This window comes from Lithobates pipiens, unplaced genomic scaffold (genome assembly GCF_037356315.1).
Source record: "Lithobates pipiens isolate NorthernLeopardFrog02 unplaced genomic scaffold, aLitPip1_a1.2 Scaffold_13, whole genome shotgun sequence".
NCBI lineage: Eukaryota > Metazoa > Chordata > Amphibia > Anura > Ranidae > Lithobates > Lithobates pipiens.
The window spans coordinates 438,077,846-438,366,203 of NW_027507718.1; the positions used below are offsets into that span (position 1 = coordinate 438,077,846).

At 44.2% G+C, this 288,358-nt stretch overlaps 1 protein-coding gene and 1 long non-coding RNA gene across 4 annotated transcripts; one reads left to right on the forward strand and one right to left on the reverse strand.

The window, feature by feature from the left end:
* Positions 1–800: 800 nt before the first annotated feature.
* On the reverse strand, positions 801–20,925 carry SLC34A2 (solute carrier family 34 member 2). Of its 2 annotated transcripts, none has more exons than XM_077477684.1 (13): positions 20,783–20,925; positions 15,360–15,465; positions 13,314–13,451; positions 13,073–13,201; positions 12,465–12,608; positions 11,481–11,592; positions 8,714–8,909; positions 8,526–8,612; positions 7,268–7,382; positions 6,267–6,434; positions 5,648–5,764; positions 5,424–5,548; positions 801–2,826 (listed from the first exon to the last, which is right to left on the reverse strand). In XM_077477684.1, the coding sequence occupies exons 2-13, from the start codon at positions 15,460–15,462 to the stop codon at positions 2,254–2,256; spliced, it is 2,007 nt and encodes a 668-aa protein (XP_077333810.1). In that variant the 5' UTR covers positions 15,463–15,465; positions 20,783–20,925; the 3' UTR covers positions 801–2,253. The 2 variants fall into 2 exon arrangements, with proteins under 2 accessions (XP_077333810.1, XP_077333808.1); XM_077477682.1 differs by lacking the exon at positions 20,783–20,925 and adding an exon at positions 18,355–18,381.
* A 153-nt stretch (positions 20,926–21,078) lies between these two features.
* On the forward strand, positions 21,079–127,576 carry LOC143975360 (uncharacterized). Of its 2 annotated transcripts, none has more exons than XR_013272361.1 (3): positions 21,079–21,350; positions 23,978–24,100; positions 127,410–127,576. It is a non-coding gene; the product is annotated as an uncharacterized LOC143975360 (long non-coding RNA). The 2 variants fall into 2 exon arrangements; XR_013272362.1 differs by having other exon boundaries at positions 23,999–24,100.
* The last annotated feature ends 160,782 nt before the right edge of the window (positions 127,577–288,358 follow it).

Consider the following 288,358-nt stretch of genomic DNA (forward strand, 5'->3'; position numbering starts at 1 on the left):
GAGGATCGGGCCTGCTCTGTGTAATACCATTGGACAGAGCAGGAGAAAATAACATGTTTATTATTTTAATTTAAAAAAGAGGCTTTAGAAACACTTTATGTTCTTTCCTACTATCCTGGATTTGTTGTTATGCCAACATTCAGGTGTTTACTAGCCATCATTTGCTTTTTTGTTTCACAAATGTAAAATAAAAACCAACTGTACACAAATTGCAATCATATACAAAATAAGGGGAAAAAAATGCAACAAACTGTACGAATGTCCCAAGCATTTACACAGCTTTCACAATAAAGCCCCATACTTTGCCTATGTTTGTTTCCCATGATTGTCAGCTCCATCTAGATTCCATAATGCAGTATTTGCCTGGAATACCTCAATCGTAATAATACATTATTATGGCCACTAGATTGAGATTCTGTTGGTAAACTCATGAGCTGCTAGGTAGACTAGATTGAGCTGACAATCAAAAACAATATTAGTCAAAATATAGGGATTTATCATGAGGACTGTGCAAATGCAAGTAGAGATCATTGATGTAGCAGTGTCTAAATCAGCAATTACCCACTTCCAGGGGGATCAGCCTGGTATGGTATATGCCTAGTTAGTTTAAATAAAACTGGACTAATGTAACTATATATAAAATAGCCATACTTGAAATTGTTATATAATGTACCTTTTGTTTGGGTGAGAGTTATCCATTCATTTTAGACAGTAGCTCATTTTGCATGGCACATGTTAATATGTAATTTAATAGTTGAAATCATTGACCATAATGTTGTTATTTTAAGCCAGTTAAGCCATTGTTGTATTATAGAATATTTATTAGGCATTGGAAAACAACATTATCTTACATTTTTTTACATTTACCCTGGCAGTACCTCAATGCCAAGGGCATAAGTAATACAAGGCACATATTTTGCATTGAACATTACATTAAAAATATTATTTTCTGGAGCTATATACATAATCTAAACTATCCTGAAGTATTTTAATGTACACAGTACACATTAATAAATTCTGTAGGAAGCATTCGAAAACTCATTACTGCTCGCTTATTGTGTTCTTCCTGATATAAGTCCAACTGATTTGATAAAACATAGATCCTTCCTGCCACTCTAAATGGTTTGTGGTAGCACAAAGTGGTCACCTAAAGTGGACTTCCTGACAAAAATGTTCTAGTTTTGAGTAGAGTAGGGTAGGGTTAGAATCTCTGGTAGGTTGTCCCTATTTGGATGACTCACCATCATTTTCTGTCCTTGAGGCAGTTGTCCCTTACGAAACAATTGATGGCAAATCTAAAATTTTACAATTGTCATGAGAACCACATAGAGGTTACCCATTTCTGTGACAACTGAAGAGATATTTTCTTAATCCCCTTTCTACCTCTTGGATGGGAAAAAAGAAAAAATTCTAGTTATTGGGGAAACAACGTTCACAATGGGGATGGTTTTGGCTTGAGATCCATTTTGAAAACCACCAACAAATAGGCAAAACGGAAGTAGCTATGTTTTTGCCTATGCGTGGCTGACAGGCTTTTACCAGCAATGGCACCACTCAAATTATTTTGATACTATGACTGGATTGATAAAGAACTCACAAGTAGGACAAACTCTACTGGTTATAAAGAAAAAGTTTTCATCTGGTGGACTTTCAGTAGATAAACAGGCATGGACATTCAAATAAAAGAGCAAGCAAGGAACACAGCAGCAAACCAGGCAGTGCCACTCCAATTTAGACATTGCCTTTTAAGATTGTTCCTCTTTTCCCACAGAAAAGTTTAGGATCCCTTTTTTATTCACATAACAAAAATATATATATATTTATTTTATGATAGGGGCTAATGGGTCAAACTACCCACCATCTTCTTAGAACTCTTTCAGAGGTCTTTAAGAAAGTGTGATATTTACATGCAGTTGCTTGTTATTCCACACGTAGCTATGATGTCACTCTCTCATCCGACTCCCCAGTTATTTAATGATTCTATTTAATAAACAATGGTTCATAGGTGTCTGACATCATTATTACTATATATAATGACTGCAGCACTTAGGCAGTATTAAGTAGACGCTAAGAGATAGAAGTCAGAACTTGATTCACTTAGAACAGAGAATACGAGTTATTATTTGGGTGCTTCCTGATGGACAAAGCAACTCATAGTATGAGATAAATAGTCATTTTATCATGTCATTAATAAATATGAAAGTATAATAATAGACTATACAGTTCTCATGGCAGATCCTTCTTACACTTGTCCTACAAGGAAGTAAGGCTCAGGTTCTTCCCTTGTTCTTTGCCGTCGATATTTGGTAGTTCATCACTCAAATCCACCACATTCTCATGACATTCCAAGGCCTGTGGCTTGTCAAGAGACAACTCCTCATCTTCAATGGGTTGGCAGCAACTACAGCATTTACACTTGCAGCAGCAGCAACATCGGCGACCACAGAAGAGGGCAGTGTGGGTCATCCAGGAATCCCATGGACTTAGAGAATGCATCCACTTGGGAAGGAATTCCCATGTCTTCAGAACGTTTGGCAACACACGTGGAAATTTGGCTTGCAAAGCGTTGATGACAATGATGACAAGTAGCAAAAACACAATAGGGACACAAACTCCCACAAGTATCTGCCATCCAGCAATTGACAAGCCAAATACTGCTAGAGGCAGCAAGAAAAAACACATGATCAAATAAATGACAGCAAACCACCGGTATCTGGCTGTTTTGTTTCCCAGACCTTTAGCTAGCCGAATAGGTATTCTTGTGAAGGGAATGGGGTAAAATAGTAGAATCCCAGATATATTGAAGAAAAAGTGACATAATGCAATCTGTAAAGAGAAAAGCACAACATTTATTTTATTTTTAGGTGAATTTAAACTCTAAATCAACATTTCATATTTACTGCCTTTTGGCATTTTGTTATATCAGTTTGGTAAGTGCAAAATAAAATACTTGCTGAACCTGTCATAAATTCTAGGGCTGCCCTGTGTCCTGTCTGCCGTGTGATCTCAAACAAAGTTATCAGAATGTGGTTTATGGCTGCATAACACCACCCCTCTATGTTATGAAGAAGAGGAGAGGGAGGTGACCTGTAGTCCCAACACACTTCCTGACCTCCAGTGACAATAATGCTCCTCTATGAATATAGTCTGCTAAATGTGGGTTTTACCAAAGAACAGGAGGTGTGTTACTAGCAGGATCACCAGGTGAAAAACAGCCCAAAAAAGGAAAACGAATTCAGCTACAGCATCTAAGGATTAGTAAAGTGCAATATATTATATTTTTTTCTTAGTTTTAGTTATGCATTATGCAAGCAGTCAGTCGGTATTCTTCAAGAAGCAAAGCATGGTAACATCACTTTATTAAAGCCAAATAGGTGTTTGATAGATTACTATGAGTGCAGCATTGTGCACTGCTTTTTAGCTCAAAGGTCATTGTAAGAACAGAATTGATAAGAAGAGCATTGTAAAGATAGCATTACATTTGCAAATCAGTTATTGTATTAGGAAACTGAATGTCTTTTACATATCAGCCTTAAAAATAAATTATCATAAAAATCTTTTTTCACTCGATTTATCAAAGATTGGATGTGCTGACACTGAAAGAATGCCCGTTAGCAACTTTTTTAATCCTTGTTAGGACCAATTAGATTGGCATGGGATATTCTGTTAAACCTGAAAATGTACTTATAGAAGCCAGCTCACTAAAACAATGAAAGCAATTGATATTTTGTGAACCCTAGGCAAGGAAATCTTTATAATGCAAAGGATGAATTTTTTTAACCAAAAAATCTCCCTTCATTCTAATCGTAGTTGATTCATTGCTGGATCAACAATTGTTAATGTGTTTTTTATTTTGTCAGCACTGGTAACCATTTGTATGTTGTTTGTTTTTAACAAAAGCATCTAAACTTTGCTTAAAGCCCAACTCTGGGCATGGGTTAACTGCTTATTTTGTCTAGGGGTGAACACAGAGCCTATACTCACCCGATCCTTTGATTCTACAGAAAACAGCGCTCCCCCTGTTCCAGAGGTGGACTGTTCCTGACATCTTCACATCCAGGGCTAGCCTATGGGCGTGATGACGTCAGGAACAGTCCACTGCACAAGACGCTAAACCATGGGGGGAAGGAGCCACAGGGACCAGTCTTGCAGTAAATCTTGGCTCTCCAATCCAGAGTTCAGTCTTAAATCTCTCTAGCATTGCAGTTAGGCTTCTTTACACGAGCTGCCGGGAGAAGTGTGGTGGGTGGGGGCGGGGTTGGGATGGCATTTAAAACAGAAATGCAGTCATTTAGGGCTATACCCATGCAAGTGCTGTGATGCTTTGCCATAGCAACTTTAAACATCCTGTCCTATTCACCAGATGATACTGCCACTGAACACAGCCCATTCAAGGCTGTGTCGTACCGCAACTGTCCTTCAACCACATACAATTAATGTGTTTGCAATGTCATGGTTCAGCATTTTGAAGGTTAAAGCAAGCATCGAGGGTGCGACATATCACCTCCTCTTTGTCCGTCACATGCCCTCTCAAAAGCTAGCCACAGCGGTTCACTTTTTAGAGGGATAGAAGTATAACAACATGTGTGAACGAGCCCTTGGAACCAATTCTTTTGGAGGTGTATTGTATGGTCTTGTATCTTTTACAATTACAGTAAAATGCCCTTTATCAGCTGGAGATTAAACGTCTCATCTTCAAACTTAGTTTAACGGCATTTCGTTTATAACAAATATAGAGGCTAAACCAATACTGTCCCGTACACACGGTTGGATAGTCTGATGACAAAATCCGTCGGATTTTTTCCGACAGATTTTGGCCCAAACTTGTTTAGCATACACACAGTCGCACAAAGTTGTCGGAAAATGCGTTCATTCAGAACGCAGTGACGTACAACGCATATGACGGGACTATAAATGGGCCAGTAGCCAATAGCTTTCGTCTGGTAATTTATTCTGAGCATGCGTGGCATTGTCTACACAAGATCAGAATTTAAACAATCGGATTTTATTGTCAGAAAATTTTAGATCCTGCTCTCAAACTTTGTGTATTGGAAATTCAGACGGAAAAAGCCCACACATGACTGGATTCGTTGGAAAGTCCGACTGTGTGTATAGGGCATAACAGTTATTGGGACCTTTAAGCCAGACTTCTGTCAGCTGAAAACAGGAATCTGTTGTAATTTTACAAATTTAACATAGTGGATATAAAGAACCTGCTTTTGTAATCTTTTAAATTATGTTACATTTTTAACAAAAAAAACTCTTCCCGAAACAAAACATTTAAATTTTCCATAGGACCCCCACCAGTACAACAAATGACAGGAATCTTATTCTTTATTTAGTTTTCTAGATGAAGCAGACTAAACGCCATGGATGGATCTTATTGTGAGAAACAAAGATTATAAACGACTAAGAAGACAGACCTGCACAGAGTTGTATAAGGTTTCCCCGGGACTGGCTAAAGCAGCTAACAGCGCAGTTGTTGTTGTTCCAATGTTAGATCCAAGCGTCAGGGGATAAGCTCTCTCTATGCTAATCACACCAATGCCTACAAGGTGACAGAAGCCAAATATTAGACAATGATGGTAGCCACCCAATGATGATTTTCATTGAACATACAAAACTTCTGCACATTTATGAATCATACCAATGAGTGGAGTAATTGCAGATGTGAAGACAGAACTGCTCTGCACAATGAATGTCATTCCAGCTCCAACCAACATTGCCAAGTAACCCGTCAGCCATGAGAATGGGAAAGGGAAATCTGTGTAATGACACATAAATTAGTTATAACACAATGACATGCCTAGTAATCTAAAATGTTGATGTATATGAGCAGCATGCTGCTGTAGCAATCTAGGACAAGTATGTGAAAGGTGTGGTGGTGGGGGGGATACCGGTGTTCCTAAAAACAGGCTTACAAAGGACAAGGGAACTAATTAAGGGAAGTGTCAGGGAGGTGCAGAGGCTCCGAATATTGAAGAGTCCTCCTTTCTTTTTGATGATCATATAGGCTTGCAGTAAAGAGACTAGTGTACAAATATGGCACTTTATTGTTTAAAACCAGTGGCACCGGATTTAGTCAGTAGTGTTGGTAATGGGTGGGCAGTATATGATGAAATGTTCAACAGGGTAAAATGGGAAACTAGTGTTTGCAAGCACAATATACTGTGTGAGCCCAGTGAGACAGACTCTAGCCAATTGACATCATGGCAAAAGGAAATTCAGGAAGAGTACCAAAGCAAAGAGATAATATGTGTTATTACCAGTGTTAATGACCTTCTTGATGGCTACAGATACTTGTCCCTTCAGCATTGAGTTCAAGAGCTTGACGATTAGGATCAGACAGGTGCAAAGCACTAGCAGTGATAGCGCCAAGAGGATAAGTCCAACTGCCAGGTCTGGAAGATTTGCCTTGGCAAACAGGTGTCCACCTAAACAATGGAATATAGAAAAATGAATGTACTAGTTTATTCAATTTCTACATTCATGTACATGGTAGAAGTGGTCTTTTATTTTGTGTACAGTAAGTCAATGGCACACAAATGGGGGCCCAGTGGCTGCAAACATTATTCAAGGCCTAACCGTGAGGCCTTGGAGCCTTGAGGTTCCTTGTAATCTGTGAACAATGAAAGCTTGCGTTGTAATAATTGCACTTTCAGGCATATTTATGCATGATTTTTTTTGTGCATTGAGGAGTGAATAGTTCCAAGAAAGAGCAAGCTTCCAAATTAGTATTCTATTAGAAGAAACATACAAGCTATAATTTTGCTTATTAGTTTTGCTTGTAGTGGCAGCTAAAATAGAGCAACAGTAGACACAGAGCTCAGGTGTCTCACTGTGCTTTTATTTTCATTGCTGTTATTCTTGTAACTTTTTTAAATTTTGTGCTACGTGGCCCTTTAAATTAAAATTATTATGAGAAACATAGAGGCACCACCATTTCTGATCTACTCTAAATACTAGTGGATTGGAGGTTCTGTCAATCCATTAGCTCTAATATTTTCCATGTTCCTGAGCCAGAACAGGTAGGCAGACCTAGAAAGTTGTAGAAAACCTAGCAATTCTTATCTGCATTGTTGTAGATTGGTGGCTCAAAGTATTGAGGAAGAGGAAGAGGAAGAGGGTCAACAAGCAGCTGGCACTTCCAGGTGGCAGCCTCTCCTAACAGGTTTTCTCTTGAAATTTCATTTAACTTTTATGTTCATATTTCCCTAATCCCATTTTCCAGTCTGGCAGCTTAACCTGAACATGAATAAGTACTTACAAGTGGCCTTGACTTGTTCTTGGATCTCTGTCCATGTCACATTGTCTTCATCTGTCCAGCAGAGTCTGTTAGCAGTGCAGTTGTCTGGCCCCGGCACTGAAGCATTCACCCACATCTGTGTAGAATAGCAAACATGCATGTTCATATAGTGTTTTTTTATTGATTTTATCATTCATCTATACCAGTGATGGCGAACCTTGGCACCCCAGATGTTTTGGAACTACATTTCCCATGATGCTCTGGCACTCTGCAGTGTAGTGGAGCATCATGGGAAATGTAGTTCCAAAACATCTGGGGTGCCGAGGTTCGCCATCACTGATCTATACCATAGGTCTCCAAAAAATTTTAAACAAATGGCTAGTTTACTGTCACTCAGACTTTAGATAGATAGATGAGAGTTGGAAAATGCCCCAGCATCAGTGGGAGTAAACAATGTCTTGAACTTGGTGTTCAGTAGAAGGAGGAATAGAGCCCCATCACTGGTATTAGTTGGAGGAATAGTACCCAATCATTGGTGTCAGTGGGAGGAATTGTGCCCCATTGTTTATGTAAGTGGGAGGAATTAGGCTCCATTGTTAGTGCAGTGCCACATATCAGTGGTAAGAACAGTGCCCCAGGGGGCAGATAAGGCAAGCACAGGGCCACATCTGGCTCACAGGTCATAGTTTGGAGGCTACTGCTCTATACCACAATATCTTTCGAAAAATGCAGATGTGTAACTTAAGCAGCATTTTGTCTAGCCACTTGATCTGCAGCCAACCCATTGATTGTAGATTGATATCTCTGATGACAATTTATGTTGTGAAATGTATGTATTACTAGATTTGTATTTACATTAATTTATGTTTTTCTCCATGTAGGACTGCAGGAAGATATTTGTGGCCACTGTCTATAGCATCCCCTGTGAGTTAGAAAAGTGTAGCCTTGGAAAAGCTCCTGCCTCTCATCCACAGTAACATAACATTCTCACTCTATATTGTGGGTGGTACTGAGTGGGTGGAGCATGTTTTCCTTAATCCTTCCCAAGAGGAGTGCTTATATTAGCACTCTGCAGACAGACAGCTTGGTAGGAGACAATTTTAAACATAAATTGGAACTAATAAAAATAAGAAATGTATATTTTCAGGAAAACAATAGTTCTAGCTATATCGCATATGATTTTATGAATGGCTACAGTTTAGACTCCACCTGGGTCATGGACAATATAATGAATGTTATCTCCCATACTGATACATTTCTGACATCACATACACTTTACCTTTGTTCCACAATCTCTTTTAATCAGACTCTTGTTCTGAGCAGCTGGATCCCCATTGGCAATTTCCTGTATGACCTTCTTATCAAGCTGCAATGTAGAAATTTCATATTTAGCGTGACCTGTTTTTATTGATTGATTGAGCATTAGAAATCTGAAAGATGGCGGCAAAGGCCTACATTTATTCATACCTGGATGATTCCTTTGGTGAGAGGCTCAGTGATAACCTTCAGCATATCTGGGGCATCCTCTCCTGACTCTAAGTTGAAGGAATCCACAATGGCATTGGTGAGATGGTACAGGTATCCTGATGCTATTTCAATGGGTAGCAGGATCAGCACTGACAGCCAGTTGAAAAAATCATGGACAGTAGCTCCAGCAAATGCCCTATTATGAGGAAATATTGAAAGTTATTAAATTCAATTCCAGATTATAGCATTATTTGTAGATAATTTAAAAGGCTGTCACTTTATATGTGTTATACAATTTAAAGTGATATTAAAGCCTTGTCTTTTATTGTTTTTTTTTTAAATAATAAACATGCTATACTTACCTGCTCTGTGTAATGGTTTTGCACAGAACAGTCGGGATCCTCTTCTTCTCAGGTCCCATGCCAGTGCTCCTGTCTCCTTTCTCCTGACAGGTGCCCCCACAGCAAGCAGTTTTCTCTGGGGCACGCAAGTAGGTGCATGTCCATTCACATACGGAGCCACGGGTCAGCCCCGCCCCCTCCATCTCCTGATTTGCTCTCTGGCTGTCAGTCCATCAGGAGTTCAAGCCAATCAGGAAGGTATTGGGGGGAGGGGGGGCTGATGCACACAAAAGGTCTATGCATGAAGGTAAAAGAACCTTGTGCCTTTACAACCATTTTAAGTTTTAAAAGAGAAGTATGTTTTTTGTTTTGTTTTTTTAGATTCATATTTACCTAGGAGGATGACGCAGCCCCCCCCCCCCCCCCCCCGCCGTCTCTGCACCTGAGAATCAAGCAACCAAAGGATAGTCACATCCTGCCTTGTGTTTTACCAGATGTGAATTGAGGGTAACTCTCCAGCTGTCAAAATACCTGAACAGTGTCTGTGTCTATATGAATCTAATTGGACAATTTTCTGGCTGGCTTTTTTGAAATTCTAATCAAGAGATGTGGGCCAGGAGAAGGCTGACAGGGCCACCCACTGAGCAATATGGATTGCCAGCTTAAAGTGTTACTAAACCCACGACAGTATAATCAGTCTGTATATGCAGCATAGCATGCTTGTTATACTCACTGTGCTTAAAGAGGGAGTCCGCCGGGAGTCCGCGTTTTTTTTTTTAAAAGCCAGCAGCTACAAATACTGCAGCTGCTGACTTTTAAAATAGTGACACTTATCTGTCCAGCTCGCCCGCGATGTCGGCACCCGAAGCCGATCTCTCGATCGTCTCTCGGGTGCTGCCGCCGCCATCTTGGGTATGGGAATCAGGAAGTGGAGCCTTTCGGCTTCATTTCCCGGTTCCCTACTGTGCATGCGCGAGTCGCGCTGCGCAATAAGGATGGACCCGCTGCCTCTGGGATCTGTGTGTTTCCCAGCAGGCAGTGGGGGACTTTCAGAAAGGGGCGTAATCTACGCCCCTTTCCGCAGAGAGCTATCCCGGAAGTGGGTGCAGATACCTGTACTGTACAGGTACCTGCACCCCCCTCCCCCCTGAAAGGTGCCAATTGTGGTGCCGGAGGGGGGAGGATTCCAATGAGCGGAAGGTCCACTTTAGGGTGGACCTCCGCTTTAAGGGGTTAATCCTCTGCATTATGTAAAAAGACAGTTTTATGCTGTATGCACAGATCCTTCCCTCCTGCACTGTCTATCTGGGGAAAGCCAGCTAACACAGGTAGGGTAGCCGACCTGCGCATGCTCAGTTGTATCTTTTATGCTGGAGAGAATAATTACTTGTTCTCAGAGATAGCCAGGTCACATGATATTGGCATCACACATGTTGGTGTGTATACAGGCTGTAGTTGAAATCTCCTCCTACCTGAACTCTCAGCACTGGAGAAACTGTGCAGTTTATCACTGACCGTGGTATACAGATCAGCTAAAATAGTGGCAATATTTTAAAAGTAAGAAGAAGATTTATAAGTTGTGGGCGCTGTGGGCACTGTGGAAGGGGGGGCAGATGAACTATTTTCATATCACTGGGTTTAGTAACAAGAGTTTAATAAAAGGACAGCAGTAATGGCAACCTCAATGCATTTTTAGGGTAGCTTTTATTCAATACACACTTTGTGGGCAGTGTTAAAATTATACTAAAGTCTTGTTTTTTTTTCTAAAAATAACAAACACGTCATACCTACCTGCTTTGTGCAATGGTTTTGCACAGAGCAGCACAGATCCTCCTCTTCTCAGGGTCCTTCCTCGCTCCTGGCCCCTCCCTCCTGCGGGTTGCTATAGAGGTACCCAAGCAGAGCCACTGCTCTGTGTGTCCATTCAGACATAGACACGTGGCTCAGCCCTGCTCTCTCTCCTCATTGGTTGATTGACTTTGACTGCCAGCAGCAGAAGCCAATGGCACATGATTTGTGTCTCAGCCAATCAGGAGAGAGAGTCCCAGACAGCCGAGTCTCTCGTGCAACATAACTGGATCGAGATGGGGCTCGGGTAAGTATAAGGGTGTCTGAGGGGGGCTGCTGCACACAGAAGTTTTTTTTTTATCTTAATGCATAGAATGCATTAAGATAAAAAAAAAACTTCTGTCTTTAGAACCACTTACATTTTTATGCAAATTTCGATTTAGTTTTATTCTTTTGACTAAAATGCTATTATATTTTTAGTCATGTTAATTATTTTCATTTTAGTCATATTTTAGTCGACTAACATAGTGTTATTTAGTCTAACAAAATATTTCTATTGACTAAACTAGCACTATGCATAGGTTCACTTTTATCTCATTGCCAATCTCATAGTCATGGAAAAGGAGTAGATACTGTACCTTCTAAATTCATTCCGGTCACCAGACTGCATCAGAGCTACAATGGTGTTTGTTACAGATGTGCCAATGTTGGCTCCCATGATGATTGGAATGGCTGTCCTGACCGTTAGAACTGCCAAAACAGAAAAATAGGACTCCGGTATTAATCTTATAATGTAATCAGGAACACAATGGAAGAAAACAACGTGTTTGTGCCTTGTCACAACAGTCTGATGGGATTTGCTTACCTATGAATAGTAAGTGGAAGAGTTCAAAAAATATGTTAATCATTTTACCTGCCAAAGAATTTTAAGTTCTGCACAACCATTCTTGTGACTTACATACTTCACAGCCAGGTTGGTGACACATATTTTCTGGTTTAGCATGGTTTACCCCTCCATCTGCAGCCATCTCACTGGACATTGTACCAGCATCATCACATCTTGCCAGCAGTGAGCTTTAAGAAGTAATGCCAAACCAGAAATTAGGAGAGTGATCTTCCTGACTAACAAAGATGTACTTCTCTGTTAGGAAGAGCACTCTCCTAATTTCTGGTTTGGCATTACTTCCTAAAGCTCACTGGCCAGATGTGATCATGTTGGTGCAATGTCCACTGAGATGGCTGCAGATGGAGAGGTAAACCATGCTGAACCAGAAAATGTGTCACCTACCTGGCTGTGAAGTATGTAAGTCACATGAATGGAGGGCAAAAATTAACAAACTTTTTGATAGGTAAATTCCTTTACTGTATATGTAATTGAAGTGTCTGTTTGTCTGGTGTACCACTTTTAAGTTCCTGGAATTGACCAGATCAATGTAGCATAAAAAGCCTTCTCACTATAGAGATCGTCAATGTGAATAAGACAAAAGATATGGTTACAACAATATAAAACCAAATGTTCTGGATGACAAATGGGGCATGAAGCAATGCTGGAAGCAATAATCTACTCCGCAGAAGTAGGGGCAGACACATAGCTATTTCTATAATTAAAAATTCCCACTCACGTCCAGACGACACCATGCTGACCACGATAGATGTGGATGTACTTGAGCTCTGTACAAGAACAGTCACCAGGACACCAATAACCAGCCCAGCAACAGGATTGGAGAGAACAGAGTGGTTCTTAAAAATATCTCCTGCAGCTTTGCCTAAAATAAATTAATTAAATGTATTAATTTGTTGATTAGTTAGTTAGTTATTGCAATAAACATTAGTATCTTAATCCAACCAAAATCTCCATAGTGTAACCTAACTATAAAATCCAACATGAAGAGTATGACCACCTTATGGAAGAAATCTTTCAGCCCTCCATCCAGCATCAAACACAAACTTATTTAAATTCAAGTACAATGTCATGTATTGCAGTTTATCGGCCCCTTAGTCTATGTGCACTGGGAATTATGTAGTAATTTCCAGTTCACTGAATTCAACTCTAGAAGAGCAGCAATGGGAGAAGCCACCTCTCAAGCCACCCCCCCAACCTCTCTCCATCCCCGTAACTCCTCTCCACCCCCCATAATCCCTCCCCACCTCCCCCTTTTAGGCCTGAATTGGGATGACCTTTGTATTATAGCATGTTGCAAATAGTTAGAATAAAGTAGAACCCACTTACCACCAACCAACTGAAAGGCAGAGCTTAACACATCCAGTGAACACACAAAGAAGTACAACAATCCCAGTAGGAGGATAAACCGAGCGATCCCCTTTAGAACAGACAAGACACGTTGTTTTGTGGTCATTTCTAAAAAACAAGAAGACACTTTGTTTGTTGTCCACAGTGAAATAAGCACAATCTACACCAGAACTGTGCTATAACAATCAAAAAAATAATAGCAAAGGCTTGGTACACTTACCTGCCCACTTTGGTCCAGTACTTTTAAGTTCCGGCATGTCCCATGGATCAAACTCCTTTTCTTTTTCAGATACATCTTGGCAGAGTGTCACAGAGGAGTAACTCGGTGGTAAGTCTGTAGTAGTTAAACTAGTATTGTCTGAAAAACATATATGAATAAGTATATGTCAAGAAAATGCCATTGCGGGAACCTACAACATTTTGTCTTCTGTAGGATACATAAATGAATGCAATAGTTTATCTTATCATCAATATCTTATCGATTGGTATTATTATTATTATTATTGTTATAATTTTATCAGTGCATTTAATGTTTAAACAAATCTTGTTTATGTAATGACATTAAATTATATATATTATATATGTACATGGAGTGGCCGTATTTTTCCATTACTTGTATACAGCCTTAACATTACATAGAAGGGGAACGTTAGGATTTTAAAATAAGAAAAAAGCAGCAATTTTTTAAAAATTTCTGTTATGTCATGTGAATGGATAGGTAAAACAAATATAAAATCGGTAATCTTCCAATTTGGCTGCAAATGTAAAATACACTTTAAAGATAAAGTCCAGGTATAAATATTTTACACATGGTTACGTTGGTCCAACTGGAACCAATGTAACTATGCATATAACATACCTGGCCAATGCCCCTTGAAGCTGGAAATCACTGAAGTAGAAACCTGCTACTCAACTTATCTCTACTTGCCTTTGGGTCCCATGCTGAGTGACTGCATTCTGAGCACAGGAGGTTGACTACTTGGCACAAGTGCCATTTATAGAATGCTTTGCATTTTTTGAATAAATAGAAAGCAGTCTCTGACTGGACCAGGTGGAGAATGTGACATCATCGCCCTGCCTTGTCCAATCAGAGAATGCTTTGCATTATTTCAGAAAATGCAAAGCATTCTCTAAATAGTGCCTGTGCTGAGCAGCGGACCTCCTGTGCTCAGTAGGCAGGAGTGTGGGGGACCTGAAAGCAGCGGTGTCTGCTTCTGTGATTTCCAGCTTCCAGGGGCATCAGCCAGATATAGTATAATTAAATTGGTCTAAGCTGGATAAAAATATATATAAAATACAAATATGCCTGAAATTATTCTTTATATAGTCATTGAAAATGAAAGAAATAAATGAAATAGATTTTTTAGCAAATAATGTAAAACAAAAAATGCTAAAAAAATGTTTTCTGCTTTTGCCTGAAAATGCAAAACAATCTACCTCTAGAACCTTATAAAAGAAGAAATACTAATATTTTCAAACTTTACAGTGTGTTAAGTTTAAGAGAACTTCTAGAACTAAATAAACTGAGATAATATTCAGGTCATGAGCTGAGGCACCTCCCAAATGCAACACATTTCCCAACCTTAATTCCCTATAAAGAGCAAAACTGACAGCCCTTAGTGAACCCCTTGAAAATAAAATGGGCAATAACATAAACCATTAAGTTCCTTGCATATTTATATATAAAAAAAGAGAAAGATAGAGGGAACCCTAATCCTGCAATTAATATTTAGATCACTTAACAATTAGTAATATATGATGTGTGTAGTAATGAAAGAAGTACAATCTACAAGGCTTTATACAGTACACCAACAGATAGCAATATCCTGTCAAATATCTGGATTTATACCAATATAGATAGATATGTACTTATGATCATGAAAGGTTTACGTAGCTCTCTTACATAATGAAGACATATTTTAGTCTATGTGAAATAATATGAAGCTGCCAAGAAAGACTTGTGTCTAACATTGAGACATAACCTTTGTGTAGTTTAGTTTTAGAAAAACAGCAACAAAAAGCATTGCTTGCGGGCCTGCTGTGATATGGAGGAATTAAGTAACTCTCAAATATTTCTCAGCAGAACAGTCACTGACAACAAATTATTATGTCTGTAGGGGTCACCTAATTTGTATATTAGCACTTATTCTAGCTGCTATTAAGCTATATTTAGAAATCAAAATGGCCTAGTCATTGGAATTAACAGAAAGGTTTTGTTTAAACTAAATTTCTTCTTTAACACAGCACTTTGTTGGAGGTACTTTACCAGGTGGAGGGAATGTACTGCCATTCAGGGACATATCCGTCTGTTTTTTGACATCTTCCAGATCATCAGCAATATGGTTTTGGAATTCCGGAAAAGGAGGCATTTTCTGGAAACAATACAGTTTGCAAGTGAAAATGCTGGCAGGAGTTTTTAGATCAAAAACATACAAACAGTAGGATCAGTAGGATGCAGCGACCCAACAGCTTTTTGTCAAAGATCCTGTTCACCATAAATAAGCTCATTCAATAAAGCAGCATCCAAATAATAATGGTACGCAAACAACAGATACCACATGAACCAAAAGCATTTCTCCACCTATTAGTATGCAACTGGAAGAACAATTTTAGTTGCATTGTGATTGGGTGTTCCTCCTTGAAGCATGGAATGCAAATGCTATATGTAGTAACCAAATCTCTGCATGAAGTGGAACAATATTTCTGTGTCCAATATGCTGCTTTGGTTACCTTGGCCAACTCTCTACCATATTTTTTAAAATGTTTAGTTTACTTACTTTTTTACGCATACAACAATGGTTTGCCTTTTTATTTTTTTTATTTATGCCGAGACCCAAAGAGGGGAATTTCAGAGGGAGTCATTTCCTCCCAAAATCTCATTCTGAAATTCCCAGTGATGTCTGTATTTGTGTTTGTTTTACTGGAACAGACTTCTAAAGTACATCAGGTAATGTGATGGCCATTAAACAATGGTTGCATTCTCTCAAAGAAGACTTTGTATTAGAAAGTTAATGAGTCCTGAGCACACAATGAGCTAAAGAGTCTCCTGATTTATTGACTTGTCACACAGAGTTCCTGGTGTCACTGTGTCTTTCACAACAGCCTGTGAGCTATCAATGTGTGTCTACTAGGACACAAGGGACAAGAATATGTTGTAGGACTTTATTTTTCATGTACTGATCAGTGGTTTTCATTTTAACCTGATTTTCTTTTGCAATAACAAATCATTAGACAGTTCATCATCAAGAACTTCTGATCTAGTAAAGTTCACAAACATTCCCTATTAATCAATCAACTTGGTACATTCAGTCTGCCCATTAATAGTTTGAATCTTGGCCGGTTTCTGCTGAACCAGCTGAGATTGGAACTGCGTATGGACAGCTTAAATTAGAAAGCGAGGCACATAATCTTAATTTTGCCAAATGAGTGAGAAGATAAAAATGCAAAACAAGAGTGACATGCTTCTGAGTTCTATGGCCTATTCAGATAATGATACCAGGGTTGTTTTACTAAAACCGTAAAGAGCAAAAACTGTCATGGTAGCCAATTGGTAGCTGTGCATGGTAGCCAATTGGCTTCTAACTTTATCTTGTTCAATTAAGCTTTGACAAAAACCTGGAAGCTAATTGGTTTCTATGCAATGCTGCACCAGATTTTGTACTTTCCAGTTTTAGTAAATAACCCTCACTTTTTGCGCAGTCACAATGCCAGATTTTGTAATTTCCAGTTTTAGTAAATAACCCGCACTGAGTCTTTTGGCGCAGTCGCAATGCACATTGCATGTATTATTCTACAAAGTATATCCTATGATGTGCTCACAGATTTTCCAAACAAGGGATAGAATTGTATAGAGGACAATACCAAAAACCTGCCTTTATAGTAATACACTGAATCTTTTCTGTCATCTATGTTTATCCTGCGCAATTTCCAGCAAGTCAATCCTACTCAACCTGCCGATCCACTTATATATAATTACTATCTCCACCTCAAAACTTTTTTACCTGGCATACAATAATAGCACCTTGCAGGAGTACATGAGAAAATTTTAACTGTACTACATGCAATAAATCACTGGGCAATACAAGTTATTGGGTGTAATATTGAGTGGTTAATTGTATGGGTTGGACAACAACTCTCATTAGAGTCAGGTGATTACTATAAAATAGCTGGGAGTGGAAGTTTCATGAGTACCAACATCACCTCTAAGTTTTGAGAATTTATAGAGCAGAGAGGAGATCATTTATAAAAACAATGCAAAAAGCATAAAAGAGTGATGAAAATAAGAATACTCCAGCAAACCAAAGGAAACCATCACATTTGTAGAATATATGTATTATACCTGTTCAGACACAAGGTCTAAATGTCTGCTAGGGGTTTCTACACTTTTTTATATTGCCTAGGTACTGAAGAATAAGATTGTTCGAATTGCTATGCATGTGCATGTTACAACCATGGCTTTCCATTACTAAATGGTCACACAAGTTTCAGTATTAAGCTTGATAAATGACAGGGATAAGTGTAACATTGCTGCAATGCATGTAGTCATGTAGCAATTCATGTATTCAAAGTAGGCTCTCTGTGCTGCAACCCTTCTGATTTTTGGTTTATTTTGGTGGTCACTGAGGACACCTGGTTGCCGTTCACCCATATACATTTAGTATTAGGAGATGTGAGTATTTATATGGCCAATATTATTTTTTCTTGTGCTTGGCTCCTCACGTTTTCCAGCTCTGACACTGTGGAATCAAATAAATCAATCAGTTACCACTTATTCGTAGCCTAAATGTTGCAATTGTTTCTTACCCTCTGAATAAATTTTTGTTAACAAACTGTATGGCCAGTCCAAGTTTAGCTTGAGGATGGGCAGTGCCTCTATGTATTTGATAGGTATATTTTGGTTTCAAGAATTTCATTAAGTTTTAACATTAAAGCATTATATGATAGGTATAATTTAACTCGTTGAATATATTGTTAAAGTTATGGCAGATTGTTCACTCAAGTAATTGTTTTAAGCATTTAAAGATTATAATGCTGCAACATAGAAAAATGAACAGCACTACTGCAGCAAAGCAAGTGTTCACAAGATTGAAGGTCCCCTTTAGCACAATATACACCTGGGCAATATGGCCCTTGTGCAGTTGTTCCTATAGAGATACACAGCACAGCCCCTTCACCATAGAGAAGCAAAGCAAACTCTAGCAATACAAGCATTGTGCTCTGCAAAGCTAAGCGCTATCCTTCACCATTAAACTCCAAAGTACCTTTTTATCCATGTTTATGGCTGAAGTCAAGTACTGGAAGGCAATTATTGTAAATTAAATAGATGTGAAATATATAATGAAATTACATAAGCTTTATAATTTTTTTAAGATTAACTACTAGTTCTGTTGCTAAATGTGCAATCCCAGTTCCACCATTTGAAAACTGGGTCCCCGGTTATGTAGAATTACCCTAATCACAATTTTTTGAAACATTAATTTAAGTTGTCACTAATCATGGCTTTCAAAGCAAAAGTTACTCTATCATATTCCACCCTACCTGTCTGAGACAAGGCTTTCTCTAGAGGTATTGCTACCTCTAGCACTTTACTGCTTCTATGTCAGGCTTGTCCATGTCAATAAAGCTATATAAGTGTTCCTGAAGGAGTAGACAGTTTTGAGCCAAATGAGAGCTGCTTTCAGCAGATGTTTTTGGCTTGTCTACGATGTAAGAAAGAATGAAAAAGACCCGTTATGTTGAATGTACTAAAATTTGGACCTTTTCACTCAAAATCCATCAGGAGACAATTATAGGGATGACGTTGTAGACCTCTTTTTGAGAATGCTAGTTGTCTTGATGTCATATTCATCTTCTGACAAGTACTTCCAGGTAAGTGACTCAAAATACTTCAAAGCAAAAGACAGCCAGGAAACTAGCATTTTCGGGTGGATGTGGTCTTTATGTCTCTTAATATATTTTCTTGCTTTCCATGATCTATTAGTCATTCTATGACAAGATTTCCTAGGAATTAGGTTACATGTCGAGCTCTATACACTGATTTGCTTAAATATAAAGTCACATATATTACAAATAAATGTTATCAGCAGGGATAGTAAATCTGCCAACATTTGCCTTTGGTCTATAACATTAAGTAAATGGTTTTGACATTCTTCATCGCCTGTGCCTAAACAGGAAATTAAATGAGCCCCAAAAGTTTGAAATTAGCTAGCTTTAAGTAAAAAAAAAAAAAAAAGCTTGAAGGACTAAAACTTTGTCTCACATCATAGGTGAATTAAATAAACAGTGGCCTTGTCTTGTCTACTGCTCTGATGCACTTCAGGAATGTGGAAAATGAGAACACTGGGGCAGATAGCACAACATTACTATGCAATGAAGCAACAGGTTTATGCCAGGCAGGGACAGTTTAAATACAATCACTTCAAATCCTTTATACGAATTTGCTAAACAGTGTGGAAATTTCCAAACACAATGCGAGCACACTGTACCAGCCAAATTTGCTCATGGTTCAATCAACCTAAATAATTATACCCAAGAACTGAATATAAAAGTAACACATTAAAAAGTATTTAATGCTAATGTTATTAATTTATAGAGTACAATTGTTCATAGTGCTTAAGATTAGGTAAGAGGTGTCAGAACAAATAAAGTTGTTGTATTTGATTAATTGTGTGTTTGTTAGGGGTTACCATTGTCTACACATTGCTGTGTGCCCTTATCAGCAGGGAAACAATTATCATTCGTGCTTTTGCTTCCCATTAAAATTTGAATTGCAATGTGTGTATTGAGAATGATTATTATTTAATTATTTGGCACAAACGAAATAGAAGTTTATACTAAGGAAAACACCCCGGTTTCCTTTGTCCTCTAGAACAGTATGTAACAATGTACCAGCGGTGCAGTGTTACTTGAATTTATTTTAAAATATTTTATCTGTACTTTTATTTATTAAGTGGATATCAAATGAAGCACCATACTCAATTCATAACATGAATCAATGAAAAGGGCATAAATTACAAATGATATCCAGGGACAGCGCTATGTTTAAAAAAAATATTCTCCATGTGCCTGATTTTGAACACTGAGAATAAAAGTGTTATATATTTATTTCAAAAAATATTTTTAGTATTTTGTACTGCTAAAGAAGTGTGCAGCCTAAAAGAAAACCTCAAATTATATAACTGGTATAGTAAAGCAATTTGGTCTTCTAAAACAGTATGTAACAGTGTGGCAGTGATGCAGTGCCACTGGAAATTATTTTAAACATTTTTATCTATGTTTTTGTTTATTATGCTGACATCAAATAAGGCACCATAAGCAATTTATAAGACGAATAAATGAAAAAAAAAGGACTAAATTATAAATCATATCCAGGGAGAATGCCATTTCTAAAAACTTCATAATAATATCCCTGTTTTTGAACACAGATCAATGTAAAAATGTAAACTATTTTATTTGTAGTTCCAAATACATTTTAATATGTTGTGCTTTGGTAGAAGTGTTTGGCATCCAAAAAAGCAAAAAATAACCCCCCAGATATATAGATGACTTTAATAACAATTTTCTCTATGCTTTTATTTATTGTGCTGACATTAAATAAAGCGCTATAATCAATTCATAACATGAATAAATGAAAGTATTATGCTCATGTACAGGTAAAGACTATAATTATTGTAATAAGTGATGTCTTACCTTTTGATCCCGTGATAGAGGAAGCAGAGAAAGGAGAGGTGAGTTGCTGGGAGTTGGGATGCAGGTACCAAGGATTTCAGCACTTTTATACAGGATGAGAGGTGTACCTACACACCCAGGTCACACTATGGCATCCCTCCCATTTACCCTTTAGCACTGCCTTCCCTACCTGACTCCTTACTCCCAATCTTCCCCATCAGCACTTTCCAATCAAGGAGATGATAAGTTACTTGCTCCCTCTGGCTTATCAGTGTGCGTTCCATGCTGATCCCAGGGAGGCTGGCTCATCCAGCACCTGACAGCAGAATTTCCCTGTAGATGGGAGGGTGCCTGGCTCATCGTGTGCACACTCGTTCTGTACTCAACACACATGCTGAGCTGTGCAATACCTGAACTGCTACTGAAGAATCGTCTCCCATCACAAGAAAAAGATAAAGGAAATCAATACACCTGAGATTACTTGTCCATACATATGTTATCTGTGATTCTTGGCCTTGGACCTGTCCACACAACTGGGTTATGAGACTTAGAGAAGAGTCAGCGAGGGCTTTAGATTCCCTTGAAGAAAGTATGTAACAAAAAGTAATCAGAATTGAAAATGATTGATAATAGAATGTATAATACAACTAATTTCCAGGAAATTAATATATGCTTGTAAAAATGTTATTGGCTTTCAACGGTGATCAAGTTCACAAGAAAATTAATGTTTGCGGTATGTTCATAGGTACTCATGAAAATTTAGCATTTAAAGAAGGGCTCCAGAATTAGAAGATCTCTGACTCTGGGTGATGTTAGTGTAATAACCTGCTTTACACTTGCTTCATTACAATGTCCTCTATCCATCTGAAATGCCTTCTTTATGCTGCAATATGGTGGTCTGAAAAACCTTATAGACATAGATGGAAATGACAATTCTGGTTGGCTGCAGATTAATTCTGGAGTTCTTCTTTAAACTCAGTTGGGGCACACACCCTACATGAATGTCAAAGTTTAAATTAAATTAATTTAAATATAAATTAAATATATAGCTGGGATGAGCTATACTGCTGCACAATGCTTTCTGCTAAAGTCTATTTATTTTCATATCTTCAAGTAATTGTACAAGCTGTTTTCAACTATTAAGATATACTACCCTGTTTCCCCGAAAATAAGACCTAGTGTGATTGTCGGTGATGGCTGCAATATAAGCCCTACCCCAAAATAAGCCCTACCCTGTTTCCCCTAAAATAAGCCCTACCCTGAAAATAAGGACTTTAACCAGGGCTTATTTGGAGAGTAGGGTTTATATTGCAGCCATCACCAACAATCACGCTAGGTCTTATTTTTGGGGAAATATATATATATATATATATATATATATATATATATATATATATATATATATATATATATATATATTAGAAGAAATGGTATTGCTGCAAAAGTTCAAAACACATTTTAAATATTAAGGGTGTATACCCTAATTTATTTTTACTAGAGAGTTCATGAATTCTATCATATCTATTGGATCTCTGATGCTATTCATGTGTAGCCCTCTTTTTGATAGTGGTAATGGTGGTGAGGTTATGAGCAATAACCCCAAACAGGATATTGCACTAAAAATGTAGGTACAGTACTGTAGATACCTCCAGATTAACACTGCAGAAAAGTCCAGTTCATGCAACTGGACCTCTAACTACCATGAGTGGCCGTCGGATGCCTAACCTGGCTCTTTAGAATCCTGGACCAGAAGGGACAGGGTTACGTAAAATAACAAGAGCTGCATATAAGTTCTATTGCAATAAACAGGTCCACCTACTAATATACTGGAAGATGACCACTCCACAGATACAGTGGCATTATGCTTGTGAGATATTACTAATAGGACAGAGATAAGTATGTCGCAAGGATTTAGATACACTCTCAAGAACTTATGGGCAGCTTCAGTTTAACTATTGGAACATAGAAATACTTGCCTTATAGTCTCTGCTTCTGATCTGGGTGAAATTACAGGAGCAGTAGCAGGAATGCTGCTGTGGTGTCTCTATTCCTAATCATCCTAAACACCCTAATACAGGAAGAGTGTTACTGGCCAGATTACCAGGTAAAAATAAGGAACAAAGTCTAAAAAAGGAAAACTAATGCATCCACCACATCTAATGATTGGTAAACTGCAATAAATTACATTTTTGGTTTGAGATTTAGAATCACTTTATTAAAGCCTCTGATTCCTACATACCAAGTGTTCCATCAATTAATCTCTTTAGTGCTCAAAGGGGCATTTTATAGGCACATACGTACTGTAAAAAACTCTGAAAAAACTTCTGAATGTGGCTACAATGGATTACATAAAGTTCAGATTTAAGAAAAAAAAATGTTTGGTAATCTTTCTTATACGGCATTCCTCATTTAGTTTTTAAATTTATGTATTGCCATTAGCATGTGCTGAGTGATTATTATTATTTTAGTTTTAACGTTCAATTAAATGGATTTCATTGTTGACCAGCTGTAGACCTATTCTGCACTGAGTTCTAGTTATAATGTGTTATGTATATAAAAAACGTTTTTCTTTGTAGCCCATTTGTACAAAATTATGTGTTCTGCCTGATAGTGTTGTTTATGCTGTAGTTACAAATAACAATTAAGGTTCAGCTAAGTCAGTTAAAAATCCACTAAACCCAAACAAAGCTTTGAAACCTATTAAAGCCAATAGGAGCCAAATCTTCTTACTTTTTTTCTGTCATTTTTCTAGATCAGTTTGCAAGCTTTTGGTTAACTGGAAAATGCCACCCATGCAAAAAATACATTAAGAAATGAAATAAAAAACAGTCCAAAGGGGAGAGGATCTTGTAATGTGGCTTAACGAGAAGCATTAAAATACACAAATTCTTTAAATAAAATGCTTGATTGTAAACCAATTGTCCTGCCGTTATGACCATATTTAGTTAAAAATGTGACCCTCCACTGTGTTTACATTTCAGCAACGCTGTCATTTGCAAAGGAAGTAGTGGCAGGGCAACATTATCGAGGCGGTGGGTCAACATCATCAGGCGTCACTCATTGTGATTGGTGTGGATGAACATTATTAGACAACATCATTTACATTAGGGTTACATTATATTTTTCAGTAAAGGTTTTTTTAATTTAACTTTTACTATTTTTAATAAAAAATTGGTCCAGTTTGCTCCAACAGTGGAAACTGTCTGATCTTCTTAGGTAATTGGATATTTTTCGCAGGATCATCTAGTAAAAATAAAGCATATAAAAAGTCTGAAGAGAAAAAAAAAAGGTCCAAAAAGAAACTTTCAAATAAGGAAAAACAAATGCAGCCATGGATGGGTAAGCTGAAATATATTACGTTTTTATTTTTGGGTTTAGATGCATTGAAAATTCACCAAAGTAATTTGTTTTTCTGTTTTTCGCATTCTTAGTTTTTTCATGTAAATGTAGTGCAAAGTTAAAATCAGGCAGACATTATTACATAGCGTCACCTGTAATTTATTAAACTGAATAACTTTCACAGAGCCTCTATTGATGTATCCACGATGAAGCCCCTCCACATTCTACATGGAAATAATGGGTCTGAAGATAGGGCACTTAGACCTTGGGCTTTGATATAGTTATAAAGGAAAATTCAGAATTAATTAGACCTGATAATATGGGACTCTCCTTAAACTACACAAAGGTCAGGCAGGTGTGGACTTTGCTCCAAATCACAAATTCCCAAGAAGATAGTACATGAGTAACCAGAGATGCCCATGTGGTATTTTTATCATGATTTTTTTTAACTACTACAGTAAACTTGTGACTGGAAAATTTTACACCAAGATTAAATTGTAAAAGAATAGTCCTTGGAAAGGGTAAGCAGAAAGACGTCATGTGCATCGGCATAAACTGCATTTGCAACAACTGTGGCCAATGCTTTTGAATCTTGGTTTATTCAGTTTTTACTTTACTTTTCAATTTGTCAAATTTTAAATGTTTAGTGAATTTGTCTATAACAGGGGTCAGCAACCTGTAGATCATGATCTACCAGTAGATCATGGCCAGGTGACTGGTAGATCGCGGTCTGAGCTTGCTGACTCACCATCCAAGAGCCTCAAACAGATTGCAAAGGAGCTACTTGTAAAGTTGGAGCTATAGTAGAGAGCAAGACAGGGGTGGCCCATCCATTAAGGGCGCGCGGGTGCCGCCGCCTCTGTCGTGCCATCCCCTATATGACAAATGGACAGGTTCATGGATTGCATTGTATTGGATGAATCTATCCATGGCCACTGTAGCCACCCACTATTCAGACATCCAGCCCCTTTTTGGACGCTGGGCTCCTCAATTCCAGCGTTTTTTTAATCACCTGATTAGAGCCATAGGCTCTAGGTGAACTTGGAGTGCAGAGCATTGCGCTTGGAGCCCACCCAGGTGTGTTAGAAAAGCAAATTAATATTTGCTTTTCTAACACTGAACCGCCTCTCCACCAATCAGGAGGCATGGGTCTAATACCGGGTCGCCTGCTTGGCTGAAGGCAAAGGCGATCCCATTGGGTAGCTGGCAGAAACGAAGAAAAGACACAAAGAGGACACAGGAGTCATCACTTGACCCGCGCTACCCGTCCCACAGCTCATTGTCATCACGCGCTGCCTTATCCGCCACCAAGATGGGGTAATTACCAGACAGCGAGTGGGCGGGCAGGGGGGCACAGAGGCTGCAATTGATGGGGCAAAGAGGCTGCATTTCATGGGCACAGAGGTTGCATTTGATGGGGCACAGTGGCTGCATTTGATGGGGCACAGTGGCTGCATATGATGGGCACAGTGGCTGCATTTGATGGGCACAGTGGCTGCAATTGATGGCACAGTGGCTACATTTGATGTTTTTGTTTCAGTATTTTTCAGAATTTTTCCATTCGTTTGCACCCCCCCAAAAATTTGGAGCACCAGCTGCCACTGGAGCAAGAGCCCCATAAGCTGATGCCTTATCTGTAGTTCTCCTGTCCCATGCGGAATGATGCTTTCTAACCATCTGCTTTGACCCCTTGGACTCTGCAGAAGCATGCAGTTGCGGGGAGCTTGCAAAGTGGCCCCATTTACTTGAATGGGTCATGATTAGAAACATAAAAAGTGATGGCAGAAAAGGCAGAGCAGTCCATCGAATCTGCCCATTTTTTATTTTGGGGGGGAGGTTGTTTTTTATGTTTTTTTTGGGGGAGTTTCATTAACTTTGTTGTCTGACTATAATCTATGTTTATCCCAAGCATGTTTGAAGCCATGTAATGTTGACTGTCTCACTACCTCTGCTGGTAGTTTATTCCAAGCATCAACTACCCTTTCAGTAAAATAATACTTTCTAAGATTAGTTTTAAACTTCCCTCCAATTAGTTTGAGGTCATGTTCCCTGTTCTTGATTTTGGTTTCATATTGAAAAAACTGCCCCCCGAACCTTATTCACCTCCTTGATGTATTTAAAGCTTTCAATCATGTCTCCCCTTTCCCTTCTTACCTCCAGACTGTACATATTAAGTTCCTGAAGTCGCTCTCAATATTTTTTATCCTCTCACCATTTTTGTTACGCATCTCTGGACATTCTATCTTTTGACAGGCAGTATCACCCACCAAAGCAACGGGGGATTTAAATTCCTGCTGCAGCATGTGTCTATCTTTGGCTGCTGCCTCTTGAGAGAAAAGGCGTGGGATTGGGGATGGTAAGCTCAACTGCAGGGTTTTTTCACCCCCCCCCCCCCCCCAACCTTTACATGTGAATGAGTCCTAAGGGTACCACTGTGGGATGCAACTAAGGGCTCATTCACAAGTGCAGCAGGCACTGCTACACCTCTGAAAAGAGATCCAAGTGTGCTTGACAGGTAGTGAGAAGGCAATATGTTGCCTCCTCACCACCTGATTTAAACATGATTGCAATGCAATGCACATGATTGCAATATGATAGTACAGCAATTAGAGGTTTAAATCAGGTAAGGGGAGGCGACACAGGACAACAATGTGCTCGGTGATCTTTGACTTCTCCCATGTTATTAAGGTAGATCTCTACTTATTTAAGGTTGTCTAACCCTGGTCTATAATGTAGTGGTAAAACTACAAAATTGTCAGATTTAGACCCTATAGATACACCATAGGAGTCTGTTATTGAAAGCATCCATGTCGTTTTTGGGCCTTATTTCTCTATTCTACATTCAGAATAAGCAGGAAGGAATACATTTGGGGCCCAAGTCTCAGCTCTTACCTGTTTACTGTAGTTTATTGTAATACAGATCAGATACTGTGAACGACATGCATGGTCTACTAAGATAAAAGGCTTTTGCGTAACAAGCATTTACTTTTACATAAGAGAAGGGTAGAAGAATAATAACATCACTGTTTTTACCATAGTATGAAAAGCACAATGGGTTACTAAAGTCTGTAGTTAAGGAAGCCAGTCATTTTATGTGATCTTGGATATAGCTAAATGGCACTTTATTTAAAGATAGGGCAAAATGTAAAACATACTCATTCAATGCTCCTTTGTAAGACATGGACATTTCACCATATTTTTTTTTTTTTTTACCTTTTTTAAAATTAAAAACGTGCAGCCCCACCCCCACCCCCATGCACATCACTCACCTAGGTGAATGACGTGCACAGTGCTTGCATGTCACATATCCTAGGAGGCATAGACCTTCATTAAGAAAGAAGGAAGGGGGCATGCCATCATCAGGAGGCACTTGATGGCGTCACAAGCAACATGGCAGCTCAGGTGGCAGAAGACAAGAGGATCTCAGTGGGACAACTCTAGGCGGGGGTGAGTATCTGAAATGTGAACAACACACCACCTGGTAAGCTTCGTAAAAAAAAAAAAAGGGGCCTTGTAAGAACAGAAAAACATCTCTTGATGTGCCAGAAATGCAGCATGCTCCTAATTTCTCTAAAACAGAGGATTCTGGGAGGAGATTGGTGGCCTGAGAGCGGAGCGGAGAGGGTTCTGGGAGGAGATCGGTGGCCTGAGAGTGGGGAGGAGACTGGGGGAGGACAGATGTGCGCCATGTGATATGTGTTTCCCTACACTCCGCCCATCGTCCTGCCCACCAATCACAATGAGTCATTTGGATTCTGCCCAGAGCAATCTGCGGGATTGATCCACTGTGATAACTCCAGAGGGATTTCCATATGTGTTTAAGGGATCCATGCTGCTGTAACGGCAGCCATTAAATTCAGTGAGTTTGCAATTCACTAGATGGTGGCGGTTTATTCAACTGGGCATCACTACCATACACCTCTTTTCACTGGAATAGTGGCATCATATTGTTAGAATGTTATTTTATTTGGACTATTTTTTTGTGATATTTTTATTTTTGGACTAATTTTTCATGATTATCACAGTCATTAGACACCATATTCATGTTTTTTATTGTTTTATGTGATCTACTTGGTTCTATTTGATCACTTACCATTGATACTGAGATTTTGGACACTACGTTCTTTATATATATATATATATATATATATATATATATATATATATATATATATATATATATATATATATATATCATTTCCTAATTTCTTGTTTAGACTGACAACACAAAGTCTTTTCTATGCTAAAGTCCCAAACAGTATTGTTAGCCCTGCCTGCTGGATCACAGAACTCTACCGATCCCCGTCCCTCGCTATCCTTCCCCACATGCAAACAAATGGGTTTATTTACTAAAGCTAACTTATTTACTAAAGCTGGAGCATGCAAAATCAGGCTCACTTCTGCATAGAAACTAATCAGCTTCCAGCTTTTATTGCCAAAGCTTAATTGAACAAGCTGAAGTTAGAAGCTGATTGACTACCATGCACAACTGCACCAGATTCTGAGTGCTCAAGTTTTAATAAGTCCACCCCAATTTTTTCTTCCACTGCAAAACAATGCTGTTTCTTTGACTCCCAAAAGCCTGTCTACATACTATATGCAAGGAAAGTGCTCTTGTGAAATGTAGTTCTGTGGGTGTGGGTACATGGTCACCCTGTAACAATTTCACAAGCTTGGTGATGATGTCAAAGGGTGTAAATAGCTGTTTCTCACTACAGGAACAAGGTAAAAAAATAATGCTGGCACATGCTCTAGAGCAGGGGTGTCAAACTCAATTTCATCATGGGCCTCATTAGCATTACGGTTGCTGTTTGTTTCTGTAAGGCTATATGAATGTATCCACTCTTTATCATATTAAGTAATTGCTTCTGCATTTACATTTGGAAAAAAAAGTATGTGAACCCGTTTGGAATGATATGGATTTCTGCACAAATTGGTCATAAAATGTGATCTGATCTTCATTTAAGTCACAGCAATAGACAATCACAGTCTGCTTAAACTAATAACACAAAAATAATTAAATGTTACCATGTTTTGTAAACATTCACAGTGCAGGTGGAAAAAGTATGTTAACCTCCAGACTAATGAGATCTCCAAGAGCTAATTGGAGTGAGGTGTCAGCCAACTGGAGTCCAATCAATGAGATGAGATTGGAGGTGTTGGTTACAGCTGCCATGCCCTATAAAAGCACACATCAGTTCTGGATTTGCTTTTCACAAGAAGCATTGCCTGATGTGAATGATGCCTCTCACAAAAGAGCTCTTAGAAGACCTACGATTAAGAATTGTTGACTTGCATAAAGATGGAAAGGGTTATAAAAGTATCTCCAAAAGCCTTGCTGTTCATCAGTCCATGGTAAGACAAATTGTCTATAAATGGAGAAAATTCAGCACTGCTGCTACTCTCCCTAGGAGAGGGCATTCTGTAAAGATGACTGCAAGAGCACAGCGCAGACTGCTCAATGAGATGAAGAAGAATCCTAGAGTGTCAGCTAAAGACTTACAAAAATTGATGCGAACATCCCTGTTAGCGAATCTACAATACATAAAACACTAAACAAGAATGGATTTCATGGGAGTATACCACAGAGGAAGCCACTGCTCTCCAAAAAAACATTGCTGCACATTTACAGTTTGCACAAGAGCACCTGGATGTTCCACAGCAGTACTAGCAAAATATTCTGTGGACAGATGAAACCAAAGTTGAGTTGTTTGGAAGAAACACTCAACACTATGTGTGGAGAAAAAGAGGCACAGAACACCAACATCAAAACTTCACCCCAACTGTGAAGCATGGTGGTGGGGGTATCATGGTTTGGGGCTGCTTTGCTGTGTCAGGGCCTGGACGGATTACTATCATCAAAGGAAAAATGAATTCCCAAGTTTATCAAGACATTTTGCAGGAGAACTTAAGGCCATCTGTCCACCAGCTGAAGCTCAACAGAAGATGGATGTTACAACAGGACAACAACCCAAAGCATAGAAGTAAATCAACAACAGAATGGCTTAAACAGAAGAAAATACGCCTTCTGGAGTGGCCCAGACGGAGTCCTGACCTCAACCCGATTGAGATGATGTGGCATGATCTCAAGAAAGAGATTCACACCAGACATCCCAAGAATATTGCTGAACTGAAACAGTTCTGTAAAGAGGAATGGTCAAGAATTACTCCTGACCGTTGTGCACATCTTTATAAATGTAAGCATTAACAGGGAAAAGGGAATTGGGGAGAAAAATAAAAAATATGAATAAAAGAACCTTCACATAAAAGACCTCAAAAGAAAAATTGTGGGTTCAGTTGGACTTTTTAGGCATAAAATAAGTTGTAAACACAACCAATATATTCAAAAAGGGATTATTTCTATTTATTATTGAGACAAAAGTAGAAACAATAAATAAAAAAATAAAACATTTTTTTCCTTTTTACAAAAAAAGAAATATTTCCTCCTTATAACTACACATTTAAGACCTAATTGACATCCTATCAAAGGTAGTAAAATTCACTTCAAATTTCCAAAAGGGAAAAAACAAAATACATATCTATATGAATATAGAATCAAGGATATCAACCATACAGTCAACAGTTACATATATTCTGGTGCTCTACATGTTTCGCGTCTAGAAATGACACTTCTTCAGGAGCTGATAACAGTGTTATTCCTTCACATAGTGTGTCCCAGATGGAGAGACCACCGTTCCCGAAGGAGAGTAGGGAAGTTGGCACGATTTTCAAACACCCATTTCTCCACAAAGGAAAAAAAGGGGGGGGGAGGGGAGAAAGAATAAGCGTTGAGCAATAAATGTAGGTGTGAGTTTAAAGTTGGTGGGATCACTTCAAAAGTGTGTTGAGCCCGTAGGGCTTCGAACATTTAATTTTTAGTGGGTGTTCTTAAAATGTGGGTAGCCAGAAGTTGGATGGTAATGGGTATTCTGAGTATCCCCTGAGCTTAAAGTGCAGTGGAGCAGACCAAATTCCCACTGGGTAAAGAGGGAAGGCAGAGGGGGAATCAAATAGGCAGGCTATTCAGCCCGTTCACCCCTATCGTATTTATTTTTGTAAAAGATGGCCGCCATGGAGGAATGGCGGCCATCTTTTACAAAAATAAATACGATAGGGGTGAACGGGCTGAATAGCCTGCCTATTTGATTCCCCCTCTGCCTTCCCTCTTTACCCAGTGGGAACTTGGTCTGCTCTACTGCACTTTAAGCTCAGGGGATACTCAGAATACCCATTACCATCCAACTTCTGGCTACCCACATTTTAAGAACACCCACTAAAAATTAAATATTCGAAGCCCTACGGGCTCAACACACTTTTGAAGTGATCCCACCAACTTTAAACTCACACCTACATTTATTGCTCAACGCTTATTCTTTCTCCCCTCCCCCCCCTTTTTTCCTTTGTGGAGAAATGGGTGTTTGAAAATCGTGCCAACTTCCCTACTCTCCTTCGGGAACGGTGGTCTCTCCATCTGGGACACACTCTGTGAAGGAATAACACTGTTATCAGCTCCTGAAGAAGCGTCATTTCTAGACGCGAAACATGTAGAGCACCAGAATATATGTAACTGTTGACTGTATGGTTGATATCCTTGATTCTATATTCATATAGATATGTATTTTGTTTTTTCCCTTTTGGAAATTTGAAGTGAATTTTACTGCCTTTGATAGGATGTCAATTAGGTCTTAAATGTGTAGTTATAAGGAGGAAATATTTCTTATTTTTTTGTAAAAAGACATTTATTTTTTTATTTTTTTATTTATTGTTTCTACTTTTGTCTCAATAATAAATAGAAATAATCCCTTTTTGAATATATTGGTTGTGTTTACAACTTCTTTTATGCCTAAAAAGTCCAACTGAACCCACAATTTTTCTTTTGAGGTCTTTTATGTGAAGGTTCTTTTATTCATATTTTTTATTTTTCTCCCCAATTCCCTTTTCCCTGTTAATGCTTACATTTATAAAGTGATAACCAGGACGTGGCATTCTGTTTAAACTTTTCAGTGTATCCACAGACACCACCCTGTGACAGATACACATTTTTTCATTTAAATACGTTGTGCACATCTGATCTGCAACTACAGGAAACGTTTGGTTGAAGTTATTGCTGCCAAAGGAGGCTCAACCAGTTATTAAATCAAAGGGTGCACATACTTTTTCCACCTGCACTGTAAATGTTTACATGGTGTATTCAATAAAAACATGGTAACATTTAATTCTTTCTGTGTTATTAGTTTAAGCAGACTGTGACTGTCTATTGTTGATACTTAAAAGAAGATCAGATCACATTTTATGACCAATTTGTGCAGAAATCCATATCATTCCAAAAGGGTTCACATATTTTTTTTTGTAACTGTAATTATTACTGGTTTTAGTAATAACTTATGGTACCAGAAGTGTGCAACCCTCCTTTTCAACTTGCATAGAATTGTAATATTCTCACAATAAGTATAAGTAAAGATTCAGAGCACCCCCTCCCCTCTTTACATCAAATTTTAAGAGTTCCCCTACTATCAGCAGTCAAAAGTCTCCCTCCCGCCCTTAAATATCGCTGCACCCCCCTTACCTTGTGCTGCTGCCAGGAAGAAGCTGGGGCAGAGTCCGGAAGCAGAAAGTGTAGGGTCTGAAGGAGGAGCAGAGGAGGGCTGGAGTCAGCTGCTGTAGTCAGCTGAATGCTGAGACCAGGGGAGGCGTAGACAAGGGGATACTGCAAGAGCACGGAGAAGCGCAGGATCAGGCGGAGGAGTTCTGTTCTCCTCTCTGCTGCTGACTGCTGAGACAAGGTGGGGGCGGAGATGAGGGGAGGTGCCACAGCTGCAGGAGAGGTAAGAGGGCCACATCAAATGGTCTGGTGGGATTCAGCCCACGGGCCTTGTGTTTGACACATGTTCTAGAGGGAGAAAGGAAGAGTTAAAGAGGGATTCCACTGTAAAAAAAATTATTGAAAGCCAGTCCCTCACTTACCTGTCCCAGGATCCAGCGATTTCGGCAGCTGAGGCTGATCGATCGCTCGGCTCTTGGCTGCTGCCGCCGCCATTCTAGGTGAGGGAATCAGGAAGTGAAGCTTTGCGACTTCACTTCCCAGTTCCCTACTGCGCATGCGTGAGTCGCACAGCGCAATAGGAATGGTCCGCGCTGTCTCTGGGACCCGTGTGTGTCACAGCAGACAGCGTGCTGGGACAGGAAGAGGCATAGACTCCCGTGGGAGTCTATGCCCAGAAGTGGGTGCAAATACCTGTCTTAGACAGGTATCTGCACCCCCCCTCCCCCCTGAAAGGTGCCAGCTGTGACACTGGAGGTGGGGAGGGTTCCGATGAGCGGACGTTCCACTTTAGGGTGAAACACCACTTTAATCACTACAACACTGTATATAATAAACAGTTGCCTTGCATTTTTAAATGATTATTAAAATACTGTTTTCTTTTTTGTAACTTTTTTTACACTTCAGTACTGCTAATCCCCTCTAACCTTTTTAAACCACTTTCCTTTTATGTGCAAGAGCTTCAGCATTTGCTGCACAATGCTGCTCAAGGCAGGCCAGGGCCGTCTTTAGCGCAGGGCAAACGGGGCACCTGCCCTGGGCCCAATGTTTGTAGCGTGGCCCTCACTGCTACCCGCAAATTGGGGCCCCAATTCACGGGTAACGGGGCCCCCCAACAAAGCATCAGTGGAGCTCCCGGCTGTTGTAGTCAGATCAGAGAATGGAGACCCCGCCAACATACCTCTAAATGTATGTAGTGAGTTTGGCTGCCCAGGTATGTCCTTGCACCCATAAAATGCCTGACTGCTTAAACCCTGAGCTGTGTTATTCAACTGTCAAGCTGTGCGTTGCTGAAAGTTCTCTGACCATCACCTGTAGCATGTCCGCAGTCTCTGATTGTCTCCTGCAGTATGTCCGCAGTCTCTGATTGTGTCCCGCAGTATGTCCGCAGTCTCTTATTGTCTCCTGCAGTATGTCCCCAGTCTCTTATTGTCTCCGGCAGTATGTCCGCAGTCTTTGATTGTATCCTGCAGTATGTCCGCAGTCTTTGATTGTTTCCTGCAGTATGTCCGCAGTCTCTGATTGTCTCCTGCAGTATGTCCGCAGTCTCTGATTGTCTCCTGCAGTATGTCCGCAGTCTCTGATTGTATCCTGCAGTATGTCCGCAGTCTCTGATTGTCTCCTGCAGTATGTTTGCAGTCTCTGATTGTCTCCTGCAGTATGTTTGCAGTCTCTGATTGTCTCCTGCAGTATGTTCGCAGTCTCTGATTGTCTCCTGCAGTATGTCCGCAGTCTCTGATTGTATCCTGCAGTATGTCCGCAGTCTCTGATTGTCTCCTGCAGTATGTTTGAAGTCTCTGATTGTCTCCTGCAGTATGTTTGCAGTCTCTGATTGTCTCCTGTAGTATGTCCCCAGTCTCTGTCTCCTGCAGTATGTCGCCAGTCTCTGATTGTCTCCTGCAGTATGTCTGCAGTCTCTGATTGTCTCCTGCAGTATGTCCACAGTCTCTGATTGTCTCCTGTAGTATGTCCCCAGTCTCTGTCTCCTGCAGTATGTCGCCAGTCTCTGATTGTCTCCTGCAGTATGTTCGCAGTCTCTGATTGTCTCCTGCAGTATGTCCGCAGTCTCTGATTGTCTCCTGTAGTATGTCCCCAGTCTCTGTCTCCTGCAGTATGTCGCCAGTCTCTGATTGTCTCCTGCAGTATGTCCGCAGTCTCTGATTGTCTCCTGCAGTATGTCCGCAGTCTCTGATTGTCTCCTGTAGTATGTCTGAAGTCTATGAACCTCTCCTGTAGTATGTCTGCCCTCTCTGACACTCTCCTGTAGTATGTGTATTAATGTGCCCCTTTACTTGCTCAATTATTTAGGATTGCTCCACTGCTCAGTGAGAGGTAATGATGTGCATTAACCTGTAGCAACCAATCAGCGAACAGTACTGATCTGTTTTAATCTCTAGCAGCCAATCAGTAAATGGTAATGATGTGCATTAACCTTTAGCAACCAATCGGCAAGCAGAAATGATGTCTTGTAACCTCTAGCAACCAGCCAGCGAGCAGTAAGGATAGGCTGTAACCTCTGGCAAACAATTGCAATCACTGCGTGATCTGCTGCAGTAAACTGATTTTGAGACTACCTGCTATTTTTTGTATGTCTCAGAATGGAGGGGGGGCCCCAAGAAAATGTGTGCCCAGGGCCAAATCAAAATTAAAGACGGTCCTGAGGCAGACTATACAATGGTGGCAACTGCCAAATGTGCCAATGCAATGTGCAGCAATGCAGCTGCTTGTACTCTCTATTGGGAAAACAAGGGTGACAATGAAGGAGAGCAAATGGGAGACAATTATCATCATATAACAGGAGGTACTTAAACAAAGGGGTTTACAGCATTATAACTAGGTATTATTTCAAATTGGTTCTAAAGGCTTAAGGTTTTCTACCTAAATGCATTCTCCGCATTATGACACCCCCTCTCTCCTCCCAGCCCCTCATTATACTTATCTGAGCCTGATCTCAATCCAATGATATGCCCAAAAGTAGCGGCTCTCTCCACTCTCCCTCCTTTCCTAGGGTTTCCTGCCAGCGCTCCTGTTTCCTCTTCGGCAAGTGCCCCCATAGGAAGCCGCTTGTGCGGGTTTGATTCGGAGAGTGGCTCAGCCCTGTCCCCAACTCTCTCATCACATGATTTGATTGATGGCAGCAGAAGCCAATGGCTCCCACTGCTGCTTCCATGGCCAGTGAGTTAGGGACAGGGCTGAGCCACTCTCTGGATGAAGCCTGCACAAGCGGCTTCCTATGGGGGCACTCCCTAAAGAGGAGGAGACAGGAGCGCCGACGGGGGACCCCAGAACAGGAGAATCTGGGCTGGTTGGTGCAATATCATTGCACAAAGCAGGTTAGTATGACATGTTTGTTATTTAAAAAAAAAAAAAAGCTTTAAAATCACTTTAATGAAAGCTGTAGATGTAAAAGGATTAAAGGCAAGCTTTGAAATTACATTAACGTGTTAAGGCTTATGTGAGATTACCTCTGCTTGAATTGGTATTTTACTGTTGCAGAAGAAACTGGCACATCTATGGCATTGAATTCTCTTGCATACTCTAAACCCCAATACACGCTATCAGATTTTCTGCTGAGTTTTTCCTTTAGATTTACCAAAACCATGTAGTGCAAGGGCCTGCCTGATTGCATACAAATGGAAACTCCTAAGTTTTGACCACATATTGACCATATTGACCACATATGACCAAATATATGGTTTTGGTAAATCTGAAGGAAAAACTCAGCAGAAAATCTGATAGTGTGTATGGGGCTTAAGGCTCCATTCACACTTGTGCGATTTGTCATGCAATATCAAAGTCGCGTGACAATTCGCACCCCATTCTTTTTAATGGCACCTATTCAAATTAGTGCAACCTAAATTAGCAAGAACTCTGAAAAGGTGTCTGCACTAATTTGGTGTGACTTTTGATGTGACTTTGAGCCATAGAATGTAAAGTTGGATCAAAACCGCACCAAAAGTCACATCAAAGTCACGCTTCAAAGTCGCACTGGAAATCGCGCAACCTTGGAAAGGCGCTAATGTGAATGAAGCCTTAGTAGGATATTGGTCTTCGGGATGTTACACAGCTAGTAAACTTCAGTAAGGTCAGTCTAGATGGGTGTGCTCACCAATGAGTTAGTCACAAAGTTCAAAGAAAAATCTAAAAGGTTACTAATAATACCATATATGTCAGATCATTATCTTGGTATCTTCAAATCTTATGTCTTCTTTATTGTGCATATGTATCAGTAAAAAAACGATAAATGCAACCAATGAAGAATGGGGAAAGAGGAAAATCCCGACATCAGCAAAGGTCCCAATGAATATCCAATCAGTTTCAAATCACTTGTATTATAGACTAAAAATTAGTTATGATTTTTTAATGTTGGTTAAAAAAACTATAATATATTAATTATCGCATGTGTCAAAAAAAAGTGTCTTACACTAAATAATTAAACAAGTATTGCTCAAATACTAAAATGTGGTGTAAAATGTAAATGTGATTATATGAGATAGTGGGCATACGACTTATAATAGAAAGAGAAGGTATGAGTGTGAGTGTAAACTACAAAACAATCAAAAATAAGTAATGAAATTAAAAGGGAGTGATCCTTGTAAGTAAACAACAAAACCACAATCGATGTAACAAAATATACAATAAAAATAAAACGTGAAAGTGACGGTGATAGGTGCAGATAAGTGAATATTGTGTAAATGCTAGTGTAAGCCCTTGTACACACGGTCGGAAATTCTGACGGAAAATGTCCAAACAAAGTTTGAGAGCTGGATATAAAATTTTCCGACAACATGATCCGGTCGTACTTTGTCCGATCGTTTGTAGAGAATTCCGATCGGACAAAGTGCCACGCATGCTCAGATCAAATTACGAGACCAAAGCTATTGGCTACTGGCCTGAACGTAGTCCCGTCGTAACAAACATCAGGTTCTGAACGATCGGATTTTCCGACAACTTTGTCTGACCGTGTGCATGCAACACCAGTTTCGGACAAAATCTGTCGGAAAAAATCAGACGAATTTTGTTGTCGGAATGTCCGACCGTGTGTACAAGGGCTAAGGACCATAAGGAAAAGGGGAAACGTCTATTCAAGAATAAGTGTTCAAAAGCATTATATTGAAAGTGATATGAGTGTGAAAAGATGAATGTGGTAAAAGAAATCCTACCACTATACTCAATATACTAAATATTCCAATATAGCTATGTATCCATAATTAAAAAATGTATGTATTATACCTTGGAATGGGGATCACAGCAGCCAATACATAAAGCATTTAGGACAAATGCCAAATTGAAAATAGCATGGTCCCCCTGTAGCCATATATAGGCCCAGTAAGTATAGAAGTATCTGTTAGAAAAATTTAAAATGTATATAAAAATCAGAAAGGCTAATGAGTTAAATAATTATGGCTGTCAGATTTAACCAGACAAAAAAAGAAATGGTATACGTATGCGCCAGTCGCTGCATAAATAGTAAAAAGACTAACCTGTATTGGAATATTAGTTCATATGATATGTATTCCGACCTCCTCCAAACACCAAGGATCAATGATAGATCCTCAGTTGTTTTTTTTTTTTTATAACTGTGCCAATTTAGATTATCCATGTTCACCCTTCATTGGTAACTATTTGGTATTGGTACTCATTGGTACTAATTTCTCCTTGTGCAAACAAAGGATTTTGTTAGTAAGAAATGTATTTTGTTGATACACATAAACAAAGTTTGTATATTTTTTGACAGCAAATTATCCCCTGAGGAAGACTTTGACCACGCACGTCGAAACGCATTGGGAATTTGCTTACCAGATAAATAACATGTACTGTTGTATGGTTATATCATGGTAAAATTGAATAGTGGTACACATCTCAGACCAGAGCTCATATTTGAAACGTTTATGTGTTTATGTCCTGTTGCTACTTTTCCAATAAAAAAACGTTTTCAAAAGTAATTTTCAATTACCGTAATTTCTCTGTGGAAAAACCCCACTGGGGGAGACTTTTCCATATTGTAACCCATTTGGGAAGGCAACAATTGTATCACTCACATGCATGTGTCTTTCCCATGTTATAACATTTTTTATGTAACATTGATATGTTGATATATTATAAAAAGTAGTGGCGGCTGGTGGCATTTTAGGGGGGGTGGCAAAATAAGCACCCACAACCCCCCGGTCAAACCCCCCATTGTCAACCCACCAGCCCCGCACTTACCCCATCTAGGTCGCAGGCAGCGTTTCCTCCTCATCTGCTTCACGGTGGCTTCCCCTGCATCTCCTTCTCCTTGGCGGCTAATACAATTGCTTTTCCTATGGGCCAATCGGGTCTCAGGACCTGCTTCCTGATTGGCCAGGAGGAGAATCAGGAAGACAATAGTGAATATTAAGTCGCTATTGTCACATAACTGGGTGGGCTCAGGGCGCAGTGCTCTGCGCCCCAAGCCCACCCCTTTTTTTAAGCCGATTAGAGCCTCGGGCTCCAATCATGTGCTTAAAAAACAAAAAACCCATTGGAATCCATGCGCCTGGTGCCCTATATGTAGATTAGAGGCCAAGCACATGATTAGGATTAGGGGGACGAACCTCCACTGATAAAAAGAAAACAAAGGCTCCTCCCTCACTGGCAGAGTCTGCCAGGGATCCACCCGCTCTGCGGGGGATCTCTTTGCTGATTTTTACTGAGCAGGCGGATGACAGCCTGTTCTCTATGGGACCATCAGATGGAAATGGACGGCCTGTCTGTTTCCATCCAATTGTGATCCGATCTGCCAGATGGATGGGGAATGGATCCCCATCTGTCTGTTTTTAGCAGACAGGATCAGAACGGATGTTGGTGGGTGTCAGCGAACACATCTGCTGCTCCGTAGAGAGCAATGAATGGTCCGTTTGGGTCTGCCTGAAAAACTGACAGGTGGACCCAATCATTCTGTCAGTGTGAAAGGGACCTCTTTCCCTCACTGTGTTAATGTTATGCTGAACCATCCTCCTTCGCCAGCAGGGGGAGAGCTAAAGCCCATACATTTCAATGCAGAGCGCTGAGAATGCTGTGAGTTGTAGTTTGAGACAGTGGCCATATAATAGCTATATTATAATGTTGCACTACAAATCCCTATATGCACTGTTCCATATGAGGTGGGAAGAGAGAATTTTTATTAATCTGCCTGGGAAAGTTCTTTCTCTTAGCACCAAAGGGAGTTAGAGGAAAATCATCTCTCTGTCATTATTTGCTTGCCAGCTGGAGACCATACCTGGGGAGATCAGAGTCTAAGACTGGGATTGAGGACACCTGGGGGCAATGCAGCATTGCCACATCACAGCACCTGTACCACTGCAACAGGGAGACTGGATTATCCACTCCCCTTCTGCTTCTGACTGCTGATCACCAGAGGCTTTCAGGGAGAGACTCAGTGGACCCCCTTCTACAGCGAGAGGTCACTGCAACATCCTGGGGACTTGTAAAAGGGTTATTCACCAACTGCTAAAACTGCTAGCAGAGACTGACCCACTGCAAGCAGTACACCAAGTATACCCAACCCATACCGCTCCCTATATGGCACTTATTCCAAACCTAGACTGCACCTGTGACATCCCTAAACCGCATTATATTGAACCTCCACCACACCTGAACCAAATCTACCCTGCACCTGTGCCGAGACTATATTATACCTATACTGCATGAAATGGGACTGTCATTAAATGCAAAGACGCTCTTAAAGGGCCCCAACAAAAGCCAGCAGAAAAACATCTCAAAAGACTACCCTTTCTGTAATAATTATTCTGCAAGGCTCCTTTGTTCCCCTACCCCCTTTGCTACATCCTCCTTTTCTTGTGTACTGTACATACCCAGTTGGCCTAGGACTAACATTGTCACCATAATTGCACTCTGGCACTATAGTTGCAGCACTCATTTGAGTAAACATTACTACTGCTCACTGCTGTATTTGAGGTGGCTTTGCTTCTTTTTATGCTGTGGGAATGGACAAGTGGTGCCCAATACGTAACACCATATGCTATATATTTACTATAATCCCTCAGTATGTAACCTATGGGTACGACCTGTGGGTATACAGACTGAAAAAAGGTGCTAACAAAACAATAAGGAATGATAGCGGAAGGAGTCTAGATGATGCTATGAATCTCTAGATCTTCGTTCAACCCATTGGGAGATAGAGAGGCCAGTTTATAGATCCAGAATGATTTTCATTTATATAACAGAGAGAACCTCTCATTAGCAGTCAGAGAACCACCCCGGATACATTCAAAGGCTACAACCTTTAGACAATGGATGTTTTAAGCATGGTAAGTTTTGAAGTGGCAGGGAATGCTATGTTCATGAAGTCCCTTTTTCTATAAACCGTTGGTGCTCCCCTACACGTTTTCGTAGGGTTTGCATCGCACGGGCATATAAGTACATATATCACATACTCAGTGGAGCAGGTAATAAATTGCTTTATGTTGTACTTATTACCGCCCTATCAAAAAAAGAGGATTGGAGGATTGTCCATGTTGGACAAGTCAGACATCCCTTTTTCTTTCACTGGAAATACCAGTTCTGTTGACGAAATAGGACCTAATATCCATGACTCTCTCCTTTTGAGAATATTTAAGTTTGCTCGGGGCAACAATGTTCTTCAGAGTTTACGTTCTTTTAAACGTGATCTGTGGCGCCTGGGGTAGAATGGGTCCTAGTTTCGGATCCATATGCAGGCTATGCCAATGTTTCTTTTTTTTATTTTATTTAAAGACTTTTATTAAGAAAAGAAAACAGTGTACATCAATTGCTGTACAGGACTTGCAGCACAAGGTATAACAAAGCACAGAACAATAAAATAAAAATGAAACAAAACAAAAAAAACAGGGCAGTCGCCAATCACATTACACAATTACAGCCAAGTCATTTAACAATTACTTCAAGGAGAGATGAGTCTCCATTAGATCTTCTCCAGGGCCTCTAGTAGGAGGTCTGGAGTGAGGAAAGGTAGGAGAGGAGAGGGGGGTGTAATGAAGAGAGGGAAGGGGTAGATCATAGAGGAGCTTCAGTTAGATTTTCATTGCTGAGAGGTATAGCATATCTGACAAAGGTTGGGACCAGTCACAGAGGGCTCAATCTGATTCATATATGGGGCGAGGACAAAGGTTCTCTCCAGGGAGGAGAAAGTTCTTATGGAGGGGCTCAATTTTGTATAATCATGAGCAGGGCCTGGCTCTGTAGTCAGATAGCCAGTATTGCCAGTGATTATAGAATTTTCCTAAGGTCATGTGCGCTTTCGCAAAGAGGAATTCCATTAGTGAATGTTCATTCAGGATGTCAATGACGTTCGTGAGGGAAGGTGCACAAAGCTGTTTCCAGCGGCGGGCGATGGCTAGTCGGGCCGCTACGAGTATGTGTGTAATAATGAGGTGAAATTTTGGGGGCCACACTGAGAGGTCTAGACCAAAGAGAGCCGTCTGCGGTGTCACAACAGAAGATGTGTTAGTAATCTCCTGGATAAAGGAGGAGACGTCCATCCAGAAGACACTTATGGACGGACATCCCCACCACACATGAAAGATATGACCATCCAAGTCACAGTTCTTCCAACATTTGCTAGAATGAGATGGAAAAGTTCTTGCTAGTTTTGTCAGGGTGTAATACCATTTGTACAAAATTTTCATTACCGTCTCCCAGTGGGAGATGTTCTTGGAAACAACAGAAGGCAGACGTATCGCCCGGTACCAGAGCGACGGGGGAATTTGGATTTTTAGTGTGGACTCCCAATAGGATATCGCTGGGAGAGTTTCTTCTGGGGTTGGTTTTGTTAAGAGTCCATAGAAACAGGAGATGCCACGAAATTTGGTGTTAGTTGTGTGGAGTAGTTGTATTATGTCCTTAGTTAGAGTATTTTGTGAGGTTGGGATGGAGTTCAGGATATGTCGTATTCTTAGGTAGATATAGAAATTCTTGCTGGGGAGGTGGAATTGGTTTGAGAGTTGCTGGAAGGAGAGGAGTTGATCATGTTGAAACAAGTCTCCGAGGGTTTTTATGCCTTTTAAGGTCCATCTCTGTATTGGTAAGTCCAGGGATAGTAGCGAGATGGAAGCAAATGGAAGTTGGTATAAGGCTTGGGTGTGTATTCCACCTGAGGCTTTCAGAATTGCCCTCCAATTGTTTGTGAGTGCATCTACTGTTGGCAAATGAGAGTGTGCAGGGTGTAGGCCCATCCAGATGGCCGCTGGTATGTGTGATGGGGTATGCGTTAAGCCTGCGGCTTCAATCACGGTCCATGGTTGTAATGAGGTTAAGTCCCACAGTTTTCTGGTTTGATCCAGTATGATGGCTTTGTAGTATGATCTGAGGTTAGGAACTCCTAGTCCAGCGTATTTTGTAGGAGTGTTGAGCAAGGAGGCTCTGATACGTGGTTTAAGGGCTGCCCATTAGTGAAGGCCGAACGGTTCGCCCGGCGGTCGTTGCGCTTCGAATTTCGGCTGTTCGCGGTCGCCCGTTCAGCGGACTATTGGCGCCGTTCGCCTGGCGGACTTCCGTGTTTACTGTGTAAAAGAACTTTGACCTATGATGACACATCCATCATGGGGTACAGGACAGCCAATTGAGACATTACAGCACATGGACACTTGGACATTCCCCCTAACTTATAAATACACCCAATCCGGCGGCCATTTTACATTCTTTCTTCTGTCACTATAGGGAGAGGTTGCTGTGTGGAGCAGGGAGAGATTGCAGTGACCCAAATCGCTAGCTATTTGGTACACAAAAGTTAGTTTCAGGACTGGTATAGGTGTTAGGTGTATATAGGTTTGCTGTGCTACTGATTGTTGCAGCAGCCTGAGTGTCTTTTGTCAGTTTAGAGAAAGCGACAGGACGGTGTGTCTGCTGTAGGGACAGTCAGTTTAGTCATTAGCTGTTACTATCAGGTCCACAAAAGTGCTATTCCAGTTATTGTTCCAGTAGCCTCTGTTTTGTCAGTTTATATAGGGACAGGCAGGAAGCAGTGTGTGAGGCAGTGAGGGTCAGTTTAATCAGTAGCTATTACTATATTAGGTCCACAAAGGTTCTTTTCAGGACTGGTATCAGTGGTATGGTAATAGGCTTGTACACGTATAATATTCTTTCTTCCAAATATAGAAAGAATATTATACTTGACTGCTGCCCTTCTGCTGCAGTCTGCTAATCATTCACAACCTACTTGTTCCACAAAGGTCCTTATAAGGACTGGTAAGGTAATAACCTGGTGTAGGGTGCTATAGTACATAGGGTTGAGTGAGGTACAGTCTGCCATTCTATAAGGACTGGTATAGGTCCATAATACATAGGGTTGAGGTGCACTACTGCTGACCGCTGCCCTATACTGCAGCAGTCCTTCATCGGTATAGGGACTGACGTACAGTCTGCTAATCACTCACACACAACCTACTTGTTCCACAAAGGTCCTTATAAGGACTGGTAACTTGGTCTGTCTAGGGTGCTACAGTACATAGGGTTGAGTGAGGTACAGTCTGCCATTCTATAAGGACTGGTATAGGTCCACAATACATAGGGTTGAGGTGCACTACTGCTGACCACTGCCCTATACTGCAGCAGTCCTTCATCGGTATAGGGACTAACGTACAGTCTGCTAATCACGCACACACAACCTACTTGTTCCACAAAGGTCCTTATAAGGGCTGGTAAGGTATAGGGTACTACAGTACATAGGGTTGAGTGAGGTACAGTCTGCTATTCTATAAGGACTGGTATAGGTCCACAATACATAGGGTTGAGGTGCACTACTGCTGACCGCTGCCCTATACTGCAGCAGTCCTTCATCGGTATAGGGACTGAGAGTTTTGTCACAGGGTCATAAATAACAGGCAGAGGAAGAGGCAGGCCCTTCCACAGGGGTGGTAGGGGTACGGCAGGAGCAACAGGCTTGAGCCAAAGTGGGAAGTTGCAGAAGGTGCGTTCAATTACTTTAAAGGACGCACCAGACTTGGTTGAGTGGCTCACTCAGCCTTACTCTTCTGCACCCTCCTCATCCTCTCGATCTGCACCCTCTTCTTCACTCTCTGCTATGTGCACCCCCAAAGACACTACCACCAACAACACCACCACCACCACCACCACATGCCTTCCGCTTGAGTCACAGGAATTATTTTCCGATCCATATCAAGACATTTCTGATGCGCAGCCACTCTTGGTATTGGATCAGGAAGAGGAGGTAGCAACAACCGCTACTCAGCAGTCTGACGACAGTACCCAGATCAGCCCAAGGAGGAGGTTGGTCCCCGGTGTTGCTGCCTACTCCGAGATCTCTACTTATAGCGGTGGAGAAGGTGATGTCGATGATGACGTGTCTAGTGATGTCACGTGGGTGCCCACAAGAGAGGAAGAGGAGGGGAGTTCAGAGGGAGATATGTACCAGCAGATAGGGAGGAGAAGCAGGAATAACTTACATTGCACAGGAGGGACAAAGCAGACTGCAAATGTATCAGGAGCGAGTCATCGACCATGTACGGTCACATCTGGCGCTCCCAGGACACCGGCACATGGCTCCGCAGTGTGGGCTTTTTTTAACGTGTCCACTGCTGACAATAGCGTTGCCATCTGTAATCTTTGCAGTCAACGCATTAGTCGCGGTAAGCCCAACATTCACCTAGGGACGACCGCCTTAAGAAGGCACATGAGCAGCCATCACCGAGCCGAGTGGGAGCAACGGAACACACAAAGCCACACTCCAGGCTCTCACCGTCCAGCCTCGTCTTCTACTTCTCCTTCTCCTCTCTCCTCACAATTGTCCTCCACTCCACCTTCCATCACGCCAAGCTCACGTTTTTATGCAAAAAGGCAGGCTTCCGTGGGCCTAATGTTCGAGCGTAAAAAAATTATGACGCCGGATAACCCTCTTGCCCAACGGTTGACGGCTGGCTTCTCAGAACTCATAGCCCGCCAACTACTGCCATATAAACTGGTGGACACGGAGGCCTTTCGCAAATTTGTGGCCATTGGAACACCACAATGGAAGGTCCTAGGAAGGAAGTATTTCTCAGAGAAGGGCATCCCAGAGCTATATGGCCATGTTCAGCGGCAAGTGAATGTATCTCTGGCACACAGTGTTGGTGCCAAGATACATCTGACCACAGACACGTGGTCTAGCAAACACGGGCAGGGAAGGTATATCACTTTTACTGCCCACTAGGTGAACCTTCTGACGGCCGTCAAGCATGTAACCCGTGGCACCTGTGTAGATTTGGTTTTACCGCCACGGATTGCATGCAGGCCTGACTCTTCTTCTCCTCCTCCTCCCACTCCATCCTCCACCCTCTCCTCCTCGGCTGACTCCTCCTTTTCCGCTGCTAGCGTCTCTTCCGCTGCGCCGCCCAAGCTCCCCAGAACCTATTCGTCATGCCAGGTGAGACGTTGCCATGCCGTGCTGCGTCTGTTGTGCCTGGAAGCCAAAAGCCACACTGGCCCGGCACTCCTTTCAGCTTTGCGTTCACAGGCAGATCAGTGGCTAACACCGCTCAATTTGACAGTTGGTAAAGTGGTGTGTGACAACGGTGCCAATCTGCTTAGCGCATTGAAACAGGGCAAAATCACGCACGTGCCATGCATGGCACACGTCTTAAACTTGGTCGTGCAGCGATTCCTTGTCAAATACCCTGGGGTCCAGGACATCTTGCGGCAGGCAAGGAAAATCTCGGCCCATTTCAGAAGATCTTACACGGCCATGGCTCGCCTTGCTGACATTCAGCGGCAACACAATCTGCTGGTCAGACGTCTTATTTGCGATTGCCCAACGCGATGGAACTCAACCTTCTATATGCTTGATAGGCTGCTCCAGCAGAAACGTGCAGTTAACGTCTACCTGTATGAACTCTGCGGCAGAACAGGTTCTGGGGAGCTGGGTTTTTTTTCACCGCGCCAGTGGCTGCTCATGCACGACGCATGCAGACTTCTGCGCCCATTTGAGGAGATCACCAAACTGGTCAGTCGCAGCCATGGCGCCATCAGTGACATGGTACCTTATGCCTTCTTTATGGAGCGTGCATTGCGTTGTGTCATTGATCAAGCTGTGGAGGAGCAGGAGCGGGAAGATGAGGAAGTCGCAATGCTGGATGAATTCCCAGGGGGGCTACTCTATCTGAGACAAGTCAACAACAGGAGTCTGAAGAGGAGTCAGAGGAGGATGGTGCCGGGGCGGATGAGGAGGAGCAAGAAGAGCATGCTTTAAACCTTTCTGGGATCCCTGTTGTGCGTGGATAGGGAGAGGAGAATGAAGAGGACGACATTATCTTGGATGATGAGCAGGAGCCAGGCCACCACACCGCTTCCAGTTTAGTGCAAATGGGGGCCTTCATGCTCCAGTGTTTTAATAGGGACCCCCGTATAAAAAGCATAAGGGTCAAGGACCAGTACTGGGTGGCAACATACTTAGACCCCCGGTACAAACACAAAATGGCGGAAATGTTACCGCCGTCACAGAGGGCTGGCAGAATGGAGCACTTCCAGGCCTTGCTTCGAGAAATGCTGCATTCTGCCTTTGCGTGCGCTAGCAGAGGAGCAATTCCCACTCCCAGAGAAGGAGTTGCGGGTACCAATCCAACAGCGCCTGCAAGAAGAGGCCGGTTTGAAGATGTGTTGGTGACTTCGGATATGAGGTCATTCTTTCAGCCGACCCATCGACAGGTGTCATCCGGATCTAGCATCAGGGAACGCCTAGACCGTCAGGTGTCCGACTACATCGGGTTAACGGCCGATGTGGACGCTCTGAGGAGTGATGAACCCCTCGACTACTGGGTGGGCAGGCATGACCTCTGGCCAGAGCTTGCCCAATTTGCAATCGAACTGTTGGCTTGCCCCTCATCCAGTGTCCTGTCCGAAAGGACGTTCAGCGAAGCAGGGGGGATCGTGACTGATAAGCGTACTCGCCTAGCTCACGACAGTGTTAACTACCTCACATTTCTAAAAATGAATGAGGCATGGATCTCGGAGGAATTCAACACATGTGACCAGTAGACCATGTATATGTCTATAAACAATTTTTTTAATCGAGCACAGAGACCTTCTTTCTTCATTTGGCTCACTTCCTTGTCCAAAAAAAGCACACCGTACTATATGCCCGTACCCTCCTCTTTGAAGAGGTTGAGCGGTGTCATATTTCTACTGGGGCTGCTTATTATGAGGGGCTCCCACCATCCCTGTGCTATGCTGACATCCTCCTGGGGCTGCTTATTATGAGGGGCTCCCACCATCCCTGTGCTATGCTCATTATGAGGGGCTCCCACCATCCCTGTGCTATGCTCATTATGAGGGGCTCCCACCATCCCTGTGCTATGCTGACTTCCTCCTGGGGCTGCTTACGGTGCAGGTGTCAGTGCTGTATATCACGGTGCTGATGTCAGTACTCTCTATCACGGTGCTGCTGTCAGTGCTGTATATCACGGTGCTGGTGTTAGTGCTTTATGTCACGCTGCTGATGTCAGTGCTCCCTATCACGGTGCTGTTGTCAGATGACTCTATCACGGTGCAGGTGTCATTGCTGTATGTCACGCTGCTGATGTCAGTGCTCTCTATCACGGCGCTGCTGTCAGTGCTGCATTTCACAGTGCTGGTGTTAGTGCTTTATGTCACGCTGCTGATGTCAGTGCTCTCTATCACGGTGCTGTTGTCAGATGACTCTATCACGGTGCAGGTGTCATTGCTGTATGTCACGCTGCTGATGTCAGTGCTCTCTATCACGGTGCTGCTGTCAGTGCTGTATATCACGGTGCTGGTGTTAGTGCTTTATGTCACGCTGCTGATGTCAGTGCTCTCTATCACGGTGCTGTTGTCAGATGACTCTATCACGGTGCAAGTGTCATTGCTGTATGTCACGCTGCTGGTGATCATCTCCTGCACCCTCTTTGCCTACCCTGACCTTCCCTCTCCTCCATTGCCTTCATGCGCTCCACAGTCCTGAATTGTCACAACAAGTTCCCATATAAAAAAAGAATGCTTGTAGTTGTCGATCCCAGATTCACCTCATACATGTGTTATGTCATTGGCCATGTGGTGGGACTATGTTTGCACAGCTATTAATTATTTTGTGGCTGCAAATTTGACCTGTAGGTTTGAGAAGTTCGCCTCCCATTGAAGTCAATGGGGCCCACCGCGAACGTTCCGGTTCGCGAACTATCGGCCGCATTCGCGGTCCGCGTTCGCGAAACATTCCGTCGGAAGTTCGTCCATCACTACTGCCCATATAAAGCTATTGATAATCCATTGTAGCCCGGATATGTCTGATTTCAACAATGGGATTGGTAGGGTCCTCAACAGGTAAAGAACGTGTGGTAAAATGAACATCTTGGTCAGGGCTATTCTACCAGCCAAGGAGGCCCTCACGAAAAGAAGCGATTTGACAATATCCTGGAGTTTCTGGATCAATTGAACAATGTTAGTACGCAAGAGTGAAGATGCGGGGGAGGTCAGTTGAATGCCCAAGTAGGTCATGGAGGAACTGGGAGCCCCGGAGAACGGAGAGACTGATGTGATACTAGTTTTGAGTTGTGGGGAAAGGGAGATCCCTAACATTGTGGATTTGGAAGGATTTAATTAATATAAAGATATTTGGCTAAAGCAATGCAGTAGGGCACATAGGGGTGGTAGGGAGTGTAGGGGGTCTGTGAGCCAGATGACAATGTCATCGGCACATAGGCCAATCTTGTGTGTACTTTGGTTAACCTCAAGACCGACTATGTCCGCGTGGGTTCTAACTGCTTGCGCCAGAGGTTCGATCATCAGTGCGAAAATTATTGGTGATAGGGGACAGCCCTGGCGGGTCCCATTCGTAATTAGGAAGGGAGAGGACAACAGGCCCGATGTTCGGACTTTTGCGCTTGGGGTGGAATAGAGGCCCAGTATGGCTTGTCGGAACTTTTTGTAGGACCAGGTCTAAATAGAGCCAATTTACTCTATCAAATGCCTTCTCTGCATCTAAGGAGATCAGCAGAGAAGGCATTTGACGGTGCTCCGCCCAGTGGATCATACCAATGAGTCTGCGGGTACCATCCAAGGCTTGTTTTGTGGGGATAAAGCCCACTTGGTCTGGGTGAACCAGGTTGGGGATATGACTGGCTAAATGGGTGGATAATAGTTTTGCATACAGTTTAGTATCAGTGTTAAGTAATGATATAGGACGCTAACTGGCCGGGTCGTGGGACGGTTTCCCAGATTTATGTATGGTGGTGATGACCGCCTCTAGGGATTCAGATGGGATTTCCCCTGTGGTTAAGAATCTATTGAAGGAGTTGCATAAGTGAGGTAGGATCTGGTCTGCATAAATTTTATAGTATTCATTTGTGTACCCGTCGGGTCCAGGTGCTTTGTGCAGGTGGAGTTCTTTTATAGCTTTAATAATCCCTTGTTGAGTGAATGGCTGGGCTAGTGAACTCAGTTTTGAGGGGGAGAGTGAGGGAAGCTGGAGGGGTGCAAGGAAGTCTTCTATAAGATCTGGAGTGGGATGTGGTTCTGATGTAGATTGGGAGAGGTTATATAATTTGGAGTAAAAGAGACTAATTTCATCAGCTATATCCTTGGGATTTGTTTGTGGCCCTTTTGATTTAAGAGAAATGGGATTCTGTTCTGCGCTGCTCTCTTTTTGTATTGTTGGGCAAGGTGTTTCCCAGCTTTATTGCCTTGGGAGTACCAGGTGAGGAGGAGACGCCTGAGGTAAAAATCATAGTTTTTATGAATTAAAGAGCTAAGGTCATTCCTGAGATCGCTGAGTTCTTTGGCGATTGCTGGGGTGGGGTTACATTTGTTTATGGATTCAACAGTGTGAATTTTGTGTAAAATGGAGTTAATCGTAGAGGTTTTCTTTTTCTTCTCCTGGGCACCCAGTTTAAGACAGATTCCGCGAATAACCGACTTGTGGGCATTCCACAACATAGTTGGGTTAGAGACAGAGCCAGTATTGGTGTCGAAGAAAGAGGAAATCTGGGACCGGATCTGTTCTCAGGTCTCCGGTACACTAAGAAGTGCATTATTTAAGCACCAGAGTGTATGTCTGATGGGGGGTGGGGACATGGTGATAGTTATGGAAACTTGGGCGTGGTCTGACCAAGTAATGAGGCCAATATTGGCTTTACTGACTTTCTGGAGTAGAATCTTGGAGACCAAGAACAGATCAATCCGAGAGTATGATTTCTAGGCATGTGAATAGAAAGAGTAATCCCTCTCGGGACCATGGAGACATCTCCATGGATCATGGAGGTCTTCTAGTGAGGCTACTGAGGATAGAGCAGTAGATTTCTACATTATATATTGGATGTGTCTATCTGGTTGTCTAGGACTTCGTTAAAGTCACAACAAAGCACAATGTGGTCTTTGGGGTAGAATTGGACTTTACGCAATATGGACCTATAGAAAGCTTTTTGACCATAGATATTCACTATGACCAGTGGTTGGTTATTGAATGTGGCCGAGAGGATCAGATACCTGCCTGCGGGGTCTTGTTCAATGTGGGTAAGGGAAAAGGTTACAGATGAGCGCACCGTGATCATAATAGCCTGTGAGAACACTGTGGGGGATTGGGTTCAGGGAAAAGCGTTTCCTGTATGCATAGTATGTCTGCCTTTTGGGTTATAGCTTCTCGCCAAAGTAGTGATCTTTTAAAGGGGCTGTTGAGGCCTTTGGCATTCAAAGAAACAATTGTGAGGGACATCTCTTCTGGAGAGACGGGTCAGACAGAATATTTCGCTGTGGTACAGAGAGGGATACACTCTAATTGGAGGGGAAGGAGAGGAGGAGGACAAGGCTGTCAGAGCAAAGGTGTAGCTGAAGAAGATATTGTAGCCGGTGAGGATTTTGAATACAACGGAGTGTGTGATCAGGTCAGGCCGGTTTGGGAAGGTGGGCCTGAGCTAATCACACAAAATAATAAACAATACAGCAACAACATTTAAATGAACAAATAAACAGTATTTTCAAGTCAGTGATAAGGTTTTTTACCTGTTAACTTGAGAATTCAAACTAGTGGATGTGCTTAGCACATCAAAAGTAGTGGAGCGTGGAAGGGGTGTCATATAGACTTCCACTCCTCCACTGCATCATTGTTTAGAGAATACATAACAGAACTAAAGTAACGTCAAATAGGTGCATTTTCTAGCAAGAAAGTCCATAATGGATATTGAATATTACCTATTGGCGGAGGACGACCTACAGTTAAGTGAGAGCGTGAGAGTCCCAGGGGTTGGCAATTCTGGATGATGGCCTCGCGCTGGGGGTGGTAGGAGGAGGTGATTAGGTGATCAAGCCCCAGTTGTGGAGTTGTTTGAGGCCTTCCTTCGGAGACATAATGGTGACCTGTTGGTTGCAATAGTTTACTAGAAGCTTTGTGGGGTGGCCCCATTTATAAACAATTTTACGGTCACTTAGTATGGAGGTAACCGGGGCGAAGGCTCTGTGTGCCTGAGCAGTGGCCGCAGATATGTCGTTGAAAAGCACTTTGTTGAAAGGTTCTGGTAGCGATCGCAGGGATCTCGCTGTGCGCATAATTTCCTCCTTGATATGAAAAAAATGCATTCTTGCCAGTATGTCTCTGGGGACAGAGGAAGGGAGGTGCTGAGGCTTATGAATTCTATGCAAGTGGTCTATGAGCATGTCCTGCGTTGTTAGCGACGGGACAAGTTTGCGGAACAATTGGTGGAGGTACGATATTATTTCTGTTGTTGCCAAAGATTCAGAGACCCCCCTTATTTTTATATTGTTCCTTCGCGAGCGATCTTCGAGATCTGCGACTTTTAGGCGGAGTTGGCTGATCACCGCGGCTTGCTCGTCTTGTATGTCTACCATGGTGTTATGCGCTCTAGTGTCTTCAGAGAGATGTTGCTCAATATGGTCGGTGCGCTGCTCTAAGGCCGCGTACACACGGGCGGACTGTCTGCCCAACTAAGTTCGGCAGACAATCCGACAGACAGTCCGTTCAAAATTAGCATGAACGGACTTGACCACACACGATGAGCAGACAGTCCGCTGAAAGCGTGCATGATGACGTGTACAGCACGTACGACGGGACTAGAAAAACGATGTCCTATACACTGCAATGCAACCTTCGGCCGTGTAAACCCTTTCTAAGCATGCACCATACTTAGTCCGTCCAACTTGCCTACACACGAGCGGACTGTCCACTGAAACCAAGTTTGGACGGACAAAACCAAGTTTGAACGGACTGTCTTACGGAAATTCCGTAAGACTTTGTTCGTCAGACTGTCCGCTGAAACAGTCCGCTGAAGCCCACACACGAGCGGATTGTCCGCTGAAACACTGTTCAGCGGACTAAGTTGGGCAGACAGTCCGCCCGTGTGTACGCGGCCTAAGGAGTTAACTGTTTGTTGAATTTGGTTTACAGATATTTTAAGCTCCCTATGTAGCTCTGCTTGTAGGGACATTAGCATGGCTTTAATTGAATGTTCTGAGGCTGGATTGTCTGTTGTTGGGAAAGCAGCAAGTGGCTGTGAGGTTGTTTGAGCTGTGGAGGGACTACAGGTCCCAGCGCCATGCTGTTTCTTAGAGGGAGGCTGTTTGTCAGGGGATTGTGCAGGGATGTCAGCTAGCCCCTTACCTCTGTCTCCTGGGGACACGACATGATCTTTAGTCTGGTCCAGCTGCTCAGGGAGTGCAGAGGGATCTTCTGCCTGTGTGCTCGGCGGGTCCTCTGGGCTTCCCTGCTCCCGGTCGGCGCCATCTTGCAGCCCCTGCTGTGGCGGCTTCATGTAAAAGTCTAGGAGTCTGTGGGGTCCTTTCAGCTTCGATTTCTTCCGGGACATAGTCCGGGGGGTGTCCCACCGCTGTGTCCTCCGTTTAGGAGGGTATGTGGCGATCGGGTAGCGGCTGGTTACGCTAGTCTGGGCTGTGGAAGAGCGGAGTGGTCGGTTCAAGCGGCCATCAACGTCAGCGGCCAGGCCACGCCCCCTATGCCAATGTTTCTTCATGATATTCTGAATTAATCTATATTTTCTGTTATATTCAGTGACAAATCTAATTGTGATAACATCTGGCTTTTTACAAATCTTGGGAGGTGGTACAGTTTCCAAAAACTTTTCGTGAGCCGTCTGCACTAATTCTACAGGGTATCCCTTTTGCAAAAACTTGTTTTTTAGGGACAAACTCTGTGATTCATACTCCACACGTGTGAGTTATCATACTCCATACAGTTTGTGATTCATACTCCATACAGTTTCTTCTTAGCCTTTAAAACTGTCCAATTGGAATGTTGTTTATCCAAGTAAGATGGTGGAAACTCGTATAATGTTAGTACAAGTTGCCACTAGTGGGTTTGCAATAGTTTTTTGTGCAAATGGACCTGCCTTCATGGTATAATAAGTCCAGAAACACTAGGTTGGTGGAATCTATCACATGTGTAAAACTGAGACCCAAAGTGTTGTCATTACAATGAGTAACAAATTACTCAAATGACTCAATACTCCCATTCCAGATGATCAAAATATCATCGCTATAACACCCTAGGAACACTATGGGGGTTATTTATGAAAGGCAAAGTGCACTTGACATTGCACTGAAAGTGTACTTGGAAGTGCAGTCACTAAATCTGAGGGGTAGATCTGAAATGAGGCGAAGCCCTGCTGATTTTATTATCCAATCATGTGCAAGCTAAAATGCTGTTTTTTATTTTACTTGCATGTCCCCCCCCCCCCCCCCCCCCCCCGGATCTACAGTGACTGCACTTCCAAGTGCACTTTCCGTGCAATTTCAGGTGCACTTTGCAATTGTAGTTTGCACTTGTACTGCAAAGTGGATTTGCCTTTAGTAAATAACCATATATATTGATTTTCCCAATAGCCCATGGTGATGTTGGCATATGAGCGAGCAAAGTTTGATCCCATAGCTGTTCCATGTTTCTGAATGTAGAACTCGTCCTGGAACACAAAATAATTGTGCTCCAAGCAAAAAACGGTAGCATCAATCAAAAATTGTTCATGTCTATAATTCATATTGGGATCTTTGAAAAGGAAATGTTGGAGTGTCTGTAAACTTACACTGTGTGAAATTGAGGTGTAGAGGGAGACCACATCCAATGAGGCCCACAGGTAGTCTGTCACCCATTCATAGTTCAGGAGTGTCTCAATCATGTGACCAGAATCCTTGATGTATGATGGTAAACCTGAGACTATGGGTTGTAGAAAGAAGTCAGTATATTGAGATAGTTCAGAGGTAAAGCTATCGGTGCTGGCTACAGTGGGTCTGCCTGGAGGACACACGGTGAACATGTGAATCTTTGGCAGGTGGTAAAAGTAGGGGGTATTGCACATGTGGGGCAGGAGGAACTGTTTCTCCCTTTTACATAATACCCAATCATTTGCAGCTCCCTCTACCAAACATTTCAATTCCACTTGGAACACTGGCAAGGGGTATCATTTTAAGCTACTGTATGTCTTCTGGTCAGAAAGTAAGCCATAAGCGTATTTCTCATAATCCGTTCTGTCTTGAATAACCAGGCTCCCCCCTTGTCGGCCTGTTTATTGACCAACCGGTTGTTATTCTGTAGGGTACTTAGAGCTGTAGGTTCAGCACTAGACATGTTAGAAGGACTTGAGGACTTGGTGTTACACAAGTTTAGTAGATCTCTGTAGGTAGCTTGATAATAAGTCTTGACATAGGGACCTTTACAAGTTGAGGGGAAGAACATGGACTTTTCACATGAAATAATGTCAGACAACCCATCATCATCACACAGCTCCATGAGTGTTGCCAAAGCAACTTGTTGAATGAGTTCTTCAGCTTTATCAACATTAGTATATTGGTCTATTTGATCTTTAGCAATAAAATCTTTTGAGCTTGTTTAAATCTTTGAATAGGCCAACTTTATTGGGTCCTATAGTTGGTACAAACCTTAACCCTTTTGTTAATAACAGATGTTCAGCTGTGGTTAATTGATGGGTAGAAAGGTTGAAAATGGTTTTGTATTGATCTCAGTAGTCATTGGCTTTCTTTCCTTTCTTTTTTGTTTATCCTTACAAATTCACCTTCCTCGTCTATATCTTCTATTTCTCTTTTACAAGGCTGGTTGGGGACAGTAATAAAAAATTATTAATCATAGTCTTGGAGGCTTGCTCTGAACCAATTATGTCCATGCTCCCACCCTGTAGAGGGCGATCCACTGGGTGGAAGTTAGTATGTGACGCAGCCTCTTTGGAGAAGATGTCAAGATCCCTCGCCAGAGGACAGTACCTATTATGAATGGGAATGGAAGGCACCAAATAGTCAGATTCCACACGATCAGTTGTTTGGGCGAGAGTATGGGGTATTATTGAAATGTTGGAAAGTACAAAGAACGACAACACAGGAAATCCTTGAGCAAAGACTGATAAGATGTGTTCTGCACAAGGATACCCACACTGTATTACTCCATGGGTAATCGGGTGGGGGGGCTAAGATGAGTTGGCTGCCACAGATCCCAAGGGAAAAGCTAAAGGCTAAGCATGGGAAATGGATAGTCAAGTACCTAAAGAAATAAAACAACTTGACGAAACGTTCAGACTTTCCAATCCCAGTACAGAGAACCTATGACGTAAGGGCATGAAATGACAGATGCTAATGAGCTAGCAGCATGGAGCAGATGGAGGAGTGATGGGTACAAAAGGGCAGCAAAAGCTTTGATTCCTGTCCCCTCAAAAACATCCCAGCCAGATCAAGAGCAAGAACAATTGTTTATAGAAACAATAGCAGGTGCACATTATTTGGCAAAGTGAACACCGGTGGCATTGGCTGAGGTGTCCAACAGTAGTGCGCACTTGAGAGGAGTTGAACCAGTATGTGTATCCCATGATCCCTCATCGACACCTGTAGTGACCTCTGAAAGGACAGCTATAATATGATGGGAGCACAGTGCAATGCAAGTTAAGGGAGGCTGATCGAGCTGTGGACTTCACTACCCAGAGGACACAACAGAGAAGAAGGCAGACAATTCTGGATAGATCTGGGTCTTTTGCAGGAGGAAACTGAGCTGGACAGACCGGAGCCAGAGCTTCTGCAGTGTGGAGACCAGAGGCTGCAGACTCAACACTGGGGTGCCTATGTCCACACTAGAGAGGACACGGGCCTGTTGCTGGTGTCTGAGCAGTGCACTGGTGAGACTGGGACACTGAGAGATCGCTTGCTGAGCTGGACTGGAGGTGGAAGAACCTGTTGCCGTGTCTACTGCAAGGGAGAACCAGCGAGGACCAGAACTTAGAGACTGAGCCTTGTGAGACCCTGTTTGGGAGGAGTGAGTCACCAGGTCCAAGGTGCCTGGGGACAGCAGATCGTTTAGTGATCTGGACTGGATTACTGTGTACCCGGATGGGTGAGCTGAATGACCTGCACTTATCTTAACACTGAAACAATCAATGCAATGGAGACTGCTCCTTGTTTAGTAGCCGATCAGCAATTTCGTTTGCACCCTCTTAAAGAGACAGCTACACATGCACCACATTACAGAAGGGTCCCAATGATAGCTGGCTAATATTGACAATCAGTTGCCACCTACTTGTAATTCCCTCCAGGGATCCTCATTTATTAAGAACACATACACCCACCTGCTTTTGGGGCTGTATGTGTAGTATACACACGAGTACCTTTCTTCTTGTGTTAATCAATGCTGATACTTTTAACCCTGTTTGCATCAGTTTTCATTTGGTTTAGCATCACAACATTTGAGTTGCTTGCCATCATATGGGTTAATGTTCAGATTATCTAGTACAGTGGTCATCAACCCTGTCCTCAGGGCCCACTAACAGGCCAGGTTTTATGTATTACCTTGGGGAGATACAGACTAGAATACTGCAATCAGTGAGCAGCAAATTATATCACCTGTGATGTATTTCACTTATCTTGCAAACCTGGCCCGGTAGTGGGCCCTGAGGACAGGGTTGATGACCACTGATCTAGTATAATATCTTTAAACAGATTTAAATGGCCAGTTCATGGTTTCGTGCGTTGTTTAACTGCATTACCATAATACATAATTTCAGTCTATTATCCGGTTGTTGGTGGCCTATTTTCTAGTAAACTGTAGTATTATAGAGTGGTAGCATATTAACTTTTAAGTTACACAGGTGTGTCAATGGGGTCTGGGCAGTTTAAGGATTTGCCACAGAACAGAGAACCCATCATATCTTGCAGGTGTAAGACTACAAAGTGATAATGAAAACATTCTAGGTGACCTATCTTTGCTCATGACGGAGACCCTTGCCCCAACTGAACATAAATTTGTGTAACTGGGTTCTTATCTCAGGTATTTAGCTGGTGAACTCATTGACTTCTATAACATTAGCTACATAACTGTGGCTGCCTGAATCTGATGTACTGTGACTAATGGTTCCATAAACCATAAGCCGCTTAACACCCACGGGTTTTCTTAGTTGTTTATCTGGTTACAAGGGTCTTTATGATGTCTGTAAAGAAAATCAATGGTTTGTACTTCATTCAAAGTCTATGACAAATCACTGTGTGTTAATTAAAATGTAAATATGTTAACCTTTTGTAGTTTGACCAGAACTTGTATTTTAATAAGGGCTCACAGTTTATATATATACATATATATATATATATATATATATATATATATATATATATATATATATATATATATATATATATATACACATATGTACATACATATATATATATACATATATATATATACATATATACATACATATATATATACATACATATATACATATATAAGAGGGCCAGTATGGTGGCCCGTAATTATGGGAGGAGCCCGGAGGGTATATAATCAGACCACCCACAACGGTCTGTGTCGGTTCCAGTGCAAGGTACTGCACATCAAGGGGCCGACGCTTCTCAGCTCCCTCACGGTCGTCTATCCGTGCGTCCAATCGTAGGTGCACTTCGGCTTCTTCATTCGTGGTCTTCGTCGGCGGTTCCCGCTCATGGTCGCAGATAAGTAGTATCCGAATCTTTTCATATCATGTGCAAACTTGCGACTTATCATGCTTACTATCCTGCACCCCTTTCGCAAAACCTACCTCTGAGTTGTTGACACTCATGTCCCGACATTGTTCGGCACAGGCATAGTACATTCGTAAATTCTTTCTACCAAACGTATGATTCATTCATAGATCCAAGCCTTCGAGTCGCTGTTGGTCGTTCTCCAATATCACTCGCCATAGGCTTCACTGGTTATAAAGTTCACTGTTCTCATCCTTTTTTGAGATAAACAGGTATTGTTTGTATGGGTTTCTGTGGCTGATTGGGGTGTAATTAAACCCACCTGATGTCTTTCCTGCACTTGACTAGCCTGGGGGATGGGTGGTTGATAGGTGTTTGGTTTCACAGTAAGGAATGGCATACACTCTACAACCAATTCGTATCAGATACTCCTTACTGCCAATTTATATCAGATTCATCTCATACATTTTTGAGCTGATTCGTGTCAAATGCATTGCAGAGGCTGACTCTGCCAACTCACTGCATGTCCACGTAGTTGTACCTTCGAGATCGGTCGTATATCTTCATCGATTGTCCCACGCTCGGACCGCTACACACTCGCTGTCGCAGGTAGGACTTTGTTGTTACCGCTCTTCTAAACTCCAATAGTTACCTTATCATGTTCGTTTATCATGTTCGTTTTGCAAAGTCGCACTTACGCCACCATAAGTCTATGTCATCTTTCATGTATTTCATCCTTTCTACCCAACGCGGGTTTACTCGAGCCGATCACTTCACGGTCGATGCGGTCAAATCCGACATTTAAGCCCCTTACTCACCTCGCATCTACGGCCGATTCGAAATCTAGTCGCAACTTCGCTTCTATGTTTCGGATCCTCGGCAATCACAAGCCCCTTCAACCGTCATCACCATTTAGTTGATTTGAACCCAGCCATATCATCGGCAATACGGTCAGATCTGTCATACGAACCCCGTAGTCCCCTCACATCTACGGCCGATTCGAAATCTAGTCGCAACTTTGCTTCTATGTTTCGGATCCCCAGCAGTCATAAGCCCCTTCAACCGCCATCACCATTTAGTCGATTCAAACCCAGCCATATCATCTGCAACACTGACAGATCTGTCATACGAGCCCTGTAGTCACCTCGCATCTACGGCCGTTTCGAATCTAGTCGCAACTTCGCTTCTATGTTTCGGATCATTGACAATCACCAGCCCCTTCAACCACCATCACAATTCAATCAATCCGAACCCAGCCATATCCTCAGCGATACGGTCGGATCCCATATGCGAGCCTCTCAGTCGCATCTACGGAGGATTCGAGTCTAGTCGCAGCGTCGGCGCAACGATTCCAGTCCTTGCCAAACGCAACCAAGCCAAATCCTGTTGCATCACCGACTCAAATGAGTCAAATCTTTCGCAGACTATTCCATGGCCATAGCCCAGTTCAAACTAGTCACATCGACTGTACGAATTCAGCAGTACTTACATTTGACCTTCTCAGTCTATCCATACATTATCGTACACAATTCTCTCCACCAATTTGCTCAGTATTGCGCACGGTCATTCCTACATAATCACATTTCCTCTATAACCTTTCTTTCGCCTTTCAACAAAGCTGCGTTCTTGCAATCGCTGCAAGTCTTTCTGCATTTGGCTCAAAACTGCCAATCGTCTCCAGTAGCAACACTGCTGTTCACCTCATACCTACACACTTATAAATCCGCAAACATTGCTTTCACCTTTCAAATAAAGCTGCTTCCTTGCAACTGCTGCGAGCATCGATGCAATGGCTCAATACGGCCACTCATCTCTAGTAGCAAAACGGCTGCTCTCCTCATTCCTACACACTTATAATTAAATTTATAGATTCAAATAAAGCTGCTTTCTTGCAATGGCTTAATACGGCCACTCATCGTCTCCAGTAGCAACACAGCTGTTCACCTCATTCATTCATTCATTCATTCTCACCTCATAATTCAATTTATAATTCAAATAAGGCCGCTTCCTTGCAATCGCTGCAAGCATTTCAGCAAATGGCTCAAACTGCCACTCATCGTCTCCAGTAGCAACACGGCTGCTCATCGTTTTCTCTGTCGCTTTCCCCTTTTAGGCCAGTTAGTACACCAGTTAGTCCACCCTGCACCAGGTTTGGACAGTATCTTCCAAAAAAAAAAAAAAAAAAAAACCCCATTGTCGAGGGCTTGCATCTTCACCAGGGGGCCAGCTTTGCCCCAAACAGCTCTTTGCATTCCCCATTGTCAAAACGAAATTCTCATGTCACCTTACTACAGGCTCCCGGTCAACTCAGTTCTCGCCTCCAACCAGTCAACTTCACAACCAGTGCATAAAGTTAGGTGTGTAGTTCAATGGGATTCCCCCTTTCTCTTAAACACTCTTTCACTACATATTTTTACTTCACATACAGAATTTGACCTGCTCCTGAGGCGTTAGCAACTGTCACATACTTCTGTGCACTTCACTCTGTTTTCGAAGCACAAGCCTTCAACACGCAGACAAGGTCGCCTAATCTCCATACTTGCTGGCAGTGCAAGCATTAGTAGACCGAACCCACGTCAATTAACTACAGATCGCAACATTCCTACTTAGTATACCAGACTTCAGCTACCCACCCCAGTCCGCCCTGGGGCGCTCTGGTTCATTAGTCTGTGCCGAGCACAGACTGACACCCGAGCTATCGGTTACCTAGCCAGTCACCTCCTGGCTCACCTCGGTTGTTACGCATTCTTTTGAGTTTTCTAAAGTCACACTCAACAGCGCTCAAGCGCAAACCAACTGTCACTATGTCTGTCGTTCCTTGTCCTATTCTTCTTGTTTCCTTCCGCCTTTCATCTTATCTACCCAACGCAACTATCCCCTCCTACCTTTGCAACTTACCTCAAACATACGCACTCCCCCTTGCTTTTAGTTGATGCCATGTCGCAGGCAGACAGTGAGGACTTTGCCTCAGCCCTGCCATCACCCTTTACGGGCTCAGCAAGCGGCGGTTTACAGTCTCACAAGAGCTTGGACCAATTAATTAAAAAATAAAAATAAAATAAGCTCATAGCAGAACGGTGTCGCAGGAGTAAATCCTACCCTGCTGCAGCCAGGAAACCAAGCCTTTAGGCTACTGTTTCCACCGCCAGTGGCAGCCCTTCCAGGCACCACTTCAGTCTATCTTCTTTGCGACTACTCAGCTGCACTCCTGGGTAACCACACTGTCAGCAGCAGTCGCCGAAGTCCAAGCAGAGTGACAGCCCTGGAGGTACGCCCAGCCGTGCCCCTACCAGCTCCAGTCACCACCGTCATTCCCGTACCTTCACTTACAGATACACCCAACTTCTGCACCATCGTCTTCCCTGCACACCTTGTCCTAGCAGGGCATCTAGGAGGACATCTTGGATGACAACGACGTTAACTTAGCATCCCTCCTCATAGCAGTACACAACTTGGCCTAGAACAAATCATATTCGCGGGGAGATGTCTCCGTCATCCTGAAGGCCAGAGACCCTTTACTTAATCGCAAGCTCACTGTCACAGAGTTTGTGCGGGCCTTGGGGACAGTCAGAGATATGCTAGGCAGAGCAACCCCAACAGGAGGGTAGAATTGGACCCGTATCTGCATGCAGCAGGTCACAAGTATGCAGGGTGCCCATCCTTTGACTATCACTGCTCATTTTCAGCCAAGGTAGCAGCCAGACTCAAGGGGATCTTTTACCTCCCATCTTTTAGTGTTTCTCTTCCAGGCAAAGACCCTGACTAAATCCTTAAATTAAGATGTGCCAGCTATAGCAGATCTGCCCATGAGAGTCGATTTTCTCACAAATTGGAATGGCATGCCAATGTGTATTCCCTCAGCATCTCTCTTCATCTCAGGTAGTCATGGTCACCGCAGCCTCCACAGGTCCTCACCTCAATTTTGGCCAAATTGGGTTTATAGGGCCATAGCCGTCAGAAATCCTCTTGATTCCTGGGTTCAGTTAGTCCTCCTCTTTGTTCGACTTCTACCCCATTGTCGCAGCAGCTCTAGTCTGGTGCAACAACTGGGCAGGACAAACAGTGACGTTCGCCACAGACAACCAAGCTACAGCAAGTATTATAAATAAAGGAGGTCCTAGTAGCTGGCCATTGTGGCCTTCCTGTGCAGGCTGGTGCCACTATCCCCACAGCACCAATCTAACGTCCTATGCGTCCACATCCCAGACAAACACAATAATCTGGCCGACGCACTACCCGTTAACTTTGCTTCGTTGTTTTTTGCAGGAACCTGGAACCTACCCGACCATGTCTCTTATCCCACACTGGTCGTAGCTAACCTCGGATTCAAACAACACTTTCACGATGCTACCTGCCTTATTAATCTTTCATTATCTCACAAGACCCTGAAGGCCTACCGGGCAGCCTAGAGGTTCTATGTCAGGTTACTAGCCTCAAACCCCAGAGCAATACCAAAAGTTCTCCATCACATCCTGGTCTTCATATTATGCCACCGCACACAGTTGGCATTGTCACACAATACCTAAGACCCCACTCAGCTGACATCCAGTATTTCATCCCCTTATGAGATCCTAACAAACCGTCTTGTTCGCCGCCCATACGGTCAAGACCATGTTGTGTGGTATTCACAGGCAATGACCCCAAATCAGTATCAAACGGCTACCCGTCACCAGCGCCATATTCCGAGACATGTCTTTCATCCTGTCACATTCCCCTTTTGGCTAAATTCAGCCTGGTCCTTCAAGCAGCCATCTACCTGGCTTTCTACAGCTTCTTACGCCCCAGTGAATACTGTCACCATCCCAGTTGTAAAGTGTTACGTAGACACCACCTCACACGCCATCAGACTTCATCTTGCTCCTCAGCGTGTCCAAAACACAATAGTCCGGTCCAGGGGTTGACATAAAACCTTTCCAAACTCTCAAAGCCTGGTGCCCCGTGTCCATCCTAGATCAATTTTTGGCCCATATGTTTGATCCCTCGCTGGACAGCCCATTACTACCGTTCTCGATTAGTACCCCAGGCAGCAACCAGTTCATTAGTCACGTCAGGTTCCTTTTGAGCACATTAGGCCAGGACCTTGGTCATTTTCTTGGACATTCTTTCGCATTGGAGCAGCATCAGCAGCCTTACGAAACGGGGTCCCAGTCCACGCGATCAAAGATGGGCAGGCGGGAATCCACCTGCTTTACTCGATACATCTCTAATCCACAAGTGGAAATGTCCTGAGCCTTCAGAAACTTTGCCCCGTAGTGTCTTGTTGTACCTAAATTAATAATTACCTCCCTACACCAAATCTTTTGCGGCCTTCTCTTGGCATATCGCCCAGCAGAGCAGGGCTCACCGCCCAGCTCACCAGGGCTTACCTTACAGCAGACCAAGGGCACAACTCAGGTCTATTTGATGTTGTTAGTCTTGTGACGTGTTTATGTGTTCTTTCATATCTCTTACAGCGGAGGGCTCCGACCATAAATAAGAGGGCCAGTATGGTGGCCCGTAATTATGGGAGGAGCCCGGAGGGTATATAATCAGACCACCCACAACGGTCTGTGTCGGTTCCAGTGCAAGGTACCCACCCACCCATTTCCCTTCTCAGAGTACTTCACTTAAAACACGTTTCTCTACAGAAACATCCATTTACTTTCTTAAGGTATGCGGCCTTCTCTTGGCATATCGCCCAGCAGAGCAGGGCTCACCGCCCAGCTCACCAGGGCTTACCTTACAGCAGACCAAGGGCACAACTCAGGTCTATTTTATGTTGTTAGTCTTGTGACGTGTTTATGTGTTCTTTCATATCTCTTACAGCGGAGGGCTCCGACCATAAATATACATATATATATATATACATATATATATATATATATATATATATACACATATATATATATATATATATATATACACATATATACATATATATACATATATACATATATATACATATATACACATATACATATATACACATATATACATATATATATATACATACATACATATATACATATATACACATATATACATATATATATACATACATACATATATACATATATACATACATATATACATACATATATACATACATATATATATATATATATATATATATATATATATATATACATACACATACATATACAGTGGTGTGAAAAAGTGTTTGCCCCCTTCCTCATTTCCTGTTCCTTTGCATGTTTGTCACACTTAAGTGTTTCGGAACATCAAACCAATTTTAACAATAGTCAAGGACAACACAAGTAAACACAAAATGCAATTTGTAAATGAAGGTGTTTATTATTAAAGGTGAAAAAAAATCCAAACCATCATGGCCCTGTGTGAAAAAGTGATTGCCCCCTAAACCTAATAACTGGTTGGGCCACCCTTAGCAGCAACAACTGCAACCAAGCGTTTGCAATAACGTGCAATGAGGCTTTTACAGCGTCCTGGAGGAATTTTGGCCCACTCATCTTTGCAGAATTGTCCTAATTCAGTTACATTAGAGGGTTTTCGAGCATGAACGGCCTTTTTAAGGTCATACCACAACATCTCAATAGGATTCAGGTCAGGACTTTGGCTAGGCCACTCCAAAGTCTTCATTTTGTTTTTCTTCAGCCATTCGGTGGTGGACTTGCTGGTGTGTTTAGGATCATTGTCCTGCTGCAGAACCCAAGTTCATTTCAGCTTGAGTACACGAACAGATGGTCGGACATTCTCCTTCAGGATCTCTTGGTAGACAGCAGAATTCATAGTTCCTTTTATCACGGTAAGTCTTCCAGGTCCTGAAGCAGCAAAACAGCCCCAGACCATCACACTACCACCACCATATTTTACTGTTGGTATAATGTTCTTTTTCTGAAATGCAGTGTTCCTTCTACGCCAGATATACTTGGACACACACCTTCCAAAGAGTTCCACTTTTGTCTCATCGGTCCACAGAATGTTGTCCCAAAAGTCTTGGGGATCATCAAGATGTGTTGTGGAGAAATTGAGACGAGCTTTGATGTTCTTTTTGATCAGCAGTGGTTTTCTCCTTGGAACTCTGCCATGCAGGCCATTTTTGCCCAGTCTTTTCCTGATGGTGGAGGCATGAACGCTGACCTTAACTGAGGCAAGTGAGGCCTGCAGTTCCTTGGACGTTGTTGTGGGGTCTTTTGTGACCTCTTGGATGAGTCGTCGCTGCGCTCTTGGGGTAATTTTGGGCGGCCGGCCACTCCTGGGAAGGTTCACCACTGTTCCATGTCTTCGCCATTTGTGGATAATGGCTCTCACTGTGGTTCGCTGGATTCCCAAAGCTTTGGAAATGGCTTTATAACCCTTTCCAGACTGATAGATCTCAATTACTTTCTTTCTCAATTGTTCCTGAATTTCTTTGGGTCTCGGCATGATGTGTAGCTTTTAAGGATCTTCTGGTGGACCTTACTGTGTCAAGCAGCTCCTATTTAAGTGATGCCTTGATTGTGAACAGGTGTGGCAATAATCAGGCCTGGGTGTGGCTAGAGAAATTGAACTCAGGTGTGGACAACCACAGTTATAGTATGTTTTAACAAGGGGGCAATCACTTTTTCACACAGGGCCATGATGGTTTGGATTTTTTTTCACCTTTAATAATAAACACCTTCATTTACAAATTGCATTTTGTGTTTACTTGTGTTGTCCTTGACTATTGTTTAAATTGGTTTGATGTTCCGAAACACTTAAGTGTGACAAACATGCAAAGGAACAGGAAATTAGGAAGGGGGCAAACACTTTTTCACACCACTGTACATATATATATATACATATATATATATATATATATATATATATATATATATATATATATATATATATATATATATATATATATACATATATATATATATATACATATATATATATATATATATATATATATATATATATATATACACATATATATATATACATATATATATATATACATATATATATATATATATATAAATATAAATCATTTATGAAGTCTTCCCAATTCATCTAATAATATAAAAAAAAGTCTGAAAACAATAATTAGCAATTATTTGCCGACCTTTTAATTCTGTGCAGGATTTTCAACTTTGATACGCTTGACTCATTCCTTGACTGTAATATCCTATCCAAAATTTCCCAAAACGTCAATAAAACCAGAATTCAGCCCTTTAGACAGATAATAACAGTTGGTTGCATATGAAAATACAAAATATTCATCTGCAATAGTTTATATTGACATGAATAAAGGAAGGAGATTTTTTAAATTGTATTTTTTAAATTCTTAGCATATTATTGGCAACATTTTTAACCACTTCCGGGCCAGCTGCCACAGTTGTACTGTGGCAGGTTTGCTCCCCTAGGCGAACAGCCATAACTGCACGTCAGCCCTTTAATACGCTGTAGGAGGTGTGCACGCAGAGATGATGCGAGTGCGCAGCGGGCGCGATGATCACTGGCACCCGCGACCGCTCTTGGCGGAGCGAGAAGCGGGATCTGTGTGTGTGTAAACACACAAATCCTGGTTCTCTCAGGGGAGAGGAGACAGATTGTGTGTTCATATGAAGTATGAACACCAATCTCTCTCCTCCCCTAGTCAGTCCCATCCCCCTTACAGTTAGAACACACCTAGGAAACACAGTTAACCCCTCGATCGCCCCCCTAGTATTAACCCCTTTCCTGCCAGTGACATTTATACAGTAATCAGTGCATTTTTATAGCACTGATTAGGGACGGGCGAAAGGTTCGGCCCGAGCATAAGTTTGGGGGCGAACTTTGTTTGTTCGGATGTTCTGCGAACACCGAACAATATGCAGTGTTCAGGGAAAACTTGGAACACTGTTAACCACTTCAATACAGGGCACTTAAACACATTCCTGCCCAGACCAATTTTGAGCTTTCAGCGCTGTCACACTTTGAATGACAATTGCGCGGTCATGCTACACTGTACCCAAATGAAATTTTTATCATTTTTTTCCCACAAATAGAGCTTTCTTTTGGTGGTATTTGATCACCTCTACGGTTTTTATTTTTTGCGCTACAAATAAAAAAATACCGAAAATTTTGAAAAAAAAAATGTTTTTTTTGTTTCAGTTTCAAAACTTTGTAAATAAGTACGTTTTCTCCTTCACTGGTGGGCACTGATGGGGCTAGACTGATGGGCACTGATAAGGTGGCACTGATGGGCACCAATGTGGCACCAATGAAGTGGCACTGATAGGCGGCACTGATGGGCGACACGGATGGGCGACACGGATGGGCGACACGGATGGGCGACACGGACGGACACTGATAGGTGGCACAAATTGGCACTGATAGCTGGCACGGATGGGCATGGATAGGCGGCACAGGTGGGCATGGATAGGCGGCACAGGTGGGCATAGATAGGCGGCACAGGTGGGCACTCATAGGCGGCACAGGTGGGCACTCATAGGCGGCACAGGTGGGCACTCAGGCGGCACAGGTGGGCACTCAGGCGGCACAGGTGGGCACTCATAGGCGGCACAGGTGGGCACTCATAGGCGGCATCGGTGTTATAGTAATGGATGCCAATCAGTGCCAAACAATAATGCATGCCAATCAGTGATGCCCATTGTGGCCACTGATTGGCATCCATTATGGGCACTGATTGGCACCCATTGTGCTGACTGGCACCCTGGTGGTCTAGGGAGGATTATGGATTTTTATTACCTTTTCCCTGGTGGTCTAGTGGTGTCCCTGGTGGTCCAGTGTGGGCATCCTCGGGGGGGCTGTGCTGATAATCGATCAGCACAGACCCCCCCTGTCAGAGGAGCAGCCGATCGGCTCTCCTCTACTCGCGTCTGACAGACGCGAGTGAGGGAAAGCCGATCACCGGCTCTTCCCATTTACACTGTGATCAGCCGTGATTGGACACGGCTGATCACATGGTAAAGAGTCTCCATCGGAGACTCTTTACCGAGATCGTAGTTGCCGGGTGTCAGACTGACACCCCGCAACAACGATCGCCGCGATGCGCGCCCCCGGGGGCGCGCAGCGGCTCATAATCCTAATCACGTCATATGACGTCCGGTTAGGATTATGAAACCACTTTGCCGCCGTCAATTTGTAATAGGGCGGGCGGCAAGTGGTTAAAGTCTATGGGATATTAACATGAAAAATCAAAAGTGTTAATCTTAAAGGCTTATATGCAAGTTATTGTCATAAAAAGTGTTTTGGGGACCCGGGTCCTGCCTCAGGGGACATGTATCAATAAAAAAATTGAAAAAACTTTTTTCGGGAGCAGTGATTTTTAATGCTTAAAGTGAGGCAATAAAAATGAAATTTTCCTTTAAATATTGTGCCTGGGGGGTGTCTATAGTATGCCTGTAAAGTGGCACATTTTTCCCGTGTATAGAACAGTATCATATCAAAATGACATTTCTTTTTTTTTTTCTTTTTTTTTGATAAATTTGCCATAGTAACATACAAACCCATTAGATAACAAAATCTTATTACAAAATACAAAGTATCCTATATAGCACACCCGGGGAGAGAGGAAAAGAATGAGACGGGGACCAGCGTCTACTTTCCCTCTCTACCCTTCCCTTTTAAGACCAATGAGAGAGCGGCTTCATACCAGCCACTGATAGTCTTCCCAGGGCATTATAACCCACCCCATCTTTGACTGAACGAAAGGAGCGCAAGAAGGAGGGTCATCCCCTCCCTCTTTTGACTTCCGACAGTAGGTTTGTTAGCCCAACTTACTTCTTAAATCCCCCCCTCCCCCCTCCCACTGGCTATCCCTAAATATTTTAATCACTCAATATACCACCATGCTTTCCCCTTAATCAAGGCTCCCACATTCTAATAAACTCTTTGAGGTTACATCTCCTTACATAAGCCGCTCTCTCTTTGGGGAGGGTTTCATTCATAACAGCAATCCAATTTTTGACAGTAGGGGCCACCTTTGATTGCCATCTTATTGCTATCAATTTCCTAGCTTGGAATAAACTTCTCCAGATGGCTACCATTTTACTCCTATTTTCCCCTAACTCCTGCCTGTATCCCAATAGACAGACCATTGCTTCTTTTTTTAACCTAATATCAAACGTTTCCTGCAGAATGTAAATCATTCCATCCCAATAGCGAAATAGTTTGGGGCATTTCCACATCATATGTAGTAGGTCCCCCGAACCCCTACATCTCGGGCAGCAGTCATCCTCTCTCTTACCAAACTTAAATAGCCGTTTAGGAGTATAATATGCCCTGATTAGCAGCAATAGCTGTTATATTTTTTGTGACGGCGCAACGGATACCAAGGAAGATGCCTCCAGTATCCTCCTCCACTGTTCTTGTGTTATTATTCCTATATCGTGTTCCCATTTTCATTTTACTGAATCTAATTTCCCCTTGCCATTAACCTGTTTACTTATTTGTCCATATATTTCTGAAATGAATCCTTTAAGGACACTAACCCGAGCTATACGTTGCAAGAGAGGGACTTCTTTCCAATACAGGGGTTGGTTTCTAAATTGAACTTTCAAAGCCTGACTCACCTGAAGATAAGTAAAGTATGTATTTTGTGGTATATTAAATTCCCTTTTCACTACATCAAATTTTTTCTGTGTATTTCCCATATATAATTGCTGCAGTCTTTTTAATCCCTGTTTTTCCCAAACCTTATTTTTTCCTATTGGTAATATTTCCGGCAGATTGCTATTATTCCAAATTGGGGTAAATATATTAAAGCCACTGTATTTCATCACCTTTTTAATTGTTTTCCATATTTTAATAATCATTCTAGTTGTTGGATTCTTATAACTGGAAGAGTTAGCCTCTAATGTTTCGACTATTGTGTCAAGCAGTGCCTCCTCATAACCCATCAGATGTTGCAATTGTGAAGCATAATAATAATGCTCAGGATTGGGCAATGAAACCCCCCCTTCCCCTATTGGGAGTTGTAAAGTACGCAGCCTAATTCTAGCTTGCCCCCCTTTCCAGATTAATTCCCTAAATAAACTTTCTATTTTATTAAACCATTTTTTAGGTATCCACACTGGGGCATTATGTAATAGGTACAGATACCATTTTTATCAAGCTACATCTGCCTGCTGTTGATAATGGCAACTGTTTCCAAATATCAATTTTTTTTTCCATCTAGCAAGTAGTGGGACAAAATTTTTATTTAAATATTGGTTGGGATCTCTTGTTATTATAATCCCCAAATATTTTAATGTGTCTACAACTGCCAACTGGGGCAGCACAGGTATTATTGCTTCTTTAGTTATATCTATCGGAAGTAATTCAGACTTCGTCCAATTTATTTCCAACCCAGAAAACCCACCAAACTTTACCACCGTGCCCATTGCCCTCAATAATGAGTCCCCCGCATCTCCCAAGAACAATAATATATCGTCCGCATATAACGCTATTTTCTCCTCACCCGTAGTTCTCTGAAAACCCATTATTTCCAGGTTTTTCTTATGGAGATAGCCAGGGGCTCCATCGCCAGGGCAAAGAGCAAGGGGGACATTGGCCACCCTTGTCTTGTACCTCTTTCCAATTCTATCCTTTCTGACATTGCATTATTAACTTTTAATCTAGCAGTTGGCCTATCGTACAACATCCTGATCCACCTGATCATTGCTGGGCCAAATCCAAACTTCTCCAACACATATATCCCCATTCTACAGTATCAAATGCTTTAGTCACGTCTAGTGACAATATGGCTCTTGATCCCTCATTTTCTGTTGGGGTTTGTAAATTTAAAAATGCTCTCCTAATGTTTGTACTGGTAGATTTATTGGACATGAAACCAGCTTGATCAGGATGAACCAGTTTAGATATATATTTATTTAGCCTCGCTGTGATAATTTTGGCCAGAATTTTTGCATCTGCGCATAGAAGCGATATTGGCCTGTATGCAGCAACATCCAGTGGATCCTTCCCCTCTTTATGAAGCACAATAATAATTGCTTCCAACATTGAAGCTGGTAAATGACCCACCTCCAGTATGTCTCTCAATGTTTTTAAAAGTTCTGGGATCAGTACTTCCCCATAATATTTATATGTTTCAACTTTGCAAGCCATCTGGTCCGGGGGCTTTTTGATTGGCCATATTGGTTACCGCCTGCTGCAATTCCATAAGTGAGATTGGTGTTTCCAAATCCTCCCTCTCTTCTTGTGTTATTTTGGGTATCTCCAAATTCTCTAAAAACTCTTCCATTTGTTCCCTCCCACTTCTTGCCCTAGTGGTATATAATTCCTTGTAGTATTCCTTAAAGGTAGATACTATTTTTTGGGGGTTTGAACTTATCTCCCCGCCCATAGTCCTGATAGCAGAAATAGTGGATCCTGAGGCATTGGACTTTACCCCTTGCGCCAGAATCCTCCCTACGGATTCACCTTCCATAAAGTGGACCTGATGCTGTAGAAGATGTTTTGTCTCCACTCTCTGCATACAGATCAGTTTATATTCCTGTTGTTTATCCAGCCAGGCTGTTTTCCTTTCTAGTGATGGAACAGATATATAGTTGTTCTCAGCGGTAACTACCTCTCTTCTGCATCTTTCCTCATGGGCCCCCTCAGCTTTATTATATTTAGCCACCTGTTGTATTAAGTTACCCTGGAGAAATGCTTTCAACGTATCCCAGATTACTCCTGGCGTTGCTGTACCCACATTGAATTCTATAAATTCTTTTAATTTTTGTAGAATACCGTCCCTATCTTTGATTAATTCAAACCAGTATGTGTTTATTTTCCACTCCATCTGCACCCTTTTCTCATTTGTTATAAACGTAATTATTAACGGAGAGTGATCTGATATCTCTCTTGGCCTTGGCCAATACATTACTTTTTCTATACCCTGTAGTATTTCTTCGTCACCCAATGCCAAATCAATTCTGGAGAGTGTGGAATGCGTAGCTGAATAACAAGAATATTGCTGGACGCCTGGATTCCGCACTCTCCAGAGATCATACCATCCCACTTCCTCTAAAAACTGATACAATTTTCCCTTCTCCCTCCCCTCTATTATCTTCCGGGCTGGCAACCTATCTAACTTATTATCCAGGACTTCATTGAAATCACCTACTACTATAGTTGGAACTTCTTGTTTATCCAGCAAGAACTCATTGAGTTTAAGCAGAACGTCTATTTTAAATGGTGGAGGAATATAAACGTTCGCCACCACAAACGCACTATTATCAATTAAACAATAAAGAAAAACATAGCGACCCAGAACATCTATACTAGATCGCCTGCATGAAAAATTCACCCCAGACTTCACCAACACACTTACCCCCCTACTATACGCACCATGTGTTGAGTGGTACTGATTTTGATATTTTTTCCCCCCATCTAATCTGTTGAGCTGATTCCTTTGTTGAGTGTGTTTCCTGCAGGCAAACCAGTTCTACCCCACCTTGCTCTAGTAAGGAAAATACTGCAGCTTTCTTACTTACTGTATCCAACCCTCTTACATTCCAAGATCCAATTTTTAGTGTTCTATTTTGCATTTAAGCATCTACCTTATAATATGTACCATATGTACCATCACCCATTACATACCTATATTTATTTCCTTTTCCCCCTTTAATATCTACCTCCCATTTATATTCATCCCTATATAATACACACCTCATTTCTCCATATTTGCCTCATGTGCCTTATGTGTCTTACTGTGGTGTCCCTTCTTTAGCAAAGTGCTATTCTTTAACCCGTACTTCCCCAAACTTATACCTTGAGTCAAGCCAGTGTACCCCTTGCCTCCTCCCACACCAATCTCCCCCCCTCCCTCTCGCCCCCCCTTAACCCCCCACCCATTCCTACCCCCTCCCTCCCCCACCTTTTTTGGTGTCCCCCTAGGGGGCTTACAGTGACCATTCCCCATTCCATTTGCACCTCCCTTCCTCGCGCCCTTTCACTACCTTCCATCACTCCTTTTGCACCCACCCATTGTGCTGAACTCCCCCCTCCACCCAGAATTCCACCCAATTATACCAGACTGTTGTAAACTATACCTTATAAATTATAAAACAACATTAATACATTTATCAGAGTGTCTGTAATTGCTCCATGTTTTCCTCCAGCCGGTGAATCAAAAATTCTCAACCCTAGCCGGTGAATCAAAAATCTGATTAGCACCCAACGCTGTTACTCTCAACAAAATTACATTTCTAAAGGAAAAAATTGTAATTTAAAAGTGATCGCGGCTGTAATGAATTGTCGGTCTCGACAATATAGAAAAAAATCATTGAAAAAAAGAGCATGGGATCCCCCCCCCCCCCCCACCACAGTCCATTACCAGGCCCTTTGGGTCTGGTATGAATATTAAGGGAAATTCCGAACCAAAATTAAAAAAAAAAATTGCATAGGGGTCCCTCTAAAATCCATACCAGGCCTTCAGGTCTGATACCGAAATTCTGTGCGAACACTGGGTGTTCGGCCTATCCCTAGCACTGATCGCTGCATAATTGTCAATGGTCTCAAAAATCTGTCAAAAGTGTCCAAATTGTCTGCCACAATATATCGCAGTCCCGATAAAAATCGCTGATCACTGCCATTAGTAAAAAAAAATAAAAAAAATAAAAATGCCATAAATCTATCTACGCAAAAAAAAAATATACGCTTATTGCGATTTTATGTAGAAGAATATATATTGGCCTAATCTGAGGGGAATTTTTTTTTTTTTTATTGGGATATTTATTATAGAAAAAAAGTAAAAAATATTGTGGTTTTTTTTTCATTTTTTTATAGCGCAAAAAGAAAAAGTCAGATGTGATCAAATGCTACCAAAAGAAAACGCTATTTGAGGGAAAAAAAAGGACGTCAATTTTGTTTGAGTATTAACCAAAAATCCAGAAAGAACACATGATACAAATGTTTTAAAGAGGAAGTAAACCCTGATGGGTGTACTTCCTCTTTCATTCCCTGCAAAGGCAAAGCATAATGGACTACTATGCATCGCATAGTAGCCCATTATGTGTCACTTACCTGACACAGGAGCAGGCAAAGTCACCGATGTCCCCTGAAGTCCGGCGCATCCATCTTCTCGGTGGGGTCTCGCAGCTCTGCCGCTGTCATTCGGCGAAGCCGCGATTACGTCACTCCCGCGCATGTGCACGGGAGCCGAGACGCGCGGCATTGCGCGGCATCTTCGTCATCGACAATGCCACGCTCAGTGCGCCTGCGCGCCGCTGTCTACGGCGCAAGCGCCGTAGACAGCGGTGCCCGCCTTCGGGCAAATATCTCCTAAACCGTGAAGATTTAGGAGATATTTCTTGGACCTACAGGTAAGCCTTAATCTAGGCTTACCTGTAGGTCAACATGGTTTGTAAGGGCTTACAACCACTTTAAATGGAGTTACAGTTCAGGAGTTCAGGGAGTAAAATAATTATTTGATCCCTTATCAACCAACAATGATCCTGGCTCCCACAGATTACAGTATCTACTCATGTGGTACACATATTAGTCCCATCAATAAGAAGGTGCTCCTAGCGACAACTCGTTATGTGTATAAAAGATCCCGGTACACAGAATCTCTTTCCTCCATTCAAACATCACCATCATGGGCAAGACCAAAGAGCTGTCAGAGGACATCAGGGACAACATTGTAGACCAGCACAAGGCTGGGATGGGCTAAAAGACCACCAACAAGAAGCTTGGTGAGAAGGAGACAATTGTTGGGGCGATTATTAGAAAAACAAAATAACCATCAATCACCCTAGATCTGGAGTTCCATGGAAGATTTTGCCTCAAGAGGTAAGGATGATCTTGAGAAAAGAGAGGGATCAGCCCAGAACTACCCAAGAGAAGCTTGTACATGATCTCATGGCAGTTGGGACCAGACAAACCATTGGTAACACAATACGCCACCAAGGATTGAAATCTTGCAGTGCCTTCTAGGTCCCCCTCCTCAAGAAGGCACATGTACAGGTCCATCTGAAGTTTGCCAATGAACATCTAAATGATTCAGAGAAGGATTGGGAGAAAGTGCTGTGGTCAGATGAGACCAAAATTTAGCTCTTTGGCATTAATTCGACTTGCCGTGTTTGGAGGAAGAAAAATGCTCACTACGACCCTAAGAACACCATCCCTACAGCATGGCGGTGGAACCATTATGCTTTGGGGCTGTTTATCTCCTAAAGGTACAGGCCCACTGTAACGAATCATCTCACACTCCGCGTAAGTGCTTTCATTATATACCACTACCTCCCAGTCTGAATATAGATATCAGATATTCCAACCGCTGACAAACAATAACAAGGCAGCACTCGTTTGGTTGCTTAACATAAACTGTTTTATTTGAGATCTCACACAAATATATACACCAGAATGACAATACAAACTGTAACCAGAAACCTAATTAACATGAGCTAATTAACTAATCATTTAGACAGCCTAGGTGACTCAGAGGCATGACCTTGCAGGACAGACTTGCCATCTTCCATTGTCTCAATATAGTCATTCTGGTGGCCAGTAGGATGTGGGATACCACAACCCAGTATGGTGCTGGTATGAGGTGTAATTCCAAGGACAGGAGCACCATCCCCGGTAAAAGTTTTTGTGGAGTACCTGTGATTTCTGTCATCAACCCTTCCACCTGTAGCCATAGTGCTCTCAGCTTGGGGCAGGACCATAGTATATGGATTAGTGTACCCATATTTCCGCAATCTCTCCAGCAATTCGAGGAGGCGCCTGTAAATATTTTGGCAATGCGGTGAGGGGTTGGGTACCATCTAAGTGAAATCTTTTGTTGCATCTCACCCAGATTAGTGCTTTTTGTAGAAGAGTGCATTAATTGTAGTGATGTTTCCCAATGCAGTGATGTGTATTCTGTCCCTAATTCCCACTCCCACGCCACCATGGATGAGGACTTAATGCATATGTTTTTTTCTTGGAGACTCGAGTAAATAAGTGATATGCCTTTACCCCTATCTGAGTTTTATTGGTAGAATTGTGTCAGTTTGGTTGGGAGTTCTGTGATGAGGTGAGGATGCCTTTTTATCAAATGAACTGTCTGTGAGTACTTATAGAGCTCTGTATTCGGTAGCTAGTATTGTAGGCTAGAAAATTGCTTAACTATGGGGCCAACCATTATCTAATTTAACCAGTTGATTCCCCTGTCTCTCCATTTTGATAAGTTAAGATCAGGTATCATATGGGTTAGTGCAGACATGGGGAATTTCAGCGGCACCGTAGCCCCACTCCACTCCCTACCTCTACACATGTGAATCCATGCTCTGACTGATGCCAGTATTGTTGGGGATAGCGTCTTATTCAATGATTTCTTATGTTGAGCAGTCAGTATAAAGTCTCTAAGATTCCCTTTTGGCATTTGTGTGCTTTCAATATCTTTCCATACTGTGTTGGAGTCCTCTCTCATCCAATGTTGGAGTTGGGCCAGGATGGCCGCAAAATAGTAGTCCTGTACCTGGACAACCCCCTGCCTTTTAATGCTTAATCAATCTGCTGAAGGCACACCTCACTCTTTTACCTTTCCACAAGAATTTATTGATGATAGATTGTATAGAGCGAAAATATGAGTTGGGAAGTGGTATCGGCACTGTTCTAAATAGGTATAGCAGCTGTGGGAATATTTGCATTTTAAAGGCTGCTAATCTCCCAGGCCACGACAGCTCATTGTGGGCAATAGTAGATAACTGGACCTCCATAGAATTTAAGCAGGGTGTATAATTTGCAGATATAAGGTCTTCTGTTCTAGGAGTAAGGGTTATACCTAGGTATTTGATGCCCTCTGTTTTCCAAGTATAAAGGAATTTTTGTTTAAGTTTCTGGCAATCCACTTCTTGTGTTCCTAGGTTCAGTACATATGATTTTGTTTAGTTAACATTATAATACGATACCTCGTTAAAGAGTGACAGTGCTTCAGGTACACAAGGAAGGGATGTGCCTGGATTGGAGAGCATCGATATCATGTCATCGGTAAAAAGGCTTATGGTATGAGAGGTATTGCCGATTTTTATGCCTGATATACTTGGGTAAGAGCGGATGTAAGTAGCTAGAGGCTCCATCAACAGATTGAAGATCAGCGGGGAGAGTGGCCAGCCCTGTCTAGTCCCGTTGGAAATCACAAACGGAGTAGACAGAGCCCCTGAGATATTAACCTGTGCAGATGGAGATGAGTAAAGTGCCATGATTGCATTATAAATAAAGCCCATACAGCTGAATTTCCTTAGGACCATTGCCAGGAACTGCCAATGTATCCTGTCGAACGCCTTCTCCGCATCCAAAGCTAGAAGCAGAGAAGGCGTCCAACGTACCCCACTCACATGTATAACATTTATCAATCAACTAGTGGCATCAGCAGTCTGTCTACCCTTGGTAAACCCAGATTGATCCCTGTCTATGAGGGAAGGTAATATATCCACCAATCGCGATGCTGAGGCCGCGTACACACGCGCGGACTGTTTGCCCAACCTTGTTCGTCAAACAGTTTCGGCAAACAGTCCGCTCAAAATTTGCATGAGCGGACTTGCCCACACACGAGCGGACTGTTTCAACGAACTGTTTGCCAAACAGTCCGCTCAACTTTTGAAATGAACGGACTCGCCCACGTTAGGCGGAGGCAAATCCGCCCATTTCGAGCGCGTGTACAGGTAGGCGGGGCCCGCGAAGGAGACGTCGCGGGCTCCGCCGCCTGGAATGGGCTTAAAGGGGAACCCCAACGCCGAAAAAAATCGGCGTGGGGGTTCCCCCAAAGTCCACACCAGACCCTTGTCCGAGCACGCTACCCGGCCGGCCAGGAAAGGGCGGCGAGCGAGCGTGCCCCCCCTCCTGAGCCGTACCAGGCCGCGTGCCCTCAACATGGGGGGGTGCCTTGGGGAAGGGGGGCCGCGCGGCCCCCCCACCCCAAAGCACCTTGTCCCCATGTTGATGAGGACAAGGGCCTCTTCCCGACAACCCTGGCCGTTGGTTGTCGGGGTCTGCGGGCGGGGGGCTTATCGGAATCCGGGAGCCCCCTTTAATAAGGGGGCCCCCGGATACCGGCCCCCCACCCTATGTGAATGAGTATGGGGTACAATGTACCCCTACCCATTCACCTGTGAAATAAAGTACAAAAAAAAACACAACACAGGGGAAAAAATATTTTATTGCACAGCTCCGGGGGTCTTCCGTCTTCGGGGGTCTTCTCGCCGGACTCCTCCGCTATGTGTGTGTAGCTCTTTTACTAGCGGAGGAGTCCGGCTTTCTTCCTCCCCGCCGCCGGCCTCTTCTCCCGACTTCGGGGGTCTTGTCCCCCTCTTCGGTTCTTCTGCCGGGCCACCGCGCCTTCTTGTAGCTCTTTTACAGGCGGTGGCCCGGTCTTCTGTCGCCGCCGCCTTCCGTTCTTGTTCTTGTTCTTCTTCTTGTTCTTCTTCTTCTCCAGGCGATGTTGACACGTCGCTCCCTCCGGCCGGAATGCCAGAGCCGGAACTTATATAGTGACAATGGGGCGGGGTCACATGGTATATGTCACATGGGTTGGTCACATGGGTTGATGTCACATGGGGACTATGACATCGTAAGGGGGCGGGGTCACCATGTGACCAACCCATGTGACATATACCATGTGACACCGCCCCATTGTCACTATATAAGTGGCAGCGGAGCGTGTCCCTGGCATTCCGGCCGGAGAGCTCGTCGAGTCAACATCTCCAGGAGAAGAAGAAGAAGAACAAGAAGAAGAACAAGAACGGAAGGCGGCGGCGGCGACGACAGCGGCGACAGAAGACCGGGCCACCGCCTGTAAAAGAGCTACAAGAAGGCGCGGTGGCCCGGCAGAAGAACCGAAGGCGGCGACAGAAGAACGGAAGGCAGCGGCGACAGAAGACCGGGCCACCGCCTGTAAAAGAGCTACAAGAAGGCGCGGTGGCCCGGCAGAAGAACCGAAGAGGGGGACAAGACCCCCGAAGTCGGGAGAAGAGGCCGGCGGCGGGGAGGAAGAAAGCCGGACTCCTCCGCTAGTAAAAGAGCTACACACACATAGCGGAGGAGTCCGGCGAGAAGACCCCCGAAGACGGAAGACCCCCGGAGCTGTGCAATAAAATATTTTTTCCCCTGTGTTGTGTTTTTTTTTGTACTTTATTTCACAGGTGAATGGGTAGGGGTACATTGTACCCCATACTCATTCACATAGGGTGGGGGGCCGGTATCCGGGGGCCCCCTTATTAAAGGGGGCTCCCGGATTCCGATAAGCCCCCCGCCCGCAGACCCCGACAACCAACGGCCAGGGTTGTCGGGAAGAGGCCCTTGTCCTCATCAACATGGGGACAAGGTGCTTTGGGGTGGGGGGGCCGCGCGGCCCCCCCTTCCCCAAGGCACCCCCCCATGTTGAGGGCACGTGGCCTGGTACGGCTCAGGAGGGGGGGCGCGCTCGCTCGCCCCCCTTTCCTGGCCGGCCGGGTAGCGTGCTCGGACAAGGGTCTGGTGTGGACTTTGGGGGAACCCCCACGCCGATTTTTTTCGGCGTTGGGCTTCCCCTTTAAGCCCATTCCAGGCGGCGGAGCCCGCAACGTCTCCTTCGCGGGCCCCGCCTACCTGTACACGCGCTCGAAATGGGCGGACTTTCCGAGCGGGAACAGTCCGCTCATTTCGAAAGTACAGCGGACAGGCCCACACACGGGCGGACTGTTCGCTCAAACACAGTTTCAGCGGACAGTTTTTCGGAATTTCCGAAAGACTTTGTCCGTCCAACTGTCCGCTGAAACTGTCCGCTGAAAGCCCACACACGAGCGGACTGTCCGCCCAAACACTGTTCAGCGGACAAGGTTGGGCGAACAGTCCGCCCGTGTGTACGCGGCCTAAGAGTTTTACATATATCTTAACGTCATTGTTCAACAATGAAATGGGGCGAAAGTTCTGTGGTATGTCATGTTCCTTACCCTGTTTTGACAAAGCACAATTAAAGTCTGCAACATCTCAGTGGGGAAGGAGGAGGAAGCAGCAGCAGATCCAAACACCTTTGCCAAATGAGGCACTAATATATCTTGGAATGTTCTATAGTATTCCCCTGTGAACCCGTTGGGGCCAGGGATGTGTTGGGTGGAAGTGTTAGTATAATTTGTTTTATTTCCTTAATTGTTATTGGGGAATTTAGTTCCTTAAGTTGTTCCGGTGTCAATATAGGAATCCTGAGTTGATCCAATAATTTCGGAATGGTTACTGGTGTAGGTTGTGGTACTGTGGTGTCATCTTTTATATTGTAGAGTGAGCTGTAGTAATGGCTGAATGCATCCGCTATGTGTTGTGGGTGATATGGTTTGTTATGAGTAGTGGGATGTTTCACAAAGGGGATTTGAGTTTTATACCTATGGCCTTTGAGTTTATTGGCCAATAGTTTCCCTGCTCTATCACCGCTGGTATAGTATGATAATTTGAGTCTCCTATTGGCTTCTTCGAAATCGTCCATGAACAATAATCTTAGTTCTGTTCATAGTTGTGTTAATTTTTCAGTGTGTTTGTAGGAGATACATGCTTTGCTTTGTTTTTCAATTTGGTCTAACTGGGACACTAGTAGCTTGACCCACTGCTGCCTCCTCCTCCGGAGCCTGGCCCCTTGTTGAATCATGATACCCGTAACGAATGCTTTGTGTGTGTTCCACACTACATAGGGACAAGACACTGAACCATGGTTATGTTCGAAAAAATTCTACCAGATGCTTATGAATATGGTCCTTGATGGGAAGTGTCTTGAAGGAGTTTAGGATTAGCCCTTCACACCAAGGGGAAACCTCGCGTGGAGGGGCCACCCACCACCAAGCTCACAGAGGCGTGATCTGACCAGGTAATGTTATTAATAACAGACACTTTGCATTGGAATAACGTTCTCTTATCTACCAAAAATAGATTTGTGGACATTAGAGAAAAAAGATCTCTCTCGTTGGCATTGATACATCTCCAGGCATCATAAAGTTCGTAGGACCTCATAGTAGCTTTTAGGGAGGGTGGTGGTCGTTTTGGCTTAGATGTTAAGTCTACCGCTTGGTCAGGGGTGATATTTAAGTCCCCGCAGATTACCAACAGTCCCTTTTTAACCGTGAGTATTTTCTTCATCATCCTGTGGAAGAATCTTATTTGTCTGGTGTTGGGGACATACACATTAACAATTGTGTAACTGGTAGAGTTAATGTCGCAGATCAAGTTAACTTTTGAACAAAGTAATAACAAAACCAGGGCTACCAGCCCAAAGTTAACTTTTGAACAAAGTAATAACAAAACCAGGGCTACCAGCCCAACCGCAGAGAAAAGGGGATGGGTGTGGCACATGGCCACTCAATAAGCAGTAGGGGGAAAGGTGGTCTGACCGACCAACAACTGGGAGAACCAAGCAAAGTAGGTGGTCTCCCCACAGCGGGTAATGAAACTTATTTCTGCATCAGGCCCCTCTTATTTGTGGGAGCGGGCGTTCTTGTGATTAAAAACATGCCAGGCAGGGTTGTGGGTATTGCTGTTTTGGGTGTAGCCAATCGTGGCAGTCTGTTCAGGTATTATACCCCATGACTCCAAGCGAGCCCAAGTGTAGTCCTTAAACTCTCTTGTGACAATCATCTTTGCGGGGAATCCCCATTTGTAACTTAGCTTGTTGTTTCTAAGCGTTTTCGTGATAGTGTTGAGATTCCTGCGCTTCTGAGAAAGTCAGCGAAAAGCTGCAGGTCAGTGGACGGTGCTGGGATATGTTCCTTCTGGTGGAATATTTGCATCAGCTTTTCTTTTGTGTGGAAAAAGTGAAGTCTTAGTATAACATCCCTAGGCATGCTAGCTGGCAGATGTGAGGGTTTAGGGAGACGGTGGATTCTATCCACAGTAAAGTCCAGGACGGTTAGGTCCGGAAGAACAGTAGTAAAAAGCTGGCCAACATAGTCAGGCAGGTCATGCTGCAGGACCATTTCTGGTATACCGCGGATCTTAACATTGTTCCTCCTTGCCCTGTCCTCCATATGTGCCATTTTAGCTTTAACGCTCTCAATATCATTCTCATTGTCTTCATTTGCATCCACCAAGGCATTAATAGTGGAGGCAAATTCCCCCATCTTAGTTTCCACATGGGACACTCTGTCAGACACTGCTTGTAAGTCTTGTAAGTCTTTGTTTTTGTCCGAGTGGAGGTAGCTCCATAAAGCCTAGATAAAGCCTAGCCTAGATTAAGGCTTACCTGTAGGTCCAAGCAATATCTCCTAAACCTATATGGTTTAGGAGATATTTGCCCGAAAACGGGCACCGCTGTCTACGGCGCATGCACCGTAGACAGCGGCGCGCAGGCGCACTGAACGCGGCAGTTCCAAGAATGGAGCTGCCGCATTTGTCGACTCCCGTGCGCATGCGCGGGAGTGACGTCATCGCGGCTTCGCCGAATGACAGCGGCGGAGCTGCGAGACGCCACCAGCAAGATGGATGCGGCGGACTACAGGGGACTGCGCGACTTCGCTGGCTCCTGTGTCAGGTAAGTGACACATAATGGGCTACTATGCGATGCATAGTAGTCCATTATGCTTTGCCTTTGCAGGGAAAAAAAGAGGAAGTAAACTCATCAGGGTTTACTTCCTCTTTAAGGACACCAGTATTTCCTTGAGTACTGTATCTATAACCGGTTGGTTGTTTGTGGGGAACTAATCTATGGAGTCTGGCAACTCTCTGGTATCCTCCCCTGAATCATGTGCAGAGCTCACCTCTATGTCTTCCTCCGTAGCATCCAGCCTCACCCGTGCCTTTTCTGGGCTGCCAGATGTAGGAGTAGTTGATGGGGATAGCGTGGCTTTCGGTGGGCTTCTTCTGTTGTGAGCCTCCCCCTCCTGTGTGCAGCTCTGCGTCTGCCTTGCTGCTGGTGTAGCTGCCGCTCCAGCGTCATTTTGCCTGGGCCCCGGTGGGAAGAACTCCATCAGCTTTTGTGGACGGATTCCTCCCGTTTTCCTCCTGGTCATTATGGCTGTGTGCTCCGGCTGTGCTTGGCAATCGGAACGCCGCTGTTGTGAGCCTGGATGGGGCTCTGATGCTTCGGTCTGAGCCGCTGTTATCCCACTGTGAACGGAGCTGCTCTAGATCTTGGCCATCTTGGTCTCCGGCAAACTCCGCCCCCCGTCCTACATAATTTTTTAAGGAAACATTCTCAAAATTATCTTTCATCTGTTGGGCCTGAGGCCGGACTTATTCCTGATTCTTCCCTGACAGGCCTGGATACTGGCCGTACTGGCTTGGCTCCCCAAACGTCCGTCAGGTTCAGGAGAGATATGTGATTTATTTTATGGATAGGGGGGCCATTGCAATGACAGAAATGTTTAAAATTTATCATAATTAAAACAAAAAATTGCTGCTAAAATCTAGTTTGATATCTTGCTTGCTTTTCTTTTTGGCTGTCTCCTAGGTTCTCCTAATGCACTTTTAGTGCCAAGTAGATTTCCCTTTAGTAAATAGGCCCCATTGTCACTGTAAACAAAAAATGACTTACAAAACTGGTATTGAATATTGAAAGAAGAAGCCACACATTGTTGTCTTTTAAAATGTTTACATTCACACATGTGCGTTTTTAAAATCTCATTAAACGTTATTTTTGCTTTTTCACAATATTTTTGTGGGGTTTTATATTTTTTAGTCAATATCATTTTTTTATTTTTTTTTCACAGAAATTGTTTTTATTTTTGATATTTTTTCAGCATTATATTATTATTATTATTATTTTTTTTTAACATTTTTTTTTTTTTAGAAACAGGCATGTTTTAAAACATAGCATACACTACTCTGGAACTTACAAAGTTCAACGTATAAAACCTAAACGCAATATCAGACATTATAGTGTCAAAAATGTCTTGATATTGATGGGGTGATGTCACCCCTGTAAAAGCCAAATTTTGAAGATGCACACAAATTGGGAGTTCAAATGGGTAGTGTCAACATGTGCTATCTTCCATCATGGGGATCAATTGACGTGTTTTGTGGGTGCAATCCCTTCCTCTCACCTACTAGCGTTATGAGGAAGGGGTTGCACCCTCAAAACGTGTACATTGTTGACACACTGTGTGCATCTTCAAAATTTGGCTTTTAAAATTGAAAAAACTTAAAATCACAGAATGTGGTCATCTAAAAAGGAAATTAAGAACATGATCAATTTTGTTTTAGGGAATCGTGTTTAGGGGATCATGTTCTTAATTTCCTGCTGAATGATGTCCAGGCAATTGCGCATTGCATCGATCTCCCCATTCCAGGCCATGATCTGCGCAATGAGTCTATGGGTACTATCGCTTGCAAATGGGTCTGCTTCCCCTTCCACAACCAGAACATCACCTAAAATTTATGTAAAAATATGTATTTATAAATATGCAGGCATACATAGATTACCTAAAGCTGAGGTGTCAGACACTCACCCGGTGGGGTGCCCATGTCGCCCACTTCCTCCACATCCTCCGGAGGCTGGGGCTTAATTGCCATTCAGGCTGGCAAGGTCGGGGGTCCCTGGGATCCTGTTGTCTGAGTCTTTTCTTCCCTATGAGAATGAAACAAGAGGTATACTTAGCACACAGATATTTGAGTCCAGAAATAGGAATATGAAACAATGCTTAGAAGTGGTGTACAATTGTCTGTTTGGGAAGAGATTCAAGTTGAAGACATGATTCAAATTCCCTTTTAAACAAACTGCAATACTTACCTTTTTTGGCCAAGTTTCACAGATGGAGATACCCCAAATATCCCCTGGAGCACCTGTGTGGGTTACCCTAAAAAATATTCTCTGGTGTCCCACACTAGTGAGTCCAGATGTGTAAACAGCTGCTTAGTGTCTTCTCTTTACATTCCACTGAATCAAGTTTGCAATTCATTATAGTTTCCAAGAGATCTACACAACAATATCCTAAACTTCTTTTAATAGGACAAATTAGCATGACCAAAATGTAGGTATAACCCAGTACCAGAACGATGTTTCCTACAAACGATGTTTCTACAAACAATGTTTTCTTTGAACGACTGCCCATGAACATGAACATAGCCATTTAAAACTGTACAATAGTAAAGAAAAGCACATGGAGCAGTAATGCAAGTTAATTATCATTATAGGAATACAGGACAAGTACTTACTTTTTTGAAGCTCATTCTTGATGCTGCGATACTGATCTGGCTCCCTCAGTTTTATGTTGGACCATCGTTTCCTCAACTGCTCTTTTGTCCAGCGTACCCCAAACTTCTGCTCCAGGGTGCTGACTACAGTTGACATGATGTTGTCCTTTCTTCTATTCAGATGGGTGTATGGACCATGTTTCCCATCATAATCCTCCCTCCTTAAAATCCCCACCATCTCTACCATTTCCTCAAAGGCCATGTTATTCAGATAAGAAATCTGTGGGAGGTCAAACACAGTTTGTATTATAATAAGCAAGCAAGGAAGGCAACACTGGAGACACTTCTGGAATTTGTCAAGACCCGGGTCCCTGAAGAAAACATCAAGTCTTTGGAAAATAAAATTGGGTTCTTGAGGAACATGTACAGGCGGGAGCACAAGAAGATCCAGGCTTCCCTCAGATCAGGAGCAGCAGCAGATAATGTTTATGTCCCCAAGCTGTGGTACTTACACAAACTGCAGTTTCTGGATGACCAGACTGAAGCGAGGGAATCTCTTTCAACCCTTCCCTGCAGCCTTTACTCCACCCTTCCCTCCACCCCAGCAGAGGCTTCCCAGGAACAACCGAGTCCTTCCATCCTTGAGGAAGTGGATGTACCCAGCTACAGCCAGGTGTATTCGTTTTTAGAAATATTTATTGCCCCAATATTAATGATGTTAACTAAGATGTTATAATTGCTTACAAATCAATGATTTTATACCAAAAATGATGTATACATATTACTAGACATTAGTGGCCAAAAATGTTGGTGACCAGCTTGAAAAATGCTGGGGTCAGAATGATAGCCTTTTCTATTTATTAACATTCAATTTGCAAGTCATGAGCTGAAAATTGTGTGTGATTGATGAAGCAAAAACTACAACTATGTCACTTTTTTATATACAGGATGAGCTCAGCCAGGAGGAGTGTCTGGAAAGCCTCATCCAGGAGGAGGCCATGCCCACTGGCAGACATGAGGAGGCTGTGAACAGTGGCAGGCAGGAGGAGGCTGTGGCCAGTGGTAGCCAGGAAGTGGCTGGGCCCAGTAGGAGCCTCACACAATCACAGGTGCCTCCCCTCCGCATTACCACCAAAAGGCCCAGGAAGGTGACAATGACAGAGGAGGCATCACTTGCCCTCATTCGGGAAGCCAGACAGTTCCCGAGAAGCCCTCCAACACTAAAGAGGCCTATGGCTGCTATCTTGCCACCAGGTTGGTGGAATTGAAGATGGGCCAACACCTCCTCTGTGAGGGAATTTTTGCTGAGGCCCTTCAGAAGGGGTTGAGGGGCCAGCTCACTGAAAACAGCCATATATTTGAGCAAGCCCCTACTCCTCCTCCTCCTGCCAAAAGTCCGTCACCAGAGGCACAGCCTCCAAGATAGGCTGCAGGGAAGCTTGGAGGGAAGGCTCCAGCGAAGAGAAGAAAGTGATGGCCTGGGTTCAGTCTGGTCTGACAGAAGATGCAGGCTGTGGTAGTACCACAGCCTGGGGACTCTGTTGCTTGTCCTGATCTCTGGGATTCCTGGACCAGATTGTGCTCTCGATTATATGGACTCCTCAAGATCCCAATTTTGTTTTCCACTGACATGATGTGTGCACTGGGGGCCAAAAGGCTGCACAAATTCCAAAAGTTTCTCCAGTGTGGCCTTCCTCTTTATTTTGTTAACCAGAATAAATGGATATTTTATTTTCACTAAATACTTTCCTTTGTGTTTTTATTCAAAAGGGACAGTTTGTTTGTGATTACAGGTACAGGTACATTTCAAAAAGACTAAGGGGGTTATTTACGAAAGGCAAATCCACTTTGCACTACAAGTGCAAAGTGCACTTGAAATTGCACTGCAAGTGCACTTGGAAGTGCAGTCGCTGTAAATCTGAGGGGTAGATCTGAAATGAGGGGAAGCTCTGGTGATTTTATCATCCAATCATGTGCAAGCTAAAATGCTGTTTATTATTTTCCTTGCATGTCCCCCTTGAATCTACAGGGACTGCACTTCTAAGTGCACTTTCAGTGCAATTTCAAGTGCACTTTGCATTTGTAGTGCAAAATGATTTTGCCTTTCATAAATTACCCCCTATGTCAAATTAACAAGGGACACCAACCTCCTTAAGGTTAATAAAAAATACAAGATAATAATATTGTGGTTACCTGAAACTCAAAAAAAACAAAATTATATGGAGATCACTAGAAAATATCTTTTTAAGTAATTGTAAAATAAATATTGATAAAATAAAAAATTATAAAAAATGAGTATAAAAAATAATTGAAAACATTATTTATGGAGATCGGGCTTTTAAAAACTAGAATATTAGTAATGAGATGAGGATAAATAATGAAGAAAGAAGTTTGTGAGAACTCCGAATATGAGCAGCAAAACAACTTCATTCTTCTAGCATTATAAAGAAGAAAACAATGCGCTGTATTAAAAGATCACAGCAATAGCAGCGTGAGGAATGCACTAGCTTCAATACGAACGCTAGTTTTAACACACCGAGCGCCTACGTCTTGTACTTGCTTCAGAGCATGTGTTATTTTTTGTCCTTCAGACTAGCACACAGACGAATGGTTTTCCCAACAGAAATTAGAGTCCGTCGGACAGATTTAAAACGTTTTCTATTTCTAGGTCCGTCAGAGTTTTTGAAGAAAAAAGTCCGCTGGAGCCCACACACGATCGTAATATCTGACGGATTGATTTTGTCTGACCTTTTCTGATGGAAAGTCCGGTTATGTGTACGTGGCATAAGGATTTAGAGAAGATCTATAAAGAAGAGAGAACCAAAATGTGTGCAAACCTGGTAACCAACTACAAGAAAAGTCTTAGCTCTGTGCTTGCCAACAAGGGTTTCTCTACCAAGTAGTAAGTCATGTTTTGCTTGGCGATTAGGGTTGAGCGAACCCGAACTGTAAAGTTCGGGTTTGTACCAAACTTTTGGCTTTTTGGGTCCCGAACCCGAACAATTGACTGTATGTTTGGGTTTGGGTCCAGTGTTCGGCAACACAATGGCGCATTTTAAAAACCCTGCAGCAGCCAATCAACATTTGTTTAACTGGTGTGCCCTTAGAAACCATCACAGCCATGCCTACTAAAGGCATGGCTGTGATTGGTCAGTGCAGCATGGGACTCAGCCTCTATTTAAGCTAGAGGCACACAGCACAGCACATCACTCTGCTTTAGACAGTGTAGGGAAAGGTTCCTGGCTGCTGCTGCTGCTGCTGCTGCTGCTGCTGCTGCTGTGAGGGAGAGAATAACATAGGAGTCCTGATTCTGAAATCTTCTAATTAGTCAGCGATCTACATTGATTTAGTTGTGTGAGTGCAGTGCACAAGCTTTTTACACTGCACTGAGAGAAAAGATAGACAGTGTAGGGCAAGGTTCCTGTTGCTGCTTTGAGGGAGAGAGAATTATCTAGGAGTCCAGATTCAGAAATCTATTCTAATAACTCAGCGATCTACATAGATTTACCTGGTTGGGTTGCAGTACACAGTCTTTTTACACTGCCATGAGCCCAGTGCCAGAGAAAATATAACTTTTATCTGCAAGCTCAGTGCACCAGCACTGTATATGTTGCTGTGAGATACACCCTGTACATACTGTGGGTGTATTCTGCTCTTCCAAAAACACCCATTTAGGGCAAAAAAAAATATTTTGCAGTGTTTTCTGCATATGTGGAGGTGTGCGTTACACAATTTATATCGTTTTCTTCTATTGTGCTATTCAAATAAAAATTTTTTTTAGGGCAAAAACATTTTTTTGAATAGTATTTTCACCATTTCTGTAGCTCTAAGATACACGTTTACATACTCTGGGTGTATTCTGCTCTTGCCAAAACACCCATTTAGTACAAAAAAAAAATTTCCTGTGTTTTCTGCATATGTGGAGGTGTGTGTTACGCAATTTATATAGTTTTCTTCTATTGTGCTATTCAAATAAAAAAAAAAATGTAGGGCAAAAATATTTTTTTTGAATAGCATTTTCGGCATTTCTGTAGCTCTGAGATACACCGTTTACATATTCTTGGTGTATTCTGCTATTGCAAAAACCCCCATTTGGGGCAAGATCCTAAATCTGGAAAATATGAGAAGAACGTCAAAGAAGGGACGTGGCTCCAGTTGTGGTGCTGCTGGTGGAGCTCCTGTTGCAGGTAGAGGATGTGGTCGATCCGTGCCAGCTACATGCACAAGTGAAACACCTTCCTCAGGTGCGAGTAGGTGACAAAGCCTGCAGCGGTATTTGGTCGGGCCTAATGCGGCTGTTGGAATGTTGAGGCCAGGACAAGTATAGGCGATAGTAGATTGGGTTGCTGACAGTGCCTCCGGTTCCTTGACATTGTCTCCCACCCAGTCTACTGATGAAAGATCAGAGTTGGCCCCTGCAGCCGATGCCCATCAGTCTTTCACATCACCTCCTAGCAAATCAGCCAAGCAGTCTGAGCCCCAAATCATGCAGCAGTCTCTTCTGCTTTTTGTTGACTCTGTTAGCAGGGTTTGCCAGGGCCATCCACCTAGCCCTGCCACAGAAGTGGAAGAGATTGTGTGCACCAATGCCCAACCATTTCTGTTTCATGATGAGTACATGGGAGGACCATCACAGCACGTCTCGGATGATGACGAAACACAGGTGCCAACTGCTGCTGCTTTCGTAATTGTGCAGACCGACAAGGAGGGCAGGGGTGAAGACTGGGTGGAAGATGATGTGGAGGACGATGAGGTCCTCGACCCCACATGGAATCAACATCATGCAGGTGACCAGTGTAGTTCGGAGGAAGAGGCAGTGGTCGCACAGAGCCACCAGCACAGCAGAGAGGGAGCAGGGTGCAAAAGCGGAGCGTCCGTCCCCTAGATAATACGCCTACTCCTGCCCAACACAGCAAGGGACTGAGCACACCAAAGCCAGGTCCAAGGAGTCCCCTAGCGTGGCAGTTCTTCAGACAATGTGCTGATGACAAGACACGAGTGGATTGCACGCTGTGCAATCAGAGCCTGAAGCGAGGCATAAACATTCTCAACCTGAGCACAACCTGCATGACCAGGCATCTAAGTGCAAAGCACGAGCTGCAGTGGAGTAGACACCTCAAAAACCAAGAAAGGTCTCTGGCTCCTCCTGCTTCCTCTTCTGCTGCAGTCTCGGCCTCTTCATCCACCTCTGTAATGACAGTGCCACCTGCCAACCCACAAACAGAGGATCTGCCAGCAACACTACCACCTGGGTCACCAACCATCTCCACAATGTCCCATGGAAGCGTTCAGCTCTCTATCTCCCAAACACTGGAGCGGAAGAGGAAGTACTCCCCTAGCCACGCACGATCCCTGGCCCTGAATGCCAGCATTTCAAAATTCCTCGCCTTTGAAATGCTGTCATTCCGTCTGGTGGAGACGCAGAGTTTTAAAAGCCTGATGGCATTGCTGTCCCACAGTACGTCGTGCCCAGCCGCCACTACTTTTCCATGCGAGCCATCCCTTCCCTGCATAACCAAGTGGGGGACAAAATCAGGTGTGCACTGCGCAACGCCATCTGTGGCAAGGTCCACCTAACTACAGATGTGTGGACCAGTAAACAGCACACTGGGTAAATGCAGTGTCGGCTGGGCCTGAGGCAGTTTGGTGCATGTCCTTCCACCACCGAGGATTGCAGGGCGCTTTAGTTTGCCTCCTGTTGCTAACTCCTCCTACTCCGCTTCCTCATCCTCTACCGCCTCCTCATCCGGTCAGCGTAACACCTTCACCACCAACTTCAGCACAGCCAGGGGTAAACGACAGCAGGCAGTTTTAAAACTTTCCTGTTTGGGGGAAAAACCCCACACCGCGCAGGAGTTGTGGAGGGATATGGAACAACAGACCGATGAGTGGTTGGTGGCAGTGAGCCTCAAGCCCGGCCTGGTGGTGTGCGATAATGGGCAAAATCTCATAGCAACTCTAGGCCTAGCCGTTTTGACACACATCCCTTGCCTGGCGCATGTGCTGAACTTGGTGGTCCAGAGGTTCCTTAAAAATTACCCCCATATGCCAGAGCTGCTGCAGAAAGTGTGGGCTGTCTGTGTGCACTTTCGGTGTTCTCATCCTGCTGCTGCTCACCTGTCAGTGCTGCAGTGTAACTTCGGCCTTCCCGCTCACCGCCTCATATGTGACGTGCCCACAAGGTGGAACTCCACCTTGCACATGCTGGCCAAGCTGTTAGTGGAGTTTCAGCTGCAGCACGCATGCATGAGTCACTCTGTGGAACAGCACCACTTCACCACCAATAACTGGGCCTCCATGTGAGACCTGTGTGCCTTGTTGCGCTGTTTTGAGTACTCCACCAACATGGCCAGTGCCGATGAGGCTGTTCTCAGTGTTACTATCCCAGTTCTATGCCTCCTTGAAAAAACACTTTGGGCGATGATGGAAGAGGATGTGGTACAGGAGGAGGAGGAGGAGGAAGAGGTATAATTTCCAAGGCTTTCAGGGCAGTCATTCACAAGTGGCTATGAGGGTGGGTTCCTGCACCAACAAACGCCAGGTACACAATTGTCCGGTAGCAAGGGCACAGTTCTGGAGGAAGACGAGGTGGAGGAGGAGGAGATGGAGGAGGAGGAACCATATTCACAGCAGGGTGGCACCCAGACAAGCTCATGGCCATCACTAGTGAGTGGCTGGGGGATACAGAGGACACAGAAGATACACCTCTTACAGAGGACAGCTTTTCATTGCCTCTGGGCAGCCTGGCACACATGAGCGATTACATGCTGCAGTGTCTCCGCAACGACCGCCAAGTTGCCCACATTCTAACTGGTGCTGATTACTGGGTGGCCGTCCTGCTGGAACCCCATTACAAGGACAACGTACCCTCCTTATTTCCCTCACGGGAGCGTGATCGTAATATGCACGAGTACAAGCACACGCTGGTAGACGCGCTGCTGGTGGCATTCCCACCTGACAGCCGGGGTACAGTGGAAGCACAAGGCGAAGGCAGAGGAGGAGGAAGAGGTTGCCAACGCAGCCGGGGCACCACCAGCACCTCAGAAGGCAGGGTTAGCATGGCCGAAATGTGGAAAAGCTTTGTCAGCCCGCCACAAGAACCAGCACCACCAGCTGAGATGGAACATCTTAGCCGGAGGCAGCATTTCACCAGCATGGTGGAGCAGTATATGTGCACACGCTTACACGTACTGAATGATGGGTCTGCCCTCTTCAACTTCTGGGTCTCCAAATTGGACACATGGCCTGAGCTTGCCCTTTACGCCTTGGAGGTGCTGGCCTCCCCTGCAGCCAGTGTATTATCTAAACGTGTATTTAGCACGGCAGGGGGCGTTATCACAGACAAGCGCAGCTGCCTGTTCAGAGCCAATGCAGACAAACTCATGTTCATTAAAATGAACCAGGCATGGATCCCACAGGACTTGTCCGTACCGTGTGCAGAATAGACATGTATACCGGTGTTCTAACAAAAACTGTCCGGCTATCGGATAGTGTCCGGCCTGAGGACAAGGAGATTCTGAAAAATCTCGGGAAAGATGAACGGCGCCTCTGCAGTGAGTGCAGGTTCAAGCCCCACCATCCAAGTGGACATACGGTAGCACATAGTAACAGGGCCCCTCACGGGCTCGCTTCGCTCGCCACGCTTCGCTCACCATGCTTCGGACACAGCCTCGCTTCGCTCGGCTTGAACCTCGGATGGTATGGCTTGAACCTGGACTCACCGCGCTGTGCCGTTCGTCTTCGAAGATTTTCGAAATCCCCTTGTCCTACGTACTGAGCAAGCGCAGTACTGGGCAGACACTATCCAACGGGGACAGAATTCGACACATCACTGGCCTTACCCAGCCATTGTTGTATTTTTGAACCAGTGTTGGCTACCTCGTCCTCATCCGCTTCCACCTGCACTGCCACCTCAACCTCCTACTCCATATGGACCTCGTCCTCCTAGGTCCTCCTAGGTCAAGATTATAATTTTTTTAATTTCAAAGTATTTTATTTTCCCACTAGCTTATCCATTGAATACTTTTTTCCAGAAAGGGTGTATTCTGGGGCATTCCCACCATATGTGTGGCATCGTACCATTGAGTTCCTGATTCTTAATCACTTCCTGTACCTCTTCTTCTGAGTAGGGGGCCTCCAGCATATTATTTTTTTTAATTTATTTTATGTTATTTTAAGTTAATTCCCTATCCACATTTGTTTGCAGAGCACTTGCATGCTCTTAACAACATGTTGTTGCCATTTGCAGCCCTCTAGCCCTTTCCATTACTTTTTTAGAGCCATTTTAGTCCTCAAAAGTTTGGGTCCCCATTGACTTCAATGGGGTTCGGGTTCGGGGTCATGTTCAGTCCCGAACCTGAACTTTTTTCCGAAGTTCAGCCGAACCCGTCGAACCCAAACATCCAGGTGTCCGCTAAGCTCTATTGGGGATTAAATACTTGTTTCACTTACTGAACTGCAACTCAATTTATAACATTTGTATCATGTGTTTTTTTTTGTATTTTTGGTTGCTATTCTACACATTTAAAATACACCTATGATAAAAATTATAGACCCTTTGTTTCTTTGAAAGTGGGCAAACGTACAAAATCTGCAGGGGAACAAATACTTGTTTTCCCCACTGTATATGTGTTTGTTAACACTAGGGATTTAGTCAGATGCTGACAGACTCAAGCCATGAAGAAGCGGCTTTGACTGACATAGGCAAATTCTACTGTCTATTACCCTAATTTTGTTTTTATACATTTGGGCTTTATGTTGCCCTTATGATGTGATATGTCTGTTTTTAACAGTTTGTAATAAAGATATGACTTTTTATATAAATAGTTTGCTTATCTATTGAGATTAGAGATATCAGGGGGTCATCGTTCAACACCCTTATCCTTACCTCTTCCTGCTTCAAAGCATGCTTGTTATACTGAATGTGGAACCTAAGGGGTTAATCCTCTGCATTGTGTAAAAAGGCTGTTTGATCCTTTCTTCTCTGATCCTCCCTTCTTACACTGGCCCCTGCTGATAGAACAGAGCCTTGGGGGCAAGCTGCACATGCTCAGTTTGGTGTGTATTGGTAGAGAGCCAGACTGAGCGGAGAGAGATTTCTGCAGCATATTTGGCAAGTACAGAGTCACAGTATTTATAAAATAATATGAAAATTGGTTGGAGGGAAGCTTCAGAATGGCAAAGATGTTATTATTACAAATTATGTGAGCGGACTGCAGTTCCTCTTTAACACGTGAGAATGGAGCTAAAACAGATTGCTAACAAGCGCTGTCAGATTCTTCTAGGACTAGAAGGCCATTGTATTCCACACTTGTTTTCACAGGGTGAGAGATTCACAGAGATTATGTCCTGTGGAATACACAGTGGTTAAGAATATATTTCAGAAGAAGAGACAGTTACCGTAGGTGGTTTTCAACATTCTACAATGGTGGATTACCAGCAGAAGTACACAAAATTGATATATTGGATTTTTTTTATATTTATGTCTCTGTTAGTATTGTTTCATTGTGGGTTTTTTTTTTTTTTTTTTTAGTTATTTCCATATTGTGTTTGTTTTAATGATTTAACTTTTTTTATCTTTTTTTATCTTCTGGTATCTTAACTTTTTTATCTTCTGGTATTTTATTAGTGTGTTGCTATATACTGCATACTGTATATGTATAAATACTTTGTAGATTGCATAAGTGAAAATACACCTTACCCTCTTTCCAACCACTTAACACGTATTATTATTCTACAGGATTTATATAGCGCCAACAGTTTACACAGCTTAACAATATAAAGAGGGAAACGGTACAGTTACAATACAATAAAATACAAAAGGGTTAAAAGGGCCCTGCTGATCCAAGGCAAGTTTTGCCTATCTTAGATGTTGCCTTGTTGGAGTTAGCAGAAACCTCTTTGAAAGTACCTATGTGAATTATGCACCCATTACCAAAGTTTAAGGTATTTTTCCTTTACTATCATTGCATGCTGTGCAGGATGTGCTTCTTGTTTTTTTTTTTTTTTTTTTTTTCGTTAAATTTTTCTTTAAGCCTACCAACTGCTTTATTATATATCATCGAAGTGTCCTCTTAGTCATATTCCCTGTTATTTGGTTTCTGTTTTACTATTCAAACTTACAGCATTTCAGCGGATCCGAGGGCCTTATGTTTTGGTCTTCTGTTCCATCTCGGGATGTCTCCTAGGTTGTCGCTGATGTTGAGGCGTCCCTCGCAGGGGGGCAGCCCACCAGTTTTTCTGTGGGCTACCCCTTACTCTCATGGTGTTGTGCTTGTGTGTCCTGTGGCACCCTGGTTGATGGCAGGGGCCCTGACGCTTCAGGAATCTGGGTACCTGCTTTATGTGGAAGTCTATATTTTACATCTTTTGTGATAACTGATGTTTTCCTTTATTATTTTTTTATGTTACCTTTTTTTCTTGCTGTCCATTGATATGAGGCAATTTTTATTTATTTCACTTTCTGTAAAATAAATATTTTTCTACATAAATAAAGATTATATATATAAAAAAAAAGATGGCCATGCTCATAAGTGCTTACAATCTATTAGGGTGGGTAAAGTGGTACAAAAGGTTATGGGGGATGAGCTCATGGAAGTGATAAAAGATTAGTTGGAGGCATGATAGGTTTTCCTGAGAAGAGTTTTCAGGAACCGCCTAAAGGCAGCAAGAGTAGGAGATAGCTGGACAAATTGAGGCAGAGAGTTGCAGAGAGTGGGAGAGGCTCTGGATAAGTTCTGGAGATGAGCATGGGTTGAGGAGACAAGGGAGCTTGAGAGCAGGGGGTCTTGAAAGGAGCAGAGAGGGTGGTTTGAATGATATTTGGAGACAAGAATGGCGATGTAGCTTGGGGCAGAGTTGTGAATGACTTTGTATATTGTTGTTAGTAATTTGAATTTAATTCACTGGGCAATCAGAAACCAGGGTAGGGAGTGGAGGAGAGGGGTAGTAGATGAGGAGCGGTTGGTAAAGTATATGATTCTGAGAGCAGAAATCATGATAGACTCAAGAGGAGAGGTATGGAGAGATAGGCCTATGAGAAGGGAGTTGCAATAGTTGAGGTGACAGATAACAATAATAATGATATTATTATTATAATAATAATAATAGTAATGAGGCTGTACTGAAAGCATAGAAGAACACAGAGGGCGCATAGGCCTAGCACATTATCTTCAATTCATGTTTTTATTGAATAAAATATACATACCGTAATCAAATCAACTAAGTGTTCTGGATTTTTGCACATGGACTTAAGCGGACGATTTTAAGATAATGCTGTGACACAAGTACAGTACTGGTTTGTGAGTATATTCACCTCTATTTTATTCAATAAAATCATGTATTGAGGATAATGTGCTAGGCCTGTTCGCCCTCTGTGTTCTTCTATGCTTTCAGTTCATTTGGACTTCCCAAGTCTTTCGAAGGCAGATAACATGTTGGGACTTAGTGCACAGCGCAGGAAAGTGAACATTGTGATATGCTCTGACCATAATAATGCTGTACCTTTTACCGGGGGGTAATAAGTGGGTAATAAGGCTATACCTTCTTTCTATAATAAGGCCTACATATAGGTACTGTCTCCTAAACATGCATGTAGGAGATATTTACTGTAGATGCAGCCGGTGACATCACCGATGCATGCACTCTGCAGGAATGGGCCCCCGTGCCGTTCCTTTAGACTTCTGGGGTGCAAACAGTGGCTCCTGCGACATAATTGCGGCTCCGCCCACTCACACAGCCAGAGCCTGCGAACCCGGAAGGAAGCTTGGGTAAACATGGAAGCAGCTTCAGCAGTGACAGCGTGCCTCTGGAAGGCTTCGTTCTAAGGTAAGTTTGCATGCATACTAGCACATTATAACGTTGTCTTGCAGGTTTGAAAATTAAAATGCGGTTAACTATCGCTTTAACTACTTCCAGCCTCGCCTATACCAGATTGATGGCTGGGAAGTGGTTCAGTTATCCTGACTGGGTGTCATATGACATCCAACAGGATAACTTGCCGGCGTGCGCCTGCTGGGGCTCGCAGCGTGGCGATTGCACGTGCATCTCCAATCGTGGTAAGAAGCTTCTGACAGAAGCTTCTTACCACGTGATCAGTTGTGACCAATCACATTCAGTAAACGGCAGTCCTCAGTTAGTGCTGACAAGGAGAACCGATCGGCGGCTCTCCCTGTTGGGGGGGGGGGTCTGTGCTGATAATCAGCACATTGATTATCAGCACAGCCCCATCAGATGTGCCACCACAGCTGCAAAAGAGCCAAAAAGTGCCCATAAAACTGCCAGTCAGTGCTCAATAAAAAAAACGGATGACAGTGTCCAGATCAGTGACAAACAGTGCCCATATCAGTGACAATTAGTCCCCACCACAGTGCCAGTCAGTGCCCATCACAGTGCCAATCAGTGTCCAGCAGTAAAACCTATCAGTACCTCATCAGTACTTCATCATCAGTGCTGCCCATCAGTGCTGCCCATCAGTGCCATCTGCCAATGTCAATCAATACCGCCTATCAGTGCTAATCAGTGCTGCCTGTCAGTGCCCATCAGTGCCACCTATCAGTGCACATCAGTGCCACCTATCAGTGCCCATCAGTGCTGTCTATCAGTGCCCATCAGTGCTGCATATAAGTGCCACCTATTGGTGCCCATCAGTGCTGCATATCAGTGCTGCCTATCAGTGCCCATCAATTATACATATCAGTGCCTCCTCATCAGTGCCCATCAGTGCTGCCTATCAGTGCCTATCAGTGCTGCATATAAGTGCCACCTATTGGTGCCCATCAGTGCTGCATATCAGTGCTGCCTATCAGTGCCCATCAATTATACATATCAGTGCCTCCTCATCAGTGCCCATCAGTGCCACCTTATCAGTGCTAACTCATCAATGCTGCCTCATCAGTGCCCGTCAGTGAAGGAGAAAACAAAATTTTATAACCAAAATAAAGAAAAACTTTTTTTTCAAAAATGTTGGTCTATTTTAGTTTTTTTAGCAAAAAAAAACAAAAAAACAGAGATGATCAAACACCACTTAAAGAAAGCTCTATTTGAGGGAACAAAATGATAAAAAGTTTGTTTGGGTACAGTGTAGCATGACCACGCAATTGTCATTCAAGGTGTGACAGCGCTGAAAGCTGAAAATTGCTGTGGGCGGGAAGGGGTGAAAGTGCCTGATATTGAAGTAGTTAAAGAAAAAAAACCTCAAAATCTTTGTTATTTAATGCATAGAAATAGGATTCTTGCAGTAGGTTCTGCAGCTCTGTGTTAAAACACATATTCTCATACACAATCCTATGGAACACTGCTCACTAAGCAGGGAAATCATTTATCATTTTAGAGAAAAATTTACATGCTAACTGTTCCTCACTTATAAATTTTGCATGAAGTAACAAGTGTGATTGAGCATAATGTTATGCCGTTGTTTCTGTGGCCTGCCTTTGAATAACTTTAAGGACATAACTAGAGAATGTGCTTGTGGCTGTGGTTGAAATCTAACCGTCTTAAGAAATGTGTGACTTAAACACCACAAGGACAATTAGGGACATATTTATCCATTGTGTCCGAGGAAACAGCACACAGTGTTACATGAACAAAGGCTTTTCTAGCTAAACCTTAAAGGGGTAGAAAAAGTCAGTTTTTCATTTGTACCTACAGGTAAATATTAAAACTTACCTGTAGTTACAGTGAACATCTACTGAATGTGAACATTTATAATGGCCGGTGACATTACTGGCGCATGCGCCCCGCACTCTGAATGGACAGCACACTTGATGTGCCGTCTATTTAGAGCACTGTGCCTCAAATGTGACTCCTGAGTGCATGTGCAGGATTTGACGTTATTGAGGCCTGGCCATCCAAACACTCAGAGCTTGTGAACCCGGAAGCAAAACCAGGTGAAGATGGAAGCCCTGTTATATGCTGCTGTATGCACCTACAGGCAAGCCTATATTAAGGCTTAATCACTAGCCGACCAGCTGCCGCAGTTATACTGTGGCAGGTTGGCTCAGCTGGGCAAATCGCCATAGCTGCACATCGCTCCCTTAAGACGTGAAAGCAGGCACAGGCACACGCTCAGCACGTGTCTCCGGAGCAGATGTGCTTGCCCAGCGGGCACAATGACCGCCGGGCACCCGTGATTGCTCGTGACAGAGCGAGAAATACCACCAAAAGACAGCTCTATTTGTGGGGAAACAAGGACAAAAATTGTGTTTGGGTACAACGTCGCACGACCACGCAATTGTCAGTTAAAGCGACGCAGTGCCGGATCGCAAAAATGGCCTGGTCAGGCAGGGGGCAAATCCTTCCGGGGCTGAAGTGGTTAACTACGGGTTAACACATGTACGAATTGAATGCGGATTTCCTTGCATCCAATTTCCATGACAGGTCGAGCGTGACGGCTCTCAATGGAGTCAGTTTGCACAGGTCTGCGAGGCTGCAGTCCGGATTGAAAAAGGGTCCTGTGCGCGTTTTGGTCCGGTTCAGGTGTGAATTCAGGCAAAAATTTGAACCTGAATCGCACCTGATCTGTTGAACAGACACGCACCAGACCCCAGTGAACTCGTGGCCGCACATATGTAAACCCGGCCTAAGAGACTTTACTACCCTTTTAACCCTTTCATGCCTAAGCCTATTTCTGACATTTGTTGCTTGCAAGTTAAAATCTATATTTTTTGCTCAAAAATTACTTACAACCCCAAAAAAATCATATATTTTTTTTTAGCAGAGACCCTAAAGAATAAAATGGGGATCGTTGCAATATTTTACACTTTCATCAATTAAAAAAAAAAACGAAACAGTAAAGTTAGCCCAATTTTTTGTGTAATGTGAAAGATGATGTTACGCAGAGTAAATATATACCTAACATGTCATGCTTTGAAATTGCGCAGGAATGGCGACAAACTACGGTATCTAAAAATCTCCATAGGCGACACTTTAAAAAAAATGAATGGTTACCAGGTTAGAGTTACAGAGGAGATCTGGTGCTAGAATTATTGCTCTCGCTCTGACGATCGCGGCGATACCTCACATGTGTGATTTGAACACCGTTTACATATGCGTGCACGACTGATGTATGCGTTTTTCTTATTTATACAATTTTTTTTACATTGTCTCTGTAAAAAAAAAAAAATATACCACTTTTATTGCTGTTCATAATTCATCTGTGATCTTTATTAGATCATACCAAGTTTAAAAAGACAGGCTGACATGTTTTGGCACTTGTTCACAGCTTAGTCTAAGAATGACAAGCAAAACATATACAGTGGTGTGAAAAAGTGTTTGCCCCCTTCCTCATTTCCTGTTCCTTTGCATGTTTGTCACACTTAAGTGTTTCGGAACATCAAACCAATTTAAACAATAGTCAAGGACAACACAAGTAAACACAAAATGCAATTTGTAAATGAAGGTGTTTATTTTTAAAGGTGAAAAAAAATCCAAACCATCATGGCCCTGTGTGAAAAAGTGATTGCCCCCCCTTGTTAAAACATACTATAACTGTGGTTGTCCACACCTGAGTTCAATTTCTCTAGCCACACCCAGGCCTGATTATTGCCACACCTGTTCACAATCAAGGCATCACTTAAATAGGAGCTGCTTGACACAGTAAGGTCCACCAGAAGATCCTTAAAAGCTACACATCATGCCGAGACCCAAAGAAATTCAGGAACAATTGAGAAAGAAAGTAATTGAGATCTATCAGTCTGGAAAGGGTTATAAAGCCATTTCCAAAGCTTTGGGAATCCAGCGAACCACAGTGAGAGCCATTATCCACAAATGGCGAAGACATGGAACAGTGGTGAACCTTCCCAGGAGTGGCCGGCCGCCCAAAATTACCCCAAGAGCGCAGCGACGACTCATCCAAGAGGTCACAAAAGACCCCACAACAACGTCCAAGGAACTGCAGGCCTCACTTGCCTCAGTTAAGGTCAGCGTTCATGCCTCCACCATCAGGAAAAGACTGGGCAAAAATGGCCTGCATGGCAGAGTTCCAAGGAGAAAACCACTGCTGAGCAAAAAGAACATCAAAGCTCGTCTCAATTTCTCCACAACACATCTTGATGATCCCCAAGACTTTTGGGACAACATTCTGTGGACCGATGAGACAAAAGTGGAACTCTTTGGAAGGTGTGTGTCCAAGTATATCTGGCGTAGAAGGAACACTGCATTTCATAAAAAGAACATTATACCAACAGTAAAATATGTTGGTGGTAGTGTGATGGTCTGGGGCTGTTTTGCTGCTTCAGGACCTGGAAGACTTGCCGTGATAAAAGGAACTATGAATTCAGCTGTCTACCAAGAGATCCTGAAGGAGAATGTCCGACCATCTGTTCGTGTACTCAAGCTGAAACGAACTTGGGTTCTGCAGCAGGACAATGATCCTAAACACACCAGCAAGTCCACCACCGAATGGCTGAAGAAAAACAAAATGAAAACTTTGGAGTGGCCTAGCCAAAGTCCTGACCTGAATCCTATTGAGATGTTGTGGTATGACCTTAAAAAGGCCGTTCATGCTCGAAAACCCTCTAATGTAACTGAATTAGGACAATTCTGCAAAGATGAGTGGGCCAAAATTCCTCCAGGATGCTGTAAAAGCCTCATTGCACGTTATCGCAAACGCTTGGTTGCAGTTGTTGCTGCTAAGGGTGGCCCAACCAGTTATTAGGTGTAGGGGGCAATCACTTTTTCACACAGGGCCATGATGGTTTGGATTTTTTTTCACCTTTAATAATAAACACCTTCATTTACAAATTGCATTTTGTGTTTACTTGTGTTGTCCTTGACTATTGTTTAAATTGGTTTGATGTTCCGAAACACTTAAGTGTGACAAACATGCAAAGGAACAGGAAATGAGGAAAGGGGCAAACACTTTTTCACACCACTGTATATACCAAATAGTGCCAATGCACCTCCTCCAATCATTAAATTCATTGAATGATGTCATTAATCAAGACAAACCAGAAGCATCACTGCATGATTTCCTAGGAGGTGCAACACATGTTGTAACAAAATAGTGTAGAAAAAGTATTTAAAAATAAACAAAAAGAAAAAAAGAAGAACACTGGATCTGTAAAGAGAAAAAAGGGAGTGTATAATAACATTAAATCATAAAAATTATTCACATCCCTCTAAATTTAAAGCGGAGGTCCACCCTAAAGTGGACCTTCCGCTCATTGGAATCCTCCCCACAGTACAGTACAGGTATCTGCACCCACTTCCGGGATAGCTCTCTGCGGAAAGGGGCGTAGATTACGCCCCTTTCCGAAAGTCCCCTGCTGCCTGCTGGGAAACACACAGATCCCAGAGGCAGCGGGTCCATCCTTATTGCACAGCGCGACTCGTGCATGCGCAGTAGGGAACCGGGAAATGAAGCCGAAAGGCTCCACTTCCTGATTCCCATACCCAAGATGGCGGCGGCAGCACCAGAGAGACGATCGAGAGATATAACCCAGAGGGATATATCTTTTTCTTCTGATTCTTTTAATTTCCAGGATTTGGTTATTCAATCTACTCTGGAGAGCTTACAATTGGAATCAGTGGGTGGAACATACAGTTACATAGTTAGTTAAGTTGAAAAAAGACACAAGTCCATCCAGTTCAACCATAAAAAAAAAAAAAAAGTAAATAAAATAAAAAATATCATACAATCCAATATACCCAAATTTATACCCACAGTTGACCCAGAGGAAGGCAAAAAATACAAAACAGCAGAGCATGCTCCACTTTGCTACAGCAGGGGGAAAAAATCCTTCCCGATCCCTCAAGAGGCAATCGGATTTTCCCTGGATCAACTTTACCTATAAATGTTAGTACCTAGTTTGTGTACATTTAGGAAAGTATCCAGGCCTTTCTTAAAGCAATCTACTAAGCTGCCCAGAACCACCTCTGCAGGGAGTCTATTCCACATTTTCACAGCTCTTACTGTGAAGAAACCTTTCCGTATTTGGAGACAAAATCTCTTTTCCTCTAGATGTAAAGAGTGCCCCCGTGTCCTCTGTGTTGACCGTAAAGAGAATAACTCAACACCAAGTTCATTAAAGGACCCCTTATATATTTGAACATGTTGATCATACCCCCCCTTATTCTCCTCTTCTCAAGAGTGAATAAATTCAGTTCTTCTAATCTTTCCTCATAGCTGAGCTCCTCCATGCCTCTTATCAGTTTGGTTGCCCTTCTCTGCACTTTCTCCAGTTCCCTGATATCCTTTTTGAGAATTGGTGCCCAAAACTGAACTGCATATTCCAGATGAGGTCTTACTAATGATTTGAACAGGGGCAAAATAATATCTCTCTCTGGAGTCCATACCTCTCTTAATACAAGAAAACCTTTGCTCGCTTTGGAAACCGCAGCTTGGCAATGCATGTTAGTATTGAGCTTATGCTCTACCAAAACCCTCAGATCCTTCTCCACTATGGATTCCCCCAGTTGTACTCCACCTAGCATGTATGATGCATGCATATTCTTATCCCCCAAATGCATAACTTTACATTTCTCAACGTTAAACCTCATCTGCCACATAGTCGTCCAATTAGTGCATTGAGGTCAGATTGTAAATTTTTCTTGTATTAAGGCTAAAAACTTTGCTCTTTCCTTTCGCATTGGAAACCGCAGCTTGGCAATGCATGTTAGTATTGAGCTTATGCTCTACCAAAACCCTCAGATCCTTCTCCACTATGGATTCCCCCAGTTGTACTCCACCTAGCATGTATGATGCATGCATATTCTTATCCCCCAAATGCATAACTTTACATTTCTCAACGTTAAACCTCATCTGCCACATAGTCGTCCAATTAGTGCATTGAGGTCAGCTTGTAAATTGGAGACATCCTGTAAGAACATTATTCCACTGTATAGCTTGGTGTCATCTGCAAAGACAGAAATGTTACTTTTGATACCAGATCCAATATAATTTATAATGATATTAAAAAGTAAGGTTCCCAACACTGAACCTTGGGGTACACCACTGATAACCTTAGACCATTCAGAGTAAGAATCATTAACCACTACTCTCTGAATTCTGTCTTTTAGCCAGTTTTCTATCCATTTACAAACTGATATTTCCAAACCTGTAGACTTTACCTTACACATGAGCCATGTGTGTGGAACTGTGTCGAATGCTTTTGCAAAATCCAAGTATACCACGTCCACCGCCAACCCTCTGTCCAAGGTTTTACTTACCTCTTCATAAAAAGAAATCAGGTTTGTCTGACAACTTCTGTCTTTCATGAATCCATGCTGTCTGTTGCTTAAAATGTTTTTTTCCAGCAAGAACCCGTCTATGTGGTCTTTTATTAAACGCTCCAGTATCTTCCCAACTATAGAAGTTAAACTAACAGGTCTATAGTTACTTGGTAAAGACTTTGATCCCTTTTTAAATATAGGCACCACGTTCACCCTGCGCCAATCCAGTGGTACTATTCCCGTCATTAATGAGTCTCTAATAATTAGATACAGTGGCTTTGAAATTACAGAGATTAATTCTTTTAGGATCCCTGGGTGGATGCCATCAGGTCCAGGTGCTTTATCCACCTTTATTCTGTCCAAATATTTCTGGACCATATCACTTTTGAGCCATTGTGGATCATTCGGGGGTGTGTCAATACCACCCCAGTTATGGACATGAGCCCCCCCACGCTCTTTTGTATACACAGAGCTGATAAAAGTATTTAATAAATTTGCCTTCTCTTTGTCCCCAATCACCCCCTCTATATTATTTTGTAATGGGCCTACATGCTCAGACCTGACCTTTTTACTATTAATATATTTGAAGAATTTTTTGGGGTTTGTCCTACTATCTTTTGCTATCTGTCATTCGTTTTGAATTTTTGCAATCTTGATTTCCATTTTACATATTCTGTTAAATTCTTTATAACATTTAAACAACACTAATGTTCCTTCATTTTTATATTTTTTAAAAGCTCTTTTATTATTGTTTATTGCTTTTTAAACTTTGACCGTGAGCCACATAGGCTTCATTTTTAGCCTTTTAAACTTATATGGCAAAACAGATGGAGCTCTCTGCAGCAGGAGTAAATATTTTTCTCCCGTTCATACACGGAGTGCAGCTGTAGAGATGTTCCAGACACTGGTAGAAGAGGATTTGGTCAGGTTGAATCATAGAATAGAGAGTAACCCTCGAATCATGAATGATAATTTAACGAAAGCAGAGAGAGCGGTGATTAAAACTTTAAAATCACGCGCAAGTCTAGTAATGAGACAAGCTAACAAAGGTGGGGCAGTTATTATCTTGAGCTCTGAGGATTATAAATTGGAGGCTTTATGTCAACTCAGTGATATGACAACATATCGCACATTAATCAACAATCCTACCTCAGATTTCAAAAAACAGCTATCCCACCTCCTGGATATAGGACAGGATATGGGAGTATTAGCTTCTAAAAAGATGGAATATCTCATGCTTGACAACTCAGTGGTTCCAGTTTTTCACTACTTGCCCAAGTTACATAAGAACATTATACCCATCCAAGGATGACCCATAGTTGAGGGCATTGGGTCTCCTTTTTGAGAAACTGGGCCACTGGGTTGATGGCTATCTACAACCTCTCGTTCTTAGATTACCAGGATACACAAAAAATACTACAGCTGAATTGGCCAGTATAGAACACATTAAATGGTCCAGGTCATTAAACTGCATCACCATGGATGTCAAGTCATGGTACTCTAGTATTCCCCACGCACTAGTATTAGAAGCACTCAAATTCCATCTACAACAATATAGTTCATATTGTGTGGAATTGAAGGAGTTTATTGTACTAACAATTGATTTTCTGCTCAAACGTAACTTCTTTACTTTCAACAAAGCCTTATATTTACAGATCAAGGGAGCCTCAATGGGAGCCAAGTTATCTCCATCCCTGGCAAAGCTCTATATGAGATGGTTGGATGAGAGTTTATTGTTCTCCTCCTTCTAATATGGGAGTGTCATTTGGAATATATTGCACCTTTTTGTGACTTATTTTAATGGGAATTCTCTCAATTTAGAGTTTATTCATGATAATCACGAATGAATTATCAACTTTCTGGACATTACTTTAGAGGGCTGCAAATCCACAGGGACTACACACACTCAACCTATTGTAAGGATTGTACTGGCAACTCTTTTCTTCTGGCTACAAGTTTTCATCTGACACATATGATATGGGCAATCCCATTGGGGGAATGTATCAGAGCGAAACTGAACTGCCCATCAATAGACAGCTTTACTGAAGAATGCAGACTGACCACCTCTAGGCTACAAGCACGTAATTACAAAACTGAACACATTGATAAAGCTATTAATGTAGCTAAGAACAGAGAAAGAAATCCCCTCTTGAGACATAAACATAAGAGCAACACAATGGTTAAAGAGAAGTCTGTTACATTTGTAACACACTACTCGTGAGAATTTAATTCAGTTAAAAATATTATAATCAAACATCTCCCTATTTTTTCAACAGAACATGACCTCACAACTGTCAATCAAGTTGGATGTAGATTCTCAAGTAGACGTGCCAGTACTCTAGGAGATATTTTATCTCATACCATGTTCCCATCAGGAGGCAATATGAGAAATTGGTTAAGTACCAAGGGATCATATGCCTGTGGGAATAATACTTGTCACTTCTGTGACAAGCTCTCTAAAAAAACTAAAGAAGTATTATCTTGTTCTACAGGTAAGACTTTATCATACGTGATTTTATCAACTGTGGAACAAACCATGTAGTTTATTCAATAGAATGCACCTCCTGTCATCTGCAGTATGTATGGTAGGATGCACCATGAGATTGTTAAGAACTAGAATTGGAGAACTTCACCATGGGGCATTCTATATTTCTGATAAAGGGTTGAACAATGCGTCTAAACATTTCAAACACCAACACTCAGGCAACATGTCAACGTTTATTTTTTATGGTTTAGAAAAAGTAAAAAATCCACCGCGGGAGGAGACCTGCATTGCAGGCTCCCCAAATGAGAAGTTTTTTTTTTTTTTGCAAATCTGTTTATTGGAATTTAGACAGTGAACAAGCAACCAAAAGCAAAACAAAACAGACAAAAACAAGAACAAAAACATAGACATTGGTCACGATTAATGTTACAGGCGTGACGTGTAAAGAGTTGCAATATAAGACAGTGCGTTACATATAAAACATGTCGGAGAATTCAAGGCATCTCACCGGCCACAGAGGGCCGTCTCCATGTGCAGTAGGACGACTCAGGACTAAACCACGCTACTCAGATATACAACATTTCCACTAGTGCATAATCCTATTTATTAACAAACGAAAATGCGTTAAGTAGGCTGTGGGTCTGAGGCCGTGGAGGCATCCGCCAGCCAGCTGGACCAGACCTTGTTATATTTTTGCGGGCAACCTCTATTAACATAGCAGTCCTTGTAGAGAGGCAGGCTTTCATTCACCAATTTTTTCCACAGGGAGAGAGGGGGAGGAGTGGGCTTACGCCAGCTGAGCGCAATGGCCTTGCGGGCATAGAAGAGAAGTAGCCCAGCTAGGGTGCGCCGCGCCACAGTGGGAATTAGATGATCTAGCAGGCCCAGTATGCAGGTTTCTATAGAGAGTGGGAGCGATATGGAGGTGACCTGTGTAATGACCCCTAGTATCTCCTTCCAATAGTCAACAATGGCTGGGCAGGTCCAAAAAATATGAATGAAGTCCCCTGGTAATGTCCCACAACGCCAACATCCCGGGGGGAGGCGGGGTTCATTTTGTGCAGTCTGTATGGGGTGAAATATGCTCGGTGGGCCATCTTAAACTGTATCAGCCGATCTCTCAGGGAGACCAGGGATCTGAAGGGGAAGTCCCACATGTCATCCCAATCATCGTTATCAAAGGTGAGAATGTCTCGCACCCACTTATCTCCAAGTTTTCCCAAAGTAGGGAGGGAGGTCATTATCAAATGGGAGTAAAGTGTTGAGGTGGGCTTAGTGTCACAGCTGGACTTGAGGAGGCCCTCCAGTGCGGATTGGACAACCTGGGGGGGAGAGCCGGAGAACTGGCACCTGAAGGCATGGGAGAGTTGTAGATACCTAAAAAAATAACTCTGCGGGACGTTGAAATCAGAAATCAACTTGGGGAGTGGAGCCAGCGATTGGTCAGAAATCACCTGGTCCCAAATGAGAAGTTTGGTGGATTTTTTTTTTAAAGACCAGCATACCAAACGGTATGAACATGATGTAGATCTTTTCCTTAGGTAGTAAACAACAGCAAAATTATGTTTTTAGAGTATTTTGTAAAGGGATGTGTACAATTTTTATGATTTAATGTAATTATGCACTCCCTTCTTTCTCTTTACAGATCTATTGTTCTTCTTTTTTTCTTATTGTTTATTTTTAAATACTTTTTTCTACACTTTTTCATTACAACATGTGTTGCACACCCTAGGAAATCATGCAGTGATGCTTTTTGTTTGTCTTGATTAATGACATCATTCAATTAAATAATTGATTGGAGGAGGTGGCTTGGCACAATTTTGTGTATATACCGTATTTATCGGCATATAACATGCACAGGCGTATAACATGCACCTTCATTTTAGGAGGGAAAGGTTTCAGGAAAAAAATAAAATTTTAAATTATGAACTTTGAAGCAAATTAAGGGTTAGTGCGCATCAATGCAGCCTCACGATTGCCCATCTTCAGCCTCACCATTGCCCATCTGCAGCCTGATCAATACCATCTGGAGCCTGATCAATGCCATCTGCAACCTCACAATTGCCCATCAATGCAACTTGATCAATGCCCATCTGCAGCCTCACAATTGCCCATCAATGCAGCTTGATCAATGCCCACATGCAGCCTCACCATTGCTATGAATGCAGCCTTATCAACGCCCATCTGCAGCCTCATCTCAGATTACTGCTGCCTCGGAGGGGACAGGGAGGGGGGTGGGAGAAGCACCGTCAGATTACATACAACGAGAATCTCCTGTTTACTTGGCGGCCTCTTTAATACAAAGTCCCGCCTCCTGGACCAGCTTCTTTGATAGACAGAACACTGGTCCAATGCCGGCCCAAGAAATTGAACTTCCTATTACAGAGGCCACTGATAAACAGGAGATTCTCGCTGTATGTAATCTGACAGCTCTTGTCCCGCCCCCTCCCCATTCCCTCCTAGGCAGCCAAATTGCAGTATTGGCATATAACACAAACACTATTTTTACCCAATTTTCAGGGTGAAAAGGTGCATGTTATACGCCAATAAATACAGTATATGTTTTGCTTGTCATTCTTAGACTGAGCTGTGAACAAGGTTTGTGCAGAAACGCATCAGTCTGGGTTTTTAAACTTCGTATGATATAATAAAGATCACAGGTGAATTATCCAGCAGTGCTGGCTGTTCTATTGAATTTCTTCAAACTTTCAGTTTGGATGTAGGAAGGGCATCCTGAGCTTTATTTTATACCTGCTACTTGTTACCTGGATATCATAGTTCAGAGTGGTGTCCATTCTGATTTTCAAAAATTGCATAATGTGCAAGAAAATGTTAAAACTGAACTGAATCAGATATCAAAAACACAACTTTATATAGCTCTGTAATCATTCATAAATCAATAAATGTATTTTTATTGAAAACATGTAAGTACCTAAATTGTACTTGGCATCACCTTTTTGCACTTCTTTGTATAACAACACTGACAGTGTCCCTGACAGGGGCAGGGCTGGGAGAATTTGCCAGATCTGTGCCAGAGATACTGGCTTTTACCTTACATTATTGGTTTGTTACTGGCCGGGCTCAGCTCTCTTATTTTCTACTATTTGACAGGAGCAGTAACAAATGCCAGCCATGAAAAAATATTGATATATTTAGAAGCAGTTGCAGACTCTGTTTTTTACTGTAGCAAATAGCAATTATGGAGGGAGTTCTTTACCTATCTTACATGCGTATAATTATCCCTCAGCTCCCCGCAGCTCTGAGAATTAAACTGCTGTATAGTTACAATACCTGCTGGGCTTGCACAGGTTGCTAAAGTTTAGGGCTGTCCCATGCACATTGATTTGTCAGCTCTAGAGTCATGCAAAAGAAGTGGAAGGAAGCACTTGCGGCATGGAGAAAGGTGCTCAGGTAAGTAAACCTACTGGACACCTATACTGAGGATTAAGGATGAGCCGAACACCCCCCAGTTCGGTTCTCACCAGAACCTGCGAACAGACCTAAACTTCTTGTGAACTTTAGAACCCTATTAAAGTCTATGGGATTCCAACGTTCAAAATTGAAAAAAAGTGCTAATTTTAAAGGCTAATATGCAAGTTATTGTTCTAAAAAGTGTTTGGGGACCTGGGTTGTGGGGATGAGGCCCTTATCCTCATCTACTGGGGATTTCTCCCGTAGACTTGTACAGGGTGTTCCGCAGCTTTTCGAATTTGCCGCAAACATCCCAAATTGTACGCTATTCAGCGAACAGGCAAACAAGCAATGTTTGAGTCGAATATGATTTCGACTCGAACGCGAAGCTCATCCCTACTGAGGATCCTTATTATCTGGTGCTAGGGGTCATTATTGCCTAGCGCTGGGCAATTTTATTGTGTATTGCTGGGGGTTATTGCTTGCTCTGACACTTGCTGGAGGTTACTATTTGCTTGAGGTAAATATTTGTTCTGACACTTACTGATTACTGGTCCTGACATTTTTTCAGGATTATCATTGCTGGCCCTGATATATGCTGGATATTTTTCTGGTGGTTGTTATCACACGTGGAAACTTTCCTCTATCCTCCATCCCCCTTGCTAATCTCAGCCTCAGACACTTTCAAAACGTCACAGGCATGCCAATCAGTTGAGCTGTTGCACTCATAAGAAACATGTTGATAGGAGGAGAGAGCAGAGAGACAAAGAGAATGCTAATCTATGTGCTGCTTCTTATTTCACTCTCTAATCAAATGCAGAGAGAAGAAAAAGACTATAGGACAGACAGGTGTAGTCTACTTTCTCCACTGCAGGTGGCACTCAACCACAGAGGCATTGCAGGGGGAGAGGAAGTCAAGAGCAATAAGGTTCCTTTATGATTTCTTGGGTCACTGGGGAAGCTTTCCAGTTGGTTGCTGCCCCCCCCCCCCCATGTGTCTCTGACTGCCATCTTGGGTCATGCAGGGCCTATTTAAGGCCCTGGCTCAGGCATGCAACACATTTCATGTGTGGGTAGTCTGACAAGGACAGTGATTAGTGGCAGGGAGGGTTACAGATGAGTAGGGAAAGGACAGGGACATGCTATCCTTCCTAGAAACCTCCCCATTTAAGTACGGACCTGCAAGGCCACATTCTGCCCTTCAAGACAGATGCTTTTGGTATATCCCAGACCTGCTCTGCTACACATTGCTGTTATATGCCATGAGTGTCCTGGTCGGGTGCCTTCCTACCAGTGTTGTTGTGTATTACTGGATTTTGCATTAATACAAGTTCTGAAACTGGACTCTCGTGTGTTCACTGCTGCTGTATCATGCTGCACCTCCTCACATGCTCCTTGTATGTATGACATATGGGCCTCAGTATCCCTTCAGGTCAGCTCTCACAGTTCGGCCAAACAAATTTTATACATGCTGAAACTACTCCTCCCACTGGCCTGCCAAACTCACCTGATGAGGGGAGGAAGAAACTGCATTATTTTAGAATTATTTTCCATCATGTCCATTCTAATGGCCTATGGGAGCAGCTGTTTCTGCTTACGTAAGATTTGATAGGGCAAGCTGTTCAAACTCTGCACATGTAGAAATGGCTCCTCCCACCAGTTATCAGAGTGGAGCTGATGGGACTTGTAGTGGGTCAAAGCCAGAATGGTTTTTATACGCCCCCCCCCCCCCCATTATTGTGCCTGGCCCCTTTCAGGACACCGGATGCATGGATTCCTATGGTGGGGCAGGTGGTACATTTTGAAGCACCTGATTAGAGCCAGAGGCTCTAATAGGCTTCAAAATAGGGTGGGCTCAGGGCACAGAGAGTTCGCCCTGATCCCACCCAATTGTGTGATGATAGCAAATACATTTTCGCTATTTTCACACTAACCTTCCTTCCCATCAATCAGATGCCAATCAGGAGGCAGGGAATCAGACCTGTTTCCTGATTGGCCAAAGCACCAGGCCACCCTATTGGATGAGAAGAGGAGCAAAGAGGAGACACACGAGGTCACCACCGCTCTGGTCCACTGTCTTGGAGAGGAGCTGCTGCCTGGTGCTGTGGTAAGTGCCGGGGGTCTGTCAGTGCCGTGTGTGGGGGAGGTGAGGGTTGGGGGTGCTGCCAGAGCCAGCAGAGCCACGAACCCTACGAGTGGAAGGGTTCGGTGGGCACAGTGGCTGCATAAACTGGGCACAAGTGCCTGCATTTGATGGGCACAAGTGGCTGCATTTGACGTGCACAAATGGCTGCATATGATGAGCACAAGTGGCTGTATTTGATGGACACAGTGGCTGTATTTTGTGGACACAGTGGCTGCATATGCTGGGCACAGTGGCTGCACATGATGGGCACAGTGGCTGTATTTGGTGGGCACAGTGGCTGCACATGATGGGCACAGTGGCTGCACATGATGGGCACAGTGACTGTATTTGGTGGGCACAGTGGCTGCACATGATAGGCCCAGGGGCTGTATTTGGTAGGCACAGTGGCTTCATATGCTGGGCACAGTGGTTGCATATGATGGGCACATGGGCTGCATTTGATGGCAAAGTGGCTGTATTTGATGGGCACATTGACTGTATTTGATGGGCACAGTGGCTGCATATGATGGGCACAGTGGCTGCATTTGATGGGCATAGTGGCTGCATTTGATGGGCACAGTGGCTTTATATGATGGACACAGTGGATGTATTTGATGGGCACAGTGGCTGCATATTATGGGCACAGTGGCTGAATTGATGGCACGGGGGCTGCATTTGATGGCACAGTGGCTGCATTTTCTGGGCACAGTGGCTGCATTTGATGGGCAAAGTGGCTGAATTTGATAGGCACAGTGAAGCTCTAATTGATGTTTTTTTTTTAAAAACCACCGCTATGGTGTACTGTCTTGGAGGAGCTGCTGCCTGGTGCTGCGGTAAGTGCTGGGGGTCTGTCAGAGCTGTGCGTGGGGGGGATGGGGGTTGGGGGTGCTGCCAGAGCCACCAGAGCCGCGAGCCCCATGATTGGGAGGGTTCGGTCGGCACAGTGGCTGTATAAACTGGGCACAAGTGGCTGCATATACTGGGCACAAGTGGCTGCATTTGACGGGCACAAGTGGCTGCATTTGACGGGCACATATGACTGCATATGATGAGCACAAGTGGCTGCATTTGATGGGCACAGTGGCTGTATTTGGTGGGCACAGTGGCTGCATATGCTGGGCACAGTGGCTGCACATGATGGGCACAGTGGCTGTATTTGATGGGCACAGTGGCTGTATTTGGTGGGCACAGTGGCTGCATATGCTGGGCACAGTGGTTGCACATGATGGGCACATTGGCTGCATTTAATGGGCCCAGGGGCTGTATTTTATGGGCACATTGGCTGCATTTAATGGGCACAGTGGCTGTATTTGATGGGCACAGTGGCTGTATTTGATGGGCAGAGTGGCTGCATTTAATGGGCACAGTGGCTGTATTTGATAGGCACGGTGAAGCTGCAATCTTTTTATTTTTCTGAATTTTTCAGTTTGTTTTCTCCCCCCCAAAATTTTGAGCACCAGCCACCACTGGTTTTAGAGTGTTCCTGTTTACATGCAAAGCACTGATGGTTGCATGGCTTTGGTTTAGTTCTCCATCTGCTTGGAGAGGCTGGATTGGCTGTGCTACATCAGTTGACAGCTGGCAATAGTCCGCTATAAGCTGATTCTGGCTCACTGAAGAGCAAAAGTAAGTGCATTCCTGTGACCCAGAGAAGTATGGCTAAAAAAGCTTTGGCAATACTTCTCTTTTAAAGAAGCAGTTTTTGATCTAATTGCAATGTTCCTAATCTGCTTGTGGGCTCCAGGTTATCGTCTCAAAATCTGCATTCAGGACAACTCACCCACACACCACATCATTATCATTTTTATTGAAAATAAAAGCTTATATTTCTTTTGTAAATGACTTTTCAATGCTTTGTACCAGAATCATACTGTTGGTGTCTTTTCAAATGGAACAATTTATAGAATAAAAGGTCTTATCCACTTGAGTCCACACACACAGGAACGGTGGTAGAGAAAGCCAAAGATACCTGGGTTCATTTAGAGGTGCAGTCAACACTATTGAAGTTTGGGTGCCAAATCAAAACCCTATTGAAATCAATGAGAGCGAAATATTAATGTTAATAAGGACAAGAGCCTCTTCCCCACAATCCTGAACTGGTGGTTATTGGGGTCTGCAGACAGGGGAGGGGCTTCTTCAAATCTGGAAGCCCCCTATAAAAATGAGGGGGACACGGAAGATACCATCCTCCATACTTGTGAATAAGTAAGAGGTAAACAGCACCTGTCACGTACCTTGCAGCTGAGCCTGACGTGCAGAGGGAGGCCTCTCATACAGTCCTAGCTCGGGAACCACTGATGTTGCAAACGTGTTGTTGAGCGCTGTGAGGTATGAGTGCCTGTGTAGTCTTCCGCTAGTAGTAGTGATGCGTAGCAGGTGTGTCACCAGAGCTGGCCGGATAGCTGGAACAGCAGATGATAGCAGAACAGCAGACCCTTAATTTTTAAATTAAACACTGTATATAGCTGGCTGCTAAGCAAGGGGCCAGGAAGCTGGCTGCCGTGTCCTTAACAACCAATGAATCTTATGCTGTTAGCCGGCTTCTCCGCTGAAAGCAAAACACAAAAAAATTTGCCAAAAAAAAAAAATTGCAAAAAAAACTATGGGGTTTCCCCCCAGGTCTATACCAGGCCCTTCGGGTCTAGTATGGATTTGGAAGGGACCCCCATGCCAAAATGTAAAAAAAAAAATGGCGTGGGGTCCCCCAAAATCCATATGTGACCCTTATCTGAGCATGTTGCCCGGTAGGTCAGGAAAGGGAGGGGGCGAGCGAGTGCCCCCTCCTGAACCATACCAGCCAGCATGTTCCCCACCCCAAAGCACCTTGCCCCCATATTAATGAGGACAAGGGCCTCTTCCTGATAACCCTGGCCGGGTTAAATTAAAATTTTCGGAAATTATTTTTTTCAGAATTTCAGGTTTTCACTAGCTGTAAGCCCTAATCATCAAAATTAAAAGAAAGAAGTGCTTGAATTATATCACTCTGTGTGCAATGAATCTATATAATATATGAGTTTCACTTTTTGAATTAAATTACTGAAATAAATAAACTTTTTGATGATATTCACATTTTTTGAGATGCACCTGTTTATAGGCCACTTGGCGCCAGTGTCAATAGCTAATGTGCGCGCACATGTGTGTGCATTTGTATTTGTGTGTGCATGCGCACATGCGTGTAACTGAGCACAGTAAGACGGGCACCAGCAGGTCCGTGCCTGCGCATTTGCATGCCCCTCAAAGCTTTAGTTGTGCTATGGCCAGAAAGTTCCTGACAGCACACCTATTCAATTACAAAAAAAAGTAAATATTAAATAAGCATACACACTTATTAACAGAGTCATTATTAAAAAAAAAAAAAACTCTAAAAATTGTCTCAGAACCTCTGAACAAGCAAAATTCAGTCAAATCATGGGTTCAGACCAAACCTGCAGCAAGGTGCCCGGATTAACATAGGGGCTATTGGAGCTGCAGCTCCAGGCCCCTTACCTTAAGAAAGGGCCATTTAAAAAAAAAAAGAAAAATCACAAAAAAACAAAAGAAAAGATTGACCGCGAGGGTCATGGCTCAGCGACCAGGGTTCACATAGAGTCCAAATTTAGGGGGTAGGTACCTGAAGGTCATTTCCCAACCTGCAGATGACAGACCCTACTCCAAAAGATATCACTCCCAGTTACTCTCCCACCTGCTTATTGATATCCCTCCATGACCACCTCACACCCCCCTGCTGACAGACCTCTCTCCCAGCCTGTCCCCACACACCTTCTCACCTTGCTGACCTGTGGATGTGGGAATCACTCCCGTAGTGTTATTGTGTTCTGACAGTGGGAGCCTTCCCAACCCACAGAATACAATGATCGGTGTTGCTAACTATAGCTGGCAGCACTGACTGTTTTGTGAAAAACCTGACAGGCTGATTGTACTCAAGTTGATTAATAGATTGACTTGTGTACAACCAGCTAGCCCATACATACTGTAGATTGACTATAGCTGGTCTCTGCTTAATTGGCTTAATTTCAATTTATGTAGGGCTTAACCACTACACAGTCCCTAAACATCCTTCCACAAACCTTTACATTTTTCCTTCTCAGATTCCTACATCCTCCTCACCTGTACATACTCATAGTGCCTGCTGTCATACTCTCCACACTCCTCTCCTGTACATGCTGCTCACTGTCATACCCTCCACACTCCTCTCCTGTACATACTGCTCACTGTCATACCCTCCACACTCCTCTTCTGTACATACTGCTCACTGTCATACCTTCCATATTCCTCTCCTCTACATACCGCCAACTATCTTTCTCTCCACACTCCTCTCCTTTACATTCTGCCCCATCATACTCTACACACTCCTCCCCCCTGTACATACTGCCCCCATAATACCCTCCACACTCCTCTCCTGTACATACTATCCATTGGCATACCCTCCACACTTCTCTCCTGTACATAGTGCCCACTGTCATACCCTCCACACTCCTCTCCTGTACATAGTGCCCACTGTTATACCCTCCACATTCCTCTCCCTCACCTGCAGATACTGCCCACTTTTATACCATCCATACACCTCCCCTAAGCCTCTTACACACAAAAACATTTCTTTAAAATAATATTAAATATCCTCAATGTTACCAGCTCTAGAATGAGCACACTTTTGTTCCATCTTCATCCTGTCTTCCTTCCGGGTTCTGTGCCTTCGGGTCACTTGCCTTGGCCGGGCTGTGTTGCTGTCACTTCCACGCATGCTCATTCGCATTCTCTCTCTCTCTCTCTCTCTCTCTCTCTCTCTCTCTCTAATCCCCCTCTCTATCTCTCATCTTCCCTCCCTTACCCATCACCCCTCTCTCATCCCCTCTCTCTCTCATCCTCCCTCTCTCTGTTATAACAAAAAAATTGTTTTAATTAAAAAAAAAATATTTTTAAATAAAAAGCCCCACCATAATCCTCAGCACCAGGCCCATGATGCTCTTAATCCAACCCAGCCTGCAGCTCATCCATAGACAGTGGCTACAAGTCTCAGTGCTGTTATAAAATGCAATCAAGACTCAGTGGTTCTGTCTGGTCCCAGCTAGCATATGGGCTGGAATTGCAAGCTGTCGGTGACAAATGGTATCTAGCACTGAAACGATCAGTTCCTGGGCTTCTAATCTTACTATGCAGTGTATAGGAGTGATGCAGCAGATCATAGAAAACACATTGCTTCAGTCATGTCTTTACATTTAAATGGAAGTGAAATCATGGCAAATCTCCAACTATCTCCTTAGTGTAAGTGTCAGCTCCAGCATGTCCCACAATAGATGCAATGGCAGTTCATGGGTTCAAGTCACAAGTTCTGCTATGCTCTACACATGGATTGTCTTCTGCATTTAATTATTGTCTCAAGGTGGACTTTAGCAATTGACTTACATGATCTTTTATCCAATTATATTTGTGAAGTTGATGTCATAGGGTGCAGATCTTGACAGCTTATTGGCACGCAATGTGTTTGCTGTAACTCTTCATCTTGATACTAACAAACAATATAAAACTCATCTAAATGAAGGAAAAAAAACTGAAAAACAAGTTAGAGGTACCGAGGTTCAAAAAAATAGATGGCTAGGTCAAATGTTTGCTAATGGATTAAAAACAACGTACAGTATGGTACAGTGGTGATGAACTCAAAAACCCAAGCTGTGGACAATAAAAAATGAACTTACTAAAAGTCACTTACCTTATCTCAATTCAGATTAAGTCAAGTGAACTTCAAATACATAACTGAAGAACCGCAAATGACTTTTCCTTGTACTACTTTCCAGACACAGGATAATCTATTCCAGCCAACAAGTTAATCTTTTATGGCATGATAACTGTAAATGACTTAGATAAATGCAATTAATTAAGTCTTGTACTGTTTTAGCAGCCATGTTCTGTTTAGCTCTTTAGGAAAAAGTACCAAAACCGTGCCTACAGCACCTCAGCAGGGTAGGTGATGGGTGAATTGGCATAGCTCTGCCAGATTTTAGAATTGTAGTTATAGATGATATATTTCTGTACAATTGCAGAATTTCAGCTGTCAACTGTATAGTTTTATTTTGCTCTTTTATATGATAGAATATACTAGAATGTTTTTACTACAGAGTACACTTTACTTTTTATATAAGCTAAACTGTCATTATTATATATTAGAAATTTAGTTTGAAGATGGATTATATTTTTATTCATTTATGTTATGCTGTATGTTATTATTTTACATGAGAGCCTTTTATTAATTTTCATATTTTTCTATTATAGGTTGTATTTCTACTATTGTACGCTATAGGCAATTTTCTCTTGAAAGCATTTGCTATACATTTACAGCTTTTACTACTTCATACTATAGGCTTTGCTTTCAGTGACACATTACAGACTATATTTTACCTTTTTAAATTAGACAATAGAATGTTTGTTTTTTTTCTATTTAGGCTTTACATTAAATATTTTTTAAGTATACTTTCTGTGCATGCGGACTGCATTTAAAAACAATCTGAATGGAGAGCAAATGGTAATAAAATATTTAATTTTCTGATACATTTCTTAAATAGACGTTTATAATTTGTATTAATAATTTTACATACAGAGCAAGTCTTTTTAGGTTTAGTGCATAGTTGTTTGATAAAAAAATGTTTTACTAATTTGGGGTACCATGACAAAACTATAGTAACTAATAAACACAGTGTAAACTTTCCTTTTGTTTTTCCTGCATTAGGGTTGATTTACTGAAGGCAAATACACTGTTCACTTTGCAAGAGAAGTTGCACTTTGCATGGGGACTTTCCCCAGAGCTTATTAAATGAGGTGAAGCTCTGCTGACTTCCATCATCCAATCATGTGCAAGCACACATGCAGTTTTTTTTCTATTTTTCTTGCACATCATTTGAAAAATTAAATTTCACTGCATTCACTTAAAAATAGACTGTTCGCTTTGCAAGAGCTTAGTGAATGAGGTGACATTATCCTAAATTCCATCATCCAATCATGTGCAAGCAAAAAATGTTTTTGTTTTTATTTTCCAAACATGTGATTGGGTATAAAACCTGGTCACTTTCATGAGGCTCTGGGGAAAATTACCTTGGAAAGTGCAACTTCCCTTGCAATGTGAAAAGAGGATTTACTTTTACTAAATCAACTCCATTGAATCTGAGTGCCTACTATCAGCAACAGCAGAGGAACCAACTGTGAGGTATATGAGAGAGCCAACAAATCTTTCACTATTCTAAGTAATATATGCCAGTCCCTGTATATTCAACCAAAGCTGGGCACCTTAAATAGCAATGTAAAATCAGTACACTATAAGAAACTAATCGCACCAATAATGCACTGTAAGAACAAATGACTATAATTTGCAAAACCCATAATTTAAAAACCCAATCAATAAAATATTTTATATTCTTTAACATGTCTTTGTAATTTCAAAAGTATTTTTCAATGTTTTTTAAATCTGCAGCTTTAAAAAAAAACCTTATGATTCTGACATGAAGGCCCTTGTTTACGCACTTCCTTTTATAGGATGAAACACAGTTATGCTCCTGTGTTGTCACCTTGTCATATAGGCATCTAATGGAGACCACATGTGGTTTCAACATGCATTGGGGGTTATTTACGAAAGTCAAATTCAGTTTGCACTGCAAGTGCACTTGGAAGTGCAGTCGCTCTAAATCTAAGGGGTAGATCTGAAATGAGGGGAAGCTCTGCTTATTTTATCATCCAATAATGTGCAAGCTAAAATGCTGTTTTTTTATTTTCCTTGCATGTCCCCCTCGGATCTACAGCAATTTTACTTCCAAGTGCAATTGCAGTGCAAAGTGGATTTCCCTTTAGTAAATAACCCCCATTATATAGGTATAGCCCACTGCTGTCAAAGACAGGAAACTCTCCCTGAGAAATGGCAAGTGGCCATTGCTGGAATGCATGTAGGCAGAAAGTGGCTGCAGAGATGCAGTAAATAAGCAACACTGATATGCAACTAAGCATGAAAAAAAACAAGTACATTATTTACATTTTTTTTATTAACTTGCCGACCGGGCCATAGACAAATGATGTCCTCGATTGGCAGTGGAATACCTGCTGCTGCAGCAATATGCCATATTATTATTTAATGTTTTAGTATGCTATTTTGATTCATGTGTGCATGCTTACATTTCTTTATTAGAGATAATACTAACTATTTACTCACTTTACTCTCCAAAGTATACGCTGTCCTTTATCCGCTTGCGTGTTATTGATGGTAAAAGGAAACATTCTATAATGGTTTATATTATCACTAATTTACATTTTGTTGTTGTTGTTATTATTATTCTTTACTTTTGATAGCATGCTCTAAGTAACTAAAAAATGCAAGATGGCTTACATAAAAGTGATAAGAAAATAAATCTATGTACTGCATCTCACAAAAGTCAGTAGACCCCTCACATTTTTGTAAATATTTTATTATATCTTTTCATGTGACAACACTGAAAAAATTTACACTTTGGGCCCAATTTGGACATTTTCACCTAGGGGTGTACTCACTTTTGTTGCCAGTGGTTTAGACATTAACCTCCCTGGCGGTATGATTCATTCTGGTTTTAGGTGCTAAAAAAGCAGCACAATTATTTTGCATGAAAATTTGGCGTTTTATATTGTAGTCCTGTAATTCTTAGGAATAACTCTTTTAAATCTGTTCAAACCAGAGTCTAGCAGACATCCCGGGTATGATAAAGTTTATAATATAATAAATAATAATAAAAATTATTCAATAATGTAATCAAATCCTAAAACACTGAAAAAGGGACACTTTCTGGTTGCAATGGACAATCTCCAAATTCCAGCCATAAAAAACAGTATTTATAATATAAAAGTGCATGCAGGGCACTGCACAGACCACTAGGGACAAAGGGGGTGTGTATTTTTGTATACAGTACTGTAATCTGTAAGATTACAGTACTGTGTGTGTTTTGTGTACTTTTACTTTTTTGAATTTGGCGCCGATCTCCGCTCCCGTGCGCCGTAACGTCGCAGGGAACGGAGCTGGGCGGCATTCGTGCACTGTAAATTGAGCGGAGGACAGCTTGATCACACAGCGCAGAGGACATCACTGGATCCAGTGGACAAGGTAAGTAACTTCTCCGTGTCCTCCCTGTATCCAGCGATGAGATCCCGAGTCGGGGTTACTGCTTGTGGAACTAAAATCCCAACCCGAGCCAGACTCGGGATCACCTCTAGGGAGGTTAATGGCTGAGTGTTGATTTATTTCGAGGGGACAGCAAATTTACACTGTTATACAAGCTGTACACTCACTACTTTACAATGTAGCAAAGTGTCATTTCTTCAGTGCTGTCACATGAAAAGATATAATAAAATATTTACAAAAATGTGAGGGGTGTACTCACTTTTGTGAGATACTGTATATTAAAAAAAACATTTAATGACATCAAATCAAAGAAATGTAGTATGTCGTGAGTTGCTGTTGAGAACTGCATTCAGACACACCACAAATGGTAATAAAATATTTCATGATCTTCCAAACTTCTTATATAGACGTTTATGAATTGTATCAATAATTTTGCATGCAGAGCAAGTCTTTTTAGGTTTAGTGCATAGTTGTTTGATAAACTGTATTTTAATAATTTGGGGTGCCATGATAAAACTATAGTAAGTAATGTGTAAACTTTCCTCTGATTTTTCCCGCATTAGGGTTGATTTACAGAAGGCAAATACGCTGTTTAGTAACAACAGAGAAAATAGGCAAAAATAAGTAGTAAGTATAAAAAATATTTTATTTATGACAATACATAGTACAGAATTAAAAACATATAATACAAGCTAAACATAATACATATGTACCGTAATGTTTTTCTATGTTATGTACAGTATTATGTTTAGAGTGTATTATATGTTTTTAATTCTTATTCTTTTTTTCTCTGTGTGTACTATGTATTGTCATAAATAAAATATTTTTTATACTTGCTACTGTCCAATGTGCATCTAAAATCAGACTTTGGGTTCTTTTTGCCCATTTTCTCTGTTGTTACTAAATTTCCTATACGGATGTGGCCATAGGAGTGCTTTCTTTTGTATTTGGCAAATACACTGTTCACTTTGCAAAAGAAGTTGCACTTTGCAAGGGGATTTTTCCCAGAGCAATTGAACAACTGGAGGGCCATAGTTTGCAAACCCCTGATCTAGGAGGACCAGAGCAGCGTCATGATGTCCTTTCTGGTTCTAGTCAAATGAAAACAAAGTCATTTTCTTTAAGTACTAGATTCATGTTTTGTTTTTTGTTTTATCTAATGCTTTACATTGTAGAGGAGAGATGTGGGGTCTTTCTGACCCCCGATCTCTCCATAAAGAGGACCCGTCACTGCTTATTTCAATCACAAGGGATGTTTACTTTCCTTGTGATGGGAATAAAAGCAAGGTATCATTGCGACCGTTAGAGCGAGAGCAATAATTCTAGCACTAGATCTCTGTAACTCTAAACTGGTTACCCTAGAGATTTTTAAAGTGTCACCTATGGAGATTTTTAAGTACTGTAGTTTTCCGATATTCCATGAGCGTGCGCAATTTTAAAGCTTGACAGGTAGGGTATCTATTTACTCAGTATAGCATCAGCTTTTATATTTTACAAAAAAATGTGGGTTATACATTGTGTTTTTTTGTAATTCACTAAAGTGTATTTTTTTTCAAAATAAATTTGCATTTGAAAAACCCCTGCGCAAATACCGTGTGACATAAAAACTTGCAACAATCACCATTTTATTCCCTAGGGTCTCTGCAAAAAAAATAATATAATATATAATGTTTGGGGGTTCTAAGGAATTTCCTACCAAAAACACAGATTTTTACATACAGTATATGAGAGATGTGTGAGAAATGGTCCGGTATGCAAGTGGTTAAGCACAACTATTATACATCACCAAAATGCATTTCTCATTCGTGTTTAATTTTTTATTATATTTTATTGTTTCCTGTCCCTACCACCTGTGGAAATTAGTGTTTAATTTTAATACCCAGTCTTTCTTTTCTTTTTGTTTAGGTAAAACGGTTCCGTCTCTATTTTTTTTTTCTGCAGTAGTAAAATGTCCAGTCCATCAGCTACTCTGCAAATAAGGAAGAGAGCTTGATGGCAACAAAAAGTTACATTATTTTCCTGTTTTTTTTTTTAAAGCATATGGAATAGTAAAATTTATACCAATAATAGTAATATTAATTGTGTAACATTTTCTAAAATAAAAGGCATTTAAACAAAATTATCAGCCTCATAAATGTGTGGAAGGAACTGTAAATCTAGCCTTGCCTAAAGCCTAGAAATATTTTATAACAAATCTAAACTATGTAATGGAAAGTTCTACCCCATGGCGTATCAGCTATCCTAAAATACTTATGTATGAGGTGTATTTATTCACACAGCACAAAGGACAGTTATGCATGATAGTTAATAAGATTTCAGTTCTCTATTGAGGAAAAATAAAAATGAAATGTGATTGGTTACCAAAGATTACTACAACTTGCATATGGCCATTGCCTTTACCCTAAGTATGCATTTTAGCATTTCTCAAACTTACAAACACCCAAATATGATGCTGATTTAATTAAGGTCTGATTACAAATGCTATATTTTTTGTTTCAGATTTTTTGCCTTTTCTCATTTTTGTTTTAGTCATTTACAGCAGACTTTTCCTTTTAGGCTAGGTTCACACTGCTATGATCAGATTTTGATCAGATTTTTTGTGAGATTATGTAGTGCAACTTGGATACTGTTTGAATGTGGTTTGCATATTCCATGGGGCCACAATCTCACTGGAATCGTACCAAAGTATTGCAGGAACCTTTTCCAAAATCGTGCCATGCTGAATTGCATTGATGTGGATGGGCAATATTGAAATAAATGTGATTGCCATAGTCATTAGATTATGTGCACCTCACTAGTGTGAATGGAGCCTTAAAGAGGAAGTAAACCCTGATGAGTTTACTTCCTCTTTCATTCCCTGCAAAAGCAAAGCATAATGGACTACTATGCATCGCATAGTAGTCCATTATGTGTCATTTACCTGACACAGGAGCCAGCGAAGTCACCGCTGTCCCCTGTAGTCTGGTGCATCCATCTTCTCGGTGGGGTCTCGCAGCTCCACCGCTGTCATTCCGCGAAGCCGCGATGACGTCACTCCCGCGCATGCGCACGGGAGCCAACACGCGTGGCAGCTCCGTCGTTGAGAATGCCACACTCAGTGCGCCTGCGCGCCGCTGTCTACGGCGCATGCGCCGTAGACAGCGGTGCCTGTCTTCGGGCAAATATCTCCTAAACCCTATAGGTTTAGGAGATATTTCTTGGACCTACAGGTAAGCCTTAATCTAGGCTTACCTGTAGGTCAAAGTGGTTTGTAAGGGTTTACAACCACTTTAAAGAGATTGTAAACTTTTAGATTTTTTTATTTTTATTAAAAACATGTCATACATACCTACTCTGTGTAATGGTTTTGCACAGAGCAGCCCCGATCCTCCTTTTCTTAGGTTCCCAACTGGCTCCTCCCCTTTTCAGATTGCCCTAATAGCAAGCCACTTGCTATGGTGCACTCATGAGTGCTTGCTCCCAAGTCTGCTCTGTGTCCATGAGACACACAGAGTGTGGCTCAGTCTCGCCCCCACTGCCTTCTCACTGGCTGTGACTGACAGCAGCAGGAGCCAATGGCCTAGAACAGAGATATGCAATTAGTGGACTTCCAGTTGTTGCAGAACTATAGACAGTGACAGTGACAGGCATGACTTGCAGAGGCATAATGGGACTTGTAGTTTTGCAACAGCTGGAGGTCTGTTAATTGCATATCCCTGGCCTAGAAGGAAGTGAGCTGAGAGAGCATCGTGCACATTACTGGACCAAATTTGGGCTCAGGTAAGTATAAGGGCAGGCAAAGGAGTAGCACACTGAATGTTTTTTACTTTAATACAGAGAATTCCTTAAAGTGATTGTAAAGTCTCATTTAAAACAAAATAAAAAAATAACAAACATGTTATACTTAACTCCTCTGTGCAGTTGGTTTTGCACAGAGCCGCCTGGATCCTCCTCTGCTCCTGGCCACTCCCTCCTATTGAGTGCCCCCGCAGTCAGCAGCTTCCTATGGGGGCACTGGAGCTGAATCACACCTCCGTGTGTCAATTCAGACACAGAGCCCCAACCCGGCCCCGTCTCCCCTCTCCCCTGATTGGCTGACTTTGACAGCCACGGGAGCCAATGGTGCCACTGCTGTGTCTCAGCCAATCATGAGGAGTGTCCCGAATGACTTAGACATTCATGGACATTGCTGGAGAGAGATGGGGCTCAGGTAATTAGGGGGGTGCTGGGGTGGCTGCTACATACAAAAGTTTTTTTTTATCTTAATGCATAGAATGCATTAAGCTGAAAAAAAAAAAAACATTCTGCCTTTACAACTCTTTGAAGATAAAAAAGCCTTTAGAACCACAATTAAAGTACAACAAATCCCCAAATAAATTGGTACAAAAAGAAGATACTAAGAAGTAACAATAGCTTAATACATGTGTTTATGTTTGGACAAATGTATTATGCCCTGTACACACAGTCAGAATATCCGATGGAAAATGTGTGATCGGATGGTGTTGTCGGAAAATCCGATCATGTGTGGGCTCCATCTGACTTTTTCCGTCGGAATTTCCAACACACAAAGTTTGAGAGCAGGATCTAAAATTTTCCGACAACAAAATTCGATTGTATAAATTCTGATCATGTGTAGACAATTCCAACGGATAAAGTGCCACGCATGCTCAGAATAAATTACGAGACGAAAGCTATTGGCCCGTTTATAGTCTCAACGTACATGTTGTACGTCACCTCATTAAGAATGATTGGATTTTCAAACAACTTTGTCCGACCGTGTGTATGCAAGACAAGTTTGGCACAAAATCCGTCAGAAAACACTAAAATCCCTATATCTACAGATATCCACAAACCTAACACTAACCTTTCTAGCCCTGTAAAGAAGAAATTGCTATACATACCTTTTTTGAAGCCGACCCGATCTGGTCTCCAGCAGCAGAAGCTATGCAGAGGACCATAGGTGTGCACAGCCTATTGCATTAGGGTGTGCACCCCAAAGTTCAAACACATGTGTGTGTGTGTGTGTGCATGTGTATATATACTGACAGCGTCAGTAGAGCAGTAGGGCAGAGATTGGTGTCAGTAGGGCAATGGCCGATTTTTTATTTTATTTTTTATTATTTTTTACAAATTTATTCTCTTTATTATAATTTTTTTTAGGATAGCCAATAGGGGCTTTAGTGAAATACCAGGGGTCTAAACAGGGGGAATCTGCACCACATGGGGTTATTAGGGTGTGCCCAGGCGCACCTGGAACACCCTGTGTGCACGCCAATGCAGAGGACACAGCCGATAACGGCTGTGAAATTAATGGGATGTGACGTCACCCATAGACTTACTATGGGGCTTCTGTTGTCAGCTGTGTCCTCTGCACCTGCCTCCACAGCGAAGTCACAGCTGACAGCACAGTGTGGGATCGGGTCGGTTTGGCTTCAAAAAAGGTATGTATACTGATTTCTTCTCTCCTCTCTCCTTAATCTGGACGATTAATATATGATAAGAACCTATGTGAAGGGGAAGACCCAAATGCTATGAGGCTCTTAACCTTTTACTTCTTCACAGGTGCTGTAATCCCTCCCAAAGAAGCTCATCCTGTTTTCTGTTGAAGGTCCATCCCCAGAAGCTGATGCTGAAAGACATTTCTACATGCATATGCCTGATATCACTAAATGATATTGTAAATTGCAAATCTTAGTGAAAATAAATTAGTTTTTATACTGCTAAACTCACATGTGCCCTCTGTTGTCCTGATCTGGAGTTCAACTTTACCTTCATATGAAATGAAACATGAAAATCTGTACAGAAGAATTCAGTAGCCAAAGACAGTTAATTACAGAAAGTTGAAGATATTACAGGTAAAGTCTGTGGATGCTGATGTCTGTACCTTGATCGGACGCATATCACTCCACCAGAGACGTGTAGCTACTGGAGGCGTCTACATGATACCCAATAGCCCAGAGTTCAACAACTATGACACACATAGTTTTATGGCCAAAATAAATCGGTGTAATCTATAGGAATGAATAACTGTAAGTAAATATATCTTATGCCGCGTACACACAATCAAACAAGCGGGTAGAAAAGTCCGGCAAACTCAAATCCGCCGGACAATCCCCCCATGTGTAGCCTCCGGCATACTTTTTTGACCCGAAAGTACGGCGGACTTAGAAAGTAGTTTTGCACTCCAATCTTCCCGCCGGACTCGCATTTCGGCGGACAATCCGGCCGTGTGTGTGCCAGTCCGCCGTACTTTTGAAATGAATGGATTTTTCCCGCCCGGAGAAAAGTCCGCTCATTCGAGCGGGTCTCCAGGTAGGTGGGGCCCGCGAAGGAGACGTCGCTGGCCCCGCCACCTGGTATGGACTTAAAGGGGAACCCCAACGCCGAAAAAAATAGGCGTGGGGGTCCCCCCAGGTCCACATCAGACCCTTGTCCGAGCACGCTACACGGCCGGCCAGGAAAGGGGGACGAGCGATACCATACCAGGCCGCGTGCCCTCAGCATGGGGGGTGTCTTGGGGAAGGGGGGGGCCGCGCGGCCCCCCCACCCCAAAGCACCTTGTCCCCATGTTGATGAGGACAAGGGCCTCTTCCTGACAACCCTGGCCGTTGGTTGTCGGGGTCTGCGGGCGGGGGCTTATCGGAATCCGGGAGCTCCCTTTAATAAGGGGGCCCCCGGATACCGGCCATCCACCCTATGTGAATGAGTATGGGGTACAATTTACCCCTACCCATTCACCTGTGAAAAAAGTACAAAAAAAACGCAACACAGGGTAAAAATAGTTTATTGCACAGCTCCGGGGGTCTTCCGTCTTCGGGGGTTTTCTTGCCGGACTCCTCCGCTATCTTCTTCTAGCTCTTTTGCTAGCAGAGGAGCCCGACTTTCTTCCTCGCCGCGGCCTCTTCTTCTGACTTCAGGGGTCTTGTGCCCCTCTTCGGTTCTTCTGCCGGGCCACCGCGCCTTCTTATAGCTCTTTTACAGGCGGTGGCCCGGTCTTCGTTGGGGTTCCCCTTTAAGTCCATACCAGGTGGCGGGGTCAGTGACGTCTCCCTCGCGGCCCCCGCCTACCTGGGGACGCGCTCGAAATGAGCGGACTTTCCTCCGCGTGTGTGGGCGTTCATTTCAAAAGTAGGGCGGATAGTACGGCGGACTTAGTACGTGTGTGGGCAAGTAGCTCGTTCGGAAAGTCCGACGGACAGTCTGGCGGGAAGTCTGCCAGACTAAGTCCGTCGGATAGTCGGCTACGTGTGTACGTGGCATTACATGAAAAATCCCACACAACAAAGTACAGTAGAGTGTATGTAGAACCTTGGTAAATTCAAGTCCTAATAAGCATTTTAAGATCTATTATAGAATATTTAAGTTTGATTACTTAGTTCTAAATGCATCATTCAATGAAAAACAAGAAATAAAAGACTTGGTCATTAGTACACAGAGTTCAGATATGTGTTAGCAGGAGCAGACAGGCCCACCAGAGGACTGGAAGATCCTTTGGTGAGCCCCAAGCATGTAGGGCAAACACATAATTAAAACCAATGATTTGGGACTTATGATGGCCCCCACTCTTCAGTTTTAATGAAGTTTTTGCTCTACAATTACAGCATCGCACAATGTGACCACATGCTAGGCTGTCAATTAGAGCCTAAGCTGCCAATTACAGAACCTGGCCTGTCTCTTTGTGATGGCAGTCCTATTGTTTCTTTGATGATGCACCTAAACAGGCCCAAGCTGACAGCTTCCTAGTTTGCCAAAAGTAAAGCCTGGTACAAAACACCTCCCTGATGTCAGTGACCGCAGTGACAGAGGAAGTCTATGTGCACACAAATCTGTCTGCCTGCTCATATGGTGCTGGTAGTGCTAAAAAACAAAAACAAAGATAAGGATACTATATAGCAGCATTCAAAATAAGGATTCCAAAACCTCCAGGGTGCTTTAATACATTTTTCACCAATAGTAAGAAGCTTGATTGTTTATGTGTGTGTAGGGATCTGCTACTCTTTACTGTCTGTATTTGTAAGTGGCTGTGATGCTAATGACACAGAGTTATTTATGTACATCACTTCCTGTTTCTGTGTGGCTGGGTTAGAAACCCCAGTGGGAGGAAGTAAATAGGGGGGAGGGTCTGAGATCACATGTCCTACTAGAAAGGTGCTGCCACCAATCCAGGCCAGAAGGAAGGATTATTAGGCAAGTGTTGCTATGTTTAATAGTTTACTAGTGTTGCCCGTAGCTTCTGGGTATATATATATATATATATATATATATATATATATATATATATATATAGTTAAATATTGGTGACAGAAGTACACTATATTGGCAAAAGTATTGTGACACCTGCCCTTACATGCACACAAACTTTAACCTCCCTGGCGGTATGATTATTTTAGATTTTAGGTGCTGAAAACAGTACCATTATTTTGCATGAAAGTTTTATATTGTAGTCCTGTAATTCTTAGGCCGCGTACACATGTGGCGGACTGTCTGGCCAACTTAGTCCGTCAGACAATCCGACGGACAGTCCGTCATACTTTCGAATGAATGGACTTGCCCACACACGGCACTTTTTGAGCGGACTAATACGGCAGACTAAGTCCGCCATACTATCCGCCCTACTTTTGAAATGAACGGACTCGCCCACACACGCGGAGGAAAGTCCGCTCATTTCGAGCGTGTCTCCAGGTAGGCGGGGCCCGCGACGGAGACGTCGCTGGCCCCGCCGCCTGGTATGGACTTAAAGGGGAACCCCAACGCCGAAAAAAATCGGCGTGGGGGTCCCCCCAAAGTCCACAACAGACCCTTGTCCGAGCACGCTACCCGGCCGGCCAGGAAAGGGGGGCGAGCGAGCGCCCCCCTCCTGAGTCGTACCAGGCCGCGTGCCCTCAACATGGGGGGGGTGCCTTGGCCGCGCGGCCCCCCCACCCCAAAGCACCTTGTCCCCATGTCGATGAGGACAAGGGCCTCTTCCCGACAACCCTGGCCGTTGGTTGTTGGGTCTGCGGGCGGGGGGCTTATCGGAATCCGGGAGCCCCCTTTAATAAGGGGGCCCCCGGATACCGCCCCCCCACCCTATGTGAATGAGTATGGGGTACAATGTACCCCTACCCATTCACCTGTAAAAACCCATTCACCCATTCACCTGTAAAATAAAAGTACCAAAAAAAAACACAACACACGAGATAAAATATTTTATTGCACAGCTCCGGGGGTCTTCCGTCTTCGGGGGTCTTCTCGCCGGACTCCTCCGCTATCTTCTTGTAGCTCTTTTGCTAGCGGAGGAGTCCGGCTTTCTTCCTCGCCGCCGGCCTCTTCTCCCGACTTCGGGGGTCTTGTCCCCCTCTTCGGTTCTTCTGCCGGGCCACCGCGCCTTCTTATAGCTCTTTTGCAGGCGGTGGCCCGGTCTTCTGTCGCCGCCGTCGCCGCCGCCTTCCGTTCTTCTTCTTCTTCTTCTTCCTCTTCTTCTTCTCCAGGAGATGTTGCCTCGACGCTCTCTCCGGCCACAATGCCAGGGACGCGCTGCGCGGCCACTGATATAGGGACAATGGGGCGGTGTCACATGGCTTTATGTCACATGGGTTGGTCACATGGTGACCCCGCCCCCTTACGATGTCATAGTCCCCATGTGACATCAACCCATGTGACCAACCCATGTGACATAAAGCCATGTGACACCGCCCCATTGTCCCTATATAAGTGGCCGCGCAGCGCGGCTCTGGCATTGTGGCCGGAGAGATCGTCGAGGCAACATCTCCTGGAGAAGAAGAAGAGGAAGAAGAAGAAGAAGAACGGAAGGCGGCGGCGACGGCGGCGACAGAAGACCGGGCCACCGCCTGCAAAAGAGCTATAAGAAGGCGCGGTGGCCCGGCAGAAGAACCGAAGAGGGGGACAAGACCCCCGAAGTCGGGAGAAGAGGCCGGCGGCGAGGAAGAAAGCCGGACTCCTCCGCTAGCAAAAGAGCTACAAGAAGATAGCGGAGGAGTCCGGCGAGAAGACCCCCGAAGACGGAAGACCCCCGGAGCTGTGCAATAAAATATTTTATCTCGTGTGTTGTGTTTTTTTTTGGTACTTTTATTTTACAGTTGAATGGGTAGGGGTACATTGTACCCCATACTCATTCACATAGGGTGGGGGGCCGGTATCCGGGGGCCCCCTTATTAAAGGGGGCTCCCGGATTCCGATAAGCCCCCGTCCGCAGACCCTGACAACCAACGGCCAGGGTTGTCGGGAAGAGGCCCTTGTCCTCATCAACATGGGGACAAGGTGCTTTGGGGTGGGGGGGCCGCGCGGCCCCCCCTTCCCCAAGGCACCCCCCATGTTGAGGGCACACGGCCTGGTACGGCTCAGGAGGGGGGGCGCTCGCTCGCCCCCCTTTCCTGGTCGGCCGGGTAGCGTGCTCGGACAAGGGTCTGTTGTGGACTTGGGGGGAACCCCCACGCCGATTTTTTTCAGCGTTGGGGTTCCCCTTTAAGTCCATACCAGGCGGCGGGGTCAGCGACGTCTCCGTCGCGGGCCCCGCCTACGTGGATACCCGCTCGAAATGAGCGGACTTTTCTCCGGGCGGGAAAAGTCCGCTCATTTCAAAAGTAGGGCGGACTGGCACACACACGGGCGGATTGTCCGCCGAAATGCGAGTCCAGCGGACAGTCTTTCCAACATTCCGAAAGACTTAGTCCGCCAGACTGTCCGCTGAAAAAGTCCGCTGAAGCCCACACACGAGCGGACTGTCCGCTGAAATGTGTTTCAGCGGACTAAGTTGGACAGACAGTCCGCCCGTGTGTACGCGGCCTTAGGAATAACTCCCTTAAATCTGTCCAAACCAGAGTCTAGCAGCCAGACATCCCGGATATGATAAAGTTTGAAAAATGAAATCATAAATTATAATATAATAAATAACTATAAATAATTATACCAAATAATAATATAATAATAATAAAAATTATTCAATAATGTAATCAAATCAAAAACACAGAAATTTGCTCAGTTGCAGAATTGTCACTGTCATTACTTTTCACTGTTTGATGACGGATCTCCCCACAAATCCCTATCGCTCAATTCTGCGAGTGATTCTAATTTATTATCGCTGTTTTCTAGTTGGTCTAAAACCTCTTTTGATGTAAAGGGACAGTTTTGGTTGCAATCTCCAGTTTCCAGGCAGAAAGAACAGTTTTTATAAATATAAAACTGCATGCAGGGCACTGGGCAGACCACTAGGGATAAAGGGGATGCGAAATAATTACATACAGTAATATAATCTGTAAGATTACATTATACTGTATGTATAGTGTGTGTTTTACTTTTTGAATTTGGCGGCGTTCTCCGTCCCCGTGCGTCGCAACGCTCGCAGGGAACGTAGCCCGGCGATGTGATACATTGAGCGGAGGACGAGCCGCTCGCAGTGCGGGGGGCATCGCTGGATCCTGGGGATAAGGTAAGTAAGCTCATCCTGGATCCAGCGATGCAATCCCGAGTCTGGCTCGTGATTACCGCTAATAGTACTGAGTTTTAACCCCGAGCCAAACTCGGGAATACCGCCAGGGGGGTTAATGGCATCCCAGTCTTAGTCTGTATGGTTCAATAATAACAGCTATAACCACTTCAACTCTTCTGGGAAGGCTGTCCAAAATGTTTAGGAGGGTGTCTATGGGAATGTTTGACCATTCTTCGAGAAGAGTATTTGTGAGGTCATGCACTAATGTTGAGTGAAAAGGCCTGGCTTGCAGCCTCCCCTCTAATTCATTCCAAAGGTGTTCTATCATGTTGAGGATAGGGCTCTGTGCAGGTCAGTCAAGTTCCTCCACCCCAAAATCACTCATCCATGTCTTTATGGACCTTGCTTTGTGTACTGGTGTGCAATCATGTTGGAACAGGAAGGGGCCATTCTGAAACTGTTTCCACAAAGTTGGGAGCAATGTCTTGGTATGCTGATGCCTTAAGGATTCCCTTCACTAGAACTAAGGGGCCAAGCCCAACCCCTGAAAAACAACCCCACACCATAATCCCCCCTCCACCAAATGATTTGGACCAGTGCACAAAGCAAGTCCTGACCTCAACCTGATAGCACGCCTCTGTGATGAATTACAGTGGTGTGAAAAAGTGTTTGCCCCCTTCCTCATTTCCTGTTCCTTTGCATGTTTGTCACACTTAAGTGTTTTGGAACATCAAACCAATTTAAACAATAGTCAAGGACAACACAAGTAAACACAAAATGCAATTTGTAAATGAAGGTGTTTATTATTAAAGGTGAAAAAAAATCCAAACCATCATGGCCCTGTGTGAAAAAGTGATTGCCCCCCTTGTTAAAACATACTATAACTGTGGTTGTCCACACCTGAGTTCAATTTCTCTAGCCACACCCAGGCCTGATTATTGCCACACCTGTTCACAATCAAGGCATCACTTAAATAGGAGCTGCTTGACACAGTAAGGTCCACCAGAAGATCCTTAAAAGCTACACATCATCCCGAGACCCAAAGAAATTCAGGAACAATTGAGAAAGAAAGTAATTGAGATCTATCAGTCTGGAAAGGGTTATAAAGCCATTTCCAAAGCTTTGGGAATCCAGCGAACCACAGTGAGAGCCATTATCCACAAATGGCGAAGACATGGAACAGTGGTGAACCTTCCCAGGAGTGGCCGGCCGCCCAAAATTACCCCAAGAGCGCAGCGACGACTCATCCAAGAGGTCACAAAAGACCCCACAACAACGTCCAAGGAACTGCAGGCCTCACTTGCCTCAGTTAAGGTCAGCGTTCATGCCTCCACCATCAGGAAAAGACTGGGCAAAAATGGCCTGCATGGCAGAGTTCCAAGGAGAAAACCACTGCTGAGCAAAAAGAACATCAAAGCTCGTCTCAATTTCTCCACAACACATCTTGATGATCCCCAAGACTTTTGGGACAACATTCTGTGGACCGATGAGACAAAAGTGGAACTCTTTGGAAGGTGTGTGTCCAAGTATATCTGGCGTAGAAGTAACACTGCATTTCATAAAAAGAACATTATACCAACAGTAAAATATGGTGGTGGTAGTGTGATGGTCTGGGGCTGTTTTGCTGCTTCAGGACCTGGAAGAATTGCCGTGATAAAAGGAACTATGAATTCTGCTGTCTACCAAGAGATCCTGAAGGAGAATGTCCGACCATCTGTTCGTGTACTCAAGCTGAAACGAACTTGGGTTCTGCAGCAGGACAATGATCCTAAACACACCAGCAAGTCCACCACCGAATGGCTGAAGAAAAACAAAATGAAGACTTTGGAGTGGCCTAGCCAAAGTCCTGACCTGAATCCTATTGAGATGTTGTGGTATGACCTTAAAAAGGCCGTTCATGCTCGAAAACCCTCTAATGTAACTGAATTAGGACAATTCTGCAAAGATGAGTGGGCCAAAATTCCTCCAGGATGCTGTAAAAGCCTCATTGCACGTTATCGCAAACGCTTGGTTGCAGTTGTTACTGCTAAGGGTGGCCCAACCAGTTATTAGGTTTAGGGGCAATCACTTTTTCACACAGGGCCATGATGGTTTGGATTTTTTTTCACCTTTAATAATAAACACCTTCATTTACAAATTGCATTTTGTGTTTACTTGTGTTGTCCTTGAATATTGTTTAAATTGGTTTGATGTTCCGAAACACTTAAGTGTGACAAACATGCAAAGGAACAGGAAATGAGGAAGGGGGCAAACACTTTTTCACACCACTGTATAGAGAAGACTGTGAGCCAGGCCTTTTTGTCCAACATCAGCGCCTGACCTTACAAATACTCTTCTGGAAGAATGGTAAAACATTCCCATAGACACACTCTTAAACCTTGAAGACAGCCTTCCCAGATGAGTTGAAGCTGCTATAGCTGAAAAGGGTGGGCCAACTCCATAATCAACCCTACGGACTAAGACTGGGAGGCCATTAAATTTCATGTGCATGTAAAGGCAGGCGTCCCAATACTTTTTACAATATAGTGTATATGTGCCCCCTTGCTGTTTTCTCACATGCACTATACCAAATAGTTTAGTCTGACACAGTGTGCATGTGTAGTGGTCATCTTGCTGTATCATAGTAGGTGAACCTGTTTGTTGTAATATATTTTATATTCATCTGTTATTATATTTTACACTGTACCTTCTGGTCCTTGCTGCTATAGCTACTTTTAGCTAAGGCCCCTTTTACACTGGGGTATTTTTCCAGCGCTACAGCACTAAAAATAGCGCCTGTATAGCGCCTGAAAAAATCTGACCCCTTTCACTCCAGTGTGAAAGCCGAAGGGCTTTCACACTGGGGCGGTGAGCTAGCAGGACAGTAAAAAAAAAGTCCTGCTAGCCGCATCTTTGGAGCGGTGAAGGAGCGGTGAAGGATCGGTGTATTCACCGCTCCTAAACCGCTCCTACCCATTGAAATCAATGGGGCAACGCGGCTATACAGCCAGCAAAGCGGCGCTGAAACACTGCTTTGCGGGCAGTTTTAACCCTTTTTCGGCCCCTAGTGAGTGTTAAAACCGCCCCGCTAGCGGCCCGAATACGCCGCTAAAGCGACGGGAAAGCGGCGCTAAAAATAGCGCCGCTTTACCGCCGACGCCGCTCCCACCCCAGTGTGAAAGGGCCCTAAAGGCTCAATTTCCAGCAAAGGATAGAGCCAGGTTAGGCATCCAATGGTCCATTAGGTAGTTACAGGAATGGCAAATTAGAAGCTACTAGGGGCTAAGACACGGAGTAGATGTAATTATTCTTAGTTCCAGTGCAGCACAGTTTCTGCAGGTATTCTGCAACAATCATCTGGAGATATCATTATTAATAACTATATATACCCGGGTATATGTTGTGCACAAGTCCACCAGGACTCTTGTTGGGCCCTTTACTGATAATATCTGTTTGTACACTTAATGTATGTACTATTATTAATCTTTTATTATATAAAGCTCATATTATTTTCCTACTGGTATGCATCTATATACAGTACTTATTGTTATATGCTCACTGCAGTAATTCATCTGCTCCCAGCTACTTTGATTTGATTACTGGTTAATCTACCAGGAAGGGTATTCCCTGCCTTGGAGGAACTGCCATCTTTATTATCCAACTCACTCTTCCGCTATGTGAAGGTTTTGGTTCTCTTATATACCTACAGGCTTAGAGCAATAGCCTATTTGAGGAGGGCCATTTCTCATACCCCCTCCCAAACAAAAAAGGCTACATGTATTAGGTTTTTTTTTTTTAGTACCATGCATTTCAGAAGATACAAGGTAAGAGGGTTGATCTGAAGTCTAAAGCGGGCAGACTGGGGCTGATCTGAATTCTATAGGTGCAGAAATTGGGCTGATCGGAGGTGTGATGGTGCAGGAACTGGAAATGATCTGAGGGGTGAAGGTTCAGGAATTGGGGCTGACTTGACCGCTTGCTGACCAGCCGCTGCAGTTGTACTGCGGCAACATGGCTCGACTACGTGAATCGCCGTCATGTTACGCCGATACATGATTTGGCCACTAGGGGCACGCGCCACTGGAGGCACACGAGCATGCCCCCTGCTCGCCCACGGAGCTGATGCGAGTGACCGGCGGTCACGATCACCGCCCGCTCCCGCAATTGCTCGGGGCACACAGAGAATTGGGATCTGTGTGTGGAAACACACAGATCCCAGTTCTCGGAGGGGAGAACAGACAGTTCATCTGTCATCTCCCCTACACTGTCCACTCCCCCCTTCAGTAAGAACACACACTAGGACACACTTAACCCATTCACCGGCCCCTAGTGGTTAACCCCTTCATTGCCAGTGACATTTTTACAGTAATCAATGCATTTTCATAGCACGGATGGCTGTAAAAATGCCAATGGTCCCAAAAATGTGTCAAAATTGTCCGAAGTGTCTGTCATAATGTCGCAGTCCCAATAAAAATCGCAGATTACCGCCATTACTAGTAAAAAAAATAATAATAATAAAAATGCCATAAAACTATCCCCTATTTTGTAGACGCTCTAACTTTTGCGCAAACCAATCAATATACGCTTATTGTATTTTGTTTTACCAAAAATATGTAGAAGAAAACATATCTGCCTCAACTGAGAAAAAAAAAATGTTTTTATATATTTTTGGGGGATATATATTATAGCAAAAAGTAAAAAATATTGAGTTTTTTTCAAAATTGGCACTCTTTTGTTTATATCGCAAAAAATAAAAACTGCAGAGGGGATCAAATACTGCCAAAAGAAAGCTCTATTTGTGGGGGAAAAAAAGAATGTCAATTTTGTTTGGGTGCAACGTCGCAAGACAGCGCAATTGTCAGTTAAAGTGACGCAGTGCCGAATTGCAAAAAGTGCTCTGGTCAGGAAGGGGGTAAAATCTTCCGGGGCTGAAGTGGTTAAAGTGATTGTAAAGGCTCACTTTTTTTTTACCTGTAAAAATAACAAATATGTAATACTTACTTGCTCTGTTGCAGTGGATTTGCACAGAGCAGCCCAAATCTTCCTTTTCTCAGGTCCCTCCTCTGTGCTCCTTTTCCCTACCTTCTGAGTCACAGCTTCCTGTGTCCATTCAGAAATGGAGCCTCAAACTGGCCCCCTCTCTCCCCTGATTGGCTAGCTGACTTTAAATGACAGCAGTGGCACAGTCGCTGCTCTGTCTCAGCCAATCAGGAAGGAGAATATTGGATGGCACTCATGGATATCCCTGGACAGAGAGGGACCTCAGGTAAGTGTTAGGGGGACCATGGGGGGCTGCTGCACACAGAAGGCTTTTCTGATTTGACGGGTGAAGGTTCAGGAATTGGGACTGATCTGAAGAGTGAAAGTGCAGGAATTGGGGCTGATCTGGGGTGTGAAGGTTCAGAAATTGGGGCTGGCCTGAGGTGTGAGGCTGCAGGAACTGGGACTGATCTGAGGTATGAAGGTTCAGGATTGGAACTGGTCTGAGGTTTAAAGGTGCAGGAACTGAGGTTTATCTGAGGTGCGAAGGTGCAGGAACTGAGGCTGATCTGAGGTGAAAAAGTGCAAGAATTGGGGCTGATCTGAGGTCTAAAGGTAAAGGAATTGGGATCGATCCGAGGTGTGGTGCAAGAATTGGGGATGATCTGAGGTATGAAAGTTCAGGAATTGGGGCTGATCTGAGGTGGGAAGGTTCAGAAATTGGGTCTGATATGAGGTCAGAAGGTAGAGAAATTGGGACTCATCTGGGTGGTGAAGTCTCAGAAATTGGGTCTGATCTGAGGTCAGAAGGTAGAGAAATTGGGACTGATCTAGGTGGTGAAGTCTCAGAAGTTGGGGATGACCTGTGTGGTGAAGAGGCAGGACTTGAGATTGATCTGAGATTTCAAGATGCAAGAATTGGGGCTGATCTGAGGTCTGAGGGTGCATAAATTCTGCGCCACTAGCTGCACCCTGCATCTCCAGTCAGGTATGAAAGTTCAAGAAACACAGCGTTTGCAGCACAAGAAGATAATTTATTGCTAAAACTTAGTAATAGATGTTATTTACTGAGCCTGAGCACTAAATTGGCCCCTTGTCCTGCAGGGGGTTTGATATGTACCCATAGCGGGTATTGGTGGTGCACACTAAAGCAAGAGCACCTATACCAGTGATGGTGAACCTTGGCACCCCAGATGTTTTGGAACTATATTTCCCATGATGCTCATGCACTCTGCAGTGTAGTTAAGCATCAAGGGAAATGTAGTTCCAAAACATCTGGAGTGCCAATGTTAGCCATCACTGACCTATACATTTAAAAGCCTGTGTATATCCGCGCCTACACTGATCTGAGGTCTGATGAAGATTTTATTGATTTATGTTTGTACATTTCTAGTGTGTGTGCTACAAGGATTTTGATCTGAGGCCTCATGGTGGATTCAATTTATATACTGAATATTTTTAATATATCTTACAACATTTGTTAAAGTATTTGTTGAGTACAAGGACAGTGTCAAATGTGTAAAGTGTGTATGGTGAACAGGCTCAGACTATTTAACTATTCCCCTCTAAACCCCACCCAATATGCAGCAATTTGTATCTATGCCTAATTTTTAAATTTTCTAGTTGGCATCAGTGTCCCAGTCCATCCCTGTGTGCTAGGATTTAGGCTTATGGCCATCTACAGAAATGTTTGCAGGGCCAGAAAATAGTTTAATGACTCATTCTGGTAAAAGAAACGTTTATTGACTCATTAGGGAAAAGGCAGGGGTTTTTTTTTTTTTTTGGTTCTCCAATGGTACCAATAGCTGTCTGCATAGAAAAATCTACAGTTTAAATGAATATTGCTGCACAGATAGGCAACCACAACAAAGAAAGAAGATTCTGACATAAATCTGTCAATACTGAATCTATTATTTTGAAAAAGTGGACAGTTACAGAAGTCAGGGTGAAGTCAAAACTTCAGATCTACATATTTATTCCATAGTTAAGAAAATTCCACTAAAAAAAAAAAGCCACTAAAGACAAAGACAAATAAAGAAAAAAGCATTTTGAAAGGAGAAACCTACAAAACAAAGTAAAGAAAGCCAGCATGGAGAATTTTGCACATTCAACTTTGGAAAGTGAGTATGTTACTTGGAAAATCCAATCATGTGGATAATGTGGAAGGAAAATGACCAAAACCATTTTTGCACAAGATTGAATGACTTAAGTGAACACAACTTCACTTTATTAACTAAGTTAAGTAAAGATTGACTTTGTAAAGTAAATATCCAGTATGTGTTAAGATATCTGGATTGTTGATCTGTCTGTGAGACAGCTGGCCACTGCATTTTGTTTTTACTCCTTGTACGGTTTTCAAACGCTTAAATGTATTTCCACTTGAAAATATTTTTGAGAAGGACTATTCCATCATACATTTCCTTAAATAGTTGGTCACTTTATAGCACTCCAGATCATGTAACACACCTGCTGTTAAAGTATGTAAGTAGTGTGTATTTCAGGTGATGATTATGAAGACGTAATGTTGTCCTGTTGGCATTGGTAATTATCTTCCCATAACTGAATATTTGGCTAAGAGTTTGGAAACTCATTCATGTATGATAAATGAAAGCCAGATTATCATTGCTGCTTAAAGATAAATAATCAGTATTATTGCTTAATTGGTGCCGTATTAATGGAAATTTTTCACACTCCATACCTGGAAACATTGTGTAAGCATTAATTAGCTTTGCCAAATATCATTTTACTCTCCTTTCACACAAGTGATAATATGCGTGGCTGGTTACTAAAGGGGAACTTTAATTAGGCCTGAAATGTAAATAGGTTGTGATAGGTAAAAATTGCAAAAATTTCATGGTGAACTTGTTTATCACATTTTCACATTATCACATTTTTTTAAATGTCAACAAGCAAAAACGAATACGTATTTGGAGATTTAACTACACTAACAACGCAGCCACAGCAAACAGTTATTTCCCTTTTGGATAAAGGTTTTACATTACAATAATTAAAAGCTGATAATTGTAAGCACCCCACCCCTGTCAGTGGTAAATGGTTTGTCTGATCTCTGTAACTGATACATTCTGCTGGAGTAGTGCTTGTTCTTTTGAAAAACAACCGACTTACTGGCTGGCTTGCCAGGTGAAAATAAAAGAACGAAAAGCCTAAAAAAAGAAAATGAATACAGCCATAGCATTTGAAAATTGGTAAGCTGCAATACAATAAATGTTTGTTTTTGTGTTTAATACCACTTTAAGAAAAGACACAAGTAAGACTACAAAGTTTTTTAAAATCCTTGCAATGAAAATAGATTACCCCTAGGGGATTTTTTTTTTTATTAACAAAAATAGAGTTACTCATTAAATTGGGAGTCCGCCGGGAGTTCCGCCGTTTTTATTTTTTTTAAAGCCAGCAGCTACAAATACTGCAGCTGCTGACTTTTAAAATAAGGACACTTACCCGCCCAGCGCGCCCGCGATGTCGGCACCCGAAGCCGATCTCTCGATCGTCTCTCGGGTGCTGCCGCCGCCATCTTGGGTATGGGAATCAGGAAGTGGAGCCTTTCGGCTTCATTTCCCGGTTCCCTACTGCGCATGCGCGAGTCGCGCTGCACAATAAGGATGGACCCGCTGCCTCTGGGATCTGTGTGTTTCCCAGCAGGCAGCGGGGGACTTTCGGAAAGGGGCGTAATCTACGCCCCTTTCCGCAGAGAGCTATCCCGGAAGTGGGTGCAGATACCTGTACTGTACAGGTACCTGCACCCCCCCCCCCCTGAAATGTGCCAATTGTGGTACCGGAGGGGGGGGAGGATTCCAATGGTTTTCTGGAATTAATGATAAATTATATTAATGCATTCATTTGAGTTTTTTTATATTTGCCCTACTAGGCCCTGTTGTTCCTTGAGGCTACTCTGCTATAATATAGGTTGCAAAAGAAGTATGACTATCCCTGTCTTTTGCAAAATTTCTCTGGCCGACAATCATGACTTTTTCATTTTGAAATACATTACAACATATCCATCTTTAAGTAGTAGATCAAGATTTTATATCATTTTTGTTTCCTGCTTGGCACAGAGACGTAGAGTGGCTTCCTATATGATAAACACTTCGCAAGATATTATTGTCAAACACCCCCTACTAATCCCTGGCATGGCTGACCTTCCATTTCTAGTTGTTCCGCATTATGCTCTATTTACCTTACATTACTCATGCTATTTCATATGCTGTTTCATATGCCTATTTACTTAGTATACATTTCAAATGTAACACAGATAGGCTAGTCACTCAGTGGCTATGGCCATTTTACTATTATAAATGCAGATGTATTGAACATTAGTGCCATCATGACCAACACTTAATAACTGCTTTTACAAGCTATGATACCATTTACAGGTTACTCTGGTAATGCCCTGTGTCAGTATGGGGATGATACAAATGAGTTTCATGTATAGTGGTTCAATAGAAGAAATAAATAAATATTGTGTTTTGTAGAAAAGTTTGCTGATGACATCAATACATAGAAAAGGGTCTGGGACAAAATAATTAAATTCAATATAATTATATATTAAATTGGGTTATATCTTGCAATGGCATGATGTTAAAACAGAATTGGGATAATCTGGAGCAGCTTCTATCTTCAGCTGGTTCAGATTCACTTTGAAAATGAAGCAGATTGGTTGCTATTTGCACAGCTGCTCCAGTTTTAGTAAATACTATCCAATTATTATTATTATTATTATTATTATTATTATTCAGGATTAGGGATGAGCTTCGTGTTCGAGTCGAACGTACTTTAGACTCGAACATTGGCTGTTCGTCCGTTCGGCGAAATCCGAACATTTTGGTCCGTTCGCGTCAAATTCGTGTGGCGCTCACGGCCCAAAATGCACTGCGATGGCGCAGTGCATTGCTGGCTCATGATTGGCCAAGCATGCACTGTGACCCCGCATGCTTGGCCAATCGCAGCGCCAGCAGCGAGGAGAGCCATGATTGACCACAGGCAGGATGCCTGTGGCCAATCATAGCTCAGGCTGTGTAGTGCACGCCCCACACTATATAAGGCCGCCATCGTGGTGGCCTCGCGTAGTGTGTTGGCGTCTGAAGCAGTGGGTGTTCTGTGTACCTTCAACACAGTACACACCGATCGTTTTCGGCCGATTTTCTATCTTGCTGTTGTGTAGTGGTTATTGTCTGCGTGCCCTGACCGCAGTATACACCGCTATATTCACCTCACCTATATAGCTAGTGATCTATCTTTAATAATAGAGCTTGCAGTCAGTAGTGTTAGGAGATAGTGCGTGCTGTCTGCATGCTCTGTACCCAGTACATACCGCTATATCCACCTACATAGCTGTTCTCTATTTGAGCCCACTTGCCATCTGCAGGAGTTATTGGAAGTTGTGTGTGCCTCCAGCACAGCACAGTATACATCTGTATATACCCCTTTATCTCTGGTGTTCTCTGGTTATTGTCTGCGTGCCCTGACTGCAGTATACACCGCTATATTCACCTCACCTATATAGCTAGTAGTAGTGATCTATCTTTTATAATAGAGCTTGCAGTCAGTAGTGTTAGGAGATAGTGCGTGCTGTCTGCGTGCTCTGTACCCAGTAGTGTTAGGAGATAGTGCGTGCTGTCTGCGTGCTCTGTACCCAGTACATACCGCTATATCCACCTACATAGCTGTTCTCTATTTGAGCCCACTTGCCATCTGCAGGAGTTATTGGAAGTTGTGTGTGCCTCCAGCACAGCACAGTATACATCTGTATATACCCCTTTATCTCTGGTGTTCTCTGGTTATTGTCTGCGTGCCCTGACCGCAGTATACACCGCTATATTCACCTCACCTATATAGCTAGTGATCTATCTTTAATATTAGAGCTTGCAGTCAGTAGTGTTAGGAGATAGTGCGTGCTGTCTGCGTGCTCTGTACCCAGTACATACCGCTATATCCACCTACATAGCTGTTCTCTATTTGAGCCCACTTGCCATCTGCAGGAGTTATTGGAAGTTGTGTGTGCCTCCAGCACAGCACAGTATACATCTGTATATACCCCTTTATCTCTGGTGTTCTCTGGTTATTGTCTGCGTGCCCTGACCGCAGTACACACCGCTATATTCACCTCACCTATATAGCTAGTGATCTATCTTTAATAATAGAGCTTGCAGTCAGTAGTGTTAGGAGATAGTGCCTGCTGTCTGCGTGCTCTGTACCCAGTACATACCGCTATATCCACCTACATAGCTGTTCTCTATTTGAGCCCACTTGCCATCTGCAGGAGTTATTGGAAGTTGTGTCTGCCTCCAACACAGCACAGTATACATCTGTATATACCCCTTTATCTCTGGTGTTCTCTGGTTATTGTCTGCGTGCCCTGACCGCAGTATACACCACTATATTCACCTCACCTATATAGCTAGTAGTAGTGATCTATCTTTTATAATAGAGCTTGCAGTCAGTAGTGTTAGGAGATAGTGCGTGCTGTCTGCGTGCTCTGTACCCAGTAGTGTTAGGAGATAGTGCGTGCTGTCTGCGTGCTCTGTACCCAGTACATACCGCTATATCCACCTACATAGCTGTTCTCTATTTGAGCCCACTTGCCATCTGCAGGAGTTATTGGAAGTTGTGTGTGCCTCCAGCACAGCACAGTATACATCTGTATATACCCCTTTATCTCTGGTGTTCTCTGGTTATTGTCTGCGTGCCCTGACCGCAGTATACACCGCTATATTCACCTCACCTATATAGCTAGTGATCTATCTTTAATAATAGAGCTTGCAGTCAGTAGTGTTAGGAGATAGTGCGTGCTGTCTGCGTGCTCTGTACCCAGTACATACCGCTATATCCACCTACATAGCTGTTCTCTATTTGAGACCACTTGCCATCTGCAGGAGTTATTGGAAGTTGTGTGTGCCTCCAGCACAGCACAGTATACATCTGTATATACCCCTTTATCTCTGGTGTTCTATAATAAAGGCATCTGCAGGAGTTAGTGGGTGTGGTGTGCCTCCAGCACAATATACACTACCCAACTGCTGTTTTACCCAACTCCCTTCAGGCCATTACCATGTCTGGAAGGCCAGCAAGGAGAGGCAGACAGGCGCGAGCCGATAAAAGAGGGCAAGCAGGCTCTGTGTCTAGAGACAACAGTGCTGGTCGTGGACGCGGTGCATTGTCATCAGCACGTGGCCATGGGACATGCTTGTCCTTCTTTTCGGCAGCTGGACATGTTGAACCGCAACATGCCAACGACTTGGTAGAGTGGATGACCAAGCCCTCTTCATCCTCCTCATCCTCTCTCACCCAGTCTCAGGGTAGTAGCAAAGCAGCTGCCAACGCATCGTCTTCCCTCCTCTCAATGTCATCATCAGTGACTCCTTCCCTAGACCCACCACGTCCTCCTGAGGAGTCTCCTGAACTCTTTGAGCACAGTGTTGGGTACATGCTCCAGGAGGATGCCCAGTGTTTTGTGGGCTCTGATGATGACACTCAGCTAGAGGAAGGCAGTAGCGTGAGCGCAGAGAGAGGGGATGCTCAAGAAGGACAGAAATCTGGCAGTCATGTTCCACAAGCTGCAGCATACTGCCAGGTTTGCTACAGCGATGAAGAGGGAGGGGATGATGAGGGCACTGACTCCACGTGGGTGCCTGGAAGGAGGGAGGAGGAGGAGGAGGAGGAGGCACATGTCCAACGAGGCAGGATGCCGTCCGGGGGCCAGCTTAGGGGCAGCACACCGACTGAATCACACCGCAGAGCTCCGCCTGTGCAGAGCGCTGCCTCTGCGCGTTATTCTAAAAGTTCTTTGGTGTGGGCCTTTTTTGAGACGAGTGCATCAGATCGCACCGCTGCTATTTGCAACATATGTCTCAAGCGTATCTCACATGGCCAAAACATCAGCCGCTTGGGCACCACATGCTTGACCAGACATATGTTGACCTGCCATGCAGCTCGTTGGCAAGCGTACCTCAAAGACCCACACCAAAGAACAAAGCGGACCTCTCCTTGCTCCTCATCAGCTGGCATCTCCAACCCCACTAGACCTTCAGTCCTCTCTGAAACCTGCTCTGAGAGGAATGAAGGTGTAGAATTAGGTGTGTCACAGCCAAGTGCTTCCGGGAACTCTGCTAGCGGTACACTCACGTCCGATTATAGCAGGCAAATGTCCCTGCCCCAGCTGCTGGACCGGCGGAAGAAGTTCACTCCCAGCCATCCACATGCCCAGCGGTTGAATGCTAGCTTGGCTAAATTGCTAGCACTTCAACTGCTGCCTTTTCAGTTGGTAGACTCGGCCCCCTTCCGTGAGTTTGTACAATGTGCGGTTCCTCAGTGGCAGGTCCCCAAACGCCACTTTTTCTCACGGAAGGTGATTCCGGCTCTCTACCGGCATGTGGAAGGTAATGTCCTTGCCTCGCTGGACAGGGCGGTCAGCGGTAAGGTGCATATTACCGCTGACTCATGGTCCAGCAGGCATGGACAGGGACGTTACCTGTCTTTCACGGCCCATTGGCTCACTCTTCTGGCAGCTGGGAAGGATGCAGGACAAGGTGTAGTAGTGTTGGAGGTTGTTCCGCCACCACGCCTCCAAAATGCTACTATTGGTTGTGACACACCTCTCTCCTCCACCCCCTCCTCTTCTTCTTCCTCCATGGCCTCTTCCAGTGCTCTGTCCTCAGAACCAGCGGTGCTCCGTAGGTGTTCCAGGGGCTACGCAAGTACGCAGGCAAAACGATGCCATGCCGTGCTTGCGCTGGTTTGTTTGGGGGACAGGAGCCACACTGGGGCGGATGTTTTGTCAGCTCTGCAGGGGCAGGCCGAGAGGTGGTTGACGCCACGCCAGCTTAAGCCAGGAATGGTGGTTTGCGACAATGGCACCAACCTCCTCTCCGCCCTCCGACAGGGACAACTGACCCATGTGCCCTGTGTAGCTCACATCCTTAACCTGGTGGTGCAGCGGTTCTTGGGCAGGTACTCCGGCTTACAGGATGTCCTGAAGCAGGCCAGGAAAGTCTGTGTGCATTTCCGCCGATCATTTAATGCCTGTGCTCGGCTGGCTGAGCTCCAAAAGGAGTTGAACCTGCCCAAGAAACGCCTTATATGTGACATGCCCACCAGATGGAACTCAACATTGGCCATGCTGCAGCGGCTGCACACGCAGCAGAGGGCCATCAATGAGTACCTGTGCGACTACGGCACCAGGACAGGGTCAGGGGAGCTTGGTTGTTTCTCACCACGCCAGTGGGGCATGATCAGGGATGCATGCACTGTCCTGTCACCGTTTGAGGAGGCCACAAGGATGGTGAGCAGTGACAGTGCATGCATCAGTGACACTGTACCTCTTGTCCACCTCTTGGAGCATACGCTGCGTGGAATAATGGACAGGGCACTTGAGGCAGGACAGAGGCAGGAAGAGGAGGACTTCCTTGCCTCTCAAGGCCCCCTTTATCCAGACAGTGTTCCTGCTGTGCCACCCATCACACAGGAAGAGGATGAGGAGGAGGAAGAGGAGGAGGAGGATGATTGTGTCAGCATGGAGGTGGAGGCTGGCACTCAGCATCAGCAGCAGCAGCAGCAGCAGCAGCAGCAGTCTTGTAGGGATGATTTACAGTCCCAAGAAACACATGGTGCAGGAATACCTAGGGGCAAGGTCAGACTTGGACACCTTTCCCACCGAAAATCCTCTGGCTTACTGGGTCTTGAGGATGGATCACTGGCCAGAGCTTGCACAGTATGCAATTGAGTTACTGGCCTGTCCTGCATCCAGCGTTCTTTCGGAACGCACCTTCAGTGCTGCTGGTGGCTTTGTTACCGATCACAGGGTGCGCCTGTCCACCGAATCAGTTGATCGACTGACCTTCATCAAGATGAATCAGTCTTGGATCACCCACAGCTACCAAGCACCTGAAGCTGATGTAACCGAATAATTTTTTTTGAAATACCACATCCCTTCAAGACTGCCTATGCTGATGCTGAGTGACTGTCCTGTTATGTTGATTGTCTATCCTCTTCCTCCTCCGCTGATATGTTGGAAGAACATTTCTGGTTCTGGTTGATGCCATCAGCCCAATTTTTCTGCCCCTGTTTAACAGGGGCGTTTAAGTACAATTTTTGATGCAATGCTTTGCAGCAGGGCTAATTCCTGCAATCAAACAAGAGTATATGGGAGAGGTTGCAGTGTGGTGGCACCAGCACCAGTGCCTAAGGCCCAATTTTTCTGCCCCTGTTTAACAGGGGCGTTTAATTACAATTTTTGATGCAATGCTTTGCAGCAGGGCTAATTCCTGCATTAAAACTAGAGTATATGGCAGAGGTTGCAGTGTGGTGGCACCAGCACCAGTGCCTAAGGCCCAATTTTTCTGCCCCTGTTTAACAGGGGAGTTTAAGTACAATTTTTGATGCAATGCTTTGCAGCAGGGCTAATTCCTGCAATAAAACTAGAATATATGGAAGAGGTTGCAGTGTGGTGGCACCAGCAGCAGTGCCTAAGGCCAAATTTTTCTGCCCCTGTTTAACAGGGACATGTAATTACAATTCTTGATATAATATTTTACAGGAGGGCCCCTTCCTGTGCACACCCAGAGTAACGGTGAGGACTTATAGTGTTGTCGCACCAGCACCACAACCACCAAAGGTCAATTTTTCTACCACTGTTCAACAATGGCATGTAATTACAATTCTTGATATAATCGTTCACAGCAGGGTGCTCCAGCGCCCACCAAGAGTCACTTTGAGGGCTTACAATGTTGTGGCAAAACCAACACCTTGTTCCGCCATTTCTGCAGAGCATATAGGGCAGGCCCCTACTTTCAAACATCCAACTTACAAACATCTCCTACTTGCAAACGGAAGGAGACAACAGCAAGTGAGATGAAAAAAGATGGACGACAAAACAAATTATACAGGGGTGATAATCCTTCCCTATGTTTTCCAAAAAGCTTAAAAATAGTTTTTTTGACAGGAGCTACACTTTAAAAATGTACCAGTTGAAAATTACAAACAGATTCAACTTAACACAACAAACCTACACAGTCCCTGTCTTGTTTGCACCGCCTGTATACTGCTGTTCTGAGTATATAGGGCCTAGGGGCCACACGCATTTCCTTTTTTTAATATGGGTACAGGGTTCCCCTTAATATGCGTACAAGACCCAAATAGGCTGGTAATGGGCAGGGAGGGCTACCCATGCCATTTTTCTCAATGATTTTCAACCATATTGCAGGAACCAGATATAACATTAAAACCGCAAGCAGTTTTAAATGGTGTTATTTCCGTTTAATGTCATTTTGTGCAGGGACTGTTCTAAACACGGGAAACACGTGGCACTTCACAGGCATACTACAGACACCCCCCAGGCACCATATTTCAAGGAATATTTCACTTTTTTTTCACTTTAATCGTCATTAAAATCAGTGCTCCCGCCAAAACGGCCATTTTTAAAAACATTTTAGGCATTGACCCATGTCCCCTGGGGCAGGAGCCAGGTCCCCAAACCCTTTTTAGGACAGTATCTTGCATATTAGCCGTTAAAATTAGCACTTTTCATTTCGAACGTTCGAGTCCCATAGACTTCAATGGGGTTCTAACGTTCGTTCGAATTTGGGGTCCCTTCGAAAGTTCTGGTGCGAACCGAACCGGGGGGTGTTCGGCTCATCCCTATTCAGGATTTATATAACGCCAACAGTTGCGCAGTGCTTAACAAAATGAAAAGGGTTGTAAAGGTTTGTGATTTTTCACCTTAATGCATAGGGTGCAAACAACTGGCTGTCACCGGCCCCCTAACCCCCCTGTTTTACTTACCTGTACCCCTTCAGGGGCGCGCTGTCTCTCTCTCTCTCTCTCTCCATGGGCTCTTGGCTCTTGATTGGATAGATTAATAGCAGCACATCCATTGGCTCCCGCTGCTGTCAATCAAATCCAATGACACAGGCGCCGGGGGTGGGGCGAGTCTGGCATTCTTTTTCTATAGATGCAAAAGCTGGACTTGGGAGCGTGCCCACAAAGTAACCCCCCCCCCCCCCCCCCCGGGGAAGTGCTTCTCCAAGGGAGTTATAAGATGTGGAGAGGAGCCGTGAGAGCCGCTGGGGGACCCCAAAAGAGCAGGTTCGGGGCCACTCTGTGCAAAATAGGCTGGACAGTGGAGGTAAGTATGATATGTTTGTTATTTAAAAACTATAAAAAAAAATTACCCTTACAATCACTTTAAGGCAGACATTACAGTTACATTACAATTTGGTACAAAAGGAATCAGGTGCCTTGCTCTTTAGTAGGGATGAGCTTCGTGTTCGAGTCGAACGTACGTTCGACTCGAACATTGGCTGTTCGTGCGTTCGGCGAATTCCGAACGTTTTGGCCGTTCGCGTCAAAATTCGAGTGACGCGCGCGCGGACCACAATGCACTGCGTTGGCGCAGTGCATTGCTGCCCGATGATTGGCCAAGCATGCACTGTGACCCCGCATGCTTGGCCAATCGCAGCGCCGGCAGCGAGGAGAGCCATGATTGGCCACAGGCATCCTGCCTGTGGCCAATCATAGCTCAGGCTGTGTAGTGCACGCCCCACACTATATAAGGCCGCCTTTAAGGCGACCTCCTGTAGTGTGTTACTTTGCATCTGAAGCGGTGGGTGTTCTGTGTACCTTCAACACAGTACACACCAATCGTTTTTGGCTGATTTCCTATCTTGCTGCTGTGTAGTGGTTGTTGTCTGTGCCCTGACTGCAGTATACACCACTATATTCACCTCACCTATATAGCTAGTGATCTAGCTTTAACCACTTAACAACTGCCCATTGCCGATTAACGGCTTCAGGGCGGTTGTTTAACTCAGAGAGGCCGTTAATTAACGGCCTCCCAGAATTCTGCTCTCGCGTGCCCCGAGGTGTGCGCACTCGAGAGCATCCGTGACCGCCGGGTCCATAGGACCCGGCGCATCACGGTAAACGGCCGCTCATAGCGGCCATTTACCACGTGATTGCTCCGTCAAATGACGGAGTGATCACTTGGAAACAAACCGGCGTCATGTTATGACGCCTGTTCCTCCCTCCCCTTTCTGTACCGATCGGTACAGCGGAGGGGAAAGAGATCGGTGTCAGCAGCGATGTGGGCTGCATCTGCAGTGCCCACATCGCTGCTCACCGAATTTAACCCCTCAATTCCCTGCCAATACTCTGCAATACCAGTGCATACTCTGCAGTACCCTGCCATTACTCTGCAGTACCCCGCCATTACTCTGCAGTACCCTGCCATTACTCTGCAGTGCAGTACCCCGCCATTACTCTGCAGTGCAGTACCCTGCCATTACTCTGCAGTGCAGTACCTTGCCATTACTCTGCAGTACCCCGCCATTACTCTGCAGTACCCCGCCATTACTCTGCAGTGCAGTACCCCGCCATTACTCTGCAGTGCAGTACCCTGCCATTACTCTGCAGTGCAGTACCCTGCCATTACTCTGCAGTACCCCGCCATTACTCTGCAGTACCCCGCCATTACTCTGCAGTGCAGTACCCCGCCATTACTCTGCAGTGCAGTACCCTGCCATTACTCTGCAGTACCCCGCCATTACTCTGCAGTACCCCGCCATTACTCTGCAGTGCAGTACCCCGCCATTACTCTGCAGTGCAGTACCCTGCCATTACTCTGCAGTACCCCCCATTACTCTGCAGTAACCCCCATTACTCTGCAGTACCCCCCAATACTCTGCAGTACCCGCCATTACTCTGCAGTACCCCCAATACTCTGCAGTACCCTGCTATTACTCTGTAGTACCCCGCCAATACCCCGCCAATACTCTGTAATACCCTGCCATAAATTGCCATACCCAGCCATACTCAGAGATACCCAGCCATACTCGGTGATACCCTGAAATACCCAGCCATAGACGCCCCCCACCCCTCACCGCCCTCCGGTGCTTCTACCAACTCGCCAGTACGATCAAAGCCAGAATCTTTTTTTTATTTTTTATTTCAGGCTTCCCAGCCTAGAGGTGAGATGTGGGGTCATATTGACCCCCCAGATTTCACTGTAAAGAGGACCTGTCACCCCATATTCCTATTACAAGGGATGTTTACATTTCTTGTAATAGGAATAAAAGTGATCAAAAATATATTTTTGGGAAAAAAAATGTCAAACTAAAATAAATAAAGTAAAATGAACAATAAAAAAATAAAATAAAAATTAAAGCGCCCATGTCCCCATGTGCTCGCATGTGCCACACATGTGAGGTATCGCCGAGAATGTTAGAGCGAGAGCAATAATTCTAGTCCTAGACCTCCTCTGCAACTCAAAACATGTAACCAGTAAAAAAATATTTAAAGCGTCGCCTATGGGGATTTTTTAAGTAGCGACGTTTGGCGCCATTCCACGGGCATGTGCAATTTTGAAGAGTGACATGTTTGATATCTATTTACTCAGCATAACTTCATCTTTCACTTTATGCAAACATTGGGCTAACAAGTGGTTAATAATAGAGCTTGCAGTCAGTAGTGTTAGGAGATAGTGCGTGCTGTCTGCGTGCTCTGTACCCAGTACATACCGCTATAATATAGGGCAGGCCCCTACTTTCAAACATCCAACTTACAAACATCTCCTACTTGCAAACGCAAGGAGACAGCAGCAAGTGAGATGAAAAAAGATGGACGACAAAACAAATTATACAGGGGTGATAACCCTTCCCTATGTTTTCCAAAAAGCTTAAAGATAGTTTTTTTGACTGGAGCTACACTTTAAAAATGTACCGGTTGAAAATGACAAACAGATTCAACTTAACACAACAAACCTACACAGTCCCTGTCTTGTTTGCACCGCCTGTATACTGCTGTTCTGAGTATATAGGGCCTGGGGGCCACACGCATTTCCTTTTTTTAATATGGGTACGGGGTTCCCCTTAATATGCGTACAAGACCCAAATAGGCTGGTAATGGGCAGGGAGGGCTACCCATGCCATGTTTCTCAATGATTTTCAACCATATTGCAGGAACCAGGTATAACATTAAAACCGCAAGCAGTTTTAAATGGTGTTATTTCCGTTTAATGTCATTTTGTGCAGGGACTGTTCTAAACACGGGAAACACGTGGCACTTCACAGGCATACTACAGACACCCCGCAGGCACCATATTTAAAGGAATATTTCACTTTTTTTTTTTCACTTTAATCGTCATTAAAATCAGTGCTCCCGCCAAAACGGTAGTTTTTAAAACTTTTTTTTGCAGTGACCCATGTCCCCTGAGGCAGGACACTATCTTGCATATTAGCCGTTAAAATTAGCACTTTCCAATTCGAACGTTCGAATCCCATAGACTTCAATGGGGTTCTAACGTTCGTACCGAACGCGGGGGTCGTTCGCAAGTTCTGGTGCGAACCGAACCGGGGGGTGTTCGGCTCATCCCTACTCTTTAGATCTAACAATCTAAGATGGGGGGATCAATTGATACAAAAGGTAATAGCTGTGGGAGATGAGCTGATGGAGAAAATCCCTTTTCAAGGCACTGTATATGAAATACTGTATATTATTTGTCACAGTGCTCCACTTCTGTAAGGAATACACTGTACCAGTAAGACCTGGAGACAGGTGAAAGGGGCTGCATGACTAAAGTGAGAAGGCCAGGCCAGAAATGGGTAATTGAAAGGATTTGAGGAGAAGAAGAGGGACTTATTGGGTGGTCAAGTCAGGTGCTTAGAAGGAGCAGGAGGATGTCTTTGGGCATTACGGTCCAACTTTCTTCAATAGAACAATTACTTAATGTGTTGTCTGTGACCCACCTGTCCAGCTTTTTGTATAGTTGGGCAGAGCAAATTATCAAAAAAGAATCTTCGTTCGCTTGGTGGAAAGGAGGTTTTTGAAAGAAAATCAGCTAGAGAACATTACAGCTAGGGGTCCACTAGTGTTATGGGGATTACCAAGAACAAAAGACCAAGTGGTCCATCGATTCTGCCCCATTTTTTTTAGTCTTGAGTATAGATCTGTTTGTCCTAAGAAAGTTTGTATCAATGTCTTTTGTGCTCTTTGCAACAAAGTGCCCCATATTCTATGCCCAAAAAGGTGCCTTCATGGGGTGTGGTATGGCTGGGGGCAGGGCTAATATAGATAATATAGAGTTGAACCAAAATGACATCCACCCCAATTTATTACTAGTGTTCATACCCCTTGAAATTTTACATATTTTGCCATGTTACAACCAAAAACGTAAATGTATTTTTTGGGGATTGTGATAGACCAACACAAAGTGACACATAATTGTGAAGTGGAAGGAAAATGATAAATGGTTTTTAATATTTTTTACAAATAAATATCTGAAATGTGTGGCATGCATTTGTATTCATCTCCCTCTACCCTGATACCTCTAACTAAAATCTATTGGAACCAATTGCCTTTAGAAGTCACCTTATTAGTAAATAGAGTCTATCTGTGTCAAATTTAATCTCATTAGAAATACAGTTGTTCTGTGAAGCCCTCAGAGGTTTGTTAGAGAAATGTAGTGAAAAAAACAGCATCATGAACACACCAGACAGGTCAGGAATAAAGTTGTGGAGAAGTGTAAAGCAGGGTTAGGTTATAAAAAAATATCCCAAGCTTTGAACATCTCATGGTTCAATCCACCATCCGAAAATGGAAAGAGTATGACACAACTGCAAACCTACCAAGACATGGCTGTCCACCTAAGCTGACAGGCCGGGCAAGAAGAGCATTATTCAGAGAAGCAGCCAAGAGGCCCATGGTAACTCTGGAGAAGCTGCAGAGATCCACAGCTCAGGTGGGAGAATCTGTCCACAGGACAACTATTAGTCATGTACTCCACAAATCTGGCCTTTATGGAAAAGTGACAACAAGAAAGCCATATTTAAAGTGGTTGTAAACCCATTTAAAAGAAACCTACAAAAAAAACCCTGCAAGACAAAGGCACAATGAGCTAGTATGCATAGCATATTACTTACCTGAGATCAAAGCCCCTGCAGTGGTCCTCATTCATCGCTCCAGCGGTCGACATCTGCGCAGGGAGGTTACTTCCAGGTATTGCGGCTCCAGTCGCCAGTAAGGCACAGTAAAACTGAAGCAACGGCACGTACGTGGCGTTGCTTCAGTTTGCCTAAGTGCGCATGTGCCGATGACATAGGCACATGCAAATACAGGGATATCTCCTAAACCATGCAGGTTTAGGAGATATCCAGTGTAGCTACAGGTAAGCCTAATTATAGGGTTTACAACCACTTTACAGAAAGTCATCAGAAGTCCCATTTGCAGTTTGCAAGAAGCCATGTGGCGGGACACAGGAAACATGTGGAAGTAGGTGCTTTGTTTAAATGAGACCAATATTGAACTTTTTGGCCTAAAAGCAGACCGCTATGTGTGACGGACCTAAATCCAATTGAGAATCTGTGGCAAGAATTTAAAATGGCTATTCAAAGATTCTCTCCATCCAATCTGACAACTTTTTGCAAAGTACAAAAGGAAAAAAATGTCACTCTCTAGATATGCAAAGCGATATACACAAAAAGACTTGCAGCTGTATTTGGAGCGAAAGGCGCTTCTACAAAGTATTGACTCAGGGGGCTGAATACAAATGCACGCCACACTTTTGACATATTTATTTGGAAAAAATGATGAAAACAATTTATCATTTTCTTTCCACTTCACAATTATGTGCTACTTTATGTTGGTCTATCACACAAAATCCCCAAAAAATACATTAACGTTTCTGTTTGTAACATGACAAAATGTGAAAAATGTCAAAGGGTATGAATACTTTTTCAAGGCACTGTATCTTAAAACAATAATAAATCATTTTTAATTTAAGCAAATTTGCATTCCAATAATTATTTTTCAGAAAAACAGTGTTGTGTCTGTTCTATTTTTGTATGCTTTATCTTTTTCTGATTAGGATTTATTTTTAGTGCTTATTTGGGGAATTTGAACTGTCTTTGGCTTTGTTCCTCAGTGACCCCAGATATCATGGTGAAAACACACTCCCCTTGCACATTTTGTACACAACAAAACGCTTTATTCTAGTAAGTGAGTAAAATGCAAGGAATGACAGAAAAACATAGAATTATGTTGTGCCTTCCACATTCCTGGGAAGCTATGTAGATAGTGGCCATGTTGCAATATTATTTTCAGCTAGCTGTGCAGTATTGAGTTTCCACAATTGCATCATGTATGGTGGGAGAAGGTGGTGAGTGAACTGTTCATTATTTGCTTTGTTTACTGAAGAATCATTTAGCTGTAAAGACAAACACTGTGCCATCTCTTCCTATTTAAAATGGCTGTTGCAATGGCCTTAAAGTACACCTTTCAATTTTAGAATATGAGAAAGAGAAACATCCTGGTTTGGGGGTGGCATGCAGAGAGTGCAGTGGGCCGTAGCAAAAAATTAGGCATGACTATACTCTAGATTTCTAGATTTTCGGCGTGGCTTAACCACTTCAGGACCGCCGTATTGCCAATGTACGTCAACACAATGGCACAGGCAGGCACAATCACGTAGATGTACGTGATTGCCTTCCAGCGGGTGGGGGGTCCGATCGGACCCCCTCCCGCTGGTTACGGCGGTCCGGTTCGCTCCAGGAGCGCTCCGTGATGAGGGGATGGCCGTTCGTTTTCGGCCACCCCCTCTGGATCGCTCCTGGCCAATGAGAAGCTTCCTCCCACTGTGTATTGTTTACACAGGAAGGAGGAAGTGATGTCATTCTCCTCGGGGCGGTCTTTTTGACCGGACTACGAGGAGAAGACTAATAGTAAGTGTGCACCAACACTACACTGACATGTAGGTACACACAGGCACACAAACCCCCCCCGATCCCCCCCCCCGATCGCCCCCCGATCCCCCCCCCGCCCCCCCTCCCCCCCCAGTCACAGTGTCCTGATTGCATTGATCATTTCTTTACTGATCAATGCATTCAGTGTCAGTTGTGACAGTAAAAACTGTCAGGACAGTTAGTGTTAGGTCCAGGGTAGCCCCCTATCACCCCCCAATAAAGATTTAACCCCCTGATTGCCCCTAGAGTTAACCCTTTCACCCCCTTTTGCCAGTGTCACTAAGCGATCATTTTTCTGATCGCTGCATGTGTCGCTAGGTAGCTAGTTATTTTTTTAGGTTCACCGCCAGGTTTTTATATCGCTAGGTACCCCGATATACTACCCAATAATGGTTTTAACCCCCTGATTGCCGCTAGTTAACCCTTTCACCCCCTTTTGCCAGTGTCACTAAGCGATCGTTTTTCTGATCGCTGCATTAGTGTCGCTACAGTCGCTAGGTAGCTAGTTATTTTTTTAGGTTCACCGCCAGGTTTTTATAGCGCTAGGTACCCCGATATACTACCCAATAATGGTTTTAACCCCCTGATTGCCGCTAGTTAACCCTTTCACCCCCTTTTGCCAGTGTCACTAAGCGATCATTTTTCTGATCGCTGCATGTGTCGCTAGGTAGCTAGTTATTTTTTTAGGTTCACCGCCAGGTTTTTATATCGCTAGGTACCCCGATATACTACCCAATAATGGTTTTAACCCCCTGATTTCCGCTAGTTAACCCTTTCACCCCCTTTTGCCAGTGTCACTAAGCAATTGTTTTTCTGATCGCTGCATTAGTGTCGCTACAGTCGCTAGGTAGCTAGTTATTTTTTTAGGTTCACCGCCAGGTTTTTATAGCGCTAGGTACCCCGATATACTACCCAATAATGGTTTTAACCCCCTGATTGCTGCTAGTTAACCCTTTCACCCCCTTTCACCAGCGATCACAGTATAAGTGTCACTGGTGACGCTGGTTAGCCAGTTAGTTATTTAGGTTCCCCGTCAGGTTTTTATATAGCGCCAGGGACCCCCATATACTACCTAATAAAAATTTGAACCCCCTGATTGCCCCTAGTTAACCCTTTCACCACTGATCACCGTATAAGTGTTACGGGTGACTCTGGTTAGTTTGTTTTTTATAGCATCAGGGCACCCACCATTTATTACCCAATAAAGGTTTAACCCCCTGATCACCCGGCGGGTGATATCAATTAGGTTTTAGGGTCAGGGTCTGCGTCGCCCCAGGCAGCGCTAGGTTAGTGCCAGTACCGCTAACACCCACACGCAAAGCATACACCTCCCGTAGTGGTATAGAATCTGAACAGATCAATATCTGATCTGATCAGATCTATACTAGCGTCCCCAGCAGTTTAGGGTTCCAAAAAAACGCATTGTTAGCGGGATCAGCCCAAATACCTGCTAGCACCTGCGTTTTGCCCCTCTGCCCAGCCCACCCAAGTGCAGTATCGATCGATCACTGTCACTTACAAAACACTAAACACATAACTGCAGCGATCGCAGAGTCAGGCCTGATCCCTGCCATCGCTAACAGGTTTTTTGGTAGCATTTTATATTCAAATCCGGAAGGCAGTGCTTGGTTTTTGGGGTTCCGTACGTGGCTAGGCTCCCAAAAAGTCCCCCACATGTGGTATCCCCGTACTCGGGAGAAGCAGCAGAATTTATTTTGGGGTGTAATTTGACTTCTGCCCATAGCATGTGTGAGCAATATATCATTTAGTGACAACTTTGTGCAAAAAAAAAAAAAGTTTGTAATATTCCCGCAACTTTTGGCAAAATATAAAATATTCCATGGACTCAACATGCCTCTCAGTAAATAGCTTGGGTGTCTACTTTCCAAAATGGGGTCATTTGGGGGGGTTTTGTGCTATTTTGGCATTTTATGGCCTTCGAAACTGTGATAGGTAGTGAGGAGTTAAATCAAAAATTTGCACCCTTAGAAATCCTGAAGGTGGTGATTGGTTTTCGGGGTGCCGTGCGCGACTAGACTCCCAAAAAGTCCCACACATGTGGTATCCCCGTACTCAGGAGAAGCAGCAGAATGTATTTTGGGGTGTCATTTCACATATGCCCATAGCATGTGTGAGCAATATATCATTTAGTGACAACTTGGTGCAAAAAAAAAAAAGTTTGTAATATTCCCGCAACTTGTGGCAAAATATAAAATATTCCATGGACTCAACATGCCTCTCAGTAAATAGCTTGGGGTGTCTACTTTCCAAAATGGGGTCATTTTGGGGGGTTTTGTGCTATTTTGGCATTTTATGGCCTTCGAAACTGTGATAGGTAGTGAGGAGTTAAATCAAAAATTTGCACCCTTAGAAATCCTGAAGGTGGTGATTGGTTTTCGGGGTGCCGTGCGCGACTAGACTCCCAAAAAGTCCCACACATGTGGTATCCCCATACTCGGGAGAAGTAGCGGAATATATTTTGGGGTGCAATTCCACATATAACCATGGCATGTGTGAGCAATATATCATTTAGTGACAACTTTTTGTAAAAAAATTTATTTTATTTTTTTTGTCATTATTCAATCCCTTAGGACAAAAAAAATAAATATTCAATGGGCTCAACATACCCATCAGCAATTTCCTTGGGGTGTCTACTTTCCAAAATGGGGTCATTTGGGGGGGATTTGTACTGCCCTGCCATTTTAGCACCTCAAGAAATGAGATCGGCAGTCATAAATTAAAAGCTGTGTAAATTCCAGAAAATGTACTCTAGTTTGTAGACGCTATAACTTTTGCGCAAACCAAAAAATATACGCTTATTGACATTTTTTTTACTAAAGACATGTGGCTGAATAAATTTTGCCCTCAATGTATGACTAAAATTTAGTTTATTCGATTTTTCTTATAACAAAAAGAAGAAAATATCTTTTTTTTTCAAAATTTTCGCTCTTTTTCCATTTATATCGCAAAAAAAAAAAATTGCAGAGGCAATCAAATACCATCAAAAGAAAGCTCTATTTGTGGGAAGAAAAGGACGCAAATTTCGTTTGGGTGCAATATTGCATGACCGCGCAATTACCAGTTAAAGCAGCGCAGTGCGAAATTGCAAAAAGACCTCTGGTCCTTAAGGTGTTTATTGGTCCGGAGCTGAAGTGGTTAAAGGGGCATCTTATATAGAGATCGGGGATTTCTTTTAGTAAACACCACATATACACTATATTGCAAAAAAGTATTGGGATGCCTGCTTTTACACGCACATGAACATTAACTAATGGCATCCCAGTCTTAGTCTGTAGGGTTCAATATTGAGTTGGCCCACCCTTTGCAGCTATAACATCTTCAACTCTTCTGGGAAGGCTGTCCACAAGGTTTAGGAGTGTCTATGGGAATGTTTGATCATTCTTCCAGAAGCGCATTTGTGAGGTCAGGCACTGATGTGGACAAGAAGGCCTGGCTTGTAGTCTCCACATCAGAACACAACTAACTCTATATAAATGTGTTTCTCCAAGTGCAATCTGTATATCAACTGACCTTCTAATTGACTTTTTTCTATGGGCTTTACCATCCCCTCCATTACTACTACCACAAGGGATGAGCCTGATGTTCGACATAAGTTCGACTCGAACATCGGGTGTTTTTGCCTATTCGCTGAACACCGTTAAAGTCTATGGGACACTAACATGAAAAATCAAAAGTTCTAATTTTAAAGGCTTATATGCAAGTTATTATCATAAAAAGTGTTTGGGGACCTGGGTCCTGCCCCAGGGCACATGTATCAATGCAATTATTTTTTTTTTAAAGGGACGTTTTTTTTCGGGAGCAGGGAATTTTTTAAAACTTAAAGTGAAACAATAAAAATGAAATGTTCCATTAAATATCGTGCCGGGGGGGGGGGGGGGGGGGGTGGTCTCAGCATGCCTGTAAAGTGGCACATTTTTCCTGGGTTTAGAACAGTGCCACAGCAAAATTACATTTCTAAAGGAAAAATTGTCATTTAAAACTGAACATGGCTGTAATGAATGGTCAGGTCTCGGCAATATAGATGAAGCTCATTGAAAAAAAGACCATGCGCCCCCCCCCCCCCCATCCATTACCAGGCCCTTTGGGTCTGGTATGAATATTAAGGGGAACCCCGCACCCAAATTTTAAAAAAAAGCATGGGGGTTCCACTACAATCCATACCAGGCCCTTCAGGTCTGATATGGATTTTAAGGGGAACCCTGCAACAATTTTTTTTTTAAAAATGGCGTAGGGGTCCTGCCAAAATCCATTCCCAGACCCTTATCCGAGCATGCAAACTGGCAGGCCGCAGGAAAAGAGGGAGGGAGAGAGAGTGCCCCCCCTCCTGAACCATACCAGGCCACATGCCCTCAACATGGAGAGGGTGCTTTGGAGTCTGACCCCAAAGCACCTTGTCTCCACGTTGATGGGGACAAGGGCCTCATCCCCACAACCTTTGCACAGTGGTTGTGGGGGTATGCGGGTGGGATAACAAGGGACCCCCCAGATCCCGGCCTTCCCCCATTTGAACTGGTAATGGGGTACACTGTACCCCTACCATTTCACAAAAAAGTGTAAAAGATGCTAAAAAAGACAAGTCCTTTATTAAAAAAAAAAAAAGTGCCGCGATGTAAATTCACGCCGCCCGACAGAGGGAAAAAGAAAAAAAAGCCGCAAACGTTCCACCTCCATGGGAGGCTCCCGCCAACTGACGCTTCTTCTCTGTGACAGTTCTTATATAGCTGAGGGCTGGGCCACCCCGGTGACTTAAATGGGTGACCCCACCCTCTCTGACACCACGGAGGCTTCCCCGTGGAGTCGGAGGGGAGCGAGGTCATCCGTATACATCCCCGGGTGGCCCCCGCTCTCAGCTATATAAGAACTGTCACAGAGAAGAAGCGTCAGTCGGCAGGAGCCTCCCATGGAGGTGGAACGGTTGTGCCTTTTTTATTCGGTCCATCGGGCGGTGTGAATTTACAACACGGGACATTTTTATTTTTTGATAAAAGACTTGTCCCAAACTGTCTCTTATCTTTTTTACCATTGTTGACACTTTTTTTGTAAAATTATAGGGGTACAGTGTACCCCATTACCAATTCACATGGAGGAGGCTGGGATCTCGGGATCCCCTTGTTAAAGGGGGCTTCCAGATTCCAATAAGCCCCCACCCGCATACCCCCACAACCACTGGACAAGGATTTTAGGGATGAGGCCTTTGTCCCCATCAACATGGGGACAAGGTGCTTGGGGGTCAGACCCCTAAGCACCTTTCCCATGTTAGGGGCATGTGGCCTGGTACAGTTCGGGAAGGGGGGCGCTCTCTCATCCCCCCTTTTTTCCTGTGGCCTGCCAGGTTGTGTGCTTGGATAAGGGTCTGGTATGGAATTTGTGGGGGACCACTACGCCATTCTTTTTTTAATTTTGGCACAGGGTTCCCCTTAAAACCCTGGTATGGATTTTGGGGGGCCCCATTTTTTTTTATTTGGCGCAGGGTTCCCCTTAATTTCAATATCAGACCTAAAGGGCCTGGTATGGATTTTAGAAGGACCCCCACACAATTTTTTTTTTAATTCTGGTTCAGTAGTTCCCCTATTCATACTAGACCCTAAGGGCCTGGTAATGAGCTGGGGGGAGAACCCATGCACTTTTTTGTTTAAATTGCATTGCTACATGTCTCCTGGGGCAGGACCCAGGTCCCCAAACACTTTTTATAACAATAACTTGCATATAAGCCTTTAAAATTAGCACTTTTCATTTTCGTGTCTCATAGACTTTTACGGTGTTCATGTGTTCTGCCAAATTTTTTGCCTGTACGCATGTTCTAGTGTGAACCGAACGGGGGAGTGTTTGGCTTATCCCTAACTACTACCAATTCCCTTGACACAAATAGTACCTTGTACTATACAAATATTATCCAATACTAGCCAAAGTTTGATGCTGAGTAATTTTGCCCAAGGGGAAAATTACTTTGACCGCATATAAAGATGAACAATGCACACGGGGATGGCAAAGCATAGATGCATGGATTGAGAAAATATCAAGCTGTGCCCTCTTATGTCACAATACCAGGGTCAATAGGCCTATGCAAGATCTTTCTGAAATTGTGAAAATTAGGCCTTTGACTTGACAGTATCATGCTGTAAAAAATACATTCCTGCAGGGGTTCCTGGGGAACACCAGATTCTCCTTAGATGCCAGTTCTTGGGAAAGCCCAAACCTACAGCAGGTGACAGAGAGGGCCCACATTTATCTATACCGCAGAGATGAATCTGGTAGTCGTAGTCCCAGGCCTTAAAATGATTGTCTCATTTTGCCCACAGATGGGCTTCAAATACTGTATGTGCACCCTAGGCCATTTTTATTAAATTTCCTCTGTGACCACTGAGTGTTGCATTTTCACTATTTTGTACACCCCAAATAATATAAATATTACATGTTTCTAATCATTAATTTCCTAATAATTCAATTTTTGAAGACATACGTGTGAAAAAAACAGAAAGTATGCTACCCAGCTAAGTCCCTGGCATCTTAGACGCTGTTGCTTTTCCTCAAATTCTGGTCTACCTGCTCACAAGCCTACAGACCAGACATACAGTAAATAGGTCATATGTTAGGGATTGGGCTGTGATGGCAAGTTAGTACATACTTCTTAGATCACTTGATTATAAGTACTCCTTTCAATTATTAATATCATGCATCTGTGTATAAATCACTCTAGATACAGTACTTTGAATTGCTGATCTTCCTACCTTTTGATTGATTTAACTTCTAGTAAGCTGAAATCTAATTGGTTGCTGTAGGTTACTGCCCATTACTGCTCCCTACACTGACTCATTGAATAATCCATGAAGTCTCTGCTTTGTCCTGATCCAGAAGCTGCAGCAACCTATAATATAGCTTAACATAACCAACTTCCAGACAAGGTGCCCTTGGTCATGTTAGATTAAAAGACAACCAATGAAGACCCTTGAACCGGCTGGGAAAAGTAATCAGCTTTCAAATCCATACCAGACCCTTACGTAACCGGGTAGCCCCACCCCCTTATGACGTTAAGGGAAAGCCATAGAGATGTCCCCGTGCATCAGAGGGAGGCAGGGTCACCGGCCGGTCATTACGGCAGGTGCCTCCCATGGAGGCAGATCATAGGCGGCATGCGCATTTTTTTACATTTTGGTTTGTGGTTCCCATGTGGGGGAATCCCATGCCGTTTTTATCAATGAACTTTTATGTGTATTTCCGGGAATAACAATTCATTATAGCCGCGAGTACTTTTAAATGACTTTTTTTCCTTTAGAAATGTAATTTTGCTCTCGGACTGTTGTAAATGCGGAAAACATGCACCACTTTACAGGTTCGCGTGTTTGAACACATTTTTTGCCTGTTCGCATGTTCTACTGCGAACCAAACTTGTGTGTTTGGCTCATCCCTACTCTTAAGCATCTGGGGATACCCCTAGATAGCCTGTTGGGATGACATCTCATGCAAGAATGTACCTCATAGGGATGGATGGAAATGAAAAAGGAAAACCTTCATTGTGCGATGCTATTAAAACGGGTTTATTCAGTACAAATACAAGATCTATGTTTCCTGATTCATATTTTTGTTTACATTGTCATATAGCCTATTACCATAATTATAGTGTTTATAATCAACCAAAGGCTAGCTCTATTTCTAACTGCCCTTCAGGTTTCACATTTGAAAGTGGCTGAATCTTTCCATTGGACTTCCAAGTTCTGCCCCCCCCCCCCCCCCATTACTACCATTTTGAAGTTATTTTAAAGTTAGAGAAATCGAAAAAGAAACCCAACACGCAAAATATATTTTAGAAGACTATCACACTAACAAAGAATTAGCCCTCATATACTGTATGTATAGCTGTACCCTGTGAAAATGTAGCCAATGAGAAGGCTTGCTTCAATGTACCAATGAGATTTTTTTTTTTCAATAGAGAGCTCCAGTAATTTTAACAATAACTACACAATCCCATTTTATTTAGTATGTGTTCTCTGTTTCTAATGTTACGCTATCCAATAAATTAAATTCACTAATTAAAATTGAGCTGATGAAGTCTGAAAATATATGTTTATCTTCTTTAAATATACCGAAGTACACAGTATATTGAAACAAAAAGCCATATTTGCCTGTTGTGTATTTTATTTTTTCAAACCTGGGGGAAAAATTAAACATATTAGTCAATTTAATATGAATAATATGAAGTATAAATAAGTTGATAAATGATTTATTTGGGAGTGCATACTATGATTTGTGAACTGGATAAACTAGAAAATAATTATGGCTTAGGAAACACATAAAAGGTTATTGTTTGGCTCACGTTAACAAGCAGTGAAACATTTTTAGCTAGCCCACACCCTGTTCTGTGATGGTTCTACTTGTTATGAATGTTTTTTTCACTATAGGCTGAAAATTGATGAATTTGTTTACAATAAAACCTCAGCTGAATACTATTGATCATTATGGTTGTCACATAATCAGGAACCACTCTGAAGCCTAATTCATAGCCCAGCTACAATTTTTTTTTCTATGTTTTGAATAGAATAGGGAAGTTAAAACTTCTGCCACTTTTCTTTTTTTCTGTGACTCTATTGGTGAGATTTTCCCCCTCACGTTCTGTCCCTGAGACTGGAATGGAGGAAGCAGTTGGGGGGACAGAAAGACACACACAGCAATAAAAGATTCTCAATTTAGCACCCTCCAAAGCATCACTCTAGACATGATTTCCTATTGGGAGTATCTTACCAAAATTTACATTTTTGTTGCAGTGGATGCCAAAAATCTGACTTGTATTTTAGTGCAGACTTCTGAGAAAATCAGTGAGCTAATCACATAAGCAGGAAATTATGTTTCTGGGGGGTGTTCTGTACACATTCTGTGTACAGAACACCTCCAGGCTACCATATTGCATTGCACTTACAGTACAGTACACTTACAATTACAGTAAATTACAGAGCTGCAGACTGAAAAGGAAAGGTAATTTTTAATAACATTCAATTATAATATGACTTGTGTTGCAATTGTATACGCTATATTATTATTTTTTTTGTTGCTATTTCTTTTTCCCATGAAAGTGGAGTTACCCTTTAAATATGAATGAGTCATGCCAGCAGGGTAGTTGGGTAGAAGATGGAGATCGACTGCTGACGGGACTGTTAGTGGCCCTCGAGGGACCCCTGCTGGGGAGAAGTTCTACCTCAGGCCAGGGCTCAGGTGCTGGTCTGGAAGGATCCTACCACAGGAGAAGTTGGAAGAAGGCTTTCAGGAGAGGCAGTGGGAGCAAGGAGAGGACAGTGTGAGTACTGCAGCATGGTGGCAGGGACCTACAAGGGGGGAGGATGCCACATGTAGCAGGTCTCCCTGAAAGATAGCAGTGTGCTTAAATCTTCTCTACCTTGCCCTGGGAGATCTCCAGAGAATCAGTTGGGTAGACTGGTGAAGAGAGTCAGTCGGGTAGACTGGCAAAGAAGCAGCCAGGTGGCCTGATGGAGAAGCAGCCAGGTGGGCTAGCAATTCCTGCTATGGTGGAGCTGGGACCAGTGTCTACAATCACGTTGGAGTTACTCCAAGATGCAGTTCACAACACATTGTGCTACTTTGAAAGGAACTAGCCTGTAAGGGGCTGTTGCTAATTTAACAGAGACCACATTGTGCTACCTTCCAAGGGACTAAGAGTTGCTAGCCTGTAATGGGCTGTTTCTGAACTAACAGAGACTGTTAGCTACTAAAAGGGAATCAATCAGAGCTGTTCAGACCAAGGAGGAGGAATAAATTGGAGTTGTACAGGATAAAGGAGAAGAATCAATTGGAGCTGGAAATAGGGAGGACGTTGACCCTGGTTTTGTTACTGACAAGTTGAGCATCCCATAATTCCTATCCCCATCTAAGTTATTACCCACTAATAAAAATACCCCTGAAAAAGTCACGCGTGATGTGACCTAATGCGTAGGGAGGAGCTGGGTGACGTCACTTCCGGTTTACGACCGGAAATTCCTGTGTTTGGCACATTTTTCTGCTGATGGCATTTTTGCCATTTTAAACTGTTATGTTACTATATATTTTTAAATAAAACAAACGATTTTTTAACTACTACACTATGGAGGCTCTTCTCTTCTACTCTATGGTCTTGGAGATAATGTTTTAAAGGAGCTGGTCGTGACCTTGGATATTATGGAGAAACAGCCTTGATAATGCAGTGATAATCTGTCCAGGACATAACCATGGAGGAGGAAAAGAGCACACCGGTGTTATATGTCTGTTGATGCATGACTAGACCTATTGGTGTCTATCTTTAACGTGAGAGGCTAACACACACCGGATGTGGATTGGAGAAGGGTATCTACAAATTATCATTATATACCTTTGAAAACACTTTGGATCACTTATCCTTATATTGACTTTTTGATTTATTGTTTTTCTGATGTTATTGTATTGCACTATTTTGCACATTGGGAAGAGAGACCATTATCAGTAGTGATGGCCGAACGGTTCGCCCGGCGGTCGTTTCGCGGCGAATTTCCGACATTCGCGGTCCGCACGTTCGAACGCCTTTTTCCGTCGTTCGCCGCGGCGGACTTACGTGTTTAATGTATACAAGAACTTTAACCTTTGGTGACACGTTTATCATGTGATACAGGACAGCCAATTGAGACATGACAGCACATGGACACTTGTACATTCCCCCTAACCTATAAATACACCCGATCCGGTGGCCATTTTACATTCTTTCTTCTGTTACGATAGGGACAGGTTCCTGTGTGGAGTAGGGAGAGATAAACCACTAGCTATTTGGTACACAAAAGTTCTTTTCAGGACTGGTATAGGTGTTAGGTGTTGATAGGTTTGCTGTGCTGCTGATTCTTGCAGCAGCCTGAGTGTCTTTTGTTAGTTTAGAGAAAGGGAAAGGACGGTGTATGCTACAGGGACAGCCAGATTAGTCTTTCATCATCATCATCATCATCATCATCATTAGCTGTTACTATCAAGGTCCACAAAAGAGCTGTTCCAGTAACCACTAATCGTTCTCTTTTTTTGCCAATTTGTATAGGGACAGGAAGGAAGCAGTGTTGTCAGGCAGTGAGGGTAATTTTAAAGACTTGCTGTTATTATTAGTTCCACAAAGGTTCTTTTCAGGACTGGTATCAGTGGTACAGTAATAGGCTTGTACATGTATAATATTCTTTCTTCCAAATATAGAAAGGATATTATACTTGACTGCTGCCCTTCTGCTGCAGTCTGCTAAACATTCACAACTCACTTGTTCCACAAAAGTTCTTATAAGGACTGGTAACTTGGTATAGGGTGCTACGGTACATAGGCTTGAGTGCGGTACAGTCTGCTGTTCTGTAAGGACCGCTATCGGTCCACAATAGATAGGGTTGACGTGCACCACTGCTGACCGCTGCCCTATACTGCAGCAGTCCTTCAGCGGTATAGGGACTGACGTACAGTCTGCTAAACACTAATACACAACCTGCTTGGTCCACAAAAGTTCTTATAAGGACTGGTAACTTGGTATAGGGTGCTACGGTACATAGGCTTGAGTGCGGTACAGTCTGCTGTTCTGTAAGGACCGCTATAGGTCCACAATAGATAGGGTTGACGTGCACCACTGCTGACCGCTCACCTATACTGCAGCAGTCCTTCAGCGGTATAGGGACTGACGTACAGTCTGCTAATCACTAACACACAACCTGCTTGTTCCACAAAAGTTCTTATAAGGACTGGTAACTTGGTATAGGGTGCTACGGTACATAGGCTTGAGTGCGGTACAGTCTGCTGTTCTGTAAGGACCGCTATCGGTCCACAATAGATAGGGTTGACGTGCACCACTGCTGACCGCTGCCCTATACTGCAGCAGTCCTTCAGCGGTATAGGGACTGACGTACAGTCTGCTAAACACTAATACACAACCTGCTTGGTCCACAAAAGTTCTTATAAGGACTGGTAACTTGGTATAGGGTGCTACGGTACATAGGCTTGAGTGCGGTACAGTCTGCTGTTCTGTAAGGACCGCTATCGGTCCACAATAGATAGGGTTGACGTGCACCACTGCTGACCGCTGCCCTATACTGCAGCAGTCCTTCAGCGGTATAGGGACTGACGTACAGTCTGCTAATCACTAACACACAACCTGCTTGTTCCACAAAAGTTCTTATAAGGACTGGTAACTTGGTATAGGGTGCTACGGTACATAGGCTTGAGTGCGGTACAGTCTGCTGTTCTGTAAGGACCGCTATCGGTCCACAATAGATAGGGTTGACGTGCACCACTGCTGACCGCTGCCCTATACTGCAGCAGTCCTTCAGCGGTATAGGGACTGACGTACAGTCTGCTAAACACTAATACACAACCTGCTTGGTCCACAAAAGTTCTTATAAGGACTGGTAACTTGGTATAGGGTGCTACGGTACATAGGCTTGAGTGCGGTACAGTCTGCTGTTCTGTAAGGACCGCTATCGGTCCACAATAGATAGGGTTGACGTGCACCACTGCTGACCGCTGCCCTATACTGCAGCAGTCCTTCAGCGGTATAGGGACTGACGTACAGTCTGCTAATCACTAACACACAACCTGCTTGTTCCACAAAAGTTCTTATAAGGACTGGTAACTTGGTATAGGGTGCTACGGTACATAGGCTTGAGTGCGGTACAGTCTGCTGTTCTGTAAGGACCGCTATCGGTCCACAATAGATAGGGTTGACGTGCACCACTGCTGACCGCTGCCCTATACTGCAGCAGTCCTTCAGCGGTATAGGGACTGACGTACAGTCTGCTAAACACTAATACACAACCTGCTTGGTCCACAAAAGTTCTTATAAGGACTGGTAACTTGGTATAGGGTGCTACGGTACATAGGCTTGAGTGCGGTACAGTCTGCTGTTCTGTAAGGACCGCTATAGGTCCACAATAGATAGGGTTGACGTGCACCACTGCTGACCGCTCACCTATACTGCAGCAGTCCTTCAGCGGTATAGGGACTAAGAGTTTTGTCACAGGGTCATTTAAAAAATGACATGCAGAGGAAGAGGCAGGCCCTTCCGCAGGGGTGGTAGGGGTAGGGCAGGAGCAACAGGCTTGAGCCAAAGTGGGAAGTTGCAGAAGGTGCGTTCAATTACTTTAAAGGATGCACCAGACTTGGTTGAGTGGCTCGCTCAGCCTTACTCTTCTGCACCCTCCTCATCCTCTCGATCTGCACCCTCTTCTTCACTCTCTGCTATGTGCACCCCCAAAGACACCACCACCACCACCACATACCTTCCGCTTGAGTCACTGGAATTATTTTCCGATCCATATCAAGAGGACATTTCTGATGCGCAGCCACTCTTGGTATTGGATCAGGAAGAGGAGGTAGCAACAAGCGCTACTCAGCAGTCTGACGCCAGTACCCAGATCAGCCCAAGGAGGAGGTTGGTCCCCGGTGTTGCTGCCTACTCCGAGATCTCTACTTATAGCGGTGGGGAAGGTGACGTTGATGATGACGTGTCTAGTGATGTCACGTGGGTGCCCACAAGAGAGGAAGAGGAGGGGAGTTCAGAGGGAGATATGGACCAGCAGATAGGGAGGAGAAGCAGCAATGACTTACATTGCACAGCAGGGACAAAGCAGACTGCAAATGTATCAGGAGCGAGTCATCGACCATGTACGGTCACATCTGGCGCTCCCAGGACACCGGCACATGGCTCCGCAGTGTGGGCTTTTTTTAACGTGTCCGCTGCTGACAATAGCGTTGCCATCTGCAATCTTTGCAGTCAACGCGTTAGTCGCGGTAAGCCCAATACTCACCTAGGGACGACCGCCTTAAGAAGGCACATGAGCAGCCATCACCGAGCCCAGTGGGAGCAACGGAACACACAAAGCCACACTGCAGGCTCTCACCGTCCAGCCTCGTCTTCTACTTCTCCTTCTCCTCTCTCCTCACAATTGTCCTCCACTCCACCTTCCATCACGCCAAGCTCACATTTTTCTGCAAAAAGGCAGGCTTCCGTGGGCCTAATGTTTGAGCGTAAAAAAATGATGATGCCGGATAACCCTCTTGCCCAACGGTTGGCGGCTGGCTTGTCAGAACTCATAGCCCGCCAACTACTGCCATATAAACTGGTGGACTCGGAGGCCTTTCGCAAATTTGTGGCCATTGGAACACCACAATGGAAGGTCCCAGGAAGGAAGTATTTCTCAGAGAAGGGCATCCCAGAGCTATATGGCCATGTTCAGCGGCAAGTGAATGTATCTCTGGCACACAGTGTCGGTGCCAAGATACATCTGACCACAGACACGTGGTCTAGCAAACACGGGCAGGGAAGGTATATCAGTTTTACTGCCCACTGGGTGAACCTTCTGACGGCCGTCAAGCATGTAACCCGTGGCACCCGTGTAGATTTGGTTTTACCGCCACGGATTGCATGCAGGCCTGACTCTTCTTCTCCTCCTCCTACTCCATCCTCCTCCCTCTCCTCCTCAGCTGCCTCCTCCTTTTCCGCTGCTAGCGTCTCTTCCACTGCACCGCCCAAGCTCCCCAGAACCTATTCCACATGCCAGGTGAGACGTTGCCATGCCGTGCTGCGTCTGTTGTGCCTGGAAGCAAAGAGCCACACTGGCCCGGCACTCCTTTCAGCTTTGCGTTCACAGGCAGATGAGTGGCTAACACCGCTCAATTTGACAGTTGGTAAAGTGGTGTGTGACAACGGTGCCAATCTGCTTAGCGCATTGAAACAGGGCAAAATCACGCACGTGCCGTGCATGGCACACGTCTTAAACTTGGTCGTGCAGCGATTCCTTGTCAAATACCCTGGGGTCCAGGACATCTTGCGGCAGGCAAGGAAAATCTCGGCCCATTTCAGAAGATCTTACACGGCCATGGCTCGCCTTGCTGACATTCAGCGGCGACACCATCTGCCGGTCAGACGTCTTATTTGCGATTGCCCGACGCGATGGAACTCAACCTTCTATATGCTTGATAGGCTGCTCCAGCAGAAACGTGCAGTTAACGTCTACCTGTATGAACTCTGCGAAAGAAACGGTTCTGGGGAGCTGGGTTTTTTTTCACCGCGCCAGTGGCTGCTCATGCGCGACACATGCAGACTTCTGCGGCCATTTGAGGAGATCACCAAACTGGTCAGTCGCAGCCATGGCGCCATCAGTGACATGGTACCTTATGCCTTCTTTCTGGAGCGTGCATTGCGTCGTGTCATTGATCAGGCTGTGGAGGAGCAGGAGCGGGAAGATGAGGAAGTCGCAATGCTGGATGAATTCCCAGGGGGGGCTACTCTATCTGAGACAAGTCAACAACAGGAGTCTGATGAGGAGTCAGAGGAGGATGGTGCCGGGGCGGATGAGCAGGAGCAAGAAGAGCATGCTTTAAACCTTTCTGGGATCCCTGTTGTGCGTGGATGGGGAGAGGAGAATGAAGAGGACGACATTATCCTGGATGATGAGCAGGAGCCAGGCCACCACACCGCTTCCACTTTAGTGCAAATGGGGGCCTTCATGCTCCAGTGTTTTAATAGGGACCCCCGTATAAAAAGCATGAGGGTCAAGGACCAGTACTGGGTGGCAACGTACTTAGACCCCCGGTACAAACACAAAATGGCGGAAATGTTACCGCCGTCGCAGAGGGCTGTCAGAATGCAGCACTTCCAGGCCTTGCTTCGAGAAATGCTGCATTCTGCTTTTGCGTGCGCTGGCAGAGGAGCAATTCCCACTCCCAGAGAAGGATTTGCGGGTACCAATCCAACAGCGCCTGCAAGAAGAGGCCGGTTTGAAGATGTGTTGGTGACTTCGGATATGAGGTCATTCTTTCAGCCGACCCATCGACAGGTGTCATCCGGATCCAGCATCAGGGAACGCCTAGACCGTCAGGTGTCCGACTACATTGGGTTAACGGCCGATGTGGACGCTCTGAGGAGTGATGAACCCCTAGACTACTGGGTGGGCAGGCTTGACCTCTGGCCAGAGCTTGCCCAATTTGCAATCGAACTGTTGGCTTGCCCCTCATCCAGTGTCCTGTCCGAAAGGACGTTCAGCGCAGCAGGGGGGATTGTGACCGATAAGCGTACTCGCCTAGCTCACCACAGTGTTAACTACCTCACATTTCTAAAAATGAATGAGGCATGGATCTCGGAGGAATTCAACACATGTGACCAGTAGACCATGTATATGTCTATAAACTATTTTTTTAATCAAGCACACAGACCTTCTTAATTCATTTGGCTCACTTCCTTGACCCAAAAAAGCACACCGTACTATATGCCCCTACCCTCCTCTTTGAAGAGGTTGAGCGGTGTCATATTTCTACTGGGGCTGCTTATGATATCCCTGTGCTGTGCTGACTTCCTCCTGGGGGTTCTTATTATGAAGGGATCACACTATCCCTGTGCTGTGCTGACTTCCTCCTGGGGGTTCTTATTATGAGGGGATCACACCATCCCTGTGCTGTGCTGACTTCCTCCTGGGGCTGCTTACGGTGCTGCTGTCAGTGCTGTATGTCACGGTGCTGCTGTCAGCGCTGTATGTCACGGTGCTGCTGTCAGCGCTGTATGTCACGGTGCTGCTGTCAGCGCTGTATGTCACGGTGCTGCTGTCAGCGCTGTATGTCACGGTGCTGCTGTCAGCGCTGTATGTCACGGTGCTGCTGTCAGCGCTGTATGTCACGGTGCTGCTGTCAGCGCTGTATGTCACGGTGCTGCTGTCAGCGCTGTATGTCACGGTGCTGCTGTCAGCGCTGTATGTCACGGTGCTGCTGTCAGCGCTGTATGTCACGGTGCTGCTGTCAGCGCTGTATGTCACGGTGCTGCTGTCAGCGCTGTATGTCACGGTGCTGCTGTCAGTGCTCTGTATTACGGTGCTGCTGTCAGATGCCTCTATCACGGTGCATGTGTCATTCCGGTATGTCACGCTGCTGGTGATCATCTCCTGCACCCTCTTCTTTGCCTACCCTGGTCCCTGACCTTCCCTCTCCTCCATTGCCTTCATTAGCTCCATAGTCCTGAATTGTTAGAACAATTTCCCAAATAAAATAAAAATGCTTGTAGTTATCGATCCCAAATTCACCTCATACATGTATTATGTCATTGTCCAGATGGTGGGACTACGTTTTACCCCCTAATAATTACCACGTGGCCGCAAATTCGACATGAAGGTTTGCAAAGTTCGCCTCCCATTGAAGTCAATGGGGCCCGCGGCGAACGTTCTGTTTCGCGAACGTTTGGGTCCGTTCGCATTTCGCGTTCGCGAAACGTCCCGTCGGAAGTTCGTCCATCACTAATTATCAGCACATTACTATCAGCACTTTATATTTAAGGATTTGTTTTTGAGTTTAGTGCTGCTTCACTACAGTTTACACTTAAATCTTCCCTATTTTGGGGGATCTCTTTAGAGTCAGTGGGGTAGACTGGTGAAGAGAGTCAGTCGGGTAGACTGGTGAAGAAGCAGCCAGGTGGGCTGATGGAGAAGCAGCCAGGTGGGCTAGCAATTCCTGCTATGTTGGAGATGGGACCAGTGTCTACAAGGGAGTTGGAGTTACTCCAGGATGCAGTTCACAACACATTGTGCTACCTTCCAAGGGACTGAGAGTTGCTAGTCTGTAATGGGCTGTTGCTGAACTAACAGAGACTATTAGCTACTAAAAGGGAATTGATCAGAGCTGTTTAGACCAAGGAGGAGGAATAAATTGGAGTTGTACAGGATAAAGGAGAAGAATCAATTGGAGCTGGAAATAGGGAGAACGTTGTCCCTGGATCTGTTACTGTCAAGTTGAGCATCTAATAATTCCTATCCCCATCCAAGTTATTACCCACTAATAAAAACACAAAACAAACCTAAAGGACTGCTCACTGTGCCTGGATGAAAGCTGAAGTTGTTGTGTACCTGGCTGTGCAGCAGTGGGGAACCCTGTCATCTGCAACCCCTATGGGGGTAGTGCTACATCACAATTTCTAACCCTCTCCCACATTACTAAAATGTTTCTTTCTTGATCATACATCACGGGACACAGGAGCTTCATTACATAGTGGGTTATATAGGCACCTCTGGTGATTGGACACTGGTTGACCCTAATTAAGGAGAATTCCTCCCCTATATAACCCCTCCCATCTGGGAGGCACCTCAGTTTTTTCGCCAGTGTCTGGGTGATGGTCACGTAAAACTTTAGCTCTATGCAGGTCCCTGCGAGGGCCGAAGGGCTACAACAAACCGGATCCATACCTCGGGCCGATATTTGACTCCCAAGATGGTATGGTACCCGGGCCTCGTCTGCCGAAGAAGCGAGGTTTTGCCTGTAAGTCCTCTCCATTGGAAGACTGGGCTCTGGGAAAACCAGACTTGGTGTACTGTTTATACAGAGCGCACGAAAGTTTCTGGCAGAGCTTTTTACATGGCCCAGGTGGGAGGTTCTTCTCGTAAGAGCCCCAGATATACCTGAAGGTTGGCTAACAATACCCGCCGTGATGGGTGAAGGCTGGAATTGGTCTGGTTCAGCAATTCCTGCGGCGGGGACAGGTAAGGGAAGTCATCCTGTATATTTAAATATATGAATGGATTTCTTCATTGTGAGTAGTTGTATGTCTTACCTGGTTTCCACCACTAGAGGGTGTAAGAGCAGCCTGATGCATACTTACATGCCTTTCAATACACACGCTCAGTGAAAGCCTGGTTTCCCCAGCTACTCACGTCTCCATTGCAGTCCCTGCCACAGATGAAGGTAAACAGGGGTCCCACGCAGTTCAGGGGTCCCACGCTGCTCCGTTTTGGGTTCTCCTCCCCCCCCCCGGATTCCGCGGTCCTCGTGCACGCGCGCGGGCGCGTGCACGCGCGCCGGGCGCGCTCCCGGCCTAATGGAGGAGGGGGGGTGTGGTTGCGAGCCGTGCACGTCAGTGTGCACGGCGCTGTACTGTGCAGGCGCCAGGCGGCAGTTTTAAAAGCCCAGAGCGTCAGGGGACTGTAACTGGAGACACAGGAGCTGTGGGCAGTAAGCATCCGTGGGGTTGGATCCAGGCAAACCTTAAGACACCTACTCAGCATCAGGTTGTGCAGTTTAAGCATATATTTATTTATTGTGAGACTTTAAGCGCAACAGTGATCGCACTTGTACTAGTACCTCTGCTTTGTAGCTTAGTACTATGTCTCCTCGTAAGAGGGTCTCAGGGGGAGGTAATAAGAGCACTGGCAAGTCACCGCCTAGGTCCAGGGGTTCCAAAAGTGCCTGTAAATTACCATCCCCCTCTGCAAGACTGGAGCCAGCCTCTCAAGACAAGTCGGTGCCCCTGTCAGGTTTTGCAGCCTCTCCTAATGTCGCAGCCCCGGTTTATGTCACTGAGGACTCCCATAGGGCTACATTGGAGGGTTTTGAAGGGAGAATCATGAATTTTATTTCTGCTTCCCTAAAAGATAGCAGGAAAAGGGGTAGATCCCCTCCCTCTGCTGAAATCCCTCTCTCGGATAGTTCTTCTGAAAATGAGGAGGGATCCCTATCTTTGGATAGGGATCATGAGCAGTCGGATGAGTCAGAGGAAGAGGAGATAGTCCCCTCCTCCCAGGCACTCAGAAAGCAGGTGCAGTATTATACTGAATTGGTGCGTACCACATTCAGAATGCCTGCTGCTGAAGTCGCTACGTCCTCTGTTTCTTCCCTGGGAGTCAGGAAAGCCCCACAGACTGCTTATTCCTTCCCAATTCATCCTTTAATGGATAAATTGATGTATGAGGATTAGGGACATCCCGATAAACTGTTTACTCCTCCCAAAAGGTTTTCCATGCATTATCCTGTGGAGGAAAGTTTCACCAAGAAGTGGGGGGTCCCATCTGTCGATGCGGCTGTTTCTTGTGTGAATAAAAACCTAACTTGTCCTTTGGATAATGCGCAGGTATTCAAGGATCCAACTGATAAAAGGCTGGAAACCTTATTAAAAACCTCCTTTTCCATGGCTGGCGCTGTGGTGCAACCTACAGTCGCAGCCGTGGGGTTGTGTCAGTTCCTCAAGGAACAGGTTAAACAGATGTTTGGGCTCCTTCCCAGTGAGGAAGTAGAAAATTATGCAGAATTGCCTCACATCCTGTGTTTCATAATTGATGCGATTTTGGATTCTGTCCAACAAGCATCACGTTTGTCCCTCATGTTGGTACACATGCGTAGGGCCCTATGGCTAAAGAATTGGGCTGCTGAGCTGTCATGCAAAAAGCATTTGACTGGGTTCCCGTTTAAAGGGGAGCGTTTGTTTGGGGGAGAATTAGATAAATTCATCCAAAATATTTCAGGAGGTAAGTCTACTCTCCTTCCAGTCAAAAAGAGCAAGCGTCCTTCATTTAGGCGTGCTCTCTCTCCCGAAGCATCAAGCTCTAAACAGTGGCGACGGCCTTCTCAGTCCTCCTCTGCTAGAAAGGCTCAAGGCCGAGCCCAGGGACAGAAAAAGACTTGGGGGCGAAAGCCTGCCAAGCAGAGCCCCAAAACCTCCTTGTGAAGGGGCGGCCACGCTCGGCAGAGTGGGGGGAAGGCTCCTGCAGTTTGCAGGCGCCTGGCGGGAAGAGATCCAGGACAAGTGGGTGATCTCTTCAGTATCTCTGGGCTACAAGCTAGAGTTTCAGGAGATTCCACCTTCTCGTTTCCTAAGGTCAAGGATCCCCAGGGATCCAGTAAAGCAAAAACCACTATTCCTGGCCTTAGATCAGTTACTATCCCAGGGTGTGATAGTAGAAGTGAGCCCGAAAGATCAGGGTTCAGGGTTTTATTCAAATCTCTTCACCGTTCCAAAACCAAATGGAAGTGTCAGACCTATCCTGGATCTGAAAGACCTAAACCGTTTTTTACACATCCAGACCTTCCGAATGCAGTCAATCCGCACTGTGGTCTCCTCCCTGCAAGGGGGAGAATTCATGGCATCAATAGATATCAAGGATGCATATCTCCATGTGCCAATTTTTCCCGCACACCAGAAATTTCTAAGGTTCGCGGTAGAGCGGCGCCATTTTCAATTTGTGGCCTTGCCGTTCGGGCTTGCTACAGCCCCTCGAGTCTTCACAAAGATTCTGGACCCTCTCTTAGCAATCTTAAGAGTTCAGGGTATAGCCGTCATGGCTTATCTAGACGACTTGCTTCTCGTGGAGAGAACTGCATCGTTCCTAAGTCGCAGCGTCACCAAAACGCTAGAACATCTAGAACGCCTAGGTTGGATTATAAACCTAGAAAAGTCGTCCCTACAACCGACTACCAGGTTAGAATACCTAGGTATGATTATCGACACCGCTCAGGGCAGGGTGTTTCTTCCAAGGCTAAAGGCCTTGGCCATTGGAGATCTGGTGCGCCTGATTCTGGGCAGAAGATCTTCCTCCATTCGGTTGTGCATGAGACTATTGGGAAAGATGGTCGCCTCCTTCGAGGCCGTCCCATTCGCCCAGTTCTACTCAAGGCCTCTGCAAGGATGCATCCTTGCGGCTTGGAACAGGAAGCCCCAATCCCTGGATCTTCCTATGCGTTTATCCCCCGGGACACGCAAAGGTCTTGTCTGGTGGTTACAAACCAGGAATTTGCTGAAAGGCAAAACTTTTCTTCCTCTCTCATGGAAGATTATCACAACAGATGCCAGCCTGACAGGCTGGGGAGCTGTATTGGAGGGAACTTGCACGCAGGGGAAATGGTCTGCGACCGAAAGTCTACTGCCCATAAATATCTTGGAGATTCGGGCAGTTTACATGGCACTCATAGAGTGGTCTTACAGACTGCGAGGTTTCCCGGTTCGGGTTCAGTCCGACAATGCCACTGCAGTGGCTTATATCAATCACCAGGGCGGTACCAGAAGTCTGGTGGCCCAAAAGGAGGTGAATCGCATACTTGTCTGCGCAGAAAAGCATGTTCCGTGTCTTTCTGCAGTCTTCATCCCAGGAGTGGAGAATTGGCAGGCGGATTTTCTCAGCCGCCAGCAATTGTGCCCAGGAGAGTGGGCTCTGCACCCCGACGTGTTTCAGAACATATGTCACAAGTGGGGCACTCCAGACGTAGATCTGTTTGCATCCAGGTTCAACAGGAAACTGGACAAGTTTGTGTCAAGGACAAGAGATGCACTTGCTCAGGGGTCAGATGCTCTGACAGTTCCCTGGGATCAGTACAATCTGATCTATGCCTTCCCCCCGAGCCCGCTACTGTCGCGGTTCCTGGGAAGGGTCAAGAGGGAGACGAAGTCGGTCCTTTTGGTGGCCTCGGCTTGGCCCAGGCGACCATGGTATGCAGAAATCATGAAGTTGGCAGTAGGCAGGCCATGGACCCTCCCTCTCCGGCCAGATCTGCTCTCACAGGGTCCAATCTACCATCCTGCTTTACGCAGTCTGAATTTGACGGTTTGGCTGCTGAGACCCACATTCTGAGAGACCGTGGCCTTTCGGGGCCAGTCCTTTCTACTGCCAGAAAGCCGGCCTCCAGGCGTATTTATTACAAAATCTGGAGGACATATGTTTCCTGGTGTGAACTCAGGAAGTGGCATCCTAGAAAGTATGTCATTAACAGAATCTTGGCCTTTCTCCAGTCAGGCCTAGAAATGAATTTGGCCATAAGCACTATCAAAGTGCAGATTTCGGCCCTGTCGGTATTTTTTTCAAAAACCGCTTGCATCACATTCCCTGGTACGGGCTTTTATCCAGGGGGCTATGCGGACAAAACCGCCAGTTAAACCTCCGGTATGCCCATGGGATCTGAATTTGGTTCTCTCGGCCTTACAGGGGCAACCATTTGAACCTTTGCATCTGGCTTCTTTAGCTCTCCTGACTAAAAAGCTGGTCTTCTTAGTAGCCATATCCACGGCTAGAAGAGTATCAGAGTTGGCAGCTCTTTCCAGTAAAGAGCCGTATTTAATTATCCATAAGGACCGGGTGGTTATGCGTCCCAACAGGTCCTTTCTACCTAAGGTGGTTTCGGGTTTCCATTTGAATCAGGATGTAATCCTACCATCCTTTTTTCCGGACCCTCAGTCCACAGAGGAAGAGTCTTTACACACTTTGGATGTGGTTAGAGCAATCAGTGTTTATCTTCAAGCAACTTCTGAGATAAGGAAAACTGATTGTTTATTTATTCTGCTGGAAGGCCCTAGAAAGGGTCAGGCAGCGTCAAAGTCCACCCTCTCAAGGTGGATCAGACAAGTTATTTCTCAGGCCTATGGCTTAAAGGGGAAGATTCCTCCTTTTCAGGTGAAAGCGCACTCTACTAGGGCTGTTAGTGCTTCTTGGGCAGTGCATCACCAGGCCTCCCTGGCTCAGATCTGTAAGGCTGCGACTTGGTCATCAGTCCACACATTCACCAGATTCTATCAGGTGGATGTCAGAGGGCAAGAGGATAACGCCTTCGGGCGCAGTGTACCGAAGATGTACTCTCAAGAAAAGGATTTTACAGGTAAGCTGTATATAAAAATCCAATTTTTTGTGCCTGTGTCCCCAATGGAAAGACCTTTTTATTACAAGAATATTACAAAAATATTAGAAAAATGTTTTCAGCTGATACTCTAAACGCCCCTGCATTTCAGCCTATGTGTCCAGGCACACATAGGGTTTTAGAGGAGTTCAAAGGCAGAGGCATTTAGAGGAAGGAAAAAATCACAACCAGTGCATTCAGGAGCAGTAGAGTATTGGCAGAAAAAATGCTTGACGCTTCTAAACACGTGTTAACGCTAGGTGTGTTTAGTGCTTAAGTGTCAATTCATTTCAACGAATCAATAATAAAAAGTGATCCTGCGCATTGGTGATGAAAAAATATAAACAGTGGTGATGATAAATATAAATAATAAAATAATAATAAAAATGGTCAAAGAGACAAGATGAGCAGTTGGTATCAATGATTAATATCCAATATGTCCAATATATCCAATATTACCATGAGTCCAATTGTTTTTAATTTAATAAATTCATTTGATATTTAACATACTACACCATTTGAGTCAATCCTTTTTCCTTCCCTTCCTCCTGTGGCGACTTTGGTCACCATTTGAGCTTTCGGGGCTGGATAAGGCTTATCCCATACTGAAATCCACCTGGTGTATTATTCTCGGATGAGGACGCCATGTTGAAGGATGAATGGATAGAAGGATAGAGGCCTGGTGTGGATGCTGATTATTTTCAGAATTGAGGTGAGAACTCTGGGAGCTTAGTTCCCACTGGATATTCAGCGCAGATGGAAGTTGGATTTTGTTATTTGACTATTGAGAAATGAACTATATATGAGCATATATTTATATATGGACTCAGACATATTGGATATCTTTTTGACACTTGTTTATATACTCCTTTACTAAGTAGAGTCACATTGAAGCATTTTTGTGGTAGAGCGAAGGCTTTCTTATACATCCTAGAGATAGGAGGGTGCATGTGAGCAGAGTACAGCATGGTGCAGTGGGCAGTAAATACACAGATTCAAAATAGTCTTTATAAATATACTGTAGAAAGGTCCAACTCAATACAGGTGGGCACAATCATCCAGAGGCACATACAAACTGTAATAGCAGTCTCAAGACTTGAAAGATGTGAGCTGTAAAGAGGAGCGGAATGCGTCCTAGCCGGTCCACACTCAAAGCAGAGGTTTCCAGAAGGGAGGTAGATCTAGTCCCTGCATTGTCCCTAGTCCTCCAGAACCTTCTCCTACCACTAAGCACTGTCCCTGCCAGACAGTGAACCTGTCCCTACCCTAGCCACTTGCACAAAGCGCACCAAACTCGGAAGTCAGTCTTAAATAAACTCTGCCTGAACCAAGATGGTTGCTGAAGTCACGTGGGGCGCCAGCATCCAATCAGACAATTGCCTCCTTGTAACCACAGGAAGTCATAGAGGAACCAAGTTCCTCACAACTTCCTTCCCTTTCTGCATTGTGGCTTTGGTCAAGCGCCACCTGCAGTGGTGAGTACAGACTGCACCTGCCTATATTTGGTGAATATGAGTAATATAACGTGAGGGGGTTTAGATGTACACAGTTTTTGCATTCGTTTTTTGATTCTTTCAAATGGTGCAACTGTATGCTGTGAAAAAGGTTCCTAGAACAGATCGTCAGTAGCAAGTGAACTCTGGATTTTGAGCATCCTATATGTAAAAAAAAAAGCCCAAACATACAATAAAAAACCACCATACCCCCAAAATAATACCCCCTGAAGCAAAAGACCATTTTCAAAGGGAAGCCTTACTGCAATAAAAAAGAGGTTTATCCTAATTAAAGGCTAAATCATCATAGAATAATAAACAATATACACCCCACAAATTTGTGAAAATCTCAAAATTGCACCTGCTGAAACAAAAGCCTGTTTTTAAAGGGAATCTTTGCAGTCTTGGTTCATACTGCCACGACTTGTCAGGCGACTTAGTATCCGGACAAGTCACGCTCCATTAAATGCAGTAGAACTTTTGACACAAGTCACTCTGACTTAGAAAAAGGTTCCTGCACTACCTTGGGGTGACTTCAGAGTGGCTTGCATTGACTTCTGTTAAAGTCACACTATTTTATTATCTAGGGCATCTGCTTACACAAAATATGCAATTTTTTAGAGGTTTTATGCAATCTTTAGGGCCTAAAATATTTTTTTAATCATGTATGCAAAAAAATTTAAATCAGGTTAATGTAAAAGGGCACTATACAGAAACCTAATATAATGCCGCGTACACATGACCAGACTTTTCGAGGGACTAAGTCCGACAGACTTTCGACGGAGTTCTGACGGAGTTCTGACAGAGTTCTGACGGACTTTCCGAATGAACGGACTTGGCCACACACAATCACACCAAAGTCCGACGGATTCGAACGTGATGACGTACGACTGGACTAGAATAAGGAAGTTCATAGCCAGTAGCCAATAGCTGCCCTAGCGTCGGTTTTTGTCCATCGGACTAGCACACACACGAGCGGATTTCTCAGTAGGAACTGGGTCTGGCGGAGTTCTGTCGGAAAAATTTGAAACATGTTCCATTTCTAAAGTCTGTCAGACTTTTGCAAATCAAAAGTCCGCTGCAGCCCACACACGTTCGAATGGTCTGCCGGAATCATTCCGTCGGACTTTTGATGTTGAAAAGTCTGGTCGTGTGTACGGGGCATTAGAGTCATTCTTCCCAATATCCCAAGCTTCCCAATTCTTTCCACTGATCACCAATGCTAGCAAGACATTTTCTCACCGACCACTATTGTAAAGGGACCATTTTTCACTGATCACCAGTCTAGGGTGGTCTTCTGCTACTGACTACAAATGTAAAGGCACCCTTCTTCACTGACCACCAGTGTAAGGGGGAACTTCTCCTACTGACCACCAATATTAGGGGGCCATTTTCTATTAAACCAATAAAGAGAAACACTATGATTTGTACTGTCCACATTTAATTTTCTGGCCAATATTATTATTAGTTTATTATCATAGTTATTAATGAAAATTATTTTGATGGCTAGAGCAGGGGTGTGAAGTAGTATCTACTTTAGGTCAAATGTTCTAGGTAGGCCACATTCTTTGTTTTTTTATTTTCATATAGCTACAAATTACTGTTCACATTAATGCAGCATGAGCTATAGGTATAATCTTTTTAGAGGGGGTTCCCTGAAAACAGAAAAATATTTCAAGGGTTCCTTCATGAAGACAAATGTTAATAAAGGCCACGCTAACCCTTCCTTGTGCTATACAAAATGAAATAAGAGTTTGCTGTTGTTTGGATTTAAGTTTTTTAAATTAACAACTACAAAAAAAAAAATGTCTAGGTGAAGATACCACTAGGTAGGGGCCAACATAAAGTTTGTTTGTAAAGAAATATTTCCTTGCTCCAAATCTCATTGCATCTGTTTCTTTGTGTTCTACTCTATCTGGTCCCCCTGTGCCCTTGAAATTAGAAAGAAATTAGATCGCTAGCATGAGGGTGACAAGTGGCAATTATCTAGTGTCTATGTTGGCAACCCATAAGCTGAAAAGGTTTATTCTGATTTGAAATGTTTATATGTGTGTTAAGATTGTGGTAGTAATTTACTCCATAGATAATGAACGCTAAAAGAAATGAAGAATAAAACTTGCTGAAAGTACTAAATAAGATGAATTATACACAAGGTATACCCTTGAGTTACAAATATCACAAAAGGGACATTGGTGACATACAGAGTATTCAGGAAGCCTTCCCTAAAGTTTTAATTTTAAAGCTTTTAATCCTTTAAATGCATCTTCTTCCCAGGCGTAATCTGTACAGGTATTCTCTTATTTACTTTGGCTAATGACATTCAAGTCTTTGACAAGCAGACTTTTATTAAGTAAACCTACCTTCTTATAAAATCAGGATATATTTCATCTAGTTTACTTTACCATAGTATTTTTACTTTACCATAGTATTTTTCTTCAGTTTTCTTGATGTTGTTGCTTAATAAAATTGGTTGGGTTTTGCTTAAAAGGTAATGGAACACCAAAATCATGCCAACTCAAGTTATTAATTCTGCCTCAAATAAAATTTTATATAAGAAATAGTCCCCACGTGACCATTCAAATGCTTAATTCATCTTACCTGAGACAGTTCCTCTCCTAAACTGTAGAACTCTAACTTTACTAGTGCTAGTGTACCACTTAAGGACTGAGCCTCTTTCTGAGATTTGTTGTGTACGAGTTAAAAAAATTTTTTTTTTTGCTAGAAAATTACTTAGAACCCCCAAACATTATATATTTTTTTTCTAACACCCTAGAGAATAAAATGGCGGTTGTTGCAGTACTTTCTGTCACATCGTATTTGCGCAGCGGTCTTACAAGTACACTTTTTTTGGAAAAAATTCACTTTTTTTAAATTAAAAAATAAGACAACAGTATAGTTAGCCAAATTTTTTTTATATTGTTAAAGATAATGTTACGCCGAGTAAATTGATACCCAACGTGCCTGCTCGTGGAATGGCAGCAACAAACTTTTACCTTTAAAAATCTCCATAGGTGACGTTTAAAAAATTCTTCAGGTTACATGTTTTGAGTTACAGAGAAGATGATCGCGGCAATACCTCACACGTGTGGTATGAACACTGTTTTCATATGTTGTTGCTGCTCACGTAGTGTTCACTTCTGCACACGAGCTTGGTGGAATTTTTTCTTTTTCTTATTTATTTTACCTTTTATTTTTACACTGTTCTTTTAATAAAAAAAAATTGTGTCACTTTTATTCCTATTACAAGGAATGTAAACATTGCTTGTAATATAGTAGAAAAAAAGCATGACAGGACCTCTTAAATATGAGATCTGGAGTCAAAAAAACCTCTGATCTCATATTTACACTAAAATGCAATAAAAAAATAAAAAAAATTAAATGTCATTTAAAAAAATAACTAAATAAAAAATGTTGCTTTAAGAGCTATGGGCAGAAGTGACGTTTTGACATCGCTTCCACCCTGCAATGGTATGGAGATGGGTGGGGGGCATCCTCCCCTCACTAGTCTCCATACCAAGCCAGGAACAGCACCCGATCACCTCCGCTGCTACTGACAGCTCAAGTAAGCGGCGGAGGACACCGGAGAGCAGCGGGAGGGAGGGGTGCATAACATTGCTACCCCCTTCAAAGTGCCAATGTATATTGGCGTGAGCTGTTCCAGAAGTGATTTTAACCACTTGCTTACTGGGCACTTAAACCCCCCCTCCTGCCCAGACCAATTTTCAGCTTTCAGTGCTCTCACACTTTGAATGACAATTACTCGGTCATGCAACACTGTAACCAAATTATTTTTTTGTCCTTTTCTTCATACCAATAGAGCTTTATTTTGGTGGTATTTGATCACCTCTCGGTTTTTTATTTTCTGCGCTATAAATGAAAAAAGACTGAAAATTTTGAAAAAAAATGAATTTTTCTTTGTTTCTGTGATAAAATTTTGCAAATTAGCAATTTTTCTTCATAAATTTTGGGCCACAATTTATACTACTACACATCTTTGGTAAAAATAACCCAAATTATTGCATATTATATGATCTGTGTGAAATTTATAGAGTCTACAAGCTATTGTGCAAATCATAAAGATTGCAAAAAAAGATCACATCTGATGTACTAAGGCCTATCTCCATTCTTGAGACCCTAACAAGCCATGAAAGTACAAATGCCCCCCAAATGACCCTTTTTGGAAAGTAGACATTCCAATGTATTTAGTAAGAGGCATGGTGAGTTATTTGAAGTTGTAATTTTTTCCCACAATTCTTTGCAAAATTAAGATTTATTTATTTATGTTTTTCACAAAATTGTCATTGTAATAGCTTATTTCTCCCACACGGAATGTGCATACCACAAATAACACCCCAACATACATACTCCTACTCCTCCTGAGTATAACGATACCACATGTGTGAGACTTTTACACAGCCTGACCACATACAGAGGCCTAAAATTGAAGTAGCACCTTCAGGCATTCTAAGAGCATAAATTACACATTTAATTTCTCAATCACCTATTACAGTTTTGAAGGCCCTGGAACACCAGGACAATGGAAACGTCCAGAAAATGACCCCATTTTGGAAAGCTAATACCCCAACTTATAATCTATGAGGCATAATGAGTCTTTTGAATGGATAATTTTTTTCCAGAAGTTTTTGGAAAATGTGGAAAAAAATGAAAACGCATTTTTTTTTACACAAAGTTGTCAGTTTATAAGATATTTCCAACACATAGCAAAAATAGCACCCCAAAATACATTTCCCTACTCCTCCTGAGTATAACGATACCACATGTGTGAGACTTTTACACAGCCTGACCACATACAGAGGCCTAAAATTGAAGTAGCACCTTCAGGCATTCTAGGAGCATAAATTACACATTTCATTTCTCAATCGCCTATTACAGTTTTGAAGTCCCTGGAACACCAGGACAATGGAAACGTCCAGAAAATGACCCCATTTTGGAAAGCTAACACCCCAACGTATAATCTATGAGGCATAATGAGTCTTTTGAATGGTTCATTTTTTTCCAGAAGTTTTGGAAAATGTGGGAAAAAAATGAAAATGCATTTTTTTTTACACAAAGTTGTCCGTTTATAAGATATTTCCATTACATAGCATTTACATAGCAAAAATAACACCCCGAAATACATTCTACTACTCCTCCTGAGTATGGCAATACCACATGTGTGAGACGTTTACACAGCCTGGCCACATACAGAGGCGCAACATGCAAGGAACACCACCGGGCATTGCAGGGACACATAGCCTGCACATACCAAGAATTACACCCTTAAATACATTATGCTGAGCAAAGGGTAAAGAAAAGATTACCTGTGGTTTTAGAAGTGCAGTTGTCCACAGGAGGATATCACTGGTCCAGGCAGCAGTCAGCAACAGCGAACACAATTTTTCAGGCAGCAGGCAGGGATACTGTCCATATACAGTCCAGGGTCAGTGCAGAGATATTGTCAGCAGTGCCAAAAATATTGGTCCTGGTAGTAGGCAGGTCCATGTGGTGTGGTCAGTGCGACATGATGGCAGTAAGGACTACAGGCAGCAGACAGAAGTAGAGCCTCGTTCAGGACAGAATGGGGATAGGGGTAGAGGCTTCTCCCTCCCAAATCTCTTTGAAGCCTCCGAGTCTCCAGACCCTAATCTAGGAATAAGAAAACAAAGAAAATTGTTTTCTTCATCCAGAAAAACTATACTGGAGCCCCTCACATATGTGAATCCCACTAGTCCAGTTGCAGAATACAAGATCAGGCCAAGAGGCAGGCAAATATCGTGGTCAAACAGTCCAAGGTCAGTTCCAGATCAGGCAGAGGTATGTACAGAATTGTTAGGCAGAAGCATGGTCAAATAACAGTCCAGGGTCAGTTCCAGATCAGGCAGAGGTATGTACAGAATCGTTAGGCAGAAGCATGGTCGAATAACAGTCCAGGGTCAGTTTCAGATCAGGCAGCGGTATTGTCAGGGTCGTTACCTGGATGGTCGCGGTGCTGCCCGTGTTGGTGCGCGCCGATGTCCTGCGGTGCGTGCTGGGGTGCGTGTTCCTGTGCGTGCGGTGTTGCGCGCTCCTGTGGGCGCTGGTGCGCGTCAGTGTGTGCCCTCGCGTGCCCCTGCTGGCGCTGGTGCGCGTCAGCGCGCTGTGGTGGGCACTTCGGGTACCGCTGGTGTGTCTGCCGGCGTTCGGGGGCGCGCGCGCGCGCCCGTGCGCGGTGCTTGGCGCCAAACGGCCTATTTAGGTCTGCCACTGACATCTCCCAGGTGCTGCCTGATCAACAGCTTCTCGGTTCCTGTCCCGTTGTTCGTATCCTGTGTTCCTGTTTGCTTACCTCCTGACGACCCGGCTTTCCCTTGACACCGCTGACCTCTGCCTGCATCTGACCTCGGCCTGTTTGACCTCTCTTTTGCCTGCTCCTTCTGTGCCTCTGCTGCCCGCCTGTTGCCGTACCCTGCCTGCACCCGGACTTGCCTGCTCTGCTCCTGTTCTGTACCCAGTTGCCTGTGTCCTATCTACACACCTGCTGCCAGAAGCTTCCTGCAAGTTCCTGCTCCTGGAGCCATATCACAGGCTCTCTTACCACTCCGCACTCTCAGCCACCTGTCTGCTCTATCAGGGGTTGTAAGTCGGACACGTACGGGAGACCACCCTCTGCCCAAGCGGACTCATCGGTTCGGTAAGTGCCAGCCTGACAGTATCAGGCAGCCATGACTGAGTCCGGGCAGGGGGCCTCCCCTATGGATGAGTTATGCAGACATTTGGCCGGTCTGACCCAAGCCGTGAAGAGTCTCCAGGATGGCTACTCAAGGTTGGAGGAGCAAGTCCAAGCCTTGTCCTCCTCATCTAACCCTCAAGGAACCTCCCCCACCGGTCTTTCATCTGCACCCTCCGTAGTGATGCTTCCTCCAGAGCCAAGGGTACCTACACCCGAGAGGTTTTCCGGCGATCGCACCAAGTATCGTGCGTTTCGCAACTCCTGCGAATTGTACTTCGCACTGCAGCCCCGGACATTCTCTCTAGAGGCAACCAAGGTGGGCTTTGTGATATCCCTGTTGTCCGGCGAGCCTCAAACCTGGGCCCATCGTTTATTGGAGCAGAAATCTGGAACCCTGGATAGCCTTGACAACTTCTTCTTGGCCATGTCTCAGCTCTATGAGGACCCTCAGTTGACTGCGACTGCAGAAGCCGCACTACACTCTCTCCAACAAGGTCGCAGAGCGGCCGAGGACTATGCAGTGGAGTTTCGCCGTTGGAGCTCCGACACGGATTGGAATGACGCCGCCTTGCGTCACCAATTCCGGATGGGACTTTCTGACCCCCTTAAGGATGAGTTGGCACGGGTAGGAATACCACAAACCCTGGACGAGTTAGTCAACCTCTCCATTCAGATTGACCGCCGGTTAAGGGAACGCCGGTCGGAGAGGTCCTCCAGCCACTTCCGTCCCACCTGGGTGCTCCCCAAGGTTCCCAGTTCTGCTGGTCAGTTCTCTTCTACCTCTTCTGCTCCCGCTCAGGAAGCTCCGGAACCAATGCAGCTCGGGTTACTCCGGCCCTCGTTGACCCCTGAAGAAAAGCAGCGCAGACGTACCCTTAACTTATGTCTCTACTGTGGTGAACCTGGGCACTATGTCAGGGCTTGCCCCAACAAGACACGTAAGTGTGTTTCCTCTTCCTTCACGTGTGCCTCTGTTCTACGAAAACCCAGTTCTCACCTTGCCCTTCTCCTCACTTTGCAGCTTCCAGGAGGGAGTTTTCCAGTGTCAGCCATCATTGACTCCGGAGCATGCAGCTGCTTTATCGATCTGACTTTCGCTGCCAACCATCACATCTCGCTCATACCCAAGGCCCAGGGGCTTGCTGTACATCTAGCCGATGGCTCCGCCCTTAGTTCCGGTCCTGTCACTCAAGAGACTGTTCCTCTGCTGGCTACTATGGGCACCTGTCACCAGGAGCACCTGCGTCTGGATGCCATCTCCTCCCCCTTGTTTCCAATTATCCTGGGGATACCCTGGTTGCAGGCCCACAATCCAAGCATTAACTGGGCCACAGGAGAAATCAAGTTTCTCTCCGATTACTGTCAACAACACTGCTTGGCCCGACTGACATGCAACTCCTCTTCACTTCTCTGTTTGGATGTCGATCCAAAATTGCTTCAGACCGTTCCGGAACCCTACAAGGACTTTGTGGATGTTTTCAGTAAGAAAGGCGCAGATATTCTTCCCCCCCACAGGCCTTATGACTGCCCTATTGAACTGTTACCAGGTACCGAAGTCCCCTTTGGGAGAATTTTTCCATTAACGGAACAGGAGTTAGGCACGCTGAAGGAGTATATTGACGAAAACCTAAAGAAAGGGTTTATCCGTCCTTCTACTTCCCCTGCCGGTGCTGGCATTTTTTTCGTCGAAAAAAAGGACCATTCCTTACGTCCCTGCATTGACTATCGGGAATTGAATAAGATAACTGTCAAAAATCGTTACCCTTTACCCCTAGTACCCGAGTTGTTCCAGAGGCTGGGGTCTGCAGTCATCTTTTCGAAATTGGATCTTCGCGGAGCTTACAATTTAATCCGTATCCGAGAGGGAGACGAGTGGAAGACAGCGTTTCGTACTCGTTTTGGGCACTACGAGTACCTTGTCATGCCCTTCGGGCTGTGTAATGCACCCGCAACCTTTCAACATTTTGTCAACGATATCTTCCGCGACTACCTGGACCTATACGTAATTGCATACCTGGACGATATCCTAATCTTTTCCTCATCCTTGGAAGACCATCGTAGACATGTCCGTAGTGTGCTAGCTCGTCTCAGGGTACACGGGCTCTACGCGAAACTCGAAAAATGCGAGTTTGAACGCCAGTCCATCCAATTCCTGGGCCTGGTTATATCTGTGGAGGGCATCAAGATGGACCCCCAAAAAGTATCTGCCATCCTGGACTGGCTTGCACCTGTGGACAGGAAGGGCGTACAACGTTTCGTCGGTTTTTCCAACTTTTACCGGAAATTTATCAGGGGCTTCTCTGCGATTATTGCTCCCATCACCGAACTGACCAGGCAGGGTACCCGATTCTCTTGGACCCCTGAGGCACAGCTGGCCTTCGAAAAACTTAAGATGCTGTTCACCTCTGCATCTATTCTAAAACATCCGGACCCAGCCTTACCCTTCGTTCTTGAAGTGGATGCTTCGGAAATCGCTGTGGGGGCGGTGTTATCTCAACGGCAGGGTGCCAAGGCCCTTCTTTTCCCGGTGGCGTTCTTTTCTCGCAAACTGTCATCATCCGAAAGGAACTATGATGTTGGGGACCGAGAACTTCTGGCCATTAAGGCGGCTCTGGAGGAGTGGCGTTACCTATTGGAAGGTGCTGCACATCCCATCCTGGTTTACACCGACCACAAAAACCTGGAATATTTGAGAACTGCCAAAAGACTTAGACCACGGCAAGCCAGATGGGCTCTTTTTTTTTCCCGGTTTCAATTTCATATCACCTATAGACCTGGTTCTAAGAATGTCAAGCCGGACGCCCTGTCGCGTATGTTTTCTATCCCTGAAGAGACTCGGCCTCCTGATACTATTCTCCCTTCTGGGAACTTCTTGCTCCTCCAAGGGGACCTTATCTCCCGGATCAGACAGGCTTCTGTTGGAATGCCCCCGAGCCCCGAGGTCAGCTGTAGTGAGGGGTTGTTCTGGCATAAAGGCAAGATTGTAGTCCCTGAAGCCTTGAAGTTAAACGTGTTGGAACTCTGCCACGATCATAAGATGGCCGGACACTTTGGTACCCGGAAGACCGCCGAACTGATTCAGCGCACCTTTTGGTGGCCTCAACTTCTTAAGGACTGCAAGGACTATGTGGACTCGTGCAGCACTTGCTCCCGAAATAAAAACAGCCGGACGCGGGCTTGGGGCCTACTGAAACCTTTACCTGTCCCCGTGAGACCGTGGAAAATGATTTCGATGGACTTTATCGTGGAACTCCCCCTTTCCGAGGGGTTCTCTACTATCTTTGTTGTCGTAGATAGGCTGTCCAAGATGGCCCACTTCCTCCCGATGAGGGGCACTCCCTCGGCTATGGAGACGGCCAAGATCTTTGTCAAAGAAGTTGTAAGGCTGCATGGGATCCCGGCAAGTATTGTTTCTGACCGAGGCGCCCAATTCACCTCGAGGTTTTGGAAAGCGCTCTGCGGGTCTCTTGAAATTGAACTGGCCTTTTCCTCCGCTTATCACCCCCAGACAAACGGACAAACGGAGAGAACCAATCAGTCCCTGGAGCAGTACATCCGCTGTTTTTCTTCCTTCTCGCAGGATGACTGGGTCTCGCTACTACCCATGGCGGAGTTTGCTTATAACAACTCCTTGCACTCCGCCATCAACCAGACACCGTTCTTTGCCAATTACGGCTTCCACCCAGCCTTCTTGCCCAGCTCAGTCCCAGAATGCCTTGTTCCAGCAGTTTCCGAGACATTGGACTTCTTTTCTAAAAACAACCAACTCCTAAAGGAAACCATGGCCCGGTCCCAGGAATGCTACAAACGGGCGTTTGACAAAAGGAGACGGGGAGAACTCGTTCTGGCTCCCGGCAGCCAAGTATGGTTATCTACAGTCAACCTTAAGATGGCCTGTCCTTCCAGGAAGTTAGGCCCTAAATTCATGGGCCCCTTTTCTGTAAAAAGGAAGATAAACGAAGTGGCATATGAACTTAACCTGCCTGACTCTTTTAGAGTGCACCCGGTCTTTCACGTGACCCTACTGAAGCCCGTTACCCCAAATCCCTTTGCTGACCGCACCACCGACCCACCCGAACCTGTTATAGTGAACAATGAAGAGGAGTTTGAGGTTGAAGCAATCCTTGATTGCAGGAAGAGGGGTAATGTAACCCAGTACCTCATCAAGTGGAAGGGTTATGGACCTGAGGACAACTCCTGGGAACCCGAGGACAATCTACATGCTCAGGAACTTTTGCGGGCCTTCAAGAACCGTCAGGTTTCCAGATCGGCTCACCTGGGCAGCCGGAGTCTGCCCTTAGGGAGGGGGCACTGTCAGGGTCGTTACCTGGATGGTCGCGGTGCTGCCCGTGTTGGTGCGCGCCGATGTCCTGCGGTGCGTGCTGGGGTGCGTGTTCCTGTGCGTGCGGTGTTGCGCGCTCCTGTGGGCGCTGGTGCGCGTCAGTGTGTGCCCTCGCGTGCCCCTGCTGGCGCTGGTGCGCGTCAGCGCGCTGTGGTGGGCACTTCGGGTACCGCTGGTGTGTCTGCCGGCGTTCGGGGGCGCGTGCGGGCGGGTGCGCGCGCGCGCCCGTGCGCGTCGGCGCGCGCCCGTGCGCGGTGCTTGGCGCCAAACGGCCTATTTAGGTCTGCCACTGACATCTCCCAGGTGCTGCCTGATCAACAGCTTCTCGGTTCCTGTCCCGTTGTTCGTATCCTGTGTTCCTGTTTGCTTACATCCTGACGACCCGGCTTTCCCTTGACACCGCTGACCTCTGCCTGCATCTGACCTCGGCCTGTTTGACCTCTCTTTTGCCTGCTCCTTCTGTGCCTCTGCTGCCCGCCTGTTGCCGTACCCTGCCTGCACCCGGACTTGCCTGCTCTGCTCCTGTTCTGTACCCAGTTGCCTGTGTCCTATCTACACACCTGCTGCCAGAAGCTTCCTGCAAGTTCCTGCTCCTGGAGCCATATCACAGGCTCTCTTACCACTCCGCACTCTCAGCCACCTGTCTGCTCTATCAGGGGTTGTAAGTCGGACACGTACGGGAGACCACCCTCTGCCCAAGCGGACTCATCGGTTCGGTAAGTGCCAGCCTGACAGGTATGTACAGAATCGGCAGGCATAAGAGTGGTCGAATAACAAGCCAGGGTCAGTTACAGAGCAGGCAGTGGCATAAGGGGTGTGAAGGTGTATGAAGGCAGGAACTGAGGATTATGTTTACCATACTTCACTAAAGATTTATTGAAGTATGGTAACGGCAAAAACAGTCACCTATGCAGAGGCCTGGTTGGGAAGGACATTGTGCACAAAAATAAGATGTGTCTTTTCTGACTCCTGCTCTGGTACACACCTTACATCTTTTTTAACGTCTTTGGCCTGTTGGTTTGGGAGGGATTTTATCGGGAAAGTGGCGCTCAGAGAGTCGACTAACAACATCTGATCGGATATTTTCTGGTGGGCCGTTCGGGAAAATAAGGGCAGTGAAAACTTCCTCCTGGTAGCCAAAGAAGCGTTTGGGGTTTTGGGTGGAGCTGCGGTAAATGACATAGGAATTGTAAATGGCCAATTGAAAAAAATAAATTGCTACTTTTTTGTACCAATGGTATGTCCGTCTTGTGGCAAGGTATGGTTCCATCATTTGGTCGTTGAAGTCGACTCCCCCATGAACAAATTATATTCATAAATGCATTTTGGGTTTTTTACGGGGCCATTCCTTCTGGGGATTTCCACAAATGTATCATTGTGGATAGAAGACAACATATATACATCCCTTCTGTCCCTCCACTTCACTGCCAAAATCTCCTTGTTTCTCCTTTTCGCAGCTTCTTATTCACAAGACTTTGAGGAAAGCCCTTCCGATTCCTTTTTACGGTGCCACATGCTGGCGTCTTTTTCCAGTGAAGGTTGTGGAACAGGGGCAGAGATGTGTTGAAGTTGTCTAAATACAGGTGGTAGCCTTTATCCTGTAGGGGGTATATGAGGTCCCAAACAACTTTCCCGCTGGATCCCAAGTAGTCCGGACAATTAGGGGGCTGCAGCTTGGTGTCCTTCCCTTCGTACACTATGAAGGAATATGTGTACCCTGTGGCTTGGTTGCATAATTTGTAGACCTTCACCCCATAGCGGGCCCTTTTGCTGGGCATAAATTGCTTCATTTTAAGCCTACCGCTAAATTTAATAAGGGACTCATCCACACATATGTGTTGGTCCGGGGTAAACAATTTGGGGAATGTTTGTGAAAAATAATGAAGTATTGGACGAATTTTGTAAAGCCTGTCGTAATTTGGGTAATTTCGTGAAAGGCACTGTGTATTGTCACTGAAATGTAAGAACCTCATGATCATCAGATACCTGGTTCTGGGCATTACCGCAGAGAAGAGCGATGTGTGGTGGAGGGGGTGGGTTGACCAATAGGTACGCAATCGATTTTTTTTGTTGAGTCCCATGTTAAATGTGAGGCCTAAAAAAACCTTGAACTCCTCCACCGCTAGGTCTCTCCATTCATAGGGACGGGCATAATAAGATGTCAGATTTTGCAAAATAAATTGTTGTGCATACAGGTTGCACTGGGCCACAATTGACGCCAACATATCTCCTGAATTAGGAGGAAGCCACAAGGGGTTCTGAAGGGCATAGGGAAGGCCGACATGGCTCCTAACCCTTTGGGGCTGAGATGACACCCCACTGGTACTTGGCCTTTCTTGCCAAGGCACTGCGGTGCTGGTGGACGGCACTTCGGTGCTGGTGGACGGCACTGCCTCACTAGAACGCCTTCGTTTGATGGGCCGGATATCTTCCTCCTCGGATTCAGTCAGTGTTTCACTACTGAGGACTGGCTCATAATTTATGTCGGCTTCAGAATCCGAATCTGAAAGAGAATCTGAAGAAGAGAGCTCTCCGTTGCTCTCGTCGGCCGTGAAAATAATTTGGTACGCTTCCTCGGCGGAAAAGACTCTTTTAGACATGGTTGCTGGTGTTGAGACTGCACAGGTGTGTGCTAAGCCTGCACTGATGGGCACTGATGTGCACTGATTGATGGCACAGATGTGCACTGATGAGGCAGCACAGATGGGCACTGATCACACAGATGTGCACGGATGAGGTGGCACAGATGTGTACTGATGAAGCAGCACAGAGGTGGCACAGATGAGGTGGCACAGATGAGCACTGATGAGGTGGCACAGATGGGCACTGATGAGTCGGCACAGATGTGCACTGATGAGTCAGCACAGATGTGCACTGATTGTACAGATGTGCACTGTTGAGGTGGCACAGATGAGCGCTGTTGAGGTGGCACAGATGGGCGCTATTGAGGCGGCACAAATGGGCACTGATGGGTCGGCACAGATGTGCACTGATTTATTGCACAGATGTGCACTGATTTATTGCACAGATGTGCACTGATGAGGCGGCAGATGGGCACAGAGGGGCACTGCTGAGGCGGCACAGATGGGCACTGCTGAGGCGGCACAGATGGGCACTGCTGCGGTGGCACCGATTGGTACAGATGGGCACCGATTGGCACTGGTGGTGCACAGATGGACACTGGCGGTACACAGATGGGCACTGACGGTGTACAGATGGTGCACAGATGCCACAGGTGGGCACTGGTGGGGTACAGATGGGCACTGGCGGGGTACAGATGGGCACTAATATCAGTATTTGGCACTGTTAAACGTAACTCACAGAATCTCTCTCCTCACACGCTGTCTCTGTGTGAGGAGACAGATTCGGCAATGGGAGATGATCTCATTTGTTTACATTTGAGATCATCACCCATTGGAGGCCGCGATCGCGCTGTAAACGGCCGCTGTGATTGGTCGTTTACAGCGATCTGTGATTGGCTGTGTCCAGGGGACACGGCCAACACAGATTTCCCCCGATGCACGCTCCCGGGAGCGCGCGGGGAGCCATTAAAGGGGACAACGTCAATAGACGTAGTCCCGGCAATCGAGATCCGCGCTGTAGCCGTCATTTGACTATAGCGCGGATCTCAGGTGGTTAAAGGTGATGGTGGAGGAAGAAGAAGATGAAACCAATAGGTGGGTTCTGTAGCCTGTCTAAATGCTTTGTTCTCTAAGAAAGCCTGCTTGGGGCTGTTGTATACTGATTTACAATGTTTGCACGATTCAGCTAAAAAAGTCCTTCTAATATTTATGGCAACCTGTACTATGTCCGGGTCTCTTCTTCTAAACCAGCCTTTCCCAACCTTTTCAACACAGAGGAACCCTTGAAATAGTTCTGCGGTCTCAGGGAACCCCTGCTAAAAATTAGAAATCTACAACTCATGATACATTAGTGTGATGATTAGGGATGAGCTTCGTGTTCGAGTCGAACGTACGTTCGACTCGAACATTGGCTGTTCGGCTGTTCGGCGAATTCCGAACGTTTGGGCCGTTCGCGTCAAAATTCGAGTGACGCGCGTGCGGACCACAATGCACTGCGGTGGCGCAGTGCATTGCTGCCCCATGATTGGCCAAGCATGCACTGTGACCCCGCATGCTTGGCCAATCGCAGCGCCGGCAGCGAGGAGAGCCATGATTGGCCACAGGCATCCTGCCTGTGGCCAATCATAGCTCAGGCTGTGTAGTGCACGCCCCACACTATATAAGGCCGCCTTTGAGGCGGCCTCGTGTAGTGTGTTAGTTAGCATCTGAAGCAGTGGGTGTTCTGTGTACCTTCAACACAGTTACACACCAATCGTTTTTGGCTGATTTCCTCTCTTGCTGCTGTGTAGTGGTTGTTGTCTGTGCCCTGACTGCAGTATACACCACTATATTCACCTCACCTATATAGCTAGTGATCTAGCTTTAACCACTTAACAACTGCCCATTGCCGATTAACGGCTTCAGGGCGGTTGTTTAACTCTGAGAGGCCGTTAATTAACGGCCTCCCAGAATTCTGCTCTCGCGCGCCCCCTGGGGCGCGCACTCGAGAGCATCCGTGACCGCCGGGTCCACAGGACCCGGCGCATCACGGATCACGGTAAACGGCCGCTCATAGCGGCCGTTTACCACGTGATCGCTCCGTCAAATGACGGAGTGATCACTTGTAAACAAACCGGCGTCATGTTATGACGCCGGTTCCTCCCTCCCCTCTCTGTACCAATCGGTACAGCGGAGGGGAAAGAGATCGGTGTCAGCAGCGATGTGGGCTGCATCTGCAGTGCCCACATCGCTGCTCACCGAATTTAACCCCTCAATTCCCTGCCAATACTCTGCAATACCAGTGCATACTCTGCAGTACCCTGCCATTACTCTGCAGTACCCCGCCATTACTCTGCAGTACCCGGCCATTACTCTGCAGTGCAGTACCCTGCCATTACTCTGCAGTACCCTGCCATTACTCTGCAGTACCCCCCATTACTCTGCAGTACCCTGCCATTACTCTGCAGTACCCCCCATTACTCTGCAGTACCCTGCCATTACTCTGCAGTACCCCCCATTACTCTGCAGTAACCCCCATTACTCTGCAGTAACCCCCATTACTCTGTAGTACCCCCCAATACTCTGCAGTACCCGCCATTACTCTGCAGTACCCGCCATTACTCTGCAGTACCCCCAATACTCTGCAGTACCCTGCCAATACTCTGTAGTACCCCCCAATACTCTGCAGTACCCTGCTATTACTCTGTAGTACCCCGCCAATACCCCGCCAATACTCTGTAATACCCTGCCATAAATTGCCATACCCAGCCATACTCGGAGATACCCAGCCATACTCGGTGATACCCTGAAATACCCAGCCATAGACGCCCCCCACCCCTCACCGCCCTCCGGTGCTTCTACCAACTCGCCAGTACGATCAAAGCCAGAATCTTTTTTTTATTTTTTATTTCAGGCTTCCCAGCCTAGAGGTGAGATGTGGGGTCATATTGACCCCCCAGATTTCACAGTAAAGAGGACCTGTCACCCCATATTCCTATTACAAGGGATGTTTACATTTCTTGTAATAGGAATAAAAGTGATCAAAAATATATTTTTGGGGAAAAAAATGTCAAACTAAAATAAATAAAGTAAAATGAACAATAAAAAAATAAAATAAAAATTAAAGCGCCCATGTCCCCATGTGCTCGCATGTGCCACACATGTGAGGTATCGCCGAGAATGTTAGAGCGAGAGCAATAATTCTAGTCCTAGACCTCCTCTGCAACTCAAAACATGTAACCAGTAAAAAAAAATTTAAAGCGTCGCCTATGGGGATTTTTTAAGTAGCGACGTTTGGCGCCATTCCACGGGCATGTGCAATTTTGAAGAGTGACATGTTTGATATCTATTTACTCAGCATAACTTCATCTTTCACTTTATGCAAACATTGGGCTAACTTTACTGTTTTTTTTGTTTGTTTTTTAAGCACAAAACTGTTTTTTCCCCCAAAAAAATTGCTGTGCAAATACCGTGTGAGATAAAAATTTGCAACGACCACCATTGTATTCTCCAGGGTCTTTGCTAAAAAAAAATATATATATAATGTTTTGGGGTTCTCTGTAATTTTCTAGCAAATAAATGATGATTTTTACATGTAGGAGAGAAATGTCAGAATTGGCCTGGGTGCTCCAGAACGCCTGATGGCGCTCCCTGCATGTTGGGCCTCTGTATGTGGCCACGCTGTGTAAAAGTCTCACACATGTGGTATCGCCGTACTCGGGAGTAATAGCAGAATGTGTTTTGGGGTGTAATTTGTGGTATGCATATGCTGTGTGTGAGAAATAACCTGATAATATGACAATTTTGTGGGGAAAAAAAAAAAGGAAATAGGCCGTCAGTACTTCAGGTGTGATCAATTTTCAGATATTGGCACCATAGCTTGTGGACTCTATAACTTTCACAAAGACCAAATAATATCCACCAATTTGTACTTATTTTTACCAAAGATATGTAGTAGTATGAATTTTGGCAAAAATTTATGAAGAAAAAATGACTAATCTGCTAAATTTTATAACAGAAACGAAGAAAAATTCATTTTTTCGCAGAATTTTCGGTCTTTTTTCTTTTATAGCACAAAAAATAAAAAACTGAGAGGTGATTAAATACCACCAAAAGAAAGCTCTATTTGTGTGAAAAAAGGACAAACATTTCCTATAGGTCCAGTGTTGCATGACTGAGTAATTGTCATTCAAAATGTGAGGGCACCGAAAGCTGAAAATTGGTCTGGTTATTAAGGGTGTTTAAGTGCCCAGTGGTCAAGTGGTTAATAATAGAGCTTGCAGTCAGTAGTGTTAGGAGATAGTGCGTGCTGTCTGCGTGCTCTGTACCCAGTACATACCGCTATAATATAGGGCAGGCCCCTACTTTCAAACATCCAACTTACAAACATCTCCTACTTGCAAACGCAAGGAGACAGCAGCAAGTGAGATGAAAAAAGATGGACGACAAAACAAATTATACAGGGGTGATAACCCTTCCCTATGTTTTCCAAAAAGCTTAAAAATCGTTTTTTTGACTGGAGCTACACTTTAAAAATGTACCGGTTGAAAATGACAAACAGATTCAACTTAACACAACAAACCTACACAGTCCCTGTCTTGTTTGCACCGCCTGTATACTGCTGTTCTGAGTATATAGGGCCTGGGGGCCACACGCATTTCCTTTTTTTAATATGGGTACGGGGTTCCCCTTAATATGCGTACAAGACCCAAATAGGCTGGTAATGGGCAGGGAGGGCTACCCATGCCATGTTTCTCATTGATTTTTAACCATATTTTAGGAACCAGATATAACATTAAAACCGCAAGCAGTTTTAAATGGTGTTATTTCCGTTTAATGTCATTTTGTGCAGGGACTGTTCTAAACACGGGAAACACGTAGCACTTCACAGGCATACTACAGACACCCCCCAGGCACCATATTTAAAGGAATATTTCACCTTTTTTTTTCACTTTAATCGTCATTAAAATCAGTGCTCCCGCCAAAACGGCAGTTCTTAAAACTTTTTTTTGCAGTGACCCATGTCCCCTGAGGCAGGAGGCAGGTCCCCAAACCCTTTTTAGGACACTATCTTGCATATTAGCCGTTAAAATTAGCACTTTCCATTTCGAACGTTCGAGTCCCATAGACTTCAATGGGGTTCTAACGTTCGTACCGAACGGGGGGGTCGTTCGCAAGTTCCCTAGTGATGATCATTGGGAAGGATTACGTCCTTACAGATAGTTAAAATGATCAATGGTGTCAGTGGGAACTTATCTGAGAGGCAGAAATTGGCCAATGCTGAAGGAACCCCTAGCAACCTTTGGAGGAACCCTAGGGTTCCATGGAACCCTGGTTGAGAATCACTGTTCTAAACAAATGTTTTTCAAATGTCTCCACAACGTTTGTAGCCATCTACCTAATGACAGAATGAGCTCCATTTATCGAAGGAAAGATAGGGTGGCAGAAAATTGGCTCTGTCGTTATTAACAAAAATGAATAAATCCATGAACTGAATTCATTGATTAAATCTGATTCCAACAATTTATGGAAAAAAATAACTTGTTTTTGAAATCTCTATATCTCTGATTTGATAACTTCCATTACAAAAGTCTCATGGGGACACTCATATTAGGTATGTCTTAATTTCTTCCTCTAGAAGAATATATGTCTAGAAGAATACAGTGGTGTGAAAAAGTGTTTGCCCCCTTCCTCATTTCCTGTTCCTTTGCATGTTTGTCACACTTAAGTGTTTTGGAACATCAAACCAATTTAAACAATAGTCAAGGACAACACAAGTAAACACAAAATGCAATTTGTAAATGAAGGTGTTTATTATTAAAGGTGAAAAAAAATCCAAACCATCATGGCCCTGTGTGAAAAAGTGATTGCCCCCCCTTGTTAAAACATACTATAACTGTGGTTGTCCACACCTGAGTTAAATTTTTCTAGCCACACCCAGGCCTGATTATTGCCACACCTGTTCACAATCAAGGCATCACTTAAATAGGAGCTGCTTGACACAGTAAGGTCCACCAGAAGATCCTTAAAAGCTACACATCATGCCGAGACCCAAAGAAATTCAGGAACAATTGAGAAAGAAAGTAATTGAGATCTATCAGTCTGGAAAGGGTTATAAAGCCATTTCCAAAGCTTTGGGAATCCAGCGAACCACAGTGAGAGCCATTATCCACAAATGGCGAAGACATGGAACAGTGGTGAACCTTCCCAGGAGTGGCCGGCCGCCCAAAATTACCCCAAGAGCGCAGCGACGACTCATCCAAGAGGTCACAAAAGACCCCACAACAACGTCCAAGGAACTGCAGGCCTCACTTGCCTCAGTTAAGGTCAGCGTTCATGCCTCCACCATCAGGAAAAGACTGGGAAAAAATGGCCTGCATGGCAGAGTTCCAAGGAGAAAACCACTGCTGAGCAGAAAGAACATCAAAGCTCGTCTCAATTTCTCCACAACACATCTTGATGATCCCCAAGACTTTTGGGACAACATTCTGTGGACCGATGAGACAAAAGTGGAACTCTTTGGAAGGTGTGTGTCCAAGTATATCTGGCGTAGAAGGAACACTGCATTTCATAAAAAGAACATTATACCAACAGTAAAATATGGTGGTGGTAGTGTGATGGTCTGGGGCTGTTTTGCTGCTTCAGGACCTGGAAGACTTACCGTGATAAAAGGAACTATGAATTCTGCTGTCTACCAAGAGATCCTGAAGGAGAATGTCCGACCATCTGTTCGTGTACTCAAGCTGAAATGAACTTGGGTTCTGCAGCAGGACAATGATCCTAAACACACCAGCAAGTCCACCACCGAATGGCTGAAGAAAAACAAAATGAAGACTTTGGAGTGGCCTAGCCAAAGTCCTGACCTGAATCCTATTGAGATGTTGTGGTATGACCTTAAAAAGGCCGTTCATGCTCGAAAACCCTCTAATGTAACTGAATTAGGACAATTCTGCAAAGATGAGTGGGCCAAAATTCCTCCAGGACGCTGTAAAAGCCTCATTGCACGTTATCGCAAACGCTTAGTTGCAGTTGTTGCTGCTAAGGGTGGCCCAACCAGTTATTAGGTTTAGGGGGCAATCACTTTTTTCACACAGGGCCATGATGGTTTGGATTTTTTTTCACCTTTAATAATAAACACCTTCATTTACAAATTGCATTTTGTGTTTACTTGTGTTGTCCTTGACTATTGTTTAAATTGGTTTGATGTTCCGAAACACTTAAGTGTGACAAACATGCAAAGGAACAGGAAATGAGGAAGGGGGCAAACACTTTTTCACACCACTGTATATGAAAAGCACTTGTAAAAATCATATAAAGATTACAGTTCACAGTTATAATAGATTAACCTTTATTTGGTATCATGCAGTATTATCCTGCATTTATTTATCTATGTTATTGAGTTGTATTTGTTCAAGGAAAGAAAAGGTAGAAGAAAATTGGTGCTATCAATATTAGGAAAGTTAAAAAAAATGTAAGAAAGGGCAATTTATATTTTTAAATAGACCAAGATGAGACATCTCTACTAAAGGGAAGGAAAATACAAACTTTTCTTTTAAACAAAAAATGTAAAATTTGAAATGCGTTATGATCAGGAAACCTCAATAACAAAAGGTAAGTTGCCAGTGGATACACTCACATTTGGTATCTACTTAATATATATATAAAAGAATATATATCAAATCATATATCATATAAATTATATATAATAAAAATCATATGAAGATTACTGTAGTTTATAATAGATTAACCTTTATTTTGTACCATGCAGTAATACCCTGATTTAATTTTGTTGGAAAAGTACAACAGCAAAGTTCCGTATAAACTGACTATATATATATATATATATATATATATATATATATATATACAGTATATTTCAGTAGCGGCCCGTCCATAGGGGGCGCATGGGTGCCGCCCCCCCCCCCCCCTTCCAGGCAGTCACAATAAAAAAAAAAGAAAACATTTTTAATACTGGCCCTTTAAAAAAAATACAAAAAAGGTCCTTAAGTGCACTGTGTTCAGACGCCAGACACAGTGCGACGGCCGGACACAGTGCACTCGTGGGAAGCGCCACATCTATGCAATCACAAGATTGCAGACATGGTTCTTCATTTGCAGGTGTTTAGCCCGACTTGCGGTGCTTTCTGAAGCGCCGAGTAGTTACCGCACGACGCCTGTAGTATCTATTATGGCCAGGTGGTTTAATTGACATCTGAGTTTGATGTCACTTCCTGTTTTCTTTCTCCCATTGGGCCTGGGAGAGAGGAAACAGGAAGCATGAGAGGAGCGGATGGAACCCTCCATCACCGTTGTGGAAGAAGACACGGCAGGAGAGGACAACACACAGCAAGATAAGTACCGATGTGCTCCCACGGAGAAGGGGGGGGTTGATGTGACACAGGCAAGGCTGCATTTTGGGGACACAGGCAAAGCTGCATTTGGTGGACACAGGCAAGGCTGCATTTGGTGGACACACAGGCAAGGCTGCATTTTGGGGGGGGGGGGGGACAGGCAAGGCTGCATTTGGTGGACACACAGGCAAGGCTGCATTTGGTGGACACACAGGCAAGGCTGCATTTGGTGGACACACAGGCAAGGCTGCATTTGGTGGACACACAGGCAAGGCTGCATTTGGTGGACACACAGGCAAGGCTGTATTTGGGGAGACACACAGGCAAGGCTATATTTGGGGGACACGGGTAAGGCTGAATTTGGTGGACGGCTGCATTTGGGGGACTCAGGCAAGGTCGTATTTTGTGGACACAGGCAAGGCTGCATTTGGGGGACACAGGCTGCATTTGGTGGTACACAGGCTGCATTTTATAGGACACAGGCTGCATGTAAGGATGGACTCTGCTGGGGACACCTGATGGCATCTGGTGGCAGGCGATGTGGCTAGTGACATGCTCAGGGCTCCCACTGATTCTGCATTATTGTGAGCTGAATGATTTCATTTTATATTACAATGTAATAATAGAAATAATGCGCTTCAATCATCCTGACACCATAACAACCATGGTGCTGGGATAATTGAAGTGCTAACACCAGGTGTTTGTAATATCTTTATCTGCTGATGGTTAAACTTTCTAGAATACGCATATTTCTATTGCTGTGTAGGTTCTGGGCGTGCTGTCCATCCACCCCTATCTCCCTCTCCCTCCATCCCACTTTCATCTCAGACACCAACCACACCAACTTGGAGCCACTCCCACTATGTTGCTGAAACCACGCCCATTTCACCAAGTGGGAGGGGTCAACAAGGAAGGGCACACACATGTGCATTATTGCATTATGCCTATCTATGCCAGCAGGTGGTGCTGTAGTATTAAATAGTGTATAGTTCATGTATTCTATGATATGAGAAGAAATACCCTCTGTTCTCTTCTTGTCTGTCTCCATGATGATTAAAGGCATGTTATATATTTCTCCATAAAAGTAAAGCCGTTTGCTGTATCCAAGAAACTTCCAAAGTATAATTTCAATACTCAGCCAATGGGTTATGGGTCCCAGGCACCCAGGCACTGGAAAGAGAACTCTACAATTCAGTAAGTCAGTGAGTACTGTATACAAGCTACTGAAACATAGGAAGCGGTTCAGATGTGAAGTTTGCATTTCCAAAGCTGAACAATGACAATTACCAGCTATGGAAGTTTAAACTACAAATGTTTCTTAGCAAGGATGACTTGTGGCAAGTGCTGAATACAGACAGACCCACAGCCGTAGAGAGGGAGGAATGGGACAGGAAGGATAGGCAAGCAAAGCGATTATAAGCTTGCTAGTGGAAGATGACCAGCTTATCCACATAAGAACAGAGAAAATGGCCAAAGATATGTAGACTGCATCACAGAAACACCCTGACCATTTAAGTCGAAACAGCAAGCTATTAGAAAGTTGCACAAGATGAGACTACAAGTAGGCCAGTATTTATGTGACCAGGTGAAAGCTATGCTAGAAATCACAGAGCAGATGCGTGCTATCCGAGGGGACATCAAAGATAACCATATTGTTGCCATGCTCCTCTGCAGCCTTCTAGAGACATAAACTGCTCTTATTAACGTTTTCGAAACCAGACCCGAGCAGGAGCTGACAATGGAATATGTCAAAGAGACATTTTGATGAATATGACAGAAGGGAATGAAATATGCACCATGATAACAAAGCGCCTAAGATGTACAAAGGCATAAAGAACAACAAAGAAAGCAGAGCTCGTTTTCGCTGTAACAAGACCGGTCACTTAAAAAAGGACTGTTCTATCTGGAAAGCCCAGCAGCGAAAGTTAGAGCTATTCACAAAAGAAAGAGTCAAAGTAATCACAAAGGAAACTCCACACATCATGGAGTGGCACCTTTACAGTGACACAAAGCTGCAAGCCGTTCGGCTGTTGCATAGACTCAGGTGCGACAAGCCACATGACTAATAATGAGCCCTTCTTCACAAACATTGATTACAGTGCAAAAGACAAAGTTTTCCTAGTAAACAGGAAAAGCATCACTGCCAAAGGTAAAGGCCAGTCCTTCCTGAAATGCATTACACCACAAGTCAAGCAGAGTATCCTTGTAAAGAAAGTGCTGTATGTTCCTGAACTAGGAGTCAGCTTTCTATATGTGAAAAGTCTTGTAAACAATGGTCTCACAGTTAAAGAGGGATTCCACCAAAAAAAAAATATTAAAAGCCAGCAGCTATAAATACTACAGCTGCTGACTTTTAATAAATGGACACTCACCTGTCCCGGGTTCCAGCGATGCCGGCAGCCGAGGCCAATCGATGGCTCGGCTTTCGGCTGCTCCCGCCACCATTCTAGGTGAGGGAATCAGGAAGTGAAGCGAATCGGCTTCACTTCCCGGTTCCCTACTGCGCATGCGCGAGTCGCGCATGCGCGAGTCGCGCAGCGCAATAGGAATTGTCCGCGCTGTCACTGGGACCCATGTGTGTCCCAGCAGACAGCGTGGCAGGACAGGAAATGACATAGACTCCCATGGGAGTCTATGCCCGGAACCGGGTGTAAATACCTGTCTTTGACAGGTATCTCCACCCCCTCCCCCCTGTAAGGTGCCAATTGTGACACCGGAGGGGGAGAGGGTTCCGATCAGCGGAAGTTCCACTTTAGGGTGGAACCCCGCTTTAAGTTCCAGACTGATAAATAGACAATTCACAATAATAAGCGATTCCTCGCAAAAGGAAAGTTGGATGATCACCTATACAAGCTCATCACCACAGACCGGCAAGTCAATATAGTCTCTAATGACCTACACAACAAATGTATTAATTTATGGCACAGGCGGCTGGGACACAGAAGTCTAGATGCTATATAGGACATTATAAAGGGAGGCTTATCAGAAGATTTGACAATAGCGCCTTGCAAAGTGCTCATGAAATGCAAGAGTTGTATTGAAGCAAAAGCCACACATGCTCCCCTTCCACAGGCATCTCAAAGAAAATCACCCACCCCCTGCAGCTCATATGCAGTGACGTATACAGATATCTACTGATTTTCATTGATGATTATTCCAGGTACACAATTACTTACTGTATCTGATGATCACAAGCATGAAACATTAGAGAAACTTCAAGAATTCACTGCCATGTCTAGCAACAAATTCCAAAGGAAACCAGGATAATAATATGCACTGACAATGGAGGAGAATGCATAAGCAAAGGAGTGGCCTCATATCTGCAGAACCAATGAATAGTGCACCAGACAACCACACCATACACTCCTGATCAAAATGGTGTAGCAGAAACGAAAAAATTGACTCTTATAGAAATGGCCAGGTACATGTTGTTGGATGACCATACTACCTCACAAATACTGGGGAGAAGCAGTCGTGACTGCAACCTACCTACAGAACAGACTACCCTCAAAAGCCATTAAAAATAAAAGCCGAGCATAGGGCATGAGAGAGTGTTTGGATGTAAAGCATATGCCTATATTCCAAGCGAAAAGCGATCCAAGCTGGAGAACAGAGCCCTAGAGGGCATTCTAGTAGGCTACAGTGAGCAAACTAAGGGTTACAGAATCCTACACCCTAAGACTGAAAAAGTGACAACAAGCCATAGTGTTTATTTTCATGAGAGCCTGTCATCTGAAACACAGATCCCTGAAAGCTGTGAAGTTAATATGCCAGGCAAACCAGAAGAAAAGGTTGATCAAAGTGAACCTGTACAGGAGTCTGAAGAAGAGGTGGAACTTACATTGCCTAAATCAAGTTCCCCACTAGATCCTCCTGAACTGCCTAACGTCAGAAGATCCACTCGAACAACAAAGGGGATACCACCCCACAAGCTGTCATACACTGTCAAAACACATAGCATACTTGAACCAACATCCTGGGAAGACATAAACAAATTGCCAAAACATGAAGCCAATAAATGGAGAAAGGCAGCAGAAGAAGAATTAAAGTCACTTCAAGAAAATAAAACCAGGACACTCACAGAGCTCCCTCCTAACCGCAACACTATAGTAAGTAAGTGGACTTTCAAAGTAAAGTTTGACACAGAACGGAATATTCCAAACACAGAGCCAGACTAGTTGCCAAGGGTTACTCCCAAATATTCAGTGAAGATTACTATGAAATATTTGCTCCCATCGTAAAACACTCCACCATCAGAGTGCTTCTTAGGCCGCGTACACACGCGCGGACTGTTCGCCCAACTTTGTCCGTCCAACAGTTTCAGCAAACAGTCCGCTCAAAATTAGCATGGACGGACATGCCCACACACGACGAACGAACAGTTTGCTGAAACCGTGCGCGATGACGTGAACAGCACGTACGACGGGACGAAAAATACGACGTCCTATACACTGCATTATAGCTTTCGGCGTGAAAATCCTTTCTGAGCATGCGCGCAACTTTGTTTGACGAACAAGCCTACACACGAGCGGGCTGTTCGCTGAAACAAGGTTTCAGCGGACAGTTTTTCGGAAATTCCGAAAAACCTTGTCCGTCCAACTGTCCGCTGAAACTGTCCGCTGAAAGCCCACACACGAGCGGACTGTCCGCCCAAACACTGTTCAGCGGACAAAGTTGGGCGAACAGTCCGCCCGTGTGTACGCGGCCTCAGTTTTTCAGCCGGGAAGGGCATGCAAGTGAAACACCTAGACGTTAAAACTGCTTTCATATATGGAGACATCAAGGAAGATCTCTACATGGAGCAACCACCAGGGTTTGAGCAAGCAGACAACCTAGTATGTAAACTCCAGAAGAGCATATACGGTCTTAAGCAATCTGCAAGGATGTGGAATGAGAAAGTGAACAAAGTACTTACCAGAGAGGGATTCTCAAGAAGTAAAGCAGACCCCTGTCTCTTCTCCAAGAATCAAGAAGGCAGATGGATATACATCCTTATCTATGTTGATGTCATTATAATCTGTTTTGAACAAGAAGGGGATTATAATCAGATAGTTCACAAGCTGAAAGAAAATTCTGAAATGAAAGAACTTGGGAACATTAGCTACTATCTGGGAATCCAAATGGAGAGAGAAAAAGATGTTATCTACTCAACCAATCTCAGAAAATCGCTGAAATCTTGGAACAATTCTATATGCAAGATGCAAAAGAAGTGAAAACTCCTATGGAACCAGGCTAAGGAGCAACGAAGCAGAAAACTCTCTACCCAACAATGACATGTATCACAGAGCAATTGGTAAACTGCTATATGTTGCCACTGTGACAAGACCAGACATAGCCACAGCAGTGCCCAGCTCAATCAGCATCCACATATCCGACCATTTTTGGATTGGATGTTGCTGGTAAGCATAACTTCATCTGAATTGTTCCTTTGAGGTATTATATCAATCTTTTTATTGCGTTCCAGTCACGCTGAATCATAGAATGCCCACTGCTGTGGCTATGTCTGGTCTTGTATGGGGAAGGAACCATAAGTTGGTCTAGTCAAAAACAAGCAACTGTCACTTCTATCTTCAAGCAGAGTACATTGCAGCAGCACACACTTGACAAGAAGCAATATGGATTTGTCAACTTTTTGTGGACATTGGGATAGACATGTCAAAACCAATTCCCATTTTTGAAGACAGCCAGGAATGTATAAAGCTTACACAATCAGAAAGCGTCAATCATAGGACCAAACACATCGACATCAAGTTTTACCTACTGGGGGAAAATCAAGAGCAAGGTGTTATTGACATCCAATACTGCCCATCAGAGGAGATGATTGCCGATGCACTCAGCAAGCCTTTATTGAAGGAACGTCATAGCTATTTCCAGAAGAAGCTGAATATAATTTGACAAAGCACATGCTGTTGAGAAGGGGTGTTGGATATGTACGACAGCAAAGTCACTTATAAACTGACATATATATATTATATATATATATATATATATATATATATATATATATATATATATATATATATATACACATACACACACATATGTATATATATATATATATATATATATATATATATATATATATATATATATATATACATATGCATTTTACTTTTTTATGCCAGCTGGTGGTGCTGTAGTATTATAGTTTATAATTCCTGTATTCTTTGATATGAGAGGAAGTACCCTCTGTATCTAAGTGTGCACTCGTTGTGTTCTTTTCCTGCCTGTCTCCATGATGATAAAAGGCATGTAATCTATTTCTCCATAAAAATAAAGCCGTTTGGTGTATCCAAGAAAATTGCAAAGCATAATTTTAATAATCAGCTAATACATTTAGCTCTGCTGGTTTACGTAAGGAAAATAGGCTGTTCACTTTGCAAGGGAATTTGTACTTTGTAAATAGGTTGTTAATTTTGCAAATAAAGTTGCACAAACAAATTAATGGGAAATTAATTTTAAAAAGAACAGTATTTTTGCTTGCACATAATTGAATGATGGAAGTCAGCAGATCTTTCAGCTCGTTCACTAAGTTCTGGGGAAAATTCCTATTCAAAGCACAACTTTCTATTTCCTTTAGTACATAAACCCAAAGTCTTAAAAGTGCATTCTGGTTACTTGTTAGGGCCCATGTACTCAGACCAGTTGAAAACCTCTTCTGTTCAATGGAAACTGACAGCTGGAAATCGACGGTGAAAAACCTCAACTTTTACATACTGAGTTTATGCGAGTTTAGCAGCAGTTATAAACATTTGAGATTAGAAGCATTTTTTTGAAAATAATTTCAGGAGCAGCCTGTCTATAGAAGGTGCATGGGTGCCGCCCCCCCTATCCACACGTCTGGCCCCCTGATCTACATATCAGGGCGCCGGAGTATAGATTCCATTGGGGGGCGTGTTTTTTTTGAAGCATCTGATTAGAGCCAGAAGCTCTAATAGGCTTCAAAAAAGGGCGGGCTAGGGGCGCGGAGCACTGTGCCCTGATGCCACCCAGTTGTGTGACGATAGTGAATTAATTTTTGCTATTTCCACACTAAAGTTCCTCCCTGCCAATCAGGAGGCACCCCGGGAGAGGAGGAGAGGACACCACAGGCCGCCAACCCTAGATAGGGGAGGTGCATGACCGTCCACCGCCCAGGGGGGTTGTCAATGCCGAGCCTCCGGCCTCCCAGACAGAGAGGGGTGGTGTCAGTGTGGCACTGCTGACTGCCAGGGGGGTGCTGTCAGTCCCGCGCCGCCGCCCCCTCCCCACAAAAGTAAAGCCCACCATCTGCCACTACTCAGGAGACCCTCCCAGATGCCCACAATGCATGAAAAACAAGTAAATTATTAACTATTTCAGCCATTCTGTGAGAGAAGAGGGAGCAGCAGCAGAGAGAGCAGTGTGCATGTAGATAGCCGTCTTATTTTTTGTGTTTTCACTATGGATCCCATCATGAACATGTGTGAGGAAATGCTCCTGATATTGTTGTTGCTGAGGCTCTGAAGACGTAGAAAATTGTGTGAGAGGACCAGAGTTCATCGCTACTAGACTCATCCATTGATGCAGGCCACAGCATATGGTGAAATTTGTGTTTTTTCATCATTTTTATTTGTTCAAAAATTATCAGAAATGTTTTCCCCTTTAAAAAACGATTATGAACGCAAATGCTCATAAATGCAGTTGACCGCGGTTACACAAGGTTACAAGCATTTGGTGTTTGAAATTCCAGTAAACTACAGTCCTGTAAGCGATTTTTCTTCTTCCTCTCAACTACTATAAATGTACATGTACACATAAGATAACATAGAGGAGAGTTCAGGGGCTGCTGAAAAAAATGCCCAACTGCTCCTAAACTTCAGTTCAGCAGCTGTAGTGTACACGAAGCCAGAGCATTGCTTTGAAATTAAATAGGAAGCTACATGGATTGATGATATGTCTCCAAATTAACTGAGACAGTAAAGCAGACTCCTTTCAAAACAAACAGACTTAGGGTCCTTTCACACGGTCCAATCAGGTCTGCCTATCAGTTTTTCAGGCAGACCTAATCAGAAGCCCCATTCACCCTTATGGAGCGGCGGATGTCAGCAGGGACATATCCGCTGACAACCGCCGCTATCTGATCTCATCCTGTCTGCCAAATCCAGATGGATGGTGACCCTATTTTCCATCTGTCTGGAGGATCGTATGAGATCAGATGAAAACAGACAAGCGGTCCGTTTTCACCTGATTTCCCCATAGGGGAGAGCAGGGCTCTGTCCATCTCCACTCTGCACAGTAAGCAGAGACAGACCTGTCATCTGCCTGCTCAGCGGGGTCAACGGAGCAATCCCCCGCTAAGCAATGCGGAGTCTGCCGAGCGGACTGCCTGCATGAAAAGACCCTTATGTCACAGTTCAGCACACAAGGATAAGGATGATGAATTAATGTGCAAAGGTGGTCTTTCAAACTTAGTGATGTTTATTTATCACAATTTTTCCTTTACAGTAGCCTTTAAAAAAAAAAAAAAAAAGCCATTGCAATAACTAAGAGGTTGAATGAAGACTTTAGTGCAATATTAACATGTTGGCAGCTAAAAAGTGAATTTAGTTATATAGTTGTCTATTAGACTTAAAAGAGTGACTGTTGGGTAGCAAACCAGGACAGGGGAATAGTGACACAAAATAAAGCAACAATTAGGCCTTGTTTACATGGGACATACTATAGCATATGCTTGTGCATAGGCAATGTTTACCTGTAGGGGGATGAACAGGTGTTCTGTGCATATTCATGTAGGCAGTCCCATTCAAGTCAATTGGGATGCAGCCATGGCACGGATACAACTGCTGCTCAAATTTGACATCCATGTAAGTGCACAGCCCCAAACGCACACTGTCTCCATTAAGAGCAATGGCTGTGTCTGCGCTACCTCTGGGTCTCAATTAAGTTGAACAAAAATGCCTGCACAGGGTGCTATAAAAAAGTCCCGACTTCCGGTTCCGGCGCCGCATGGAGTAGCTGTGTCTCCTCACAGCTCCCGCAGACCGCCCTACAAAACGGCATATAAACCCGACATTTTTCGCCTAAAAAGATCCCTGCGGACATCCCCACATATCCGACCGCGCGATGGACAGGTTCGTGGAAAAAACCGGGCCGCGTTCCTACGCGGCCGCGACCGCGCGGTCGGCCCCGCCGCAAATCGAGGCCCCGGCTTCGGCCTACACGGAACCGGCCTGCGCGGCCTTTCCAGCGGAGACAGCCCCGGCTATGGAGGTAGGCGATCAGTCGGCCACACAACCTAACCAGAGGGACTCCTTGCCTCTACAACCCCAGGCATCGCCGCAAATCTCTGGCCCTACACTACCTTTCCATGCGCAGCAACCCCTCACACCTCAGCCATTGCAGGACCACAACACTGAAGTTCTGGCTCAAGCTGTGGCTGCTCTTCTCTCCCCTATGATTGCAGCATCAGTAGAAAAGGCTGTCAGCGCAGGCATGCAAAAGATTCAAGCCCAGCTAGGGGAACATGCTTCCAGATTAAATGAAGCGGAACACCGTATTTCAAATCTTGAAGATGAACTTTACCAGACACAATCCTTTGAACATGCCCAAGATAGAACGAACAAGTTCATTCTGGAAAAACTCGACGACCTCGAAAATAGGTCCAGGAGGAGCAACCTGCGATTTGTTGGACTCCCCGAATCGCTCCCCTCATCTGCCCTGTCAGACTTCTGTGCCCGCCGTATTCCTGAGGCTTTGGGCCTGGGTGGCCCTTGCACAGTGGAACGCGCTCACCGAGTGGGAGCCGTTAACTCGGAACGCAAGTCACCGCGACCGATAATCGCCAAATACCTCAACTACGCCGACAAAGCCACCATACTACAAAAATACCGTCAATCCAGATCTGTACAGATTGATGGCATCAAAATCCTAATCTTTGCTGATTACTCGGCGGATGTTTCTAAGAAACGTAAGGCTTTTCAACACATCTGCGCAGAACTCCATCAACGCCAACTCCAGTTCACCCAGGCATTCCCAGCCATTCTGCGGATCAAAACACCCGCCGGGGAACAACTTTCTTTCCATGATCCTGAGGAGGCGGCATCCTTTTTGAAATCACCCCGCTCGGGCTCACATCTGAGTCCCTCACCCAAAGCCCAACCAATCAACCGAGCTTTGGATCAACGGAGCCCACGGAAAGACTCCCCCAAGCGATTTAGGGCTTCCGGCCCAACACAACATGGCCTCACTGCCCGCTGAAGGGCAAAGCTTCTAATGGTGCCCCCCCGGCACACTCTCTTTTCTCTCCCCGAAGGCCTTTCCTGGACCCCACCGACCTACTCCAGGTGAACTGTCATTGGACTCTCCTTACTGGACCGTCCACACCTCTCAGGTACTGTTTGACGACAGTTTCATGGTTAGGGGTTTATCCCCAAGTGTCCTCAAGGCCTGATATGGCCTGAAACCTTTGCTGTTCTCAGGTGCTACTCTTTTGTTACAGTTTATGATACGGTTTAAACTTAACTTTATTGATACCTTAGATGTTGTTTTTACTATTCATATGATCATATCTTCCTCCCCTGGGTGCCATTGTGCGGACCTACACCCACGCTCCTATTCCTCACAGCCGCAGTTACTATGCTTTGTTTATCATTTATAGGGCGGAAACCCTCACCTCAGGCACAGGGCTGGTTATGGGAGCTGGTCCTCACGGTGTCCCTCATGCGGAAAAAAGCGAAGTTGGTAAATGTGTATATTCTTTTTGGTTTCTTATACTGTTGGTACACATACCCGCCCTCCTCCACCCCCCCTATGTCTCCCCATCCCCCCTTAAGGCCCGCTAATATTACGAGCCCCTACACTGATCCCCTTCGTAGGCCTGGGGAAGCTAGGCCCTCGGCAGTTTTTAGCTATCTTCCTTGCTCAGGCCCCGCTGTTCTCGTATCTTTAACATCCTCACGACATATCCCTAATTTATCCTCACAATGCTACGGATAGTTTCGTGGAACGTGAAGGGCCTTCGTTCTCCCTCTAAGAGGATGAAGATCCTTCGCCATCTCAAAAGACTGAACACCGACATAGCGTTGCTCCAGGAAACCCATCTTTCCTCTCCCGATTTCGATCGGATGAAGAAACTCTGGGTGGGCACAGTTGTGGGCTCTGCGGCTTTAGGCCGCAAAGCAGGAGTCCTCGTTCTCATTCACAAACGTCTCCCCTTTAAACTCATATCCACAGACTCAGACGACCAGGGCAGACTTCTCACTATCCGTGTCCTCATTGGGACAAGAGAACTGACGATATCTAACGTGTATGCCCCTAATAGTCCCACGAAAGACTTTTTCAATATGCTAACCACCTGGCTTCTACGCCACCCACACCTCCCTCAGATTATTGGGGGCGACTTTAATTCTGTCGTCCACCAGATTGATGACAAATCCACGGGATTGCGCCCCACCTCGGTCCCAACTTCCTTGAACCCCACGGCACTGGCAGTAACTATGGAAACCCTCCACCTTCGGGACATATGGCGATTTCACCACCCGACTGATAGGGAATTTTCCTTTTATTCGCATCCACATCATGTCTTCACCAGAATAGACTATCTTCTCTGTTCTGATGATCTCCTTCCTCTCATCCCTGAAGCAGAGATACATGATATAGCCATATCTGATCACGCCCCCATATCCTTATCCTTAGAGACCCCAGATATACATCCCAACCCTAGGATCTGGCGTTTCCCCTCCTTTCTCCAACACAACGCGGATTTTCAAACTTACATCACTAAAGAATGGCAGTTTTACACGGAAACTAATGCCCAACACGCTGACGACCCGAACTTATTCTGGGATGCTGGAAAAGCTTTTCTTAGAGGCCGCATCATTTCGTATGCGTCGTCCTTTAAGAAACATGCTCACCTCAACTATGACTCCTCCAGCTCTAGACTCCATATGGCTCAACGCGCATTGTATGCACAAGACTCCCCTGACAACCGGGCTGCTTGGCAACTAGCCAAACAGTCTTTGACACCTGGGCAGACACTGTGGAATCGACCAAGAAAGCGTACCTAGACGCCACCCTTCACAAATTTGGGAATAAGGCGGGTAAGCTCCTAGCCCGCCTTAGCAAGGGAACCTATCGCCCGACTATTATCCCCTCCATCCGTGAGCCAGACGGTTCCATCACGAACACGCAAAAAGGCATAAACGCTGCCATGCTGCGCTTTTACACGAAGTTATATGACACAGATCCTATTGACAAACCCACGGCGTGCGACTTCCTAGATAAGGTTACTCTGACCCCAATCTCTCCCTCCCAATTAGAAACCCTCAATGCCCCTATTTCCCTCCTAGAAATCACTACCACGATACGACAGTTAGCCTCCTCTAAAGCGCCAGGCCCAGACGGTCTAACTAGCGAATTCTACAAATCATTGCATCCTCTCCTGGCACCCACTCTTCATAGTGTTTATCAACGTATGTGGTCCGGTGGCCCTTACCTTCCCACGGGCAATCAGGCCATAATTAAACTACTAGAAAAGAAAGGGAAAGACCCCCAGGAACCAGGTTCGTACAGACCCATTTCACTACTGAACCTTGATGTTAAGATTCTCTCTAAAATTGTAGCCACGAGACTGGCCGACATCGTCCCCTTTCTGATCCATCCAGCCCAATCAGGCTTTGTGAAGGGCAGAACGGCAACGATGAATATTAGGAAAGTGATGATGGCGCTAGAACACGCCAGATGCCATCCAAGGGGAGATTACGCCATTATCACTCTCGATGCCGAAAAGGCTTTTGACAATGTGAACTTTGATTGGCTTGCCATGGTTTTGCGTAAAATGGAATTCTCTGGCCCTTTCTTTCACCTTATTAATTCCATGTACACCTCCCCGGCGGCTAGGCTGGTAGCAGCTGGCCTCCTTTCCAATGAATTTCGCCTTCACAAAGGCACGAGACAGGGTTGCCCCCTCTCCCCACTCCTCTTTAACTTAGCACTGGAACCACTTTCGAGATATCTCTTAACAGTTGCCCCGCTACATGGCATCCGCATAGGGAGCCAAGAGCTGAGGACATCCCTCTTTGCGGATGATGTCCTCATCTTCTCCGCTGACCCTTCCGCAGATATGCCCACAATAAAATACACTTTTGATTTATTCAGGAAATGCTCAGGGTTGCGCATAAACTACTCCAAAAGTGAGATTATGCCATTAGGATCCCTCCCCCCACCCGCCTGGGTTCAAAACTCCATTTTTACAACGGCTAAGTCACATATCACTTACTTGGGAGTCAAAATAGGGAAACTCCCATCGTCTCTCTACCATCTGAATTACCCCCCACTTTTTGCTAAAATCACTCAGGAATTAGACAACTGGATGGATCTGCCCCTCTCGCTCCTGGGAAGATGTCATTTGGTAAAAATGGTCAGTTTCGCTCGCCTGTTATACCCCCTCCAAACGATACCTCTCCTGCTAAGACACAAAGACTCTAAATTGCTGAATTCTGCGATCTCAAAATTTCTATGGCGAAACAAACGGCCACGCATAGCTTTCCCAAAACTCCATCTTCCCAGGACCGAAGGCGGCATTAATCTCCCGAACCTTAGAATGTATAATCTTGCTTGTCTTTTGAGGATAGGTTTGGACTGGATCACCCAAAAATCCAAATGCTCTAATTACCAACTGGAAGCCGCAATGGTCCACCCCTACTCTCTAACAGCTCTTCTCCACTGCAAGTGGAAATCTATACCAGTACCACATCAACATAATCTTCTGCTGAGAGACACTGCTATAGCATGGAGGGAGGTAAGGAAAAGCCTCAGACTCTCTCCTTTCATCTCCAAATTTCTCCCGATACAAGGCAACCCGGGCTTCTCTCCAGGTCTGGAGCATAATCCCTATGACTCCTGGAGGCAAAAGGGTCTCTCCACCTTCTTCTCCCTTTGTGATCCTGCTACTGGCCAGCCTCTACCCTTCCATACTCTATCTACTCGATTCTCCCTCAATGCAACCTCATCGTTTCACCATGGCCAATGTCTCAGCTTTCTCCGCAACACATGCAGAGATGCGTCCACGAGATTCACGTCGTCATTCCTCGAGACCCTTATACAGAAGGACTCATACAAAATCTCGGATATCTATAAGCCTCTACTCATCCAAACGACGCCCCCCTTGGAATCCTCATCAGTGTCCAATTGGGCAAAAGACTTCCCGAACGACGGCATGGTGGACATAATTCTTCAAGGTCTTCGCACAGTCTACAACTTGGTTCCCAACGAATCCTGGAGGGAAACTCAACTCAAAATCGCCCACCGGGCGCACATCCCCTTTCTCTATGCTAAACGACCAGGGTCCACTCCGTCTCCACTATGCCCTCTATGCCAACAACCTAAACCCTCTTTGGCGCACCGGTACTGGACTTGCTCCTCTATCTCGGCTTTCTGGGACCAAATCCTGGCTTTCATCTTTAAGATCACACTGCTGAAGCTACCCAAAGACCCTTTACTGCTTATTTTTGGATATTGGGACGCCACACTACTTCCCTGGTCTAAAGATTCTGGCCCACGAGACAAAGAATGGGCTCTAATATGCCTCCTGATGGCAAGAAGGGCCATACTTGCCAACTGGATAGCTACTGTTCCACCCTCAGTCATGCAAGTCCACAGAGATCTCCTGCGTCTCCTATTTCGCGACAAAATTAATGCAAATCTAGCCCACAAAAAAGCCGTTCAACGCTTCCATAACAGATGGGACTCTTTTGTGAAATCGCAACTTACTCCTCAGGAACAAGCTCACCTAGATGATCACTCTTTTATCTACAATGGCCAATGGTCCCCCGCAACCTCTTCAACCATTGGGTAACTACCCACGACAAGACTGCATCTATGGGCCCCCCCCCCCCCGCCCTCCCCCCTCACCCCCCCCCCCAATCTGAACCCTATTGATGATCTGATCTAGCTGTTCTTCTTCACCCCGAGGTTGAGCTAGTGTATAATTGTTCCATGATCCATCCAGTTGTTGTCACCTCGTTTCTATTAGAGTGTCAGGGAGAGTGATACTCTCCATTATGTGGTTAATGGGTCGGTGCCCCGGCACCAATTGTTACTTGATTTATTGCTATCTCATATTCTGTACATTTTCGAAAATGAGAAAAAATTTATATGTACTGTTCACCCATTTGTAATGCACCCTTTTCTTTTCTCAATAAAATTTTTTTGAAAAAAAAAAAAAAAAAAAAAAAAAAAAAAAAAAAAGTCCCATGTGAACGAGGTCTTAGGAGCTATAATATCATGTGAATGACAGTAGAACCCCATCATATGAACAAGCAAAAAACTTATACATTTGAAGGTGACACAACAAAAATGACCAAAACGCCAGTGAAAACCCCAAAAGCACATTTATTTCAGTTGGACAAATCGCTGAAAGCACCCACTCAATTCTAGAGATTCTGTTTTAATCTTTCATGTAGTACTCCTGTGTAAACGAGAATTGCCAAAACTGATCCACTGGTCCTTATGAACAAGAAGTGTTCCATTATATGGTATATTTGGCAGTATGCTGTTATTTACTCTGTATCCAGCCACTAGTTCTCAGTCCTGGACACTCTGGCCAATGTATTTGCTTGGAAACCATACAAGCAGCAGATTCTGTGCAGTGGTTCTGCAGAGAGCAACCCCTGCTGGCATCCCTGGTCTCTCCCTCCTGCTGAGTGCCCCCTAGAGCAAGCAGCTTGCAATGGGGGCACCCGAGCAGGTATAATTCTGTCAACCTCAAGTCAAATGTGAAATTTATAAATATAAACATTGACAAGGAAAAAGGGGAGTTGGGGAGAAAAATTAAAAAATATATAAAAGAACCTTCACATAAAAGACCTCGAAAAAATGTGGGTTCAGTTGGACTTTTTAGGCATAAAGAAAGTTGTGAACACAACCAATATATTCAAAAAGAATTATTTCTATTTATTAAAACAGAAGTAAAAACAGAAAATAAATAAAAAATTCAATGTGAAATTGCACTAGTGTCAACGGAGCCTAAAAGATTTTGGAATGCTCTGAATGAACCAAGTTAAAATTGACAGAGAAACACAGAAAGCCCTCATTAAGCTAAAGCCTACTTGATCTGTGTGTGTAGAGTGTGATTTGGATCATGCTTTATAGATATGGAGTCATTAAGGAATATATTATCTGTGCATTACACCCTCTGTAAATGTAAACGCATCCTGTCTAGAACCAACATTTTAATTAACATAACAGCTTAAATGATTGATTCACTGCTTTCCATAAATAGGACCTACTGCATATTATTCAGCCCAGTGTGGGAACGCACCTTTGTTCTGAAACTTAAATTTGTGTAATTCAGGAAGTGAAATAAAATGTTAATTACAGCAAATCTAATTATACGCAGCTTAATATTCTAAAGAGTAACATAAGTTTGGTGTCACTCAGGGCTTTATCACTCTTCTGATTAGGGAGGGTTCAAAACAGCAAGGGCTGTGGCGATTCAGGCACACATTCCATAACCAATTTAGCATGACACCGTACACGACACCGTACAAGTACAGTAACTTACTCACTAGGCAATTGTGTATTTGGTCAATAAATTCATCTATACAGTTTTGGTATAGAACAGTACAGTAATAGACATTTTAGTAGGGACAGGCACCAGTTAGGGTACTTCCATCTCCATAGTGGTTTAAACACCTAGGGACAGTTTAACGCACATCCCTCTAGCTCCAGCTTGGCTCACAGGAGAATAATAGGTTGCTGTGTTGATGGGCCCTGAAGCTTCTGGATGCTGATGCCATCAAGCACGCCACAAGTAATGCTGGTGGTTGGTTCGTTTGAAGTACTTTTAATAAATCAACCATAGATAACCTGCACTGAGTTTTTTTTTTTTTTCTACTTTGCAGAAACCAGTAGTTTGATGTGGTACTGGAGATTTTGAGTTGTGCTAAAGATTTATAGAATAGGATTTGCTGCCCGCATTCTCAATCAAACCAAATGCAGAAAAATTCCTCTAGTGGGACGTTTGAGGGCAGAAACTCCTTAATAATCAGACAATATTGAAAAAATGGTTCATATTTTATTTGAAAAGTTAAAAACCATGAAGGTAGAACATAGTAATAAAATCAAAATGTATGCATATACAACTATCGTGCGATAACACATGGCAATAAAAACGACCACTGAACTCTGTGTGGATAAAACAGGAGATGCCCAACGCGTTTCAAGTTTTATGACAATAATCCTCTTCTTCAGGGCTAGTGGTTCTACAACAAACATTAGTTGTCTAAAATTAACAGAGAGCGAAAAACAGTATGCATTCATTATTATATACTCTGTACCATTGAAAGAACTATATGCAGACAATACTATATAAAGGCATGACCCTGTGTTTCAGATGAAATGTCACCAGTATTGCATTCTATTAAAATCACAGGAAGGGCTTGCTGCCATAAACCACTCAAACAAAGCCGACCAGTGGGAAAGACAGGGCAGGTCTAAAGAAACAGGACCAACCACAGAGGGCACTCTGTGTCCACCCCAAATACGGACACGCCACAAATTAGACCAAGGAAGAAACCAGGGTTTCTAAGACAAAAGGAATGTGATGTTGCCGATTAAATATAGATGTAACCAAATATGGGCAATTCTATATATATAAGGAAATAAGAAATCATTTGAAAGGCTATACAAACCTTATTAATTGCTGGTTGGTCTGCAGGAAGAGAGGGAGCATAGAAAGGGCATACGGATCCCACTGTGTCTTTATGGGGAATACTCCAGGGATAACCACAGCAGGCTATAATCTAATACAAGAAAGTAAAAAGGAGAGAGACAGCTGAAAGAACTGCATCAGTGTGGGTCATATAGATACCATATACAGTGTATAAGGCACAATGATGACGATCCAAAAAAAAAAAGATCAACAGATATAGGGGCTGTGAGTTACCTGTACCTGTCTGGATGAGAGTCCACTCAATTCAAGCAGTTCTTGTGACAGCAAGTGGCTAAGCTACGATTGGTCCGCCTTCATAAATGCACCCAATTTCTATTACAAGGGATGTTTACATTCCTTGTAATAGGAATAAAAGTGATCCATTTTTTTTAAAACAGTGTATAAATAAATAAAATCAATTAAAATAAGAAAAAAAAATTTTTTTTTTAAAACACCCCGTCCGGACGAGCTCACGCGCAGAAGCGAACGCATACTTGAGTAGCACCCGCATATGAAAACGGTAGTCAAACCCCACATGTGAGGTATCGCCGCGATCGGTAGAGAGAGAGCAATAATTCTACCCCTAGACCTCCTCTGTAACGCAACATTTTTTATGTCGCTTATTGAGATTTATGAGGGTAAAAATTTGACGGCATTTGGGCACAATTTTGAAGCGTGACATGTTGGGTATCAATTTACTCGACGTAACATTATCTTTCACAAGATTAAAAAAGAATTAAGCTAACTTTACTGTTGTCTTATTTTTTTATTCAAAAAAGTTATTTTTTTCCCAAAAAAGGGCTCTTGTAAGACCGCTGCACAAATACGGTGTGAAAAAAAGTACTGCAATGACTGCCATTTTATTCTCTAGGGTGGTAGAAAAAAAAACAATATATATAATGTTTGGGGGTTCTAAGTAATTTTCTAGTAAAAAAACAGTTTTAACCACTTCCTGACCAGCGCACGACGATGTACGTCGACAGCATGGCACGGGCAGGCATATTGGCGTACATGTACGTCCAATATTCGTTGCCGCCGTGCCATCGGGAGCGCGCCGCCGGCGGCGCGCTCCCGCGCTGGTCGGGACCTCCGTGAGTCCGGTCGCGGGACCCGCGGACTCGATCGCCGCGGGCATCCCCGCGATCGTCTCACAGAGCGGCGGAATGGAGGAAATGCTGTATAAACAACATTTTCTCATTCTGCCTAGCAACTAGTGACGCTGATCTCTGCTCCATGTGATTGGAGCAGAGATCAGTGTACACTAAATGAAAGCCCAACCCCCCCACAGTTAGTAACACACCCCTAGGAACACTTAACCCCTACACTGCCACCCACAGGTTAACCCTTTCACTGCCAGTGTCATTTACACAGGAATCACTGCATTTATATAGCAGTGATTACTGTATAAATGACAATGGTCCCAAAAATGTGTCAAAAATGTCCGATGGGTCCCCGGCAATGTCGCAGTCACAATAAAAATCGCAGATCGCCGCCATTACTAGTAAAAAAAAAAATAATAAAAAATTATTAATAAAAATGCTATAAAACTATCCCTATTTTGTAAACGCTATAACTTTTGCGCAAACCAATCAATAATCGCTTATTGCGATTTTTTTTAACAAAAATATGTAGAAGAATACGTATCGGCCTAAATTGAGGGAAAAAAATGTTTTTTTATATATTTTTGGGGGATATTTATTATAACAAAAAGTAAAAAATAATGCTTTTTTTTCAAAATTGTCGCTCTATTTTTGTTTATAGCGCAAAAAATAAAAACCGCAGAGGTGATCAAATACCACCAAAAGAAAGCTCTATTTGTGGGAAAAAAAGGACGTCAATTTTGTTTGGGAGCCACGTCGCACGACCGCGCAATTGTCAGTTAAAGCGACGCAGTGCCGAATCGCAAAAAGTGGTCTGGTCTTTGACCAGCAAATTGGTCCGGTCTGAAAGTGGTTAAACATGTAAACACCAAGTCTGAGAAAGAGGCCTGGTCCTTAAGTAGTTAAGATACAGCAATATAAAACATTAATATCGCCTTAAGTCAGGTGTGCAGTGGTCGTTTTTAATACCATGTGATATTGCACCCATCGTTGTATATGCATCCATTTTTATTTTATTACTATGTTTTACCTTCATGGTTTTTAACTTTTCAAAAAAATATGAATCATTTTTTCAATATTGTCTGATTATTAAGGAGTTGCTCAAAAGTCCCACTAGAGGAATTTTTCTGCATTAGATGTGGTACTGGAGGTGGACATGTGGACTGCAGTAGATTCTTGAATCCTGTATGGGGAATGTATTATACTCAGACACATACTAACCTCTTGGGTTCATCCCTCTAGTAAACAATTGACTCAAATCCAATAGTGGTGGATTTTATGGTACCCATATATGTCTCACTTCTGTTGTTGAAATTCACATAAAGTTGACTGGAAAAGTCACATATATGGGATGTTTATTTATTTAAAACAATGGTGGAAGACTCATTTGTTTACTTTACATTTAAGGATTCGTACTTTAAGTGCCGCATTACTGTATATTTATGTGTGTTACTACAGAGACTTTAACAGCTGCTGCTTTTTGTACTGTGATTATTTGTATTATATGTAAAAATAAATTTGTTGGGCACATTTGCATGGATATTGTGGTTTTATTTTTATTTACAGACAACTGCCTAGGGATGGAAGAATCTGTCCAGGCTCAATTTTAAATTTGCCAAATCCAAACCTAGCATTGAATCCCACTTAAATTTCTGGACAGCAAATCCTGTATCTAAATGTTGTCCATTTGTAGGGCTAATACCGTCAAAACAAAAACATTGGTTATTGTTATGGGGTTGCATGTATCAATGTAAAAAAAAAATACCATACAGTAGGAAGAGTTTTTTTTTTTCATGCGGCAACATTGAAAATACACAAATCTTTTAAGTAGGTAGCACATTCATCACGCTGCAATTTTTGATATAGTTTAATGCAGCACATTCTCTTCTTCTTTATAATGCTAGACAAATTAAGTTGTTTTGCTGCTCATATTCACACAGAGTTCTCACAAACTGATTCCTTTATTATTTCTCGTGATCTCATGAATAATATTATTATTTTTTTCATCAGATCTCCATAATAATGTTTATAATTTTTGTTTCTTTTTTTTTTATCAAGATCTACATTTTTTTTTCTAGTGCTCTCCATAATATTATTTCTCATTTTGTGTGTCAAGTTACTACAACACCATTATTATCTTGAATTTTTTAACCTCAAGGAGGTTGGTTGGTGTCCCTTGTTAATTTGACATTGTATTTAGGAAATGTATTTAGGAAATGTACCTTCCTATCCTACTCACAAACAAACTGTCCTTTTTGAACTAAAACACATAGGCAAGTATTTGTGAAAAATAAATAACCATTTATACTGGATCACAACAAAATAAAGAGGAAGGCAATGCTGGAGAAACTGCTGAAATTGGTGAAGCATTTGTACCCCAGGGAACACATCAACTATTTGCCAGCCAAAATTTGTGGACTGAGCTGTCCATAAAATAGTGAGCACAATCCGGTCCAGGACTACAAGAGATCAGGAACAGCAGCAGATGACATATCTGTCCCCAGGCTGTGGTCATTCAACAGCCTGCATCTTTCGTCAGACCAGACTGAACCCAGGTCATCACTCTCTGGTCTTCCTTACACGCTTCCTTCCAGGCTGTGGCTCTGGTGTTGGAGTTGTGGCAGGAGGTGGAGGAGGAGGACCATGGTTCAACTCACAAATGTGACTTTGGCTTGTGAGTTCGCCCATTAACCCCTTATTTAGGGCTTGCAAGATCACTTCCTCGCATAAGAGGCATTGGCCCTCCTCCAATTACAGCATTTTACAGGCTGTCATGTAGGCATAGTCCTCTTGAAGATTGGGGGGGTTTCTGAGGGCTGCAGTAGCCTTCAGAAATAGGCCAAGTGCTGCCTCCTTCAGGTTACTCCTCTTTCTGGCACTTTTTTGTGGAAGGCCGAGGGAAGGGACCTGGGATTCGGGCAGGCTACTGGGCCCGGATACCTCCTGGCTGCCACTTACCCCCGCCACCTCTTGGCTGAGACTTTCCTGTGTATGAAAAAGGGACATAGTTTTATTTTTTGGTTCATCACACACAATTTTCAGCTCATGACTGTTGAAAAATGAATGCTAATAAATAGAAAAGACTATCATTCTGACCCCAGCATTTTTCAGTCTTGTCCCAATCATTTGTGGCCACTACTGTCTATTAGTGATCACAACTAACATGTATTTAACATCATTCATTTGGAAACCAGAAATATTTTTAAGAATGCTATACCTGACTCAAGCTGGGCTCCTCCACATGTTGCTGCCTGGAAGGCCCAGATTGGTCATTGGAAGCCTCAGCTGAGGGGGAAGGATGCCTTGAAAGAAGACTGGAGAGTGCTGGCCTGGGTTCCCTCTGGTCTAACAGAAAATGCAGTCTGTCATAGAACCACGGCCTGGGTACACAAATGTCATCTGCTGCTCCTGATCTCAGGGAATCCTGGACCTTCTTGCACTGCCTATTATAAGTACTCCTCATGCCATCAATTTTGGATGTTAAATACTTGATATCTGCCGTGGGGATCATCTGCTTCACAAATTCAAGCAGTTTCTTCAGTGCTGCCTGCCTCTTTGTTGGATTATTATAAAATGGGTGGTTCACCTGCCACAGACAGGGCAGCTCCCTGAACATATCAATGAATATTCCTAGACATTCCATATCATTGAAGAGATCATTTTCTCTGCAAGACACAACATAAGACAAACCCTAATGTGAGACGAAGCTCTCCTAATCTTGACCTAATATATGCCTCAATTTATTAGCAATATAGGCCACTGATGCACCAAGTTATAATTGTACCTTCATTATAACGATCGTCGCTTTCGTTACTCCGTCCTCCGCTCACAGATTGTACGTATGACGCACGCGTGTTCCTCTTTATATACACTGCACATGTGTGAAACTCGGCCCTCCCCGATGTTCATTTTAGTCTATTCCCCGCCCCTGTCTTTCGGCGCAGTGGGAGAGCACATGGCGGAGAGACAACAGCTCCATGCAGAGGAGAGCAGCAAAGACGAAAGGCCAGAGCCCCGAACCTCCCGATCCCAGAGAAGATTGAAGGCCCCAATTATGGCCTTTATAGAGATGGTGGAGATGGTGGACACCTTCAAGAGGGCATACTATGATGGGAAGTATGGACCATACCCAAACCCAAATGTGAGAAAGGCCAAGATCATGCCTAAAGTTGTGAAGAGTCTGCACAGGAATTTTGGGGTACGACGATCTAAGAATCAATTGAGGAAATGATTGTCAGACCTCAAACTGAGGGAGCACAATCAGTACAGAAAGATCAGGAAAATGCTTCTAAAAAGTAAGTATTTGTCCTGTGTTCCTATTATTATTATTACTTGCATGCTGCTCCATGTGCTTTTATTTACTGTTGTACAGTTTAAAATGGCAATTTTCATGTTCATGGGCACAGTAATTGGTCATAGGAAACATCATTCGTTCGCCCACTTATAAGTTGTTTTTTTTTTTTTTTTAAAGTTATCTTTATTGACATTTCAAGATGTGAACAAAACACTACAGAGCCTATTGGGCATACCCTGGCTCGATCACTACAACTTACCAACTAAGAGAGAACAAAAACAAAAACAAAAAACAAAACCAAACAAAAGGGTGAGGCATTACATAAAAATATGCATACCTACCCAAACCACTGTACGCTCAACCACCTGTGTAGAATATTCATATCAACCTGCCGATGCTACCTATCCCCTACAAGGCTTACTCGAAATACTTAGGAGATAAAGTGTACATTATAATTACATCGTTGCATGCACGCTCCCCCCCTCCCCCCTAACTATTGGTTGAGCAACCCAGAGGGTTTATGAGGCCATAGATGCCACTTGGACAATTGGGGTACTTAGTGGAACGATACTAATCGTCCATCGAGTCAGCATTAGTGGACAGTGAGTCCGTCCAGATATCCCATACTTTGTAGAATTTTTTGGCACAACCGCGGGACAGGTAGGTAGCCTTGTATAGTGGTAGAGCCGCATTCACTAACCTCTTCCAAAAATTTAAGGAGGGCGCAGATGATGCCTTCCACCTGAGTACTATCGACTTGCGGGCATAGTAAAGTAATAATCCTAGCAGGGTTCTGACTGCCCGGCCTGGGGCCAAGGGTTCCACAAGTCCCAGCAGGCATACCTCTACAGACAGTGGTACTGGTACCGTGGTGATGGTCGTAATAGAGTTGGTCACCGCAGACCAAAAAATTGCGATCTGAGGACAGCTCCAAAATATGTGAATAAAATCTGCTGGGGACGAGTTGCATCTCCAGCAGGAGGCGGGAATAGATGGATAAATTTTGTGCAGACGCGCGGGCGTGTAATAAACCCTATGTACTATTTTAAATTGCACTAATTTATCTCTAGCTGATACTAGCTGTGAAAAAGGACACTCCCAGATTTCCTCCCAATCCTCAGCGTCCAGTGAGGGGAAGTCGACCACCCACTTTGCCTGGAGGTTTTCTAGTCCCGTGTGTATGTTAGGAAGTATCGCTTTATATATGGTGGATAAGGGCTTTGGTAGAGCTTCGTCCCTGAGTAGAGTCTCCAGGGTTGATGTATAAAAAGCAACCTGAGCATTATCAAACTGGGTGTTAAATGCGTGCCTAAGCTGCAGGAATCTAAAGAAGTGTGAGTTGGGTAAATCATATTGTTGTTTCAACCGGTCAAACGACAGCAGTCGGCCTTCCAAACAGAGTTGATTTATATATTTAATGCCCTTGCATGCCCAAACACTAGGGTCAGGAATGGAACCAAATTCCGGCAATTGTGGGTTAAACCAGAGAGGGCTGTGTGGCGATATATGTCCAGCGGGCATGGGTCGCATTGATTTTGCCACCAACCACGCCCGCACGACCGCTCTCATTGACGTTGTAAGAGGGAAAGGAGCCCTGGCACCCCGGTAAAGTAGATTCCTCAGCGCCTCATAAGATCCCAGATGTGCTGCTTCCAGAGCCACCGCTGCATTGGACTCATCAGAGACCAACCAGTTGTGGGCGTGGGATAACAGAGCCGCCAAAAAATAGGAGTGGAGATCGGGACAAGCCAGGCCCCCCTCCCCCCAAGGTCTCTGCAGCACCGTCAGTCTGAACCTCGGCTGACCGGTTCCCCAGAGGAAAGATGATAAAATAGAGTTAATCAGGCAAAATACTTTTTTGGGGATCCAGACAGGGGCATGTCTGAGGACATAAAGAAAGGTAGGTAGGAGCTTCATCTTAAATAAATTTATCCTGCCGATTAGAGAGAGGGGCAAATTCGCCCACGCCTTTAATCTACTCCTCATCAACTGTATCAATGGCTCCATGTTAAGGGTATAATAGTCAGAGGTAGATGTGGAGATGTGAATGCCTAGATATTTAATTTTGTCTGCCCATATTAAGGGGAGGTTGGGGTCTGCTACGTCCTTTGCAGCCTTATCAATAGGTAAAATTTGGGATTTATCCCAGTTTACCTTGAGACCCGAGCATCCACGAAAGTTTGAAAGAATGGTCAGCGTCTCTCGAAGCGACTGGGCAGGGTCATTCAAGAAAAGGATGAGATCATCTGCATATAAAGCTACTTTTTCATGTATGGCTCCCACCCGTATGCCCCTAACCCCATCAGCCTGCCTAAGGGCTGAGGCAAGGGGTTCCATCACCAGGCAAAACAGAGCCGGCGATAGTGGACAACCCTGCCGCGTCCCTCTTTTAACCAAAAAAGGTGCGGACAAAGCACCATTGAGTTTTACTTGCGCTGTCGGGTCCTTATACAAAAGATCAATCCACCTACGGAATTCTGCACCAAAACCCATAACCTCTAGAACAGAAGACATAAAAGGCCATGCTACCGAATCAAATGCCTTTTCAATGTCCAGTGAAACCATCACCCTCGTGGAGGACTCACTGGAAGGCAGCTGAAGATGTGTGAATACTCTACGTAAATTTATATCTGTTGACTTCCCCGGCATGAATCCTGTCTGGTCTATATTGATCAGGGATGGAAGAATCGCCCTCAACCTGGTCGCTAATATTTTTGTCAAGATTTTGAGATCATAGTTTAGCAGGGAGATCGGCCTATATGAAGAACAGAGGGATTTGTCTTTGCCAGGCTTAGGAATGAGGACTATGTGTGCCTGGTACATAGAAGGGGGCAAGAACATCTGTTTTTTACTTTCAGAGAAGACCTTCAGCAGTTTCGGTGCAATTAATGAGGCATACATCCTGTACCACTCACCAGGAAGTCCATCCGGACCTGGTGTTTTGCCACTGGGAAACGAGCAAATTGCCGCCTCTATCTCCTCGGTGGTAAAATCTCTATCTAAGAATTCGAGATCCTCCTGCGAAAGAGTGGGCAGGCGCAGAGAGTGTAAAAACTCCCTACGCCGGTCCTCAGGCCAGCCAGGGGCTGCTTCATATAGTTTTTCATAGAAGGATCTAAATTCACCCAAAATCAGCTCAGGAGAAGAGAGCGTCTGACCATCAGACCCACAGATCTCCGACACCACAGTCTGTGATCTAGAGTCCGCAACTAAATTTGCTAGGAGTTTGCCGTTTTTATCCCCGGATTCAAAGATCCTCCCGGCCAGAGAGTTCAAATCCAGATGTGTGGCCGCGGCAAGATGCAGAGACAAAGCTCTCCTCGCCTCAGCTAGCTGACTGAAGTGATCTGGAGTCGGCAAGCCAGAAAAGGCCTCGGCCGCTCTAGCCTCCCCCTCCTCAAGTGCCTGAACCTGACAAGACATCTCAGAACGAACCGCTTTGATCGCAGAGATGTATTCTCCCCTGGTGGTAGCCTTAAATGCATCCCAGACTACCTGAGCTGATGTTGAGTCCTCATTAATCTCCCAGTATTGTTGTAGTTTAGGAGAAACTTCCTCCCCCACCCTCGAGTCCTGCAACCATTTAGGTGCCAAACGCCAGCAGTCTCTACTCCCGGCATCAGACAACCCCAAGGTGACCTCCAGAGGGGCATGGTCAGAGAGGCCCGCGGGTAAGTACGAGACCCCCCTCACCGCCGCCAGGGCACATGTGTTACCGAAGATCAGGTCAATCCTGGAGCCCGACCTATGGGTGGCAGAGTGAAAGGAGTACGCCCTAGTGGTTTGGTGCTTCCATCGCCAGATCTCAGTGTAATTAAATGTTTGTGCCCATTGAAGTAAATCTGGTGAAAACACCCTATTTGGATTGGATGTGTCCAGGGATGGATCCAGAATGGAATTAAAGTCTCCAGCTATATATAGTCTGGAGAATTGTAGTGCAGCTAAACGCTCAAACAACTTATAGAGGACTTGTGGATTGAAGGGGGGAGGAACATATACATTTACTAAAGCATAGACCACCGCTCTAATCTCCAGCAAGAGGATTATGAATCTACCCTCCTGATCAGTTTGAAGATGTAGGACCTTATAGGGAAGGGATTTGCTCAACAGGATGGCCACTCCCCTGGCATAACTGGAGTATGTCGCATGAAATGATTGCCGTACCCAGGGTCTACGTAGTGCCAGAATCTTATTCCCCAGGAGATGGGTCTCCTGTAGAAACAAGATATGAGGTCTGTGACTGTTCAAGTATTTAAACATTAAAGCCCTCTTTACCTTGTCGTTAAGACCCCGTACATTCCATGTTAGTAATTTTAACTCCATAAAGGCAGTAACAATTTATGAGACAGGATAATGATACCTGCTTGGGAGAGATCCACCCTTGTGGGGCCGGGGGAGAATACAAGGAGGAGAACACCTTTTACACCGGGCCTTGTAAGCACGGACAACACACATGACACATAAATAGCAGACAGTGGATATAGAGCGTACAAAAAAGAAAAAGAAAAAACCAACCAGCAAACTATAAACTCCCTACTGACCATGAAGTACCCCTAACAGAGAGAAAAAAACAAAAAACAAAAACAGAACTATGGTCAGTTTGATACCCAAAACCTAAACTCAAAAAAAAAATCTTAGAACTTCAGACTTCTGTGAAAAAGTTCCAAAGTGCGGCAATGCAGTGCCGCGAGTGCCTCTCCACTTGGCGTGAAGAGAAACTGCGAAGGGGTTAGAACTGTAGTGAGTTGTGTCCAACGAGATAGCTCCGGGGGTAGAAGGATGTAGAGGAAATATGCATCTAGTCCCGAACTAGGATCCCCAGTGAGCAGCGACTCTAGCCAGAGAAAAACTGCAATCTGAAGTATAGTAAACAAACCCTGTGAATTTAACAAACAGATAACGGAACAATGACCCCTCCGAACCCAGATCCAAAAGAGAGACAGAATCATCTCAGACTGTCCAGCCAATCACTTGCATCCGCCGGAGAATCAAAGAACCTGACCGAGCCGTTATGGGGGACCCTGAGGCGGCTGGGGTACAGCATGCTGTACTTAATGTCCTTTTCGCGGAGGCACTTACGGACATCATTGAAAGACTTCCTCTTGCGCTGCAGGTCGGCGGAGAAATCCGGAAACAATAGGATCGATGAGTTGCCGTATGGTAGCGAGGGATGTTTCCGAGCTGCGGAAAGGATCCTGTCACGGTCCCTAAAGTTGAGGAAGCGAACCAAAAAAGGTCGGGGATTCGCACCAGAGAGAACGCGTCCCGTGGGGACACGGTGGGCACGCTCAACAACATAGGTCGGAGAGATATCCGCAAGGCCCAGCAGGTTTTTGAAGAATTCCTCTGCAAACTCCGCCGGTCGGTCCCCCTCCTCCCCCTCCGGAAGACCCAGGACACGAACATTGTTGCGTCTTGCCCGGTTTTCCGCGTCGTCTGCTTTAGCAACAAGTGACTGTACTGTGCGTTGCAAGTCCGCTATAGTGTTGGAGTGGGTAGCTGTGAGATCCTCAGTGGCAGAAATTCTGGATTCTGATTCAGTCAGCCTACCTCTGATCTTGTCCAGGTCATTTCTAATGAGGTTACATTCTTCGGCCAGGCGGTCTATTCTCACCAGCATGGAGGTCTTGCTTTGTTCAATGGCAGCCAGGATCACTGCAGTGCTGTCCTGAGATGGCGGGGCAGAAGGGGCCGCACTTGGAGAGGCCTCAGACTCCATGGCCAAGTCAGTCAGCAGGACTTGCAGCCTCCCTATGAGAGACGGGTCAGATTGTGTAGAATGTGTAGAAAGTGCAGCCGGCGCAGGGGCCGGACGGCCTGGCGTTGATGTGCTTTTGGGACGGTGCTTAGGGCCCATGAATGTGGGGGGTCAGTGGTTGGCAGTGCAGAGCAGAGGAATAGTCAGCCACAGGATATTGGGCCCCCCACAACCACACAGACAATTAGGCAATAGAAATATGTGTGCCACAGGAGCACGCACCAGGGCACAGATGCAGCACTGGCCCCAGGGCTCCAGTTTAGACAGAGGGCAGCTTTCAGGCCCAGAGCAGTGGCCAGGAGAATACCTGAGGCAAGGCACACTTATCCAGTCCCGGAAGTTCACAGCCCAGCAGTGGGAGAATATAGATCCAGCTGTCCCCGGTGAATGTATAGATGATGGCCACTAGAAGTGTCAGCCGAGGGGACCATGCAGGAGAAGGCCAGGAAGCCAGAGTAAAGGCAGGGCAGGGGGGTGATTGAGATGCTGAGCACCAGGCCTTCCCTGTCAGCTTGCACCCGCAGTCTCCACAGGCAGCTCAAGCCCTTCTTTTCCTTTTTTTTTCCCAGGATGGTGGAGGTAGGATGGGGGTGTGCAAGCCCAGTGGCGTCCCCACACCCGGTGACAAATCAGGCCGGCCGCGGCGCTCCCCCGCCGGCCGGCGATTTAGGAAAGTCCGGTGGTCTGGAGGCTTCACCAGGCCGCACTAGGCCGGACTAGGCCGCGGCCGCTGCGGACGAAATAAAAACGGCCCCGTGGATCAGCAGGCTCCGCTAAACACACCGCTGGGTAGACCGAGCGGTGATGGGACCCCCTACCTCTCTTCCAGGCCAGTAACAGCTCCCGCGCCGGCTGCAGAGAAGAAAGATGGCGACGGCCGCCCTCGCAGAGGATCCGCGGTTCCCCAGGCCCGATCCCAGCAATATATGCACGGGGGAGCAGCAGATGATGCAGCTACACACTGTAGGTAGGTGTTTGGGCAGTTTGTAGGTGTTTTTGGCACGGATGGCAAAGGATTGCAAGGATTTCACATAAGGATGCCCGGAGCTCCTCTCCTACACGTCCACTGCCACTCACATCCGGACACGCCCCCACTTATAAGTTGTTTTTGACAGATACCTTTTTAACTACATTTGCTCAGGTCTATTTGTATTAAAATAAGTTTGTTGTCTAGATGGGTTTGTAATTAGAATGAAATGCAAACTTGATTCAGTGTAAGGAGATGACACTCAGCAGCTGTTTACGCATCTGGATGCGGGAGCACTAGTGTGGGACACCAGAATCAAACTTTTTTAGAGTGTCCCACACAGGTGCTCCAGTGGATACTAGGGGTCTCTACATGTGTGATACTTTCACAAAAAAGGTAAGTATTCCAGCTTTAGAATGGAAATAAAATGTTCTTCAGCTTGGAAATCTGCCAAAACAGACAATTGTACGACACTTTCAAGCAATGTTTCATATTCCTATTTCTTCCCTCCAATATCTGTGTCCTAAGTATATCTATTTTTTATTCACATAGGAGAGAAAAGACTCGGGACATCTGAGGACAACAGGGACCCCCCACCTCCTAAAGAAGGGGAAATCACAATACCACAAGCAGGGGATGAGGAGGGAGAGGTTTATGAAGTGGGCGAAATTGTCACAACAGGTGAGTGTCTGAGACCACAGCTTCATATAAGAGAGCTATGCCTGCATATTTCTAATACATGGTGTGTTTTTTTTTTCTTTTAGGAGAGGTGGATGTTGTGGAAGAAGAATCTCATTTCATCAATGAAAGTGCCCAGATCCTCATCGGTGAGAGAATGGGGTGCAATCGTGTTTTAGAAAATATAAAGGAAAACATCAATGATGTTCAACAAAAAATTAAGATCATTGATGTTTTGGGCAGAATATAAAACACACAAAAATTGTAGCGTTTTGTCATGTATTTTTGCTTTGAAAACAACTTTTTTAAGTATTTTAAATGCACACAGTGTGTCAACATGTGCTATCTGCCATCATGGGATATCAATGTACGCGTTTTGTGGGTGCAATCCCTTCCTTGCAACTCAGTTAGGTGAGAGGAAGGGGTTGCATCCCCAAAACACATCAATTGATCCCCCATGATAGGAGCTAGCACATGTTGACATTAGACATGTGATCAGGAGGAAAATCCCCAGCATGAATCCCAATTTGTGTGCATCTTCAAAATTTGGCTTTTACAGGGGTCACCCCTTCTGATGAAGGCAATATCAACACAGTTTGGGCATACTAATGACTGATATTGCCTTCACTTTCTCAAAGTTGAACATTGTAAGTTCCTGAGTTGTGTATGGTATGCTTTGAAACATGCCTGTTTAACCAAAAAAAGGATATTTACAATGTGAAAAAAAAAGATGTTGGTTTGTTCCAAAACCCCTTTCTAATGCACATGTGAATGTGCTTTGAGTAAAATGTTTTCTTCTCAACAATGTGCAGCTTATTCTTTCAATTCTAAATAGCAATTTTTGTAGTAAGTTGGTTTTTATAGTGACAATGGGGTTAGTTACTAAAGGCAAATCCACATTGCACTACAAGTGCAGTTTCAGTTCAGTTTCATGTGCATTTTTGCAGTGCACTTGGAGTGCAAAGTGGAATTTCCTTTAGTAAATAACACCCACAGTGCTTTATAATTTGCCACAATCATGCCATTTTCATGACTCTACAAAATTAATTAATGGTGATGAAAATTATGAATATTTTTGTCAGTAATGCATTACATACATTAACAACAAAAACAATGTGTGTGTAGCAGACCCACAACATAATAATAGTTTGCTGAAGAGATTATCACCTCATGTATCAAATAAATTACATTTGCACTATTGAAGAAAATGTCCAAAAAGAAAAGCCCATTGGAAAACCTAGGAGACAGCTAAAAGATGCCCAGGCAGTAAATAAAAGGAAATCTTCTTTCAGTTTAAGTTCAAAAATTTAGGATAAAATGTTTCTTAAACAGATTCTGGCATATCAATGACCCCCCCCCCCCCCCACCCGCAAAGTACTCAACATACTTCTGTCTTAATTTGCGGGCGCTTTAGGGGGTAAGCCAGGACGGCCAGAAACCCTGTTAAGGTTTCTTGTTGATGTCCGGCCTCGTGCCCAACTGAGGCCACATAGTTCATTGAATTTCTCCTTAAAAAGTTGTGTAGAATGCAGCATGTAAGGATTATATGGTTAGGTTTATATTCCGCCAGGTTAATTGGCATAAGGAATAGGCGGAACTGACTGGCCATTATCCAAAAAGTGTTCTCCACCACTCTTCTGGCTCTGGCCAGACGGTAGTTATAAACCTTCTGGTCTGGGGTGAGGGTCCTCATGGCTTCAAAACGGTCGGCTGGTCAGAACAAACTAACAGAAAGCACTGAAAAACAAAGGCTAGAGCTGAAAATCAGGTACGAGCTGACAAGAACGCACTGAAAATCAAATACGTAATAGAAATATGAACCCACAAGCACAAACTGAAGAGCACAAAGGATCGGAAAAGCGCGAGTCTGAAAAGCGTGAATCGTCTGTCACCAAACCACTACTAACATGAGATTAGCAGAAGGAGCCCAAAGGGTGGCGCACTTGGTATTGAACTTCCTCTTTCTAGTCCCGTTGTACGTGTTGTACTCAAATTACGTTTTTAACATATGTTTTGAGACAGAGGAAGCTTTCTTTTTTGGTGGCATGTAAAGTTGTTCTAAAGGCTACACATTTTTTACCTTAAAGGAGAAGTACAGCTAAAGCTTCGGGTGTTCAAGGGGTGTAACTTACACATCTAATTTCCTAACTACCTATTACATTTTTGTAGACCCTAGAGCACCTGGACAGTCAAAATGCCACAAAATTACCCCATTTCGGAAAGCAAAGTTGTTTTCTGAAAGGTGAGTCTTAATTTTTTCTAAAAATGCGGAATGAAAATGTATTTTTTTTACACAAAGTAGTCAATTATTTCTAACTTACAGCATAGGCATATCCAAAATAATACATCAAAACACATTCTGCTACTCTTTGCGATTGTTGTGAAACGTTCTCACAGCTTAGCCACAGAGGGGCCCAGGATCCAAGGAGCACCTTCAGGCTTTTCTAGGGGCATAAATTATAGATCTAATTTGCTGACTACCTATCACATTTTTGGAGGCCAGGAAGCACCAGGACAGTGAAAACTTACACAAAATGACCACATTTTGGAGAGTAAATGAGGTATTTGTTAAGAAGCATGAGGAATCTTGAGACTTATTTTTTTGTCGCAAGTCTTTGTCATATTTAGAAAAAAAATGAAAATTATTTTTTTTAAAGAACATTTTCAATTTAATAAGATATTTTTCACACAGGGCATGAACATACTAATACTTACAACCCAAAACACATTCTTGGTATAACTTGCACTCTAAGCTGAAATAAAGATCTCCTTGCTGGTTGCAGTGAAGGGAGCAGGCCCCTATGCACCGTTCAGGGGTGTAGAAGCATCATGGCCTCAACCAGTGCTGCTCCAGGCCATGCCTTGTGATGACACCATTGCATGGGCCTGAGGCCACGCATAAGCGGCTTTTTTGGATGGGTGTAAGGATATGTCCTCCCAGAGCAATGCTTGTCCTGGCCAGCTGTTTATGTACAGTGGCTGGGCAGGAGGTGGAATAATTAGGCGTGCAGAGATGATACAGCAGTGTAAAATGAGTACATTACACTTATCCAAAAGCCATTTTATTGGTTCTTTTAAGCCCACTGGCCATAGTCCAAAGGCCTTGCAGTGCCTTATGGTTTAAAAAAAAAAAAATCTTCCTACACTGGGACTGACCTTAAACCCAAGGTAGCGATAAACCTAAACCCCATCCCTATAACCAATAGAAAGGTACAGCAAATGGATTACCTTATACAGGAAAAAGCAAGCAAGAAACAGGTCAGAAACATCTCAAGAATATTAATAGGCGTTTGTCACCTTAGCTCAGGTCAGAGCTTTTTAAAGAACATGCAATAAAAATGAATAATTATGTTTGATGTTTACAGCTCTAGACACATTAACAGCGTGGCAGGTTTAAAGAAAAAAATGATAAATTCTGTACTGTGCAAAGTACAGTAAAGATTATAAAACTATTCAAAACATTTTTGTGTCTCCTTCAGTTTCCACGTACTTTTTTCAGACTGAAGTTGTAAAGATAGCAGACAGGGTGTGGATGAGGGAACAGGTTGACATACTGTGTCATCACAAGCTTCAGGGCCATCAATATAACCCCCATTTAATCTTTGTCATTTCAATGTGCAGCGTCTCCAACCTCTTAAGCCGCGTACACACGGGCGGACTGTCTGTCCAACTTAGTCCGCTGAAACACATTTCAGCGGACAGTCCGCTCGTGTGTGGGCTTCAGCGGATTTTTTCAGCGGACAGTCTGGCGGACTAAGTATTTCGGAATTTCCGTAATATTGTCCGTCCAACTTTGGTTTCAGCGGACAGTCCGCTCGTGAGTAGGCAAGTTGGACGGACTAAGTATGGTGCATGCTCAGAAAGGATTTACACGACCGAAGGTTGCATTGCAGTGTATTGGACATCGTATTTCTAGTCCCGTCGTACGTGCTGTACACGTCATCGCGCAAGCTTTCAACGGACCGTCTGTTCATCGTGTGTGGTCAAGTCCATTCATTCAAAAGTAGGACGGACTGTCCGTCGGATTGTCTGACGGACTTAGTTGGCCAGACAGTCCGCCCGTGTGTACGCGGCTTTAGATGAATTGTCAGGGGAATAGAATTTTGATCATTCACTTATCTCTGCTGGCCAATAATTCTGACTGGATAACAAAAATCACCGCTCTAAGACAATTACCTCTCCTCGTATAAGCTGTCTCTAAATTGAGATCGGTGTCGGCTCTATTTGCAGTAGTAGCATGAAAAAAAAAAAAGTATGCTGGACAGGCCTCACTCCAAAAATGCACCTTTTTATTTCATAAACAAAACATCCACATACACATGTACCAACACGTATAACTGACGCATTTCACACCAACAGGTGCTTAACCACTTGCCTACAGGGAACTTACACCCCCTACCTGCCCAAGCCATTTTTACGCTTTTAACGCTGTCGCACTCTGAATGACAATTGCGCGGTCATACTATACTGTACCCAAACACATTTTTTATCATCTTCTTCACACAAATAGAGATTTCTTTTGGTGGTATTTAATCATTGCTGGGTTTTTTATTTTTTACTAAAAAAAAAAGCACCAAAAATGTAAAGAAAAATATTTTCTTTTACTTAGTTTCTGTCAGTAAATTTTGTAACTAAGTCATTTTTCTCCTTCACTGATGTGCACTGATGAGGCAGCACTGATGGGCACTGTTAAGCTGAACTGGTGGGCATTGATGAGGTGGCACTTATGGGCACTGATGAGGTGGCACTTATGGGCACTAATTAGGTGGCACTGATATGCCGCACTTATGGGCACTGCTAGGTGGCACTGATGAGCACTGATAGGCGGCACTGATAGTTGACACTGATGGGCACTAATAGGCAGCACTGGTGGGCACTGATAGGCAGCACTGATAGGTGGCATGGATAGGCGGTATTAATGGGCACTGATGGGCATTGATGGGTGGCACTGATGGGCAACACTGCTGGCATTGATCGACAGCAGTTATGGGCATTGATGGGCGGCACTGATAGCCAGCACTGACTGGCATTACTAATGGGCACTGATTGGTGGCACTTGTAGATAGTGGTGGGAACTGATTGCTGCCACTGGTGGGCATTGGTGGGCAATGGTGGGCACTGATTGGTGACACTGTTGGCACTATATTGTAATCAGGGCACTCTGTCAGCGTGAGGTGAGGAGCGCCAATTACCGGCATCTCTGTGTTGACATGTGACTGGCTGTAATTGGACACAGCTGATCACATGGTCAAAGAGCCATGGACACGGTTCTTTACAGAGATCAGGGTCACGCAGTGTCTTAGCAACACAGCGCGGCTGCGATCGCAGGGCTGCACGCCCCTGCAGGCACACGAGAGCAGGCGTTCTGGGATGCCGTCATATGACGGCATCCCAGAACGAGAGCCACACTGCCCTGTCATCATTTGACGGCGGGGCAGGTGGCAACTAGTTAATCATAGCTAAAGAGCTACACATACATCAAACACAAATCTGCGAGGTGAATGGATAAATCAATTCACCCGTAGAAAAAACAGCGCATAGTACTCAATAGAAAAACAAGAAATTATATGTGATTTGTGCTAGTGCGAACTAATGTTCTATGGAAAAAACATGTATATCTTCCCAAATGTAGTCATGCAAAATAGGTATTGTCCATGAACACTGTCCATATATCCAAATTATGCTGAGTAATTAGGATGGTTTCAGGAAAAAAAGGTTTGAAACGAGATATCTATTTTAGTCCATCAACAGGAAAAAATAAATAAATAAAAGGCGACACTGAAACAAAGTGTCCTGGTACAAATCATGAGGAGTGTGCAATGCAATCCTTCCTTAACATGATTAGACTTCCAACAGTAAATGCAGTGATCCCGAATGTGCTGGGGTGCAATCTCAAGAATGCGGTGACCCCCCTTAAGTAATATTCTTACCAGATGTGCCTGGTTACATAAGCTCTCAGATATTGCTCCTCATCGGCTCGATCTCCTCCACTTCATCAGCGCCAGGTAATACACGATCGGATGTGCTTGGTTTACACGGGCTCTCAAATATTACTCATCGGCTGGATCTCATCCACTTCATAAGGGACGGGTGATTCAGGATCTCCGAAAGAAGCAATTACGGGAAACAAACATAGCGTGATACTGTCTTATAAAAGCATAATTTTATTTAAATAAAAATATTGCACTCACACAAAAATAATTCTTTAAAGCATTGGTTCACTCAGCATGCATAGTTCTTAATCACAGTCTCGGGAGAAATGATAGCATCAGCCGCTAATGGCCGTCACCACTTAGTAGCTCACGGTTAAAGCTGTGCGTCTCTTCCTCCCTCCTGTCAGTTCCTCTATGCTGCAAACATGTGCTACCACCCTGACGCGTTTCGTCGTATTGACATCATCTGAGGGTGGAGGCAATCAGTCCTGACTACTCTTTAATACGTATGGTATTAACCCTTCGTAAACATGTATAAATATATAGTGATTAATCCACCTATATTATATGCGCTGCTCTCTTTACAGGTTACCTGTCGGAGGCTATCATAAATGATGTTTTTAAGAAAAGCATTTCATTTACACAGAGGGGTTAAAAAATGAAATATTAAAAATTAGAAGAATACAAAAATTAAAAAATTTGATTAAAAAATTCAAAAATTAGATTCAAAAATTTTCAGGAGAGTTGAAAACAAAAAATTACAGATAAAAACCAAAAAAGATCTTATTCCCCTCACACACTATACCGATATGGCCAATCAATTTCTGAAAATGTGCCAATATGCTAACCATCGCGATGTTCACAAAATCCGGTGCATGTATCCCAATAACTTTTATTTCTTTGAAAAAGGAAATCCCATCCCGTTGATCTGAATGTTCTAAGTTTGGACGATCAACTTTATTATACAGGAGATACATAAAGAAACAGGATTCGCAACCTTTTATGACCTGTCTCCTGTTTTTTCTGCTAATAAGGTCAAGCAGCAGCCTCAACTGAAACTGCCTTGTATTTTCACGCTCTTCGTGCAGATAAAGGCAAACCATATACCGTAAGACTCCCATTGGGACCATCGTTGATGCAATGAATGGGCCATACAAAACCCGATCTCTGTGATGGGACGGGGATTTTTTATAGAGCTATTATTGGTTGCTTCCAGTGCTGCTATTCTCAATCTGCCTTACATGCGACGTTGTGGCTTATATATTGTGCATGCGACGTGGTAGCTTATATCTATATATGGCATTATATATTTATGTGGCTAATATAAAGATAAAATACATTTAAAATTATAATGAAACAAAATAACTACCTGTCTCCGTTAATTGACCCTTTATGGTAAAAAAAGCCGTAAACTTATGCGTTTATCGGTTAGCCTGTATTTAGGACGACTTGCCTAAATGCACGTATGGATTTATATTAAATATTTTCCAAGAATGTGTTTATTAAAACTAATTTTAAAACTCTACTGAACTCAGCATGAGTGTATAATTCTGCCCATATATATACTGCCATCCCTAAATCTTATTTCGAATAACTGCAAACCTATTCTTGCTAATTCCACATATAATCACGACCTGCATAAAATAATAATAATAATAATACTTCCTATTTGTCAACTACATAATATAAAATGTAAAATACAAAATGTAACTACTCCCCTCTCTTAACGTAGGGATACTATTACTTTAAAGGGATGTGCCTTTATGACTTATAAATTAAATGTATAGTCACCTGACACAGTTATTCTGTAATACTACTCAAGGGTGACCAATAAAACCCGGTATTTCCGAACATGACTATAATAAAAAATATATCATAAAAAAGGTCTGTAATTAAAATTTGGTAATAAGAGTTGGTAATTAAAAGGGTTGGTACTAAAAATGATGGTAATAAAAAAGTTGGTACTAAAAGTGATGGTAATAAAAAAGTTGTGGTAAAAGAAAGTTGTTCTTCACGTAATCTGGATACTGAAACCCCCTTAAATCGGTTTTAAAAATCACTTATGAAACAATTGACATCTAATTCGACGTTTAACGCATTAGGAGTCAGAGTGTTCATCCGATATATCCATTGAGATTCTTTTTTGGAAACTTCACGGACCATATTTGACCCCCGCCAATTAGGGTGAACTCTGTCCACTCCCCAAAATTTTAGTAGAGATGGGTCTCTGTTATGATGTTTCTTAAAGTGAAGGGACACGCTATGATCACTAAATCCGATTTCTATATTGTACATATGTTCGGATATGCGTTTCCTTAGGGTCCTTTTCGTTCTCCCCACATACATGAGCCCACATGGGCACTGTAGTACGTATACCACGTGCGTGGACTACATGTAATAAGTTCTTTTATTACCATTAACCTGTTATTCCCTGTGGATATGAACTCAGTCATGCCTCTAATTGGGCTATTTTGCTTCATACAGGGTTGGCACCTTCTACATGAAAAAAACCCGTCCCTATTCCAAAAAGTCTCTGTTTTTTTGGGGGGATTCAGCACTTTCTTCACTACCTGATCTCCAAAGTTAGGGGCTTTTCTATATATAAATGAGGGATGGGGTGGAAGCACCTGTCCCAGCGCTTTATCCAGACATAAAACATGCCAGTGGCGATTTAGTATCGTTTCTACCTCTTTATACTGGGCATGAAAGTCTGAGATGAATCCCCATTCTTGACAGGGAGCTTTATCTTGTAATTTATTTTCTAGACATTCATCTCGGGGAATTTTAGCTATTTCCGATACTGTTTTATTCAGAGATACTTCATTGTACCCCTTTTCTATAAAACGCTTCTTAATAATGTCCGATTGTGGGTAGAAATCACTATCTAAGGTGCAATTGCGCCGTATACGCATAATCTGGCCCTTAGGAATATTCTTTAGCCACAATGGATGATGTCCGCTTTTTATAGGTAAATAACTGTTCCTATCAGTGGGCTTAAAATATGCTTTGGTGATCAGACCCGTTCCATGTTTAATTATATCTACGTCAAGGTAATGTATTTTTTCTGAACTGTGTTCGTATTCTAAACAGATGTTGTTCTTATTGTTATTTAATTGAGTCATGAATTCATGTAGTGAGCTTTCTGAACCTTCCCAAATAATCAGGAGGTCGTCAATGAATCTTTTGTAGAATACTAAAGATGACTTATATTGCTGTTGCTGTGAGAAAATTACTCGGTCCTCCCATTCCGACATGAACAGGTTCGCGATGCTGGGAGCAAATTTAGCTCCCATGGCCACGCCTCTTTTTTGTGAGTAAAAATTCTGGTTGTACCAGAAGTAATTTTGCGACAAACAAAAATCTAAGGCTTGTCCCAAAAATACCTTTTGTTCATGAGGGATGTCGTTCCTCTGACTTAAAGCCCAATTGAGGGCCAAAAGGGCGTCGTCGTGCTGGATAATACTATATAGGGAGGCCACGTCAGCTGTTACTAGGTGGATCTCTCCCCCTTCTCTCAATTTGATCTGACTCATTAGTTGCAATAAGTTTTTAGTGTCTTTCAAATATGCTTTAGTGCTTTGGACACTCATCTGTAGGAATCTATCTAAATATTGACCCAGTCTTGCTGTCTTGCTGTCACAGAACCAATACAGTTGACGATTGGTCTAGCTGGGGGTACGGTCGGATTTTTGTGTACCTTGGGCAATGTGTAGATCGTTGGTATTCTACTATTCTATCTATTCAGATTACGTGAAGAACAACTTTCTTTTACCACAACTTTTTTATTACCATCACTTTTAGTACCAACTTTTTTATTACCATCATTTTTAGTACCAACCCTTTTAATTACCAACTCTTATTACCAAATTTTAATTACAGACCTTTTTTATGATATATTTTTTATTATAGTCATGTTCGGAAATACCGGGTTTTATTGGTCACCCTTGAGTAGTATTACAGAATAACTGTGTCAGGTAACTATACATTTAATTTATAAGTCGTAAAGGCACATCCCTTTAAAGTAATAGTATCCCTACGTTAAGAGAGGGGAGTAGTTACATTTTGTATTTTACATTTTATATTATGTAGTTGACAAATAGGAAGTATTATTATTATTATTATTTTATGCAGGTCGTGATTATATGTGGAATTAGCAAGAATAGGTTTGCAGTTATTCGAAATAAGATTTAGGGATGGCAGTATATATATGGGCAGAATTATACACTCATGCTGAGTTCAGTAGAGTTTTAAAATTAGTTTTAATAAACACATTCTTGGAAAATATTTAATATAAATCCATACGTGCATTTAGGCAAGTCGTCCTAAATACAGGCTAACCGATAAACGCATACGTTTACGGCTTTTTTTACCATAAAGGGTCAATTAACGGAGACAGGTAGTTATTTTGTTTCATTATAATTTTAAATGTATTTTATCTTTATATTAGCCACATAAATATATAATGCCATATATAGATATAAGCTACCACGTCGCATGCACAATATATAAGCCACAACGTCGCATGTAAGGCAGATTGAGAATAGCAGCACTGGAAGCAACCAATAATAGCTCTATAAAAAATCCCCGTCCCATCACAGAGATCGGGTTTTGTATGGCCCATTCATTGCATCAACGATGGTCCCAATGGGAGTCTTACGGTATATGGTTTGCCTTTATCTGCACGAAGAGCGTGAAAATACAAGGCAGTTTCAGTTGAGGCTGCTGCTTGACCTTATTAGCAGAAAAAACAGGAGACAGGTCATAAAAGGTTGCGAATCCTGTTTCTTTATGTATCTCCTGTATAATAAAGTTGATCGTCCAAACTTAGAACATTCAGATCAACGGGATGGGATTTCCTTTTTCAAAGAAATAAAAGTTATTGGGATACATGCACCGGATTTTGTGAACATCGCGATGGTTAGCATATTGGCACATTTTCAGAAATTGATTGGCCATATCGGTATAGTGTGTGAGGGGAATAAGATCTTTTTTGGTTTTTATCTGTAATTTTTTGTTTTCAACTCTCCTGAAAATTTTTGAATCTAATTTTTGAATTTTTTTAATCAAATTTTTTAATTTTTGTATTCTTCTAATTTTTAATATTTCATTTTTTAACCCCTCTGTGTAAATGAAATGCTTTTCTTAAAAACATCATTTATGATAGCCTCCAACAGGTAACCTGTAAAGAGAGCAGCGCATATAATATAGGTGGATTAATCACTATATATTTATACATGTTTACGAAGGGTTAATACCATACGTATTAAAGAGTAGTCAGGACTGATTGCCTCCACCCTCAGATGATGTCAATACGACGAAACGCGTCAGGGTGGTAGCACATGTTTGCAGCATAGAGGAACTGACAGGAGGGAGGAAGAGACGCACAGCTTTAACCGTGAGCTACTAAGTGGTGACGGCCATTAGCGGCTGATGCTATCATTTCTCCCGAGACTGTGATTAAGAACTATGCATGCTGAGTGAACCAATGCTTTAAAGAATTATTTTTGTGTGAGTGCAATATTTTTATTTAAATAAAATTATGCTTTTATAAGACAGTATCACGCTATGTTTGTTTCCCGTAATTGCTTCTTTCGGAGATCCTGAATCACCCGTCCCTTATGAAGTGGATGAGATCCAGCCGATGAGTAATATTTGAGAGCCCGTGTAAACCAAGCACATCCGATCGTGTATTACCTGGCGCTGATGAAGTGGAGGAGATCGAGCCGATGAGGAGCAATATCTGAGAGCTTATGTAACCAGGCACATCTGGTAAGAATATTACTTAAGGGGGGTCACCGCATTCTTGAGATTGCACCCCAGCACATTCGGGATCACTGCATTTACTGTTGGAAGTCTAATCATGTTAAGGAAGGATTGCATTGCACACTCCTCATGATTTGTACCAGGACACTTTGTTTCAGTGTCGCCTTTTATTTATTTATTTTTTCCTGTTGATGGACTAAAATAGATATCTCGTTTCAAACCTTTTTTTCCTGAAACCATCCTAATTACTCAGCATAATTTGGATATATGGACAGTGTTCATGGACAATACCTATTTTGCATGACTACATTTGGGAAGATATACATGTTTTTTCCATAGAACATTAGTTCGCACTAGCACAAATCACATATAATTTCTTGTTTTTCTATTGAGTACTATGCGCTGTTTTTTCTACGGGTGAATTGATTTATCCATTCACCTCGCAGATTTGTGTTTGATGTCTTTTAGTGGTTTTATTGATTTAATACCTTTTAGAACAGCTGCTTAAATTCCACAGCTCCCAGGTAGAAAGCACATTCTTTGATGCTGAGCGCCTTTTATTTGCGTGGTTAACGGGCGGAGGTTATCCTAAGCAAAGGTGCACATAGCTACACATACATACTGGTGTATATATACAGTGCCTTGCGAAAGTATTCGGCCCCCTTGAACTTTTCAACGTTTTGCCACATTTCAGGCTTCAAACATAAAGATATAAAATTTTTATTTTTTGTGAAGAATCACCAACAAGTGGGACTATTCTTATTGGATTTTTGAAACTTTTTTAACGAATAAAAAAATGAAAAGTGGGGCGTTAATACTTTGTAGAGCCACCTTTTGCTGCGATTACAGCTGCAAGTCGCTTGGGGTATGTCTCTATCAGTTTTGCACATCGAGAGACTGAAATTCTTGCCAATTCTTCCTTGCAAAACAGCTCGAGCTCAGTGAGGTTGGATGGAGAGCATTTGTGAACAGCAGTTTTCAGCTCTTTCCACAGATTCTCGATTGGATTCAGGTCTGGACTTTGACTTGGCCATTCTAACACCTGGATACGTTTATTTGTGAACCATTCCTTTGTAGATTTTGCTGTATGTTTGGGATCATTGTCTTGTTGGAAGATAAATCTCCGTCCCAGTTTCAGGTCTTTTGCAGACTCCAACAGGTTTTCATCCAGAATGGTCCTGTATTTGGCTGCATCCATCTTCCCCTCAATTTTAACCATCTTCCCTGTCCCTGCTGAAGAAAAGCAGGCCCAAACCATGATGCTGCCACCACCATGTTTGACAGTGGGGATGGTGTGTTGAGGGTGATGAGCTGTGTTGCTTTTACGCCAAACATATCGTTTTGCATTGTGGGCAAAAAGTTCGATTTTGGTTTCATCTGACCAGAGCACCTTCTTCCACATGTTTGGTGTGTCTCCCAGGTGGCTTGTGGCAAACTTTAGACAAGACTTTTTATGGATATCTTTGAGAAATGGCTTTCTTCTTGCCACTCTTCCATAAAGGCCAGATTTGTGCAGTATACAACTGATTGTTGTCCTATGGACAGACTCTCCCACCTCAGCTGTAGTTCTCTGCAGTTCATCCAGAGTGATCATGGGCCTCTTGGCTGCATCTCTGATCAGTCTTCTCCTTGTCTGAGCTGAAAGTTTAGAGGGACGGCCAGGTCTTGGTAGATTTGCAGTGGTCTGATACTCCTTCCATTTCAAAATGATCGCTTGCACAGTGCTCCTTGGGATGTTTAAAGCTTGGGAAATCTTTTTGTATCCAAATCCAACTTTAAACTTCTCCACAACAGTATTACGGACCTGCCTGGTGTGTTCCTTGGTCTTCATGATGCTCTCTGCGCTTTCAACAGAACCCTGAGACTATCACAGAGCAGGTGCATTTATACAGAGACTCGATTACACACGGGTGTATTCTATTTATCACCATCAGTCATTTAGGACAACATTGGATCATTCAGAGATCCTTGCTGAACTTCTGGAGTGAGTTTGCTGCACTGAAAGTAAAGGGGCCGAATAATTGTGCACACACCACTTTTCAGTTTTTTATTTGCTAAAAAAGTTTAAATTATCCAATAGATTTCGTTCCACTTCACAATTGTGTCCCACTTGTTGCTGATTATTCACAAAAAATAAAAATTTTATATCTTTATGTTTGAAGCCTGAAATGTGGCAAAAGTTTGAAAAGTTCAAGGGGGCCGAATACTTTCGCAAGGCACTGTATATATACATATGCACACTGATTGTGATGGAAAACACCCATTAACTACAGATGTCATCAATCAATGAGAATGTTAATACTAGGGATGAGCTTGGTGTTCGAGTCGAACGCATGTTCGACTCGAACACCGGCTGTTTGCCCGTTCGGTGAAGCCAGAACACTGTGGGCCATTCGCGCCAAATTTGCGTGGCGCTCACGGCCCACAATGCACTGTGCATTGTTGGCTCATGATTGGCCACGCATGCACTGTGACCCCGCATGCTTGGCCATTCACAGTGCCGGCAGCGAGGAGAGCCATGATTGGCTGCAGGCTCAGGCTGTGTAGTACATGCTCCACACTATATAAGGCCGCCAGCGCAGCGGCCTTGTGTAGTGTTCCGGCGTCTGCAGGAGTTAGTGGGTGTTGTCTGTGTGCCTTCAGCGCAGAATACACCTGTATCTACCCTTTATTGCTGTTCTCTAATTGAGCCATCTGCCATCTGCAGGAGTTAGTGGGTGTTGTCTGTGTGCCTTCAGCGCAAAATACACCTGTATCTACCCTTTATTGCTGTTCTCTAATAGAGCCATCTGCCATCTGCAGGAGTTAGTGGGTGTTGTCTGTGTGCCTTCAGGGCAGAATACACCTGTATCTACCCTTTATTGCTGTTCTCTAATTGAGCCATCTGCCATCTGTAGGAGTTAGTGGGTGTTGTCTGTGTGCCTCCAGCACAGTATACACCTGTAGCTACCTATATTGCTCTTCTCTAACTGAGCCATCTGCAGGAGTTAGTGGGTGTTGTCTGTGTATCTTCAGCATAGTATGCACCTGTATCTACCTATATTGCTCTTCTCTAATTAAGCCATCTGCAGGAGTTAGTTGGAGTTGTGTGCCTCCAGCGCAGTATACACCTGTATCTACCTATATTGCTCTTCACTAATTGAGCCATCTGCAGGAGTTAGTGGGTGTTGTGTGCCTCCAGCGCAGTATACACCTGTAGCTACCTATATTGCTGTTCTTTAATTGAGCCATCTGCAGCAGTTAGTTGGTGTTGTGTGCCTCCAGCACAACACAGTATACACCGGTATCTACCCTTTAATTGCTGGTGTTCTATAATAAAGTCATCTGCAGGAGTTGGTGGGTGTTGTGTGCCTCCAGCACAGCACAATATACACCTGTATCTACCCTTTATTGCTGGTGTTCTATAATAAAGGCATCTGCAGGAGTTAGTGGGTGTTGTGTGCCTCCGGCACAGCACAATATACACCTGTATCTACCCTTTATTGCTGGTGTTCTATAATAAAGGCATCTGCAGGAGTTAGTGGGTGTTGTGTGCTTCCAGCACAGCACAATATAAACCTGTATCTACCCTTTATTGCTGGTGTTCTATAATAAAGGCATCTGCAGGAGTTAGTTGGTGTTGTGTGCCTCCCGCCCAGTATACACCTGTATCTATCCTTTATTGCTGGTGTTCTATAATAAAGGTGCAACAAATAAAAATGGGAAAATACTGCGCTTAAAACGAAAAATAACAGCTTATTACACTGAAATACATTGAAGGAGTCACTTTCTTTAATATAATTTTAAATGGACTGTTGCACTTTTTTGGCTTGAAACACTTTTTTGGTCACATTAATTTATAATTTATTTAATCACGGTTGGACTCTAATATTTATTATTTAAGTTCATTATTTCATTTTTTTCACTATCACGATTCTAATTAATTCAGTTATATTGTTTTATATATTTTTTATTTATTGTCGTGATGATATTGGCTTAATCTTTTCTTAGGAAGTCACGATATTGAGTGTTATATTTTTATTTCTATTAATTGTTATATTTTATATTTTATGAAACGTATTGAGTTCCGAATGTATTTATTTATACTATTGATCAGTATAGATTTGCTCACTTATCATTGCCTAGAGATCAATATTTATTTGCTTATAAAATATTGCTAGAAACTATATGGCAATATATTGATACCTAATAGGGTGTTGTAATACTAGCGGGGTGGAGATTAGTGAGGTAGCGCAGTTACATTTTGTTTATCTATAATAAAGGCATCTGCAGGATTTAGTGGGTGTTGTGTGCCTCCAGCACAATATACACTATCCAATTGCTGGTTTTCCCATCTCCCTGCAGGCCATTACCATGTCTGGAAGGCCAACAAGGAGAGGCAGACAGGCACGAGCCAATAAAAGAGGGCAAGCAGGTTCTGTGTCTAGAGACAACAGTACTGGTCGTGGACGCGGTGCATCGTCATCAGCACGTGGCCATGGGACACGCTTGTCCTTATTTTCGGCAGCTGGACGTGTTGAGCCGCATCATGCCGAAGACTTGGTAGAGTGGATGACCAAGCCCTCTTCATCCTCCTCATCCTCTCTCACCCAGGCTCAGGGTACTAGCAAAGCAGCTGCCAACGCATCCTCTTCCCTCGTCTTAAAGCCATCATCAGTGACTCCTTCCCTAGACCTGCCACGTCCTCCTGAGGAGTCCCCCGAACTGTTTGAGCACAGTGTTGGGTACATGCTCCAGGAGGATGCCCAGTGTTTTGTGGGCTCTGATGATGATACTCAGCTAGAGGAAGGCAGTAGCGTGAGCGCAGAGAGAGGGGATGCTCAAGAAGGATAGCAATCTAGCAGTCATGTTCCAAAAGCTGCAGCATACTGCCAGGTTTGCTCTAGTGATGAAGAGGTAGGGCATGAGGGCATTGACTCCATGTGGGTGCCTGGTAGGAGAGAGGAGGAGAAGGAGGCACATCTCCAACGAGGCAGGATGCCCTCTGGGGGCCAGCTTAGGGGCAGCACACTGACTGAATCACACTGTAGAGCTCCACCTGTGCAGGGCGCTGCCTCTGCGAGTTATTCTAAAAGTTCTTTGGTGTGGGCCTTTTTTGAGACGAGTGCATCAGATCGCACCGCTGCTGTTTGCAACATATATCTCAAGCGTATCTCGCGTGGCCAAAACATCAGCCGCTTGGGCACCACATGCTTCACCAGACATATGTTGACCTGCCATGCAGCTCGTTGGCAAGCTTACCTCAAAGACCCACACCAAAGAACAAAGCGGACCTCTCCTTGCTCCTCATCAGCTGGGATCTCCAACCCCACTAGACCTTCAGTCCTCTCTGAAACCTGCTCTGAGAGGAATGAAGGTGTAGAATTAGGTGTGTCACAGCCAAGTGCTTACGGACACTCTGATAGCAGTACACCCACGTCCGATTGTAGCAGGCAACTTTCCCTGCCCCAGCTGCTGGACCATAGAAAGAGGTTCACTTCCAGCCATCCACATGCCCAGCGGTTGAATGCTAGCATAGCTAAATTGCTAGCACTTCAACTGCTGCCTTTTCAGTTGGTAGGCTCGGTCCCCTTCCATGAGTTTGTGCAATGTGTGGTTCCTCAGTAACAGGTCCCCAAACGCCACTTTTTCTCACGGAAGGTTATTCCAGCTCTCTACCGGCATGTGGAAGGCAATGTCCTTGCCTTGCTGGACAGGGCGGTCAGCCTTAGGTGCATATTACCGCTGACTCATGGTCCAGCAGGCATGGACAGGGACATAACCTGTCTTTCACGGCCCAGTGGGTCACTCATCTGGCAGCTGGGAAGGTGCAGTAGTGATGGAGGTTGTTCCGCCACCTCGCCTCCAAAATGCTGCTACTGGTTGTGACACACCTCTCTCCTCCACCCCCTCCTCTTCTTCTTCCTCCATGGCCTCTTCCAGTGCTCTGTCTTCAGAACCAGCAGTGCTCCATAGGCGTTCAAGGGGCTACGCAAGTACACAGGCAAAACGATGCCATGCCGTGCTTGCACTGGTTTGTTTGGGGGACAGGAGCCACACTGGGGCAGATATTTTGTCAGCTCTGCCGGGGCAGGCCGAGAGGTGGTTGACACCATGCCAGCTTATGCCAGGATTGGTGGTTTGCGACAATGGCACCAACCTCCTTTCCGCCATCTGACAGGGACAACTGACCCATATGCCCTTTATGGCTCACGTCCTTAACCTGGTGGTGCAGCAGTTCTTGGGTAGGTACCCAGGTTTACAGGATGTCCTGTAGCAGGCCAGGAAAGTCTGTGTGCATTTCCGCTGATCATTTAATGCCAGTGCTCAGCTGGCTGAGCTCCAAAAGGAGTTGAACCTGCCCAAGAACCGCCTTATATGTGACATGCCCACCAGGTGGAACTCAACGTCGGCCATGCTGCAGTGGCTGCACACGCAGCAGAGGGCCATCAATGAGTACCTGTGCGACTATGGCACCAGGACAGTGTCAGGGGAGCTTGTTTTTTTTCTCACCACGCCAGTGGGGCATGATCAGGGATGCATGCACTGGCCTGTCACCATTTGTGCATGCATCAGTGACACTGTACCTCTTGTCCACCTGTTGGAGCATACGCTGCATGGAATAATGGAAATGGCACTTGAGGCAGAACAGAGGCAGGAAGAGGAGGACTTTCTTGCCTCTCAATGCACCCTTTATCCAGACAGGGTTCCTGCTGTCCCACCCATCACACAGGAAGAGGAGGAAAAGGAGGATGATTGTGTCAGCATGGAGGTGGAGCCTGGCACTCAGCATCAGCAGTCAGTCGGTCAGAAGGAGCGGTGGAGAAGGTGGCCGTCTGACCGATGCGTTCAGACAATTTTTTAGTCCGCAGCCCCAAGGTATGATCGGTTCCAGCAACCATCGCCAGCGTCTGATTTACATGGTGCAGGAATACCTAGGGGCAAGGTCAGACTTGGACACCTTTCCCACCGAAAATCCTCTGGCTTACTGGATCTTGAGGATGGATCACTGGCCAGAGCTTGCACAGTATGCAATTGAGCTACTGGCCTGTCCTGCATCCAGCGTTCTTTTGGAACGCAACTTCAGTGCTGCTGGAGGCTTTGTAACCGATCACAGTGTGAGCCTGCCTCGGTTGATTGACTGACCTTCATAAAGATGAATCAGTCTTGGATCACCACCAGCTACCATGCACCTGAAGCTGATGTAACCGAATAATTTTTTTTTTTAAATGTCACATCCCTTGAAGACTGCCTATGCTGATGCTGAGTGACTGTCCTGTTATGTTGACTGACTATCCTTTTCCTCCTCAATGATTCTGCTGATAACTTGGAAAAACATTTTTGGTTCTGGGTGAGGCCACCAGTGCCCAATTTTTCCGCCTCTGTTTAACAGGGGCATGTAATTACAATTTCTGATGCAATGCATTGCAGCAGGGTTCATTCCTGCACTCCAACTAGAGTATCTGGGAGAGGTTGCAGTGTTGTGGCACCAGCACCAGTGCCTAAGGCCCAATTTTTCAGCCCCTTTTTAACAGGGGCATGTAATTACAATTTTTGATGCAATGCTTGACAGCAGGGATCATTCCTGCACTCCAACTAGAGTATCTGGGAGAAGTTGCAGTGTCGTGGCACCAGCACCAGTGCCTAAAGCCCAATTTTTCAGCCCCTGTTTAACAGTTGCATGTAATTACAATTCTTGATATAATATTTCACAGCAGGGCCCGTTCCTGCGCCCACTGAGAGTAACTGTGAGGACTTATAGTGTTGTGGCACCAGCACCACCACCACTACCACAACCACCAAAGGCCCAATTTTTCTACCACTGTTCAAAAATGGCATGTAATTACAATTCTTGATATAATCGTTCACAGCAGGGCGCTCCAGCGTCCACCAATAGTCACTTTGAGGGCTTACAGTGTTGTGGCAACACCAACACCTTAGGCTCACATTTCTGCAGAGCATATAGGGCAGGTCCCTACTTTCAAACATCCAACTTACAAACGTCTCCTACTTTCAGACGGAAGGAGACAACAGGAAGTGAGATGAAAAAAGATGGACAGCCCAAAAAATTATACAGGGTTGATATCACTTCCCTATGTTTTCCAAAAAGCTTAAAAATAGATTTTTTGACTGGAGCTACACTTTAAAAATGTACCAGTTCAAAATTACAAACAGATTCTACTTAACACAACAAATGAATTTGGGTACGGGTTTCCCCTTAATATCCGTACAAGACCCAAAGGGGCTAGTAATGGGCAGGGGGGGGGCTATCCATGCCATTTTTTTCTCAATGATTTTCATCCGTATTGCCGGAACCAGACATTACATTAAAACTGCAAGCAGTTTTAAATTACTTTTTTTCCGTTAAATTTCATTTTGTGCAGGGACTGTTCTAAACAGGGGAAACACGTGCCACTTCACAGGCATACTATAGACACCCCCCAGGCACGATATTTAAAGGAATATTTCACTTTTTTTTCACTTTAATCGTCATTAAAATCAGTGCTCCCGAAAAAACGGCCATTTAAAACAAAAAATTGGGAGGTGGAGCTACAGAAGATGGCGCCACACACCAGCTGAACGCCGCAGCCAAAGGCGCACCTCCCCGGCGAGCTGAAGAGCATGTTGTGCTAACTACCGACACTGCCTATGCCTATGTTCGAGCCTATGCCTATGCCTATGCTTAGCTACTGAAGTGACTGAAGCAACGATTGTGTGGACTGTGTGGAGCTCAAGTACCCTACCGTTGGTGGAGCCAGATATAGAAACCTACTTACCCCTCACGCTGAGGAGCTTGCTGGACGCGGACGAGCGGAGGAGAAGGAGTGAGGGAGGTCAGCGGACGGAGGTCCGCTTCGGAGCTCCGGACTCAGGACGTGGTTTGCTGGTTGCGGAGGCGATCGCTTGCTGAGACCTCCCCCTAGTGAGAGAGCGGAGTGTGGAGATTCCGGGACATCCAGAGGGAGAGGACGCCGATGCGGCTGACGGTGAGAGGGTTCCGGAGGGGGTAAGGAAGAGAGTACAGCCGTAATACTGTGGCTGTGTAGACTGATAGACTGATAAATTGAAATTACTCTCTCCCCCTGTCCCCCCATGCCCCCCATGTCCCGCGAACTGCTTTGAGAGGACTGCTGTATCGGATTATTCCTTCAGGAATTGCCTTGGGTCTTTAGTGGATATAGAAAAACGGTTCATGCCTAGGTTTATATAATTAACCCCTCTAAAACATCAAACTGGATGAAAGACCTATGGTGTGGTTGGTGCACTGGGGCTGAGAGGTGAATTCAATCGGATGGTAGAAGCGGAGTGGATTGCCCCAAACAAAACATTTATTTCAGCAGATTGAACGAAGGTCTTGGATGATATGATATTTTAGAGTTTGAGTTTGGGGGGTACCTGAAATATGGACTTTATATGAACTATAAAAAATAATGCTATCAAATCCACTATCAAATCCACTATAAACAGAGAGAGTGTGACCTTGAAGGAGTTATTGAACTGTTTTTTTTTGTATTCCCCCCCCCCCCCTTTTTTTTTTTATTATTTTACTACGGATATTTTTCTCCGGATATTGAGTTGAATGGATATTAAGATGTGTGTGCTGGAATCCCCTTTTTCTTTTTGATACAGCTGAAGCTAAAAGTTATTGGACACCGCTTCTCCCCTTGCGTAAAGACTAGGACTAGAGCATACATTTGTATACCTAACATAACAACAAGTAAAAAGTGGACAAACTAAGAAATAAGTACCCCCCTCCCCCCCCCCCCCTATCCCTGTTGTTGGGAGTATTCCATCTCCCCTCCCTTCCCTTAAAAAAAAAATTTTTGGGAATATTCTTGCAATTTTTGCACTTTATGCACTCTTTGGCATTTTTGCACTTTTTGTAGTCTTCCCCCCCCCCCCCCTTTTTTTTTTTTTTGCACCTGCATTAATTGCACTTATTTATCCATTACATTTTTTTTTTTTTTTTAGCACTTTTTAACCTCTGGCACTTTTTGCGCTTTTGCGTCTTTTGCACTTTTTGGCAATTTCATTACCTCTAGCACTTTTTTGCACTTTGTGCATCTTTCTTGCACTTTTTGCATTTAACTCAAAAAAAGAAGGAAAACCCCTCACTATCCTTTTTCTTTTAAGAGTAAGGATATACAATATATATAATATATAGTTTTGGAAAAATTATATAAAGGGAAGGAAAAAAAAAAAAAAAAAAAAAAAATTTGCATAATACTGATGATGTATTGTAATTGAAAACGGATTTGTATATAAATATATTGGGGGAAGCGGAGAGGGAAGGGGAAAAGAAGAAGGGAACAAACAAAGAAAGAGTGTCTGCTCCCCAGGAGGAGCTATAATCTGGGGGAGACTAGGCTGGTAATAGAGTAAATAATAGGGGAAGGGGGGAAGAAGGGAAGAAGGGATAATGGTAAGGAGGGGAGCCAAAGCGGGACAAACAGAAAGTGGGAAAGGGAATTCTATAAAAACTTATATGGCTCAGGACAGAGTAGATCAGAGGGAAGAAAGAGAGGCTGAAGGGGGAGAAGGAACATCACCGGCCCGTGAAGAACAGATTAGTAAAAAACCTAATATAGAGGAAGGTATAACTCCACAGAAAAGCTTGAAAGAACGACACCAACAAAAAGAATTAGGAAAGATGTGGGAACCAGAAAAAGAAGGAATCAATCCCCAATCACTCCCTACTAAACAGGATATGGCAGAAATGATGTCACATTTGGAAGGGATGATTAAGGGAGAACTAAAGGCAACCCGTGCAGATATCCATAACGTATTAAAAAGGGTAGAAGAATCGGAAATACAACTAGAAGAGCATAAAAAAGCTATTTCGGAACTACAAAAAAGGGCGGATATGGATTGGATAGAAATGAGAAATATTAGATATAAATTAGAAGACCAGGAAAATAGGAACAGGCGTAATAATTTAAGAATCCGTGGCCTACCAGAATCCGTGAAAAATACTGAGTTGGAGACTGTGCTTCGAGAAGTCTTTAATAAAATAATGAAAAAAGAAGTAACATCTAATATAGCTTTCGATAGAATACACAGAATTCAAACAAAAGAGAAGTTAAGACCCGAGATGGAGAGAGATGTGATTGTGAGGTTTACTCAATATGAAATAAAACAACAAATTCAGCAAGATGTAAGAAGTTCTGAAACTATTAAATATGAGGGAGCTACGTTGCTTTTTTTTTCTGACCTCTCACAAGAGACACTGAGCCGGAGAAGGGCATTGAAACCCCTAATAAATCAACTACAAGAGAAGAAGATCACCTATAGATGGGGCTTCCCCGCATGCCTAATAGCTAAAAACCAAGGGATATCAGCCATCTTAAGATTCCCAGAGGACTTGAAAGAATTTTGCAATAAACTGAATATACCTTGCGTTAATTTAGAAAACTGGGAGAAAAAACCCCTAGACTGGACGAAATTAAGAGAACAACCATGGAACAGAGTGTAGGGCCCCTTCTCCTCTTTTTCCTCTTTCTTTCTCCTCTGTTGGATTAGGGGGGAGGAGAGGGGGGTGGAAGAGGTAAAAATTGGGGTAAATAAATATTAACAGGCTGATAGGAAAGAATAGGGGAAGTAAAGGGGAAGGAAAGGGGAAGAGAAGGGAAAGGGGAAGAGAAGAAAGGGAGTGGGGGAAGAGGGAAGGGAGGAGAAGGAAGAAAGAAAGAAATAGGGAAAAATAAAGGTTCTAGGCAAGGATGATTTTGAGTAGGCTCGCAAGGAGGGGAGGTATGTGCCGGGGGCGGGGCGGTGCCCGCGTGCCCCCCCGAGACCACCTCCAAGAGGGGGTGAGGCTCGGGGGCTCACGCGGGCACTTATACTCCCTCAAGGAAGGTCCAACCAGGGCTGGGGTCTGGTAAATAGGCACTAGCCTGGAGGACGGTAACATTGATATTCAATGTGTAAAGGGTGGCGGGGTGGGAAGGGAGGGAGGAAAATATTGGGGGGGGAGAATATGTTGTTTCACATTTATTAATGAAGGGTGTACTGACTGGATCGATCTAGGTAAAAAATATACGTTTATTTCTGTTTCTGATTTCACGATGGAATGTCTATGGTGGACTATAACCGATCTCCATGAAAGATGGCCCCGTTGAAGATTGTTACATATAATGTTAGAGGGTTAAATAGTCCCAATAAGAGGTATCAGATTCTGCAGGAACTGAAAAAATGGTCATCAAATATTGCTTTCCTACAGGAAACTCATCTTAAATGGTCCCATAATAGCGGCCTGAAGTCTAAAAATTATCCAACTTGGTTTCATGGATACTCCTCTAGTAAAAGGGCAAGAGGAATTGCTATTGGGTTTGACAGAAATACCCCTTTTATTTTAAAGGCTATGGAATCGGATTCTGAAGGGAGGTACCTATTTATCAAAGGTTCAATTTATAATAAAATGTATACGTTGGTTAGTATTTACTGCCCTAATTATCTCCCCTGCCCTTTCTTTGGGAAAGTGTTGAATAAATTAGAATGTTTTAAGGAAGGGGGGGTGATTATGGCAGGGGACCTCAACTTTGTATTCGATCCAACCCTGGATGCCCAACCCCCATCCCTACGCTCAGAAGGTAAATACCTAAAGATAATTAAACAAAAATTACATAGACAGCAACTAGTGGAGGTGTGGAGAATTGCGCATCCAGGGGGAAAGGATTTTACCTATTATTCCCAGGTACATCACTCTTACTCAAGAATTGATTATATCCTCTTAGACCATCAGCTTCTGGAGGGGTTAAAGGAAGTAGAAGTAAAATCAATAACCCTCTCAGATCATGCCCCCGTTATGGCTGTTCTGGACCTGGAGGATATACCGATTAGACAAAGAGTATGGAGGCTGGATGAATCCCTCTTGCATGACCATAAAATATTTGAGGCTTTGGAAAGAGATATGAACTTATTTTTTAAAGAAAATAATGTAGAGAATATTACACCAACTTTGTTATGGGAGACCCACAAGGTATATATGAGAGGGAGATTGATAGCAGAAGCAGCTAAGAGGAGGAAAATAAGGTCAATGCGAAAATCACTGATCTTACAGGAAATCCAGGAGTTGGAACAGTTACATAAAGGGTTAAATGACCATAAAATAATGGATGAACTTATGGGAAAAAGGGAGGCACTGAGAGATATACTGGAACAGGAAACCAGGCAGGCCTTTTTAAAGTCCGCTAAAAGACAATATGAATTTGGTAATAAACCGGGGAGAATCCTGGCAGGGGTAATTAAACCTAGAAGAAATTTTAATTATATTGCAAAAATTAAAGATAAGAAGGGGGTAATGAAATATGCAACAAGAGACATTAGTAACATCTTCTCAGAATATTACCAACTACTGTATAAAGTAAATGGCAACCAGGACCCCAAGGATAAACAAAAGAGAAGGGAAAAAATTGAACAATATCTCTGAAAGGTAGATCTACCGAGGATAGCAGAGGAGGATGCTGGTATGCTCGATAGGGATATCTCTAAGGAGGAAATAGAGAGAGCAATTAAGGATAGTAAGAATGGGAAGAGCCCAGGGCCCGATGGATACACGTCATTATACTTTAAAAAGTTTCTGGGACCATTGACACCTTATTTCCATCAGTATATGAATTCAATTGGGGAAGGAAGGGAGATACGGAAGGAAGCTCTGGGGGCCTTTATAACTATATTAGCAAAGGAAGGGAAAGATCCAACATTATGCTCTAGCTTTAGACCTATTTCTCTGATTAATGAGGATGTAAAAATCTATGCAAGGATTTTAGCCGAGAGGCTGAAACAGCATATGCCAGAATGTATAGAAGGAGACCAGGCAGGTTTTGTACCTGGAAGGGAGGCGAGGGATAATATATTGAGGACAACCCTCTTAATGCAGGAAGTTAAGAAGAGGAAGCAGTCTTCCCTTTTCCTATCGGTCGATGCGGATAAGGCCTTTGATAGGTTAGAATGGGAATATATGCTGCAGACATTATATAAATTTGGTTTAGGCCCAAGAATGCTGAGGTGGATAGAGACCTTATACTCTAACCCTACAGCTCAGATTCAGGTGAATGGGACCCTATCAAATTCTTTTGGGCTTTATAATGGTACACGTCAGGGATGCCCACTATCTCCCTTACTTTTTGTATTCTCTCTAGAACCTCTTTTGGCATCTATAAGAGCGAACCAGGGCATTGAGGGAATAAAGGTCTCAGAGAATGAGCATAAGATATCTGCATTTGCAGATGATATTATGCTCTATATAACGAACCCCAAACAGTCCCTTCCTAGGATTCTGCAGGAGCTGGAGGAATACGGGAACGTCTCGAACTTTAAGATCAATAGAGAGAAAACTGAGATATTAAATGTCTATACTTCCCCAAAGGAGAGAAGAGAACTTAGAGCTCTCTTCCCCTTTGTGTGGAAAGAGAGGGGCCTGAAATACTTGGGAGTATACTTATCGACATCAGTTACAGACTTATATCAAGATAACTATCTCCCCCTTTTAAATAAAATTAAACAAGATCTTAAAGGATACCCTGCACATAGACTGTCATGGTTCGGCAGGATAAACGTAATTAAAATGATGATTCTTCCAAAGGCTCTATATATCTTCCAGAGTCTCCCGATAAATATTCCAGGGGCCTACTTTAAAATTATTAAATCCCTGATTCAGAAATTTATATGGAACAAAAGAGGAAGCCGCGTTTCTTATAAGATAATGAATAGACCTAAGGATAAGGGAGGGGTATCTCTCCCAGATTTTCAAAAATACCATTCAGCAGCGGTAATGAGGAGGATTCTGGATTGGGTTTATAATGCTCCATATAAAAAGTGGGTACCACTGGAAGATAATATGAGTAATGTTGCCCTGAGTCAGACCATTTGGATTCCAATTAAGTTTAGGGGTCTCTCTAGAGGAATATCCCCGATTACAATGGAAACATTAAGAACATGGGATGGGGTACTTAAAGGTACAGAAGGACAAAATAATAATAGCCCTCTAATGCCCTTGTCAGGAAATAACTATTTTCCCCCGGGGAAAGAAAATAAAATGTTCCTGAAGTGGACTCATAGGGACATATTAAGATTAAGGGATGTGATAAAAGTAAATAGCTTATGCTCATTAGTGGAGTTACGAGAGAAATATGGTAGAACACCATGGGATGGATGGAGATACAGACAACTCCAACATTTTGTTGAGTCCCTTCCAAAACCTCTCCGTTCTGGTGACAACTTAAATTCTTGGGAGAAATTGATTGACCGAGGAGGAGCGGGCAGACAGGGGATTTCTAAAATATATAGGACCTTAATATCTTTAATGGAGGATGAGGCGATGCCTGCTTTTGGGAGATGGGAAGGGGAATTGAATCAATCAATCCCAGAAAGACTGAAAGGGAAAGTTATAGACTATACCCACTCCACTTCAATAGATACAAAGATCCAAGAAATGAATTATAAATTATTGGTTAGATGGTATTATGTTCCATCGAAAATGCATAAGATTAACCAAGACTTATCACCCCTTTGTTGGAGAGAGTGTGGGAGGGAGGGAACTCACGCCCATATATGGTGGCAATGCAGTGCAATCCAGTTATATTGGGAAAAAGTGGTGGGTTTAATTAAAGAGATCGATGGGAAGGAAATAGAACTGGATCCCTGGAAATGTCTATTTCACGCGACCGAGGGCCCCAGGGAAAAATACAGAAGAGCATTAACTCCATTTTTGCTGAATGCAGCGAAAGTACTGATCCCGAGATACTGGAAAGTAAAGGAAACACCAGGGATAAGAGATTGGTTTAGGGAAATAGATAGATTGAGGATTATGGAAGAATTAATATACCTTCAAAGGGGAGCCGAAATGAGATTCCAGGCGACTTGGAGGAACTGTTGGAATTTAGAAAATCCTCAATATATCTTGGAATTATGGGGGATGGAGTGGGCGTCTAGGGGAGGGAGGTTGGATGCATATACTTCATAACCCCTTATATGTTTTTTTCTATATAAAGAAAGGAAGAGGTAAGAGGGGAGGAAGGAAAAGAAAAGGAAAAAATCCTCTTTTTTTTTTTTTTTTTTTTTTTTACGGGGGGAGGAGATGGGGGACCCCTTGTTTTAGGATCCTTTAGGGGGTTTGTCTGTTTTGGGTGTTTTTTTTTTTTCTCTTTTGTAGAAGGGAGTGGGGATGGAAGGAGAGGAATCCCCACCCTACACAAATCACAAATTGGAATTAAGAAAAAGTGTCACGTGGGAGGGGTAACAATAAGGGCAAGACAAAATCACAAAAGGACAATTTTGAACACATGAGGAGAGGAGGATGGGGTTTTTTTTTTTTTTCTCTCTTTTGTAGAAGGGAGTGGGGATGGAAGGAGAGGAATCCCCACCTTACACAAATCACAAATTGGAATTAAGAAAAAGTGTCACGTGGGAGGGGTAACAATAAGGGCAAGACAAAATCACAAAAGGACAATTTTGAACACATGAGGAGAGGAGGATGGGGTTTTTTTTTTTTTTTTTTTTTTTTCTTCCTTCTTCCCTTCTCGGGATATTTAGGATCGATCCGGTCGGGTACCCAATGTGTACTTTTTTTTTTACTGTCTGTTTTTATGTGAATGTTGAAAATATTGAAATAACATGAATGTTAAACAAAGTGATTTCTAAAAGTATGTATAAGGAATATTTTTTACTGTCTTTTTGTAAATGTGGAAAACGAAATAAACAATATTTAAATAACAAAAAAAAAAATTGGCATTGATCCATGACCCCATGGGGCAGGAGGCGGGTCCCCAAACCCTTTTTAGGACAATATCTTGCATATTAGCGGAATCCTTATACGGAGAAACGCGTCGGGTGGAGCCAAGGACCAGGCATACGGTACAGCTAGCATTGGCAGCTGTAATATTTATATCGATACACCGCTTTTCTGCCAAGATCTGTTTTTTGCCATTTGTGACTATTTTTAACGTTTTTTTGTATGTGCAGTATTTTTTGGTTTGCTGTGATTTGGCATGCACTGTGTGGTTTGGAGCCATATGAGTGGCATTTTTTAATAAATGTTTTTTTAAGAAAACCCAACAATATTGCACTATTAGTCTTTTCTGTCCTGCACGCTGGATGGCAGAAGAGGTCGTATAGCCTGTGGAGGAAGTGAAGTGCTGTGTGTGGTCTGTAGCTGTAACAGGGAGAGGAGGTGATTGCTGCACACTGATTCAAGCTGAGGAGTTGGAGGTGAACATCGCTCTGTGTAGAGGCTTGGGTCTGAGATATGCTCATCTGAATCTGGGATCTGGTAAGCGGCCAATTGATTATATTTCTCCTTTCCTGTAATGCTATTATCTGCAGAAATCATGTGCGCTACCGCTGCATGAAGAGAGGGCTGGAAGATAGACTCTTGGTAATGTGTCAGTTTTTGCTACATTTCTGGAGAAACAACTTTGTTTGAAGTTCAATATCCATTTGATCGGATGCGGCGGAGGGGGGGGGGCGGTGACGGGGGGGGAGACTACTCCACTACTCCACGCGCTCGGCGGTCCCGGCCGCCGGAACGTTTTTCCCCTGGCCCCTCCACCAGAGCCCAGCGCCACCCTAGGAGCCCGGTGACGGACCCGCCGCCCCCCCCCGGCAAAACGTTTGGGCACCTCAGTGCCAGGGGGGTCCGGGCGGAATCCTCCTCATTGGCGGGGCTCGGGGAGTGGGGCTGGAGGTTCGGAGGTGGCCAGCTCCCCGCCGGCGAGGGCAGTGCAGGAGGGGACGGCGGTCTCCCATGGAAGCGTGGCGTCTTCGCCGCATGGGGGGACTCAGCATAGGAGGAGCAGTGTCACGCCTGTGCGCCAGCTACCAGACGCTGTGGGCAGGTCCGGACGGTCGGCTGGGAGAAGAGTGGCGGCAGGGGAGAGAGGGAGAGCTGGAGGACCGGTGAGGAGCGGAGCGGAGCCAGGGGGCGGGACGACGACGGCGTGCGGGCTACTACGAGCAGTGGTCGATCTATGGCCGCCGGGGTGGAGCTGCCCGGTGGGCTGAACGTGCCTCTGCTACCTACGGCAGGTGAGCGGTCGGAAGGTGAGCTGTCGGGCTCGGAGGAGGAGATCCGGGACGGCGTCGCGGCGGCTGGAGCATCCAGGGCGGCGGCTGACGGGAGCAGACCCAGGCAGCCAGGTAAGGCTTTCAATCTCTCTCCTATTAATGTTAATGCTGCTTTGTGTGGGATTGCTGGGGGGGATGTGCGGGCTTCTGGGGGTGGTGTTGGGCCTGACACAGTGGGCCCGTTGGGGGATGGGCTGTAGGCCCGCCGCCGGCGGGTCACAGGATCCGTTACAATCCTTATTGGGGGGGCTACAGGTGCTGCTTCACCAGTTTGCGGCCGGGGCCGCGGGGGTCCACCCGGGGGCGGCTCCGTGGGTTGGGGGCCCGGGGAGGCACCTGGGGCTGGGGTCACAGACGCCGGGGGGCGGTTTTGGTAGTCCCGGGCTGAGTGGGGTGCTGGGGACTCAAGGGGTCCTGGAGGCATCGGTGGGGGCGAGTGCGCGGCAAGAGGCGCCGCAAGCGGTGGGGACTCCGCTGGAGGAGGGCTTTAAGCCTGTTGCAACGGCTCCGCCGGTGGTAGTGCCGGTGGCGGTTTCGACGACGGGGGACACTGCGGTAAGTACTTCGGGGGTGGAAAAGAAGGGGGAGGCGGCAGCGGCGCCCAGGGTTGATGTGGTCAGAATAGCGGACGCTGCGAAGTGCGAGGTGTATGTGTGCTATGAAGGGCCACTGGGCGCGCATCTGATGTGGAGATATTTTCATTGCTGCCCCTGGAAAAATTTAATCTGGATAGGGTCAAGCCGGATGACTCTAAGAAGGACGACGAGGAGAAGAGGCAGTATAGGCTTATACCGCGGACGTTCGCGAACTGGCTGCAGGCGTTCGCCATCATGGCCAGCGTGATAGGGGAAAAATCTCTGAAACACTGCTCGGCTCTCTTTTGCTACATGGACGCCATTGGGGAGGCACATAGGGTCTATGGGGGCTCGGCGTGGCTGCGGTACGACGAGCAATTTAGGCAGAGGAGGGCGGTTCGGCCGGATATCAGGTGGGATCACAAGGATATCAGCCTGTGGATGCGGTTGATGTCGTCGGCGCGGGCTCCGTCGCAGTTTTTTCAGGGGGGGGGCGGGGGAACCCCCGCCTCGGGACTGCAAGCCGGTAAGAAGTTCGGGGTGTGCTGGCAATTTAACGAAGGGTCTTGCAAATTTGGCGGGTCCTGCCGTTTCCGGCATGAATGTTCCGGCTGTGGGGGGAGCCACGCCCTGTCCCGTTGTTTCAAACGGGGTAAGCGCGGCGCTGACGCTGCGTTTAAGAGGGACAACGCCGGTGAGGGTGGAAAGGATGCAACCTTTCCTAAATAGGTACCCGAATAGGGAGGCGGCGAGAGTGTTGGGGGAGGGTTTTGCTGGGGATTTCAAAATTCCGTGTTCCATGGCTGGGGTGCCGCCGGTGGCTCGGAACTTGCGTTCCGCGCTGTTGCATCCGGGGGTAGTTTCCGAAAAATTGGCCAAGGAGGTTGCGCTGGGGAGGATGAGTGGCCCTTTCTCGGATCGACCGTTGGCGGATCTGGTGGTGTCCCCGTTGGGGGTGGTGCCTAAGAAGGAACCCAACAAGTTTCGGCTTATTCACCACCTTTCGTTCCCAAGAGGGGGTTCCGTGAATGACGCAATTGACCCTGAGGCCTGCACGGTGTCTTATACTTCTTTTGATGCGGCGGTGGGTTGGGTGCGTCATTTTGGGAGGGGGGCACTCATGGCCAAATCGGACATTGAGTCAGCCTTTCGGTTGCTGCCGGTGCACCCGGACTGTTTCCGTTTGCTGGGGTGCTGTTGGCAGGATCGTTTTTATGTGGATAGATGCTTGCCAATGGGCTGCTCCATTTCCTGGGCCCTGTTTGAGCTCTCTAGCTCTTTCCTGGAATGGGTAGTGCGCGATTTATCCGGCTGGGGTTCAGTTATCCATTATTTGGATGACTTCCTGGTGGTGGGTCCTCCGGCTTCCAATGTGTGTGCGATCCTTTTGGCCACGTTGCAGCACGTTGCGGAGAAGTTCAGGGTCCCTCTAGCGCCGGACAAGACGGAAGGGCCGGTGGAAGTGTTGAGTTTTTTGGGCATCGAGCTGGATACAGTCGCCATGGAGTGCCGGCTACCGAGAGCCAAGGTGGAGGGACTCCGGCTGGAGATTAGAGAGCTGCTGGGGATGCGGAAGGTGCAGCTCAGGAGGCTGCAGTCGGTTTTGGGTAAGCTCAACTTTGCTTGCCGCATCATCCCCATGGGGAGGGTTTTTTGCCGACGGCTGTCGGCGGCCACGGCGGGAGTCTCAGTTCCGACTCATTTCGTGCGGTTGACGGGGGAACATAGGGAAGATTTGCGGGTCTGGCACACGTTTTTGGAGGACTACAATGGACGTTCCGTGTGGATGGATGGGCCGGTGAGTAATTTCGACCTGGAGCTGGTGACGGATGCGGCAGGGTCGACGGGCTATGGGGCTTATTTTCAGGGTCAGTGGAGTGCTGAGGCCTGGCCAAAGACTTGGGTTGAGGACGGGTTGACTAAGAACCTGGTGCTGCTGGAACTGTTTCCGGTGGTAGTGGCGTTGGAATTGTGAGGTGCGTCCTGCCGGGACCTTAAGATTAGGTTGAATTGCGATAATATGGGAGTCGTGCAGGTGGTTAACCGAATGTCGGGTTCTTCCCCTCCGGTGATTAGGCTGCTGCGCCATCTGGTGCTGCGGTGCCTGCAGATGAACATATTTTTGTATGCCGTACACGTTCCAGGGGTGGAAAATAACCTGGCCGATGCCTTGTCTCGCTTTCAGTGGCAGAGGTTTCGGGACTTAGCGCCAGGAGCGGCGGAAGAGGGGGTCCCCTGCCCGGAGCGGCTTTGGACCATTGCTTTGGGATCGCCGCGGGATGGATCCAGAGGTCGGTGAGCGAGTCGACTTGGTCAGCATATAGTCGAGTTTGGGGTGAGTGGCTGGAATTTTTACGGTTGGCGGATGCCGAGCTGGGGGACATGAGGGCGGACAGTGGTTTGTTGGTTTTGTACCTTGTGGTTAGACAGATGGAAGGGTTGGGGTCAGTTTCTGGGATCGAACGGAAGCTGGCGGCTCTGGCTTTCTGGTTTAAGTTGCGGGGCGAAATGGATGCGACGAAAGGTTTTTGGGTGCGTCAGGCGCTGAAGGGGTACCGGTAGGGTAATCAGAAGAAGGACGGGAGGCGGCCGGTGACTTTTGCGATTTTAGGGGTGATTTGCCGGCAGTTGGGGGGTCTGTGTACGTCAGGTTATGAAGCGCACCTGTTTCGTACGGCTTTTTCCTTGGCCTTTTTCGGGGCCTTCCGGGTGGGTGAGTTAGTCAGTCCAGCAAAGACCGTTGGGGGGAGTTTGTTGGGACAGGATGTTACCTTGGGGGAGGGTTACGTGTGTTTGAAACTGCGCAGGTCTAAAACGGACCAGACGGGTAAGGGGGTGGACGTTTGGTTATATGCATTGCCGGGTTCGGAGATCTGTCCCGTGATGGCGGTGACGGAGTTCGTGAAACTGCGACCGCGGGGGGAGGGCCCGCTGCTGGTGCATCGGGATGGGAGTTTCCTGTCCAAATTTCAATTTATTGCAGTGTTTTGAAAATGTTTGAAGGGGGGGGGGGTTCGACAAGGGCGCAGTTTGCTTCGCACTCCTTCCGCATCGGGGCAGCCACAGAGGCTGCCAGATGCGGGTTGGACGAGGCTGCGGTAAAACGGATAGGGCGATGGGAGTCCAGACGTTTCAGGTCCTATGTGCGGCCGCACTTGGTGTAGGCTGTTTCTTCTGGGTCGGGGGGTGCTTCGGGCTGGTGTGATGGGGTGTTGATTTTTGTCTGTGTCTTTTCAGATGGAGGTTTACCACGCCTCGTCTGGATTCTCGGACACTCATATGTTTTTTGGGGTGCCCGGCGCGCAGATGTCAGACCGGAAGGAAGACAGCTGGGGATCCCACGTAGAGAGGCTTGCATCAGGTGGTTGGGTATCCCGGGGATGAAGTGGGGTAGGGTCATTCATGAAGTTCATCGGTACGCCAGACTTGATAGGCCCCCGGATGTCCTGGTACTCCATGTTGGGGGGAATGACTTGGGTCTTAGGTCTACTCGGGATATAATTGCGGATGTAAAATGCGATTTTTTGATGCTTCGGAGGGATTTCCCGGATATGGTCATAGTCTGGTCGGACATTGTAGCACGTACGGCATGGCGGATGGCACGGTCTGTAGTCAGACTCAATAAAGCCAGAATTAAAGTTAACAAGGTTTTGGGGAGGTTTGTAAAACGGAATGGGGGTTTAGTGGCGCGCCACATGGAGTTGGAGATTAACGTTGGTATGTACCTTCGAGGGGATGGGGTCCATTTGACGGCAGTGGGCATTGACCTTTGGGCGTTGGAAATGCAAGATGGGATTGAACGGGCCCTGCGGGTGTGGAGGGGCCCTTAAGGATAAGGGGGGTCATCCTTGCGGGCTGTGGCGGTGTCTTTTGGTCTTTGATGGGGCAAAAGGAAACAGATGATGGAAATGTGGGGGGGAGCTCATAGGGATATGGGCCCTCCCCTTTTTTGGTGTATCCCAGCGGAAGGGTAGGCTGGATACGGGATTTGGTTGCATTGCGGGAAGGTGGTTGTCTCCAGGCTTATAAACGGCCGGAGGCCTGGTATGGTAAAAGGTGGTCCCGCAGTGTAATGGTGAAAAAGGTTATGTTTAAAAGGTGGAACGTGGTACCGTCAAAGACCAACTGACTGGGAGTTCTTTAAAATTGCCGTTACCAAAAAGTTGTTATATATATATATATATATATATTTAATAAAGTTATTTAAGTTATTGGTTTGAAGAGTGTTAATAAAAGGCTGCTATGGCTAGTTATACTCCAAACTCCTGTGTGGCATGTTTATTGGGTGGAAGGGTTAAAATGTATAGAATAACGGTATTAGGATTATATAAAAGTAAAAGAAGGGTAATTACCAGGGTAGAAAGTACGGAGAGGTATGTCCCTAATGCATTGGTCATGAGCATTTACTTACCATTTACCACTAACAATGGTTTACTGTCACTTTTCTATTGAGTGAGAGTGTTTGGCACAACACAGGGGACACTATTTATTGATTTAATTAATTATTTTTTTCCTTTGTTGTTGCTGGTCTGCATGAGAGGCAGATTCACCATATATTTCACATATTGATTTATATTTTTTCATATATTTTATGAGTGGCATAACAGGGATATTTTTCATCAACACTAAGTATTTTTTTATCACTGATTAACTGATTATTGATCTTTTGGAGTGATTTGGGCACGGAAATTTGTGAGCACTCGTTTGATTAATTTATTCAGGTTGTGCGATTGAAGTTTTCTTTCATTTATGGCTAAATCTTATATTCAGGTTTTTTTAATTGCAGCACCTGTTTATTTTTCCACTCAGAGAGTAAGGTGTAGTGATTCACTCTTTCTGGGTAATGGTTACACCCAGGGCCGTTTTTAAGTCAGGGCAAAAGGGGCACCTGCCCTGGGCCCTGTCATTGTTGTGGGGCCCAAAGCAGCTGTCACATACTTGCCAACTATCCTGGTTTAAATTCCTTTGTTCCTTGAAGGTTTCGTCCCATGCCGTGTCCCAATATCTCAGTGTGAAGTGCTGCTACTAATGCTGCCCAGCTCTGCCCTATTGTTGTGTACAGATGACTCACCTGCAGACCCTGTGTTTACATGTAAATAGTGGCGGCATTCATTTGTATATCATGCCCCCCCCAGGTCAAATTCACCATCACCTATACTGAATGCTGCCCACTGGGGAGGTAAAGTGGCATGCTTGAAAGTCCTGCCTACAACTGTGGTCATTAAGCCGAACATCTGCCTGTTCTGCAAAGGCAAGCGAATAGGTAGGTCCAAAGATGAGCAGAGTAGGCAGGTAGAGTTAAAGGGGGTGGAGGGTTGGTGTGGAGAGGATGGGGGAGGTTTGGGGTGCAGAGGTTAGCAGGGGTTTTATAATGCAAAGGTGTACTGACAGGGTAGATACAGATGTAGGTCACATGTGGGGCAGCCCATTCATTTCAATGGGCTGCTCTATGTGCTAGAAATGCAGAAGAAGGTCCCTAACCCTTTTTCTAAATCACACGGTGTCGAGGCACATGTCAGCGGATGTGTGAGGGTGTCATTAACAATTGATGGCATTACTGTGTATCTGCTAAAGGGCAGCTGCAGATTTTGCATGCGTTCCTGACACACAAATGTGAACACAGGCTAAATGTCTCTGTTATATTGGTGGTCAGTGTAATTCTTCTCATTACATTGGGGCTTGGTGTAGAATCCTTTCATTCATGCCTCATCTGATACAGTAAACTGAACAGTAAACTGACTGAACTGAAAGAGCGAAATTGCATGGGGGGGCTTTGGCGTTGGGGGCCCCATGAGAATTTTTGCACAGGGCCTAATCAATATTAAAGACAGCCCTGGTTACACCTATTAATATTGGTTCAAACCAAGAGTAATTTGATAGCGCAGACTTTTCCTTTGTAACACTATAGTATAGACACCCCCCAGGCACGATATTTAAAGGAATATTTCACTTTTTTTCACTTTAATCGTTATTAAAATCAGTGCTCCTGAAAAAACAGCCATTTAAAAAAAAAATAATTGGCATTGATCCATGTCTCCTGGGGCAGGACCCGGGTCCCCAAATCCTTTTTAGGACAATATCTTGCATATTAGCCATTAAAATTAGAACTTTTTATTTCAACGTTCGAGTCCCATAGGGTTCTAAAGTTTGTACGAATTTTCGGTCCGTTCGAAAGTTCTGGTGCGATTCGAACCGGGGGGTGTTCGGCTCATCCCTACTCGTGACTGTCTGCCTCTCCTTGTTGGCCTTCCAGACATACTAATGGCCTGCAGGTAGATGTAGCTGCCCAAAGCTGGGACATTATATATATATATATATATATATATATATATATATATATATATATATATATACTGATTATACTACAGCTAGCAGAATTAACTACCTGCCTGTAGTATTATTAGTATGAGAACACCTGCAATTGTATTCGGGTGCAAAGGACACTAAAACAAAATACTGCATCTCCCTGCCTGTATTTGTATGAGAACACCAGCAATTGTATTCAGGTAAATCTTTAGGTTGCACACTGGGTAAAGGACACTAAAACAAAAAACTGCAGCTCCCTGCCTGTATTTGTATGAGAATGCCGGCAATTGTATTCAGGTAAAGCTTTAGGTGCACACTGTGCAAAGGACACTAAAACAAAATACTGCAGCTCCCTATCTGTATTTGTATGAGAACACTGGCAATTGTATTCAGGTAAAGCTTCAGGTGCACACTGTGCAAAGGACACTAAAACAAAATACTGAAGCTTCCTGCCTGTATTTGTATGAGAACACCGGCAATTGTATTCAGGTAAAGCTTTATGTGAACACTGTACAAAGGACACTAAAACAAACTAATGCAGCTCCCTGCCTGTATTTGTATGAGAATGCCGGAAATTGTATTCAGGTAAAGCTTTATGTGCACACTGTGCAAAGGACACTAAAACAAAATACTGCAGCTCCCTGCCTGTATTTGTATGAGAACACCGGCAATTGTATTCAGGTAAAGCTTTAGGTGCATACTATGCAAAGGACACTAAAACAAAATACTGCAGCTCCCTGTCTGTATTTGTATGAGAACACTGGCAATTGTATTCAGGTAAAGCTTCAGGTGCACACTGTGCAAAGGACACTAAAACAAAATACTGAAGCTTCCTGCCTGTATTTGTATGAGAACACCGGCAATTGTATTCAGGTAAAGCTTTATGTGAACACTGTACAAAGGACACTAAAGCAAACTAATGCAGCTCCCTGCCTGTATTTGTATGAGAATGCCGGCAATTGTATTCAGGTAAAGCTTTATGTGCACACTGTGCAAAGGACACAGTACACTGTGAAAAGTGAAAATAGTACAGCTCCCTGCCTGTCAGTATATTATGAAGAGAATAACAGGAACGGATCTAGCTAAACTGAATACAGTTTATAAATATATATACAACACACCTGGGATGCATATATATCCTCTATACACTGTAACTGAAGCTAACTGACTCCCTGCCTATTCTATCTAACTTAAATCAAATGACACTGTCTCTCTGTCTAGCTCTCTCCGCCACCGCAACACACTACACAAGGCCACCATGCAGGCGGCCTTATATAGTGTGGGGTGTGAACTAAAACCCCTGAGACGTAATTGACCAAAGCCACCCTGGCTTTGGTCAATCATGGCTCTCCATTTTTTCTGTGCTGTGATTGCAAGCATGCGAGTCATAGTGCATGTTTGGCCAATCAGCAGCCAGCAATGCACTGCGATGCCGCAGTGAATTATGGGCCGTGACACGCCACTCGAATGTGGCGTGAACGGCCCATAAGGTTTAGAATTTGCAGAATGGGCAAACAGACGATGTTCGAGTCGAACATGGGTTCAACTCGAACACGAAGCTCATCCCTAGTCACCACATGCTGTACAGAGCCATCACATGCCATACAGTGCCATCACATGCCATGCAGTTTCACCACATGTCATACAGATCTATCACATGTCGTACAGTGGCATCACATGCTGTACAGTGCCATCACATGCTGTACAGGGCCATCACATTCCGTACAGACATCATATGCCATAGAGCGCTATCACATGCCGTACAGAGTCATCACATGCCGTACGGGGATGGGTATGATGGGATTGTATAGGAGTACAGGGGATGGGATGATGGAACTGTATAGGAGTACAGAGGATTATGGGACGATATAGCAGTACAGGGGATGGGGATGATGGGACTGTAAAGGAGTACAAGGGATGGGGATGATGGGATTGTATAGGAGTACAGGGGATGAGGATGATGGGACTGTATAGGAGTACAGGGGGTGGGGATGACGGGATTGTATAGGAGTACAGGGGATGAGGATGACGGGAATGTATAGGAGTAGACAGGACTGTATAGGAGTACATGGGGTGGGGATGATGGGATTGTATAGGAGTACAGGGGATGGGGATGACGGGACTGTATAGGAGTACAGGGGATGGGGATTATGGGACTGTATAGGAGTACGGGGATGGGGATGGTGGGACTGTATAGGAGTACAGGGGATGGGGATGATGGGACTGTATAGGAGTACGGGGATGGGGATGATGGGACTGTATAGGAGTACAGGGGATGGGAATGATGGGACTGTATAGGAGTACAGGGGATGGGGATGATGGGGCTGTATAGGAGTACGTGGGATGGGGATGATGGAACTGTATAGGAGTACGGGGGAATGGGGATGATGGGACTGTATAGGAGTATGGGGGAATGGGGATGATGGGACTGTATAGGAGTACGGGGGAATGGGGATGATGGGACTGTATAGGAGTACGGGGATGGGGACGATGGGACTGTATAGGAGTACGGGGATGGGGACGATGGGACTGTATAGGAGTACAGGGGATGGGGATGATGGGACTGTATAGGAGTACAGGGGATGTGGATGATGGGACTGTATAGGAGTACGGGGGATGGGGATGATGGGACTGTATCGGAATACAGGGAGGGGGATGATGGGACTGTATAGGAGTACAGGGGATGGGGATGATGGGACTGTATAGGAGTGTGGGGAAAGGGATGACATTAGTGGCAAAAGGATGGTGGGGAGGGGATTGTATGTACAATAAAGGAGACTCTGGGGACATATCGGGGGTCACTTTAGATGTGGGGAAGTTGTCAGTCTCCCTCTCCTATGTACTGTATACATGTAGAGAACATACACAGGACACATGTTACTATGCTCCTTACCATGTCTCTCCTTCTGATATAACACAGTGTTATGTGTTGAGAACTTACCTGTGTTCATTTCTGTGACTCTCCCTCCTCCCCCGCTGGCTGGAGAAGACGTTGACATGAACTTTGAATGGGTGAGGGGGGGGCAGGGGAATTCGGAGGACACAGGAACATCAAAGCCCAGGGGAGAGGTGTTGGAGTCTTGCAGAGTAGAGCTTGCAGACAACAGCCAGAGAAAGGTGAGGATACTTCACTTGTATCACATGGTCTCTCTTAGGTCCCATTCACACCTGAGCATTTTGTAGCTTGAAGCCTGAAGTTACAAAATGCTGGAGGTGGAAAAATCTATTATTCTCAATGGAGACGGTTCACAACTCCACTCCAAGACGCCTGTAACCGAACGCCTGAAGCTCAAACAAGTTCTGGACCCTTTTTTGTTGCTCGAATCATGCAGATTTGGGCGTTTTTCTTCTTTTTACATTGGCGACCTTTTGCCCTGCACAAAATCGTGGCAAAACGTGTTAAAAAAAGCCGCTAAATTGCGGTAAAAAACGCTATGCTCAGGTGTGAATGGAGCCTTAGGGTTGCCATCTGTCTGGGATTCACCCAGACAGTACGGGTTTTGAAACATGTGCCCGGGTCGCTGACCACCTGAGACCTCATTTCAGACCCACCAGTGGCTCCCTGTGCCATCAGTATGGCCGTGTCTCCTCAGTTTCGGGTCCGCATCGCCACAGCGCTGCTTGATTTCTGCTCCTGCTCAGCTGTCAGAGTGTGGGACGGGAGTCGGGAAACAGAGGCAAAGGTGGAGCCTCCATGGTGCTCTCTTCGAATCCTCTGGCTGGCTGCAGAAGTAACAAGGAGGTGGGAGGAGCCTCCCCATTCCCTGCTGCTTTGGAATGTTTACAGAGATTGCGCTGGGACTGCAGCCAAGCTTGTAAGGTAAGTTTTTGCCATGTCAGGATTTCAAAGTACTCTCACCTCTCCTCTCCCCACCATACACTATACATACACACACACCCCCTCAACCCACCATACACTATACATACATACACCCCCCATATATACAGTCCCCCCCATACACCATCCATATATACTGTTCTCCACCCCCCATACACCATCCATATATACAGTTCTTACCGGGTGACACCATCTACTGCCCTACTGATGCCGTCCACTGCCCTACTGACGCCGTCCACTGCCCTACTGATGCCGTCCACTGCCCTACTGATGCCATCCACTGCCCTGATGATGCCATCCACTGCTCTGCTGACACCGTACATTGCTCTACTGGCTGACAGTGTCCACTTTTAAGGTAGGCTATTTTCATATTTTAACTGACATTTCTCTTATTAATCGAATCATATTTTATGGGTACACTAATGCTTTTGTTTTTTTTAACCATGCCCCTTTAAGCCCCCCCCCCCCCCACTGTTAATGCAATTTGGCCACAGCCACTGTTCACCGTAGCACACCTCATTACTATTCTCTTTGGGTAACCCAAGGTAGTTTACAATCCTATAGCGTGTACTACAAAAAAATTGCCATGCGCCGTGAAAGTGTTTGGGTTTGGCTTGAAGAAAGGGTGGCAACCCTAGTCTCTCTGCTTCTGGGTTTTAGCTGGGGTTACGCTACCATGGAAACAGGGGCATGTGATGAAGATGCTCGCTCTAGATAGCAGTCTGGGTGTGCACCTCTTCACCAAACACACCCACATGCCCTCCAGAGGGAGGGAGTGAAAGAGAGGCTGGATTGTGTCCACCCACTGCATACTTTTGAACTGAGAGAAAACCATTAGAAGCTGATTCTGGACACTTCAAAAGACTATTCTGCAAAAACTAAAGGGCTGAGGAAAGAAAGGAATGCAATGCAGGTATGAGGGTAGTATGTACTACCTATTTTTGCATTCCCATACTTCTCCTTTAAGGCCGGGTTCACACCTATGCAAAAATACTGTGTGTCTTTTGGTCTGTTTCAGGTCCGAATTTGGCCCAAAATTCGGGCTGAAATCGAACCTGTAAACCAGGACTCACCAGACCCCTGCTGTGAACCGCACGTAGGCTCATATGTGAACCCTTACTGACAATTTATGTCTGTTTCAACCACAAATACAGCTTCTTTTGGTGGTATTTAATCACATCTGCAGTTTTTATTTTTTGCTCTAAAAACAAAAAATTACAGACAATTAAAAAATAAAAATAAACAATATTTTTTGCTTTCTGCAATAAACATAGGCAATAAATAAATATAAAAAAAATCAAATCTAGACCAATATTTATTGTGCTACATCAGCAATAAATATTCTGCTACATATTTTTGGTAAAAAAAATATCAGCAAGCGTATATACAGTAGATTGGTTTGAGCAAAAGTTATAACGCCTACAAAGGATATATTTATGGTTCTATATTTTTTTCAAACTAGTAATGACAGGGATCAGCTATTTATAGCGGGACTGCAATATTGCGGTGGACATTCTGACGCTTTTTTGGGAACCAGTGACACTAAAACAGTGATTAGCGCTAGAAATATGCACTGTTACTGTACTAATGAGAAAAATACACTCAAAAGAACACAGCACTGCCTAAAAGCTCTCAAATAAGTTAAAGCGGAGGTCCACCCTAAAATGGACCTCCGCTCATCGGAATCCCCCCCCCCCCTCCGGCGCCACAATCGGCACCTTTCAGGGGGGAGGGGGGTGCAGTTACCTGGATAATCCAGGTAACTGCACCCACTTCCGGGCTAGCTCTCTGCGGAACGAGCGTAGGTTACGCCCCCGTTCCGCAAGCGCCCGCCCCCTTCAGCAAGTGCCCCGCTGCCTGCTGGGAAACACACAGCTCCCAGAGGCAGCGGGGACCGTCCGGATTGCGCCGCGCGGCTCGCGCATGCGCAGTAGGGAACCGGGAAATGAAGCCGAAAGGCTCCATTTCCTGATTCCCATACCCAAGATGGCGGCGGGACCCGGCAGCCGAGCGAGCGATCGGCTTCGGGTGCCGACATCGCGGGCGCGCTGGACAGGTAAGTGTCACTATTTAAAAGTCAGCAGCTGCAGTATTTGTAGCTGCTGGCTTTTAAAAAAAAAAAAAAAAACGCGGAGTCCCGGTGGACTCCCGCTTTAAGCAGCTAACACAACAAACAGATACATTTGTTTCTAAAAGTAAATAGGTATATAAAGTGTAGCGCTAAATGTGATAGTCTCCTTAGAATGTGCCAGGACTACCAAACTTACAGAAGTGCAAAGAATGATAATATAGTGAACTGGTGGCCTATACTAGAAAGATATCAAATAAAATTACAAAAAATATAATAATGTCAAATTCAAAAGCACACGGAATATAATCAGTGATACACATTGATAACCCATGCAGATATTAACATCGCACGTGTATAAACCTGAAAATAGGCTAATAGTGAACTTGCACAAAAAACCTGATTAGTACAACATAAATAAACATAAAATGTGCAAAAAAAAGTCTTTAACTGAGAAAGTTCAACATGCAAAAAGATCCCACGTGGTTGGATTTGGGCGTTCCTCAAAACCCCAAAAGATGTATGTTGACACGCAATCACTAATGTGACAGTCCCACCACCTGTAAAGATGTGACCTTACCGAATAGCTCAGACCCAAAAGAACGTACGTTCTATGAGTCAAAAAGAGTTTAGAAGTGTCAGCTGGCAATGTGGAAAGCGATATCTGGAACTGCGTCCCCGAACCTTTCTAAAGGGGTCCGTCTCCACACAGGGATCAAATTTCAACCGGTATAGTGGAAAAGGATAGAGAAGACCATATAGCGTAATTCCATATAGCAACGAAAAATGTATTAAAAAGTAACGCACTTACATTTTAAAAGTGTTTCAAGCGCTTGTAAAAAATATATGTTGGCGGCAGTGGAGTCCTTCTGACGAGTTTCGTCTCAATAGACTTCATCTGGGGTGTCCCTTCACTCCAGCCTTACTCACATTTATAGAAATATTAGACCCCTCTAATGAGAATCCAGCTGATGGTGTCACCGTTCGATTATGCCGCCTGCTTCTGGATAATGGCAAAATGGGCGACCGGCATGCGTTCCACGCCTCGATATCATATTACATCGGGAATAGACCAGAACATCCGGTCGTTATATGTCCCACGCCTCTGTAGCGTCCGAACGGTATGATGTAACATCCAATTGGTATGCGTTTCACTCACATCAAGCTGTATACCAAGCCTTGATGTGGAAACTACAATTTCAATTTCCATAGGGAAAGCAATCCGACCGTATACCAAGCCTCAATATGAAACCTGGCTTGCGTTCCAACGGCATATCCGTGCCAAGCCTTAATGTGAAACCTGGCTTGCGTTCTAACGGCATATCTATATCGGGGTCTACATATTAAACTTTACTAAACTAAAATGTAATTAATGAAATTAAAAAATATATAAATAAAATAAAACAATGTTAATAAAAATGGACCCTTGACTATGATCCAAAACTGCAAACTGTACATTGATTCTCTCAAGGGAGCTACATGATATTTTAAACAAATTTGCAGGATAGGTTCTCATAAAGAACTTACTATAATGTGCATATTTAAAGCCGCTTATTTCTAAAATCTCATTAGACACCAGTCAAAAATGGATTCTCCTAGAGTGGCCCAACACCCACCACAATATTGACATCTATACAAACTTGGAAAAGAAGAATTGTATAAATGAAAAAATATTTTAGTAAATATTATGTACAATATAAATTGCTCCACTATGTAAACACCCACCAGAGTCAATATGCTATCTAATAGCCTATAAACATATAAAAAAATGTAAACTATAAAAACTACTAAAGTCACTGATCATGATTTATGATAAATATATATATCTAAGATTCATTGATAAAGGCATTAATGTCCCACTCCACATTCGTTCCAAAACGGGAGTGGGACTGGAGCTCATAGATCCATAATGTCTCTAAACAAGAAACGCCTCTGGTCAAAGCCCCCCCCTCCCCCCCCCGCCACGGAGGGACATACTTATCTATGGCAAGAAATTGTGAGCCAGTAGGATTGTTATTATGAAACTCCTTATAATGACTGGAGACAGTGTGTTTGGAATCCCTGCTTTTAATAAGAGCAATGTGTTCACCAACTCTCACCGAAAACATCCTGATTGTGCGGCCTACGTATTGTTTGCCGCAAGGGCAGGTTATCAGGTAAACGACATACTTAGTGCTACAAGTACAAAATTGTTTACTCTTGTACTTCTTAGTTACTGTTGACATAACACATTTTCTGCACGGAAAATAACCTATTAAATCATGAAAAAAAGAAGGAGCAGACAGGCGGGTTCACAATATTTGGTGCAATATTGTTTTGCAGGGAAGGAACTCCCTTAAAAATAATTTTACGTTCCGGTAGTAGTGTGCCAAGAAGGTTGTCATTTTTAAGGACCTCCCAATGTCTGCTGACAATAGTTTTAATTTGTTTATGTTGTGTTGAAAATGTTGTCAATAGGGATGAGCTTGGTGTTCGAGTCGTTTGGCGCTCACGGCCCACAATGCACTGTGACACCGCATGCTTGGCCAATCACAGCGCCAGCAGCGAGGAGAACCATGATTGGCCACAGGCAGGATGCCTGTGGCTAATTACAGCTCAGGCTGTATAGTACATGCTCCACACTATATAAGGCCGCCAGCGCAGCGGCCTTGTGTAGTGTTTTCCTGCATCTGCAGGAGTTAGTGGGTGTTGTCTGTGTGCCTTCACCGTAGAATACACCTGTATCTACCCTTTATTGCTGTTCTCTAATTGAGCCATCTGCCATCTGCAGGAGTTAGTGGGTGACTGGCTGTTGTCTGTGTACCTTCACTGCAGAATACACCTGTATCTACCCTTTATTGCTGTTCTCTAATTGAGCCATCTGCCATCTGCAGGAGTTAGTTGGTGTTGTGTGCCTCCAGCGCAGTATACACCTGTAGCTACCTATCTTGCTCTTCTCTAATTGAGCCATCTGCCATCTGCAGGAGTTAGTTGGTGTTGTGTGCCACCAACGCAGTATACACCTGTAGCTACCTATATTGCTATTCTCTAATTGAGCCATCTGCAGGAGTTAGTTGGTGTTGTGTGCCTTCAGCACAGCACAATATACACCTGTATCTACCCTTTATTGCTGTTGTTCTCTAATACAGCCATCTGCAGGAGTTAGTGGGTGTTGTGTGCCTCCAGCACAGTATACACCTGTATCTACCCTTTATTGCTGGTGTTCTATAATAAAGGCATCTGCAGGAGTTAGTGGGTGTTGTGTGCCTCCGGCACAGCACAGTATACACCTTTATCTACCCTTTATTGCTGGTGCTCTATAATAAAGCCATCTGCAGGAGTTAGTGGGTGTTGTGTGCCTCCAGCACAGCACAATATACACCTGTATCTACCCTTTATTGCTTCATTACTGCACTACAAATAGAGTATATGGGAGAGGTTGCAGTGTCGTGGCACCAGCACCAGTGCCTAAGGCCCAATTTTTCAGCCCCTGTTTAACAGGGGCATGTAATTACAATTTTTGATGCAATGCTTTGCAGCAGGGCTTATTCCTGCAATCCAACTATAGTATATGGTAGAGGTTGCAGTGTATAGGACCAAATTTTCAGCCCCTGTTTAACAGGGGCATGTAATACAATTTTTGATGCAATGCTTTGCAGCAGGGCTCATTCCTGAACTCCAACTAGAATATCTGGGAGAGGTTGCAGTGTTGTAGCACCAGCAAGCAGTGCATACGGCCCAATATTTCAGCCCCTGTTTAACAGGGGCATTTAATTACAATTCTTGATATAATATTTCACAGCAGGGCCCATTCCTGTGACCACCAAGAGTAACTATGAGGGCTTATAGTATTGTGGCCCCAGCACCACCACCACAATCACCAAAGGCCCAATTTTTCTACCACTGTTCAACAATGGCATGTAATTACAATTCTTGATATAATCATTCACAGCAGGGCGCTCCAGCAAGAGTCACTTTGAGGGCTTATAGTGTTGTGGCAACACCAACACATTAGGCCCCCATTTCTGCAGAGCATATAGGGCAGGCCCTTACTTTCAAACATCCAACTTACAAACGTCTCCTACTTGCAAATAAAAGGAGACAACAGGAAGTGAGAGGAAAAAAGACAGATGGCAAAACAAATTATACAGGGGTGATAACCCTTCCCTATGTTTTCCTAAAAGCTTAAAAATAGATTTTTTTGACTGGAGCTACACTTTAAAAATGTACCAGTTCAAAAATACAAACAGATTATACTTAACACAACAAACCTACACAGTCCCTGTCTTGTTTGCACCGCCTGTATACTCCTGTTCTGAGTATATAGTGCCTGGGGGCCCCACGCCTTTCCTTTTTTTTTTATTTGGGTACGGGGGTTCCCCTTAATATCTGTACAAGACCCAAAGGGGCTGGTAATGGGCAGGGGGGGCTACCCATGACATTTTTCTCAATGATTTTCATCCGTATTGCCCGAACCAGATATTACATTAAAACCGCAAGCCATTTTAAATTACTTTTTTTCAGTTAAATGTCATTTTGTGCAGGGACTGTTCTAAACACGGGAAACGTGCCAATTCACAGGCATACTATAGACAGGCACGATATTTAAAGGAATATTTCACTTTTTTTTCACTTTAATCGTCATTAAAATCAGTGCTCCCAAAAAAACGTCAGTTTTTTAAAAACATTTTAGGCATTGACCCATGTCCCCTGGGGCAGGAGCCAGGTCCCCAAACCCTTTTTAGGACAATATCTTGCATATTAGCCATTAAAATTAGCACTTTTTATTTTGAACGTTCGTGTCCCATTGACTTCAATGGGGTTCTAAAGTTCGCACAAATTTTCGGTCCGTTCGAAAGTTCTGGTGCGAACCGAACCAGGGGGTGTTCGGCTCATCCCTAGTTGTCAACATGGCCCATTTAAAACTCTCATCTGGTTCTTGTTTAGGCTTAAACACAAGTAGGGACTTCCTGTCCAAATTGGTGACTCTCGTTGCTATATGGAATTACGCTATATGGTCTTCTCTTTCCTTTTCCATTATATCGGTTGAAATTTGATCCCTGTGTGGAGACGGACCCCTTTAGAAAGGTTCAGGGATGCAGTTCCAGATATCGCATCCCACGTTGCCAGCTGACACTTCTAAACTCTTTTTGACTCATAGAACCTACGTTCTTTTGGGTCTGAGCTATTCGGTAAGCTCACATCTTTACAGGTGGTGGGGCTGTCACATTAGTGATTGCGTGTCAACATACATCTTTTGGGGTTTTGAGGAACGCCCAAATCCAACCACGTGGGATCTTTTTGCACGTTGAACTTTCTCAGTTAAAGACTTTTTTTTTTTGCACGCTTTATGTTTATTTATGTTGTACTAATCAGATTTTTTTGTGCAAGTTCACTATTAGCCTATTTTCAGGTTTATACACGTGAGATGTTAATACCTGCATGGGTTATCAATGTGTATCACTGATTATATTCCGTGTGCTTTTGAATTTGACATTATTATATTTTTTGTAATTTTATTTGATATCTTTCTAGTATAGGCCACCAGTTCACTATATTATCATTCTTTGCACTTCTGTAAGTTTGGTAGTCCTGGCACATTCTAAGGATCACATTTAGCGCTACACTTTATATACCTATTTACTGTACTAATGACACTGGCTGGGAAGGAGTTAACATCAGGGGTATCAAAAGGTTAATTGTGTTCCTAGCCAGTAAAACTGCTATAGGGCAGTCTTGAAATGTTTAATGACAATAAAAATAATATTTATAACAAGTTTTTAACCTCCTTACGCCCGCGTTATAGCCGAAAGACAGCTACAGCATGGGCCTAAATTGCCAATAGGGCATCCATGTATGTCCTCTCATACATGAGCTGCCTGCGTGTCCCTTGCAGGGCGCGTGTGATGCGTTCTGTGATCAGCAAGTCAATGAGATTCGGCTGATCGCAGATCCTGACCCCTTACCATGGGATCAGCTGTCAGCCAATAACAGCTGATCATGTGATGTAAACAGACCTCTCTTTCTTTCCATGGTTTGATAAGATTAACATGGTAAAACTGGTAAGTCTCTGTGTAAGGTTTTCTTTTTGTGGGCCGATAGAACTTATAATTATTCTTTCCCACATTCTACACTGTATCAAAGAGTCCATGCCCTTTCGCAAGAAACTCTGCCCTTTATCCACTAATACAAGAACCTGGGTTTAAGCTTTCCAACCTTGGTAGACCGGTTGTACACATGACTTTTACACCACCTGCAAATATTCCCTAACTATGGCATAACTTTTGTCATTCGATCTTATATTTCTGCAATGTGTTCCACCACACTCTGATAAGGGGAAGCTTCTTGTTCCCATGTCTCTTTCACTACACCCAGTGGTCCATGGAGGGTGTCTCCCATAAACCATTCTTAAAGGGGGAGAACCCTGTGGAGGCCTGGGGTACCTCTCGTATGGCAGGCAACAATCGCAAATCCTCTTCAGCTACCTTTTTTGCATCTGCTTTAAGGTTTTGTTGAATCGCTCCACTAACCCGTCAGTTGTTGGATGATACTCTGAAGTCTGCAAGTGTTTACTCTTAATCAGTTTACAGAGCTCCTTCATCACATTAGATATAAATGGGGTATCTTGATCCTTCAAGATCTTAGATGGGAGCCCTGTTCTCATGAACATGTGAAGCGGTACCAGCAAACTGCGAAAATGGGATGCCGGTTGGTTTTTTGAAAGGTTGGGCAGGATTCACAGTAGTCCTTTATTTTTCCAATTTACCAGGCCAAAATAAACAATGTAAAACCCGTTACTGAGTTTTAGCAACCCTGAGGTGACCTCCAAGTACATGACTATGAGGCCGCGTACACACGGGCGGACTGTTCGCCCAACCTTGTCCGCTGAACAGTGTTTGGGCGGACAGTCCGCCCGTGTGTGGGCTTTCAGCGGACAGTTTCAGCGGACAGTTGGACGGACAAAGTCTTTCGGAAATTCCGAAAAACTGTCCGCTGAAACTGTGTTTGAGCGAACAGTCCGCCCGTGTGTAGGCTACTTTCGAAATGAGCAAACTGTTCCCGCTCGGAAAGTCCGCCCATTTCGAGCGCGTGTACAGGTAGGCGGGGCCCGTGAAGGAGACGTCGCGGGCTCCGCCGTCTGGAATGGGCTTAAAGGGGAACCCCAACGCCGAAAAAAATCGGCGTGGGGGTTCCCCCAAAGTCCACACCAGACCCTTGTCCGAGCACGCTACCCGGCCGGCCAGGAAAGGGGGGCGAGCGAGCGCGCCCCCCCTCCTGAGCCGTACCAGGCCGCGTGCCCTCAACATGGGGGGGTGCCTTGGGGAAGGGGGGGCCGCGCGGCCCCCCCACCCCAAAGCACCTTGTCCCCATGTTGATGAGGACAAGGGCCTCTTCCCGACAACCCTGGCCGTTGGTTGTCGGGGTCTGCGGGCGGGGGGCTTATCGGAATCCGGGAGCCCCCTTTAAGAAGGGGGCCCCCGGATACCGGCCCCCCACCCTATGTGAATGAGTATGGGGTACAATGTACCCCTACCCATTCACCTGTGAAATAAAGTACAAAAAAAAACACAACACAGGGAAAAAATATTTTATTGCACAGCTCCGGGGGTCTTCCGTCTTCGGGGGTCTTCTCGCCGGACTCCTCCACTATCTGTGTGTAGCTCTTTTACTAGCGGAGGAGTCCGGCTTTCTTCCTCCCCGCCGCCGGCCTCTTCTCCCGACTTCGGGGGTCTTGTCCCCCTCTTCGGTTCTTCTGCCGGGCCACCGCGCCTTCTTGTAGCTCTTTTGCAGGCGGTGGCCCGGTCTTCTGTCGCCGCTGCCTTCCGTTCTTCTGTCGCCGCCTTCGGTTCTTCTGCCGGGCCACCGTGCCTTCTTGTAGCTCTTTTACAGGCGGTGGCCCGGTCTTCTGTCGCCGCTGTCGTCGCCGCCGCCTTCCGTTCTTGTTCTTCTTCTTGTTCTTCTTCTTCTCCTGGAGATGTTGACTCGACGAGCTCTCCGGCCGGAATGCCAGGGACACGCTCCGCTGCCACTTATATAGTGACAATGGGGCGGTGTCACATGGTATATGTCACATGGGTTGGTCACATGGGTTGATGTCACATGGGGACTATGACATCGTAAGGGGGCGGGGTCACCATGTGACCAACCCATGTGACATATACCATGTGACACCGCCCCATTGTCACTATATAAGTGGCAGCGGAGCGTGTCCCTGGCATTCCGGCCGGAGAGCTCGTCGAGTCAACATCTCCAGGAGAAGAAGAAGAACAAGAAGAAGAACAAGAACGGAAGGCGGCGGCGACGACAGCGGCGACAGAAGACCGGGCCACCGCCTGTAAAAGAGCTACAAGAAGGCACGGTGGCCCGGCAGAAGAACCGAAGGCGGCGACAGAAGAACGGAAGGCAGCGGCGACAGAAGACCGGGCCACCGCCTGCAAAAGAGCTACAAGAAGGCGCGGTGGCCCAGCAGAAGAACCGAAGAGGGGGACAAGACCCCCGAAGTCGGGAGAAGAGGCCGGCGGCGGGGAGGAAGAAAGCCGGACTCCTCCGCTAGTAAAAGAGCTACACACAGATAGCGGAGGAGTCCGGCGAGAAGACCCCCGAAGACGGAAGACCCCCGGAGCTGTGCAATAAAATATTTTTTCCCTGTGTTGTGTTTTTTTTTGTACTTTATTTCACAGGTGAATGGGTAGGGGTACATTGTACCCCATACTCATTCACATAGGGTGGGGGGCCGGTATCCGGGGGCCCCCTTCTTAAAGGGGGCTCCCGGATTCCGATAAGCCCCCCGCCCGCAGACCCCGACAACCAACGGCCAGGGTTGTCGGGAAGAGGCCCTTGTCCTCATCAACATGGGGACAAGGTGCTTTGGGGTGGGGGGGGCGCGCGGCCCCCCCTTCCCCAAGGCACCCCCCCATGTTGAGGGCACGTGGCCTGGTACGGCTCAGGAGGGGGGGCGCGCTCGCTCGCCCCCCTTTCCTGGCCGGCCGGGTAGCGTGCTCGGACAAGGGTCTGGTGTGGACTTTGGGGGAACCCCCACGCCGATTTTTTTCGGAGTTGGGGTTCCCCTTTAAGCCCATTCCAGGCGGCGGAGCCCGCGACGTCTCCTTCGCGGGCCCCGCCTACCTGTACACGCGCTCGAAATGGGCGGATTTGCCTCCTCCTTACGTGGGCGAGTCCGTTCATTTCAAAAGTTGAGCGAACTGTTTGTCAAACAGTTCGCTGAAACAGTCCGCTCGTGTGTGGGCAAGTCCGCTCATGCAAATTTTGAGCGGACTGTTTGCCGAAACTGTTTGACGAACAAGGTTGGGCAAACAGTCCGCGCGTGTGTACGCGGCCTGAGCCTTGGACCTAAAAGGCCAGGGTACCACCAGTTGTTCAATAATTACCTCATCATTTTTCACAGCAAAATGGGGAAATCGCATATATGTTCCAGGTTGCTAAGGTTTACCATTCAACACTGTGACCTGTTCCCTTGTGGGGATCAAAGTGCAGTCCTTCATCTGAGCACAAAGAAAATCCTCCCAGGAGCCCCCAAGATCTGATGACAAATCTGGCTCATAGGAAGTGCTCTCCGCTTTCAATCCCGCAAACACCTCCAGGGGATGTGGGTCAACTTTTGCAGGCTCACACATCACCTGGCACATATCATTACTATTCACATTTGGCAACACAGTATTAATTACTTCATCTGAGGGTTCCTCCTTTTTGGGAAAGGCCCCTGAACCCTTGAGCATATATTGAGAAAATATGGGTCAGTTTTGCCCAAATAGCAAATCATGAGGCAAACTTTTAATGTAGCAGTTCCTACTGGTGTAGATAGGGTTACACGTAGTCTTTAACATCACCATGCACACAGATGATCCCTGTTATCACCTTTCCCTGAAACCTGTATGATCGGAGCAGGGTGATTACACTCACCAAATAAAGAGCACTACCACCTCCTGCCCATTATCCCACACTCATGCAGCTTCAGGCTGGTTTCGGCACATACTGCATAGGCATACATGAAGCATCGTCGACCTATGTCGCATTCCATTGGCTTCTCCCACCTTGGACACTGGACCGCCACATGACCCAGTTGGTGGCAGGACAACAGCAAACCTCACAAGGTTCCCTTTTCCCCTGCCAGTTCTCAGGAGATTTTGGCGCTGGGGTGCTCCTGGTTATGCACCCAAGAAGACACCATGCGGTCAACAGGTGTTATCCTGATACTGGAGTTGCTTCCTTGGTCTGGCCCAGCTCTCTAGTAACAGAGGGACCCTTATGGAAACTTTCTGCACAGCTGTATCATTCGACAGCAACAGCCATCTCATCCAGGGACTGAGGCTCTGACTGAGCCACCAGTCGGTGCAGCTCCCTAGAAAGACTTTAGAGAAAGAAGTCCAGTGCAACTCACTCCACAATCTGAATGGCTGTCTTCTCCTCTGGTTTCAGCCAATTCTGGAAACAAGTGCAACAGACGATACCACTGCACACAGGCAGGCTTAGCCCTGTTAAAGCACCAGGCATGAACTCAGTTCGCCTTCAAAGCAACAGTCACTCCCAGACTGGCTAGTATTTGCACCTTTAGCAGTTTATAGTCCCATGCTGACACTGAGGCCAAATTACAGTTCGCTTGTTGAGGATCTGTAGTCAGGAAAGGGGCCAGCACATCCCCCGAATCTTTCTCAGGCAAGTTTACAGAAGGCAGCGACCCAGCAGACTGAAATGGCGAGGGCCACCCCTCGCCATTTCAGTCTGCTGGGTCGCTGCCTTCTGTAAACTCGCTGTCTGTTCAATCAGTAAGCAGTTTGCCCCTGGTTGAGCAGCGACTGTCTGTACCAGGACCTGCTCCTGGCAGGCCTGGGCCTGCGCCAGGACCTCCTCATGGTGGGCCTTTGCCTGTGTATTAATAGCCAGTGTTAGTTGCTTAACCACTTCAATACTGGGGACTTTCCCCCCCTTCCTGCCCAGGAAAATTTTCAGCATTTAGTGCTGTCGTAGTTTGAATGAGAATTGCACGGTCATACAACACTGTACCCAAACTACATTTTTATCATTTTTTTCCCACAAATATAGCTTTCTTTTGGTGGTATTTGATCACCTCTGTGGTTTTTATTTTTTGCTAAACAAACTAAAAAAGACTGACATTTTTGAAAAAAAATAAAGTTTTTCTTAGTTTCTGTTATAAAATGTTCTTTTCTCCTTCTCCGAGGATGGGCACCAATGAGGCGGCACTGATAGGTGGCACCGATGGGCAATGATAGATGGCACTGAATATGCAGCACTGATGAGGAGCTACTGACAGGCATTACTGATTAGCATCTGAAGGACACTGACATATTACTGATGAGGCACTGATTGGCACATTTATGGGCACTGACAGGTATAACTGATGGGCACTGATTGGCCACTGATGGGCACCTCTCATGGGAGCTGCAATGATAATCAATGTGCTGATTATCATCGCAGACCCCCCCTCTGACAGGGGGAGCTGCTGATCGGCTCTCCCTGTCAGCGTGAACCGAGAAAAGCAGTTTACCGGCATTTCCTGATTCACGCCGTTATCCACTG

Bases quoted from the DNA above. Each gene is read 5' to 3' on its own strand.
- SLC34A2 (XM_077477682.1), bottom strand. The intron at 8,613-8,713 runs GTATGAATAAAT...TCTACATTGCAG, and splicing joins TCACCAAAGGAATCATCCAG to CTTGATAAGAAGGTCATACA. The intron at 5,765-6,266 runs GTAATAACACAT...GTCATTACACAG, and splicing joins CAAGAAGGTCATTAACACTG to ATTTCCCTTTCCCATTCTCA.